The 272,473-nt window shown below is 41.5% G+C and overlaps 4 protein-coding genes and 40 non-coding genes across 48 annotated transcripts in view; 35 read left to right on the top strand and 9 right to left on the bottom strand.

The window, feature by feature from the left end:
• The first annotated feature begins 828 nt into the window (after positions 1-828).
• On the top strand, positions 829-50,743 carry enpp2 (ectonucleotide pyrophosphatase/phosphodiesterase 2). Of its 5 annotated transcripts, none has more exons than XM_056285820.1 (25): positions 829-1,023; positions 3,197-3,302; positions 5,906-6,061; positions 7,793-7,918; positions 8,279-8,339; positions 8,611-8,708; positions 8,940-9,019; positions 9,373-9,492; positions 11,064-11,119; positions 13,514-13,579; positions 16,888-16,960; positions 18,777-18,885; positions 19,194-19,319; positions 23,567-23,598; positions 27,869-27,996; positions 31,789-31,864; positions 32,294-32,381; positions 32,688-32,857; positions 36,935-37,100; positions 38,762-38,905; positions 39,981-40,112; positions 41,908-41,985; positions 42,640-42,772; positions 46,392-46,545; positions 47,184-49,369. In XM_056285820.1, exons 2-25 carry the CDS (start codon positions 3,239-3,241, stop codon positions 47,352-47,354), a joined length of 2,607 nt encoding a protein of 868 aa, XP_056141795.1. In that variant the 5' UTR covers positions 829-1,023; positions 3,197-3,238; the 3' UTR covers positions 47,355-49,369. The 5 variants fall into 5 exon arrangements, with proteins under 5 accessions (XP_056141795.1, XP_056141794.1, XP_056141793.1 ...); XM_056285819.1 differs by lacking the exon at positions 829-1,023 and adding an exon at positions 1,763-1,861 and having other exon boundaries at positions 36,965-37,100; XM_056285818.1 differs by lacking the exon at positions 829-1,023 and adding an exon at positions 1,763-1,861.
• A 4,457-nt stretch (positions 50,744-55,200) lies between these two features.
• trnat-agu (transfer RNA threonine (anticodon AGU)) lies at positions 55,201-55,274 on the bottom strand. The gene has a single exon. It is a non-coding gene; the product is annotated as a tRNA-Thr (tRNA).
• A 17,715-nt stretch (positions 55,275-72,989) lies between these two features.
• Positions 72,990-73,062, bottom strand: trnaa-cgc (transfer RNA alanine (anticodon CGC)). Its single transcript has one exon. It is a non-coding gene; the product is annotated as a tRNA-Ala (tRNA).
• A 9,633-nt stretch (positions 73,063-82,695) lies between these two features.
• trnaf-gaa (transfer RNA phenylalanine (anticodon GAA)) lies at positions 82,696-82,768 on the top strand. The gene has a single exon. It is a non-coding gene; the product is annotated as a tRNA-Phe (tRNA).
• A 2,312-nt stretch (positions 82,769-85,080) lies between these two features.
• trnaf-gaa (transfer RNA phenylalanine (anticodon GAA)) lies at positions 85,081-85,153 on the top strand. The gene has a single exon. It is a non-coding gene; the product is annotated as a tRNA-Phe (tRNA).
• A 2,312-nt stretch (positions 85,154-87,465) lies between these two features.
• Positions 87,466-87,538, top strand: trnaf-gaa (transfer RNA phenylalanine (anticodon GAA)). The gene has a single exon. It is a non-coding gene; the product is annotated as a tRNA-Phe (tRNA).
• A 2,311-nt stretch (positions 87,539-89,849) lies between these two features.
• On the top strand, positions 89,850-89,922 carry trnaf-gaa (transfer RNA phenylalanine (anticodon GAA)). Its single transcript has one exon. It is a non-coding gene; the product is annotated as a tRNA-Phe (tRNA).
• A 2,313-nt stretch (positions 89,923-92,235) lies between these two features.
• On the top strand, positions 92,236-92,308 carry trnaf-gaa (transfer RNA phenylalanine (anticodon GAA)). Its single transcript has one exon. It is a non-coding gene; the product is annotated as a tRNA-Phe (tRNA).
• Positions 92,309-94,612: 2,304 nt separating this feature from the next.
• Positions 94,613-94,685, top strand: trnaf-gaa (transfer RNA phenylalanine (anticodon GAA)). The gene has a single exon. It is a non-coding gene; the product is annotated as a tRNA-Phe (tRNA).
• Positions 94,686-96,997: 2,312 nt separating this feature from the next.
• On the top strand, positions 96,998-97,070 carry trnaf-gaa (transfer RNA phenylalanine (anticodon GAA)). Its single transcript has one exon. It is a non-coding gene; the product is annotated as a tRNA-Phe (tRNA).
• A 2,306-nt stretch (positions 97,071-99,376) lies between these two features.
• On the top strand, positions 99,377-99,449 carry trnaf-gaa (transfer RNA phenylalanine (anticodon GAA)). Its single transcript has one exon. It is a non-coding gene; the product is annotated as a tRNA-Phe (tRNA).
• Positions 99,450-101,758: 2,309 nt separating this feature from the next.
• On the top strand, positions 101,759-101,831 carry trnaf-gaa (transfer RNA phenylalanine (anticodon GAA)). Its single transcript has one exon. It is a non-coding gene; the product is annotated as a tRNA-Phe (tRNA).
• Positions 101,832-104,141: 2,310 nt separating this feature from the next.
• trnaf-gaa (transfer RNA phenylalanine (anticodon GAA)) lies at positions 104,142-104,214 on the top strand. The gene has a single exon. It is a non-coding gene; the product is annotated as a tRNA-Phe (tRNA).
• A 2,309-nt stretch (positions 104,215-106,523) lies between these two features.
• Positions 106,524-106,596, top strand: trnaf-gaa (transfer RNA phenylalanine (anticodon GAA)). The gene has a single exon. It is a non-coding gene; the product is annotated as a tRNA-Phe (tRNA).
• Positions 106,597-108,905: 2,309 nt separating this feature from the next.
• Positions 108,906-108,978, top strand: trnaf-gaa (transfer RNA phenylalanine (anticodon GAA)). Its single transcript has one exon. It is a non-coding gene; the product is annotated as a tRNA-Phe (tRNA).
• Positions 108,979-111,287: 2,309 nt separating this feature from the next.
• Positions 111,288-111,360, top strand: trnaf-gaa (transfer RNA phenylalanine (anticodon GAA)). The gene has a single exon. It is a non-coding gene; the product is annotated as a tRNA-Phe (tRNA).
• Positions 111,361-113,668: 2,308 nt separating this feature from the next.
• Positions 113,669-113,741, top strand: trnaf-gaa (transfer RNA phenylalanine (anticodon GAA)). Its single transcript has one exon. It is a non-coding gene; the product is annotated as a tRNA-Phe (tRNA).
• A 2,306-nt stretch (positions 113,742-116,047) lies between these two features.
• trnaf-gaa (transfer RNA phenylalanine (anticodon GAA)) lies at positions 116,048-116,120 on the top strand. The gene has a single exon. It is a non-coding gene; the product is annotated as a tRNA-Phe (tRNA).
• Positions 116,121-118,426: 2,306 nt separating this feature from the next.
• On the top strand, positions 118,427-118,499 carry trnaf-gaa (transfer RNA phenylalanine (anticodon GAA)). Its single transcript has one exon. It is a non-coding gene; the product is annotated as a tRNA-Phe (tRNA).
• A 2,309-nt stretch (positions 118,500-120,808) lies between these two features.
• On the top strand, positions 120,809-120,881 carry trnaf-gaa (transfer RNA phenylalanine (anticodon GAA)). Its single transcript has one exon. It is a non-coding gene; the product is annotated as a tRNA-Phe (tRNA).
• A 2,309-nt stretch (positions 120,882-123,190) lies between these two features.
• On the top strand, positions 123,191-123,263 carry trnaf-gaa (transfer RNA phenylalanine (anticodon GAA)). The gene has a single exon. It is a non-coding gene; the product is annotated as a tRNA-Phe (tRNA).
• A 1,990-nt stretch (positions 123,264-125,253) lies between these two features.
• Positions 125,254-125,326, bottom strand: trnaa-agc (transfer RNA alanine (anticodon AGC)). The gene has a single exon. It is a non-coding gene; the product is annotated as a tRNA-Ala (tRNA).
• A 243-nt stretch (positions 125,327-125,569) lies between these two features.
• On the top strand, positions 125,570-125,642 carry trnaf-gaa (transfer RNA phenylalanine (anticodon GAA)). The gene has a single exon. It is a non-coding gene; the product is annotated as a tRNA-Phe (tRNA).
• A 2,306-nt stretch (positions 125,643-127,948) lies between these two features.
• On the top strand, positions 127,949-128,021 carry trnaf-gaa (transfer RNA phenylalanine (anticodon GAA)). Its single transcript has one exon. It is a non-coding gene; the product is annotated as a tRNA-Phe (tRNA).
• Positions 128,022-130,011: 1,990 nt separating this feature from the next.
• Positions 130,012-130,084, bottom strand: trnaa-agc (transfer RNA alanine (anticodon AGC)). Its single transcript has one exon. It is a non-coding gene; the product is annotated as a tRNA-Ala (tRNA).
• Positions 130,085-130,327: 243 nt separating this feature from the next.
• trnaf-gaa (transfer RNA phenylalanine (anticodon GAA)) lies at positions 130,328-130,400 on the top strand. The gene has a single exon. It is a non-coding gene; the product is annotated as a tRNA-Phe (tRNA).
• A 1,990-nt stretch (positions 130,401-132,390) lies between these two features.
• trnaa-agc (transfer RNA alanine (anticodon AGC)) lies at positions 132,391-132,463 on the bottom strand. The gene has a single exon. It is a non-coding gene; the product is annotated as a tRNA-Ala (tRNA).
• A 243-nt stretch (positions 132,464-132,706) lies between these two features.
• On the top strand, positions 132,707-132,779 carry trnaf-gaa (transfer RNA phenylalanine (anticodon GAA)). Its single transcript has one exon. It is a non-coding gene; the product is annotated as a tRNA-Phe (tRNA).
• Positions 132,780-143,423: 10,644 nt separating this feature from the next.
• Positions 143,424-143,496, top strand: trnaf-gaa (transfer RNA phenylalanine (anticodon GAA)). Its single transcript has one exon. It is a non-coding gene; the product is annotated as a tRNA-Phe (tRNA).
• A 1,325-nt stretch (positions 143,497-144,821) lies between these two features.
• Positions 144,822-144,894, bottom strand: trnaf-gaa (transfer RNA phenylalanine (anticodon GAA)). The gene has a single exon. It is a non-coding gene; the product is annotated as a tRNA-Phe (tRNA).
• Positions 144,895-146,709: 1,815 nt separating this feature from the next.
• Positions 146,710-146,782, top strand: trnaa-agc (transfer RNA alanine (anticodon AGC)). Its single transcript has one exon. It is a non-coding gene; the product is annotated as a tRNA-Ala (tRNA).
• Positions 146,783-149,087: 2,305 nt separating this feature from the next.
• Positions 149,088-149,160, top strand: trnaa-agc (transfer RNA alanine (anticodon AGC)). Its single transcript has one exon. It is a non-coding gene; the product is annotated as a tRNA-Ala (tRNA).
• Positions 149,161-150,807: 1,647 nt separating this feature from the next.
• trnaa-agc (transfer RNA alanine (anticodon AGC)) lies at positions 150,808-150,880 on the top strand. Its single transcript has one exon. It is a non-coding gene; the product is annotated as a tRNA-Ala (tRNA).
• A 1,657-nt stretch (positions 150,881-152,537) lies between these two features.
• Positions 152,538-152,610, top strand: trnaa-agc (transfer RNA alanine (anticodon AGC)). The gene has a single exon. It is a non-coding gene; the product is annotated as a tRNA-Ala (tRNA).
• A 1,656-nt stretch (positions 152,611-154,266) lies between these two features.
• Positions 154,267-154,339, top strand: trnaa-agc (transfer RNA alanine (anticodon AGC)). The gene has a single exon. It is a non-coding gene; the product is annotated as a tRNA-Ala (tRNA).
• Positions 154,340-155,994: 1,655 nt separating this feature from the next.
• trnaa-agc (transfer RNA alanine (anticodon AGC)) lies at positions 155,995-156,067 on the top strand. The gene has a single exon. It is a non-coding gene; the product is annotated as a tRNA-Ala (tRNA).
• A 3,372-nt stretch (positions 156,068-159,439) lies between these two features.
• On the top strand, positions 159,440-159,512 carry trnaa-agc (transfer RNA alanine (anticodon AGC)). Its single transcript has one exon. It is a non-coding gene; the product is annotated as a tRNA-Ala (tRNA).
• Positions 159,513-163,355: 3,843 nt separating this feature from the next.
• On the top strand, positions 163,356-163,428 carry trnaa-agc (transfer RNA alanine (anticodon AGC)). The gene has a single exon. It is a non-coding gene; the product is annotated as a tRNA-Ala (tRNA).
• Positions 163,429-166,554: 3,126 nt separating this feature from the next.
• On the bottom strand, positions 166,555-166,627 carry trnaf-gaa (transfer RNA phenylalanine (anticodon GAA)). Its single transcript has one exon. It is a non-coding gene; the product is annotated as a tRNA-Phe (tRNA).
• A 231-nt stretch (positions 166,628-166,858) lies between these two features.
• On the top strand, positions 166,859-166,931 carry trnaa-agc (transfer RNA alanine (anticodon AGC)). The gene has a single exon. It is a non-coding gene; the product is annotated as a tRNA-Ala (tRNA).
• A 21,996-nt stretch (positions 166,932-188,927) lies between these two features.
• dscc1 (DNA replication and sister chromatid cohesion 1) lies at positions 188,928-194,970 on the bottom strand. Its single transcript, XM_056286721.1, has 9 exons — positions 194,715-194,970; positions 192,557-192,725; positions 192,248-192,382; positions 191,142-191,232; positions 190,786-190,924; positions 190,381-190,433; positions 190,042-190,196; positions 189,760-189,908; positions 188,928-189,460 (listed from the first exon to the last, which is right to left on the bottom strand). Exons 1-9 carry the CDS (start codon positions 194,882-194,884, stop codon positions 189,349-189,351), a joined length of 1,173 nt encoding a protein of 390 aa, XP_056142696.1. The 5' UTR covers positions 194,885-194,970; the 3' UTR covers positions 188,928-189,348.
• A 272-nt stretch (positions 194,971-195,242) lies between these two features.
• Positions 195,243-214,247, top strand: mrpl13 (mitochondrial ribosomal protein L13). The gene is made up of 7 exons (XM_056286723.1): positions 195,243-195,325; positions 197,241-197,364; positions 197,979-198,072; positions 198,866-198,926; positions 200,894-200,980; positions 209,440-209,561; positions 213,921-214,247. The coding sequence occupies exons 1-7, from the start codon at positions 195,299-195,301 to the stop codon at positions 213,943-213,945; spliced, it is 540 nt and encodes a 179-aa protein (XP_056142698.1). The 5' UTR covers positions 195,243-195,298; the 3' UTR covers positions 213,946-214,247.
• A 4,103-nt stretch (positions 214,248-218,350) lies between these two features.
• col14a1a (collagen, type XIV, alpha 1a) overlaps positions 218,351-272,473 on the bottom strand; it is a 241,910-nt gene continuing 187,787 nt past the window's right edge. Inside the window, exons 36-47 of the mRNA XM_056286930.1 lie at positions 263,675-263,728; positions 261,523-261,618; positions 260,705-260,758; positions 251,832-251,885; positions 240,791-240,844; positions 240,577-240,648; positions 234,261-234,296; positions 231,509-231,575; positions 230,858-231,049; positions 222,499-222,576; positions 220,833-220,988; positions 218,351-218,420 (exon numbers count right to left, since the gene is read on the bottom strand). Coding sequence (XP_056142905.1) covers positions 218,392-218,420; positions 220,833-220,988; positions 222,499-222,576; positions 230,858-231,049; positions 231,509-231,575; positions 234,261-234,296; positions 240,577-240,648; positions 240,791-240,844; positions 251,832-251,885; positions 260,705-260,758; positions 261,523-261,618; positions 263,675-263,728 — 942 coding nt within the window. The 3' untranslated portion in view covers positions 218,351-218,391. The remainder of the gene's footprint in view (positions 218,421-220,832; positions 220,989-222,498; positions 222,577-230,857; positions 231,050-231,508; positions 231,576-234,260; positions 234,297-240,576; positions 240,649-240,790; positions 240,845-251,831; positions 251,886-260,704; positions 260,759-261,522; positions 261,619-263,674; positions 263,729-272,473) is intronic.
• Positions 232,413-232,485, top strand: trnaa-cgc (transfer RNA alanine (anticodon CGC)). Its single transcript has one exon. It is a non-coding gene; the product is annotated as a tRNA-Ala (tRNA).

Raw genomic sequence — 272,473 nt, 5'->3', positions numbered from 1 at the left:
CGACCACATACACCTCTCTCCACAAACAGACCCACACACGCTTTCCCAGATCCCATACACTCCTTTCTGTTTCCCCTTACAGACACCACTCTGGTGTGCCTCATCTCCACAGCTCAATCCCAACATTCATTGAGCGGCTGGTTAAGAGGAACTTGGCGGATTGTGGTTTGGATTTAACCTTTCTGTTGACTGGGCGTCTGGTAGTATCTTGACAGATTAGAATATTGTGCAAATTAGATTTCCATGATTACTCACAGAGGAGAGGAATTGGACTGTACCACAGATTTTATAGTCAAGTGATACTGATATTTTATATTACTTCTTTTTTTACCGTATTGATCATTCATAAACCCCTCTATTTAATCAATGCATATTTTAAACTAGTTTGGACCCAGTTTCCTAGAAGCAACTATGGCTTGACTTACCAAGAAACATCATATTTCTAATTGTGTGTGTGTGTGTGTGTGTGTGTGTGTGTGTGTGTGTGTGTGTGTGTGTGTGTGTGTGTGTTCAGCTATATTAGTAAGGATCAATTTGAGTTTAAACCACAATAATTTGGACATTGAGGACACTTTGTCCGGTCCTTACTTCTTTGGGGGTCTATTTTAGAGTTAGGACTTTGGTTTACAGCTAACGTTTGAATTACGATTTAGACAAAAGTATCTACGGATTGCAAGACGGGTGAAACGTACAAGACACGCCCCCATAGTGCGAGAAATGCCCCCCCGTTGGGTCGAGGTTGGGCGTTTGGAGCAAGTGGCGGGAGTCCTGTTACGCCCCTACATGTTCCGCCCCTGTTTTACAGTCCACAGACGGATACTTGCCGATTTAGAGGAGCGCTTCCAATTTCTTCGGAGGGTCTTCCGTGTCATCCGTTATCTAGTCAATGGCTAACACCTTTGATTGGCAGGCATATTGACCTATCAACGCTCTTCGTCAAACTCCAGTTGGGAAAAAAAAAGTTCGTAAAGTTTGTTAGAAATTTGGCGGTGAAGAAAGTCATAACGGGCCATTATTTGTAAGGTAAGATGGTAGCCCTGTTTGAGACTATCGCAAACCAATAAAATACAAAATGTAATAAAATGTGGCTTGTCCAATTCTACTTTCAAATGCCTCGTTTTCTGAAACCTGTAGGAATAACGCCTAACACGTTCGTTCCCGTAGAAACGTTTTATTATATCCCTTTGTTCATTTCTATCGAAACACCTTTATTTCGTCCAATATTGTGTCCATAGTGACAACGAACAAGTATTGAGTTCAGTGTTTTCCCGGCGCAAGGTAGAAAGGAGTAGAAGAACGGAAGCGTCCATATTGACAGACGCATTTGAAAGTTGACTTAGACAAGCCACAATAAAGTGATAGTTTTATGTTATTGCACACATTTCAAAAAACATGTGTCAGTTGGGTAACGGAAACGTTTTAAAGGATGTCAGAAAGCTTATCAGTGTCGGTCGGGAAACCTTGCCCGAACCAAGTGTATAGTAGTGCCGCAAAGCGTCTTTTACGGGGCTGGCATCAACGGAGTGGTTTGTGCAAACGGGGCTGGTAAGCTCGGTATTACCTGCATCAGGACTATTTCCTGCCGTATTACCTCCTGTAACCTGACTTTACACACTTCCTTTATTTCTGCCTCCGCTTCTCTGTCCCAATGTTATATCGATCTAATACTCGCCAACGAAAAATCCCTCCTCTCACCACCAAAACCAATTGGAATACAGTCCGCTCCTTCCAGCCCCCCCCCCCCTTCTCTACCCCTCTTTCCCTGGTGGTCCCTCGGTTATCAGCATCACTCATTCTCCGTCCTGCACCACGAGAATTACCGCCACCCATCCCAACAGAGAACATGTTGCTGGACAAACTGGTACGGTAAGGGGGTATTTACTCAACAGTTTGGGGTTTCACAATATGGGGCGTCGTGTGTAATAAGCTGCGCAATGTCGCGCTTTCTCGTTTATTCAAAAGCATTATTTGAGCCTACTACTTGAGACAGACACGGATGTCCGTAGATCTGTTGTTTCCGCCATATTCTTCCAGTTTATCCTGTCAGTGGTTATTTGCAAAACACGTGTAGATTTGCTGACCGTTTTCAAGTGGTAAGCGATGTGTAAAAGTGTGAGAAGGCGATTGTTTTTCAGCCGCGGGTGGTCCCCATTCGCTTTCATCTCAGCATCGCGTCCGTCCTGGCTATTCACTAAGGTGGTCACTCTTGACTGTCTGTTTGTCCAAAAGTGTCATTATTTAATAGAAAGTATCTACATCACAACGGGAAAAGAGGGGAATTCGTGTCGCTAGAACTTTGGAAACCGTATTTTCAAAATTTGGAAATGCATATTGACGAGCAATGTTAAGCATATTTCTTTGGTTAAATACGCTTTTGGCACTTTTTCAAAGGTTATTATAAATTCCTACTCCTCTGCAATATTCCTTGAACAGTGTCACAGGGTGTTTGGTTTTTGAGAGACCTGAAGGACATTAGCAGTATTGCGGGTGGCAGAAGTGATGGAATCGCTTGGACTGTCAGTCCTCTCCTGTCCTTAAGCAGCTTTACAGGAAGAAATGGAAATCCAGTTCTACATGTATGCACGTTGCCCTTATAGAATCAGCAGATAATGTAGAACACTTCTTTTAGATATTAAAGAGTATCAGAATAGTTCAAATATTTAACCAAAATGACAGGTGAATATTTCATTTTTATGTTGGTTGGTATGAGTACATTAAAATGCCATTCAGAGGTGAGAATGGATGGTAAGCCTGTTGAGTTTTTAAACTAGAGGAAGAAATTCCAAAGTCTTGCCACAGTGTGAGATGCTTTTCAATCTTCAATGATTTTTTTTCTTCTCAAATTGGAGCCCAAATTGGTGTCCAGACCATTTATGTTGTTCCTATGTGTGGGTCTGGGATTAGGGACTCAAAGACGAGACTAGAGCTCTTGGTGTGACTGCACTGAAAAGAAATGGAAATACTGACTACAATAAGGAATATATGAATTGTAAATCAGTTTAAAATACTGCAGTGAAATGTTTATTGTTTAAAAATATTTGTCCTTGGTTGTTTTTGTCATGCAATTGATTGATTTTGCTGCTAAGAAGGTTAACTGTCTCATACTGAATTGCAAACAGACTATATGACCTTTTGATCTGATCAATATTAATATCACTGATAAAACATTTTAATGTCAGGTATGCTGTAATTTTAGGTTGTGTGTGTCCTGTCCATCCTATGTGGCACAGATGTGTGCATGGGACATGTTTATGACCGGCACAAACGTTCAGGGGATGAAGGGGCTTCAGCAAGGATGGAGTGTAAGTATGCTGTTGGATTACTCAGGTTTATGTTCTTACTGCTTAAATAACAATCAATAGCCGTGTGCCATTTTCAGTAAAAAGCCTACATCACAGCTACTGAGAGCCACGTTTCATGAATAGTCTAGTGTAAATTTGTCCTTCTACACTAAAGTTGCTTAATTCTGTTTTTAAGGGAAACTTCCTTATTGAGTACTCATATGTGCAATGTAACTACCGAAGGTAATGCCATCTAGTTTATGGATATGAAGGTGCTATTCTATGTTCTAACCTCATACATATGGCCAGTGAAAGTGATAAATTGTTACTAACACACACACAAAGATTACACTACACTGCGTGCATTCCTCAAGTTTACGTGGAAAATTTCATAACTTTGTTCCATGTGTATTACCATTACACATTTTCACAGTACAGAAACACAGAAAAACATATTTGTGCTTTTATTAAGTTTCCAAAATGGTCAGTACAGGCAATGCACAGTGTATCTTGGATACATGTTAATGTACCTTGGCCAGGCGTATGAAGGGCATGGCAAAAGCCACACTCCTTGAGCAAGCCAGACATAGAAAACAACCTTTGATTTTTTTTTTTCATTAGACTTGGTCATGAAACAGCATGAGGTCCAAGGGTAATCAATCACCCTGACATCACCTGGAGTGACACACATCCAGCCTTGGGCATGTGTCAGTGACTGCTCTTCTAAACATGAATTGCATGCAATTAGATGAGAACTAATTTTCTCTACCAGCAACTGTAGTTCTTCAGGAATTTCTCCAGCTAACGTTTAGTTTATTTGAAGGATTATTTTATCTGAAATGTATCCCAGCACACACAGAATGAGCCAGCAGAGAGTATTGGGGAGGGGGGCAAAAAACAACGAATCACTGTGACCCTGCGTGGTGATGATTGGACAGCTCTTGTGTGTTTTCTGGGGAAAGAGGGGATGTGTTTGCCCAGTTCTACCTTGAGTCAATATTAAGAGAGCATTGGAGCCCATTTTCTGCCCCAGATTTACTGACTCTGCTGGTACAAAGAAACTGACACTTTTTCTTCACAGTAGGATTTAACATTGTGCCAAGGACTGTGACCGACAACTGAGATCTTTTGTACTTGGGTTGCTGTCTTGTACCCCCTTGCTTTCTTAAGTGGCGTAAAGGAGAGACAGATGCCACAGCCCTAAGTGAGAGCCATGGAGTTGCGGTTTAAGTTGTGTTGACAACCCACCTTCCTCATGTATTGAGCTTGTTTTTTTTTGTGAGAGATGCAGGCAAGTTATCAGAGGTACTGTGGTGTCAGGCATAGGAGTGAGGCTGACAACAAAGGACATAGCGGCAATAGAAGAGTGCTGAGTACAGATATGCTAATGTGCCAATTGGTTGAGCAATTTGAATAATTTGGAAACTTTGCGCGCACACACACACACACACACACACACACACTCTCTCTCTCTCTCTTTTGCTCTCTCGCTCTCTGTCCCTTTGGCAATAGTTGTCATTTTTTTCATGCGCGAGTGTACAAGAAAAAGTTGTTTTGAGAATAACATTTCAAGTCCTCTCTGTGCAGTTGGGAGCCGGACTAGGTTTCAGACCTGTTATTTTGGTTCTTGCTGTAAAAGAGAACCATTACGTTTTTAACAAGTAAACAGAGACAGTCTGTTCATTCTGTACCCTGTGCTGAAAAAGATGACAGTTCACTTTCTTTTTGTCTCCAAGGAGCCACATTTCAAAAAGAACAACATGTCTCTCCTCCCTTTGGCTACCCTAAACAGAGTTGGAGAGCTATTTCTGGGGTTAACATGTTATTTTTCATTGTGCTTTCAGACTAAATGGCAGTAATGAGCCTTCTGGTTTTAGCAGTGAGGGCAGTACTGAGTGGGCAGACACGGCACTGGAACTGCTCTCAGTGCTGTGCATAGTTGTCTCATTTCCAAGTATTCACATTTTTTAAAGATATTTCCCGAGTTTTCTCTCTTTTTATTTCAAATATCTTTTTCAGCAACATATGGGAGCTCAGTTTTTTGGGGTTTTTTTTTTTTTTTTTTTTTGAAGACTCGGGAAAAGATAAATGAAATGCAACTGAGATCCTCTTTCAAACCTTACAGCAATCAATGCCATCAAATCACTACAGTATTCTCTATTTTGACAGCAAGCCTGTACTGCCAAATAAGCGGGATTCAATATTTGGCATTGCTTTTGTGATTAAAGGTCTGTTTACACAGCAATGAACTTTTCTTCTTTTTTTTATCTTTACAAGCAGCTAGTCCAAACCTGCACTTATTTTTACCTTAGAGCGTGCAAGGCATAGAAGATTTAGAATTCATTTGACAGTTTAATGTGAGTTTAAATCCCGTCTACTTTTTGAGAGGCCTGCTGTCGGCAGTCAAAATGAACCTGTCAGTCTTAAGCCAGGGAATGTTCAGTCTAATTGGAAGTTGAAAACTCTGACCACCATACCAGCCCAAAGCAGTCTAACATGAAGTGCTCCCCAGCACTTAAACATTAATTGATAAGCTAAACTCAATAAAAAGACACAAACTTCAAATTATGACACGTAATTGAAAATGTTCACACTGACTCAGCTGCTCTCTCCCTCCTCTCCAGCTCGCTCCATGCCTTCCAGTGGGCCTACCTTTGGCTCTTGTAGGAACAGGTGTTTTGAGTTGGATGAGGCACAGCCACCAAACTGTCGCTGTGACAACCTGTGTAAGACCTACAACAGCTGCTGCCCCGACTTTGAACAGCTCTGCCTCAGGACGGGTACCGTTTTGATTCTTACATTTTGCATTTACATTCTTCATCGTTGATTCTTTACCGCAGCTTTCATTTGCGCTGTCCATGGATGTTCCTCCTCGTTTTCTTATTTTTCTCCCTCTTCTCTTTCTGTCTCCTTTTCCTTTAAATTCTACATGTTACCATTTACTACCTAAATGTTGAAACATTTATTTAGTGAGGGAAGGTTTGCTGAACTTGTCTTTTCTCCATTCTGTCTCTCCCTGGCTTGTCTGTATTTTATCTCTCCATGTGTCATCCTCTCTTTGTGACCCTTTTCCCCATCTTTCTTTCTTCCTTTTCAGATCGCTTCTCTTCTCCTCTTCTCTTCTCTTCTCTCCTCTTTAAGCATTCTTTATGCTTCACACGAGTTTGTACGACTCATCAGCAAACAGCTAAACTCGTAGTTGGGGCGAGCGGCTATCCATCATATTGGTGGGATTGACGTGATGATGTGTTATAAACAGGAAGTCTTTGTAATCATGACATGAAGAGTCAAACCAATGTGGATAAAGGCGGACACACTGAAGAGATTTTTTCCCAAAAGTTGTTCACAATGAGTGGAGAACAGTCAACACAGAGGTGGAAGTGAGGTTTGAACAGAGAGAATTTGCAGACCACTTGAAATTCTGCCCTTTTTCACACTTAAGCACACCTCGTCACTCACTGTGGAAAGTGGGCATAGACTTTGGAATTTAGGTTTCGGAGACTTGCAAAAAAACTTCAGATGCCACGTTCTGTCCATGAAATAGGTGGTGTTTGTTTTGCTTCCACCTTGACATCCTACTGTTTGAAAACAACAAGGCCATAGACCTGTTTAGAGCTGTGCTGTGGTCTTTACCTTGGCACTGGAGAAGAATTATTATTTCTGCAGTAAACCTCTTAGTCTCACCAGTTCTGATCCAGTGTGCTGAGGCAAATGTTAAAAGCCATGTTGTCTGTTAAAAAAAAATTTGGGGGGGGGATTCCCCCCCTTTTTTTCTCCCCAATTGTACCCGGCCAATTACCCTATTATTCTGAGCCATCCCGGTCACTGCTCCACCCCCTCTGCCAATCCAGGGAGGGCTGCAGACTACCACATGCCTCCTCCGATACATGTGGAGTCGCTAACCGTTTGTTTTCACCTGACAGTGAGGAGTTTCGCCAGAGGGATGTAGTGTGTGGGAGGATCACGCTATTCCCCTCAGTCCCCCTCCCTCCCTGAACAGAAGCCCTGACCAACTAGAGGAGGCGCTAGTGCAACGACCAGGACACATATCCATATCCGGCTTCCCGCCTGCAGACACGGCCAATTGTGTCTGTAGGGATGCCCAAACAAGCTGGAGGTAACACGGGGATTCGAACCGGAGATCCCTGTGTTGGTAGGCAACGGACTAGACCACTATGCTTCCTGGATGCCACCGTTTATAAACATTTTTGTTCAAAAACATAAAATACTCAAAATCAAGGTACTGTGATTTTGGAAATGTCCATCAGCTTGTCCATATGGTGTATCTGCTTGTTTGACGATACCAGGTATTTTGTGTTTTTTCAAGTTGTCGGTTATTTGGTTTGCCTTACTGTACATATTTTTTCTCATTCTCATTCTTTTTTTGGGGGGGGGGATTTTTTCCCATTTTCTCCCCAAAGTTATTTTTTCTCATTCTTAAATTCCTTGAGACAAGGTTCAGTCATGATCTAAGTGATTAGTTGTTCCTTATTTGTACTTGCTGTATTCAGAGGGTGGGTATGAGTGCACTAAGGATCGCTGTGGGGAGACTCGGAATGAACAGCACGCTTGCCATTGCTCTGAGGACTGTCTGACCAGAGGAGACTGCTGTACCAACTATAAGACTCTGTGTAAAGGTTTGTAAGTTTTATATCTCACATTCTAATGCATTTAAAGCCTTCGGCCTTAGATTAGACATTTTAGAGACTCCACTGGGATCCAGTATTGATTCAAGTAGAGAATTCTTCCTTAAATTATATTGGAGAAACAGTTTACGATGTTAAACTGCTGTAGCAAGTCTTCAGGAACTTAAAGCGGGAAGCAGGGTGAATATAATGCTACCCCCCACACACACACACACACTCACAAAAAAAATCCATATAGGGGTTGTACCACACTTGTTCAAACTGTGTCATACTGACCCTTGATGATTAAAGATGTGTGGCCAATTATGAAGGATTCCTCATACTCTCTTTCTGATCGTCTTGTTCTTTCAGGAGACACTCCCTGGCTGCAAGATGAATGTGAGGAGATAAAGACCCCTGAATGCCCTGCTGGGTATGCAGCCAAATGTTTATTCCTATACTCTTTGTTACAGCAATTTTTTGTGACCATAAATAATGTTTTAAGAATTATTTTTGTCTATTTTTGACATTGTAAGCCTAAACAGCTTGTAGATGTGCTCTTTCCTTCAACAACTTTTATGTTCCTTTCCTGACCTGTTATTAGATGCGTGAAAATATATCAAGTATATCTGTTAAAGGATAATTTGTCTCTGTGTCTTTCACTCTGGTTTTTTCTGTTCCCTGTGTGTTTTGTAATGCTGCAGGTTTGTGCGTCCACCCCTTATCATGCTATCAGTGGATGGATTCAGAGCTTCTTACATGAAGAGGGGCACCACAGTTATCCCCAACATTGAGAAACTCAGTAAGGCCTGGATGAGACTCTAATTGTGTTGAGCAAAGGAAGGAGGGATGGATTAGCTTTAACAGTTTTGAAAGTTAAATGTAGTTGTCACGCTCAAGTAAGGATGAAGAAAACATGGCAGTGTTACATTGTATATTAAGAATGTGTGCTGTTATGGATATGAACTGTTTTTGTATCATCAGTACAATCATTTATACTTATCCAGGTGTTTTTGCTGGTCTTACCCATTAGGAACATGTGGTACCCATTCCCCGTACATGAGACCAGTTTATCCTACCAAAACCTTCCCCAACCTCTACACTCTTGCTACGGTATGGGACACTATCTTGCATTATATACGATCTGTCATTTGTTAGAAAAATTAAGGTCAAACTTTAATGCTAATATCCTTGATCCACTGTTACAAAAACAAATTCTGTTCAAACATTTTCACGTTGAGTAATGAACATGGGCAATAACACCGTCTGATCAATCTTCTGAGCACATTATACATTTATCGACAATAACTAGGAGCCTTTTTGTCTTGCACTTTACAAAAACAACATCATTAATTATATCACAGTTATTATATTAACCAGTGGTAATAACAAGTAAAATTACTTTTGACAAATATTGTTGGACTGAGCCTGGCTTGAATGATAATCTCATTTTGAATGTTTCTCAGGGCCTGTACCCGGAGTCTCATGGCATTGTTGGTAATTCCATGTATGACACTATTTTTGATGCCACCTTCACTCTGAGAGGAAGAGAAAAACTCAACCACCGCTGGTGGGGAGGACAGCCTGTAAGACTGTCTTTTCTTTTCTTTTCTTTTCTTTTCTTTTATTGTATTGTATTGTTGCTTTTATGCTATGGACCAGCTGTGTGTCCGAAATAAAGATTATTATTATTATTCATTTCTTTTCTTTTCTTTTCTTTTCTTTTCTTTTCTTTTCTTTTCTTTTCTTTTCTTTTCTTTTCTTTTCTTTTCTTTTCTTTCTATTGACAACCTGTGTCTCTCCTTCTGTTTTTCTTTTTCTTCTGTCTGTTTCTCTGTCATCTGTGTCTCATCACAAGTCTGATAGCCAGTCTGATAGACTGCCAAGGACTCTGGATCTTTTTGCTCCTATTGTGCATTGTAGCTGGACTTGACCCCATATATCACATAAAATCGATTGTCAGCTCAGAGCTGTGAGGCCAACAAAAATGCTGCTCACTTTAATCTTGCAGCCAACTATAGTGGAGTGGTTTGCTTGGTACCGATTCAACAAACCGACTTTTACAGGCTTCATTATACACTGAAGAAGGTCAGATGTTAATCTGGGATAAATTAGTTTTTAGGGTTTAATCTTGGTCTGGCAACATTAAAGTTCTTGAAATTAGGTGGTTTGGCAATCTAACCATCCATTGATTGTGTTTTTTATGGCCAAAACCAAATGTTGTCGTTAAAACAAAATCAGCCAGAACTTTACTTTCTGGATTTGTATTTGTTGGTTGCCAACATTTAGCCTTGCACAGCCAGCCAAAATCTTGCCAGCTCAGTTTTTTCACTCTAATAGTCTGGCGAGGATCCATTGAGAATCAACTGTGTTCGGCAGCTGAAAGTCAGACCAATCAGCAAACTATGGGGAGGGTTTAGATGATGATGACCGGTGAGCAGTGTCACCATTGTTGTTTTCTAAATATGACACTGCTCAGTGGTTTTGGATTAGAAATACTCACTGGTTTTGGATTAGAAATAATTAGAAGTGATTTTCCAGAGTAAAATAGGCCACAGTGAGGAGCACAGCCATTGTTCTTGGTTTTCGAATATGGTACTGTTCACTGGTTATTATCATCTGAAGTTTAGCTGATAACAACCAGTCAACAGTACCACAGGTACTGTCTAGGTTTAGATTCTAAACCTTTCTTGCTGATTGGTTTGACTTTCAGCTACTGGACACAAATGATTCTCAATACACCAAGCCCCCAACCTGGGGCTAATATTCCAGATTAATATCTCGTATCAAAAAAACTAAACTGGTGAGATTTAGGCTGGCTGTGTGAGGCTAGCCAGCATTATTTAATGGAATAAAAATAATCGACTAGCTTTGGAAAGTAATGTGGACTTGCTAATTTCAAATGCAGAAGTCTCTCTTAATAGATAGTCCTTACAAACCAAAATCCTTTTGCATTGTTTTATAACCACAATTGATAAGGTCTGCTTGCTATTCTACAAAGTTGCCATGATGATGGAGAAATGCTTTGAGATTCCCAAGGTCATGCTTCTCTTATTTGTTCATATCCCAGAAAAATTGTAACAGTCTTATACTAAACAATGTTGGGCTGATAAAATGATGTGACTGTGCAGGCGTGTCATGTCTCTCTCTCATTTAGATCTGGATCACAGCAGTGAATCAGGGAGTTAAGGCTGCCTCCTTCTTTTGGCCCATGTAAGTCTGTTTCAAACACACATTCATGCATACGCACGCAAACACAAGCACTGCCTAAAAGGTCTTACATATCAGGAATATCAAGGCTTTTGGAAGAATAATATTCTCCCAAATAACTTCTTTCTGCCTTTCACTTTCAGTACAACCTTTCAATTTTCAGCATGAACATGCATCTGCAAAAACCCAATTTTCATTCATTTAGAAAGATCCATCCATCCATTATCCAAACCGCTTATCCTGCTCTCAGGGTTGTGAGGTTGCTGGAGCCTATCCCAGCAGTCATTTAGAAAGATGGGTTTTTTTTTCTTGCGATGACATTGTAAGAATTTACTGATCTTCAAATGGAAGTTCGCTTTAAACGTAATGCTCCCCTCCCAACAGGGAGATCAGAGCACAGGGCTGGCTAGTAGCCATAGGTGGTGCTATTAGGAGGCAAGGGGAAGCTTAACTTCCTCAAAATAATCACCTTTCTTAGGATAAGAGATGTTCCAAATAGTGCAGTCTTCTGTAGTTCTTGTATTCTGATGTTACCCGGGGTCCATTGGGTGTATTTCTCCATCCCTTTTTTTACAAGTCCCAGGGCTCCTATCACTACTGGTATTGTTGTGGTTTTCATTCCCCACATTCGTTCAATCTCTATTTCAAGGTCTTTATATTTCAACAGTTTTTCAGTTACTTTTACTGAGGTGCTCCTTTCAGTTGGGATGGACATGTCGATGAGTAGGCAGCTTTTTTTTTTTTTTGTATCAGCAGATGATGACAAATGCACACCCAAATAGCATTGTTTACATTTCACTGATCCGTCTTGGTTGCATTAATAATAATAATAATAATAATAATTATTATTATTATTATTATTATTATTACATGCTTTTAAAGTTCCTCGATTAAATTGATTCCACAACTTTTGATCTAAAACAAAGCAAAAAGAGTTCTGCAGGATTTTTGTAATAGCGAATGATTAAGGGACTGTAGCTTGTTTCCCATGGCAGATTCTCCAAGTCAAGAGAACATGTCCATTCCTGTTTCTCCTGTGCTCTTAAGGCCAGCATGGGCTGCTGCAGCACTAAACCTTTTGCTTTTAGGACACAACGGATCCCACATTTATCGGTACAGAGAAGGCTTTGATGGAGAGGGAAACAGATCTCAGGAGAGGGATGGCGCTTGGCTGTTTTTACAGCAATTTGGGCAAATGGGCCTGTTTACATTATGCAGGGTTTCTCTGTGAACAGAGGTCGCAGACGTGCCACTCTTTCAAACCATGGGGGCTTACCAAATCTTAGGTGATTTAACTGTCCTTGGCACCAATAGAGGTGCAAGAAAGAGGAGGCAAAAAAGAGAAAAATTATGCAGATGAGAAAAGAAACAAAGAATAAGTGTGTTTGCATGTGTGAGTGTGAACCTTTTCCTGTGTGTAAACACAAATGCCTGTGGGATGTATTTGTGCATATGTGGTGCTACACGCATTTAAACTTGATGTGTCCAAATATCTGCAAGTGCATATGTGGCAGGCATTACCAAGTATCTGCATGTGAGTTTTATACAGTACAGTATATGGTTTAAGGGTAATAGTACCACAGAGAGGATTGGAAAGTTAATGAGGACCAGGATTGCAACCAACGGACTGACTGGGTTTAGCTTGCTGGGAGGTCCCCCTTACCACATCCTTTTTTTTTCTTTCTGAAGGGTCGGTGGCAGTGGGGGGTCAGGTGGGGGTGGGTGAAACAAGAGGTGGAGAGAAAGTGTGAGAAAGAAAGCGATAGGAGGATACACTGAGGTGAAATTATGGCCAGGTTGAAAGGCAGAGGTAGGGAGAGGAAGAAAGCAGATGGGGAGAAATAGAGAGTGGAGAGGTGAGAGAGAGAGGCCCCCTGTCAACTGTTGAGGTAGTGTAACCATACTCCCTGTTCAGCGAACCGACCCCCTGCTGCCCCACACATGGAGCCCCAGTTGGGGGGCTTGGTCCTGGGCTTGATGGTTGACAGCTGTGTAATGTGTGATGGCAGCTTGGTTGGTGGCCTCTTCTGTATGCGGGCAGTATGCGGATAGGCTTCTTTTTTTTTAAACAGTGGGACAACATTAAACGTTTTGTATCCTACAATTTTTGGATTTCTGAGTTCCTTTGGGGGGGGGGGGGGTTAAAGAAAAGTTCAGCATTTTCCGGTAGTCTTGCATGGTTCATTAGGGCAAGATTGCACGAGATGCTTAAAAGGCCAAACTCAAAATCAAGGTCTATCACAGTAACACTGCCATGAACTGTTTATTTCATTGTGTATATCTGTTGCTTTTCATGTATTAAACCTCATTGTCCTCTAGCATATATATATATTTGTGTGTGTGTGTGTGTGCGCGCGCGTGCGTGCGTGTGTGTGTGTGTGTGTGTGCTGGATCCAGTGCCATCCCTTTGGAGAGGAGGATACTTACCATGCTGCAGTGGCTCCACCTCCCCGAAGGAGAGAGGTGAATTGCTTTTTTTTCTTTGTCTCTCTTAGTTTCTTTTCTTCCCTTTGGTATTCAATTTTTTCTTTATTTGCACCTCCAGCCATGTTATGATGTTTTCATGATGGCAAGCATGACCAAGTTCAGTTAAATAGCCGGATAGACCAACATGAGATCATAATTTAAGACAAAATAAAATAAAATGTTGCTCATTTTTATGTGCGTTTACGTTTGTCACCATAGTACTTCTATGTGAAATAATCTCATTTTAGCAAATTTACAATGGCTGGACGTAAACATAATTTCTTATTCTATTTCAATAAGCTTAGGTTATATCACTTTTAACTGAATCGTTGCAGAATGCATCAACTTCTATTCATTTGTGCATGACAGTGTTTTCATTGTTGGACTTTATTTGGTTGGATATGACAACCAAGTCATGACAGAAGTTTATCACCATTTGAAACTTGAAGAAAAGTAACCTTTTGGATTAAATGAATGACTGTTAATTGAAGCCACGCCTGAGTTTTAGTCATCAACCAAATGATTGCCATATTTAAACTTACAAGACTCATTCACCCTCTCAGTCATTTGCTCACTCATTCACATGCTCACGAAGTCACCCGCGCACTCATTTATTTCCTCACTTGCTAACATGCAACGTAGATTCTTGGTCACTTACTGCTAACAGTCAGTCAGATGTTTAAAATTCAAATTCAGCTCTCGCTTCCAACTTGTGATCATGTTTTACCTCTTTGATAACGATCGATCAACAGCAGTTTATGTTCTGCCAAGATCCACTGAAACTGTACACACTGTGGTTGTGGTTGACTTGTATTCGCACACGACTTCTCTGCCAGTCCTCTCTGATACAGATCAGATGTGTTGTGTGTGTGTGTGTGTGTGTGTGTGTGTTTTCTGTTTATGTTTGAGTTCTCTGTTCTTGATGTTTGCAACAATTACTACTACTATTACTACAACTACAAATACTACTGCTTCTGATGACTGATATATTATTGCTATGCCATTAGTATGAGTTCTATTACCACTGTAACTGTTATTACTTTTATACTACCAGTACTACTTTTTTTTCTACTTGTACTCTTACTATTACTGCTACTAGGCCATGGTTGCTGCTGCTATCACACAGCCACCACTGTTACTATGACTACTACTACAACTACTACCCTCTCACCAGCTCAAACTATTACTTCCTCTAGTCTTTTTCATCTTTGCTCTCGTACCAGTACTACCTGAATGACAGCACTACTACCTGATACTGAGACTGTTATCTAAACCTATAGCTAAACCTATTCAGCTTCCTCTCCCTCAGATCCTTCATCTCTTCCTGAGTGTACTACTTCCTTCACAACTATTAGGACTACCTACTCCTGTCTGCTACTACCACTGCCACCTTTACAACTACAACTGGTATTACTACCTCAACATTACCGTAGTCATCATTAATTTTGCTGTTACTACTAGATTACTTGTGCTAAAAATGCACACATCTCAATCAGTGGTGCGGTGTGGGGAAATTTTTAGAGGAAGCCAAGTGAGACAAGACCTCTAATCTATGTCCTTTTTTCTTTTTCTTTTTTTTTTGGGGGGGGGTGTCTTAATTGACAAGAGTGCAAAAACCTTTTCAAAACAGCCTACGGCTAAGTTCTTGGTGTGTGTGTGTGTGTGTGTGTGTTTTGTATATTTTGCTATTTTTATATATTCTGCTCCGATTGTTGTTACTGTTACTTAATCTGTTTTTATGGCACTTTTATTTATTTTACTAACTCGGTTTTAAACTTGTCTGTACTTTTATAAAAAAAATTCTGGATTTTTATTTATCTTATTTTACTCTTTTTTTCCCTCATCTTTTGCCTGTAGAGCACTTTGAATGACCTCTGCAATGATAAGGTGCTATACAAATAAACTTTGCTTGCCTTGCATTACATTGCCGCTTTAACGGCCAATGTAATATAACCTGATGAGCTTTTAGAGTGCCCAGTATCGTTTTACACAAAATTGTATCATACAGATGCAGGACTTGCACACACTAATTATCTACCTTCTTGCTGTGCAAAATGTAGGCTATACAATATTGTCCAGTTACTCAGATGCACAATACAGATTCGATCTTGAATATAAGAAGCATTCATTTACAAACTCAATCAGATGATGTTTTAAAGTTTTACGTCACATCATAAAGTATCAGTAGGATAAATATATGAAACACATGACTTAAAAACCCTGTTGTATGTGCTTGAAATACACAAATATTTTGCATGCTTATCGTTTAAAACCAGGCCAGATGTTCATTATACAACATGACCTATAAGACTAACAACCAAGTACTAGACCTGCAGAGGCTATAAACAATCGCCATCTCAACCAAAGAGGTAACCTGGCCCTATGGGTGCTGTCTGTGGTGCTTATTTTCTGTGTGTAACCACCTACAATAAAACAAGTACTTCAGTGGACTGACTAACACATGCAATGTAACCACATCAAAAATTGCCCACATGGGTAGTTCTGTCAGCAGTAAAGCCACACAGAGAGAAGGGAGTGTGCATTAAACTCACCCTATTTGAAGAGGAAGGTCATTCTCGTGACGGACAACAAAACAGCCGCTGAAGTTTACCGCTACCAGCTAGCCACTCCATACGGACATAATTTTCTTCATTGAATGTCCGAATCCCTCCTATTTTTCCTCTCTGTACACAGCTCTAGTTTTGGCATTGGCCTGCCATCAGGCTGAATTTTAAGTTGCTACTGCAGTGGTAGTTTGGTAAAGTTGTTTTTGTTTTTTTTACTAAAAACTCCAAATCGCCGCCTCCCATAACTGCATGCCACTACTTGCTAACAGTGATAGCTACACAAAAATTAGCTAACAGTTAACGCTCACTTTTCATTTCAATGACATTGATAACGTGTTGTGATTGGTGTGAAGCCAAAGGGTGGCTGGCTTCCCTTGGCGTAGGTCCAGTCCATCCTGACTAATCGCAGTTTGGCAGTGGCATGACATAGCCTCAGCTGATTTGGTTAATCCTTCAAGTTTTTTTCACCAAGGGAAGCCAACTCCAGCCTGGCCTCCCCGCGGACCCGTCTACAGTTGGAGTGCAATACAGTGTTTCACCACAAACTTTGACTGACATTCAACAAAGGTTAACATTTAGAGGGGCGCTGTTTCATTTATTGTAAAATACTCAATGAGAACAGCACAGAAGAACTGTGCCGCACAGATGAATTACTGAAACTGTTAATTTGTTTTTATTAAAATGACAACTCTGGGAGAAAACGCCACTGATCTCAATGCTTACTGCGTTTCTTTTCAGGCCCTATGTTTACGCCATGCATTCTGAGCAACCGGACACATATGGACACAAACTTGGGCCCTTGAGCATAGAAGTGAGTACTGTTTGTGCCTGCTTTCATGTTTGTGTGTGTGCACGGGGATGTATGCATGTAATCACGACTCTAGTCCCTGGAAATTACATGACACTGTACACAAACCAGACCCATATCACATAAGATATGGGCAGCCACCGACACACTTGTTGATATAATTCATATTTTGGTGTGTTGCAGTTTAGCAGCCAATTGGTTGTGATGGATACTGTGTTTTTCTATGCAGTGCTTCAGTTCATTGTCTCTGTGAGAGAGATGGTTGATGGAAATATTATTATTAATAATAATGAAAATACATTTTATTCGTGTAGCGCTTTTCAAGGTACAAAAAGATGCTTTACATAAGATTAAATAAACATAAAAGTGACACACCAAAAACATAAAATACACATTTATCACTCATTAAAAAGAAAGGTGAGTTTTAAATGAATGATTTGAATGTGGACAGATCAGTGCAGTCTCTGATGTGTTTGGTGAGAGAGTTCCAGAGGGAAGGAGCAGCTATGGAGAAGGCTCTGTTGCTCCAGGTCCGGTGCTTGGTCCTGTGTGGTGGAGACAAGAGGTTGCTATCGGAGGAGCAAAGGCTGTAGGAAGGAGTATAGTAGTGGAGCAGGTTGGTGAGGTAGGAGGGTGCCTGGTTATAAAGGGATTTGTGAATGAGGAGAAGGACTTTGAATTGGATCTGTTGTGGGACAGAGAGCCAGTGGAGGTTCTGGAGAACAGGGGTGATGTGGTCACTAAAACAGGAGAGGGTGTGAAGGTGAGCAGCAGAGTTCTGGATGTACTGGAGTTTGTTTAGGACTTTGGATGATGAGCCATAGAGAATGCTGTTGCAGTAGTCAATTCTGGAATTGATGAAGACATGGCTCAAAGTTTTGGCACTAGAGAAGGAGAGTGATAGTCAGAGATGAGCTATGTTTTTTAGGTGGCAAAAGGCAGTTCTGGTGATTTGATTGATGTGGTGTTCAAAGGAGTGGTTGCTGCCAAAAAAGATTCCGAGGTTACCGATTTGTGGAGAGAGAGACAAAGTGGAGTCATCGATGGTGAGGCAAAAGTTGTGAGTGGTTTTGGTAGGGGATTTGGGACCAATGATAATCATGTCAGATTTACCACAACTTAGTTTAAGGAAGTTGGATCATACCATTTTTCCAATATATACTATGATCTTCTTGTAGCTCATAATTAAAATATATCCCCGAAAGCCTCACACCTGAACATATAGGTTTGCATTTATATTTGCAAATTACTTAGAAAAAGCATGAGATGGACGTCCAGGTAGCATAGTGGTCTATTCCATTGCCTACCATCACAGGGATCGCTAGTTCGAATCCCTGTGTTACCTCCGGCTAGGTCGGGCATCCCTACTGGATGTGGGTATGTGTTCTGGTCACTGCACTAGTGCCTCCTCTGGTTGGTCTGGGCACCTGTTGGGGGGGTAGGGGGAGCTGGGGGGAATAGCATGATCCTCCCACACGCTACGTCCCCCTGGCGAAACTCCACTGTCAGGTGAAAAGAAGCGGCTGGCAACTCCATATGTATCGGAGGAGGCATGTGGTAGTCTGCAGCCCTCCCCGGCTCAGCAGAGGGGGTGGAGCAGCAACTGGGACGGCTCGAAGGAGTGGGATAATTGGCCAGATACAATTGGGAAGAAAAAGAGGGGAAAGAAGAAAAAGCATGAGACTTAAAAGGAGAGACTTGCACCAATAAAGGTTTAATATAATCTATTTCTCATGTTGACCGATTTATGTTTAGGGGAATTTTTTTTTCTCTGACATGCACACCTTCTCCGCTAAGACTAACTTTCCATGTGTTCCAGTTGAATAATCCCCTGAAGATGATTGACAGGATCGTTGGCCAACTGATGAATGGCCTTAAGCAGATGAAACTGCACCGCTGTGTCAACATCATCATGGTGGGAGACCATGGTACCGGCATACATGCAAGCACACATGGCACACACAAAAACAAACACAGAAACAATAATTTTTTACATATTTACATTTCTTGCATCAAAAATTAATTCGATTGTTAAGTGTCTGAGGTCAGAGCTTCTGCACTGTGTGATACTGTTGCATATGACAAATGAACTTAAAAAAAACAACAACCAAAAAACAACCCTGTAAACAACCAAATACACCTACACACATATTCACAGACAATCAGACTGAGAAAAAAGCACACACACACACACACACACACACACACACACGCTAATCCCTCTGTCTGTCTTTAGGTATGGAGGAGGCCCATTGTGACAGGACCGAGTTCCTCAGCAATTACATGTCCAGTGTTGATGACATCATCCTTATCCCCGGGTCACTTGGCAGAATACGCACCAGACACTCCAACAATCCTAAATGTAAGGCAGGGTTTAGTTTTATTAGAGAGGGAGGAAGAGAGAGACTAAGGGAATCAGTCATTAAGACTTAGAGTTGTCCCCATTGTGTCAGTAACTGTTAAAATTTTCTTCATTGTGTGTTAACCACAGCAGTGACAGTGTTAGTGCCAAGTTAAAAGTGTGTTTTTATTTACTTAAGAAAGATGGAGGGGACCAGAGGGTTTGCTCCAATTATTGGGGCATCACATTGCTCAGCCTCCCTGGGAAAGTCTACTCTAGGGTGCTGGAAAGGAGGCTCTGACCAATTGTCGAACCATGGATCCAGGAGGAACAAAGCACTTCCACAAGGGTAGAGTGGTCCACTTTTCCACGGCATGGACAGAATCCACAGAGGGAGGCATGGGAGTTTGACCAGCCAGTCTACATTTCTTTTTGTAGACTTAGAGAAGGCTTACAACCATGTACCCCGGGGCACTCTTTGGGGGGTACTGTGGGAGTATGGGGTACTGGGACAGTTGCTATAAGCCATTTGGTCCTTGTATAACCAAAACAAGAGCTGTGTCCACATTCTCGGCACAAAGTCAAACACGTTTTCGGTTGGTGTCGGACTCCGCCAAGGTTGTCCCTTATCTCCGATTCTGTTTGTGATATTCATGGACAGGATCTCAAGGCGCAGCCAAGGTGAGAAGTGTGTCCATTTTGGGAACCTCAGAATTGCATCTCTGCTTTTTACAGATGATGTGGTTTTGTTGGCTTCATCAGAAAGTGACCTCCAGCATGCACTGGGGCAGTTTGCACCTGAGAGTGAAATGGCTGGGATAAGAGTCAGCACCTCCAAGTCTGAGGCCATGGTTCTCTACTGGAAAATGGTGGATTGCTCCCTCCGGGTTTGGGATGAGTTGTTGCCTCAAGTGATGGAGTTCAAGTATCTCGGGGTCTAGTTTCACGAGTGAGGGTAGGATGGAGCGGGAGATTGACAGGCGGATTGGTGCAGCATCAGCAGTAATGTGGACGTTGTACCGGACTGTTGTGGTGAAGAGGGAGCTAAGCCAGGAGGGAAAGCTCTTAATTTACCAGTCAGTCCTCGTTCCAACCCTCACCTATGGTCATGAGCTTTGGGTAGTGACTGAAAAGGTGAGATCGCAGATACAAGCGGCTGAAATGCGTTTCCTCCGTAGGGTGTCTGGGCTCAGCTTTAGAGATAAGGTGAGGAGCTTGGACATCTGGAGTAGAGCCACTGCTCCTTTGCATCGAGAGGAGCCAGTTGAGGTGGTTCGGGCATCTGATTAAGATGCCTCCTGGGTGCCTTCCTTTGGAGGTTTTCCGGGCACGTCCAACTGGGAGGAGACCCCGGGGTAGACCCAGAACTTGCTGGAGGGACTACATGTCCAATCTGGCCTGGGAATGTCTCAGGATCCCCCAGGAGGAGCTGGAGGGCATTGCTGGGGAGAGGGATGTCTGGAGTGCCCTACTTAGCTTGCTAACACCACGACTCAAACCCGGAGAAATGGCTGATGATGAGAAAGGTGGAATCTGATGCAGTCAGTGCCAAAATGTTTAGGTAATATCAGGGAGATTTTTGAAAGTCAGTTTAGCATGCTTTTTTATGATTGACCACTTACTAATACTTTTTTTTTCTTGGTGCAGTGAAGGTTACCCATCAGGTACTCCAAAAAATGCAAAACAAATAATAAGGGTTGATTGTGTTGAACCAGGATTAAGCTATGAATTGTATTGCATTTTTAACTGAGGTTTAATCTAATCAAGATGCCCCAAAATTCCAGACTCAAATTTAAATTGTAATTATTATGAGTCTATATAATATGTCACTTCAGGTGGTTATATTTCTTTTTGTGTGGGGGTCCTTTTACCTTAAGGCTTTGGTTTTTGCTTTTAAACAATCCCCTTCATTCATATTGACCTATTGAAGTCCTCAACTACTTTGACCTACATCTTATCTCTCCTTCAGAAACTCCATGCAGCCCTTTTAATCTCACGCTATGTTTTGCATTGCGGCAATAATTCAAGAAACTGATGTTTCATTATTACTGTGAAACTGTCTTACTGCATTAAGGAAACATTTAACGTTTATTATTCAACTCTGTGCATTTAAACCATAGCAGCTAATTTGCCAAAGCCTAAGCAAATTTTGATCCATTTTGGTTTGGCTTGTACACAGTGCTGGAGACTAGCTTCAGATTAATCACATTGTTCAGCTTAAAATGTAGGTGCACAACAAAATTCAAAATGGTTATCATATTAACAATTAACAAAGATGACAGGCTTCTATTTAGATGTGTTAATCAAAATTTAATTCGTTAAATATTCCACATTTTACTTTTAAAGTTAATAGGAATTTTTTGGTCCAAGTTCATTCAAATTGTTAAACAATTAATTCCACTTGAATAAACAACTCTCAGGTGATTCTTAAACTCTGCTTAGATTTAAGACTTTTTGGTGTAACCGATCTGAAGAATAATTTGAAATTACTATTTAATCTAGGTGTGGTCACAATTAGAATCAAAGTAGAGCTTCCGTGGATGGCTTCCTTTGTACTGTAACCAAAGCAGTCTGTTGCATAGTTTATTGCAAATTCTCTATGAGGAAATGTTTGAAAACACATGTTTTTTTTTCTCTTTTCAGCCTTCAGACCACACCAATAATTCGCCCCGACAGAAGCGCAGTTCGCGTTGCAGGAAATTGTGTAACAATCATAATATGTCATTTTAGTTACACCTTGCATTATTAGGGAGAAGTAAGCTGCAAGAAAGGATAGATGGATGATGGTGAACATCCAGACAGGCAAGGCAAGGCAAATTTATTAGGGCCCTGTGATGGACTGGCAGTCTGTCCAGAGTGTCTCCCTGCCTGCCGCCCAATGACTGCTGGGATAGGCTCCAGCATCCCCGTGACCCCGATTGGGATAAGTGGCTTGGATAATGGATGGATGGATTTCAGCATCAAGGCAATTCAAAGTGCTTTACATAAAATATAAAATGCATTGAGAAGCAAAGCAACATAAGGCAATAAAAACACCTTTAAAAACAAAAAGAATAAAAGTTACAGTGCAGTGTAAGATGAAAATCAAAAGCTTCCAAGTTCTACTTAATAAAAGGCAGCGGCAAAGAGAAAAGTCTTAAGTCTAGATTTAAAAGAACTGACAGTTGCAGCAGACCTGCAGATTTCTGGAAGTTTGTTCCAGATATGTGGTCCATAAAAACTGAAAGCTGCCTCTCCATGTTTAGTTTTGACTCTGGGGACAGAAAGCTACCTGTCCCAGACGATCTGAGCAGTCCGGATGGTTCATAGTGTAGCAGAAGATCAGAAATGTATTTTGGGCCTAAACCATTCAGTGCTTTATAAAACAAGAGCAGAGTTTTAAAATCAATTCTTTGACGGACAGGAATCCAATGTAGCAACCTCAAGACTGGAGTGATGTGATTCACTCATTTGGTCTTAGTTGAGGACTCGAGCAGCAGCATTCTGAATCAGCTGCAGCTCTTTGATTGGTTTTTTTTTGTTTTTGTTTTTTTAGAAAGACCTGCAAAGACACCATTACAATAGTCGAGTCGGCTGAAGATACATGCATGGACAAGTTTTTCCAAATCCTGCTGAGACATAAATCCTTTAATTCTTGATATATTCAGGTGATAGTAGGCGGATTTTGTAATTGTCTTAATGTGGCTATCTAAATTCAGGTCTGAGTCTATGACTACTCCAAGATTTCTGGCTTGGTTCATGGTTTTTAACATTACCAATTGTAGCTGAGTGCTGACTTTTTAATCGTTCTTCCTTGGCTCCAAATAATTACATCAGATTTATCTTAGTTTAATTGAAGAAAATTCTGAGACATCCAATCATTGATTTGTTCAATGCACTTACTCAGTGCTTGATTACAGCCCCTTGGTAATATGGTTATGTAAATCTGCATGTCGTCAGCATAATTATGGTGACATATTTCAGGCTATCACTGAAACTTCAGTCCACTGTCATTTCTTTTAACTTGTAACATCTTGCCTACTTCTAGACTACTTCTCGTCATTTGTAAAAAAAAAGTTTCTGTTTAAGTCAAAAACATTACACTTTATAGGTAGCTGGCATTGAACTGTCGAAATCTTTCTTTACAGATATGAGCTGCAATAAATGTGTGACTATGCCACTTATTGACATGCGGCAAGAGGTGGCCCAAACTTTGAATCATTTTCCTAGCTTTTGACATTGTCTTATTTTTTGTTGTTTTGTTTTGTTTTGTTTTGTTTTTTCCACAGATGACCCAAAGGCTGTGGTTGCAAATCTAACGGTAACTATTTATCTACATTATGCTGCATTTTGTTGTTTTGACATAATAGCTCAGTAACGAGACACACTGACCTACCTAAAAAGAACATTTATTTATTAGATTTTGTGCACTTTGAAATTATCAAGTGGTGATCTGAAATAACTGCTACTGAAATATACCATGAGGGAAACTACACTTTTTGTTATTTAACCACCCATCTTCTGTATAAGGGAAGGGGCACATTTAATCAGTTCTATCAAAACTGCCAAGATGGTGTATTCCATATTAAAGGAGAAAACTGTTTTCTGTTCAGCAACAGACAGACCAGTTGCAGGTGAGAAATAAGAAGTTCACTGTCCTGGGGAGAGAAGGCTGTTGCTGCAAAGGCACACACCAGTTCTCTGAGTGGATCAAGAGAGTGTAGTGGACTTAGGGACATAATTCACCATAGTTTGTTGTTTGTATGTAGTTGACGTGCTTACTTTAAGGGCTCAGGGTGTGGCCATGGTGACACAGCGCAATGTGGTTGGACGGGGTAGTGTATATAAGGGAATAAACTACACACACGAGGTGGTGGTCAAAGAGAGAAGTTGTTCGTCTCTGTTTTCTCCCAACTTCCACACTGGTGACCCTGATGTTTGTCTGCTGGATGTTTCCAGAGACAGCTCTTTATGAACATGGTGGCTAATGCAGTTTCTCTCAAGCTGCCAGAATTTTGGGAGTTGTCAGCCTCGGCTTGGTTCGCGCAGACAGAAGTGCAGTTTGTGTTGCGGGAAATCACTGCTGATGCCTTGTGGTGTCGGCCCTCAGGAGTTCAACAGCAACCAGAGTGGTGAGCCTCCTCAAAAATACTCCGCAGCAGGATAAATACGAGACACTCAGGCTCACTTGTTGAAAACCTTTGAACTTTCTGACGCTGAGCAGGCCATCCAGCGCTTCTCTCTACAAGGCCTTGGTGACAGTAAGCCGTCTGAACTCATGGACAGGATGCTGGATCTCCTGGGAGAACACAAGCCTGATTTCCTCTTTGTCCAGCTGTTTCTGCAACAGCTGCCTTCTCAGATACGGGCTGCTTTGGACAACACCGCCATCGCTGACTGCTGTGCTCTGGCTGAGGAGGCTGATAAGGTTTTCCTGGCTGGTCAACAGCACTGTGTGGCCACGCTTTTTCCTGCCTAGATATTTTCACCACTGGCTGGAGACACAACAGTCACCGTCGCAGCAGCAGCTCCTCAACGGTGCTGGGACCCCAGCCTGTGTTTTTGCCAGGGCCAGCACTCAGTAGTGTCCATGGACATTGGCCGAACTTGCAGGTTGTTGTTCATCCAAGACACCATCTCCAGACAATGGTTCCTATGCGACACGGGCACACAGAGGAGCGTCCTGCCTGCATCAAGACTAGACATCCTGTCCTGCTTTCTACTTCCGGTGTGGGAAGATGGCTGCAGGAATTCATGTTTGCAGCGGCCTATCCCAGTGCCGGTGTCGGAAGATGGTGGCACAAATTCACATTGGCGGCAGCCTCATCCAGTACTGTCCATGCAGTGTCTTTGTCCATGTCTGCGTCTAAGTTTTGTCTTCGTTTGATGGCTGAGAGAGCTGGCACTGGATCGGCTGAGAGAATGGGGCAGGCTAAGCTAACTGCTAGCCCATGCAGACCAGCAGTTCCAATAACACTGAGGGTGGTCTGGCGGCAGCCTCACCTGGCATTGACTGGTGTTTTGATGTCGTCGTAAGGAATGGGGGGAGGTGTGTCAAGGGTGTCTGGCTGGGGGAGATGGCACTGAATTGGCTGGGAGAGCTTGGTCTGCTTTGTCCGGTGGGCCCGGGGACCATGGCCCCTGCCTGGAGCTGCACCCAAGGGGGAGACGCTGAGGGTGGTCTGACAGGATGCGAAAATGGGGCAGGCTAAGCTAACTGCTAACCCATGCAGACCAGCAGTTCCGACAGTTATCCTGGCTGGCGTTTGGTCCCTTGGGCAGGGATTTTTTTGTATGTTAGTTTGGGTATGTGTGTTCTTGTTGTTTTTGGATGTGTTTTGGTCTTTGTGCTGTACTGCTGTGAGCTGGGAGAAATGGCATTTCATTTCATTTCATGTATGCAGTTGCATGATGTGAAATGACAAATAAAGTGTTCCTGATTCCTGCAGATATGCCCCCCCCCCCCCCATGGAAGCCACTAACGGCAGCCCCATCTGCACTTATGGCACTCGGTACATGGAACTGTGTTTCGGTGGACATCGATTCGGTTGGGACTTTGTCACGGCTAACGTGGGCGTCCCCCTCCTCGACACAGCTTTCCTATGCGCCTATGGACTTTTGGTAAATGTGAAAAACTGCCACTTGATCGATGCTGTCCCATTCTGTTCGTATGCGTGCACTCTCATTGGAGTGGACTCCATCAAACTGTCTGGCATGCTCTCCGACCCAGACGAGTTTCTCCAGCTTTTCGCTGAGTTCCCAGTCCTCACACAGCCCACCTTCTCGTCATCCACCGCCAATCACGGAGTGGAGCACCTCATCGCCACTACTGGCCCGCCAGTCTATGCTCGGGCTCAGCATCTTGACCCGGCCAAGCTCACTGCCGCTATGGAGGAGTTTGAGAATATGGGGTGCCTTGGCATCATTCGTCGCATCAACAGCCCATTGGCTTCACCCCTCTACATCATCCCGAAGCCTGGCGGCGGGTGGCACCCATGCAGCAATTACCGCCGGCTCAATGATGCGGACCACTACCCAGTCCCACACTTCCAGGACTTTTCTGCCCACCTGGCTGGGAAAGTCATCTTTTTCAAAGTGGACCTCATCCGAGGATACCATCAGGTGCCTGTCCACCCGCTGGATGTTACCAAAACAGTGGTGATCGCCCCATTTGAACTGTTTGAGTTCCTGCACATGCCGTTCGGCTTCAAGAACGCTGCACAGACATTCCAGTCCCTAAAGGACTCAGTGCTATGGGACCTGCCTTTCATCTTTGTATAGCTAGACGACATCCTCATCGCAAGCACCTCCAAAGCAGAACACCTGTCTCACATTAGGATGCTTTTTGAGCAGCTCAGCCAGCACGGGCTGATCGTAAATCCAGCCAAGTGCCAGTTCGGGCTGACCACCATCAAGTTCCTCGGACACCGAATCACCAAAGACGGGGTGGTACCTCTCCCATCAAAGGTGGACACTGTTGTGAACTTCCCATGACTGACCAAAGTAAAGTCCATGCAGGAGTTCTTCGGCATGGTGAACTTTTACCACCGCTTTATCCTCTGAGCTGCCCAGCTCATGCGACCCCTGTATGAGGCCCTGAAAGGCAAGGCCAGCAAACACACTGTGGACAGGTCTGCAGAGAGGGACAAGGCATTTATGGATGCTAAGACTGCTCTGGCTGATGCAACAATGCTGGCACGCCCGCCACCCAAGGCTCCGATCACCGTTACCACAGACACTTCAAATTTTGCATTCAGTGCGGTACATGAGCAGTGGATGAACAGTGCTTGGCAGCTGCTCGCACTCTTCAGTCAACAGTTACACCCCAGCGAATGGAAGTACAGCACCTTCGATCGGGAGCTTCTCGCCCTCTACCTCGCCATTCGACAATTCCGTTCCCTGCTGGAGGCCTGCCAGTTCATGGCGTTTGTGAACCACAAACCACTGACGTTCGCCATGGCCAAGGTGGCTGAGCCATGGTCCGCCCATCAGCAGGTCTCCTACATCTCAGAGTTCACCACGGACATACAGTATGTTTATTGCAAAGCCAACCTCGTCGCCGACTGCCTCTCCCGAGCCATAGCAGGGGCCTTCCACCAGTGTGGAAAGTTGGGAGAAAACAGAGACGAACAACTTCTCTCTGACCACCACCTTGCCTGTGTCATTTATTCCCTTATATACACTACCCCGCCCAACCACATGGCGCTGAGTCACTATGGCCACACCCTGAGCTCTTAAAGTAAGCATGTCAACTACATACAAACAACAAGCTATGGTGAATTATGTCCATAAGTTCACTACAGGAGTTACATTATTTATAGAGTAAAATGGTTGCATAGATAATTCTATGATATGAGGGTGAAAATGAAAAGTACTGAGAGGGACAAGGTTTGTTATCTTGTGGGGCCAGCTGGTCATGATTGGTTGTGTGGCCTTGTATGTGTACATACAAGAAGCATACTTGTTCAACAGAGATAAAGTATAGTATAAACACGTCTCTTGGTCATTTTCTCTCGCATACTTCCCTTTATTACCATTCAAATGGATCTTTTAAGCTAGCAATACTATTGATTTTTTTCCCTGTTTTTCAGTGTAAGAAAGCAGACCAGCACTTTAAGCCATACTTGAAGCAGCACCTGCCAAAGAGACTGCATTATGCCAATAATCGACGTATTGAAGACATTCATCTACTTGTTCAGAGGAAGTGGCACGTTGCGAGGTACTGTAATATCACCCAAATAAGAGTGTGTTAATACTTATAGTATAAATTATGACATTGCACCTACATGGTACAATAGTACTTAATTTGTCTGACTCAAAACATAATGTGTTTTGCATTAAGTGGTGTGAAGCTAACTTTCACAGGGCTGCACTGAGAAAAAGGTTTTGTTTTTGTTTGTTTTAGTCAAATTGTTTCTAACTTCTTTAATATAAGTTGTAGTTCTCACCAATGTACTTCTGAAATATGGCAGACAACCCATGTATAATTGTGCACATTTGTTTTGCTGTATAACACAGTAGCAGTACATCATTGCTGCTAACGCATCTTAAACATATAGCGTGAGAAGTAGAAAGACGTGTTGTACAAAACTATACTCAGGGATATGCTGTGAATTCCAAGTCCTGTAATTCCAGTTGACACTTTTAAAAAGTGTCGACTGGTAAAACTTGTTTGTGTAAGGCAGGTAGAAAGTCCTGTAGTGGTTCCATCACAGAGTATGCCACGAAGTAGCCAGGACTGAGACGGAAAACCAATGATAGATGGTTTGACTGGAATTCTGATGCTGGACCGAAGTTTATATTTCCTGTTAGCTATTGTATTAGCAAACACTTCAACAGGAAATAAATTTTAGTCCATTTAGAATATTTATGTTGTTTAAGTTGAAACTGTCCCTAGTGGCGGCAGGTTTGTACTTGTATTCATGTGTGGGGGGCATTAGTGTCTGACGTGTCAAGAACGGGCTCATTCCATTCAGTTGATGAACCGCGATACAGCCATGCATACATATACATATCTTTGGACTCACACACAAACATCCACATAAATACACATACTTGCAGGGTTTTTTTTAAATGAAAGAGATCTTTTAGGTTTTGCTGCAGCTGACATTTAGACAGGTTAATCGTTTGGCACTGAAACTGTGAACTGAGTGCTAGAGCATTTACACACTTACACACTGAAACATACATTTGTAAATGTCTACTTAAATCCCAAACCAACTATCTATTCACACCAAATGAAACACCAAGTTTGTCCTGTTTAACCCATCAGCTAGTGATTTACATAGTATACGTATTTGTGGCTTCACCCCCTGGGCACACACATACACACTCACATGTACACACACATACACACATATACACTCGCATGTACACACACACGCACACACACACACACATACACACACTAATGTGCATCACTGGAGGTAGTGTTTTAATGGATACTTAATAAAAAGTGTGTTTTTCAATTAGAGAGCTGTGGCTTGGGTTGTGTGAAGGAGTGGTTGTTCTGGGCTGAGGGCTGAAGGAGGTGAATTCCTACTAAATACCAAAAGTTAGCTCTATTGAATGTGACAGTTAACCTTTTAGAGGTTAAGTTTAGTTTAAGAGATATTATTTGTCCCCCCATCACTTCGTTTTATCATGATTGATTAAGTTTTACTTGAGTGTTATTTTAGTTTTTTTCAGTTTAGTTAGAGGTTGCAAATATGTTTTTATAAATTTAAATTGTGTTTGTGTGTGTGTGTGTGTGTGTGTACGTATATACACACACACACACACACACACACACACACACACACACACAGCATTGTATATTTGACAGCTGATGATTGCGTATAGCATGAAACAGGCTTGTACTGTCTCATAGAGAATTTACTTGACTAACTGGATCTTATATATATAACAAAGTATTCAATAGTTTGAGTTTCACTGGACTTTTGCTTCTCTTGCTTCTTTGAGATTAAAAGTTTAGTCCTTTTTTCTTGTAATGTAGCCAACTGGTCAAAGTTACATGAGGGAATGATTTTATAATTGATTGGACTGAAGACTTGGTCACTAATTAGATTTGAATCCTTCACAAGCTTGTTTATCAAACTGCTCCAACTTAGAGGGCAATTTGGTTAGCTGAAATGAGATCAGATCTTTCATTGTATCAGCAAATCATGCAAAATGAGTTAAAGCGACAATCCTTGACACTTAAGGTGATACTGGTTAGAGCATTGTTGTTTGACCACTCTAAATCCTAGAGGTCCAATTGAGTCATCCATGCTGTTATAGTAGCACCTTTCCTACCGAATAGAAAAACGTGGTTGAATCTGAGTTTTAACTAATGATAATCTGTTGGGAAGGTTCTTCTACGAGCTTGCTCTGCTGTAGTGGTTTGTTAGCCACAGCAACTTCACTTTTTCTCCAAACTGGCTGCTACCTATGCATTATTGTCATTTTTCCTGGAAAAGCCCTACCTGACAGTAACAATCAAAGTAGGCAAATACAAAATTGCTGCGATATTCATAGCACAGTTATTGCCTTAACAACCCCAGTGATAGAAAATAAAAAAGAAGAAATTTGTTAAAATTGAAATCTTCGGGGTTATAGGGTTATATCTATTCACGTGGATGCCTGAGGAGTGGAGAAGTATACTGTTACCGATTTTCAAGAATAAGGAATAAGGGTGATGTGCAGAGCTGTAGTAACTACAGAGGTATAAAGTTGATCAGCCACAGCATGAAGGTATGAGAAAGAATAGTGGAAGCTAGGTTAAGAGGAGAGGTGATGATTAATAAGCAGCAGTATGGTTTAAAAGCATGAAAGAGCACTACAGATGTGATATTTGCTTTGAGAATGTTGATGGAGAAGTATAGAGACAGTCAGAAGAAGTTACATTTTGTCTTCGTGGATTTAGAGAAAGCATATTACAGGGTGCCGAGAGAGGAGGTGTGGTATTCTATGAGGAAGTCGGGAATGGCAGAGAAATATGTAAGAGTGGTGCAGGATATGTATGAAGGCAGTGTGACAGTGGTGAGGTGTGTGACAGGAATGACGGATGGGTTCAAGGTGGAGGTGGAATTATATCAAGAATTGGCTCTGAGCCCTTTCTTGTTTGCAATGGTGATAGACAAGTTGACAGACGAGATCAGGCAGGAGTCTTTGTGGACTATGATGTTCATGGATGTCATTGTGCTCTGTAGTGAGAGTAGGGAGCAGGTTGAGGAGAGCCTGGAGAGGTGGAGGTATGCACTGGAGAGAAGAGGAATGAAGGTCAGTTGGAGCAAGACGGAATACCTATGTGTAAACAAGAGGGAGGACAGTGGAATGGTGAGGATGCAAGGAGAAGAGGTGACAAAGGTGGATGAGTTTAAATACTTGAGGTCAACTGTTCAAAGTAACGGGGAGTGTAGAAGAGAGGTGAAGAAGAGACTGCAGGCAGGGTGGAGTTGGTGGAGAAGAGTGTCAGGAGTGATGTGTGACAGAAGGGTACCAGCAAGAGTTAAAGGGAAGGTTCACAAGATGGTATTTAGACCAGCTACGTTGTATGGTTTGGAGACAGTGGCACTGACGAAAAGACAGGAGGCGGAGCTGGAGGTGGCAGAGTTGAAAATGCTAAGATTTTCTTTGGGAGTGATGAAGAAGGACAGGATTAGGACAGGATTAGGAATGAGCATTTCAGAGGGACAGCTCAGGTTGGATGGTTTGGAGACAAAGCAAGAGAAACAAGATTGAGGTGGTTTGGACATGTGCAGAGGAGAATTGCTAGGTATATTGGGAGAAGGATGCCAAAGATGGAGCTGCCAGGCAAGAGGAAAAGAGGAAGGCCAAAGAGAAGGTTTATGGATGTGATGAGAGAGGACATGCGGGTGGCTGGCATGGAAGATGCAGAGGACAGGAAGAGATGGAAATGGATGATCCGCTGTGGCAACCCCTAATGGGATGAGCCAAAGGTAGTAGTAGTAGAAGTAGATCTGTATTCATGTTCTAGGAATCCACTTGTGTTTAATGCCGTCTGTTGCAGAAAAGTCCCTGAAAGTAGAAGGAACTGTGGCTTCTACGGCGACCATGGATATGACAATAAGATCAACAGCATGCAGGTACTCTCTATATTTCTTAAAAGACCAAACAGGTGACATGGCTGAAAAATTGCCAGAAATGTTCATTATCTCCAAGTAGCTTTATTTATAGCATACAGATTTCATGACTGAACATCATCGGTGAATCCCATGTAGAGCTGACATATTCAACTGAAAGACCAAAATATCTCAATACTCTTCACCAGTTCAGTTAAATGCAACTTTTTATTTGACTAGGGACTGTACATTATAGTTTCATGAATGCACTGAGTAGGAAATGAAGGAAGTCCTCCTTTCACCATTTCAAATCATTATTGTGGGAGAATACAACTATTACATTTTGCTAAGACACTGGTATAATGGTTTTATAGATTTTAAACTACTGCCTTGATGTACCGTAGCATAAATTATTACAAATTAATACATGTATTCTAAATGATTAATTTTCAGACAATTTTCTTGGGATATGGACCAACATTTAAGTTCAAGACTAAAGTTCCAGCCTTTGAAAACATTGAGCTTTATAATGTGATGTGTGGTAAGCTATCAATTTAATTTTTTGGCATTACTTCCATTGCACATACATGTCTAATAAAGTGTCTGAGTCTAATAAACCAGGGAGGTTAAAGGAAATATGAAGGCTTAGGGGCCAAAATGTGTTTTTGCATTTGTGCAGATTAAGTATAGGGTAGCAGTATAACATTTGAACTTTTTGCCTTTTTAAAGACTATGTGTAAGTATGTCTTCTTCTTTTTTGAGTGATTTGTTTTGCTAAAAAAAAGTATGTCTTATTTTTTTGAGTGATTTGTTTTGCTAAAATGAAAATATTTTTGCTCAATCTCAGATCTACTGGGTCTAAAACCAGTTCCCAACAATGGAACCCATGGCAGTCTAAACCACCTGCTGAGAGGGCCCCCCCACAGACCCACCATGCCAGAGGAAGTGTCCAGGCCAGCACCTCCTAGCGGTATTCTCACAGGAACAGATGATTTGGGCTGCACATGTGATGACAAGGTCAGCCAAGATGAGACAGCGGCAGATCTGGACACCGTTACTCATAGGGACCTTAAAATGATAATGATACATGGGCAACATTTTGAGGCCATTGTTGGGCGGGCTACATTGCTGCTATGGGGATTGATTAGCACAAAATCAGGTGGTCATTGTTTAGAAAAAAGATTTGATCATAACTGTAAATAAAATTGCCAGCTTGTCCTCCAACTGTTACAATGTATCATAATTTGTAAGATAATGTTTACATTGTCTTCTCCCATCTCTCAAACCAAAGTGATTGTCCCTCAGCCTGTTCTCTTGATTCCATTCCCTCAATGCACCTTTAGCCCATCTCCTCCACCATCACCTTCTATCTAACCCACATTTTCAACTCCCCTCCAGTCTGGTGGCTTCCTGGTCAATTCTATGCACTGTGGGTTGCCCCACTTTTAAAAAAAGCATCACTTGATCTACTGTGGTCCAAAACAATTGGCTTTTCCCACTCCTTGCCAAAACTCTTGTATGAGCACAGCAGCTGATTACACTGATTAGTCCTCCCCTGCCTGAGGAGGGGTAATAATCAGTGAAATCAGCCGGTGTAGTATTGGGTTGGAAAGAAAATCTGTCTACACACGACCCTCCATGGCACATGATTGGACATCACTGTCCTAGACCTATCTGCCGTGTTTGATTCTGCTGTCGACACTGATGGACCCTTGCATCATCAGCATGGCACTAAAGTGGATCAAGTCACACCTGACAGGGAGGTCATACCAAGTAATATGGAGAGTCAGGTGACCGTCCTCAAACAGGCCACGGCTGGTGTGCCTCAAGGCTTAATGTCCACTACTTTCATACTTATTGCCGTCTCGCTTTTTGCTATCTATTTGGCATACAACCCTTTACCCAGGTCTGTAACGCAGATGTTAACCCTGTTGAACTTCTCTACTCGTTTCAGAAAAAGGAGGTGAAGAAAACAAAAAAGGTTGACAAGTCAAAATTGGGCACAAGGCGGGCTGTAAGTAGTCTCACGGTTTGAAATCCTGTGACAGGATTTCAAAGCGCTAGTGATTGACAGCCAGGCCAATCACACATACATACTATTAAGATTAGTCAGCAAGGCCAATCAAAATGTTGCCGCTGAAATTTGCAGAGAGGAAATTACAAAAGATGGAGATGAATTTTTCCCAGACCTCAAAGTCGTCTTATTTTCTTGGGGTCTGGCCTTGCGAAACTACTCGGCATAAGGGTTCTTCTACCATTGTTATGCAGAGGACACCCAACTCTACAGTTCTTTTCGATCAGTTGACATTGAGGTGTCTGCATGGGTTGGTGCTTGCTTCATTGACATATCTGCTTTGATTAAGGAGTAGCACATCCAGTTCATCCTGTCCAAAACAGCTTCTGGTCATACCTTCTACAACTCCATTCCCTGAGATACATTGATCAGGCACATCGACTGTTATGCCCTCCGGATACGCAGGAACCCTCAGAGTGAAGATCAACAATCGGCTCTCATTTCTGACCACGTTGCAGCTTTTTCCTGTTCCTGCTGCTTTGCTCTGTACGTCATATGAAAGGTTTGAGCATACCTATCAGAGCATAATGCACAGTTCCTGGTCTAGGGTCTGGTGCTCTGGTTATCTTCTCAGACTATTACAATACACTTCTAGCTGGTTTCTCAGCTTGTGCAATCCAACCATTGCAAAGAATCCAGATCGATACGACATATTTAATTGTCAACTGGCCAAGATACAGACATGTCTTGCCTCTCTTTATGTCCATATAACTAGCTCCTTGTTGCTGCCCAAATAAAGCTCATAACCTTATTGCTGGCTTTCTGGGCAGTTCAAGGAACTACACTGGCCCACTTGAAAACTCATATGAACACATGCACTCCTTCTCACTCTCTTTGTTCCAACTCTGGAAGTCTACTGTCTATATCTACTTGCCCACAAAAGAAGAAATGTAAAGATGAAAACATGGTCCTGTCATTTAAAGTAAAATTAAACTATAACAAAGTTTATTACAACTGCTTCTTTTGCTACACAGAGGGAAGTCATTTACCCATCACTGATCAATATTTTCTTTAGAGTGTTGGATACGGCTTGTTGTATTATAGAAACATCTATATAATTGTATAATGTCTCTACTGTATAATGACATTGTATTATGGATGTGTGAGTACAGGGCTGTAAGAGACCACCCATCATAAAACTAAGATCATTTCTCCTTTCTTTGATTGGAATAAGATGATCTTAGTACTGGGAAAAATTCAGTCATAGTTTATTATGTTTCAAATATTCAAAGGAAACATGATATTTGTTTGTCTTAACTTCATTCGCAATCAATGTAATGGCTTTTCTTGGCCATTTAAAGTGATATTTAACTCTGGTAGAATATTTGAACTTTTCATGGCGAAGACTGGCAGATCTGGACACCTTTAGTTGCCTACTATTTATTCTCGTAAATTTAGTAAAAATAATATTACCACATTTATAACATGTACAAACATATAGTGCTAGATTTAGATACCGCGATTCACAATGTACATTTAAAAGGCAAGTTCACCTGTTTGTAGTTATTAATACTGAATGCCAGAGGTTGTAGATTTTCCCTAGAGGGGTTCATGTTGAGCAGTGACTGCTCTTTATCGCCAGTGGAAGTAGAAAAATTAGAATGTTCTAACATAGTGAAAGGATGCACAAAGTGGCAAGTTAATTCAAATGCCCCTCATGCAGTTTAAATATTTGAAACTAGTGCAATGTTAATATCTGCTTACGTCTGTTCATTGATAAGGCTGGCACTTTGGGGAGAGACAGCAAAATCTGCTCTGGTATCAGCTTTTCCTTAAATTCTTATTGTGAAGGAATACCATACCATTTTGAATAATTCTTTTTTTTTTCTTGGCCAGACAGTTTTTTCTTTATGAATCTTTAAAAAAAAAGAAAAAAATCAGCTGAATGCTAACCATATTATAGCATGCTTGGCTTACTTTATGTAGCACCAATGCTAGAAAGCTGGCTGGTAAAGAAAAATAACATAATAAAATTCTAAATTTACTATCTATTTCAATTTTTATTTTAATATGTTAACATTTATTTTAACAATTTTAAAACTGATCCCAGATCAGTGTGAGGCTTCTCATAAATGCCAGTATTTGCTAACATTTAGCAACCTTTCATGGGTCGAAATGATGTTTGAAATCCGTTTTAACATATAATAGAGTCTGGTTGGTGTTCCTAAGAATCAGTGGATTGAGGAATTAGATATACAATGATAAGAGCCTTCTAGATGCAGGTTAATACCTGTCTGCAGGGCAAAGGCAAGCAAAGTGAAAAGTGCATGCGCAATTGCTCACTTTGAAATTACAAAATGACATATGTGCACTATGAGATGGGTGAAGTCCATTCACAAATGTGGCTGGTTGACTTTCCAAGCCTGCCAAAACAAGTCATTGAATGGATTTCAAATATAATTTGATCTACTTTGATCGATGATTTGTGTTTTGCTTTTACAGTGTAATCAAATGTGTTGTCTTTAAAAGAGCAGAGATCAAAAATGACATAGCATCACCTGCATGGGCCAATCAAAGTTACTTCATTAATTTGTGTTCCTGTGAAACATGAACGTATGTTCGTGCATCTATGTATGTGCTTGTGTATGCTTATCCTGTAAAAATCCATATCTCTATCTATGATTGTTTGATAGATTTGTCTTGCTGAGATGCTGAAATAACCTTGATGCATACCTCTGCACTCTGTCGCAGAGCCAGTCAATTCACTTCCTGTTTAATCAGTTCTGTAAACTGACTCTTAGGACACCCAAAGAGCTAGAAACTGTAGTTTATTTGCTAAAAGGGAATGTATGCTAAAATACCTCTTGGTAGGTCAGATGTGCATCTTGTAATGCCAAAGGTTTTTACTATTTAAATTTTCATGAATATTAATATCCCAATTTGATTAAGCTGAGAGTGAATTGAATCCAGCCCTTTCCACAGTGTCTTAATTTTTGCCTATGTTTGTGTGTGTGTGTGTGTGTGTGTGTGTGTGTGTGTGTGTGTGTGTGTGTGTGTGTGTGATTTCCATGTCTGCCAAGAGATTGTTTCAATCTCCAATCTTTTTGCAGTTGCGTGTAAAAAGTAGGGGCCAGAGAGGTTTGAAAGTGACCCTTGTACGAGGCTATAACCTGGAGTCACTCTGGCTCTGTCTCTTACAGAACAAAGTGGAGGAGCTAAACCAGCGACTGAGGCAAGCTATTGATGGTCAGTGAAAGGCATAATGAAATACTGAAAAGTATTAGATATGATCTGTGATTTTCAGTAAGTTGTCAGTTTACAGGCACTGATTGTTGTTACAGCTTATTAATCTGAAACTCATCACTGATCTCATGTTTAAGACTATATTATGCATTAAAAAAAGGTAAAGGTGGGCGTCCGGGTGGTGTGGCGGTCTTTTCTGTTGCCTACCAACATGGGGATCCCGGTTCAAATCCCTGTGTTACCTCCAGCTTGGTCGGGCGTCCCAACAGACACAATTGGCCGTGTCTGCGGGTGGGAAGCTGGATGTGGGTATGTGTCCTGGTCACTGCACTAGCGCGTCGTCTGGTCAGTCGGGGCACATGTTCAGGGGGGAGGTTGAACTGGGGGGAATAGCGTGATCCTCCCATGCGCTATGTACCCCTGGCGAAACCTCTTACTGTCAGGTGAAAAGAAGCGGCTGGCAACGCCACATGTATCGGAGGAGGCATGTGGTAGTCTGCAGCCCTCCCCAGATCGGCAGAGGGGGTGGAGCAGCGACCGGGATGGCTTGGAAGAGTGGGGTAATTGGCCGGGTGCAATTGGGGAGAAAAAGAAAAATTAAAAAAACAAAAACAAAAAAAAACCCAAAGTAGTTATACCAGTTTATAACTTTGTTTACTAGTAATTACTAATTTTCACATTACAAATACTTAAATGAGACCAATCTTGTAAAATTATACAATATTTTCCATATATCCTCAATAGCTTGTTAGTCTAAATCAGTCATAAAATATTTATTGCTTAGTCATAATATTCGGTGTTATTCAGATATGGAGGTTAAGTATTGGTATAGAGAAATGAGGATCATATTTACTAAATGATGATTCTATTAGTATTAATTTCAGAAAGTTTTTTTTATAAATATATTTGCAATTACCACATAAATTACTGCAGATTAACAATATATAATTTGGGTTGATGATACCAGAATATACCATATCTGTGTACTTTTCTTTATTGCATGTTGCTGTGTCCTTAATGTGAGGTTAGTTCTACATTTCAGGTTCATGAGTGGTAATACTAATAAATTAGTTGTCTATGAAGTGACAAATTATGATTGTCATTTTTAATGAAAGATGGCTCCTGCTGGCCATCTGACTAGACAAAAGCAACTACAAAAAAAACTAAAACAAAAACACTGCAAGTTTCCACTGTGCAATACATTGATAACAATCGTAAAAAGGCCTTTAAACATGAAGAGACATTTCTTATTAAGATATTGATGGCATCTTAGTTATTATCTTAGTAATGATAACAGTACCTGGCTACACTATGTACCCGTAAGCCAGTTTATGGTTAAAAAAATTGTTATTGCTACAACTGAATTTCCCAGTAATGCACTATTTTTTATAGTCACTCTATACCCTAATATTATAGATTAGTCTTTCATAGTATATCACGACTGACATTTGATGTATGACTAATCATACAGTACGGCCTACTGTAAAGTGAAGCCAAAGTTAAGCTGTTTCTTAATAGTTTTTATGTTTTGTAAAAGAACTCTGTGGGATTGTAATGGGGTTTTGTTTTGGAGATAGTCCTGTTCATTCCACTCAAGAGTTATGAAATAGCAATGTTTGGAAATGTGTATTGTCTCTCCTCTCCTCATGCTCCTCCAAACTCAGACAGTAGGAACCTGCCATACGGTCGACCTGCTGTTTTGTTCCGTACCAAATATTCCATCCTCCACCACAGTGATTACATCAGCGGTTACAGTGAGGCTCTCTCTATGCCCCTCTGGACCTCCTACACTGTTGGCAGGCAGGTAGGTCCATGCCCTGTTTGGAGAATTGAAGTTAAGGCCTACGGTGTCCAAAGTTCAAAGAGGTGGTCCGTTTAACTTAGGTACACCACACTTAAGGTTATATTTCCAAACAAATTGGACAGCATGGTGGCACAGTGGTTAGCGCTGTCACCTCATAGCAAGAAAGTCCTGGGTTTGAACCTCGGGGTTGTCAAACCTTGGGGGTCATCCCAGGTTGTCCTCTGTGTGGAGTTTGCATGTTCTCCCCGTGTCTGCGGTGGGTTCTCTCCGGGTGCTCCAGTTTCCCCCACCATTAAAAGACATGCGTGTGGGGTCCGCGGTGGTGTAGCGGTCTAAGCATCAGCTTTGTGTCGATGCAGTTGCCCACTGGGGACCGGGGTTCGCGCCCCGGTCTCGTCAGATCTGACTATGGCCAGACTCGATGAAGCAGCAATAATTGGCAACGCTGTCTTCGGGAGGGGGGCGGAGTCGGCTTGTGTTCGTCACATGAATGCGTCTCTGTGTGTGTCGGAAAAAGCAGTGGTTCGGCCTGGAGTCGCCTTGTCACGAAAGTGGGGAGGCGTCTCCTTCGAGACTGCCAGCCGGAGAGATGCAGTTGGCGAACACATGCAGTACGAGGGTATGTGTTTGAACTAAAATAGGGATTGATTGGCCACTAAATTGGGAGGAAAAGGGAAAAATCTGAAATAAATTTAAAAAAAAGACATACGTGTTAGGGTTCATACTCCTGTCTGTGTCCCTGACAGAGGCATGGCAAGATGAACTGGAGTTGGTCCCCGGGTGCTGCAGCCGACTAATCCTAGCTACAAAGCTAGGATGGGCTAAATTCAGAGCATAATTTCCCTATGGAGATAAATAAAGTATCTCAAAATAAAAAAAAATGTGATTTACAATTTGTTCCATTCAGTCGGCATTATAGCATTAACTTAACTTTGCTCCAGTAAAATCAATTTCAAAAATCCTCCTGAAAAATTAGTTGAACAAAAGTACTCTTTCAGTGATTAGATCGCTTCACTTAATTCATTCTTTGTCTCTATCATTCTGTGTGTGTGTGTGTGTGTGTGTGGTCCCCAAGGTAGAAGTATCCCCCCTGCCCGAGGGCCTTTCTAACTGTGTGAGACCTGACACCCGTGTCCCACCAGCCTTCAGCCAGTCATGTACCAATTACAGAGCAGACAAACAAATCACCTACGCGTTCCTGTACCCACCACGTAAGTTCGCTTCCGCTATTTGTGTGAGAGCCACTAGTACACCAGAATATAGCCAGTGATTATTCATGTTTATTTGCTTCATGTTTGCCTCAGAGTTGCTCTATGGCAGGGGTGGCTAACCATGTGCCATGGAGAGCCATGTGTATGCAGGTTTTCATTCCAGCCGGACTCCACACCAGGGGATTTCACTGATTAGCAACCCTTCAACCAATGAGGAAGAATGTATCAGTGAAATCGCCTGGCGTGGAGTCGGGTTGGAATGAAAACCTGCATACACACATCTCTCCATGGCACATGGTTAGCCACCGCTGCTCTATGGCAAATGCTGCTCGGCATCCTAAAGTGACAAATAGATTTGAAGAAAGTTTTGAGTGGGTCGCTGTCAACTCTTTTGGGGGGTTGGGGTGTAGTGGGGGGTATTGCCTAGCAGGTGAACCAAACTTATATAAGTTTGCTACTTGCAAAAAATCACTTTTTAATCTTTCTTATTTTAATGTTCTAAACCTGCACAAATAAGCCAAAAAAGAAACCATTCTCAAACCACCCGCAAAGGGTGAAATGCACCCCTAACTGTGCTGCCAAGCAAATAGCGTCTCGGTGCTCCTGTGCTATTTGCACGTATATAAATTAGGTAATATGCATACATACATTTGGCACATTGGCTCCTTAATATGCAAATGAGCCTCATTGCAAAAAAAGAAGAAGTCCCAATTCACAAACACCAGCACTAATAGCCACATACAGAGTGAAAATTAACACCTTCAGAGTTGGTGGTAACTGACACTCAGACTCTCCAGTGATCATGGCAGCAGTGATTGTAGCCAGGCAAAGACATCATCAAGCCAGGCGTGCTCATGAGTGGATATTTTGCAGGAGAATATCCCTTTTTGATTTAACTGAGACCGAAATCATTCCCAGATACAGGTTGCCAGGTCAAACAGTTTTTGCTACACTTGATGAAATCAAGGATGACATTGAGCCTGCCTACTGTGTTCTTGGCGCAAAGCCACCTTTTATACTTTGCCACATGGATAATTGCAGTCAGACACAAAACAAGGGCAAATTGCACTCAGCTGCAAAACTTTATGGGCGTGTTTGTACTGTAATATCATTCGCGCAATATATTTTGTGAATTGGACCTTGAGACAGGGCAGATAGCGGTGGCAAGTGACATGCAATTCATGGTGCTAACAGCGGCCACAATCCATCCTTTGTGAATTTGCCCGTCAACACAGTTAGTCTTAGAAAACGAGAGATATCCGCAGATAGAAACAGATGGAAGAGGAGGGGGAGTTAACAGATAATTAGAATAGTTATAATTACAATTACATGAAGTTCTCTTTCAAATCAAACAACCCAAGATATGAGTGAAAAGTATTGTTCTTGCAACTGCATTTATACAATTTTTTTCACCTGAATGTAGCTTAACCATATACTACTTCAGTACACTTTAACAGCAAATATCTCTGGGACCACTACAGAAAATTGCAGATGAACATTTAATATCCAGGAATTCACATTATAGACACTACCACTGACAAGCCCTGTAACAAATTGATCACAATTTTCAACATTGACCATACACGGCCCAGCCATATACTAGGTTTTGACCTAGTCTTGTTTATTTTAAATTGAACTTTTCATTCTCTATGTAAAGCACATTGAATTGCACTCACATGAAAAGTGATATATTGGATTAATTGATTGGAGTGTGTGTGTGTGGGGGGGGGTGTAATGTGTGTAGATGCTGTGCAAGACATCTAGGTTCAACTTTTCACTTTTTACTTGCTGACAGAGCTGTCCACAACCATGGAAGGAAAAAATGATGCTGTCCTTATCACCAACACCGTTCCCATGTATCCTGCATTCAAGAGTGAGTCAACTGTTCAATTAATTTTGTGTTAGGGGTGCATCATGGAAGAGCTGTTGTATCTCTATTTTAATTTGTACTATTTCAGTCATGACCATTAGAGCAAGCTGAAAAATATGACAACAACATTGTTCAAAACTACATAGCTTTTAATGGAGACGATCATTCAAACTTTCTCAATTCCAGAACATTTTAAGATACAACCTTTGTGGTCACTGATGAGGGTGATACTTTATGTGTGACTAGGCTGTAACATCTGTTTCTGTATTTGCCAGAAAAAAACAAAACAAAAACAAACTCAAGTCATATACGATTACAGAGACTACTTCCTATCTGAGATGACTTGTAGTAACATTAATTGCTGATCACCCACCAGCTGAGACACATACACAAAACACCTAATCATACACACTTGGGGTTGAAATAATTAATTGTTGATGATATTATACAGGGTAGAGAGAGAGAAGGAGCATGATTACAGCAGAGAGAGAACAATATTTTCAAGAAAATATCCCCTTTTCCTTTACTGTGACCACGATACTTCATCATTATACTGTTCATCTCTTACTCATTCCTCCCTTCTAAACCTTTTTTCTCCTTTCTGTACTTATTCACTCCTCTCTGTTCCTCCTTTCACTTCTGCCTCCACTTTCTCAGGGATATGGGGCTACTTCCAGAGGGTACTAGTGAAGAAGTATGCCATGGAGAGAAATGGAGTGAATGTGGTCATTGGACCCATATTTGACTATGATTATGATGGTCTCAGAGACACAGCTGAGAAGATGAGACAGTAAGAACCTTTTTAATACTTAGTTAAACCAAAAGCTTCAATGAAGCTATAATCAGTAACATATTAATTTGCCCCAAAACTTGTTCATGTATTTGTTTGTGCAAGATGTTTGCTTCATTGTAAACCAAATTAGACCTCATGTCCTCTTTTGTCTTTTGGGTTAAGACAAAATGGTTTTAGGCTCATGCATAACATTGTATCACATATGTTTTATTCACACAAAAATGTCAACACTCATTAGCTCCATCCATTTAAATTCAGTATTTTTTGGTATATACATTTTTTAATCTGGTAAGATTTTATTTCATTTTTTTGGACCACAAAGCACCAACTATCAAGCCACACTGGTGACAATATACCCACACAATATAATTTAATTGCTTCCTCACGAATGGATAATCCCAATCCCAATCCCCCTCCCCTTGGCCCTACCACTTGGCCCTACCTCTCCATTTTGTGCGCGACCTTGTAGGATAGGGTGTCCCGTTTCTTTTGGGGATCGAGGGGTAGTGGTCATCTCGCCCTTCAAATGGAGTGTTTTCAGATGCAGACTCCAAATGGAGCGGTAGAAGAAAATTCCCAGAATGCTTTGCAAAATGAGGCAGTGTAACATGGAACATGGCTACCAGTGCGGGAAAAAAAGTCAATTTTAAGTCAAGTCAATTTTATTTGTATAGCCCATTATCACAACTTGCAAGGGGTGAGCATAAGACTGACATGACATCTGTCATGAACATGAAGGAGTCTTTATGAATGTTTATGACTGTTGTTGTTAAATGCCATACGGTCAATTATGTAATTTTTAATGCAAAGTTTACATTGTTTGAGATGTATATTTTCAAGCTACAGACACGCAAATTATATCAGATCGAGTAGCTTGGTCCAACCCAGGTAGCTACAACAAATACATCCCAAACAATGTCAACTTTGCTTTAAAAATGACATAATTGATCGAATGACACTTAATGACAACATTCATAAACATTCATAAAGATTCCTTCATGTTGTATGACCCAGGAGAAATTTCTAGGACTACACTGAAATAGCCGATGTGTAACCATGCTTCCTGGCTATTGTCAGCAGATTAAACTGTCTTGTTCTGTCCCGCAAATTTGGTCAGATTTGTCACTATAATGTACAATGTTACAATTTTCATTTAGCAGATGCTTTTATCCAAAGCGACGTACATCTGAGAGTTATATAACACAAGCAAGGATCTAGTCAGGAGACAAAAATAAAAGTAAGTGCCAAAAAACTAGGTTCAAGTCTGATAGGACATAGGTGTCAACAGGCAGTGCACAAAGGCGATGCATAGGGTGCATAGAGGCTTTTATTTTTTTTTCTTTTAATACCATCAGTTGCGGAGGTGTTCGTGAAGGAGCTGGGTCTTTAGCGTCTTAAAGATGGTGAGGACTCAGTGGATCGAATGCTGTTTTTTTAAGTCATTACACCACCAGGGAACTACAGAAGAGAAGAGTCACGTGACTTAGGGCCCTGTTGTGGCGGAAGTGCAAAGTGCCTTGCCTTTCATTGGTAGAGCATAATGAGCGGGACTGAGTTCAGACCTGAATGAGGGAGTTCCGGTAAGCAGGAGCCATTTTAGTTGCTGTTTTGTAAGCAAGCATCAAGGTTTTGAATTTGATGCAGGCAGCTACTGGGAGCCAGTGGAGGGATATGAACAGCAGAGTGACATGTGCTGTTTTGGGTTGGTTGAAGACCAGATGCGCTGCTGTGTTCTGGATCATTTGCAGAGGTTTGAGTGCATGCAGGGAGACCTGCCAGTAAGGAGTTGCAGTAGTCAATGTGTGATATTATAAGAACCTGTACCAGGAGTTGTACTGCATGCTCAGACAGGTAGGGTCTAATTTTCCTGATGTTGTACAGGGCAAATTGGCATGACTGAGCAATCGAGGCCACGTGAACCTTAAAGGTTAGTTGGTCATCAATCATGACACCCAGGTTTCGGGCAGACTTTATGGGCATGAGTTGAGTTGATCTGAGCTGGATATTGATCTGTTGTTGTAAGGATGGACTGGCTGGGATGACAAGGAGCTTAGTCTTAGATAGGTTAAGCTGAAGGTGGCGTTCTTTCATCCATGCAGAGATATTAGCAAGGCATGACGATATCCGTGCCGAGACTGTGAGGTCATCTGGCGGGAGTGATAGGAAGAGCTGGGTATTGTCAGCATAGCAATGGTATGAGAAACCATGGGAGCGGATGATTGCACTAAGTGAGGTGGTGTATATTGAGAAGAGAAGGGGATTGAGCACTGACCCTTGAGGCCCCCCTGTGGATAAGCTGTGCGGTTTGGACACTTCTCCCCTCTAAGATACTCTAAAAGACTCCCCTGAGAGGTAGGACCTAAACCAGCAGAGGGCAGATCCTGAGATACTAAGCTCAGTGAGTGTAGAGAGAAGGATTTGGTGGTTAACCATATCAAAGGCCGCTGACAGATCTAGCAGCAATAAAGCTGAGGACTGACCAGCAGCTCTAGCCAAACGCAGATTCCATTACCGACAGGAGTGCAGCCTCAATAGAGTGACCCCGCTTAAAGCCAGACTGATTCGGATCATACAGATTGTTTTCAGAAAGGAGATCAGAGACTTGGTTAAATACCATGCGCTCAAGTATTTTTGATAGAAACGGTAGGAGTGAAACCGGTCTGTAGTTTTCAACCTGGGCTGGGTTGAGTGTAGGTGTTTTGAGCAGCGGGGTGACCAGAGCTTTGCTTAAATGCTGTGGGAAACACACCCATTGTAAACGAGGAGTTGATGGTGTGTGTGACTGTGGGGTTAAGTGCGGGGGAAATTATCTGTAGGAGGTTGGATGGAATTGGGTCCAGCAGACAGGTAGTGGGACGAGAATCCAGCAGTAGCTTGGCGATTTCCTTCTCGGTCAGGGGGGAGAATGAGGTGAGTGAGGCACTATTACCTGTTACCTATTGCCTGCTTTGTGTGTGGGAGGGGTGGGGACCTGTCTGAGGTCAAAAGAGGACAGAAGAGACTGGAAGTCAGTTGCTTGGGTTTTGTCAGTATAGATATTCATGTCATAATAGTTGACAGGATTTAATATTACATGTATAGTACTATAAGTTATAATCATTTCCTGAGCAAACCAGACAACTGATAGAGTTCCAAGCAGCAGTCATAACGATGACGTAACGAGTGGTGTCCCATTTCCTAGGTAAAGATTTCAACCCCTACCCCTTCTAGCTCCTCTTTTCAGTAAAGGGCCCTCCAAAACCAGGGGTAGGGCCAAGGGGGGACTTGGGATTGGGCTGGCTGATAATTTACAGGGCAACATTTGGAAAAGAGTAAAGAGTGTTTTATTCTGTCAACATCTTCCGTGACAACTGAAAACAGTGTGGTATATCATTCTCTCACTGTAACGCCTGATGCTCCTACAGAGTTAATATATCTACCACTCAATTTTGGGGGAATTTGAAACTCACTTTATTTTATCACTAAAACTGTATCCCCGGAGTCAACTAGAAATGTCATGTAGGGCACTCCAAAACTAGGGGTAGATCCAAGTGGGGGGACTTGGGATTGGGCCTAATTCACGTTCACATTTGTGGTTATAGCTGAACAACAGAGTAATTTTGTGCCTTTACTGTAGGTATGTAACTGGCACAATACCCATTCCCACCCATTACTTTGTGGTAATGACCAGTTGTCTGGACTTCACACAAGCGGCCGATTCCTGCGCTGGCCCTCTCAGCAGCTTTGCGTTTATCCTTCCACACAGGCCTGACAACGATGAAACATGTAATGTAAGTATATAGCTCAAAACTAAAGTAACACCTACTTTTCCCAGTCATTAATCATACTTAATGATACATAATAAAACAAAACAAAACAAAAAGACATCCTACAGTGGTGAGGTTGAGCAGTCATCATTTACCGTGTGATGGATGAACCTAAACATACAGGAAATGCCTTTTATTCTCAGATTTAAGGGTTGGAAAAAATTATCTAAACATAGATACATGGGTTAATTGGCCAAGTGCCATGTTTGTGAAAAATGTTGCAAGTTATGCTTTTTTTATATAAGTATCTAAGGATTTCCTCCTCCCATTTTGTTAACATTTGGTTAGACTTGTTCGAAAAGTAATATTTCTGAGGCAAGCATGCAATCTACAAAAGACAAATACGCTTTAAATGAGTTAAAGAAAAAGAATACCAAAAAGCCTTGGTAAAAAGAGATCAAAATTAGCGTGTGGCTGATTGTAGCATTGAGCTTCTGATAAACCGGTCGATATTTCAGGGTGATGTGCTGTGTAGGGTCCCCATTGTAGTTCAGATAGGAAAAGGAATGAAAACATGGACTCCCACTGTTAACATTCATTCCATGTGTTCTAATCTGATTTTGCTGCCGTTTTTATCGTCCACCACTTGGTTCCCCTCTTAGAGCTCAGAGGATGAGTCTCGTTGGGTGGAGGACCTGATGAAGATGCACACGGCTCGCGTCAGAGATGTGGAGATCCTGACAGGCCTGGACTTCTACCGCAGAACCAACCGCAGCTACTCTGAGATTCTCTCCCTGAAGACCTACATGCACACCTACGAGAGTGAGATCTGACAGGCTGCAGTGCACAGTTTTTTTTATACCACGCAGACAGTTTTAAGAACTGAATTACAAATTATGAATTATGAATTACTACTGCACTCAACAACTTTCACATGCAACTTTTCCTTGGGGCTTTAGCCCAAGACCAAACTCTTGCCTTTATATTGCAGGGCATTTTTCCAACTGTGGTGGATGCTTGTGGAACCACAAAAACTTTTGAAAATCTGTTTTCACACTATCCTATTGTACTACCTTTTCTTTTTTTTTGTGACACCAGTCTTTGCTTGTACAGAATGCTACAGCTCTCACCTGTATCTGCTCTGCAGCATCCGTTTTATGTCCCATAACCTAAGGATTCAATTTATGGACACAAAAAGTGTGTAACAGGAATAGCCTCTATGAAGGGATGACTTATAACACCACTGAGTTAGCTCAGAGGACAAAACACCACTATAGTAGCTGTGTGGTACAGTCCAGTTAAGTTTGTTTCTGTAAAACAGTAGTGAAGGAAGACGTTGCGCCTCAATCCCAGTTCTCCTGTCCTTTATTTGTTTGCAGTCAGTAAAGTCAGTCAAATTCTCAACAGGCTGAATTTATAATGCCCACCAGCAGGGGGAATCGCAAGAAAATTACTAATTTGAGAAAACAGTAGCTTAATATAATGTTCTTTTTAGATATCAAAAACAAAACAGGAAATGTATGGTTTAGCATTTTTCATGCAGTTTTCACTGGCTGCCTTACTGCCATACAAAGTCATTTCACATACTTCTTATTCTAGTAGTCCTGTGTCAGAGTTGACACAATTTTGTAATAGTATGTGAAAATGGTTCATAATGTGATTCTTTAATACAGGTTGATCCCAGGTATCTCAACAAACACTGTCAAAATAATACCTCTGTAAAAGGGGAATCAAAGATGGGATTGCATTCTCTAAACATCTGACATATATTGCATTTTATATTTTTTACTTTTCCAAAAAATGAGTTTTGCCTGAGTCAGTAATATTTCTTGTACCCATAAAAATCGCAGCATATAAAGCAACTGATCATACAGACTGAAAGATGCACTCTTGTCATTATAACCAAAATAGCTTCATGTGGATTTTAAACAAACTGTTTGTTTGAAATCATGTAATCTGACCTCAAATTTTATTTGTATAAAAAAATCTTGTATTTCAGATGTATAAAAGAAATCAAGTGATCCTTTTAAAGCAGTTAACATATCCCTCCATTGATTGCTGGGCTGGAGTCAGGATTGTCTCACTCAAGTCAAAGACAATGCATGGAGTATTTGAGGCTAATTCAAAACCAAAGCAATTAATTTTATATATATATATATATGACCAAAGAACAAATCTCTATCAAAAAGAGTCAGAACCCCAAACAAGAGGAACATATTCAGTCTCGAGATATGGCTTCGAGGTGAAGAATGGATTTGAGTATAACAGATTGTGTATTTCTGCCTGTTTCAATGAAGTTAACTATTTTACTACGCTGTGTAGTCCCATTCTGTTTTTGGCAAAATATTCACAAATGGTTAACTACATATCCTCATCAACTGTTTGTATAACACTTTCCCATATTTGGTGAATGACTGGAATGAAATTTGCCTAATGTTAGTAATGTGATAGTACTGCAATGTAAAATTGTGTGATGTTGTTGTACATATGCGCACATTTGTGTGTACGCATAGGTGTATGTGTGTGTGTTTGTGTGTGTGTGTGTTTGTGTGTGGGGGGGAATTTATTAATTCAAGAAACTGTTTCTGTTCTGTTGTGATGTTTTTATTGTGCCAGATTTTGAACACTGTTAATTACGGTAATAACAATGTAGGGTTTTGTAATATTGTCTCAAAAAGCCACCTGTGTGTTTGACTAATTTATGCCTTATGTTAAGACCTGAAATTTCACTTCAATAAACATGTTTTTATACTAAATAACTTGTGATTTATAGTCAAGTCAAATAAGGCTGCCTTTTCGGCCTGTATGTAGGAGGAACCTGACTTATTAGGAAATAAATTCATTCATTCATTCATCATCAGTTGCCTGTATTTTGCCATTGTCATCTCTCGTCACCGTAGCTTGGTAGATAACACCCTTCGTCTGGCATTTTCCCTCCAGGGGGCATGAGTCGTTCACACGGCAGTTGTATCCAGGGGAGTCCGGTTGTGATGAAGGTGTCATTGATTTGTTGATGATTCTTGTGTTGTGGGACGATATTATTTGTTGAATGTTAGGCATGCAGCTGTAACTAATTTTGATGGTGTTGCGATTGAATATCTTCCTCAGTTGATGGTCCGGGGCAAAGCACTTATCCAAAAGTTAAAAAAAACTGCTTAACGTTGTTTGTGGCCACAGTATCACTGTAGGGTGGGTTGTACCAGGCGATGTTTCGTTTTCTGCGATGTTTGTTGGTTTTCTGGCAGTCAGTATTTAATGGTGGGTTATACTTGAGCTTAAAATTGTAGCCGCTCTTTTGCAATGCATTTTGGTATGGGGGTGCAGCTTCATCGAAGATGGACTCACTAGATGACAATTTTGAGTCTTCCATTAATGTTTCCTGGGCTGTTCTTCAAGATGGAGGGTGGGTGGTTGCTCTCTGTGAACATACTAGTATGACTGTATTGTATTTGAGCTTAGAATTGAAGCTGCTCTTTTGCAATGCATCTACAAAAATGGAGGGTGGGTGGTTGCTTTCTCTGTGGTCATACTGCAGCGTGTTGTTGGACGTAATGTACAGCTTGTATGTGCCATTCTTAAGGTCCATTGAGATGTCCAGAAAGTCAATTTGTTTTTTTGTTTGCTTCAATGGTGATTTTTAGCCCATTGTTTGAGAATATTTTGCAGATTGTTTCCTCAATTTGCTCGACCTCTCTTGGTGTTTTGCTACAAACTGCTAGCCCATCATCCCTATAGAGTCCAACATTGATGTCCAGGTCCTGTTGTTGAGACAACAAATACATTCCAACTAGTTCACAAGTGTCCTCCCCGTCGAAGCTGCCCATGGTTACATCAGATTTACTACTACCTTTTTTTCTGCCATGGGTTTCCCTTGTGGTACAAAAGTGATTCCTTTACATGGTATATAATGTCTCCCATGCAAAGGAATCACTTTTGTACCTGATCCTAACGACCAGTCATGGCACCAATTGTAACCCCCTTGTTCTGGTTATACTTTGTAGAAACCACACCAGTCTTCTGAATGCAGCTGCCCACATATTTCTGGCCCAACTCAACTCTGGCAAAATCAAAATGAACAGGTAGATGTTGTGGCCATATGGTGTCAGCTCAACTCCAGCCCAACCCCGTCGCCATCATGTTAAGAGGGGACAGAGATGTGACTACGCTTGACCACAACCGTCACCACCAGGGGGAGCTAAGTGGATGATGGCAGGTTAATTTAATATATTTAGCCGAAATTCAACAAGTTTATAACATGTAATTCTTATCTGTGTTACATATATACCAACAACATGAAAGAAACTAATATTATATCTGCAATTCCTTCAATAAAATGATTTACCATTTGCCATGACAGAATATTTTCCAGTGCATATAAAAGATTTCCAGAGTTCTTTAAGTGGAACTGCCAGAATGACTGGAGGGATTTAATTATGCTTAATGGACTCTCAGCTATCCATGAAAATATCTTCTAAATACCTGAATACAATATATGAAAAACTTGTGGCCAAATGACAAACATTAAAAACAGATCCCAGTTTGATACTAGAATAGCTGCAACGCTGTCGGCTCAGCAAGTGACAGAGCAGGAGATACAAAAAAGTAATTTCATTGCGACTGTCTTGATGATAAACGTCAGATATCTGTAGTGACAAAATTAAATCCAAAGCATAATTTACAATTTCTATGAACAAAAATAAGATGATGAAAATAAAACTTTTCAAAACATGGTTGGGGAAAAAATGGTAGAAACATACATCTTTAAAAACGTGGCAATCTGTAGTTTCCCTAAAACTGTAAAGCTTTTTTTGTATTTGACCGTGCGTGTGTGTGTGTGTCTGTGTCTGTGTGTGTGCATGCGAGAGCTATAGAGACGGAGAGAGAATAGTCACCTGTGAATTGCTAACTTGCTAATGAATGACTCCATGCCACATACCTGAATCCCGACTTCTGTTAAACAAATGCACTTGACTAATAGCTACCCCAACTGACACGTATTTTCCACTTTGAAAAATAGTTGTACTGTCTCTTTAACTGGTATTTTTCCACTCGGAAAACATATGTGTACTGTCTCTTTAACTGGTATTTTTCCACTCGGAAAAATATGTGTACTGTCTCTAACTGGTATTTTTCCACTCGGAAAAATATGTGTACAGTCTCTTTAATTACAGTTCCATTCTTAACGGTCTATGGTTCTATGACAGTATAAAAGGCGATGTGCTTGGCACCGTCACTCAGTATACCTGCAGACTTCTTTGGAAGAGCAACACTCGACATTCGAAGAGCAGCGTTATATATTTTCAGAGCATTTCTATTTACTACTAAATGGCAGTTATTATAAACCTCAGTCACGTCAACTTGGATGAACTCCATCAGATCATCCAACAGTTCATTGACAACCTGACTCCAGGACAAAGGAGGACCATAATATCACAAACAACAAGCCCTGAAGTGTTGGCCCACTTAGCGGGCTTGTCCATGGACATTGTCCAGGGAGCTGCCACAGCTATCGTGGAGAACATCCTGCCTAAGGTCCAGGGCTTCATTCGGCTGCATCGGAATGCCCCTTTTTTTAATCTGTCAGGGAGCTCCGCTGCATCAAGAAGTTCCCGGGATACGTCTTGTGAGATTAATTATCTCACCGTTACAGATGAAAGTGTCGAGGAGAGCCTGCGCAGTCTTTTCACGCCTGTGTCTGTGGCTCTGTCTGATAATTGGCAGCTAGATGAGAAATTTAAAGAGTTGTCTGTCGAGGTACGCAAACTGGTTGCGAAAGCAGTAGCTGACAGAGTTAACTCAGTAATTTCGGAAGTCTGGCAGACACCGGAAACAGCAAAAGGTGTCCCCGTTATATATGTGAGCGGGTGCATCATGTGCCCATCCATGCGCTGCAAAATGGCCACTGCGATGGGTGCCTTCCTGAAAATGTACCTTGGAAAGTCAACGAAGTGCTGTAAAAAAGGAGACACATCTGCATCCGCTTTTGCCTCGGGAGACGCTGAGTCCTCGCTGTCTGCTCCTAGCAGCAGAAAGTCGGAGAGTTTCGTGGTAGAGGCCAAGTCCCAGCGCTGTATATTTAAGGGGAAATCAAAGAAGAACTTTCTGCAGTTTGCTAAGCAGCATTTTCGTTGGTTGGGGGAGACCCTCAGAGAATGCACTCAGGTGGAAGCCAAACACCATATACAGACCTCTGGCCAACATAAAGCCTCGGTGATAGTGGGCTCAACAGAACGGTTTTCAGAGGCCATATCCTACCTGAGTCAGTCACGCAGGCTACAAACAACCCACGAGGAGTTGCTGAGTGTGCCGGAAGCTGCACCTGAATCATCCGAACTCCGCCGTGGCAGCTTTCAAGACAGGTGCAAAGCAGCCCGTGCTATGATAGCCTTTGATAAAAAATTAATGGCTGTCGAGAAGCTTGTCACCGATCTGGCGGAGGAATGTCTGAAGCCAAGGTATGGGCCAGGCAAAACAATGTCAATCTCCAGCAGTGAGCTGCAGCATCTTTTCGCAGATCTCACTGACAATATCTATAGGCTCATAGTGACTGACAGCAAGTACCCGAGTCCCGTGATACCTTTTGGAAGGAGCATGTTGGACACCGCCATTTTGCAGATATTGCAGAAAAATGGAGATGCTGATAGAGGCTCGGTATCTCTTTTGCTCTGTGCTATAACAGAGGGAGCTGTACAGCGCTTTCTAAACCAGGCTGAAGTCTGGATTTTGCAGGAGTGCCAGGGAACTGATGAAGGGTTATCTCTGAACAGTGAAAATCCTGTTCAAGACACAAAACTGGCCACGCCCCAATCTGAAAACAGCTTGGATGAGCACTGCAGCATGGAGGAGTTGTCGGTAACGCCGCCAGGAGATAGGGTTAAAAAGCTGGAGAGGCTGGAGGCTGCAAGGGTTGATGATCCCAGCGATTCCGCCCCTGAGTCTGACATTGTAAGTAAATCCACTTCCCCTGTGTTGGACGTGAGAGGCGAGTCCTCTTCTTCCGAGAGCAGCAGTGAGTCTCTGAGCCTCGTTATTAATCTGGTTGTCATGAGGCTGCTCAGCCAGGTCAACTCCACACAAGGCACTGAAACCTTTGACGTGATTAATCAGATGGTCAAACATCTGTCTCAGAGGACAATGGGGAAATTGAGCGACTCCACTGGTGCCCAATCGTCGGATTGTGATATTCAAGAAGTGTACAAGGCGGTGCTGAGGGATCTGTTGGCTGAATTTGGGTCCGAAAAAGTAATACAGGCAACCACAGCGACCGGGGACAACGCTTTCAATGACGCCTTGGTGAGGTCCCTAAAGACGCACCTGAAGATGGAGGAACCTCCCAGGCCAGAACTGCCAACAAAGAAACCCGGTTTACTAAAGCGCTTTAGGAACTTCTGCGGCAAATTAAAGAGAGGAAGCGCCAAGGTCACCAGCAATGAAAGCGCCAGCGGAACCTTTGACGAAAGGGCGCCATCTAAAGCCCCGACTGGCAACAGAAAGAGACGTTTCTCTCATAACCCATTTCAAAAACGACGCAAGACGCGTACCATCCTCATTACGATCTTCATTTTTATTTTTAAAGCCATCTTCTGGGTCGGTGACTATTAAGGTGTGCCAGTTAAAAAAAAAAAAAGGAAGAAGAACAGCACACATTCTCCTCCTTTGCATTCATACATGACACTTTGATGCATCAAAAATATTCCACCATTAAACAACAACGTTTTTTATTCGGCTGATAAAAAATAAAATATATAAATATAAATAAAAAAATCTCTCGGCTTTTAATGGACAACATCACAACTTGTTTCGTATTCTCATGAATGACGCAGGGTTAGTACTCATAACCGGGTTTATTAACCAACACGACGAGGATGCAACGTGTAGCTGGCATCCAGCACTATCGCTTCGCGGGCCCTCACCCAGTAACCTGTCTAACTGAGTGTTCCTCAGTACGGTGTCTGCAGTGGCTCAATAAACATCAGCAATGACAGTCACTGATCTACATCCCCCTTTCTTAGCTCATGCTCATACCATAACAAAACCATGTTGTCAATTATCAATACTTGTTGAAAAACATATATTGAACAAACCTTCAAATAACATACATTAAATAACTGTGCAATAATCACAGAGTGAGAATTATCAAATGCAAAGAAAACATTTTGACCTTAATGAATAATATGAAAATAGTTGTCTTAGCAAAGCATATAGTTATACTTTAACACAAAATGAGGTCTTTTATATGTGAAGATACCTGAAACGAAACCCAAAGACCTCAATGTCAGCTCTTAGCAAATCAGAGAATTAACTTAAATGACATAACCTTCAAAATTTTGAGCTGGCAAATTGACTCAATCTGTATACTTAAGACACAACTGTTAGGCAAAAGCCTACCAAATCACTTTTACACATATCATAATATTAGAAATAACAAAATGAACAACAGCATTTTTAAATTTGTTAGCTGTATAGCCTGAAGCCTCAAGGTATTTTCTCTAAAAAAAAAAAAACATTCAACCGTAGCCTATGCTCAACAACACAGACATCATCACACCCGTTTGTAATTAACAAATACCTTATGTTATGGACGTCCTATATTATCTCATGGGGGACAGGGTGTCTTGTTGAAAGTGTGTGACCTTAAGGCAGTTTCTAGGACAAATACTGTATTTGGTAGGACACAAAAGGCACTGCTGGGATTCGAATCCAGGATCTGCTGTTTACTAGACAGGCGCTTTAACCAACTAAGCCACAGCGCCTCCAGCGGACTGTCTTGTAGCGAGATTTGGTCACTGCCACACCAAATACGAACATTAACATACAATAAAGTGCTATGCATCTGAATTTACATGGAATATTTACAATAGACAGAACATTCACCTCCACCCACACTCTGGATATGTGTTGAGGACGTGCGCCAGCTCTTCCAGAGACAGAAGACCAGCAAGGCACCGGGCCCAGAAGGCGTGTCACTCTCCTGTCTTAAAGTCTGTGCTGACCAGCTGGCCCCTATTTTCACACTGATTTTAAACACACCACTGGAGTTGTGTGAGTCTCCTCCTGTCAGACAGACTGACAGACAGACAGATAGATAGACAGATTGATAGATAGATAGACGGACGGACGGACGGTCAGACTGACAGACAGATAGATAGACACACAGACAGATAGATAGATAGATAGATAGATAGATAGATAGATAGATAGATAGATAGATAGATAGATAGATAGATAGATAGATAGTCAGAAAAAAATACTTTAAAAACAGACACAGACAGACAGAAATAATCATAGTCATAATCATATGCCTATGAATAGCAAGTCTTAACGCTACCTTTCGAAATTATTGCACAACTCATGATTTTTTCAAGCGACTTCAAAAATAAAAAATAAAAAAAGAAGCCCAAAGTCGCATATTATAAGCGGACTTGGCAACCATGTTACTCTTCTCCCTCTACACAAATGACTCCGCCTCAGGTGACCCGTCCATTAAACTCCTGAAGTTTGCGGATGAGACAACCATCATCTGCTTTATTGTTATAACCTCAGGACCGATGTAAACCCCAGTAAAAGTCCCTCATGCAAAAACCCTGCCCGCACACAAAGAAAATGACATACTTTTTTTTCCAGAGAGAGAAAGGTGGAATGAGTGAGAGAGAAAAGCAATGCATGGCAGAGACAAAGGCAGACAGGATAGAGGGGGGGGGGGTATTCCAGGCTGGGGTCTCTCTCTCTCTCTCTCTCTCTCTCTCTCTCTCTCTCTCTCTGTAGTGACCTCACTTGATAGAGTGGTTCCTTCAGACCCTTTCTTCTTATTTAGGTTTATTGGTTTCTTTTTGTTTTCCTAACACTTTCTTAGTTAATCATATAACCAGTCTACATATTTGTGTTATGATCCTTTCTCCCATTTATTGTTTTATCATTTAATCATTAATTAAGGATACAGGGGATTTTGTTGTTTTTTGTTTTATTTTGTTTTGTTTTTTGATTAATTTTGAGCATTCACATAGGTTTTTCCCAAATATCAACTCTGGGTTTTCTGCAATGTGTTTGCTTAGATAGTGTAGACAGCCTCTCGAGTCTTTTACTAACTTTAAGTCAGAATCAGAATCATGTTTATTGGCCATGTAGGTTTGCTCATACATGAAATTTGACTCCGGTTTCGTGGCTCTCTCAGTGTACTTAACATAGAATAACAACACTACAACACAACAATCTTCAGATATATACACAAGGATTGACTTACACGGGCGAAATAAGAGGTGATAAAGTGCAATGGTGCAGAGAAGTCAAGTCAAGAGTGGGGTTAGAGTGGGGTTAGATGTTTGGCCTGAGAGGACATGGGATGACTGTGGCTTCTGTCTGACTGGTGAGTTCGTATGGCGTGTGCTGATGTAAATCTGATGCATTTCAGGTGGTTTACAACTGACGGACAGGACTCATAGTTATCCCGTGTGAGGCAAGATGTTTCCCAGAATGTATATCCATTGTCAAGTTTTCATTTGATGTTTTATTGGGGTGATTTGTTTTTGATAAAAAAATAATCAAAAGGAGGATTGTGAAGGCAGTTTGTCTGCCATATAATCATATATGTTTGCTTACTGTTAATCTTTGATCATGTATGACCTATGCCATGTTTAACCTTAGTCTATATTGTTTAGATAGAGGCTTAAAGTTAATTTAAAACATAACAAAGATAATGTTATAGTGTCTTCTCCGTATGAACAAATAAAGACCTATTGTTAACTGTTAGCTGATTGCATTGTATGAGAAACTCGGAGTATAACAAAGTCTGCACACGGTAATTGAAGAAACTGCCTTGGTGGGATGTGAGCCGGAAAACATCAGAATCATGTAGGTTTGGCCATGTAGGTTTGCACATACATAGAATTTGACTCCGGTTTCGTGGCTCTCTGTGTACTTAACATTGGATAACAACACCACAACACAACAATTTTCAGATATATACACAAGGATTGACTTATACAGGTGAAATAAGAGGTGATAAAGTGCAATGGTGCAGAGAATATATCAGAGATGCTGAAATAAAGGTTAGCAGGTTACTTACATACATGCCTGATGTAGATGGATATGACAGAGTGTACCAGTATACATACAATGTACAGTACAGTATATATAAAATGGTTGGATTTATTTGACAGTGTTAAGCGTTCATTTGAATGATAGCCCGCAGAAAGAAACTGTTTTTATATCTGGTTGTTTTGGTGTACAGTGCCCTGTAGTGCCAACCAGAGGGGAGGAGTTGGAACAGGTAGGGTGTGATGGGTCTGCAGTGATGTTGCCTGCCCGTTTCCTGAGTCTGGAGGTATATAAGTCCTGAATGGAGGGCAGATTGGCACCAATGATTTTCTCTGCACTGACTTAACTGTACGTTGTAGTCTGACCCTGTCCTGTTTGGTGGCTGATCCAAACCAGACAATGATGGATGTGCAGAGGACAGACTGGATTATTGCAGTGCAGAACTGAATCAACAGTTCCCGAGGCCGTTTGAACGTGTTGAGCTGATGGAGAAAGTATATTGTCCGCTGGGCGTTTTTGATGATTGTGTCTATGTTGGATTCCCACCTTAGGTCCTGGGAGATTGTGGAACCCAAAAATCTGTAGGTTTTCACTGTAGACAACGTGTTGTTGAGTATGTTGGGATGGGGAGGGGGGGCAGTGATGGATGGACTCCTCCTGAAGTCCACTGTTATCTCCACTGTTTGAGCGTGTTCAGCTCCAGGTTGTTATGACCACACCAGAGGGCCAGCTGATCAACCTCCCATCTATATGCTATATGCAGACTCGTCACCATCCTGGATAAGGCTAATGATGGTTGCGTCATTCGCAAACTTAAGGAGTTTAACAGAGGGGTCACCTGAGGTGCAGTCATTTGTGCAAAGGGAGAAGAGTAGAAGGGAGAGCACACATCCCGGGGGGGCGCCAGTGCTGATTGTCTGGGTACTGGATGTGATTTTCTCCCAGCCTCACCAGCTGCCTCCTGTCTGTCAGGAAGTTGTTAATCCACTGGCAGATGGGGGCTGGTACAGTGAGGTGGGTGAGTTTGGAGTGGAGGATATCTGGGATGATGGTGTTGAACGCTGAGCTCAAGTTCACAAACAGGACCCTTGCGTGTGTCTCTGGGGAGTCGAGGTGTTGGAAGATGTAGTGCAATCCCATGTTGACTGCATCCTCTACTGACCTGTTTGCTTGGTAGGCAAACTGCAGGAGGTCGAGCAGGGGGCCTGTGATTTCCTTTAGGTGGGCCAACACCAATCTCTCGAAGGATTTCATGACCACAGACATTAGGGCAATGGGCCTGTAGTAATTTAATCCTGTGATACCAGGTTTCTTGGGGACCGGGAGGATAGTGGAGCTCTTGAAGCAGGAGGGGACTTAACACAGCTCCAGTGGTCTGTAGACGATCAGTGTATAAATGGGGGCCAGCTGGTAACCACAGACTTTAAGACAAGAGGGGGACACACCATACAGGCCCAGTGCCTTCCTGGTTTTGTGTCTCTGAAAGAGTTGACTCAAGTCCTCAACAAAGGTCCTGAGTGTGGGGAGGGGTTCGGTGGGGGGGGATAGTGGCTGGCTGGCAGGGGGTGCAGTTGGTTGTGTGTTGTGGCCAGTGAGGGGTGTGAAAGTTTGCTTTTCAAACCTGCAGTAAAACCATTTTAGATTGTTAACCAGTTGATGGTTCCCTGCAGTTTGGGGGGCCGGTCTCCTGTAGTTGGTAATGTCTTTCAAACCTCTTCAAACTGATCTGGCTGGGTCATTGGCAGAAAACCTGTTTTTCAGCTTTTCAGAGTTGCACCTTTTTGCCACTCTGATCTTTGTGAGTGTATTTCTGGCTTTGTTATACCGGATCCTATCTCCACCCCTGCATGCTTCCTCTTTGGCCTGATGAAGCTGCCTGTGTTTTGCTGTGAACCAGGGCTTGTTGTTGTTAAAGGTACAGAATGTTTTGATGGGCACACACATGCCCTCACAAAAGCTGATGTAAGATGTCACAGTGTCAGTAAGTTCGTCCAGGTCTGTAGATACAGCCTCAAAAACACTCCAATCAGTGCAGTCGCGGCAGGTCTGGAGCTCCAGTTTTGACTCATTGGTCCATTTCCTCACAGTTTTAACCACATGCTTTGCAGATTTTAGTTTCTGCCTGTAGGTTGGGATAAGATGAATGTGATAATATGGAGTACACGAGATACATGAGATAAGGGGGGGAAGAACAGACAACTGCCCTATAGTTGCCCCCATGGGAGTGTACCTGCTAACTACAAAGGGGGAGCGCTCTCAATGGGGGCTGCACCCTCTGTGCTTTGTGTGCCATGTTCACGAACATTATTAAAGTATGAAAATACTTGAAGAGATTTTTGTCTCACTCCTCATTTATTGTCATAGTAGTATTAAATAATTGCCACAACAGGGTTGGGTGAATATGACTGTATGCAGAAGCAATGGCGCTGTACTATATCCCAAGCTGTGACAGGAAGCTGGATGCAAACACTAGGCATAAGAGCAAGTTAGATAAAGTTCAGTATTTGCATATGCTGAGAAAAATCCAAAATGAAATCTGTATTGATGAGGCTTACACGCCGGGTACTCTCATCAGACACTTTATTTGGCCAGGCGCATCCTCATACCAGTTACGGTTCTGGCCTATTACATTAGACTGCCATCTACTGGTGTGAACTGTATACAACAGTACATTTTCAAATAAAGATTGTTGTTACCATTATAACCTAAATATACTGTCCTTTCTTACAATGTAATGTAACGTAAATTCTCTGTGTATTTTTCACAAAGTTTCCAACTTTGACAATTTTTTTTTTACCGTTTTAACTCTGTATACCTTAAATACATTTCAACCTTTTTTTTTTACTTTCTTACATTTCTTTCTCATACACACCTTTACATTTCTTCAATTAATCTCTTTGGGCTCACTATTTGTCTCTTCGAACATTCTCTCAGTGTTGCATCACCATCCTTGTTTTTGCCTGTCTATGGTAAAATGTATGTCTGTCATTTTGGTTGTTCAGTTTGACTTGGGATTGTCATGTCATTTGCATTGTTGTCCATGACCCTGATCTCTTTCCTCAGAAAGAGACTGTCAGTAGGTGTCTTCTGTTTCACCTCATTGTTTTTCTGTGTTCTGTGATCACTTCATATGGCCTGGGTGTTGTCTCCTTGATCACTTTAGCCAGCAGTCCGAAGATAGTTGAATCTTCCATTTTCAAGCTTTTTCTGCTTGTGATTTTAGCTGAAATAATGGAAGGCTCTTTCTTTGAGTCTTACGGATTTCCTCCAGATTTTCAACACTACCCTGAAAACTTTATGCAATTGTTTTTTTTAAAGAACTCTCTTGAAGTCTGATATAGCAGTCGAAAGGTGCAAAGTGAACTATCGTCGGTCTGCAACATGTATATCATCTTTTTCCTGTGTCAACGTTACAAGGGACTGACTTTCAGGTCACTCCAATGAGGCTGCACTCCAGTCGGTAATGAAATCACTGTGTTTGGTTGGAGCTGCTGGTCAGTCCTCAGTTTTATTCTGGTGTGGGAAGATGGCTGCACAAATTTACATTTGCGGCAGCCTCACCCAGTACCGTCCATGCAGTATCTTTGTCCATGTCTGCGTCTAAGTTTGTTTTGTCTTCATTTGATGGCCGGGAGAGCTGGTGCTGGATTGGCTGGGAGAGCTTGGTCTGCTACATCCTGTGGGCCCAGGGACCATGGCCCTGATCGGAGCTGCGCCCGAAGAGGTAACACCAATGGCGGTCTGACAGGACGTAGAAGCGGGGCAGGCTAAGTTGACTGCTGGCCCATTCAGACCGGCAGACCGATGACACCGAGGGCGGTGTAGAGTGCAGGGAGGTGTGTTGTCAGTGTCTGGCTGGGGGAGCCTGGTCTGCTGTATCCGGTGGACCTAGGGACTTCGGCCCTGCTGGAGTTGCGCCCAAGTAGGAAACACCAAAGGCGGTCTGACAGGAAGTGGAAATGGGGCAGGCCAAGTTAACTGTTGGCCCATGCAGACCGACAGTCATCCTGGCTGGCGTTCGTTCACTGGACAGTGGAATTTTTGGCCTGTGTTGCACTGAGTTGACTGTGTTGTTAACTATTTGTGTGTGTGTTTTGTTTTGTTTTTGTTTTTTGTTTTGCTCTGTTCTCTGTGTTTTTGTATGTTTTTGGTGGTGTTGTTTTTTGGGAAATTTGGGATGTGTGTTTCTGTCTTTTGTGTCACACTGCTGTGGGCTGGGGGAAACGGAATTCCATTTCTTTTTGTGTAAGCAAGTACATGAAAGAAATTACAATAAATTGTTCCTGATTGTTCCTGGTCATTGTTGCTAGATCTGTCAGCTGCCTTTAACACAGTTAACCATCAAATCCTCCTCTCAACACTCACTGACCTTGGTAACTCAGGATCTGCCCTACACCGGTTTATGTCCTACCTCTCAGGGAGACCTTTTAGAGTATCTTGGGGGGAGAAGTGCCCAAAAGGCATGGCTTATCAACAGGGGTGCCTCAAGGGTCAGTGCTTGGTCCCCTTCTCTTCTCAATATACACCACCTCACTTAGTGCAATCATCCGCTCCCATGGTTTCTCATACCATTGTTATGCTGACAATACCCAGCTCTTCCTATCATACCACCAGATGACCTCACGGTCTTGGCATGGATATCGGCATGCCTTGCTGATATCTCTGCATGGATGAAATAACGCCACCTTCAGCTTAACCAATCTAAGACTGAGCTCTTTGTCATCCCAGCCAGTCCATCCTTACAACAACAGATCAATATCCAGCTTGGATCAACCCAACTCATGCCCACAGTCTACCTGAAACCTGGGTGTCATGACTGATGACCAACTAACCTTTAATGTTCACGTGGCCTCGATTGCTCAGTCATGCCAGTTTGCCCTGTACAACATCAGGAAAAGTAGACCCTACCTGTCTGAGCATGCAGTACAACTCCTGGTACAGGCTCTTGTAATATAACGCATTGACTACTGCAACTCCTTACTGGCAGGTCTCCTTGCATGCACTTTCAAACCTCTGCAAATTATCCAGAATGCGGCAGTGCATCTGGTCTCCAACCAACCCAAAACAGCACATGTCACTCCACTGTTCATATCCCTCCACTGGCTCCCAGTAGCTGCCCGCATCAAATTCAAAACCTTGATGCTCACTTACAAAACAGCAATTAAAACGGCTCCCACCTACCTGAACTCCCCCATTCAGGTCTACACTCAGTCCTGCTCACTAGGCTCTGCCAATGAAAGATGCCTGGCACTTCCGCCACAACGGGGCCCTAAGTCACTAGCCAGACTGTCCTCTTCTGTAGTTCCCCGGTGGTAGAACGAGTGACACAACTATATTCGATCTGCTGAGTCCCTCTCCATCTTTAAGATGCTAAAGACCCAGCTCTTTCACAAACACCTCCACACATGATGGTATTAATAAAAATACAAAAGAAAAAAACAACGCTTCTATGCATTGCCTTTGTGCACTGCCTGTTGACACCTATGTCTTATCGGACTTGAACCTAGTTTTATGGCACTTACTTTTATTGTTGTCCCTGACTAGATCCTTGCTTGTGTTGTATTAATTCTTAGATGTACGTTGCTTTGCATAAAAGCATCTGCTAAATGAAATTGTAACATTGTAAATGGGGGAGCGTTTGGTTCACGGCGACCGGGAGTACTCTCCACAGGAGACCATTAGACTATACTACACCTACCAACTAAACCGTTACTGATACATGAACTTTCTCTTGTTCATAAACAGCGAGTTCACCTCTTGTGACATAGATTAGAGGGTGCTTCTAACTCAGTGCTAGCAATCCAACTTGTCAACACCTCTGCCACAAGTTTGTGAATGCTGCTGTTTACAGAGATTTGGGAGGGAGGCTTCCACAAACAAGCAAAGTACAGACTGCAGTAGATCGCCATAGTTGCAAAGCCCAGCTGCTCCAAAAGGCTAGACAAGCACCTCTCAGTTAATGGTTTATCTTCAGTACAGAAAGACCTTCAGCAAATGCTTACTTAAGCCTTGGCACAAAATATCAAAACTGGCTAGTTGTGGAGAATATGGGTGTCAGTCACACTGTCCCTCACATGCTAAGCAGGCCTTCAATCACTTCAGCTACTACCACAGGCAGGAAAAGCTTGACCAAGGAAGATTCAACTAACTTCCTTCCCAAAGGCAATATCTGGCTTTGCAGCATGTTGTGCATGTTTTGTTTTTTTCCTTAGCGCCAATAATGAGGTGGCTGTCACTGCAATATTCCGGGAATTCTTGCTCGATCATCAGAGTCATACATCTTTGCTGTCCTTGATTCAGGTAAGTGACATTACTACTGGAGTGAATGAATTTGGTGTCATGGTCAAACTTTTCAATGAAAGACACATGACTGCTGCTTTTTCTGAAAAGACAACAATACTGGAGACCAGATGATCACTTACGTGTTCAAGTTATGGATCATATTAATGTTAATATTAAAGAATTAAATGTAGATGTAAATGTTTCGCTCAAAATAACTTTAGAAAGAACAGCACCCACCATACCTATCTGACCATCTATGGTATGTACATGGAGAGAGTCATCAGTGTTAAGTTTCTGGGAGTTCACATCACAGAGGACCTCTCCTGGTCCTCACATGTTACTGCACTCCCCAAGAAGGCCCAGCAGCGTCTTCACTTCCTGCGGTGTCTGAAGAAGGCGAGTCTCCCCCCCACCCATCCTCATTACATTCTACAGAGGCACCAAAGAGAGCATTCTGAACTATCTGCTGCCCAATGACTGCTGGGATAGGCTCCAGCATCCCTGGGAGCAGGATAAGCGGTTCAGATAATGGATGGATGGATGGATATTTATTGTGTGTTATTTGTTTTTATGTGGTACTGTGGCCCGTGTGAAATGTAATGTCATTCTGTTGTATATATCAGACATGCATATTAGGCAATGACAAATAAAAGCAGTCTAAGTCTAAATTGCACACAAATTCAGATTTTTCACAACAGCACATAAAAAACACATCTACCAATAGCAGATGTCACATCAGAGACCTTTTTTTTTCAAAGACAAAAAGCTCCAAAGCTTTTTTTTTGGTGTTTTTAAGATATGGAGTTGCCAGGGAAGAGGAAAAGTAAAAGGCCAAAGAGGAGGTTTATGGATGTGGTGAGGGAGGACACGGAGGTGGCTGGTGTCAGAGGAAGATGCAGAGGACAGGAAGAAATGAAAACGGATGATCCACTGTGGCGACCTGTAACAGGAGCAGCTGAAAATAGTAGTAGTAGTAGTAGTTTAAGATGTCATATTACCTAATGGTCCAGTAAAGAGTGACTCTTCACTGGACTAAGAATGGCAACGTTACATCCAACAGATGGAAGGAAGATGCTGAGGCCCAGAGATCCAGCAGCATCTTACACCTGCAGGTCACCTCACCAAAGAAGACAACCAGGTGGTGCTGAGTTGTGAGTGTCAATCTGGTGTCACCATCACCTCGATCCCTAAATCGCAAAATCACTGTTCTTTGTGAGTGAAAATAATGTTTCACATAGGGCACAGTTTACACAATACCCACACAGGTATGTTTCCTTTGTGTACACCCACAAATGCCCACACACAAACACACACACACATACACTTACACAAAGTCCTGGCATGACTCACAGCTATGGATTTTTGAGGATATGGACACAAGGGATATAATTCTTGTCTTAACTCCAACACTGATACTTTTTCTGTCCCAGCACAAATTCTGGCTCTAATATCATTAATGAAACAAATGGTGATTATGACTGCAGCCTATATTTCAGTCTGACTCTGCATTAGAATTGCCCCGTGCTCTTTTATAGCCAGCTAATCTAGTCGAATTGCTTCATTGCACAATCTCAAGGCAGTAAAGGCTACACACTGTGTGACTATAATAATGCCAACAGGTAATAGATTACATATTTCTCTTCTCTAGATAGAAGTTGTTTGTTTCAGCAATAATAAAGCAAAAATTAAATAAATATTCAACAGCTTGGGCTTCCCACACTTACACTGTTGGCGTTTTTAGTCTAACAATAGCCTGAATTCTACAGAATCAAAACAACCATAGTTAGTGTACCGATAGTGGCCTGTAGGGGCGCTATACAGCTACTGCCTGTATGTATGTGCAGAGACCTGCAAATAAAGTTCAGTTATAGAAATGGCGACCAATTGTGTGCGTGCTCAGTGATACATGGTACCAGAGTGAGGTCAAACTAGCCTACAAAGATGAACAACATTCGATCGCCAGAGGAGTTGAAGTTAAGTGGAAATGTCAACGAGAATTGGAAAGCTTTTAAGCAAAGTTTTGAGTTGTACGTGTGTGCAACCGGTCTGGAAGATGCGAGACACGAACGTGGGAAGCTAGCATTGCTTCTCACAGTGGCAGGCAGAGCCGCGAGGGACGTTTTCAACACGTTTCAGTTTCCTGAGGAGGGCGACGACCAAAAGTACGATGCAGTGCTAGCAAAGTTTGAAGAATATTGCACGCCGAAAAAGAACGAGACATATGAACGGTATGTTTTTCGCAACAGAGTACAAGCCGAGTCAGAACCCATTGAACAGTTTGTCACGGACTTGCGTTTGAAACGCCAGTCGTGCAACTTTGGCACATTGTGTGACTCGCTAATAAGGGATCAGATAGTTATCGGCGTTTTCGACAAGAAAATGAGAATGCAACTATTCAAAGAGTCCGATCTGAGCCTGGAGAAGGCAGGACAGATCTGCCAGGCGTCAGAGAGCACCAAGATGCAGCTCAAATCATTCGAGCCCGAAGCAGCGGCAGCGGCAGCGGTGGATGCGGTACATGAGAGAGCCGCTAGCAAGAGGAACAGCAAAGGAAAGTCCCGCGCGCCCAAGTCCACAAAGGACACGGACTGGGACAGATGCGGGGGCAAACACGCTCCGAATAACTGCCCCGCTTACGGTGTGGACTGTCGCAAATGCGGAAAGAAGAATCACTACACCCGGTGCCGCCTGTCAAAGAAGACGGTACAGGTGGTGCAAGGCAGCGACACCGACACGACCGACACAGAAGAGGACGACGAAAAGTTGTTTGTGGGAACTGTGGAGAGCGAGGAGGACAAAAAGGATGAGTGGGTAGCCAATCTGGAAATCAACGGAACGACAATTCCTCTAAAATTGGACACAGGGGCTCAGGTGAACATACTGACGATGAAAGACTTTAATAAACTGTACAAGAAGCCAAAAGTGCATGTGAAAAAGGTAAATCTGAGAACGTACAATGATGAACCGATTCCTACAAAAGGGGTATGTAGAGTCACACTGTCAAGAGATGGGCGCTCTGTTAAGGCTATGTTTGTGTTGGTTGAGGGCGATAGACAGCCCATATTAGGTCTGAAATCCTGTGAGAGATTGGGTCTTATCAAAAGAGTGCATGTAATTGACAGGTCTGTAGTGACATCTAGTGGTGCAGCTGACAAACAGCATGAGACTGTAGCTGACACAGGGGAGATAAGAGAGCAATACAGGGACGTATTCAGGGGTATAGGATGCCTACCTGGGCAGTACAGAATCCAGTTAAAAGCAAATGCAGAACCGGTCGTCCATGCGGCAAGGAAGGTGCCGGTGACCCTTAAAGCTAGGCTGAAAGCAGAACTGCAATCCCTTATAGAAAAGGGCATAGTGAGGAAAATAGAGGAACCAACTGAGTGGGTCAGTTCTCTGGTAATAGTTGAGAAAAAGAATGGTGACTTAAGGCTCTGTATAGACCCAAAAGACCTGAACAAGTGGATCAAAAGAGAACACTACAAACTACCAACTAACTCAGACATCACTAGTGCTATGGCAGGCGCACGCTTCTTCTCCAAGTTAGACGCATCATCAGGGTTCTACCAGATCGTTCTAGACGAAGACAGCTCCAAACTCTGTACCTTTAACACGCCTTTTGGAAGGCACTGCTTTCTTCGCTTACCGTTTGGGATATGCTCAGCTCCAGAGGTGTTCCACAAAACAGTGCAGCAGCTGTTTGATGGTATGGAGGGTGTGGGTGTGTTTATTGATGACATAGTGGTCTGGGGCAAAACAAAAGAAGAACATGAGATTACGCGGGGTGCTAGAACAAGCACGTAGATCAGGGCTTAAACTAAACAAGTCGAAATGTGAGTTTGGGATGACAGAGGTTACTTACCTAGGTGAAAAGGTGTCCGCAGAAGGGATACAGCCTGATCCAGAAAAGATAAGGGCGATAGTAGAGATGCCAGCGCCAAAAGACAAAACAGACCTGCAAAGAGCGTTAGGGCTAGTCAACTACATGGGGAAGTTTATACCAAATATGTCTGCTAACACAAAGGCCCTCCGTAGTCTACTGGAAAAGCAAAATGAATGGCAGTGGGAGCACGAACATGCAAACGAATGGGAGGTGTTAAAGGCCAACCTGATCAAAGAGCCGGTGTTAGAATACTATGATGTTGACAAACCGGTCAAAGTCTCAACTGACGCATCCAAAGAGGGTCTCGGAGCGGTGCTGCTCCAACTACACGGCACACAATGGTCTCCTGTTGCTTACGCATCCCGAACAATGTCACCTGCAGAGCGCAACTATGCGCAAATTGAGAAAGAGACATTAGGCGCAGTTTTCGGATGTGAAAAGTTCCACGAATATATCTATGGCAGGGAAATAATACTAGAGACTGATCACAAGCCACTTATTGCCATTTCCAGAAAGCCACTGGGGGATGCACCACCACGCATCCAGCGTCTTATGTTACGTCTACAGAAGTACCACATGACATTCGAGTTTACTCCTGGAAAGTACTTAGTAGTGGCAGACGCTCTCAGCAGAGCGAGTTTGAGGGGTGCAGCACCGAGCAGGAGGTGCAAATCCACGTGGACTGCATGAAAGGCCAGCTGCCTGCATCAAACGAGAAATGGGCCCAGCTCGCGCAGGAAACGGCAAGCGACAGAGAGTTGCAGGATGTCATAGCAGCCATCCTCTCACCCGGAGATGAGGCCAGGATACTGCTAAGTCCGTATCGCCACACCAGAGATGAGCTGTCAGTGATCGACGGGGTACTCCTAAAAGGTAAAAAAATAGTAGTTCCCAGCTCCATGAGATCAGAGATGGCTAAGTTAGCACATGAGGGCCATTTAGGAATCGAGAAAAGCAAGAGGTGGGCTCATGATGTACTGTTTTGGCCATACATGAACAGAGATATTGAGACTCTAGTACAACGATGTGAGATATGCCAACAGCATAGGTATATGCAGCCTAGAGAGCCGCTTCTGCCTCATAGCAAACCGACCGAGCCATGGAGAAAAGTAGGTGCAGACCTATTTCAGCTGAAAGGGAGAGACTATTTAATCATAGTTGACTACCATTCAAACTATCCAGAATATGCACTGTTGTCTGATACTACAGCAAAGCAAGTGATCACTCATTCTAAGTCCATTTTTGCAAGGCATGGTATTCCAGAAACCTTAGTAAGTGATAACGGGCCGCAGTTTAGTTGTCAGGAGTTTGCAGACTTCGCGAAACAGTATGGATTCAAGCATGTAACCTCAAGCCCACTGTACCCGCAGTCAAATGGTCTAGCGGAAAAGGGAGTGCAAATCGTCAAACGGCTGCTAAAGAAAGCAGCGGAAGCGGGTGAGGACCCGTACCTGGCCGTCCTCAACTACAGAGCTTCACCACTGGAATGTGGCCGCTTGCCAGCAGAGTTGCTGATGAACAGGAAGCTCAAGACAAAGCTGCCGTCGGCGGAGCACCTGCTCCAGCGCGCTGACCACCGCACACAGAGAGAGCACAGGTCCAAACATGCCTATGACAAAAGAGCACGGCCCTTGAGACCTCTGGAACGAGAGGACCTAGTGAGAGTCAGATGCGATGGAAGATGGGGACCAGTCGCACAAGTCCTCAAAGAGACTGCTCCAAGATCATATGAGGTACTTACCAAGAGCGGCAACACGATCCGCAGGAACCGGAGACACCTGCTGAAGATTCCACGCTCTGAACCACAGCCTGTAGAGAATGGCAATGACAGGGAGGCTCCGGGAGAGCAAATAGAAGGGGGGCATACTCAATCAGACACAGACAGCCCTCCTGTCGTCGAGTCACCCTCACCTGGGGGGAGCAGGTTCAGCCACCATCCCCGGGGGTGGAGCGGGTTCAAAGGCCAAGTAGAACCATTGTCAGACCTAGGAGACTTGTAGAGGAGTGCCAATAACACACACAGAGTGGGTTTTTATTTTTAATTTTGTGTTTTATTGCAGCCTTGGAGTTCTGTTCTTGGGGTCATGTTGGGTTCTGGACTCATGTTATCTGTAAATTTATGCTGTATGGTTCCAAAGCAGCGTTTAATTTTGTGGGGGAAAAAGGGGGAGGTAAAGAGAAGTGTAATAATTGTACTGTTACAGATTGAAGATAATCATCTGTTATTCTTTAAGATCAACTTTATCTTAATCTTTAGAAAAAGGGAGATGTAACGATAGTGGCCTGTAGGGGCGCTATACAGCTACTGCCTGTATGTATGTGCAGAGACCTGCAAATAAAGTTCAGTTATAGAAATGGCGACCAAGTGTGTGCGTGCTCAATGATACAGTTAGGGCTTGAAATGTCATTCCATTATGGAACTAGATGTGTTCGTTCGTTCGTTCTCTTTCTGTGTGTGTGTGTGTGTGTGTGTGTGTGTGTGTGTGTGCGTGCTCTGTGATGGAGTGGCGGCCTGTCCGGGGGGTCTGCCCACCTGCCGCCCAATGACTGCTGGGATAGGCTCCAGCATCCCCGCGACCCTGAGCAGGATAAGCGGTTTGGATAATGGATGGATGGATGGATGGATTACCTCCTGGTGAAAGGGATTTCAAAAATCACCCTGTTTAAATAAAAAGTAGCAAGGGCTTAAGGTAAAGTATTGAGATCATCAAGTGTTAAACCTGCGGAAGTTTTGTCTTCACCTTCCGGCAGTGACAGTAGGGAGACCGGGGTTGGTTGTCACACAGGTTGGTTGTCACAGTGCTTATTACAGCCACACTAGAGGGCGCTGTGACATTATATTGACATCAAACAGTTGGCCTGACATCCTGCTCGTTTCGCACCGGCTAAAAAAAAAAAGTTTTGCACCGGCCATTTTGTGGAAAAAACATGAAACATTGAGGTCAGGAGATATTTTGTAATTTTTATGGTTCAGAGTAATTTCTTATGTTGGTATTGTTTTTGTATTAAAAACTTTGTAGGTTATTAGTCATTTAAAAATCAAACACTTCTTAAAAAGTCGAAGGTAATAGCTTTGATCATTTGTATCAACTTTTAGCTAGCAAGCTAAAGTCATGCGGTAGCTAGCTTAAAATGTTTGTCAGGAGGTTGGTTGGGGATGGTTGTCTCACTGCTCCCAGAGTATGAGACATGTTTTTTCAGCTATGGATTAGGGATGTTGTCGAATACATACCATATTCGGCAACGCTCGAATAATGCATTCTCTCCAAATGTTTTCTCCTCCCGAATTTGGTCAATATTATTTGGATTCGGATATTATGGTTTATTTATTTTTTTACCTCGAGTCCTAAGGTAGCCTATAGGATGGACGCGATTCGCTTTGAAGTCCTATACAACCATGCCAGAATCTCTCACACACACACACACACACACACACACACACACACACACACACACACACACACACACACACACACACACACACACACACACACACACACACACACAACGTTGCTTTAGTTCCTCATTAGAAAACAATGTTGTAGCTAAACAGTTACATACTTCAACCTCGGCTGTTTGATATTTTAACAAAAGTTCCTGGTCATATTTTGATGGAGATTAATCTATTCCAATCTCACTGTTTCATTTAATGTTATATTCATAATGTATTGTTATGAAACAATGGCTTTAATAAAGGCTAGATTTTTTCAGCACTGTAAATTCCTCCATTTTACTTCTCATTACAGAGGATAATTCAAACAAATAATCACTTGGTTCAAATTCATCGTTTAAACACAAGGGGCATTGATGAGTACTATTATAGAGGTGGTATTAATTTCAAAACTTTTTGGTGTTTCTATCTTAAAAAAACTAAAAAGTTACATGTTTTTTGAAATCACTTTTTTTTTTAAACTTAAACCCCATTGATAACTATAGGGACAACCAACCCCGTGATGGGGTTGGATGATGTCAGAGTGTCTTTGATGGTTAATTACCTCTTTGTTACAATAAGTTGAAAAATGAAAGGGATATACATTTCAAGCCAATACCTTAAGCGTCCATTTAATGTAGGAATGACTATTGAAAGATGTTTTGATGATGAGCAATTCACACATGAGGAAAAAGTGTGACAACCAACCCCGGTCTCCCTAATTACTTCTCGTCTTTCAGCGCTCTCCAACAAGAAAATGCTACACCGATGGTTATCCGTGCTTGCCCTTGCCGTCGATTGCTTTCTTTTTTTCCTGTTACTTTAATCCTTCCTCTGAATGCTGAATTTCTTTTTTTTCTCTGGAGCATCAGAAACTTTTCTTGAACGTTTCTTAGGTTTGTCGACCATAATTTCCATTCTCTGAAGTCTTCTGGCAGAAAGCCTTGAAGGCAAGCCAATTAGACCCATACGCATGCTTTCATCACATGGAAATTCAGTTCTGGCAAAGCGTCCTTGGTGGTTGACATAAAACACATCACTATTCATCACATCCGGTCCGCCAGGGTGGGAAATCCATCCCAGACACCAGATTTAAAACTCCAGTATACTGCGAAAAAAGAGTGATTCATCTGGTAGTGATAGGCTTAATCATCATTGTGTGAACTCGTTTGGCAAGGGCTTGAATGTCATGGACATTCATTTATCTGTAAAAGTCCTGCACTCTAGCTTTAATGATCTTGACATTGCAGGTCTTCATGTATGAGACTTTACATAAAAGCATAGAAATATATTAAATAAGAGAAGCAGATATGTGTCCTGGTCGCTGCACTAGTGCCTCCTCTGGTCGGACGGGGCACCTACTCGGGGGGGGATATCGTGATCCTCCCGCGCGCTACGTCCCCTGGCGAAACTCCTCACTGTCAGGTGATAGGAAGCGGCTAGCGACTCCACATGGACTGGAGGAGGCATGTGGTGGTCTGCAGCCCTCCCCGGATCGGCAGAGAGGGTGGAGCAGCGACCGCAATGGCCCTAAGAGTGGGGTAATGGCTGGATACAACTGGGGAGAAAAGGGGAAAATTTAAAAAATAAAAAAAAATACATAAAAACACATACACAAAGGCATAAAAATATATTAAGAGGATCAGAATATGATAAAAAAATATCCCTAAAAAAGATTAAAAGAATGAGACAAAGACATGCTAAAAAAGAAATTAAGAGGTAAACAAAATGTAAATAGAATAAGAAAGGCCAAAGCAAAAATTCAAAGCTGAAAATTCAAGTAATGGTAACATTATTTTGTTCATCAGGAATCTTTAACAAAAGTAACAAGCTGGTCTTTGGAGAATGCGGGTATCGATCCCACTACCTCTCGCATGCGAAGCGAGCGCTCTACCATTTGAGCTAATTCCCCTCACATGCAGTTGTGGAATCCCAAAGAATCGTCAAGCTTCAAGCATGCTCAATAATCAAGGTAAGAAAATCAAAGAAGATTGAATCAGTTCATGTGGATACGTTTATTGACGTTTCATCACTCATCTAAGTGACCTCTTCAGTCTAAACTGACTGAAGGTATCCCCACCCTTATAAACATAAACGATAGTTGCATAGCTAGTCTAAGTCCTTCATTCATTCTGCTATCAGGCTGTTAAATCCCAAGTGTAGTCATTTTAAATGAATGATTTATTTTGTTTTACAGCACAATAATTGGTTTATACCTTTGTCTGTTTTTCACATGGTTTGTGGGCCTATGTGTTCATGAATGTAGTGGTAGAATGTAACATGCAATGCATCGTCATTTGTTGATTTAATTCTTTTAACTTATCTGAATTCTTGTCCTTTGCCTGGTCCTCGCGTGAGTCTGCATGCATGGTCACACATGGGTGACAGTGTGCATCTCTTGCCCATGCACTGATTTGTCTGCTGTCTCTGACATACTGCTGATTTCTGCTTGTGTCTGTGAAATTGTGTATGGTCTGGATAGATTGTGAAATTGAATTGTCCTACTGGTATAAATCGAGTTGTCTGAATCTGAATCATAATGACCAAAACCAATAACCAGTTTCATATGCAAGTGTGGTCATGACCATTAACTAGAGTTTCAATGGCCACATGTACTATTCACAGAGGATTTGGGAATGTTTGCAATCACAGCATTGTAAAATGGCGACAGAAGAGGGAACGACCATCCCTGAACGGGGGGGGGGGGGGGGGGGGGGCTAAGAGTACATCTGTCACCATCTTACAATGCTGTGATTGCAGACATTCCCAAATCCTCTGTGAATAGCGCACACGGCCATTGTAACTGCAGTTAATGGTCACACCCATATTTGCACATGAAACTGGTTGTTGGTTTTGGTCGTTATGCAACTGTATTGTTTATAAGGGGGGGATACCCGCAGTCGACTAAAGAGGTCACTTAAATCAGTGATGAAACGTATCTGTCAATAAAGGTTGTATCAAGATGAACTGATTCAACCTTCTTTGCGTAGTTTCATAGTTATAGACCTTGGCTACAAGTATTCATCAGAATGTTATACTTAAACAAGGCTTAGTCCATTTGAAAATACTCTTCTTTCCAAACAGAAGAAGTGCCCTCCCATCTCTTGGGGAAATAGATCATAGTATGGTGAGGGAGGGATCAAAATTCCAAAGTGTAACACACACACACACACACACACACACACACACACACACACACACACACACACACACACACACACACACACACACACACACACACACACACACACACACACACACACACACACACACACAGTGCCGAAATAGCTCAGTTGGGGGTGTTAATAGAGTCGTAGAAACAATGTCAGCCAACTTGAGAGGTGGCTGGTACATCAGGACCCGAACAGATGAAAACCTCTACAATCTTGCGAGACTCATGGCGTCTACCAAAATAAGAGAACTATGTGTTCGAGAGGTTCTCTATGCAGATGACTCAGCTCTGATTGCCAATGATCCTGGAGAAATGCAAGAAATAGTAGACTGCTTCTCTTCAGTGGCTACCCTTTTTGGACTGAAGGTCAACATCTCCAAAACAGAGTTTCTGTATCAGCCTCCCCCTCAGAAAAGCCCTGAAGAAGGTCAGCCCAGTATTTTGGTTAATGGAGCAACTTTGAAGACCACTGAGTGCTTTACCTATCTGGGCAGTGCTGTGACAGATACAGACTCCTCTGACTTAGACGTGGACAGGAGAATCCAAGCGGCCACAAAAGCCTTTGACGCCCTCCACAAATGACTTTGGTCCCACCATGACATCAGACTGACAACAAAGATCAAGGTCTACATCACAGCTGTTCGCCCATCTCTACTATACTCCACTGAATGCAGGACCCTGTATCACAAGCCCACCAAGAAGCTCACCAGCATACAGCTTCATCATCAGCAAAAGCTGCTGCGAATCAGACGGGAAGACAAGGTGCCCGACGTGGCAGTATTGAGACGTTCTGGTACTGTCAGTGTTGAAACCCTAATAACAGCCTCCCAGCTCAGATGGGCCGGCCACGTGAGAAGAATGCCAGACAACGGCCTATCAAAAGAGGTCTTCTACGGGGAGCTGTGCAAGGGAAAAGGAAGCAGGGAGGCCAGAAGCTATGCTTCAAAGATGTGCTCAAGTGCCACATGAAGATCTGCGACATAGCTGACTCCAGCTGGGAGTCAGGGGCCCTGGACAGACAGAGATGGTGCTCCACAGTAAGACAATCGAGAACAGCTGTTGAACAAAAGAGACAAGAGGCCTATGATAAGCCATGCAAGACATAACAGACCAACTCAAACAACATTCGCCTGTGACAAATGTGGACAATATTGTCACTAATGCGGGCCTGATGGCCCACAGTTGTGTTTGCTGAGCTTAAACTGCATCACAGTCATCATCGTTTCGATGGACTGCCGAAGAGAAGAGAATGGAAAGAGATGTTAATATGTTGTATATCTATGTCAGCAAAGAAGAGTTCATTGGGGGTTTTGTGGAGGGGAGCACTTTTATTGTGATTGGGGAAGAAGGGAGGGTGATGTTAGATTTTGGTTAAATGGTGTAGTGTGTGGGGTAACATGTATTGGGGATGGTATACGTGTATTTTTAATATTTGATTTCTTTGATATGGAGGGGGTCTGTAGGCTGGAAGCTATGCCAAAGACTACAGGTTCCCTCACTATTTTCTGTCTTGTCTATACGTGTGTTAATATTGTATTGTTTTGATTTGGTGGGGGGCCTGTGGAATGGAAGCCATGCAAAAGCCTGTAGGTTACCGCACTATTGTACTGTCTTGTCGATCTGTGGTTTTTGAATTGGATTTCTTTTATTTGGTGGGGGCCCTATAGGCTATAAGCCATGCTAGAGTCTACAGGTTACCTCACTATTTTTCTGTCTTGTCTATCTGTATTTTAAACTTTAGTTGAATGTCATGTATCTTAAGTTTTCTTCTTGTTCAAATGATTGTGCTTATATCTGTGAAAATATGTTAAAAAAGAAAAAAATATCATGGTCATGGGTTTGAGCACCACGTTGGACACAAAATATTTATAGATTTTGTGCAGTTTTTTAAATTTTATCGTTTTTCATTCTACTACTGATACTACTTTGCTTACAGTAATATTCATTCATTCATTCATTCATTCATTCATTCATTCATTCATCTTCAGCCGCTTCTCCGGGGTTGGGGCGCGGTGGCAGCAAGCAAAGTAGGGCGCTCTAGACGGCCCTCTCCCCAGCAACGCCCTCCAGCTCTTCCTGGGGGATCCTAAGGCATTCCCAGACCAGACTGGACATGTAGTCCCTCCAGCGAGTTTTGGGTCTACCCCGGGGTCTCCTCCCAGTTTGCCATGCCCGGTAAACCTCCAAGGGAAGGGGCTTACAGTAATACATTTCTCAAATTCACAGACCTGTAAAAAAGTTTGTAAAAGAAAAAAAAAAGAAAATGTTTAAAAAAAAGTGCGATAGACTGAAGATCTAATCATCCCTGGTTCAATTCCATGTATCGGCAATGACACTGGTACGTGAACTTTATGTTGTTCATAGACAGCCAGTTCACCTCTTGTGACACAGATTAGAGAGTGCTTCTAAGTCTTTGCTTGCAATCTAACTTCTCAATGCTTCTGCCAAAAATTTGGGAATTCTGCTTTCTACAGAGATTTGGGGGGGGGGGTCCACAAAGGAGCAAAGTACAGACTTTAGTGGAGCACCATAGTTATTTTTAGGGCGTTTTTAAGAAATCATTTTACTTCCTGGTAATGTGAAAGGGATTTCAAAAATCAAGTATTTTAAATAAAAAGTAGCAAGGGTTTTTTTTTTTAATTAGGGCTTTTTGTTTTTGTTTTTTTTAATTAGAGGCATGCAATCACACGGAATTTCAGCTCAGGCAAAGCAATCATTGTTGGATGATGTAAAATACTATATCACTATGTATCACAGCCAGTGCACCAGTGCGGGAATGTCACCCCAGACACCAGATTTACAACTCCGGTATACTGCGGAATACAGAGAGATTTACCTGGTGGTGACAGGCGTAATCATCATTGTGTGAACTCATTTGGCAAGGGCTTGAATGTCATGGTCTTTCGTGTATATTTAAAAGTCCCACACTCTAGCTTTAATGATCTTGACATCGCAAGTCTTTATGAGTGAGGTTTTACGTAAAGGCAAACAAGCGAAGTACAGACTTTAGTAAGAACACCACAGCTGCAAAGCCTAGCTGCTCAAAATGGCTGGACAAGCGCCTCTCAGTTAAAGGTTAATCTTCACTGCAGAAAGACCCTCAGGAAATGCTTTTTTAAGCCTTGACACAGAATATAAAAACCAGCTAGTTGTAGAAAATTATGAGCGTCAATTACACTGCCCCTCACATGCTAAGCAAACATTCAATCACTTTAGCTACTACCACAAGCAGAGAAAGCTTAAACAAGGAAGATTCGACTAACTTCCTTCCCAAAGGCAATATCTTGCTTCTGAGGTGTGTGTGTGTGTGTGTGTGTGTGTGTGTGTGTGTGTGTGTGTGTGTGTGTTTGCTTAGCTCCAATGATGAGGTGGCCGTCAACGCAATATTCCAGGTCATCTTGCTCGATCATCAGAGCCATACAACTTTGCTGTTCTTGGTTCAGGTAAGTGAAATTGCTACTGGAATGAAAGAATTTGGTGCCATTGTCAACCTCCTCAATGAAAGACACATGCCTGCTGCTTTTACTGAAAGGACAACACTGGAGACCAGATGATCAGTTATGTGTTCAAGTTATAGATCATATTAATGTTCATATTAAAAAGTTAAATGTAGATGTACATGTTTCACTGAAATTACACACAAATTAAGATTTTCACAGTATTACATATAAAGAAAAAACACATCCATGAAAAGCTGATATCACACCAGACACCATTTTATTCAAAGACAAAAATCTCCAAAGTTATTTTTAGGGTGTTTTTAAGAAATCATATTACTTCCTGTTATTGTGAAAGGGATTTCAAAATACAAGCATTTTAAATAAAACGTAGCAATGGCTAAAGCTAGTGTTGAGATTATCTATCAACTGCAGTGCGTGTGGAAGTTTTGTCTCCACTTCTGGCAGTCACAGTAATTACTTCTCTTCTTTCAGTGCTCTCCAATAAAAAAATCCTACAGCAATAGTTATTCATTTTTGCCCTCACTGTCGATCGCTTTCTTTCTTTCTTTTTTTTCTTTAACCCTTCCTCTGAACGCTCAGTTTATTTTTATTCTGGAGCATCAGAAACTTTTTTTGGACGTTTCTTAGGTTTAGCCACCAAAGTTTCCATATTTGGAACTTGTCTGGCAGAAAGCCCTGAAGGCAAGCCAATTAGAGGCATACAGTCACTTTTTTCACATGGAAGTTCAGCTCTGGCAAAGCAATCACTGCTTCTTTTGTTTTCCCTGTTTGAGGCGTCCCGGTTGCTGCTCCACCCCTTGTCTGCTGATCCGAGGGGTGCCCCGACCGACCAGAGGAGGTTCTAGGGCAGCAACCAGGACAGATACCCACATCCGGCTTCTCACCCACAGAAACGGCCAAATTGTATCTGTAGGGACGTCCAACCAAGCCAGAGGTAACACAGGGATTCGACCCGGCAATCTCGTGTTGGTAGGCAATGGAATAGACCGCTATGCTACCCAGGCGCCAGCAAAGCAATCACTTCTGGTGATGTAAAATGTATGACTATGTATCACATCCGGTACACCAGCCGGGGAATGTCACCCCAGACACTATATTTACTGGCACTTGGTATAATCTGGACTACAGGGGTATAGTTTGGTGGAGGGGTTAATCTGGCCTGCTACTCCGGGACCTTCAGATCTTCAGTCTAACGCTCTCCCAACTGAGCTGTTTCGGCACAGCATGCAGGGGTTACACTTTGGAATCTTGATCCCTCCCTCTCCATGTATGATGACCTGTTTCTCAAGGCATGGGAAAGCATTTCTTTTAATTGGAAAGAAGTGCATTTTCAAATGAACTCAACCTCATTTAAGTATACTATTCTGATTAATACGTATAGCCAAGTGCTATAACTAAGTAACTACACAACTAGGCCTGGCTTCAGGCTTCAGCCTCCTTTGGGGTTCCCTTAATGTGCATAATGGGAATTATCTCAAATGGTAGAACCCTCGCTTAGCATGCGAGAGGTAGCAGGATCGATGCCCGCATTCTCCAAAGAATTCCTTGCTTCCCTAGTCGGTGTTGCCTTTGCGAAAGACTGCAAATGATCAAAATAATGTTGCCATTGCGTGAGTTTTAAGCCTGATGACAGCTATGTTTGCCTTTATTATTCTATTTAATTTTATCTTAATTTGTTTTTTAACATGTCTTTATCTAATTAATTTAATCCTTTAAAAATGTATTTTTTTGTATTCGGTCTCTTTTTTATGCCTTTATTTAAAGCCTTATACATACAGACTTGCAATGGAAAGCTAGAGTGTGGGACTTTTACATACAAATGAATGTCCGTGACATTCAAGCCCTTGCTTCCGGGCTTGGAAGCTATGGCGGAAAAACCTAAGAAGCGTCCAGAAATTTCTCTGATGCTCCAGAGAAAAAAGAAACTCAGTATTCAGAGGAAGGATTAAAGTAAAAAAAAAAAAAAGGAGAAAGAAAAGAAAAAAAATGGATCGTTGGCAAGAACAAACATGGCGAACCGTTGGTGTCACTTTTCCTCATTGGAGAGTGCTGAAAGAAGAGAAGTACTTACTCTTGCTGCCAGAAGGAGGAGAAAAACTTCCCCATTTGTTTAACAATTAATGATCTCAATACATTAGCTTTAGACCGTGCTACTTATTATTTTGAAAGCATGATTTTTGAAATTCCTTCCAGATTAGCAGGAGGTAATATGATACCTTAAAAACACCCAAAAAATAGCTTTGGACTGTTTTTTTGTCTGAAAAGGAATGGTCTCTTGTTTGATATCAGCTATTTGTGGATGTGTTTTTTGTTATACGTGTTAAAGGAAAAAAATCTGAATTTGTGTGCGATTTGAGTGACGCATTTACATATACATTAAACTTTTTGATATGAGTATTAGTATTTATCAAAATAGTGTATTTCAATGAGACTAAGTCCATTTGAAATACACTTCTTTCCATTTAAAAGAAATGCTCTCCCATTCCATGAAAAATAGATCATAGTACATGGGGAGGGAGGGATCAAGATTACAAAGCTTAACCCCTGCGTTCTGTGCCGAAATAGCTCAGTTGGGAGAGCGTTAGACTAAAGGCCCCTGGTTCGATCCCGGGTTTCGGCAACAAAGCTGGTATATGCATTCACTCTTGTTTGTAGACAGCCAGTTCACATCGATAAGAGAGTGTTTCTAGTTCAGTGCATGCATTTCAGCTTGTTAACCTTTCCAACTGAAGCTTGTAAATGCTGCTGTCTGCAGAGTTTTTGTAGGGCCGGCTTCCACAAACAAGAAAAGTACTTACTGCGGTAGACTGTTGTACGTGCGAAGGCCCAGCTGCTCCAAAAGCATGGAAAAGTACTCTATGTTAAGGTGTATCTTCAGTATGCAAAGGCCTTCAGGAAATGCTTCTTTAAGCCTTGAGGCATTCACAAAAAAGAACAGTACAGACTGCATAAAAAGCCCGTCTGATCATAAAGCCAAAAAACGCACTTCTCAATTAAAGGTATGTATCCAGTATGAAAAGGCCTTTTGGAAATGCCTTCTTAAGCTATTGCGCCACATATCAAAAAGGGTTCATTAAGGAGAATTTGGGTGTCAGTCTCACTGTCCTTCCCATTCTAAGCGGGCCGTCAATCATAGCAGCTAATATCATAGGCAGGGAAACTTGAAGATAATTCCAACAAAATCATTCCCAAAGGCAAAATCTGGCCTTGCAGCAGGATTGTGTGTGTGTGTGTATGCATTTGTTTTCTTAGCTCCAATAATGAGGTGGCTGTCAGAAAAATATTCTAGGACACCTTGCTCGATCATTCAAGCCATACACCTTTGCTATCCTTGGTTCAGGCAAGTGATATTGTTACTGGAGTGAATGAAGTTGATGCCTTGGTAAAGCCCCTCAGTGAAAGCCACATGACTGCTGCCTTTACTGAAAGGACAGCAGAACTGGAGAATGGATGATCACATATGTGTTCAAGTTGGGATAATATTAATACTCATATCAAAATGTTTACATAAATGTTTCACTCAAATTGCACACAAATTCAGATTTTGTTCCAGTAACACATACAACCAAAAAACACATCTATGAATAGCTTATATCACACCAGAGACCATTCTTTCTTCAGACAAAAAACAGTCCAAAGCTATATTTAAATGTATTTATTTATTTTTTAAGATATCATATTACCTCCTGGTTAAGTGAAAGGAATTTCAAAAATCATGCTTTTAAAATAAAAAGTAGTATGGCCTAAAGCTAATGTATTGTGATCATCAAATGTTAAACTTGAAGCAGAGATGTTTTTCTCCTCCTTCTGGCAGCAAGAGTTATTAATGCTCTTCTTTCAGCACTCTCAAATGATGCAAAGCTTCACCATTGGTTTTCCGTATTTGTCCTCACCATCGATCGCTTTCTTTTATTTATATTTATTTTTTTAACTTTAATCCTTCCTCTGAATGCTGAAATTCTTTTTTTCTCTGTAGCATCAGAAGCTGTTCTTGGACGCTTCTTAGGTTTTTCTACCATACCTTTCAAGCCCAGAAGCTGTCTGGTAGAAAGCCCTGATGGTTGGCCAATTACAAGCGTTCGAACGCTTTCATTACATGGAAGTTTAGCTCGGGTAAATCAATCGTTGCTGGTTGCTATACAATGTATAATGTCCGGCTCGCCATTGCGGGAATGTCACCCAGACACCACATTAAAAACTCCGGTATGATGCGAAATACAGAGCGATTTACCTGGCGGGGACAGGCTTAATCATCATTGTGTGAACTTGTTCAGCAAGGGCTGTAATGTAATGGAGATTCATTTGTATGTAAAAGTCCCACACTTTAGCTATAATGATCTTGACATTGCAAGTCTTCATGTATAAGGCTTTAAATGAAGGCATCATAAAGAGCTATAGAATACATTAAAAATGCATTTTTAAAAAGAATAATTTAATGAGATAAGGACATGTTAAACATAAATTAAGAGCTAAAAAAATTAAATAGAATAAGAAAGGGCAAAGCAACTGTCGTCATGCTCAAAACTCAAGCAATAGCAACATTATTTGGAGTCTTTAGCAAAGGCAACACTGAATAGACATGCAAGAACCTGCTCTTTGGAGAATGCGGGCATTGATCCCGTTACCTCTCGCATGCTAAGCGAGCGCTCTACCATTTGAGCTAATTCCCCTATGCACTTCAAGTGAACCCCAAAGGAGGCTGAAGCCTCAAGCCAGACCTAATTGTGTAGTTACTTAGTTATAGCCCTTGGTTATAAGTATTCGTTAAAATAGTGTATTTCAATGAGACAAAGTTGATTTGAAAATACACTTCTTACATTTAAAAGAAATGCTCTCCCATTCCGTGAGAAATAGATCATAGTACATGGGCAGGGAGAGATCAAGATTACAAAGCTTGACCCCTGCGTTCTGTGCCGAAATAGCTCAGTTGGGAGAGCGTTAGACTGAAGATCTAAAGGTCCCTGGTTCGATCCCGGGTTTCGGCAACCAAGCTGGTACATGTGCGCTCTCTTATTTGTAGACAGTCAGTTCACATTGATCAGAGTGTGTTTCTAGTTCATTGCTTGCATTCCAACTTGTTAACCTTTCGAACTGAAGCTTGTAAATGCTGCTGTCTGCACAGTTTTCGTAGGCCAACATCCACAAACAAGAAAAGTACTTACTGCAGTAGACCATTGTACACGCAAAGCCCAGCCGCTCCAAAAGCATGGAAAAAGCACTCTCACATAAAGGTGAATTATCAGTATGGAAAAGCCTTCAAGAAATGCTTCTTTAAGCCTTGAGCCTTTCACAAACAAGAAAAGTACAGACTGCAGTAAAACACTGTACGTTCTAAGCTCGACTGATCATAAAGCCAAAAAAACGCACTTCTCAATTAAAGGTATATATCCGGTATGGAAAGGCCTTTTGGAAATGCCTTGTTAAGCTATTGCACCACATATCAAAAAGGGTTCATTAAGGAGAATGTGGGAGTCAATCTCACTGTCCTTCTCATGCTAAGTGGGCTTTCAATCATATCAGCTAATATCATAGGCAGGGAAAACTTGAACAAAGAAGATTCCAAAAAAATAATTCCCAAAGGCAAAATCTGGCTTTGCAGCAGGATTGTGTGTGTGTATGCATTTGTTTTCTTAGCTCCAATAATGAGGTGGCTGTCAGAAAAATATTCTAGGACACCTTGCTCGATCATTCAAGCCATACACCTTTGCTATCCTTGGTTCAGGCAAGTGATATTGTTACTGGAGTGAATGAAGTTGATGCCTTGGTAAAGCCCCTCAGTGAAAGACACATGACTGCTGCCTTTACTGAAAGGACAGCAGAACTGGAGAATGGATGATCACATAGTATGTGTTCAAGTTTGGATAATATTAATACTCATATCAAAATGTTTACATAAATGTTTCCCTCAAATTGCACACAAATTCAGATTTTGTTCCAGTAACACATACAACCAAAAAACACATCTATGAATAGCTTATATCACACCAGAGACCATTCTTGCTTCAGACAAAAAACAGTCCAAAGCTATATTTAAATGTATTTATTTATTTTTTAAGATATCATATTACCTCCTGGTTAAGTGAAAGGAATTTCAAAAATCATGCTTTTAAAATAAAAAGTAGTATGGCCTAAAGCTAATGTATTGTGATCATCAAATGTTAAACTTGAAGCAGAGATGTTTTTCTCCTCCTTCTGGCAGCAAGAGTTATTAATGCTCTTCTTTCAGCACTCTCAAATGATGCAAAGCTTCACCATTGGTTTTCCGTATTTGTCCTCACCATCGATCGCTTTCTTTTATTTATATTTATTTTTTTAACTTTAATCCTTCCTCTGAATGCTGAAATTCTTTTTTTCTCTGTAGCATCAGAAGCTGTTTTTGGACACTTCTTAGGTTTTTCTACCATACCTTCCAAGCCCAGAAACTGTCTGGTAGAAAGCCCTGATGGTTGGCCAATTACAAGCATTCGAACGCTTTCATTACATGGAAGTTTAGCTCGAGCAAATCAATCGTTGCTGGTTGCTATACAATGTATAATGTCCGGCTCGCCATTGCGGGAATGTCACCCAGACACCACATTTAAAACTCCGGTATGATGCGAAATACAGAGCGATTTACCTGGCGGGGACAGGCTTACTCATCATTGTGTGAACTTGTTCAGCAAGGGCTGTAATGTAATGGAGATTCATTTGTATGTAAAAGTCCCACACTTTAGCTATAATGATCTTGACATTGCAAGTCTTCATGTATAAGGCTTTAAATGAAGGCATCATAAAGAGCTATAGAATACATTAAAAATGCATTTTTAAAAAGAATAATTTAATGAGATAAGGACATGTTAAACATAAATTAAGAGCTAAAAAAATTAAATAGAATAAGAAAGGGCAAAGCAACTGTCGTCATGCTCAAAACTCAAGCAACAGCAACATTATTTGGAGTCTTTAGCAAAGGCAACACTGAATAGATATGCAAGAACCTGCTCTTTGGAGAATGCGGGCATTGATCCCGTTACCTCTCGCATGCTAAGCGAGCGCTCTACCATTTGAGCTAATTCCCCTATGCACTTCAAGTGAACCCCAAAGGAGGCTGAAGCCTCAAGCCAGACCTAATTGTGTAGTTACTTAGTTATAGCCCTTGGTTATAAGTATTCGTTAAAATAGTGTATTTCAATGAGACAAAGTTGATTTGAAAATACACTTCTTACATTTAAAAGAAATGCTCTCCCATTCCGTGAGAAATAGATCATAGTACATGGGCAGGGAGAGATCAAGATTACAAAGCTTGACCCCTGCGTTCTGTGCCGAAATAGCTCAGTTGGGAGAGCGTTAGACTGAAGATCTAAAGGTCCCTGGTTCGATCCCGGGTTTCGGCAACCAAGCTGGTACATGTGCGCTCTCTTATTTGTAGACAGTCAGTTCACATTGATCAGAGTGTGTTTCTAGTTCATTGCTTGCATTCCAACTTGTTAACCTTTCGAACTGAAGCTTGTAAATGCTGCTGTCTGCACAGTTTTCGTAGGCCAACATCCACAAACAAGAAAAGTACTTACTGCAGTAGACCATTGTACACGCAAAGCCCAGCCGCTCCAAAAGCATGGAAAAAGCACTCTCACATAAAGGTGAATTATCAGTATGGAAAAGCCTTCAAGAAATGCTTCTTTAAGCCTTGAGCCTTTCACAAACAAGAAAAGTACAGACTGCAGTAAAACACTGTACGTTCTAAGCTCGACTGATCATAAAGCCAAAAAAACGCACTTCTCAATTAAAGGTATATATCCGGTATGGAAAGGCCTTTTGGAAATGCCTTCTTAAGCTATTGCACCACATATCAAAAAGGGTTCATTAAGGAGAATGTGGGAGTCAATCTCACTGTCCTTCTCATGCTAAGTGGGCTTTCAATCATATCAGCTAATATCATAGGCAGGGAAAACTTGAACAAAGAAGATTCCAAAAAAATAATTCCCAAAGGCAAAATCTGGCTTTGCAGCAGGATTGTGTGTGTGTATGCATTTGTTTTCTTAGCTCCAATAATGAGGTGGCTGTCAGAAAAATATTCTAGGACACCTTGCTCGATCATTCAAGCCATACACCTTTGCTATCCTTGGTTCAGGCAAGTGATATTGTTACTGGAGTGAATGAAGTTGATGCCTTGGTAAAGCCCCTCAGTGAAAGACACATGACTGCTGCCTTTACTGAAAGGACAGCAGAACTGGAGAATGGATGATCACATAGTATGTGTTCAAGTTTGGATAATATTAATACTCATATCAAAATGTTTACATAAATGTTTCCCTCAAATTGCACACAAATTCAGATTTTGTTCCAGTAACACATACAACCAAAAAACACATCTATGAATAGCTTATATCACACCAGAGACCATTCTTGCTTCAGACAAAAAACAGTCCAAAGCTATATTTAAATGTATTTATTTATTTTTTAAGATATCATATTACCTCCTGGTTAAGTGAAAGGAATTTCAAAAATCATGCTTTTAAAATAAAAAGTAGTATGGCCTAAAGCTAATGTATTGTGATCATCAAATGTTAAACTTGAAGCAGAGATGTTTTTCTCCTCCTTCTGGCAGCAAGAGTTATTAATGCTCTTCTTTCAGCACTCTCAAATGATGCAAAGCTTCACCATTGGTTTTCCGTATTTGTCCTCACCATCGATCGCTTTCTTTTATTTATATTTATTTTTTTAACTTTAATCCTTCCTCTGAATGCTGAAATTCTTTTTTTCTCTGTAGCATCAGAAGCTGTTTTTGGACACTTCTTAGGTTTTTCTACCATACCTTCCAAGCCCAGAAACTGTCTGGTAGAAAGCCCTGATGGTTGGCCAATTACAAGCATTCGAACGCTTTCATTACATGGAAGTTTAGCTCGAGCAAATCAATCGTTGCTGGTTGCTATACAATGTATAATGTCCGGCTCGCCATTGCGGGAATGTCACCCAGACACCACATTTAAAACTCCGGTATGATGCGAAATACAGAGCGATTTACCTGGCGGGGACAGGCTTACTCATCATTGTGTGAACTTGTTCAGCAAGGGCTGTAATGTAATGGAGATTCATTTGTATGTAAAAGTCCCACACTTTAGCTATAATGATCTTGACATTGCAAGTCTTCATGTATAAGGCTTTAAATGAAGGCATCATAAAGAGCTATAGAATACATTAAAAATGCATTTTTAAAAAGAATAATTTAATGAGATAAGGACATGTTAAACATAAATTAAGAGCTAAAAAAATTAAATAGAATAAGAAAGGGCAAAGCAACTGTCGTCATGCTCAAAACTCAAGCAACAGCAACATTATTTGGAGTCTTTAGCAAAGGCAACACTGAATAGATATGCAAGAACCTGCTCTTTGGAGAATGCGGGCATTGATCCCGTTACCTCTCGCATGCTAAGCGAGCGCTCTACCATTTGAGCTAATTCCCCTATGCACTTCAAGTGAACCCCAAAGGAGGCTGAAGCCTCAAGCCAGACCTAATTGTGTAGTTACTTAGTTATAGCCCTTGGTTATAAGTATTCGTTAAAATAGTGTATTTCAATGAGACAAAGTTGATTTGAAAATACACTTCTTACATTTAAAAGAAATGCTCTCCCATTCCGTGAGAAATAGATCATAGTACATGGGCAGGGAGAGATCAAGATTACAAAGCTTGACCCCTGCGTTCTGTGCCGAAATAGCTCAGTTGGGAGAGCGTTAGACTGAAGATCTAAAGGTCCCTGGTTCGATCCCGGGTTTCGGCAACCAAGCTGGTACATGTGCGCTCTCTTATTTGTAGACAGTCAGTTCACATTGATCAGAGTGTGTTTCTAGTTCATTGCTTGCATTCCAACTTGTTAACCTTTCGAACTGAAGCTTGTAAATGCTGCTGTCTGCACAGTTTTCGTAGGCCAACATCCACAAACAAGAAAAGTACTTACTGCAGTAGACCATTGTACACGCAAAGCCCAGCCGCTCCAAAAGCATGGAAAAAGCACTCTCACATAAAGGTGAATTATCAGTATGGAAAAGCCTTCAAGAAATGCTTCTTTAAGCCTTGAGCCTTTCACAAACAAGAAAAGTACAGACTGCAGTAAAACACTGTACGTTCTAAGCTCGACTGATCATAAAGCCAAAAAAACGCACTTCTCAATTAAAGGTATATATCCGGTATGGAAAGGCCTTTTGGAAATGCCTTCTTAAGCTATTGCACCACATATCAAAAAGGGTTCATTAAGGAGAATGTGGGAGTCAATCTCACTGTCTTTCTCATGCTAAGTGGGCTTTCAATCATATCAGCTAATATCATAGGCAGGGAAAACTTGAACAAAGAAGATTCCAAAAAAATAATTCCCAAAGGCAAAATCTGGCTTTGCAGCAGGATTGTGTGTGTGTATGCATTTGTTTTCTTAGCTCCAATAATGAGGTGGCTGTCAGAAAAATATTCTAGGACACCTTGCTCGATCATTCAAGCCATACACCTTTGCTATCCTTGGTTCAGGCAAGTGATATTGTTACTGGAGTGAATGAAGTTGATGCCTTGGTAAAGCCCCTCAGTGAAAGACACATGACTGCTGCCTTTACTGAAAGGACAGCAGAACTGGAGAATGGATGATCACATAGTATGTGTTCAAGTTTGGATAATATTAATACTCATATCAAAATGTTTACATAAATGTTTCCCTCAAATTGCACACAAATTCAGATTTTGTTCCAGTAACACATACAACCAAAAAACACATCTATGAATAGCTTATATCACACCAGAGACCATTCTTGCTTCAGACAAAAAACAGTCCAAAGCTATATTTAAATGTATTTATTTATTTTTTAAGATATCATATTACCTCCTGGTTAAGTGAAAGGAATTTCAAAAATCATGCTTTTAAAATAAAAAGTAGTATGGCCTAAAGCTAATGTACTGTGATCATCAAATGTTAAACTTGAAGCAGAGATGTTTTTCTCCTCCTTCTGGCAGCAAGAGTTATTAATGCTCTTCTTTCAGCATTCTCAAATGATGCAACGCTTCACCATTGGTTTTCCGTATTTGTCCTCACCATCGATCGCTTTCTTTTATTTATATTTATTTTTTTAACTTTAATCCTTCCTCTGAATGCTGAAATTCTTTTTTTCTCTGTAGCATCAGAAGCTGTTCTTGGACGCTTCTTAGGTTTTCTACCATACCGGTCAAGCCCAGAAGCTGTCTGGTAGAAAGCCCTGATGGTTGGCCAATTACAAGCGTTCGAACGCTTTCATTACATGGAAGTTTAGCTCGGGTAAATCAATCGTTGCTGGTTGCTATACAATGTATAATGTCCGGCTCGCCATTGCGGGAATGTCACCCAGACACCACATTTAAAACTCCGGTATGATGCGAAATACAGAGCGATTTACCTGGCGGGGACAGGCTTAATCATCATTGTGTGAACTTGTTCAGCAAGGGCTGTAATGTAATGGAGATTCATTTGTATGTAAAAGTCCCACACTTTAGCTATAAGTATCTTGACATTGCAAGTCTTCATGTATAAGGCTTTAAATGAAGGCATCATAAAGAGCTATAGAATACATTAAAAATGCATTTTTAAAAAGAATAATTTAATGAGATAAGGACATGTTAAACATAAATTAAGAGCTAAAAAAATTAAATAGAATAAGAAAGGGCAAAGAAACTGTCGTCATGCTCAAAACTCAAGCAATAGCAACATTATTTGGAGTCTTTAGCAAAGGCAACACTGAATAGACATGCAAGAACCTGCTCTTTGGAGAATGCGGGCATTGATCCCGCTACCTCTCGCATGCTAAACGAGCGCTCTACCATTTGAGCTAATTCCCCTATGCACTTTAAGTGAACCCCAAAGGAGGCTGAAGCCTCAAGCCAGACCTAATTGTGTAGTTACTTAGTTATAGCCCTTGGTTATAAGTATTCGTTAAAATAGTGTATTTCAATGAGACAAAGTTGATTTGAAAATACACTTCTTACATTTAAAAGAAATGCTCTCCCATTCCGTGAGAAATAGATCATAGTACATGGGCAGGGAGAGATCAAGATTACAAAGCTTGACCCCTGCGTTCTGTGCCGAAATAGCTCAGTTGGGAGAGCGTTAGACTGAAGATCTAAAGGTCCCTGGTTCGATCCCGGGTTTCGGCAACCAAGCTGGTACATGTGCGCTCTCTTATTTGTAGACAGTCAGTTCACATTGATCAGAGTGTGTTTCTAGTTCATTGCTTGCATCCCAACTTGTTAACCTTTCGAACTGAAGCTTGTAAATGCTGCTGTCTGCACAGTTTTCGTAGGCCAACATCCACAAACAAGAAAAGTACTTACTGCAGTAGACCATTGTACACGCAAAGCCCAGCCGCTCCAAAAGCATGGAAAAAGCACTCTCACATAAAGGTGAATTATCAGTATGGAAAAGCCTTCAAGAAATGCTTCTTTAAGCCTTGAGCCTTTCACAAACAAGAAAAGTACAGACTGCAGTAAAACACTGTACGTTCTAAGCTCGACTGATCATAAAGCCAAAAAAACGCACTTCTCAATCAAAGGTATATATCCGGTATGGAAAGGCCTTTTGGAAATGCCTTCTTAAGCTATTGCACCACATATCAAAAAGGGTTCATTAAGGAGAATGTGGGAGTCAATCTCACTGTCCTTCCCATGCTAAGTGGGCTTTCAATCATATCAGCTAATATCATAGGCAGGGAAAACTTGAATAAAGAAGATTCCAAAAAAATAATTCCCAAAGGCAAAATCTGGCTTTGCAGCAGGATTGTGTGTGTGTATGCATTTGTTTTCTTAGCTCCAATAATGAGGTGGCTGTCAGAAAAATATTCTAGGACACCTTGCTCGATCATTCAAGCCATACACCTTTGCTATCCTTGGTTCAGGCAAGTGATATTGTTACTGGAGTGAATGAAGTTGATGCCTTGGTAAAGCCCCTCAGTGAAAGACACATGACTGCTGCCTTTACTGAAAGGACAGCAGAACTGGAGAATGGATGATCACATAGTATGTGTTCAAGTTGGGATAATATTAATACTCATATCAAAATGTTTACATAAATGTTTCACTCAAATTGCACACAAATTCAGATTTTGTTCCAGTAACACATACAACCAAAAAACACATCTATGAATAGCTTATATCACACCAGAGACCATTCTTTCTTCAGACAAAAAACAGTCCAAAGCTATATTTAAATGTATTTATTTATTTTTTAAGATATCATATTACCTCCTGGTTAAGTGAAAGGAATTTCAAAAATCATGCTTTTAAAATAAAAAGTAGTATGGCCTAAAGCTAATGTATTGTGATCATCAAATGTTAACCTTGAAGCAGAGATGTTTTTCTCCTCCTTCTGGCAGCAAGAGTTATTAATGCTCTTCTTTCAGCACTCTCAAATGATGCAAAGCTTCACCATTGGTTTTTCGTATTTGTCCTCACCATCGATCGCTTTCTTTTATTTATATTTATTTTTTTAACTTTAATCCTTCCTCTGAATGCTGAAATTCTTTTTTTCTCTGTAGCATCAGAAGCTGTTCTTGGACGCGTCTTAGGTTTTTCTACCATACCTTTCAAGCCCAGAAGCTGTCTGGTAGAAAGCCCTGATGGTTGGCCAATTACAAGCGTTCGAACGCTTTCATTACATGGAAGTTTAGCTCGGGTAAATCAATCGTTGCTGGTTGCTATACAATGTATAATGTCCGGCTCGCCATTGCGGGAATGTCACCCAGACACCACATTTAAAACTCCGGTATGATGCGAAATACAGAGCGATTTACCTGGCGGGGACAGGCTTAATCATCATTGTGTGAACTTGTTCAGCAAGGGCTGTAATGTAATGGAGATTCATTTGTATGTAAAAGTCCCACACTTTAGCTATAATGATCTTGACATTGCAAGTCTTCATGTATAAGGCTTTAAATGAAGGCATCATAAAGAGCTATAGAATACATTAAAAATGCATTTTTAAAAAGAACAATTTAATGAGATAAGGACATGTTAAACATAAATTAAGAGCTAAAAAAATTAAATAGAATAAGAAAGGGCAAAGCAACTGTCGTCATGCTCAAAACTCAAGCAACAGCAACATTATTTGGAGTCTTTAGCAAAGGTAACACTGAATAGACATGCAAGAACCTGCTCTTTGGAGAATGCGGGCATTGATCCCGCTGAATCTGGCATGCTAAGTGAGCGCTCTACCATTTGAGCTAATTCCCCTATGCACCTTAAGTGAACCCCAAAGGAGGCTGAAGCCTCAAGCCAGACCTAATTGTGTAGTTACTTAGTTATAGCCCTTGGTTATAAGTATTCGTCAAAATAGTGTATTTCAATGAGACAAAGTTGATTTGAAAATACACTTCTTTCCATTTAAAAGAAATGCTCTCCCATTCCGTGAGAAATAGATCATAGTACATGGGCAGGGAGAGATCAAGATTACAAAGCTTGACCTTTGCGATCTGTGCCGAAATAGCTCAGCTGGGAGAGCGTTAGACTGAAGATCTAAAGGTCCCTGGTTCGATCCCAGGTTTCGGCAACCAAGCTGTACGCTCTCTTATTTGTAGACAGTCAGTTCACATTGATCAGAGTGTGTTTCTAGTTCATTGCTTGCATCCCAACTTGTTAACCTTTCGAACTGAAGCTTGTAAATGCTGCTGTCTGCACAGTTTTCGTAGGCCAACATCCACAAACAAGAAAAGTACTTACTGCAGTAGACCATTGTACACGCAAAGCCCAGCCGCTCCAAAAGCATGGAAAAAGCACTCTCACATAAAGGTGAATTATCAGTATGGAAAAGCCTTCAAGAAATGCTTCTTTAAGCCTTGAGCCTTTCACAAACAAGAAAAGTACAGACTGCAGTAAAACACTGTACGTTCTAAGCTCGACTGATCATAAAGCCAAAAAAACGCACTTCTCAATCAAAGGTATATATCCGGTATGGAAAGGCCTTTTGGAAATGCCTTCTTAAGCTATTGCACCACATATCAAAAAGGGTTCATTAAGGAGAATGTGGGAGTCAATCTCACTGTCCTTCCCATGCTAAGTGGGCTTTCAATCATATCAGCTAATATCATAGGCAGGGAAAACTTGAATAAAGAAGATTCCAAAAAAATCATTCCCAAAGGCAAAATCTGGCCTTGCAGCAGGATTGTGTGTGTGTATGCATTTGTTTTCTTAGCTCCAATAATGAGGTGGCTGTCAGAAAAATATTCTAGGACACCTTGCTCGATCATTCAAGCCATACACCTTTGCTATCCTTGGTTCATGCAAGTGATATTGTTACTGGAGTGAATTAAGTTGATGCCTTGGTAAAGCCCCTCAGTGAAAGACACATGACTGCTGCCTTTATTGTAAGGACAGCAGAACTGGAGAATGGATGATCACATAGTATGTGTTCAAGTTGGGATAATATTAATACTCATATCAAAATGTTTACATAAATGTTTCACTCAAATTGCACACAAATTCAGATTTTGTTCCAGTAACACATACAACCAAAAAACACATCTATGAATAGCTTATATCACACCAGAGACCATTCTTTCTTCAGACAAAAAACAGTCCAAAGCTATATTTAAATGTATTTATTTATTTTTTAAGATATCATATTACTTCCTGGTTAAGTGTAATGAATTTCAAAAATCATGCTTTCAAAAGAAAAAGTAGCATGGCCTAAAGCTAATGTAATGGGATCATCAAATGTTAAACTTGAAGCAGAGATGTTTTTCTCCTCCTTCTGGCAGCAAGAGTTATTAATGCTCTTCTTTCAGCACTCTCAAATGATGCAAAGCTTCACCATTGGTTTTCCGTATTTGTCCTCACCATCGATCGCTTTCTTTTATTTATATTTATTTTTTTAACTTTAATCCTTCCTGTGAATGCTGAAATTCTTTTTTTCTCTGTAGCATCAGAAGCTGTTCTTGGACGCTTCTTAGGTTTTTCTACCATACCTTCCAAGCCCAGAAGCTGTCTGGTAGAAAGCCCTGATGGTTGGCCAATTACAAGCGTTCGAACGCTTTCATTACATGGAAGTTTAGCTCGGGTAAATCAATCGTTGCTGGTTGCTATACAATGTATAATGTCCGGCTCGCCATTGCGGGAATGTCACCCAAACACCACATTTAAAACTCCGGTATGATGCGAAATACAGATCGATTTACCTGGAGGGGACAGGCTTAATCATCATTGTGTGAACTTGTTCAGCAAGGGCTGTAAAGTAATCGAGATTCATTTGTATGTAAAAGTCCCACACTTTAGCTATATTGATCTTGACATTGCAAGTCTTCATGTATAAGGCTTTAAATAAAGGCATCATAAAGAGCTATAGAATACATTAAAAATGCATTTTTAAAAAGAATAATTTAATGACATAAGGACATGTTAAACATAAATTAAGAGCTAAAAAAATTAAATAGAATAAGAAAGGGCAAAGCAACTGTCGTCATATTCAAAACTCAAGCAATAGCAACATTATTTGGAGTCTTTAGCAAAGGTAACACTGAATAGACATGCAAGAACCTGCTCTTTGGAGAATGCGGGCATTGATCCCGCTGAATCTGGCATGCTAAGTGAGCGCTCTACCATTTGAGCTAATTCCCCTACACCTTAAGTGAACCCCAAAGGAGGCTGAAGCCTCAAGCCAGACCTAATTGTGTAGTTACTTAGTTATAGCCCTTGGTTATAAGTATTCGTCAAAATAGTGTATTTCAATGAGACAAAGTTGATTTGAAAATACACTTCTTTCCATTTAAAAGAAATGATCTCCCATTCCGTGAGAAATAGATCATAGTACATGGGCAGGGAGAGATCAAGATTACAAAGCTTGACCCTTGCGTTCTGTGCCGAAATAGCTCAGTTGGGAGAGCGTTAGACTGAAGATCTAAAGGTCCCTGGTTCGATCCCGGGTTTCGGCAACCAAGCTGGTACATGTGCGCTCTCTTATTTGTAAACAGTCAGTTCACATTGATCAGAGTGTGTTTCTAGTTCATTGCTTGCATTCCAACTTGTTAACCTTTCGAACTGAAGCTTGTAAATGCTGCTGTCTGCACAGTTTTCGTAGGCCAACATCCACAAACAAGAAAAGTACTTACTGCAGTAGACCATTGTACACGCAAAGCCCAGCCGCTCCAAAAGCATGGAAAAAGCACTCTCACATAAAGGTGAATTATCAGTATGGAAAAGCCTTCAAGAAATGCTTCTTTAAGCCTTGAGCCTTTCACAAACAAGAAAAGTACAGACTGCAGTAAAACACTGTACGTTCTAAGCTCGACTGATCATAAAGCCAAAAAAACGCACTTCTCAATCAAAGGTATATATCCGGTATGGAAAGGCCTTTTGGAAATGCCTTCTAAGGCTATTGCACCACATATCAAAAAGGGTTCATTAAGGAGAATGTGGGAGTCAATCTCACTGTCCTTCCCATGCTAAGTGGGCTTTCAATCATATCAGCTAATATCATAGGCAGGGAAAACTTGAATAAAGAAGATTCCAAAAAAATAATTCCCAAAGGCAAAATCTGGCTTTGCAGCAGGATTGTGTGTGTGTATGCATTTGTTTTCTTAGCTCCAATAATGAGGTGGCTGTCAGAAAAATATTCTAGGACACCTTGCTCGATCATTCAAGCCATACACCTTTGCTATCCTTGGTTCAGGCAAGTGATATTGTTACTGGAGTGAATGAAGTTGATGCCTTGGTAAAGCCCCTCAGTGAAAGACACATGACTGCTGCCTTTACTGTAAGGACAGCAGAACTGGAGAATGGATGATCACATAGTATGTGTTCAAGTTGGGATAATATTAATACTCATATCAAAATGTTTACATAAATGTTTCACTCAAATTGCACACAAATTCAGATTTTGTTCCAGTAACACATACAACCAAAAAACACATCTATGAATAGCTTATATCACACCAGAGACCATTCTTTCTTCAGACAAAAAACAGTCCAAAGCTATATTTAAATGTATTTATTTATTTTTTAAGATATCATATTACTACCTGGTTAAGTGTAATGAATTTCAAAAATCATGCTTTCAAAAGAAAAAGTAGCATGGCCTAAAGCTAATGTAATGGGATCATCAAATGTTAAACTTGAAGCAGAGATGTTTTTCTCCTCCTTCTGGCAGCAAGAGTTATTAATGCTCTTCTTTCAGCACTCTCAAATGATGCAAAGCTTCACCATTGGTTTTCCGTATTTGTCCTCACCATCGATCGCTTTCTTTTATTTATATTTATTTTTTTAACTTTAATCCTTCCTGTGAATGCTGAAATTCTTTTTTTCTCTGTAGCATCAGAAGCTGTTCTTGGACGCTTCTTAGGTTTTTCTACCATACCTTCCAAGCCCAGAAGCTGTCTGGTAGAAAGCCCTGATGGTTGGCCAATTACAAGCATTCGAACGCTTTCATTACATGGAAGTTTAGCTCGGGCAAATCAATCGTTGGTGGTTGCTATACAATGTATAATGTCCGGCTCGCCATTGCGGGAATGTCACCCAGACACCACATTTAAAACTCCGGTATGATGCGAAATACAGATCGATTTACCTGGAGGGGACAGGCTTAATCACCATAGTGTGAACTTGTTCAGCAAGGGCTGTAATGTAATGGAGATTCATTTGTATGTAAAAGTCCCACACTTTAGCTATATTTATTTTGACATTGCAAGTCTTCATGTATAAGGCTTTAAATAAAGGCATCATAAAGAGCTATAGAATACATTAAAAATGCATTTTTAAAAAGAATAATTTAATGACATCAGGACATGTTAAACATAAATTAAGAGCTAAAAAATTAAATAGAATAAGAAAGGGCAAAGCAACTGTCGTCATATTCAAAACTCAGGCAATAGCAACATTATTTGGAGTCTTTAGCAAAGGTAACACTGAATAGACATGCAAGAACCTGCTCTTTGGAGAATGCGGGCATTGATCCCGCTGAATCTGGCATGCTAAGTGAGCGCTCTACCATTTGAGCTAATTCCCCTATGCACCTTAAGTGAACCCCAAAGGAGGCTGAAGCCTCAAGCCAGACCTAATTGTGTAGTTACTTAGTTATAGCCCTTGGTTATAAGTATTCGTCAAAATAGTGTATTTCAATGAGACAAAGTTGATTTGAAAATACACTTCTTTCCATTTAAAAGAAATGCTCTCCCATTCCGTGAGAAATAGATCATAGTACATGGGCAGGGAGAGATCAAGATTACAAAGCTTGACCTTTGCGATCTGTGCCGAAATAGCTCAGCTGGGAGAGCGTTAGACTGAAGATCTAAAGGTCCCTGGTTCGATCCCAGGTTTCGGCAACCAAGCTGTACGCTCTCTTATTTGTAGACAGTCAGTTCACATTGATCAGAGTGTGTTTCTAGTTCATTGCTTGCATCCCAACTTGTTAACCTTTCGAACTGAAGCTTGTAAATGCTGCTGTCTGCACAGTTTTCGTAGGCCAACATCCACAAACAAGAAAAGTACTTACTGCAGTAGACCATTGTACACGCAAAGCCCAGCCGCTCCAAAAGCATGGAAAAAGCACTCTCACATAAAGGTGAATTATCAGTATGGAAAAGCCTTCAAGAAATGCTTCTTTAAGCCTTGAGCCTTTCACAAACAAGAAAAGTACAGACTGCAGTAAAACACTGTACGTTCTAAGCTCGACTGATCATAAAGCCAAAAAAACGCACTTCTCAATCAAAGGTATATATCCGGTATGGAAAGGCCTTTTGGAAATGCCTTCTTAAGCTATTGCACCACATATCAAAAAGGGTTCATTAAGGAGAATGTGGGAGTCAATCTCACTGTCCTTCCCATGCTAAGTGGGCTTTCAATCATATCAGCTAATATCATAGGCAGGGAAAACTTGAATAAAGAAGATTCCAAAAAAATCATTCCCAAAGGCAAAATCTGGCCTTGCAGCAGGATTGTGTGTGTGTATGCATTTGTTTTCTTAGCTCCAATAATGAGGTGGCTGTCAGAAAAATATTCTAGGACACCTTGCTCGATCATTCAAGCCATACACCTTTGCTATCCTTGGTTCATGCAAGTGATATTGTTACTGGAGTGAATGAAGTTGATGCCTTGGTAAAGCCCCTCAGTGAAAGACACATGACTGCTGCCTTTATTGTAAGGACAGCAGAACTGGAGAATGGATGATCACATAGTATGTGTTCAAGTTGGGATAATATTAATACTCATATCAAAATGTTTACATAAATGTTTCACTCAAATTGCACACAAATTCAGATTTTGTTCCAGTAACACATACAACCAAAAAACACATCTATGAATAGCTTATATCACACCAGAGACCATTCTTTCTTCAGACAAAAAACAGTCCAAAGCTATATTTAAATGTATTTATTTATTTTTTAAGATATCATATTACTTCCTGGTTAAGTGTAATGAATTTCAAAAATCATGCTTTCAAAAGAAAAAGTAGCATGGCCTAAAGCTAATGTAATGGGATCATCAAATGTTAAACTTGAAGCAGAGATGTTTTTCTCCTCCTTCTGGCAGCAAGAGTTATTAATGCTCTTCTTTCAGCACTCTCAAATGATGCAAAGCTTCACCATTGGTTTTCCGTATTTGTCCTCACCATCGATCGCTTTCTTTTATTTATATTTATTTTTTTAACTTTAATCCTTCCTGTGAATGCTGAAATTCTTTTTTTCTCTGTAGCATCAGAAGCTGTTCTTGGACGCTTCTTAGGTTTTTCTACCATACCTTCCAAGCCCAGAAGCTGTCTGGTAGAAAGCCCTGATGGTTGGCCAATTACAAGCGTTCGAACGCTTTCATTACATGGAAGTTTAGCTCGGGCAAATCAATCGTTGGTGGTTGCTATACAATGTATAATGTCCGGCTCGCCATTGCGGGAATGTCACCCAGACACCACATTTAAAACTCCGGTATGATGCGAAATACAGAGCGATTTACCTGGCGGGGACAGGCTTAATCATCATTGTGTGAACTTGTTCAGCAAGGGCTGTAATGTAATGGAGATTCATTTGTATGTAAAAGTCCCACACTTTAGCTATATTTATTTTGACATTGCAAGTCTTCATGTATAAGGCTTTAAATAAAGGCATCATAAAGAGCTATAGAATACATTAAAAATGCATTTTTAAAAAGAATAATTTAATGACATAAGGACATGTTAAACATAAATTAAGAGCTAAAAAAATTAAATAGAATAAGAAAGGGCAAAGCAACTGTCATCATGCTCAAAACTCAGGCAATAGCAACATTATTTGGAGTCTATAGCAAAGGTAACACTGAATAGACATGCAAGAACCTGCTCTTTGGAGAATGCGGGCATTGATCCCGCTGAATCTGGCATGCTAAGTGAGCGCTCTACCATTTGAGCTAATTCCCCTATGCACCTTAAGTGAACCCCAAAGGAGGCTGAAGCCTCAAGCCAGACCTAATTGTGTAGTTACTTAGTTATAGCCCTTGGTTATAAGTATTCGTCAAAATAGTGTATTTCAATGAGACAAAGTTGATTTGAAAATACACTTCTTTCCATTTAAAAGAAATGCTCTCCCATTCCGTGAGTAATAGATTATAGTACATGGGCAGGGAGAGATCAAGATTACAAAACTTGACCCCTGCGTTCTGTGCCGAAATAGCTCAGTTGGGAGAGCGTTAGACTGAAGATCTAAAGGTCCCTGGTTCAATTCCGGGTTTCGGCAACCAAGCTGGTACATGCGCGCTCTCTTATTTGTAGACAGTCAGTTCACATTGATCAGAGTGTGTTTCTAGTTCATTGCTTGCATTCCAACTTGTTAACCTTTCGAACTGAAGCTTGTAAATGCTGCTGTCTGCACAGTTTTCGTAGGCCAACATCCACAAACAAGAAAAGTACTTACTGCAGTAGACCATTGTACACGCAAAGCCCAGCCGCTCCAAAAGCATGGAAAAAGCACTCTCACATAAAGGTGAATTATCAGTATGGAAAAGCCTTCAAGAAATGCTTCTTTAAGCCTTGAGCCTTTCACAAACAAGAAAAGTACAGACTGCAGTAAAACACTGTACGTTCTAAGCCCGACTGATCATAAAGCCAAAAAACGCACTTCTCAATTAAAGCTATATATCCGGTATGGAAAGGCCTTTTGGAAATGCCTTCTTAAGCTATTGCACCACATATCAAAAAGGGTTCATTAAGGAGAATGTGGGAGTCAATCTCACTGTCCTTCCCATGCTAAGTGGGCTTTCAATCATATCAGCTAATATCATAGGCAGGGAAAACTTGAACAAAGAAGATTCCAAAAAAATCATTCCCAAAGGCAAAATCTGGCTTTGCAGCAGGATTGTGTTTGTGTATGCATTTGTTTTCTTAGCTCCAATAATGAGGCGGCTGTCAGAAAAATATTCTAGGACACCTTGCTCGATCATTCAAGCCATACTCCTTTGCTATCCTTGGTTCAGGGAAGTGATATTGTTACTGGAGTGAATGAAGTTGATGCCTTGGTAAAGCCCCTCAGTGAAAGACACATGACTGCTGCCTTTACTGAAAGGACAGCAGAACTGGAGAATGGATGATCACATATGTGTTCAAGTTGGGATAATATTAATACTCATATCAAAATGTTTACATAAATGTTTCACTCAAATTGCACACAAATTCAGATTTTGTTCCAGTGACACATACAACCAAAAAACACATCTATGAATAGCTTATATCACACCAGAGACCATTCTTTCTTCAGACAAAAAACAGTCCAAAGCTATATTTAAATGTATTTATTTATTTTTTAAGATATCATATTACCTCCTGGTTAAGTGAAAGGAATTTCAAAAATCATGCTTTCAAAATAAAAAGTAGCATGCCCTAAAGCTAATGTAATGTGATCATCAAATGTTAAACTTGAAGCAGAGATGTTTTTCTCCTCCTTCTGGCAGCAAGAGTTATTAATGCTCTTCTTTCAGCACTCTCAAATGATGCAAAGCTTCACCATTGGTTTTCCGTATTTGTCCTCACCATTGATCGCTTTCTTTTATTTATATTTATTTTTTTAACTTTAATCCTTCCTCTGAATGCTGAAATTCTTTTTTTCTCTGTAGCATCAGAAGCTGTTCTTGGACGCTTCTTAGATTTTTCTACCATACCTTCCAAGCCCAGAAGCTGTCTGGTAGAAAGCCCTGATGGTTGGCCAATTACAAGCGTTCGAACGCTTTCATTACATGGAAGTTTAGCTCGAGCAAATCAATCGTTGCTGGTTGCTATACAATGTATAATGTCCGGCTCGCCATTACGGGAATGTCACCCAGACACCACATTTAAAACTCCGGTATGATGCGAAATACAGAGCGATTTACCTGGCGGGGACAGGCTTAATCATCATTGTGTGAACTTGTTCAGCAAGGGCTGTAATGTAATGGAGATTCATTTGTATGTAAAAGTCCCACACTTTAGCTATATTGATCTTGACATTGCAAGTCTTCATGTATAAGGCTTTAAATAAAGGCATCATAAAGAGCTATAGAATACATTAAAAATGCATTTTTAAAAAGAATAATTTAATGACATAAGGACATGTTAAACATAAATTAAGAGTTAAAAAAATTAAATAGAATAAGAAAGGGCAAAGCAACTGTCGTCATATTCAAAACTCAAGCAATAGCAACATTATTTGGAGTCTTTAGCAAATACGACACTGAATAGACATGCAAGAACCTGCTCTTTGGAGAATGCGGGCATTGATCCCGCTGAATCTGGCATGCTAAGTGAGCGCTCTACCATTTGAGCTAATTCCCCTATGCACCTTAAGTGAACCCCAAAGGAGGCTGAAGCCTCAAGCCAGACCTAATTGTGTAGTTACTTAGTTATAGCCCTTGGTTATAAGTATTCGTCAAAATAGTGTATTTCAATGAGACAAAGTTGATTTGAAAATACACTTCTTTCCATTTAAAAGAAATGCTCTCCCATTCCGTGAGAAATAGATCATAGTACATGGGCAGGGAGAGATCAAGATTACAAAGCTTGACCCCTGCGTTCTGTGCCAAAATAGCTCAGTTGGGAGAGCGTTAGACTGAAGATCTAAAGGTCCCTGGTTCGATCCCGGGTTTCGGCAACCAAGCTGGTACATGCGCGCTCTCTTATTTGTAGACAGTCAGTTCATATTGATCAGAGTGTGTTTCTAGTTCATTGCTTGCATTCCAACTTGTTAACCTTTCGAACTGAAGCTTGTAAATGCTGCTGTCTGCACAGTTTTCGTAGGCCAACATCCACAAACAAGAAAAGTACTTACTGCAGTAGACCATTGTACACGCAAAGCCCAGCCGCTCCAAAAGCATGGAAAAAGCACTCTCACATAAAGGTGAATTATCAGTATGGAAAAGCCTTCAAGAAATGCTTCTTTAAGCCTTGAGCCTTTCACAAACAAGAAAAGTACAGACTGCAGTAAAACACTGTACGTTCTAAGCCCGACTGATCATAAAGCCAAAAAACGCACTTCTCAATTAAAGGTATATATCCGTTATGGAAAGGCCTTTTGGAGATGCCTTCTTAAGCTATTGCACCACATATCAAAAAGGCTTCATTAAGGAGAATGTGGGAGTTAATCTCACTGTCCTTCCCATGCTAAGTGGGCTTTAAATCATATCAGCTAATATCATAGTCAGGGAAAACTTGAACAAAGAAGATTCCAAAAAAATCATTCCCAAAGGCAAAATCTGGCCTTGCAGCAGGATTGTGTGTGTGTATGCATTTGTTTTCTTAGCTCCAATAATGAGGTGGCTGTCACAAAAATATTCTAGGACACCTTGCTCGATCATTCAAGCCATACTCCTTTGCTATCCTTGGTTCAGGCAAGTGATATTGTTACTGGAGTGAATGAAGTTGATGCCTTGGTAAAGCCCCTCAGTGAAAGACACATGACTGCTGCCTTTACTGAAAGGACAGCAGAACTGGAGAATGGATGATCACATATGTGTTCAAGTTGGGATAATATTAATACTCATATCAAAATGTTTACATAAATGTTTCACTCAAATTGCACACAAATTCAGATTTTGTTCCAGTAACACATACAACCAAAAAACACATCTATGAATAGCTTATATCACACCAGAGACCATTCTTTCTTCAGACAAAAAACAGTCCAAAGCTATATTTAAATGTATTTATTTATTTTCTAAGATATCATATTACCTCCTGGTTAAGTGTAAGGAATTTCAAAAATCATGCTTTCAAAAGAAAAAGTAGCATGGCCTAAAGCTAATGTAATGTGATCATCAAATGTTAAACTTGAAGCAGAGATGTTTTTCTCCTCCTTCTGGCAGCAAGAGTTATTAATGCTCTTCTTTCAGCACTCTCAAATGATGCAAAGCTTCACCATTGGTTTTCCGTATTTGTCCTCACCATCGATCGCTTTCTTTTATTTATATTTATTTTTTTTAACTTTAATCCTTCCTCTGAATGCTGAAATTCTTTTTTTCTCTGTAGCATCAGAAGCTGTTTTTGGACACTTCTTAGGTTTTTCTACCATACCTTCCAAGCCCAGAAGCTGTCTGGTAGAAAGCCCTGATGGTTGGCCAATTACAAGCATTCGAACGCTTTCATTACATGGAAGTTTAGCTCGAGCAAATCAATCGTTGCTGGTTGCTATACAATGTATAATGTCCGGCTCGCCATTGCGGGAATGTCACCCAGACACCACATTTAAAACTCCGGTATGATGCGAAATACAGAGCGTTTTACCTGGCGGGGACAGGCTTAATCATCATTGTGTGAACTTTTTCAGCAAGGGCTGTAATGTAATGGAGATTCATTTGTATGTAAAAGTCCCACACTTTAGCTATATTGATCTTGACATTGCAAGTCTTCATGTATAAGGCTTTAAATAAAGGCATCATAAAGAGCTATAGAATACATTAAAAATGCATTTTAAAAAAAAATAATTTAATGACATAAGGACATGTTAAACATAAATTAAGAGCTAAAAAAATTAAATAGAATAAGAAAGGGCAAAGCAACTGTCATCATGCTCAAAACTCAAGCAATAGCAGCATTATTTGGAGTCTTTAGCAAATGCGACACTGAATAGACATGCAAGAACCTGCTCTTTGGAGAATGCGGGCATTGATCCCGCTGAATCTGGCATGCTAAGTGAGCGCTCTACCATTTGAGCTAATTCCCCTATGCACCTTAAGTGAACCCCAAAGGAGGCTGAAGACTAAAGCCAGATCTAGTTGTGTAGTTACTTAGTTATAGCCCTTGGTTATAAGTATTCATCAAAATAGTGTATTTCAATGAGACAAAGTTGATTTGAAAATACACTTCTTTCCATTTAAAAGAAAGGCTCTCCCATTCCGTGAGAAATAGATCATAGTACATGGGCAGGGAGAGATCAAGATTACAAAGCTTGACCCCTATGTTCTGTGCCGAAATAGCTCAGTTGGGAGAGCGTTAGACTGAAGATCTAAAGGTCCCTGGTTCGATCCCGGGTTTCGGCAACCAAGCTGGTACATGCGCGCTCTCTTAATTGTAGACAGTCAGTTCACATTGATCAGAGTGTGTTTCTAGTTCATTGCTTGCATTCCAACTTGTTAACCTTTCGAACTGAAGCTTGTAAATGCTGCTGTCTGCACAGTTTTCGTAGGCCAACATCCACAAACAAGAAAAGTACTTACTGCAGTAGACCATTGTACACGCAAAACCCAGCCGCTCCAAAAGCATGGAAAAAGCACTCTCACATAAAGGTGAATTATCAGTATGGAAAAGCCTTCAAGAAATGCTTCTTTAAGCCTTGAGCCTTTCACAAACAAGAAAAGTACAGACTGCAGTAAAACACTGTACGTTCTAAGCCCGACTGATCATAAAGCCAAAAAACGCACTTCTCAATTAAAGGTATATATCCGGTATGGAAAGGCCTTTTGGAAATGCCTTCTTAAGCTATTGCACCACATATCAAAAAGGCTTCATTAAGGAGAATGTGGGAGTCAATCTCACTGTCCTTCCCATGCTAAGTGGGCTTTCAATCATATCAGCCAATATCATAGGCAGGGAAAACTTGAACAAAGAAGATTCCAAAAAAATCATTCCCAAAGGCAAAATCTGGCCTTGCAGCAGGATTGTGTGTGTGTATGCATTTGTTTTCTTAGCTCCAATAATGAGGTGGCTGTCACAAAAATATTCTAGGACACCTTGCTCGATCATTCAAGCCATACTCCTTTGCTATCCTTGGTTCAGGCAAGTGATATTGTTACTGGAGTGAATGAAGTTGATGCCTTGGTAAAGCCCCTCAGTGAAAGACACATGACTGCTGCCTTTACTGAAAGGACAGCAGAACTGGAGAATGGATGATCACATATGTGTTCAAGTTGGGATAATATTAATACTCATATCAAAATGTTTACATAAATGTTTCACTCAAATTGCACACAAATTCAGATTTTTTTCCAGTAACACATACAACCAAAAAACACATCTATGAATAGCTTATATCACACCAGAGACCATTCTTTCTTCAGACAAAAAACAGTCCAAAGCTATATTTAAATGTATTTATTTATTTTTTAAGATATCATATTACCTCCTGGTTAAGTGTAAGGAATTTCAAAAATCATGCTTTCAAAAGAAAAAGTAGCATGGCCTAAAGCTAATGTAATGTGATCATCAAATGTTAAACTTGAAGCAGAGATGTTTTTCTCCTCCTTCTGGCAGCAAGAGTTATTAATGCTCTTCTTTCAGCACTCTCAAATGATGCAAAGCTTCACCATTGGTTTTCCGTATTTGTCCTCACCATCGATCGCTTTCTTTTATTTATATTTATTTTTTTAACTTTAATCCTTCCTCTGAATGCTGAAATTCTTTTTTTCTCTGTAGCATCAGAAGCTGTTTTTGGACACTTCTTAGGTTTTTCTACCATAGCTTCCAAGCCCAGAAGCTGTCTGGTAGAAAGCCCTGATGGTTGGCCAATTACAAGCATTCGAACGCTTTCATTACATGGAAGTTTAGCTCGAGCAAATCAATCGTTGCTGGTTGCTATACAATGTATAATGTCCGGCTCGCCATTGCGGGAATGTCACCCAGACACCACATTTAAAACTCCGGTATGATGCGAAATACAGAGCGATTTACCTGGCGGGGACAGGCTTAATCATCATTGTGTGAACTTGTTCAGCAAGGGCTGTAATGTAATGGAGATTAATTTGTATGTAAAAGTTCCACACTTTAGCTATATTGATTATGACATTGCAAGTCTTCATGTATAAGGCTTTAAATAAAGGCATCATAAAGAGCTATAGAATACATTAAAAATGCATTTTTAAAAAAAATAATTTAATAACATAAGGACATGTTAAACATAAATTAAGAGTTAAAAAAATTAAATAGAATAAGAAAGGGCAAAGCAACTGTCGTCATGCTCAAAACTCAAGCAATAGCAACATTATTTGGAGTCTTTAGCAAATACGACACTGAATAGACATGCAAGAACCTGCTCTTTGGAGAATGCGGGCATTGATCCCGCTGAATCTGGCATGCTAAGTGAGCGCTCTACCATTTGAGCTAATTCCCCTATGCACCTTAAGTGAACCCCAAAGGAGGCTGAAGCCTCAAGCCAGACCTAATTGTGTAGTTACTTAGTTATAGCCCTTGGTTATAAGTATTCGTCAAAATAGTGTATTTCAATGAGACAAAGTTGATTTGAAAATACACTTCTTTCCATTTAAAAGAAATGCTCTCCCATTCCGTGAGAAATAGATCATAGTACATGGGCAGGGAGAGATCAAGATTACAAAGCTGGACCCCTGCGTTCTGTGCCGAAATAGCTCAGTTGGGAGAGCGTTAGACTGAAGATCTAAAGGTCCCTGGTTCGATCCCGGGTTTCGGCAACCAAGCTGGTACATGCGCGCTCTCTTATTTGTAGACAGTCAGTTCACATTGATCAGAGTGTGTTTCTAGTTCATTGCTTGCATTCCAACTTGTTAACCTTTCGAACTGAAGCTTGTAAATGCTGCTGTCTGCACAGTTTTCGTAGGCCAACATCCACAAACAAGAAAAGTACTTACTGCAGTAGACCATTGTACACGCAAAGCCCAGCCGCTCCAAAAGCATGGAAAAAGCACTCTCACATAAAGGTGAATTATCAGTATGGAAAAGCCTTCAAGAAATGCTTCTTTAAGCCTTGAGCCTTTCACAAACAAGAAAAGTACAGACTGCAGTAAAACACTGTACGTTCTAAGCCCGACTGATCATAAAGCCAAAAAACGCACTTCTCAATTAAAGGTATATATCCGTTATGGAAAGGCCTTTTGGAGATGCCTTCTTAAGCTATTGCACCACATATCAAAAAGGCTTCATTAAGGAGAATGTGGGAGTTAATCTCACTGTCCTTCCCATGCTAAGTGGGCTTTAAATCATATCAGCTAATATCATAGTCAGGGAAAACTTGAACAAAGAAGATTCCAAAAAAATCATTCCCAAAGGCAAAATCTGGCCTTGCAGCAGGATTGTGTGTGTGTATGCATTTGTTTTCTTAGCTCCAATAATGAGGTGGCTGTCACAAAAATATTCTAGGACACCTTGCTCGATCATTCAAGCCATACTCCTTTGCTATCCTTGGTTCAGGCAAGTGATATTGTTACTGGAGTGAATGAAGTTGATGCCTTGGTAAAGCCCCTCAGTGAAAGACACATGACTGCTGCCTTTACTGAAAGGACAGCAGAACTGGAGAATGGATGATCACATATGTGTTCAAGTTGGGATAATATTAATACTCATATCAAAATGTTTACATAAATGTTTCACTCAAATTGCACACAAATTCAGATTTTGTTCCAGTAACACATACAACCAAAAAACACATCTATGAATAGCTTATATCACACCAGAGACCATTCTTTCTTCAGACAAAAAACAGTCCAAAGCTATATTTAAATGTATTTATTTATTTTTTAAGATATCATATTACCTCCTGGTTAAGTGTAAGGAATTTCAAAAATCATGCTTTCAAAAGAAAAAGTAGCATGGCCTAAAGCTAATGTAATGTGATCATCAAATGTTAAACTTGAAGCAGAGATGTTTTTCTCCTCCTTCTGGCAGCAAGAGTTATTAATGCTCTTCTTTCAGCACTCTCAAATGATGCAAAGCTTCACCATTGGTTTTCCGTATTTGTCCTCACCATCGATCGCTTTCTTTTATTTATATTTATTTTTTTAACTTTAATCCTTCCTCTGAATGCTGAAATTCTTTTTTTCTCTGTAGCATCAGAAGCTGTTCTTGGACACTTCTTAGGTTTTTCTACCATACCTTCCAAGCCCAGAAGCTGTCTGGTAGAAAGCCCTGATGGTTGGCCAATTACAAGCATTCGAACGCTTTCATTACATGGAAGTTTAGCTCGAGCAAATCAATCGTTGCTGGTTGCTATACAATGTATAATGTCCGGCTCGCCATTGCGGGAATGTCACCCAGACACCACATTTAAAACTCCGGTATGATGCGAAATACAGAGCGATTTACCTGGCGGGGACAGGCTTAATCATCATTGTGTGAACTTGTTCAGCAAGGGCTGTAATGTAATGGAGATTCATTTGTATGTAAAAGTTCCACACTTTAGCTATATTGATTATGACATTGCAAGTCTTCATGTATAAGGCTTTAAATAAAGGCATCATAAAGAGCTATAGAATACATTAAAAATGCATTTTTAAAGAGAATAATTTAATGACATCAGGACATGTTAAACATAAATTAAGAGCTAAAAAAATTAAATAGAATAAGAAAGGGCAAAGCAACTGTCGTCATGCTCAAAACTCAAGCAATAGCAACATTATTTGGAGTCTTTAGCAAATACGACACTGAATAGACATGCAAGAACCTGCTCTTTGGAGAATGCGGGCATTGATCCCGCTGAATCTGGCATGCTAAGTGAGCGCTCTACCATTTGAGCTAATTCCCCTATGCACCTTAAGTGAACCCCAAAGGAGGCTGAAGCCTCAAGCCAGACCTAATTGTGTAGTTACTTAGTTATAGCCCTTGGTTATAAGTATTCGTCAAAATAGTGTATTTCAATGAGACAAAGTTGATTTGAAAATACACTTCTTTCCATTTAAAAGAAATGCTCTCCCATTCCGTGAGAAATAGATCATAGTACATGGGCAGGGAGAGATCAAGATTACAAAGCTGGACCCCTGCGTTCTGTGCCGAAATAGCTCAGTTGGGAGAGCGTTAGACTGAAGATCTAAAGGTCCCTGGTTCGATCCCGGGTTTCGGCAACCAAGCTGGTACATGCGCGCTCTCTTATTTGTAGACAGTCAGTTCACATTGATCAGAGTGTGTTTCTAGTTCATTGCTTGCATTCCAACTTGTTAACCTTTCGAACTGAAGCTTGTAAATGCTGCTGTCTGCACAGTTTTCGTAGGCCAACATCCACAAACAAGAAAAGTACTTACTGCAGTAGACCATTGTACACGCAAAGCCCAGCCGCTCCAAAAGCATGGAAAAAGCACTCTCACATAAAGGTGAATTATCAGTATGGAAAAGCCTTCAAGAAATGCTTCTTTAAGCCTTGAGCCTTTCACAAACAAGAAAAGTACAGACTGCAGTAAAACACTGTACGTTCTAAGCCCGACTGATCATAAAGCCAAAAAACGCACTTCTCAATTAAAGGTATATATCCGTTATGGAAAGGCCTTTTGGAGATGCCTTCTTAAGCTATTGCACCACATATCAAAAAGGCTTCATTAAGGAGAATGTGGGAGTTAATCTCACTGTCCTTCCCATGCTAAGTGGGCTTTAAATCATATCAGCTAATATCATAGTCAGGGAAAACTTGAACAAAGAAGATTCCAAAAAAATCATTCCCAAAGGCAAAATCTGGCCTTGCAGCAGGATTGTGTGTGTGTATGCATTTGTTTTCTTAGCTCCAATAATGAGGTGGCTGTCACAAAAATATTCTAGGACACCTTGCTCGATCATTCAAGCCATACTCCTTTGCTATCCTTGGTTCAGGCAAGTGATATTGTTACTGGAGTGAATGAAGTTGATGCCTTGGTAAAGCCCCTCAGTGAAAGACACATGACTGCTGCCTTTACTGAAAGGACAGCAGAACTGGAGAATGGATGATCACATATGTGTTCAAGTTGGGATAATATTAATACTCATATCAAAATGTTTACATAAATGTTTCACTCAAATTGCACACAAATTCAGATTTTGTTCCAGTAACACATACAACCAAAAAACACATCTATGAATAGCTTATATCACACCAGAGACCATTCTTTCTTCAGACAAAAAACAGTCCAAAGCTATATTTAAATGTATTTATTTATTTTTTAAGATATCATATTACCTCCTGGTTAAGTGTAAGGAATTTCAAAAATCATGCTTTCAAAAGAAAAAGTAGCATGGCCTAAAGCTAATGTAATGTGATCATCAAATGTTAAACTTGAAGCAGAGATGTTTTTCTCCTCCTTCTGGCAGCAAGAGTTATTAATGCTCTTCTTTCAGCACTCTCAAATGATGCAAAGCTTCACCATTGGTTTTCCGTATTTGTCCTCACCATCGATCGCTTTCTTTTATTTATATTTATTTTTTTAACTTTAATCCTTCCTCTGAATGCTGAAATTCTTTTTTTCTCTGTAGCATCAGAAGCTGTTCTTGGACACTTCTTAGGTTTTTCTACCATACCTTCCAAGCCCAGAAGCTGTCTGGTAGAAAGCCCTGATGGTTGGCCAATTACAAGCGTTCGAACGCTTTCATTACATGGAAGTTTAGCTCGGGCAAATCAATCGTTGCTGGTTGCTATACAATGTATAATGTCCGGCTCGCCATTGCGGGAATGTCACCCAGACACCACATTTAAAACTCCGGTATGATGCGAAATACAGAGCGATTTACCTGGCGGGGACAGGCTTAATCATCATTTTGTGATCTTGTTCAGCAAGGGCTGTAATGTAATGGAGATTCATTTGTATGTAAAAGTCCCACACTTTAGCTATATTTATTTTGACATTGCAAGTCTTCATGTATAAGGCTTTAAATAAAGGCATCATAAAGAGCTATAGAATACATTAAAAATGCATTTTTAAAGAGAATAATTTAATGACATCAGGACATGTTAAACATAAATTAAGAGCTAAAAAAATTAAATAGAATAAGAAAGGGCAAAGCAACTGTCGTCATGCTCAAAACTCAAGCAATAGCAACATTATTTGGAGTCTTTAGCAAAGGCAACACTGAATAGACATGCAAGAACCTGCTCTTTGGAGAATGCGGGCATTGATCCCGCTACCTCTCGCATGCTAAGTGAGCGCTCTACCATTTGAGCTAATTCCCCTATGCACTTCAAGTGAACCCCAAAGGAGGCTGAAGCCTCAAGCCAGACCTAATTGTGTAGTTACTTAGTTATAGCCCTTGGTTATAAGTATTCGTTAAAATAGTGTATTTCAATGAGACAAAGTTGATTTGAAAATACACTTCTTTCCATTTAAAAGAAAGGCTCTCCCATTCCGTGAGAAATAGATCATAGTACATGGGCAGGGAGAGATCAAGATTACAAAGCTTGACCCTTGCGTACTGTGCCGAAATAGCTCAGTTGGGAGAGCGTTAGACTGAAGATCTAAAGGTCCCTGGTTCGATCCCGGGTTTCGGCAACCAAGCTGGTACATGCGCGCTCTCTTATTTGTAGACAGTCAGTTCACATTGATCAGAGTGTGTTTCTAGTTCATTGCTTGCATTCCAACTTGTTAACCTTTCGAACTGAAGCTTGTAAATGCTGCTGTCTGCACAGTTTTCATAGGCCTACATCCACAAACAAGAAAAGTACTTACTGCAGTAGACCATTGTACACGCAAAGCCCAGCCGCTCCAAAAGCATGGAAAAAGCACTCTCACATAAAGGTGAATTATCAGTATGGAAAAGCCTTCAAGAAATGCTTCTTTAAGCCTTGAGCCTTTCACAAACAAGAAAAGTACAGACTGCAGTAAAACACTGTACGTTCTAAGCCCGACTGATCATAAAGCCAAAAAACGCACTTCTCAATTAAAGCTATATATCCGGTATGGAAAGGCCTTTTGGAAATGCCTTCTTAAGCTATTGCACCACATATCAAAAAGGCTTCATTAAGGAGAATGTGGGAGTCAATCTCACTGTCCTTCCCATGCTAAGTGGGCTTTCAATCATATCAGCTAATATCATAGGCAGGGAAAACTTGAACAAAGAAGATTCCAAAAAAATCATTCCCAAAGGCAAAATCTGGCCATGCAGCAGGATTGTGTGTGTGTATGCATTTGTTTTCTTAGCTCCAATAATGAGGTGGCTGTCAGAAAAATATTCTAGGACACCTTGCTCGATCATTCAAGCCATACTCCTTTGCTATCCTTGGTTCAGGCAAGTGATATTGTTACTTGAGTGAATGAAGTTGATGCCTTGGTAAAGCCCCTCAGTGAAAGACACATGACTGCTGCCTTTACTGAAAGGACAGCAGAACTGGAGAATGGATGATCACATATGTGTTCAAGTTGGGATGATATTAATACTCATATCAAAATGTTTACATAAATGTTTCACTCAAATTGCACACAAATTCAGATTTTGTTCCAGTAACACATACAACCAAAAAACACATCTATGAATAGCTTATATCACACCAGAGACCATTCTTTCTTCAGACAAAAAACAGTCCAAAGCTATATTTAAATGTATTTATTTATTTTTTAAGATATCATATTACCTCCTGGTTAAGTGTAAGGAATTTCAAAAATCATGCTTTCAAAAGAAAAAGTAGCATGGCCTAAAGCTAATGTAATGTGATCATCAAATGTTAAACTTGAAGCAGAGATGTTTTTCTCCTCCTTCTGGCAGCAAGAGTTATTAATGCTCTTCTTTCAGCACTCTCAAATGATGCAAAGCTTCACCATTGGTTTTCCATATTTGTCCTCACCAACGATCGCTTTCTTTTATTTATATTTATTTTTTTAACTTTAATCCTTCCTCTGAAGGCTGAAATTCTTTTTTTCTCTGTAGCATCAGAAGCTGTTCTTGGACACTTCTTAGGTTTTTCTACCATACCTTCCAAGCCCAGAAGCTGTCTGGTAGAAAGCCCTGATGGTTGGCCAATTACAAGCGTTCGAACGCTTTCATTACATGGAAGTTTAGCTCGGGCAAATCAATCGTTGCTGGTTGCTATACAATGTATAATGTCCGGCTCGCCATTGCGGGAATGTCACCCAGACACCACATTTAAAACTCCGGTATGATGCGAAATACAGAGCGTTTTACCTGGCGGGGACAGGCTTAATCATCATTTTGTGAACTTGTTCAGCAAGGGCTGTAATGTAATGGAGATTCATTTGTATGTAAAAGTCCCACACTTTAGCTATATTCATCTTGACATTGCAAGTCTTCATGTATAAGGCTTTAAATAAAGGCATCATAAAGAGCTATAGAATACATTAAAAATGCATTTTTAAAAAGAATAATTTAATGACATCAGGACATGTTAAACATAAATTAAGAGCTAAAAAAATTAAATAGAATAAGAAAGGGCAAAGCAACTGTCGTCATGCTCAAAACTCAAGCAATAGCAACATTATTTGGAGTCTTTAGCAAAGGCAACACTGAATAGACATGCAAGAACCTGCTCTTTGGAGAATGCGGGCATTGATCCCGCTGAATCTGGCATGCTAAGTGAGCGCTCTACCATTTGAGCTAATTCCCCTATGCACTTCAAGTGAACCCCAAAGGAGGCTAAAGCCTCAAGCCAGACCTAATTGTGTAGTTACTTAGTTATAGCCCTTGGTTATAAGTATTCGTTAAAATAGTGTATTCCAATGAGACAAAGTTGATTTGAAAATACACTTCTTACATTTAAAAGAAATGCTCTCCCATTCCGTGAGAAATAGATCATAGTACATGGGCAGGGAGAGATCAAGATTACAAAGCTTGACCCCTGCGTTCTGTGCCGAAATAGCTCAGTTGGGAGAGCGTTAGACTGAAGATCTAAAGGTCCCTGGTTCGATCCCGGGTTTCGGCAACCAAGCTGGTACATGCGCGCTCTCTTATTTGTAGACAGTCAGTTCACATTGATCAGAGTGTGTTTCTAGTTCATTGCTTGCATTCCAACTTGTTAACCTTTCGAACTGAAGCTTGTAAATGCTGCTGTCTGCACAGTTTTCGTAGGCCAACATCCACAAACAAGAAAAGTACTTACTGCAGTAGACCATTGTACACGCAAAGCCCAGCCGCTCCAAAAGCATGGAAAAAGCACTCTCACATAAAGGTGAATTATCAGTATGGAAAAGCCTTCAAGAAATGCTGCTTTAAGCGTTGAGCCTTTCACAAACAAGAAAAGTACAGACTGCAGTAAAACACTGTACGTTCTAAGCCCGACTGATCATAAAGCCAAAAAACGCACTTCTCAATTAAAGCTATATATCCGGTATGGAAAGGCCTTTTGGAAATGCCTTCTTAAGCTATTGCACCACATATCAAAAAGGGTTCATTAATGAGAATGTGGGAGTCAATCTCACTGTCCTTCCCATGCTAAGTGGGCTTTAATCATATCAGCTAATATCATAGGCAGGGAAAACTTGAACAAAGAAGATTCCAAAAAAATCATTCCCAAAGGCAAAATCTGGCCTTGCAGCAGGATTGTGTGTGTGTATGCATTTGTTTTCTTAGCTCCAATAATGAGGTGGCTGTCACAAAAATATTCTAGGACACCTTGCTCGATCATTCAAGCCATACTCCTTTGCTATCCTTGGTTCAGGCAAGTGATATTGTTACTGGAGTGAATGAAGTTGATGCCTTGGTAAAGCCCCTCAGTGAAAGACACATGACTGCTGCCTTTACTGAAAGGACAGCAGAACTGGAGAATGGATGATCACATATGTGTTCAAGTTGGGATAATATTAATACTCATATCAAAATGTTTACATAAATGTTTCACTCAAATTGCACACAAATTCAGATTTTGTTCCAGTAACACATACAACCAAAAAACACATCTATGAATAGCTTATATCACACCAGAGACCATTCTTTCTTCAGACAAAAAACAGTCCAAAGCTATGTTTAAATGTATTTATTTATTTTTTAAGATATCATATTACCTCCTGGTTAAGTGTAAGGAATTTCAAAAATCATGCTTTCAAAAGAAAAAGTAGCATGGCCTAAAGCTAATGTAATGTGATCATCAAATGTTAAACTTGAAGCAGAGATGTTTTTCTCCTCCTTCTGGCAGCAAGAGTTATTAATGCTCTTCTTTCAGCACTCTCAAATGATGCAAAGCTTCACCATTGGTTTTCCGTATTTGTCCTCACCATCGATCGCTTTCTTTTATTTATATTTATTTTTTAACTTTAATCCTTCCTCTGAATGCTGAAATTCTTTTTTTCTCTGTAGCATCAGAAGCTGTTCTTGGACACTTCTTAGGTTTTTCTACCATACCTTCCAAGCCCAGAAGCTGTCTGGTAGAAAGCCCTGATGGTTGGCCAATTACAAGCATTCGAACGCTTTCATTACATGGAAGTTTAGCTCGGGCAAATCAATCGTTGCTGGTTGCTATACAATGTATAATGTCCGGCTCGCCATTGTGGGAATGTCACCCAGACACCACATTTAAAACTCCGGTATGATGCGAAATACAGAGCGATTTACCTGGCGGGGACAGGTTTAATCATCATTTTGTGATCTTGTTCAGCAAGGGCTGTAATGTAATGGAGATTCATTTGTATGTAAAAGTCCCACACTTTAGCTATATTTATTTTGACATTGCAAGTCTTCATGTATAAGGCTTTAAATAAAGGCATCATAAAGAGCTATAGAATACATTAAAAATGCATTTTTAAAAAGAATAATTTAATGACATCAGGACATGTTAAACATAAATTAAGAGCTAAAAAAATTAAATAGAATAAGAAAGGGCAAAGCAACTGTCGTCATGCTCAAAACTCAAGCAATAGCAACATTATTTGGAGTCTTTAGCAAAGGCAACACTGAATAGACATGCAAGAACCTGCTCTTTGGAGAATGCGGGCATTGATCCCGCTGAATCTGGCATGCTAAGTGAGCGCTCTACCATTTGAGCTAATTCCCCTATGCACTTCAAGTGAACCCCAAAGGAGGCTGAAGCCTCAAGCCAGACCTAATTGTGTAGTTACTTAGTTATAGCCCTTGGTTATAAGTATTCGTTAAAATAGTGTATTTCAATGAGACAAAGTTGATTTGAAAATACACTTCTTACATTTAAAAGAAATGCTCTCCCATTCCGTGAGAAATAGATCATAGTACATGGGCAGGGAGAGATCAAGATTACAAAGCTTGACCCCTGCGTTCTGTGCCGAAATAGCTCAGTTGGGAGAGCGTTAGACTGAAGATCTAAAGGTCCCTGGTTCGATCCCGGGTTTCGGCAACCAAGCTGGTACATGCGCGCTCTCTTATTTGTAGACAGTCAGTTCACATTGATCAGAGTGTGTTTCTAGTTCATTGCTTGCATTCCAACTTGTTAACCTTTCGAACTGAAGCTTGTAAATGCTGCTGTCTGCACAGTTTTCGTAGGCCAACATCCACAAACAAGAAAAGTACTTACTGCAGTAGACCATTGTACACGCAAAGCCCAGCCGCTCCAAAAGCATGGAAAAAGCACTCTCACATAAAGGTGAATTATCAGTATGGAAAAGCCTTCAAGAAATGCTGCTTTAAGCGTTGAGCCTTTCACAAACAAGAAAAGTACAGACTGCAGTAAAACACTGTACGTTCTAAGCCCGACTGATCATAAAGCCAAAAAACGCACTTCTCAATTAAAGCTATATATCCGGTATGGAAAGGCCTTTTGGAAATGCCTTCTTAAGCTATTGCACCACATATCAAAAAGGGTTCATTAATGAGAATGTGGGAGTCAATCTCACTGTCCTTCCCATGCTAAGTGGGCTTTAATCATATCAGCTAATATCATAGGCAGGGAAAACTTGAACAAAGAAGATTCCAAAAAAATCATTCCCAAAGGCAAAATCTGGCCTTGCAGCAGGATTGTGTGTGTGTATGCATTTGTTTTCTTAGCTCCAATAATGAGGTGGCTGTCACAAAAATATTCTAGGACACCTTGCTCGATCATTCAAGCCATACTCCTTTGCTATCCTTGGTTCAGGCAAGTGATATTGTTACTGGAGTGAATGAAGTTGATGCCTTGGTAAAGCCCCTCAGTGAAAGACACATGACTGCTGCCTTTACTGAAAGGACAGCAGAACTGGAGAATGGATGATCACATATGTGTTCAAGTTGGGATAATATTAATACTCATATCAAAATGTTTACATAAATGTTTCACTCAAATTGCACACAAATTCAGATTTTGTTCCAGTAACACATACAACCAAAAAACACATCTATGAATAGCTTATATCACACCAGAGACCATTCTTTCTTCAGACAAAAAACAGTCCAAAGCTATGTTTAAATGTATTTATTTATTTTTTAAGATATCATATTACCTCCTGGTTAAGTGTAAGGAATTTCAAAAATCATGCTTTCAAAAGAAAAAGTAGCATGGCCTAAAGCTAATGTAATGTGATCATCAAATGTTAAACTTGAAGCAGAGATGTTTTTCTCCTCCTTCTGGCAGCAAGAGTTATTAATGCTCTTCTTTCAGCACTCTCAAATGATGCAAAGCTTCACCATTGGTTTTCCGTATTTGTCCTCACCATCGATCGCTTTCTTTTATTTATATTTATTTTTTAACTTTAATCCTTCCTCTGAATGCTGAAATTCTTTTTTTCTCTGTAGCATCAGAAGCTGTTCTTGGACACTTCTTAGGTTTTTCTACCATACCTTCCAAGCCCAGAAGCTGTCTGGTAGAAAGCCCTGATGGTTGGCCAATTACAAGCATTCGAACGCTTTCATTACATGGAAGTTTAGCTCGGGCAAATCAATCGTTGCTGGTTGCTATACAATGTATAATGTCCGGCTCGCCATTGTGGGAATGTCACCCAGACACCACATTTAAAACTCCGGTATGATGCGAAATACAGAGCGATTTACCTGGCGGGGACAGGTTTAATCATCATTTTGTGATCTTGTTCAGCAAGGGCTGTAATGTAATGGAGATTCATTTGTATGTAAAAGTCCCACACTTTAGCTATATTTATTTTGACATTGCAAGTCTTCATGTATAAGGCTTTAAATAAAGGCATCATAAAGAGCTATAGAATACATTAAAAATGCATTTTTAAAAAGAATAATTTAATGACATCAGGACATGTTAAACATAAATTAAGAGCTAAAAAAATTAAATAGAATAAGAAAGGGCAAAGCAACTGTCGTCATGCTCAAAACTCAAGCAATAGCAACATTATTTGGAGTCTTTAGCAAAGGCAACACTGAATAGACATGCAAGAACCTGCTCTTTGGAGAATGCGGGCATTGATCCCGCTGAATCTGGCATGCTAAGTGAGCGCTCTACCATTTGAGCTAATTCCCCTATGCACTTCAAGTGAACCCCAAAGGAGGCTAAAGCCTCAAGCCAGACCTAATTGTGTAGTTACTTAGTTATAGCCCTTGGTTATAAGTATTCGTTAAAATAGTGTATTTCAATGAGACAAAGTTGATTTGAAAATACACTTCTTACATTTAAAAGAAATGCTCTCCCATTCCGTGAGAAATAGATCATAGTACATGGGCAGGGAGAGATCAAGATTACAAAGCTTGACCCCTGCGTTCTGTGCCGAAATAGCTCAGTTGGGAGAGCGTTAGACTGAAGATCTAAAGGTCCCTGGTTCGATCCCGGGTTTCGGCAACCAAGCTGGTACATGCGCGCTCTCTTATTTGTAGACAGTCAGTTCACATTGATCAGAGTGTGTTTCTAGTTCATTGCTTGCATTCCAACTTGTTAACCTTTCGAACTGAAGCTTGTAAATGCTGCTGTCTGCACAGTTTTCGTAGGCCAACATCCACAAACAAGAAAAGTACTTACTGCAGTAGACCATTGTACACGCAAAGCCCAGCCGCTCCAAAAGCATGGAAAAAGCACTCTCACATAAAGGTGAATTATCAGTATGGAAAAGCCTTCAAGAAATGCTGCTTTAAGCGTTGAGCCTTTCACAAACAAGAAAAGTACAGACTGCAGTAAAACACTGTACGTTCTAAGCCCGACTGATCATAAAGCCAAAAAACGCACTTCTCAATTAAAGCTATATATCCGGTATGGAAAGGCCTTTTGGAAATGCCTTCTTAAGCTATTGCACCACATATCAAAAAGGGTTCATTAATGAGAATGTGGGAGTCAATCTCACTGTCCTTCCCATGCTAAGTGGGCTTTAATCATATCAGCTAATATCATAGGCAGGGAAAACTTGAACAAAGAAGATTCCAAAAAAATCATTCCCAAAGGCAAAATCTGGCCTTGCAGCAGGATTGTGTGTGTGTATGCATTTGTTTTCTTAGCTCCAATAATGAGGTGGCTGTCACAAAAATATTCTAGGACACCTTGCTCGATCATTCAAGCCATACTCCTTTGCTATCCTTGGTTCAGGCAAGTGATATTGTTACTGGAGTGAATGAAGTTGATGCCTTGGTAAAGCCCCTCAGTGAAAGACACATGACTGCTGCCTTTACTGAAAGGACAGCAGAACTGGAGAATGGATGATCACATATGTGTTCAAGTTGGGATAATATTAATACTCATATCAAAATGTTTACATAAATGTTTCACTCAAATTGCACACAAATTCAGATTTTGTTCCAGTAACACATACAACCAAAAAACACATCTATGAATAGCTTATATCACACCAGAGACCATTCTTTCTTCAGACAAAAAACAGTCCAAAGCTATGTTTAAATGTATTTATTTATTTTTTTAAGATATCATATTACCTCCTGGTTAAGTGTAAGGAATTTCAAAAATCATGCTTTCAAAAGAAAAAGTAGCATGGCCTAAAGCTAATGTAATGTGATCATCAAATGTTAAACTTGAAGCAGAGATGTTTTTCTCCTCCTTCTGGCAGCAAGAGTTATTAATGCTCTTCTTTCAGCACTCTCAAATAATGCAAAGCTTCACCATTGGTTTTCCGTATTTGTCCTCACCATCGATCGCTTTCTTTTATTTATATTTATTTTTTTTAACTTTAATCCTTCCTCTGAATGCTGAAATTCTTTTTTTCTCTGTAGCATCAGAAGCTGTTCTTGGACACTTCTTAGGTTTTTCTACCATACCTTCCAAGCCCAGAAGCTGTCTGGTAGAAAGCCCTGATGGTTGGCCAATTACAAGCATTCGAACGCTTTCATTACATGGAAGTTTAGCTCGGGCAAATCAATCGTTGCTGGTTGCTATACAATGTATAATGTCCGGCTCGCCATTGTGGGAATGTCACCCAGACACAACATTTAAAACTCCGGTATGATGCGAAATACAGAGCGATTTACCTGGCGGGGACAGGCTTAATCATCATTTTGTGATCTTGTTCAGCAAGGGCTGTAATGTAATGGAGATTCATTTGTATGTAAAAGTCCCACACTTTAGCTATATTTATTTTGACATTGCAAGTCTTCATGTATAAGGCTTTAAATAAAGGCATCATAAAGAGCTATAGAATACATTAAAAATGCATTTTTAAAAAGAATAATTTAATGACATCAGGACATGTTAAACATAAATTAAGAGCTAAAAAAATTAAATAGAATAAGAAAGGGCAAAGCAACTGTCGTCATGCTCAAAACTCAAGCAATAGCAACATTATTTGGAGTCTTTAGCAAAGGCAACACTGAATAGACATGCAAGAACCTGCTCTTTGGAGAATGCGGGCATTGATCCCGCTGAATCTGGCATGCTAAGTGAGCGCTCTACCATTTGAGCTAATTCCCCTATGCACTTCAAGTGAACCCCAAAGGAGGCTAAAGCCTCAAGCCAGACCTAATTGTGTAGTTACTTAGTTATAGCCCTTGGTTATAAGTATTCGTCAAAATAGTGTATTTCAATGAGACAAAGTTGATTTGAAAATACACTTCTTACATTTAAAAGAAATGCTCTCCCATTCCGTGAGAAATAGATCATAGTACATGGGCAGGGAGAGATCAAGATTACAAAGCTTGACCCCTGCTTTCTGTGCCGAAATAGCTCAGTTGGGAGAGCGTTAGACTGAAGATCTAAAGGTCCCTGGTTCAATCCCGGGTTTCGGCAACCAAGCTGGTACATGCGCGCTCTCTTATTTGTAGACAGTCAGTTCACATTGATCAGAGTGTGTTTCTAGTTCATTGCTTGCATTCCAACTCGTTAACCTTTCGAACTGAAGCTTGTAAATGCTGCTGTCTGCACAGTTTTCGTAGGCCAACATCCACAAACAAGAAAAGTACTTACTGCAGTAGACCATTGTACACGCAAAGCCCAGCCGCTCCAAAAGCATGGAAAAAGCACTCTCACATAAAGGTGAATTATCAGTATGGAAAAGCCTTCAAGAAATGCTTCTTTAAGCCTTGAGCCTTTCACAAACAAGAAAAGTACAGACTGCAGTAAAACACTGTACGTTCTAAGCCCGACTGATCATAAAGCCAAAAAACGCACTTCTCAATTAAAGCTATATATGCGGTATGGAAAGGCCTTTTGGAAATGCCTTCTTAAGCTATTGCACCACATATCAAAAAGGCTTCATTAAGGAGAATGTGGGAGTCAATCTCACTGTCCTTCCCATGGTAAGTGGGCTTTCAATCATATCAGCTAATATCATAGGCAGGGAAAACTTGAACAAAGAAGATTCCAAAAAAATCATTCCCAAAGGCAAAATCTGGCCTTGCAGCAGGATTGTGTGTGTGTATGCATTTGTTTTCTTAGCTCCAATAATGAGGTGGCTGTCAGAAAAATATTCTAGGACACCTTGCTCGATCATTCAAGCCATACTCCTTTGCTATCCTTGGTTCAGGCAAGTGATATTGTTACTGGAGTGAATGAAGTTGATGCCTTGGTAAAGCCCCTCAGTGAAAGACACATGACTGCTGCCTTTACTGAAAGGACAGCAGAACTGGAGAATGGATGATCACATATGTGTTCAAGTTGGGATAATATTAATACTCATATCAAAATGTTTACATAAATGTTTCACTCAAATTGCACACAAATTCAGATTTTGTTCCAGTAACACATACAACCAAAAAACACATCTATGAATAGCTTATATCACACCAGAGACCATTCTTTCTTCAGTCAAAAAACAGTCCAAAGCTATATTTAAATTTATTTATTTATTTTTTAAGATATCATATTACCTCCAGGTTAAGCAAAAGGAATTTCAAAAATCATGCTTTTAAAATAAAATGTAGCATGGCCTAAAGCTAATGTAATGTGATCATCAAATGTTAAACTTGAAGCAGAGATGTTTTTCTCCTCCTTCTGGCAGCAAGAGTTATTAATGCTCTTCTTTCAGCACTCTCAAATGATGCAAAGCTTCACCATTGGTTTTCCGTATTTGTCCTCACCATCGATCGCTTTCTTTTATTTATATTTATTTTTTTAACTTTAATCCTTCCTCTGAATGCTGAAATTCTTTTTTTCTCTGTAGCATCAGAAGCTGTTCTTGGACGCTTCTTAGATTTTTCTACCATACCTTTCAAGCCCAGAAGCTGTCTGGTAGAAAGCCCTGATGGTTGGCCAATTACAAGCGTTCGAACGCTTTCATTACATGGAAGTTTAGCTCGGGTAAATCAATCGTTGCTGGTTGCTATACAATGTATAATGTCCGGCTCGCCATTGCGGGAATGTCACCCAGACACAACATTTAAAACTCCGGTATGATGCGAAATACAGAGCGATTTACCTGGCGGGGACAGGCTTAATCATCATTGTGTGAACTTGTTCAGCAAGGGCTGTAATGTAATGGAGATTCATTTGTATGTAAAAGTCCCACACTTTAGCTATATTGATCTTGACATTGCAAGTCTTCATGTATAAGGCTTTAAATAAAGGCATCATAAAGAGCTATAGAATACATTAAAAATGCATTTTTAAAAAGAATAATTTAATGACATAAGGACATGTTAAACATAAATTAAGAGTTAAAAAAATTAAATAGAATAAGAAAGGGCAAAGCAACTGTCGTCATATTCAAAACTCAAGCAATAGCAACATTATTTGGAGTCTTTAGCAAATACGACACTGAATAGACATGCAAGAACCTGCTCTTTGGAGAATGCGGGCATTGATCCCGCTGAATCTGGCATGCTAAGTGAGCGCTCTACCATTTGAGCTAATTCCCCTATGCACCTTAAGTGAACCCCAAAGGAGGCTGAAGCCTCAAGCCAGACCTAATTGTGTAGTTACTTAGTTATAGCCCTTGGTTATAAGTATTCGTCAAAATAGTGTATTTCAATGAGACAAAGTTGATTTGAAAATACACTTCTTTCCATTTAAAAGAAAGGCTCTCCCATTCCGTGAGAAATAGATCATAGTACATGGGCAGGGAGAGATCAAGATTACAAAGCTGGACCCCTGCGTTCCGTGCCGAAATAGCTCAGTTGGGAGAGCGTTAGACTGAAGATCTAAAGGTCCCTGGTTCGATCCCGGGTTTCGGCAACCAAGCTGGTACATGCGCGCTCTCTTATTTGTAGACAGTCAGTTCACATTGATCAGAGTGTGTTTCTAGTTCATTGCTTGCATTCCAACTTGTTAACCTTTCGAACTGAAGCTTGTAAATGCTGCTGTCTGCACAGTTTTCGTAGGCCAACATCCACAAACAAGAAAAGTACTTACTGCAGTAGACCATTGTACACGCAAAGCCCAGCCGCTCCAAAAGCATGGAAAAAGCACTCTCACATAAAGGTGAATTATCAGTATGGAAAAGCCTTCAAGAAATGCTTCTTTAAGCCTTGAGCCTTTCACAAACAAGAAAAGTACAGACTGCAGTAAAACACTGTACGTTCTAAGCCCGACTGATCATAAAGCCAAAAAACGCACTTCTCAATTAAAGCTATATATGCGGTATGGAAAGGCCTTTTGGAAATGCCTTCTTAAGCTATTGCACCACATATCAAAAAGGCTTCATTAAGGAGAATGTGGGAGTCAATTTCACTGTCCTTCCCATGCTAAGTGGGCTTTAAATCATATCAGCTAATATCATAGGCAGGGAAAACTTGAACAAAGAAGATTCCAAAAAAATCATTCCCAAAGGCGAAATCTGGCCTTGCAGCAGGATTGTGTGTGTGTATGCATTTGTTTTCTTAGCTCCAATAATGAGGTGGCTGTCAGAAAAATATTCTAGGACACCTTGCTCAATCATTCAAGCCATACTCCTTTGCTATCCTTGGTTCAGGCAAGTGATATTGTTACTGGAGTGAATGAAGTTGATGCCTTGGTAAAGCCCCTCAGTGAAAGACACATGACTGCTGCCTTTACTGAAAGGACAGCAGAACTGGAGAATGGATGATCACATATGTGTTCAAGTTGGGATAATATTAATACTCATATCAAAATGTTTACATAAATGTTTCACTCAAATTGCACACAAATTCAGATTTTGTTCCAGTAACACATACAACCAAAAAACACATCTATGAATAGCTTATATCACACCAGAGACCATTCTTTCTTCAGTCAAAAAACAGTCCAAAGCTATATTTAAATTTATTTATTTATTTTTTAAGATATATTACCTCCTGGTTAAGCGAAAGGAATTTCAAATATCATGCTTTTAAAATAAAATGTAGCATGGCCTAAAGCTAATGTAATGTGATCATCAAATGTTAAACTTGAAGCAGAGATGTTTTTCTCCTCCTTCTGGCAGCAAGAGTTATTAATGCTCTTCTTTCAGCACTCTCAAATGATGCAAAGCTTCACCATTGGTTTTCCGTATTTGTCCTCACCGTCGATCGCTTTCTTTTATTTATGTTTATTTTTTTAACTTTAATCCTTCCTCTGAATGCTGAAATTCTTTTTTTCTCTGTAGCATCAGAAGCTGTTCTTGGACGCTTCTTAGATTTTTCTACCATACCTTCCAAGCCCAGAAGCTGTCTGGTAGAAAGCCCTGATGGTTGGCCAATTACAAGCGTTCGAACGCTTTCATTACATGGAAGTTTAGCTCGGGCAAATCAATCGTTGCTGGTTGCCATACAATGTATAATGTCCGGCTCACCATTGCGGGAATGTCACCCAGACACCACATTTAAAACTCCGGTATGATGCGAAATACAGAGCGATTTACCTGGCGGGGACAGGCTTAATCATCATTGTGTGAACTTGTTCAGCAAGGGCTGTAATGTAATGGAGATTCATTTGTATGTAAAAGTCCCACACTTTAGCTATATTGATCTTGACATTGCAAGTCTTCATGTATAAGGCTTTAAATAAAGGCATCATAAAGAGCTATAGAATACATTAAAAATGCATTTTTAAAAAGAATAATTTAATGACATAAGGACATGTTAAACATAAATTAAGAGCTAAAAAAATTAAATAGAATAAGAAAGGGCAAAGCAACTGTCGTCATATTCAGAACTCAAGCAATAGCAACATTATTTGGAGTCTTTAGCAAAGGTAACACTGAATAGACATGCAAGAACCTGCTCTTTGGAGAATGCGGGCATTGATCCCGCTACCTCTCGCATGCTAAGCGAGCGCTCTACCATTTGAGCTAATTCCCCTATGCACTTCAAGTGAACCCCAAAGGAGACTGAAGCCTCAAGCCAGACCTAATTGTGTAGTTACTTAGTTATAGCCCTTGGTTATAAGTATTCGTCAAAATAGTGTATTTCAATGAGACAAAGTTGATTTGAAAATACACTTCTTTCCATTTAAAAGAAAGGCTCTCCCATTCCGTGAGAAATAGATCATAGTACATGGGCAGGGAGAGATCAAGATTACAAAGCTTGACCCCTGCGTTCCGTGCCGAAATAGCTCAGTTGGGAGAGCGTTAGACTGAAGATCTAAAGGTCCCTGGTTCGATCCCGGGTTTCGGCAACCAAGCTGGTACATGCGCGCTCTCTTATTTGTAGACAGTCAGTTCACATTGATCAGAGTGTGTTTCTAGTTCATTGCTTGCATTCCAACTTGTTAACCTTTCGAACTGAAGCTTGTAAATGCTGCTGTCTGCACAGTTTTCATAGGCCAACATCCACAAACAAGAAAAGTACTTACTGCAGTAGACCATTGTACACGCAAAGCCCAGCCGCTCCAAAAGCATGAAAAAAGCACTCTCACATAAAGGTGAATTATCAGTATGGCAAAGCCTTCAAGAAATGCTTCTTTAAGCCTTGAGCCTTTCACAAACAAGAAAAGTACAGACTGCAGTAAAACACTGTACGTTCTAAGCCCGACTGATCATAAAGCCAAAAAACGCACTTCTCAATTAAAGGTATATATCCGGTATGGAAAGGCCTTTTGGAAATGCCTTCTTAAGCTATTGCACCACATATCAAAAAGGCTTCATTAAGGAGAATGTGGGAGTCAATCTCACTGTCCTTCCCATGCTAAGTGGGCTTTCAATCATATCAGCTAATATCATAGGCAGGGAAAACTTGAACAAAGAAGATTCCAAAAAAATCATTCCCAAAGGCAAAATCTGGCCTTGCAGCAGGATTGTGTGTGTGTATGCATTTGTTTTCTTAGCTCCAATAATGAGGTGGCTGTCACAAAAATATTCTAGGACACCTTGCTCGATCATTCAAGCCATACTCCTTTGCTATCCTTGGTTCAGGCAAGTGATATTGTTACTGGAGTGAATGAAGTTGATGCCTTGGTAAAGCCCCTCAGTGAAAGACACATGACTGCTGCCTTTACTGAAAGGACAGCAGAACTGGAGAATGGATGATCACATATGTGTTCAAGTTGGGATAATATTAATACTCACATCAAAATGTTTACATAAATGTTTCACTCAAATTGCACACAAATTCAGATTTTGTTCCAGTAACACATACAACCAAAAAACACATCTAGGAATAGCTTATATCACACCAGAGACCATTCTTTCTTCAGTCAAAAAACAGTCCAAAGCTATATTTAAATTTATTTATTTATTTTTTAAGATATATTACCTCCTGGTTAAGCGAAAGGAATTTCGAATATCATGCTTTTAAAATAAAATGTAGCATGGCCTAAAGCTAATGTAATGTGATCATCAAATGTTAAACTTGAAGCAGAGATGTTTTTCTCCTCCTTCTGGCAGCAAGAGTTATTAATGCTCTTCTTTCAGCACTCTCAAATGATGCAAAGCTTCACATTTGGTTTTCCGTATTTGTCCTCACCATCGATCGCTTTCTTTTATTTATATTTATTTTTTTAACTTTAATCCTTCCTCTGAATGCTGAAATTCTTTTTTTCTCTGTAGCATCAGAAGCTGTTCTTGGACGCTTCTTAGGTTTTTCTACCATACCTTCCAAGCCCAGAAGCTGTCTGGTAGAAAGCCCTGATGGTTGGCCAATTACAAGCGTTCGAACGCTTTCATTACATGGAAGTTTAGCTCGGGCAAATCAATCGTTGCTGGTTGCTATACAATGTATAATGTCCGGCTCGCCATTGCGGGAATGTCACCCAGACACCACATTTAAAACTCCGGTATGATGCGAAATACAGAGCGATTTACCTGGCGGGGACAGGCTTAATCATCATTTTGTGATCTTGTTCAGCAAGGGCTGTAATGTAATGGAGATTCATTTGTATGTAAAAGTCCCACACTTTAGCTATATTTATTTTGACATTGCAAGTCTTCATGTATAAGGCTTTAAATAAAGGCATCATAAAGAGCTATAGAATACATTAAAAATGCATTTTTAAAAAGAATAATTTAATGACATCAGGACATGTTAAACATAAATTAAGAGCTAAAAAAATTAAATAGAATAAGAAAGGGCAAAGCAACTGTCATCATGCTTAAAACTCAAGCAATAGCAGCATTATTTGGAGTCTTTAGCAAATACGACACTGAATAGACATGCAAGAACCTGCTCTTTGGAGAATGCGGGCATTGATCCCGCTGAATCTGGCATGCTAAGTGAGCGCTCTACCATTTGAGCTAATTCCCCTATGCACCTTAAGTGAACCCCAAAGGAGGCTGAAGCCTCAAGCCAGACCTAATTGTGTAGTTACTTAGTTATAGCCCTTGGTTACAAGTATTCGTCAAAATAGTGTATTTCAATGAGACAAAGTTGATTTGAAAATACACTTCTTTCCATTTAAAAGAAATGCTCTCCCATTCTGTGAGAAATAGATCATAGTACATGGGCAGGGAGAGATCAAGATTACAAAGCCTGACCCCTGCGTTCCGTGCCGAAATAGCTCAGTTGGGAGAGCGTTAGACTGAAGATCTAAAGGTCCCTGGTTCGATCCCGGGTTTCGGCAACCAAGCTGGTACATGCGCGCTCTCTTATTTGTAGACAGTCAGTTCACATTGATCAGAGTGTGTTTCTAGTTCATTGCTTGCATTCCAACTTGTTAACCTTTCGAACTGAAGCTTGTAAATGCTGCTGTCTGCACAGTTTTCGTAGGCCAACATCCACAAACAAGAAAAGTACTTACTGCAGTAGACCATTGTACACGCAAAGCCCAGCCGCTCCAAAAGCATGGAAAAAGCACTCTCACATAAAGGTGAATTATCAGTATGGAAAAGCCTTCAAGAAATGCTTCTTTAAGCCTTGAGCCTTTCACAAACAAGAAAAGTACAGACTGCAGTAAAACACTGTACGTTCTAAGCCTGACTGATCATAAAGCCAAAAAACGCACTTCTCAATTAAAGCTATATATGCGGTATGGAAAGGCCTTTTGGAAATGCCTTCTTAAGCTATTGCACCACATATCAAAAAGGGTTCATTAAGGAGAATGTGGGAGTCAATCTCACTGTCCTTCCCATGGTAAGTGGGCTTTCAATCATATCAGCTAATATCATAGGCAGGGAAAACTTGAACAAAGAAGATTCCAAAAAAATCATTCCCAAAGGCAAAATCTGGCCTTGCAGCAGGATTGTGTGTGTGTATGCATTTGTTTTCTTAGCTCCAATAATGAGGTGGCTGTCACAAAAATATTCTAGGACACCTTGCTCGATCATTCAAGCCATACTCCTTTGCTATCCTTGGTTCAGGCAAGTGATATTGTTACTGGAGTGAATGAAGTTGATGCCTTGGTAAAGCCCCTCAGTGAAAGACACATGACTGCTGCCTTTACTGAAAGGACAGCAGAACTGGAGAATGGATGATCACGTATGTGTTCAAGTTGGGATAATATTAATACTCACATCAAAATGTTTACATAAATGTTTCACTCAAATTGCACACAAATTCAGATTTTGTTCCAGTAACACATACAACCAAAAAACACATCTAGGAATAGCTTATATCACACCAGAGACCATTCTTTCTTCAGTCAAAAAACAGTCCAAAGCTATATTTAAATTTATTTATTTATTTTTTAAGATATATTACCTCCTGGTTAAGCGAAAGGAATTTCGAATATCATGCTTTTAAAATAAAATGTAGCATGGCCTAAAGCTAATGTAATGTGATCATCAAATGTTAAACTTGAAGCAGAGATGTTTTTCTCCTCCTTCTGGCAGCAAGAGTTATTAATGCTCTTCTTTCAGCACTCTCAAATGATGCAAAGCTTCACATTTGGTTTTCCGTATTTGTCCTCACCATCGATCGCTTTCTTTTATTTATATTTATTTTTTTAACTTTAATCCTTCCTCTGAATGCTGAAATTCTTTTTTTCTCTGTAGCATCAGAAGCTGTTCTTGGACACTTCTTAGGTTTTTCTACCATACCTTCCAAGCCCAGAAACTGTCTGGTAGAAAGCCCTGATGGTTGGCCAATTACAAGCGTTCGAACGCTTTCATTACATGGAAGTTTAGCTCGGGCAAATCAATCGTTGCTGGTTGCTATACAATGTATAATGTCCGGCTCGCCATTGCGGGAATGTCACCCAGACACCACATTTAAAACTCCGGTATGATGCGAAATACAGAGCGATTTACCTGGCGGGGACAGGCTTAATCATCATTTTGTGATCTTGTTCAGCAAGGGCTGTAATGTAATGGAGATTCATTTGTATGTAAAAGTCCCACACTTTAGCTATATTTATTTTGACATTGCAAGTCTTCATGTATAAGGCTTTAAATAAAGGCATCATAAAGAGCTATAGAATACATTAAAAATGCATTTTTAAAGAGAATAATTTAATGACATCAGGACATGTTAAACATAAATTAAGAGCTAAAAAAATTAAATAGAATAAGAAAGGGCAAAGCAACTGTCGTCATGCTCAAAACTCAAGCAATAGCAACATTATTTGGAGTCTTTAGCAAAGGCAACACTGAATAGACATGCAAGAACCTGCTCTTTGGAGAATGCGGGCATTGATCCCGCTACCTCTCGCATGCTAAGCGAGCGCTCTACCATTTGAGCTAATTCCCCTATGCACTTCAAGTGAACCCCAAAGGAGGCTGAAGCCTCAAGCCAGACCTAATTGTGTAGTTACTTAGTTATAGCCCTTGGTTATAAGTATTCGTCAAAATAGTGTATTTCAATGAGACAAAGTTGATTTGAAAATACACTTCTTTCCATTTAAAAGAAAGGCTCTCCCATTCCGTGAGAAATAGATCATAGTACATGGGCAGGGAGAGATCAAGATTACAAAGCTTGACCCCTGCGTTCCGTGCCGAAATAGCTCAGTTGGGAGAGCGTTAGACTGAAGATCTAAAGGTCCCTGGTTCGATCCCGGGTTTCGGCAACCAAGCTGGTACATGCGCGCTCTCTTATTTGTAGACAGTCAGTTCACATTGATCAGAGTGTGTTTCTAGTTCATTGCTTGCATTCCAACTTGTTAACCTTTCGAACTGAAGCTTGTAAATGCTGCTGTCTGCACAGTTTTCATAGGCCAACATCCACAAACAAGGAAAGTACTTACTGCAGTAGACCATTGTACACGCAAAGCCCAGCCGCTCCAAAAGCATGGAAAAAGCACTCTCACATAAAGGTGAATTATCAGTATGGAAAAGCCTTCAAGAAATGCTTCTTTAAGCCTTGAGCCTTTCACAAACAAGAAAAGTACAGACTGCAGTAAAACACTGTACGTTCTAAGCCCGACTGATCATAAAGCCAAAAAACGCACTTCTCAATTAAAGGTATATATCCGGTATGGAAAGGCCTTTTGGAAATGCCTTCTTAAGCTATTGCACCACATATCAAAAAGGCTTCATTAAGGAGAATGTGGGAGTCAATCTCACTGTCCTTCCCATGCTAAGTGGGCTTTAAATCATATCAGCTAATATCATAGTCAGGGAAAACTTGAACAAAGAAGATTCCAAAAAAATCATTCCCAAAGGCAAAATCTGGCCTTGCAGCAGGATTGTGTGTGTGTATGCATTTGTTTTCATAGCTCCAATAATGAGGTGGCTGTCACAAAAATATTCTAGGACGCCTTGCTCGATCATTCAAGCCATACTCCTTTGCTATCCTTGGTTCAGGCAAGTGATATTGTTACTGGAGTGAATGAAGTTGATGCCTTGGTAAAGCCCCTCAGTGAAAGACACATGACTGCTGCCTTTACTGAAAGGACAGCAGAACTGGAGAATGGATGATCACATATGTGTTCAAGTTGGGATAATATTAATACTCACATCAAAATGTTTACATAAATGTTTCACTCAAATTGCACACAAATTCAGATTTTGTTCCAGTAACACATACAACCAAAAAACACATCTAGGAATAGCTTATATCACACCAGAGACCATTCTTTCTTCAGTCAAAAAACAATCCAAAGCTATATTTAAATTTATTTATTTATTTTTTAAGATATATTACCTCCTGGTTAAGCGAAAGGAATTTCGAATATCATGCTTTTAAAATAAAATGTAGCATGGCCTAAACCTAATGTAATGTGATCATCAAATGTTAAACTTGAAGCAGAGATGTTTTTCTCCTCCTTCTGGCAGCAAGAGTTATTAATGCTCTTCTTTCAGCACTCTCAAATGATGCAAAGCTTCACATTTGGTTTTCCGTATTTGTCCTCACCATCGATCGCTTTCTTTTATTTATATTTATTTTTTTAACTTTAATCCTTCCTCTGAATGCTGAAATTCTTTTTTTCTCTGTAGCATCAGAAGCTGTTCTTGGACACTTCTTAGGTTTTTCTACCATACCTTCCAAGCCCAGAAGCTGTCTGGTAGAAAGCCCTGATGGTTGGCCAATTACAAGCGTTCGAACGCTTTCATTACATGGAAGTTTAGCTCGGGCAAATCAATCGTTGCTGGTTGCTATACAATGTATAATGTCCGGCTCGCCATTGCGGGAATGTCACCCAGACACCACATTTAAAACTCCGGTATGATGCGAAATACAGAGCGATTTACCTGGCGGGGACAGGCTTAATCATCATTTTGTGATCTTGTTCAGCAAGGGCTGTAATGTAATGGAGATTCATTTGTATGTAAAAGTCCCACACTTTAGCTATATTTATTTTGACATTGCAAGTCTTCATGTATAAGGCTTTAAATAAAGGCATCATAAAGAGCTATAGAATACATTAAAAATGCATTTTTAAAGAGAATAATTTAATGACATCAGGACATGTTAAACATAAATTAAGAGCTAAAAAAATTAAATAGAATAAGAAAGGGCAAAGCAACTGTCGTCATGCTCAAAACTCAAGCAATAGCAACATTATTTGGAGTCTTTAGCAAAGGCAACACTGAATAGACATGCAAGAACCTGCTCTTTGGAGAATGCGGGCATTGATCCCGCTACCTCTCGCATGCTAAGCGAGCGCTCTACCATTTGAGCTAATTCCCCTATGCACTTCAAGTGAACCCCAAAGGAGGCTGAAGCCTCAAGCCAGACCTAATTGTGTAGTTACTTAGTTATAGCCCTTGGTTATAAGTATTCGTCAAAATAGTGTATTTCAATGAGACAAAGTTGATTTGAAAATACACTTCTTTCCATTTAAAAGAAAGGCTCTCCCATTCCGTGAGAAATAGATCATAGTACATGGGCAGGGAGAGATCAAGATTACAAAGCTTGACCCCTGCGTTCCGTGCCGAAATAGCTCAGTTGGGAGAGCGTTAGACTGAAGATCTAAAGGTCCCTGGTTCGATCCCGGGTTTCGGCAACCAAGCTGGTACATGCGCGCTCTCTTATTTGTAGACAGTCAGTTCACATTGATCAGAGTGTGTTTCTAGTTCATTGCTTGCATTCCAACTTGTTAACCTTTCGAACTGAAGCTTGTAAATGCTGCTGTCTGCACAGTTTTCGTAGGCCAACATCCACAAACAAGAAAAGTACTTACTGCAGTAGACCATTGTACACGCAAAGCCCAGCCGCTCCAAAAGCATGGAAAAAGCACTCTCACATAAAGGTGAATTATCAGTATGGAAAAGCCTTCAAGAAATGCTTCTTTAAGTCTTGAGCCTTTCACAAACAAGAAAAGTACAGACTGCAGTAAAACACTGTACGTTCTAAGCCCGACTGATCATAAAGCCAAAAAACGCTCTTCTCAATTAAAGGTATATATCCGGTATGGAAAGGCCTTTTGGAAATGCCTTCTTAAGCTATTGCACCACATATCAAAAAGGCTTCATTAAGGAGAATGTGGGAGTCAATCTCACTGTCCTTCCCATGGTAAGTGGGCTTTCAATCATATCAGCTAATATCATAGGCAGGGAAAACTTGAACAAAGAAGATTCCAAAAAAATCATTCCCAAAGGCGAAATCTGGCCTTGCAGCAGGATTGTGTGTGTGTATGCATTTGTTTTCTTAGCTCCAATAATGAGGTGGCTGTCAGAAAAATATTCTAGGACACCTTGCTCGATCATTCAAGCCATACTCCTTTGCTATCCTTGGTTCAGGCAAGTGATATTGTTACTGGAGTGAATGAAGTTGATGCCTTGGTAAAGCCCCTCAGTGAAAGACACATGACTGCTGCCTTTACTGAAAGGACAGCAGAACTGGAGAATGGATGATCACATATGTGTTCAAGTTGGGATAATATTAATACTCATATCAAAATGTTTACATAAATGTTTCACTCAAATTGCACACAAATTCAGATTTTGTTCCAGTAACACATACAACCAAAAAACACATCTATAAATAGCTTATATCACACCAGAGACCATTCTTTCTTCAGACAAAAAACAGCCCAAAGCTATATTTAAATGTATTTATTTATTTTTTAAGATATCATATTACCTCCTGGTTAAGTGTAAGGAATTTAAAAAATCATGCTTTCAAAATAAAAAGTAGCATGCCCTAAAGCTAATGTAATGTGATCATCAAATGTTAAACTTGAAGCAGAGATGTTTTTCTCCTCCTTCTGGCAGCAAGAGTTATTAATGCTCTTCTTTCAGCACTCTCAAATGATGCAAAGCTTCACCATTGGTTTTCCGTATTTGTCCTCACCATCGATCGCTTTCTTTTATTTATATTTATTTTTTTAACTTTAATCCTTCCTCTGAATGCTGAAATTCTTTTTTTCTCTGTAGCATCAGAAGCTGTTCTTGGACGCTTCTTAGGTATTTCTACCATACCCTCCAAGCCCAGAAGCTGTCTGGTAGAAAGCCCTGATGGTTGGCCAATTACAAGCGTTCGAACGCTTTCATTACATGGAAGCTTAGCTCGGGCAAATCGATCGTTGCTGGTTGCTATACAATGTATAATGTCCGGCTCGCCATTGCATGAATGTCACCCAGACACCACATTTAAAACTCCGGTATGATGCGAAATACAGAGCGATTTACCTGGCGGGGACAGGCTTAATCATCATTGTGTGAACTTGTTCAGCAAGGGCTGTAATGTAATGGAGATTCATTTGTATGTAAAAGTCCCACACTTTAGCTATATTGATCTTGACATTGCAAGTCTTCATGTATAAGGCTTTAAATAAAGGCATCATAAAGAGCTATAGAATACATTAAAAATGCATTTTTAAAAAGAATAATTTAATGACATAAGGACATGTTAAACATAAATTAAGAGCTAAAAAAATTAAATAGAATAAGAAAGGGCAAAGCAACTGTCGTCATATTCCAAACTCAAGCAATAGCAACATTATTTGGAGTCTTTAGCAAAGGTAACACTGAATAGACATGCAAGAACCTGCTCTTTGGAGAATGCGGGCATTGATCCCGCTGAATCTGGCATGCTAAGTGAGCGCTCTACCATTTGAGCTAATTCCCCTATGCACCTTAAGTGAACCCCAAAGGAGGCTGAAGCCTCAAGCCAGACCTAATTGTGTAGTTACTTAGTTATAGCCCTTGGTTATAAGTATTCGTCAAAATAGTGTATTTCAATGAGACAAAGTTGATTTGAAAATACACTTCTTTCCATTTAAAAGAAATGCTCTCCCATTCCGTGAGAAATAGATCATAGTACATGGGCAGGGAGAGATCAAGATTACAAAGCTTGACCCCTCCGTTCTGTGCCGAAATAGCTCAGTTGGGTGAGCGTCAGAGTGAAGGTCTAAAGGTCCCTGGTTCGATCCCGGATTTCGGCAACCAAGCTGGTACATGCGCGCTCTCTTATTTGTAGACAGTCAGTTCACATTGATCAGAGTGTGTTTCTAGTTCATTGCTTGCATTCCAACTTGTTAACCTTTCGAACTGAAGCTTGTAAATGCTGCTGTCTGCACAGTTTTCGTAGGCCAACATCCACAAACAAGAAAAGTACTTACTGCAGTAGACCATTGTACACGCAAAGCCCAGCCGCTCCAAAAGCATGGAAAAAGCACTCTCACATAAAGGTGAATTATCAGTATGGAAAAGCCTTCAAGAAATGCTGCTTTAAGCGTTGAGCCTTTCACAAACAAGAAAAGTACAGACTACAGTAAAACACTGTACGTTCTAAGCCCGACTGATCATAAAGCCAAAAAACGCACTTCTCAATCAAAGGTATATATCCGTTATGGAAAGGCCTTTTGGAAATGCCTTCTTAAGCTATTGCACCACATATCAAAAAGGCTTCATTAAGGAGAATGTGGGAGTCAATCTCACTGTCCTTCCCATGCTAAGTGGGCTTTAATCATATCAGCTAATATCATAGGCAGGGAAAACTTGAACAAAGAAGATTCCAAAAAAATCATTCCCAAAGGCAAAATCTGGCCTTGCAGCAGGATTGTGTGTGTGTATGCGTTTGTTTTCTTAGCTCCAATAATGAGGTGGCTGTCACAAAAATATTCTAGGACACCTTGCTCGATCATTCAAGCCATACTCCTTTGCTATCCTTGGTTCAGGCAAGTGATATTGTTACTGGAGTGAATGAAGTTGATGCCTTGGTAAAGCCCCTCAGTGAAAGACACATGACTGCTGCCTTTACTGAAAGGACAGCAGAACTGGAGAATGGATGATCACATATGTGTTCAAGTTGGGATAATATTAATACTCATATCAAAATGTTAAATGTTTATGTATATTTTCCCCCAAATTGCACACAAATTCAGATTTTGTTCCAGTGACACATACAACCAAAAAACACATCTATGAATAACTTATATCACACCAAAGACCATTCTTTCTTCAGACAAAAAACAGTCCAAAGCTATATTTAAATGTATTTATTTATTTTTTAAGATATCATATTACCTCCTGGTTAAGTGAAAGGAATTTCAAAAATCATGCTTTTAAAATAAAAAGTAGCATGGCCTAAAGCTAATGTAATGTGATCATCAAATGTTAAACTTGAAGCAGAGATGTTTTTCTCCTCCTTCTGGCAGCAAGAGTTATTAATGCTCTTCTTTCAGCACTCTCAAATGATGCAAAGCTTCACCATTGGTTTTCCGTATTTGTCCTCACCATCGATCGCTTTCTTTTATTTATATTTATTTTTTTAACTTTAATCCTTCCTCTGAATGCTGAAATTCTTTTTTTCTCTGTAGCATCAGAAGCTGTTCTTGGACGCTTCTTAGGTTTTTCTACCATACCTTCCAAGCCCAGAAGCTGTCTGGTAGAAAGCCCTGATGGTTGGCCAATTACAAGCGTTTGAACGCTTTCATTACATGGAAGTTTAGCTCGGGCAAATCAATCGTTGCTGGTTGCTATACAATGTATAATATCCGGCTCGCCATTGCGGGAATGTCAACCAGACACCACATTTAAAACTCCGGTATGATGCGAAATACAGAGCACTTTACCTGGCGGGGACAGGCTTAATCATCATTGTGTGAACTTGTTCAGCAAGGGCTGTAATGTAATGGAGATTCATTTGTATGTAAAAGTCCCACACTTTAGCTATATTGATCTTGACATTGCAAGTCTTCATGTATAAGGCTTTAAATAAAGGCATCATAAAGAGCTATAGAATACATTAAAAATGCATTTTTAAAAAGAATAATTTAATGACATCAGGACATGTTAAACATAAATTAAGAGCTAAAAAAATTAAATAGAATAAGAAAGGGCAAAGCAACTGTCGTCATATTCAAAACTCAAGCAATAGCAACATTATCTGGAGTCTTTAGCAAAGGTAACACTGAATAGACATGCAAGAACCTGCTCTTTGGAGAATGCCGGCATTGATCCCGCTGAATCTGGCATGCTAAGTGAGCGCTCTACCATTTGAGCTAATTCCCCTATGTACCTTAAGTGAACTCCAAAGGAGGCTGAAGCCTCAAGCCAGACCTAATTGTGTAGTTACTTAGTTATAGCCCTTGGTTATAAGTATTCGTCAAAATAGTGTATTTCAATGAGACAAAGTTGATTTGAAAATACACTTCTTTCCATTTAAAAGAAATGCCCTCCCATTCCATGAGAAATAGATCATAGTACATGGGCAGGGAGAGATCAAGATTACAAAACTTGACACATGCGTTCTGTGCCGAAATAGCCCAGTAGGGAGAGCGTTAGACTAAAGGTCCCTGGTTCGATCCCGGGTTTCGGCAACCAAGCTGGTACGTGCGCGCTCTCTTATTTGTAGACAGTCAGTTCACATTGATCAGAGTGTGTTTCTAGTTCATTGCTTGCATTCCAACTTGTTAACCTTTCGAACTGAAGCTTGTAAATGCTGCTGTCTGCACAGTTTTCGTAGGCCAACATCCACAAACAAGAAAAGTACTTACTGCAGTAGACCATTGTACACGCAAAGCCCAGCCGCTCCAAAAGCATGGAAAAAGCACTCTCACATAAAGGTGAATTATCAGTATGGAAAAGCCTTCAAGAAATGCTTCTTTAAGCCTTGAGCCTTTCACAAACAAGAAAAGTACAGACTGCAGTAAAACACTGTACGTTCTAAGCCCGACTGATCATAAAGCCAAAAAACGCTCTTCTCAATTAAAGGTATATATCCGGTATGGAAAGGCCTTTTGGAAATGCCTTCTTAAGCTATTGCACTACATATCAAAAAGGGTTCATTAAGGAGCATGTGGGAGTCAATCTCACTGTCCTTCCCATGCTAAGTGGGCTTTCAATCATATCAGCTAATATCATAGGCAGGGAAAACTTGAACAAAGAAGATTCCAAAAAAATCATTCCCAAAGGCAAAATCTGGCCTTGCAGCAGGATTGTGTGTGTGTATGCATTTGTTTTCTTAGCTCCAATAATGAGGTGGCTGTCACAAAAATATTCTAGGACACCTTGCTCGATCATTCAAGCCATACTCCTTTGCTATCCTTGGTTCAGGCAAGTGATATTGTTACTGGAGTGAATGAAGTTGATGCCTTGGTAAAGCCCCTCAGTGAAAGACACATGACTGCTGCCTTTACTGAAAGGACAGCAGAACTGGAGAATGGATGATCACATATGTGTTCAAGTTGGGATAATATTAATACTCATATCAAAATGTTAAATGTTTACATAATTGTTTCACTCAAATTGCACAAACAAATTCAGATTTTGTTCCAGTAACACATACAACCAAAAAACACATCTATGAATAACCTATATCACACCAGAGACCATTCTTTCTTCAGACAAAAACAGTCCAAAGCTATTTTTAAGTTTTTTTTTTTAAGATATCATATTACCTCCTGGTAAAGCAAAAGGAATTTCAAAAATCATGCTTTTAAAATAAAAAGTAGCATGGCCTAAAGCTAATGCGATCATCAAATTTTAAACCTGAAGCGGAGATGTTTTTCTCCTCCTTCTGGCAGCAAGACCAATTAGTTCTCTTTTTTCAGCACTGTCAAATGACACAAAGCTCCACCAATGGTTATCCATGTATGTCCTCGCCAACGATCGCTTTCTTTTATTTTTATTTTTTACTTTAATCCTTCCTCTGAATGCTGAGTTTCTTTTTTCTATGGAGCATCAGAAACTTTTCTTTGATGCTTCTTAGGTTTTTCTACCATACCTTCCAAACCAGGAAACTGTCTGGCAGAAAGCCCTGATGGTTAGCCAATTACAAGCATTTGAACGCTTTCATTACATGGAAGTTTAGCTCGGGCAAATCAATCGTTGCTGGTTGCTATACAACGCAAAATCTCCGGTGAACCAGTGCTGGAATGTCACCCAGCCACAGCATTTAAAAATCCGGTATGATGCAAAATGCAGAGCGCTTTACCTGGCTGGGACAGGCTTAATCATCATTGTGTGAACTTGTTCAGCAAGGGCTGCAATCTCACGGACATTCATTTGTATGTCAAAGTCCCACACTTTAGCTATAATGATCTTGGCATTGCAAGTCTTCATGTATAGTGCTTTAAATAAAGGCATCATAAAGAGCTATATAATACATTAAAAATATTTTTTAAAGAATTAATTAATAAGATAAAACATGTTAAACATAGATTAAGAAACAACAAAATTAAACAGAATAAGAAAGGGCGAAGCAACTGTCGTCATGCTCAAAACTCAAGCAATGGCAACATTATTTGGCTGATTTGGAGTCTTTAGCAAAGGCAACACTGAATAAACATGCAAGAACCTGCTCTTTGGAGAATACGGGCATTGATCCCGCTACCTCTCGCATGCTAAGCGAGCGCTCTACCATTTGAGCTAATTCCCCTTATGCACTCTAAGTGAACCCCAATGGAGGCTGAAGGCTCAAGCCAGACCTAGCTGTGTAGTTACTTAGTTATAGCCCTTGGTTATAAGTATTCGTCAAAATAGTGTATTTCAATGAGACAAAGTTGATTTGAAAATAAACTTCTTTCCATTTAAAAGAAATGCTCTCCCATTCCGTGAGAAATAGATCATAGTACATGGGCAGGGAGAGATCAAGATTACAAAGCTTAACCCCTGCATTCTGTGCAGAAATAGCTCAGTTGGGAGAGCGTTAGACTAAAAGTCCCTGGTTCGATCCCAGGTTTCGGCAACCAAGCTGGTACATGCACTATCTCTTGTTTGTGAGGCGCCAGTTCACATAGATCAGAGAGTGTTTCTAGTTCAGTGCTTGCATTCCAACTTGTTAACCTTTCGAACTGAAGCTTGTAAATGCTGCTGTTTGCACAGTTTTCGTAGCGCCGGCATCCACAAACAAGAAAAGTACTTACTGCAGTAGACCATTGTACGTGCGAAGCCCGGCCGCTCCATTAGCATGGAAAAAGCACTCTCACTTAAAGGTTTATCATCAATTTAGAAAGCCCTTCAAGAAATGCTTCTTTAAGCCTTGAGCCTTTCACAAACAAGAAAAGTACAGACTACAGTAAAACACTGAACTTTCTAAGCCCGACTGTCCATAAAGCCAAAAAATGCACTCCTCAATTAAAGGTATATATCCAGTATGGAAATGCCTTTTGGAAATGCCTTCTTAAGCTATTGCACCACATATCAAAAAGGGTTCATTAAGGAGAATGTGGGTGTCAATCTCACTGTCCATCCCATGCTAAGCGGGCTTTCAATCATATCAGCTAATATCATAGGCAGGGAAACCTTGAACAAAGAAGATTCCAAAAAAAATCATTCCCAAAGGCAAAATCTGGCCTTGCAGCAGGATGTGTGTGTGTATGCATTTGTTTTCTTAGCTCCAATGATGAGGTGGCTGTCCCAAAAATATTCTAGGACATCTTGCTCGATCATCCAAGCCATACATCTTTGCTATCCTTGGTTCAGGCAAGTGATATTGTTACCGGAGTGAATGAAGTTGATGCCTTGGTAAAGCCCCTCAGTGAAAGACACATGACTGCTGCCTTTACTTAAAGGACAGCACAACTGGAGAATGGATGATCACTTACGTGTTCAAGTTAGGGATAATATTAATACTCATATCAAAATGTTAAATGTTTATGTACACTACCGTTCAAAAGTTTGGGATCACCCAAACAATTTTGTGTTTTCCATGAAAAGTCACACTTATTCACCACCATATGTTGTGAAATGAATAGAAAATAGAGTCAAGACATTGACAAGGTTAGAAATAATGATTTGTATTTGAAATAAGATTTTTTTTACATCAAACTTTGCTTTCGTCAAAGAATCCTCCATTTGCAGCAATTACAGCATTGCAGACCTTTGGCATTCTAGCTGTTAATTTGTTGAGGTAATCTGGAGAAATTGCACCCCACGCTTCCAGAAGCAGCTCCCACAAGTTGGATTGGTTGGATGGGCACTTCTTTGAGCAGATTGAGTTTCTGGAGCATCACATTTGTGGGGTCAATTAAACGCTCAAAATGGCCAGAAAAAGAGAACTTTCATCTGAAACTCGACAGTCTATTCTTGTTCTTAGAAATGAAGGCTATTCCATGCGAGAAATTGCTAAGAAATTGAAGATTTCCTACACCGGTGTGTACTACTCCCTTCAGAGGACAGCACAAACAGGCTCTAACCAGAGTAGAAAAAGAAGTGGGAGGCCGCGTTGCACAACTGAGCAAGAAGATAAGTACATTAGAGTCTCTAGTTTGAGAAACAGACGCCTCACAGGTCCCCAACTGGCATCTTCATTAAATAGTACCTGTTAGAGCCTGTTTGTGCTGTCCTCTGAAGGGAGTAGTACACACCGGTGTAGGAAATCTTCAATTTCTTAGCAATTTCTCGCATGGAATAGCCTTCATTTCTAAGAACAAGAATAGACTGTCGAGTTTCAGATGAAAGTTCTCTTATTCTGGCCATTTTGAGCGTTTAATTGACCCCACAAATGTGATGCTCCAGAAACTCAATCTGCTCAAAGAAGTGCCCATCCAACCAATCCAACTTGTGGGAGCTGCTTCTGGAAGCGTGGGGTGCAATTTCTCCAGATTACCTCAACAAATTAACAGCTAGAATGCCAAAGGTCTGCAATGCTGTAATTGCTGCAAATGGAGGATTCTTTGACGAAAGCAAAGTTTGATGTAAAAAAAATCTTATTTCAAATACAAATCATTATTTCTAACCTTGTCAATGTCTTGACTCTATTTTCTATTCATTTCACAACATATGGTGGTGAATAAGTGTGACTTTTCATGGAAAACACAAAATTGTTTGGGTGATCCCAAACTTTTGAACGGTAGTGTATATTTTCCCCCAAATTGCACACAAATTCAGATTTTGTTCCAGTAACACATACAACCAAAAAACACATCTATGAATAGCTTATATCACACCAGAGACCATTCTTTCTTCAGACAAAAAACAGTCCAAAGCTATATTTAAATGTATTTATTTATTTTTTAAGATATCATATTACCTCCTGGTTAAGTGAAAGGAATTTCAAAAATCATGCTTTTAGAATAAAAAGTAGCATGGCCTAAAGCTAATGTGATCATCAAATTTTAAACCTGAAGCGGAGATGTTTTTCTCCTCCTTCTGACAGCAAGACCAATTAATTCTCTTCTTTCAGCACTCTCAAGTGACACAAAGCTCCACCAGTGGTTATCTGCGTTCGTCCTCGCCATCGATCGCTTTCTTTTATTTATTTATTTAACTTTAATCCTTCCTCTGAATGCTGAGATTATTTTTTTCTCTGTAGCAATAGAAGCTTTTCTTTGACGCTTCTTAGGTTTTTCTACCATAGCTTCCAAGCCCCGAAGCTGTCTGACAGAAAGCCCTGATGGCTAGGCAATTACAAGCATTCGAACGCTTTCATCACATGGAAGTTTAGCTCAGGCAAATCAATCGTTGCTGGTTGCTATACAACGCAAAATCTCTGGTGCACCAGTGCGGCAATGTCAACCAAACACCACATTTAAAACTCCGGTATGATGCAGAATGCAGAGCACTTTACCTGGCGGGGACAGGCTTAATCATCATTGTGTGAACTTGTTCAGTTAGGGCTGCAATGTCACGGACATTTATTTGTATGTAAAAGTCCCACACTCTAGCTATAATGATCTTGACATTGCAAGTCTTCATCAATAAGGCTTTAAATAAAGGTGTTATAAAGAGCTATAGAATACATTAAAAATGCATTTTTAAAAGAATTAATTAATAAGATAAAATCATGTTAAACATTGATTAAGAGACAACAAAATTAAATAGAATAAGAAAGGGCAAAGCAACTGTCGTCATGCTCAAAACCCAAGCAATGGCAACATTATTTAGATGATTTGGAGTCTTTAGCAAAGGCAACACTGACTACACATGCAAGAAAGAGCTCTTTGGAGAACGCGGGCATCGATCCCGCTACTTCTCGCATGCTAAGCGAGCGCTGTACCATTTGAGCTAATTCCCCTTAAGCGCCTTAAGTGAACCCCAATGGAGGCTGAAGCCTCAAGCCAGACCTAGTTGTGTAGTTACTTAGTTATAGCCCTTGGTTATAAGTATTCGTCAAAATAGTGTATTTCAATGAGACTAAGTCCATTTGAAAATGCACTTGCTTCCATTCAAAAGAAATGCTCTCCCATTTCGTGAGAAATAGATCATAGTACATGGGGAGGGAGAGATCAAGATTACAAGGCTTAACCCCTGCGTTCCGTGCCGAAATACCTCAGTTGGGAGAGCGTTAGACTGAAGATCTAAAGGTACCTGGTTCGATCCCGGGTTTCGGCAACCAAGCTGGTACATGCGCTCTCTGTTGTTTGTAGGCGCCAGTTCACATAGATCAGAGAGTTTCTAGTTCAGTGCTTGTATTCCAACTTGTTAACCTTTCGAACTGAAGCTTGTAAATGCTGCTGTCTGCACAGTTTTTGTAGGCCGGCTTCCTCAAACAAGAAAAGTACTTACTGCAGTAGAACATTGTACACGCGAAGCCCAGCCGCTCCAAAAGCATGGAAAAGCAATCAGTCAAGGTGTATCTTCAGTGTGCAAAGCCCTTCAAGAAATGCTTCTTTAAGCCTTGAGGCTTTCACAAACAAGAAAAGTACAGAGTGCAATAAAACACTTTACTTTCTAAGCCTGACTGATCATAAAGCCAAAAAATGCACTTCTCAATTAAAGCTATATATCCAGTATGGAAAGGCCTTTTGGAAATGCCTTCTTAAGCTATTGAGAATGGTCTCTGGTGTCATATAAGCTATTCATAGATGTGTTTTTTGGTTGCATGTGTTACTGGAACAAAATCTGAATTTGTTTGTGCAATTTGAGTAAAACATTTATGTAAACATTTAACATTTTGATATGAGTATTATTATTATCCCAACTTGAACATATAGTATGTGATCATCCATTCTCCAGTTCTGCTGTCCTTTCAGTAAAGGCAGCAGTCATGTGTCTTTCACTGAGGGGCTTTACCAAGGCATCAACTTCATTCACTCCAGTAACAATATCACTTGCCTGAACCAAGGATGGCAAAGACGCATGGCTTGGATGATCGAGCAAGATGTCCTAGAATATTTTTGTGACAGCCACCTCATCATTGGCGCAAAGAAAACAAATGTATACACACACATATCCTGCTGCAAACCCAAATTTTGCCTTTGGGAATGATTTTTTTGGAATCTTCTTTGTTCAAGGTTTCCCTGCCTATGATATTAGCTGATATGATTGAAAGCCCGCTTAGCATGGGACGGACAGTGAGATTGACACCCACATTCTCCTTAACGAACCCTTTTGATATGTGGTGCCAAAGCTTAAGAAGGCATTTCCGAAAGGACTTTCCATACTGGATATATACCTTTAATTGAGAAGTGCTTTTTTTTGCTTGCGCCATGCTTTTCGAGCAGCCAGGCTTTGCGCGTACAATAATCTACTGCAGTAAGTACTTTTCTTATTTGTGGAAGCCGGCCCTACGAAAACTCTGCAGACAGCAGCATTTACAAGCATCATTTCAAAACGTTAACAAGTTGGAATGCAAGCACTGAACTAGAAACACTCTGCTCTATGTGAACTGGTTGTCTACAAATAAGAGAGAGTGCATGTACCAGTAACAGCTTGATAGCGGAAACCCGGGATTGCACCAGGGACCTTTAGATCTTCAGTCTAACGTTCTCCCAACTGAGCTATTTCGGCACAGAATGCAGGGGTTAGGCTTTGTAATCTTGATCCCTCCCTCCCCATGTACTATGATCTATTTCTCATGGAATGGGAGAGCATTTCTTTTAGATGGAAGGAAGTGTATTTTCAAATGGACTCAGTCTCATTTAAATATACTAATTTGATGAATAGGTATAACCAAGGGCTATAACTAAGTAACTACACAACTAGATCTGGCTTGAGTCTTCAGCCTCCTTTGGGATTCTTTAGAGATGCGTAAGGGGAATTTGCTCAAATGGTAGAGCACTCGCTTAGCATGTGAGAGGTAACGGGATCAATACCCGCATTCTCCAAAGAGCGCCTTGGTGTGTGGGCTACAGTCCCGCACTGGTGCACTGGAGTTTACCAGCAATGATTGATTTGCCAGAGCTAAACCTCCATCTGATGAAAGCGTTTAAATGCTTGTAATTGGCTAGGCATCAGGGCTTTCAGCCAGACAGCTTCCTGGTTTGGAAGCTATGGTAGAAAAACTGAAGAAGCATCAAAGAAAAGTTTCTGATGCTCCAGAGAAAAAAGAAACTCAGCATTCAGAGGAAGGATTAAAGTAAAAAATAAAAATAAAAGAAAGCGATCGATGGCAAGGACGTACACGGATAACAATTGGTGTAGCTTTTCGTCATTGGAGAACGCTGAAAGAAGAGAAGTGACCGAAGTGATCATCCGGTCTCCAGTGTTGTTGTCCTTTCAGTAAAGGCAGCAGTCATGTATCTTTCGTTGAGAGGCATTACCAGGGCATCAACTTCATTCACTCCAGTAACAATATCACTTGCCTGAACCAAGGATAGCAAAGATGTATGGCTTGGATGATCGAGCAAGAGGTCCTAGAATATTGTAGGGCCAGCCACCTCGTAATTGGAGCTAAGAAAAAAAGAAGAAAAAAACACAAACACACACACACACACACACACACCTGCTGCAAAGCCAGATATGCCTTTTCGAACGAAGTTGTTTGAATCTTCTTTGTTCAACCTTTCCCTGCCTGTGATATTACCTGCTATGATTGAAGGCCTGCTTCACATTTCAGGTACTGTGGTTGACACCCACATTCTTCACAACTAACCCTTTTTGATATGTTGTGCCAAAGCTTAAGAAAGCATTTCCTAAAAGCCTTTCCATACTGAAGATACACCTTTAACTGTGAGTTGCTTTTCCTGTCTTTTCGAGCAGCCGGGCTTAGCAAGTACCATGTTCTACTGCAGTCTGTACTTTTCTTGTTTTTGGAAACCCAAAGGCTGAAAAAAAGGATTTCCTGAAGGCCTTTCCATGCTGAAGATACAACTTTGACTAAGAAGTGCTTTTCCAGGGTTTTGGAGAGGCCGGGCTTCGTGAGTACAGTGTTGTACTAAAGTGTGTTTTTTTCTTGTATGTTGAAGCCGCCCCTGCCAAATCTCTACAGACAGCAGCATTTACAAGCTTGAGATTGAAAGGTTAACTAGTAGGAGTTGAAAACACTATCTGATCTATGTGAACTGGCTGTCTATGAAAAAGAGAGAGTGCATGTACCAGTAACAGCATTGTTGCCAAAACCTAGGCTTTAACCGGTGACGTTTAGATTTTAAGTCACGTCATGCCACGGTTACGCTTTTGAATCCCTCTCATGTACTATCATCTATTTCTCCAGGAATGGCAAGCCATTTCTTTTAATTGGAAAGAAGTGTATTTTCAAATGAACTCAGCCTCTTTTAAGTATATTGTTCTCATGAATACTTATAACCAAGGACTATAACTAACTACACAACTAGGTCTGCCTTGAGGTGTCATCCTCCTGTGGGGTTCCCTGAAGGAGCAGAAGGGGAATTAGCTCAAATGGTAGAGCGCTCGCTTAGCATGCGAGAGGTAGCGGGATCGATGCCCGCATTCTCCAAAGAGCAACTTCTTGCTGTCTAATCAGTGTTGCCTTTGCTGAAGACTCGAGATGATCAAAATAATTTTACCTTTGCTTGAGTTTTAAGTCTGATGACAGTTGCTTTGGCCTTAATTATTGTATTTACATTTTTTTATTTCTTAATTTCTTTATTAACATATCTTTATCTCATTCATTTAATCTTTTAATACGTATTTCATTGTATTCTATATCTCTTTTTATGCCTTTATTTAAAGCGTTATACATTAAGACTTGCAATGTCAAGATCATTAAAGCTAGTGTGGGACTTTTACATACAAATGATTGTCCATGACATTCAAGCCCTTGCAGAAACAAATTTCCACAATGATGATTAAGGCTATCACCACCAGATAAATCTCTCCGTATTTCGCATTATACCCGAGTTTTAAATCTTGTGTCTGGGGGGACATTCCCGCACTGGAGCACCAGTGGATATGTGTTGTATCACAACCAGCAATGTCTGATTTGCCAGAGCTAAGCTTCCATGTGTTGAAAGCGTTTGTATGTCTCTATTTGATTAGGCTTCAGGGCTTTGTGCCAGAAAACCTCTGGGCTCAGAAACTATGGCAGAAAAACCCCAGTAGCGTCCAAGAAAAGTTTCTGATACTACAAAGAAAAAAGAAACTCAGCCTTCAGAGGAAGGATTAAAGTAAAAAAAAAAAAAATTTTTTAAAAAGAGAAAGCAATAGATGGCAAGGCCCAACACAGATAACCATTGGTGTGGCTTTTCCTCATTGGAGAACACTGAAAGCAGAAACGTAAATACTCCCGCTGCCAGAAAGGGGAGAAAAATCATCCCCACTTCAGTTTTAATGCTTGATGATCGCAATACCTTAGCTTTAGACCTTGCTACTTTTTATTAAAATAGCATGAAATCCCTTTCAGATTATCAGGAGGTAGTATATCTTAAAAACACCCTAAAAATAGCTTTGGAGTTTTTACGTCTTAAAATAAAGGGTCTGTGATATAATATCAACCATTTGTAGATGTTTTTCATTGTATGTGCTACTGCAAAAAATCTGAATTTGTGTGTGATGTCAGGGGCACATTGATATCTACATTTGACTTTTTAATATTAATATGAAATTAATATCAATATAATCCAATACAAATACCTCACTGATTACCCAATCTCCAGTGTTGTTGTCCTTTCAGTAAAACTAGCACACACGTATCTTTCATTGAAGGGTTAGACCATGGAATTAACTTCATTCACTCCAGTAACAATGTCATTTACCAGAACCAAGAATAACAAAGATGTATGGCTTGGATGATCGAGCAAGAGGTTCTAGAATATTGTTGGGACAGACACCTCATTTGTGGAGCTAAGAAAACAAATGCATACACACACACAACCTGCTGCAAAGCCAGATATTGCCTTTGGGAACAAAGTTGTTTGAATCGTCTTTGTTAAATCTTTACCTGCCTATGATATTAGCTGCGATGATTAAAGGCTTGCTTACCATGTGAGGGACAGTGAGATTGACACCCACATTCTCACAGCTAACCCTTTTTGATATGTCGTGCCAAGGCTTAAGAAAGCATTTCCTAAAGGCCTTTCCACACTGAAGATACACCTTTAACTGAGATTTTCTTTACCTGTCTTTTCGAGCAGCCGAGCTTAGCAAATAGTGTTCTACTGCAGTCTGTACTTTTCTTGTTTGTGGAAACCCAAAGGCTTAAAAGAAAATTCCTGAAGGCCTTTCCTTAATGAAGATACACCTTTAACTGACAGATGCTTTCCCAGGATTTTGGAACGGTCGTCTTCGTGAGTAAGGTGTTGTACTGCAGTGTCTATTTTTCTTGTTTGTGGAAGCCACCCCTGCCAAATCTCTCCAGACAGCAGCATTTTCAAGCTCTAGGCTAAAGGGTTAACAAGGAGGAATGCAAGCACTGAATTAGAAGCACTCTCTGATCCGTGTGAATTAGCTTTCAATGAACAAGAGAGAATACATGTACCAGCATGCATGCCGAAGGTCAGGCTTGAACCAGGGACCTTAGCTCTTCATTCCTACGCTCTGCCATCTGAGCTATTTTGGCTCTGCTGTAGCTGTTACGCTTTGGAATCTTGATCCCTCACTCTCCATGCACTATCATCTATTTCTCAAGGAATGGGAGGGCATTTCTTTTAATTGTAAAGAAGTGTATTTTCAAATAGACTCGGCCTCATTTCAGTAATATTATTTGCATGAATACTTATAACCAAGGGCTATAACTAAGTAACTACATAACTAGGTCTGGCTTGAGGCATTAGTCTTCTGTGAGGCTCCTCTAAGGAGCATAAGGGGAATTAGCTCAAATGGTAGAGCGCTCGCTTAGCATGCGAGAGGTAGCGGGATCGATGCCCGCATTCTCCAAAGAACAATTTCTTGCTGTCTAGTCAGTGTTTCCTTTGCTTAATACTCAAGATGATCAAAATAATGCTGCAGTTGCTTGAGTTATAAGCTTGATGACAGTTGCTTTGGCCTTTCTTATTCTGTTTACATTTTTTTCCTCTTCATTTCTTTAACATATCTTTATCTCATTAATTTAATCTTTTAAAATGTATTTTTATTGTATTCTATATCTCTTTTAAAGCCTTGTACATGAAGACTTGCAATCTCAAGATCAGTAAAGCTAGAGTGTGGGGCTTTTACAAACAAATTAATGTCTGTGACATTCAAGCCATTGCTGAACAAATTCCCAAAATGATGATTAAGGCTATAACCGCCAGGTAAATCTCTCTGTATTTCACATTATACCTGAGTTTTAAATCTGGTGTATGGGGGGACATTCCCGCACTGGAGCACCGGCAGTTATGTGTTGTATATCAACCAGCAATCAATATGATCCAGTACAAATACCTCACTGATTACCCAATCTCCAGTGTTGTTGTCCTTTCAGTAAAACTAGCACACATATCTTTCATTGAAGGGTTAGACCATGGAATTAACTTCATTCACTCCAGTAACAATGTCATTTACCAGAACCAAGAATAACAAAGATGTATGGCTTGGATGATCGAGCAAGAGGTTCTAGAATATTGTTGGGACAGACACCTCATTTGTGGAGCTAAGAAAACAAATGCATACACACACACAACCTGCTGCAAAGCCAGATATTGACTTTGGGAACAAAGTTGTTTGAATCGTCTTTGTTAAATCTTTACCTGCCTATGATATTAGCTGCGATGATTGAAGGCTTGCGTACCATGTGAGGGACAGTGAGATTGACACCCACATTCTCACAGCTAACCCTTTTTGATATGTCGTGCCAAGGCTTAAGAAAGCATTTCCTAAAGGCCTTTCCACACTGAAGATACACCTTTAACTGAGATTTTCTTTACCTGTCTTTTCGAACAGCCGAGCTTAGCAAGTACAGTGTTCTACTGCAGTCTGTACTTTTCTTGTTTGTGGAAACCCAAAGGCTTAAAAAGAAATTGCTGAAGGCCTTTCCTTAATGAAGATACACCTTTAACTGACAGATGCTTTCCCAGGATTTTGGAACGGTCGTCTTCGTGAGTAAGGTGTTGTACTGCAGTGTCAATTTTTCTTGTTTGTGGAAGCCACCCCTGCCAAATCTCTCCAGACAGCAGCATTTTCAAGCTCTAGGCTATAAGGAGGAATGCAAGCACTGAATTAGAAGCACTCTCTGATCCGTGTGAATTAGCTTTCAATGAACAAGAGAGAATACATGTACCAGCATGCGTGCCGAAGGTCAGGCTTGAACCAGGGACCTTAGGTTCTTCATTCCTACGCTCTACCAACTGAGCTATTTTGGCTCTGCTGTAGCAGTTACGCTTTGGAATCTCGATCCCTCACTCTCCATGCACTATCATCTATTTCTCAAGGAATGGGAGGGCATTTCTTTTAATTGTAAAGAAGTGTATTTTCAAATAGACTCGGCCTCATTTAAGTAATATTATTTGCATGAATACTTATAACCAAGGGCTATAACTAAGTAACTACATAACTAGGTCTGGCTTGAGGCGTTAGCCTTCTGTGAGGCTCCCTTAAGGAGCATAAGGGGAATTAGCTCAAATGGTAGAGCGCTCGCTTAGCATGCGAGAGGTAGCGGGATCGATGCCCGCATTCTCCAAAGAACAATTTCTTGCTGTCTAGTCAGTGTTTCCTTTGCTTAATACTCAAGATGATCAAAATAATGCTGCAGTTGCTTGAGTTATAAGCCTGATGACAGTTGCTTTGGCCTTTCTTATTCTATTTACATTTTTTCCTCTTCATTTCTTTAACATATCTTTATCTCATTAATTCAATCTTTTAAAATGTATTTTTATTGTATTCTATATCTCTTTTAAAGCCTTGTACATGAAGACTTGCAATCTCAAGATCAGTAAAGCTAGAGTGTGGGGCTTTTACAAACAAATTAATGTCTGTGACATTCAAGCCATTGCTGAACAAATTCCCAAAATGATGATTAAGGCTATAACCGCCAGGTAAATCTCTCTGTATTTCACATTATACCTGAGTTTTAAATCTGGTGTATGGGGGGACATTCCCGCACTGGAGCACCGGCAGTTATGTGTTGTATATCAACCAGCAATCAATATGATCCAGTACAAATACCTCACTGATTACCCAATCTCCAGTGTTGTTGTCCTTTCAGTAAAACTAGCACACACGTATCTTTCATTGAAGGGTTAGACCATGGAATTAACTTCATTCACTCCAGTAACAATGTCATTTACCAGAACCAAGAATAACAAAGATGTATGGCTTGGATGATCGAGCAAGAGGTTCTAGAATATTGTTGGGACAGACACCTCATTTGTGGAGCTAAGAAAACAAATGCATACACACACACAACCTGCTGCAAAGCCAGATATTGACTTTGGGAACAAAGTTGTTTGACTCGTCTTTGTTAAATCTTTACCTGCCTATGATATTAGCTGCGATGATTGAAGGCTTGCGTACCATGTGAGGGACAGTGAGATTGACACCCACATTCTCACAGCTAACCCTTTTTGATATGTCGTGCCAAGGCTTAAGAAAGCATTTCCTAAAGGCCTTTCCACACTGAAGATACACCTTTAACTGAGATTTTCTTTACCTGTCTTTTCGAACAGCCGAGCTTAGCAAGTACAGTGTTCTACTGCAGTCTGTACTTTTCTTGTTTGTGGAAACCCAAAGGCTTAAAAAGAAATTGCTGAAGGCCTTTCCTTAATGAAGATACACCTTTAACTGACATATGCTTTCCCAGGATTTTGGAACGGTCGTCTTCGTGAGTAAGGTGTTGTACTGCAGTGTCAATTTTTCTTGTTTGTGGAAGCCACCCCTGCCAAATCTCTCCAGACAGCAGCATTTTCAAGCTCTAGGCTAAAAGGCTAGCAAGGAGGAATGCAAGCACTGAATTAGAAGCACTCTCTGATCCGTGTGAATTAGCTTTCAATGAACAAGAGAGAATACATGTACCAGCATGCATGCCGAAGGTCAGGCTTGAACCAGGGACCTTAGTTTCTTCATTCCTACGCTCTATCAACTGAGCTATTTTGGCTCTGCTGTAGCAGTTACGCTTTGGAATCTCGATCCCTCACTCTCCATGCACTATCATCTATTTCTCAAGGAATGGGAGGGCATTTCTTTTAATTGTAAAGAAGTGTATTTTCAAATAGACTCGGCCTCATTTAAGTAATATTATTTGCATGAATACTTATAACCAAGGGCTATAACTAAGTAACTACATAACTAGGTCTGGCTTGAGGCGTTAGCCTTCTGTGAGGCTCCCTTAAGGAGCATAAGGGGAATTAGCTCAAATGGTAGAGCGCTCGCTTAGCATGCGAGAGGTAGCGGGATCGATGCCCGCATTCTCCAAAGAGCAAAATTCTTGCTGTCTAGTCAGTGTTTCCTTTGCTTAATACTCAAGATGATCAAAATAATGCTGCAGTTGCCTGAGTTATAAGCCTGATGACAGTTGCTTTGGCCTTTCTTATTCTATTTACATTTTTTCCTCTTCATTTCTTTAACATATCTTTATCTCATTAATTTAATCTTTTAAAATGTATTTTTATTGTATTCTATATCTCTTTTAAAGCCTTGTACATGAAGACTTGCAATCTCAAGATCAGTAAAGCTAGAGTGTGGGGCTTTTACAAACAAATTAATGTCTGTGACATTAGAGCCATTGCTGAACAAATTCCCAAAATGATGATTAAGGCTATAACCGCCAGGTAAATCTCTCTATATTTCACATTATACCTGAGTTTTAAATCTGGTGTATGGGGTGACATTCCCGCACTGGAGCACCGGCAGTTATGTGTTGTATATCAACCAGCAATCAATATGATCCAGTACAAATACCTCACTGATTACCCAATCTCCAGTGTTGTTGTCCTTTCAGTAAAACTAGCACACATATCTTTCATTGAAGGGTTAGACCATGGAATTAACTTCATTCACTCCAGTAACAATGTCATTTACCAGAACCAAGAATAACAAAGATGTATGGCTTGGATGATCGAGCAAGAGGTTCTAGAATATTGTTGGGACAGACACCTCATTTGTGGAGCTAAGAAAACAAATGCATACACACACACAACCTGCTGCAAAGCCAGATATTGACTTTGGGAACAAAGTTGTTTGACTCGTCTTTGTTAAATCTTTACCTGCCTATGATATTAGCTGCGATGATTGAAGGCTTGCGTACCATGTGAGGGACAGTGAGATTGACACCCACATTCTCACAGCTAACCCTTTTTGATATGTCGTGCCAAGGCTTAAGAAAGCATTTCCTAAAGGCCTTTCCACACTGAAGATACACCTTTAACTGAGATTTTCTTTACCTGTCTTTTCGAACAGCCGAGTTCAGCAAGTACAGTGTTCTACTGCAGTCTGTACTTTTCTTGTTTGTGGAAACCCAAAGGCTTAAAAAGAAATTGCTGAAGGCCTTTCCTTAATGAAGATACACCTTTAACTGACAGATGCTTTCCCAGGATTTTGGAACGGTCGTCTTCGTGAGTAAGGTGTTGTACTGCAGTGTCAATTTTTCTTGTTTGTGGAAGCCACCCCTGCCAAATCTCTCCAGACAGCAGCATTTTCAAGCTCTAGGCTAAAAGGCTAGCAAGGAGGAATGCAAGCACTGAATTAGAAGCACTCTCTGATCCGTGTGAATTAGCTTTCAATGAACAAGAGAGAATACATGTACCAGCATGCATGCCGAAGGTCAGGCTTGAACCAGGGACCTCAGGCTCTTTATTCCTACGCTCTGCCAACTGAGCTATTTTGGCTCTGCTGTAGCAGTTACGCTTTGGGATCTCGATCCCTCACTCTCCATGCACTATCATCTATTTCTCAAGGAATGGGAGGGCATTTCTTTTAATTGTAAAGAAGTGTATTTTCAAATAGACTCGGCCTCATTTAAGTAATATTATTTGCATGAATACTTATAACCAAGGGCTATAACTAAGTAACTACATAACTAGGTCTGGTTTGAGGCGTTAGCTTTCTGTGAGGCTCCCTTCAGGAGCATAAGGGGAATTAGCTCAAATGGTAGAGCGCTCGCTTAGCATGCGAGAGGTAGCGGGATCGATGCCCGCATTCTCCAAAGAACAATTTCTTGCTGTCTAGTCATTGTTTCCTTTGCTTAATACTCAAGATGATCAAAATAATGCTGCAGTTGCTTGAGTTATAAGCCTGATGACAGTTGCTTTGGCCTTTCTTATTCTATTTACATTTTTTCCTCTTCATTTCTTTAACATATCTTTATCTCATTAATTTAATCTTTTAAAATGTATTTTTATTGTATTCTATATCTCTTTTAAAGCCTTGTACATGAAGACTTGCAATCTCAAGATCAGTAAAGCTAGAGTGTGGGGCTTTTACAAACAAATTAATGTCTGTGACATTAGAGCCATTGCTGAACAAATTCCCAAAATGATGATTAAGGCTATAACCGCCAGGTAAATCTCTCTGTATTTCACATTATACCTGAGTTTTAAATCTGGTGTATGGGGTGACATTCCCGCACTGGAGCACCGGCAGTTATGTGTTGTATATCAACCAGCAATCAATATGATCCAGTACAAATACCTCACTGATTACCCAATCTCCAGTGTTGTTGTCCTTTCAGTAAAACTAGCACACATATCTTTCATTGAAGGGTTAGACCATGGAATTAACTTCATTCACTCCAGTAACAATGTCATTTACCAGAACCAAGAATAACAAAGATGTATGGCTTGGATGATCGAGCAAGAGGTTCTAGAATATTGTTGGGACAGACAACTCATTTGTGGAGCTAAGAAAACAAATGCATACACACACACAACCTGCTGCAAAGCCAGATATTGACTTTGGGAACAAAGTTGTTTGACTCGTCTTTGTTAAATCTTTACCTGCCTATGATATTAGCTGCGATGATTGAAGGCTTGCGTACCATGTGAGGGACAGTGAGATTGACACCCACATTCTCACAGCTAACCCTTTTTGATATGTCGTGCCAAGGCTTAAGAAAGCATTTCCTAAAGGCCTTTCCACACTGAAGATACACCTTTAACTGAGATTTTCTTTACCTGTCTTTTCGAACAGCCGAGTTCAGCAAGTACAGTGTTCTACTGCAGTCTGTACTTTTCTTGTTTGTGGAAACCCAAAGGCTTAAAAAGAAATTGCTGAAGGCCTTTCCTTAATGAAGATACACCTTTAACTGACAGATGCTTTCCCAGGATTTTGGAACGGTCGTCTTCGTGAGTAAGGTGTTGTACTGCAGTGTCAATTTTTCTTGTTTGTGGAAGCCACCCCTGCCAAATCTCTCCAGACAGCAGCATTTTCAAGCTCTAGGCTAAAAGGCTAGCAAGGAGGAATGCAAGCACTGAATTAGAAGCACTCTCTGATCCGTGTGAATTAGCTTTCAATGAACAAGAGAGAATACATGTACCAGCATGCATGCCGAAGGTCAGGCTTGAACCAGGGACCTCAGGCTCTTTATTCCTACGCTCTGCCAACTGAGCTATTTTGGCTCTGCTGTAGCAGTTACGCTTTGGGATCTCGATCCCTCACTCTCCATGCACTATCATCTATTTCTCAAGGAATGGGAGGGCATTTCTTTTAATTGTAAAGAAGTGTATTTTCAAATAGACTCGGCCTCATTTAAGTAATATTATTTGCATGAATACTTATAACCAAGGGCTATAACTAAGTAACTACATAACTAGGTCTGGTTTGAGGCGTTAGCTTTCTGTGAGGCTCCCTTTAGGAGCGTAAGGGGAATTAGCTCAAATGGTAGAGCGCTCGCTTAGCATGCGAGAGGTAGCGGGATCGATGCCCGCATTCTCCAAAGAACAATTTCTTGCTGTCTAGTCATTGTTTCCTTTGCTTAATACTCAAGATGATCAAAATAATGCTGCAGTTGCTTGAGTTATAAGCCTGATGACAGTTGCTTTGGCCTTTCTTATTCTATTTACATTTTTTCCTCTTCATTTCTTTAACATATCTTTATCTCATTAATTTAATCTTTTAAAATGTATTTTTATTGTATTCTATATCTCTTTTAAAGCCTTGTACATGAAGACTTGCAATCTCAAGATCAGTAAAGCTAGAGTGTGGGGCTTTTACAAACAAATTAATGTCTGTGACATTCAAGCCATTGCTGAACAAATTCCCAAAATGATGATTAAGGCTATAACCGCCAGGTAAATCTCTCTGTATTTCACATTATACCTGAGTTTTAAATCTGGTGTATGGGGTGACATTCCCGCACTGGAGCACCGGCAGTTATGTGTTGTATATCAACCAGCAATCAATATGATCCAGTACAAATACCTCACTGATTACCCAATCTCCAGTGTTGTTGTCCTTTCAGTAAAACTAGCACACATATCTTTCATTGAAGGGTTAGACCATGGAATTAACTTCATTCACTCCAGTAACAATGTCATTTAGCAGAACCAAGAATAACAAAGATGTATGGCTTGGATGATCGAGCAAGAGGTTCTAGAATATTGTTGGGACAGACACCTCATTTGTGGAGCTAAGAAAACAAATGCATACACACACACAACCTGCTGCAAAGCCAGATATTGCCTTTGGGAACAAAGTTGTTTGAATCGTCTTTGTTAAATCTTTACCTGCCTATGATATTAGCTGCGATGATTGAAGGCTTGCTTACCATGTGAGGGACAGTGAGATTGACACCCACATTCTCACAGCTAACCCTTTTTGATATGTTGTGCCAAGGCTTAAGAACGCATTTCCTAAAGGCCCTTCCACACTGAAGATACACCTTTAACTGAGATTTTCTTTACCTGTCTTTTCGAGCAGCCGAGCTTAGCAAATAGTGTTCTACTGCAGTCTGTACTTTTCTTGTTTGTGGAAACCCAAAGGCTTAAAAAGAAATTGCTGAAGGCCTTTCCTTAATGAAGATACACCTTTAACTGACAGATGCTTTCCCAGGATTTTGGAACGGCCATCTTCTTGAGTAAGGTGTTGTACTATAGTGTCTGTTTTTCTTGTTTGTGGAAGCCGTTCCTGCCAAATCTCTCCAGACAGCAGCATTTTCAAGCTCTAGGCTAAAAGGTTAACAAGTTGGAATGCAAGCACTGAATTAGAAGCACTCTCTGATCTGTGTGAATTAGCTTTCTATGAGCAAGAGAGAATACATGTACCAGCACAGATGCCGAAGGCCAGGCTTGAACCAGAGACCTTTAGCTCTTCAGTCCTACACTCTGCCAATTGAGCTATTTTGGCTCTGGTGCAGCAGTTACGCTTTGGAATCTTGATCCCTCACTCTCCATGTACTATGAACTATTTCTCAAGTAATAGGGGAGCATTTCTTTTAATCATAAAGAAGTGTATTTTCAAATAGACTCGGCCTCATTTAAGTAATATTATTTGCATGAATACTTATAACCAAGGGCTATAACTAAGTAACTACATAACTAGGTCTGGCTTGAGGCATTAGCCTTCTGTGAGGCTCCCTTAAATAGCATAAGGGGAATTAGGTCAAATGGTAGAGCGCTCGCTTAGCATGCGAGAGGTAGCAGGATCGATGCCCGCATTCTCCAAAGAACAATTTCTTGCTGTCTAGTCAGTGTTTCCTTTGCTTAATACTCAAGATGATCAAAATAATGCTGCAATTGCTTGAGTTATAAGCCTGATGACAGTTGCTTTGGCCTTTCTTATTCTGTTTACATTTTTTCCTCTTAATTTCTTTAACATATCTTTATCTCATTAATTTAATCTTTTAAAATGTATTTTTATTGTATTCTATATCTCTTTTAAAGCCTTGTACATGAAGACTTGCAATCTCAAGATCAGTAAAGCTAGAGTGTGGGGCTTTTACAAACAAATTAATGTCTGTGACATTAGAGCCATTGCTGAACAAATTCCCAAAATGATGATTAAGGCTATAACCGCCAGGTAAATCTCTCTGTATTTCACATTATACCTGAGTTTTAAATCTGGTGTATGGGGTGACATTCCCGCACTGGAGCACCGGCAGTTATGTGTTGTATATCGACCAGCAATCAATATGATCCAATACAAATACCTCACTGATTACCCAATCTCCAGTGTTGTTGTCCTTTCAGTAAAACTAGCACACATCTATCTTTCAATGAAGGGTTAGACCATGGAATTAACTTCATTCACTCCAGTAACAATGTCGTTTACCAGAACCAAGAATAGCAAAGATGTATGGCTTGGATGATCAAGCAAGAGGTTCTAGAATATTGTTGGGACAGACACCTCATTTGTGGAGTGAAGAAAACAAATGCATACACACACACAACCTGCTGCAAAGCCAGATATTGACTTTGGGAACAAAGTTGTTTGAATCGTCTTTGTTAAATCTTTACCTGCCTGTGATATTAGCTGCGATGATTGAAGGCTTGCTTACCATGTGAGGGGCAGTGAGATTGACACCCACATTCTCACAGCTAACCCTTTTTGATATGTTGTGCCAAGGCTTAAGAAAGCATTTCCTGAAGGCCTTTCCACACTGAAGACATACCTTTAACTGAGATTTTCTTTACCTGTCTTTTCGAGCAGCCGAGCTTAGCAAGTAGTGTTCTACTGCAGTCTGTACTTTTCTTGTTTGTGGAAACCCAAAGGCTTAAAAAAAAATTCCTGAAGGCCTTTCCTTAATGAAGATACACCTTTAACTGACAGATTCTTTCCCAGGATTTTGGAACGGTCGTCTTCGTGAGTAAGGTGTTGTACTGCAGTGTCTATTTTTCTTGTTTGTGGAAGCCACCTCTGCCAAATCTCTCCAGACAGCAGCATTTTCAAGCTCTAGGCTAAAGGGTTAACAAGGAGGAATGCAAGCACTGAATTAGAAGCACTCTCTGATCTGTGTGAATTAGCTTTCTATGAACAAGAGAGAGTGCATGTACCAGTAACAGCATGGTTGCTAAAAGCCAGGAAACTTTAGATCTTCATTCCTACACTCTCCCAACTGAGCTATTTTGGCACTGCATGGAAGAGTTACGGTTTGGAATGTTGACCCCTCACTCTCCACTATGAACCATTTCTCAAGGAATAGGGGAGCATTTCTTTTAATCATAAAGAAGTGTATTTTCAAATGGACTCAGCCTCATTTAAGTATATTATTCTCATGAATACTTACACCCAAGGGCTATAACGACGTAACTACACAACTAGGTTTGGCTTGAAGTGCTAGGCTTCTGTGAGGTTCCCTGAAGGAGCAGAAGGGGAATTAGCTCAAATGGTAGAGCGCTCGCTTAGCATGCGAGAGGTAGCGGGATCGATGCCCGCATTCTCCAAAGAGCAACTTCTTGCTGTCTAGTCAGTGTTTCCTTTGCTGAAGACTCGAGATGATCAAAATAATTTTACCTTTGCTTGAGTTTTAAGTCTGATGACAGTTGCTTTGGCCTTTCTTATTTTATTTACATTTTTTCGCTTAATTTCTTTGTAAACATATCTTTATCTCATTCATTTAATCTTTTAAAATTTATTTTTATTGTATTCTATATGTTTTTTTATTATTTTTTATGCCTTTATTTGTAGCCTCGTACACGAGGACTTACAATGTCAAGATCATTAAAGCTAGAGTCTGGGACCTCTACATACAAATGAAAGTCCATGACATTCAAGCTCTTGCTGAACAAATTCCCAAAGTGATGATTAAGGCTATCACTGCCAGATAAATCTCTCTGTATTTCACATTATACCTGAGCTTTAAATCTTGTATCTGGGGTGACATTCCCACACTGGAGCACCGGCTGATATGTGTTGTATAGCAACCAGCAATGTCTGATTTGCCAGAGCTAAGCTTCCATGTGTTGAAAGTGTTTTAATGTCTCTAATTGGTTAGGCTTCAGGGCTTTGTACCAGAAAACTTCTGGGCTTGGAAACTATGGGGGAAAAACCTAAGTAGCGTCCAAGAAAAGTTTCTGATACTACAAAGAAAAAAGAAACTCAGCCTTCAGAGGAAGGATTAAAGTAATAAAAAAAAGAGAAAGCAATAGATGGCAAGGCCCAACACAGATAACCATTGGTGTGGCTTTTCCTCATCGGAGAGCACTGAAAGCAGAAACGTAATTACTCCCGCTGCCAGAAAGAAGAGAAAAATCATCCCCACTTCAGGTTTAACACTTGATGATTCATCTCTGGCTGAAATTCATCTCCGTCCGTTCCTTTAGGGAAACCATAACAAATACACTCGTGCACTCTTGCAGCTGTTTTACCTGAGCCAACTCCTTGCCACCATTACTGTGTGTCTGTCCTCCTGCTCCCATGATTGTTGTATACTCTGCCTGTATGTCATAGCCTAACCTGCTGCCCCCCCCCCGTCTGTTTTTAAACCGTGCTAAACGTGCGGTATGTCATAACCTGTTGCTACACCCCTGCTGTCTGCTTTATCGCCGCTACATGTGCTGTATATCCTAACTGACTGAGTTGTATGTCTGCTTGCCTCCTAACTGCCTGCTATACTGTCCCATTAATTGTGCTGTCTGCTGTACTTAACTGTCCACTGTCTAATCCTGCTGATACTGTATGCTGCCAATACCATTAATGCTTTATGTGTGTGTTGTACGTTGCCATTGTGTGTGTGTGTGTACCTACACACAGGGTGTTGTGATGCATCTAGTGCAGCAGTGTGTAGTTGGAGGGAAGGTCCATGTGTTCTTCCAACCCGCTTGTGTCCTTCTTGCCCTTAGCTTGCTGCCGCTGGCTAGCCTTTGTGGCGAATAGGGAAGCATCCTAGCGTGTAAGCCTTCCCTTGCCAGTACATAGCCTCTCCTTCACCAAGACTCCTGCCAGGCCTCCCCGTGGCCACACATGGTAACTGGGGTCTTGCGGCCCCAGGCTAACTTGGCAGGGGATCTCGGAGCAGCAGTGGGCCCCAGAGATATGGTGTGCAGGCCCACCCTGGTGGACACACCCTGGCACCTATCAACCACTGCCCCGCTGCCTTGTGGGTGAGTCTGGGAAGACATAAGGCTAAGGGAGCTTACCCCAACAGAAAAGCAAGCTGTGGCGGCACACTTCGAGGCGGTTTCCGAAAAACTGGATTTCCGGCAGCCCCCTGCAGTTGTGTGGAGGTGCCGGTCGTCTAGGGATCCCCCTTGCCATCGGAACCATCTCCTCTACAATCAAGTCATGTGGCGTCGGGAGAAGCACACCCCCCATGCCACTTTAAAAACCATCTCTGCGCAGGTATCTTCTGCTATCTGAGTCCTCAAAGGACCCACAAATAGAAGAAGATGGTCATCATCGGGCACGATGGACAACCAACAATCACAATCACGTTGCCATTGGATGTGTCATATGTTGCCACCACTGCTTACGTGTATTAACCAACTCCTGGGTTATTCCATATTTGCTGCTACTGCTCTACTGTGCGTGAACGTGTGTGCTATGTCCTACCTGTTGCTATATGTCAGCCTTGTTCCTCTGCAGATGTAAGTATGACCACTATGAATGTTTTGTTGTACTGATTGTGATGTCCACATCTGTGTACTTGGCCTTTCATGTCACTGCTGTTCCTTGTTTTTACCTCTCTTTATTTTACTCCCCATCCCCTTCCCCTAGGGGGCACTTACCCCCAACATAGGCCGTTATTGTAAATAAGAGTTTGCTCTTAATTAACCTGCCTATTAAAATAAAGGTTGATGATGATGATGATGATGATCACAATACTTTAGCTTTAGACCTTGCTACCTTTTATTTAAATAGCATGATTTTTGAAATCCATTTCAGGTTATCAGGAGGTAATATATCTTAGAAGCATCCTAAAAATAGCTTTGGAGTTTTTTCATCTAAAATTAAGGGTCTGTGGTATAATATCAACCATTCGTAGATGTTTCTCATTGTATGTGCTACTGCAAAAAAATCTGAATTTGTGTGTGATGTCGGGGCACATTGACATCTACATTTGACTTTTTAATATTAATATGGAATTAATATCAATATAATCCAATACAAATACCTCACTGATTACCCAATCTCCAGTGTTGTTGTCCTTCCAGTAAAACTAGCACACATGTATCTTTCATTGAAGGGTTAGACCATGGAATTAACTTGATTCACTCCAGTAACAATGTCGTTTACCAGAAGCAAGAATAACAAAGATGTATGGCTTGGATGATCGAGCAAGAGGTTATAGAATATTGTTGGGACAGACACCTCATTTGTGGAGCTAAGAAAACAAATGCATACGCACACAGCCTGCTGCAAAGCCCGATATTGCCTTTGGGAGCAAAGTTGTTTGAATCATCTTTGTTAAATCTTTACCTGCCTATGATATTAGCTGCGATGATTGAAGGTTTGCTTACCATGTGAGGGACAGTGAGATTGACACCCACATTCTCGCAGCTAACACTTTTTGATATGTCGTGCCAAGGCTTAAGAAAGCATTTCCTAAAGGCCCTTCCACACTGAAGATACACCTTTAACTGAGATTTTCTTTACCTGTCTTTTCGAGCAGCCGAGCTTAGCAAGTACAGTGTTCTACTGCAGTCTGTACTTTTCTTGTTTGTGGAAACCCAAAGGCTTACAAAAAAAAAAATTCCTGAAGGCTTTTCCTTAATGAAGATACACCTTTAACTGACAGATGCTTTCCCAGGATTTTGGAACGGTCATCTTCGTGAGTAAGGTGTTGTACTGCAGTGTCTATTTTTCTTGTTTGTGGAAGTCACCCCTGCCAAATCTCTCCAGACAGCAGCATTTTCAAGCTCTAGGCTAAAGGGTTAACAAGGAGGAATGCAAGCACTGAATTAGAAGCACTCTCTGATCTGTGTGAATTAGCTTTCAATGAACAAGAAAGAATACATGTACCAGCATGCATACCGAAGGTCAGGCTTGAACCAGGGACCTTAGACTCTTCAGTCCTACACTCTGCAAACTGAGCTATTTTGGCTCTGCTGCAGCACTTACGCTTTGGAATCTTGATCCCTCACTCTCCATGTACTATCGTCTATTTCTCAAGGAATGGGAGGGCATTTCTTTTAATTGTAAAGAAATGTATTTTCAAATAGACTCGGCCTCATTTAAGTAATATTATTTGCATGAATATTTATAACCAAGGGCTATAACTAAGTAATTACATAACTAGGTCTGGCTTGAGGCATTAGTCTTCTGTGAGGCTCCCTAAAGGAGCATAAGGGGAATTAGCTCAAATGGTAGAGCGCTCGCTTAGCATGCGAGAGGTAGCGGGATCGATGCCCGCATTCTCCAAAGAACAATTTCTTGCTGTCTAGTCAGTGTTTCCTTTGCTTAATACTCAAGATGATCAAAATAATGCTGCAGTTGCTTGAGTTGTAAGCCTGATGACAGTTGCTTTGGCCTTTCTTATTCTATTTGCATTTTTTCCTCTTAATTTCTTTAACATATCTTTATCTCATTAATTTAATCTTTTAAAATGTGTTTTTATTGTATTCTATATCTCTTTTAAAGCCTTGTAAATGAAGACTTGCAATCTCAAGATCAGTAAAGCTAGAGTGTGGGGCTTTTACAAACAAATTAATGTCTGTGACATTCAAGCCATTGCTGAACAAATTCCCAAAATGATGATTAAGGCTATAACCGCCAGGTAAATCTCTCTGTATTTCACATTATACCTGAGTTTTAAATCTGGTGTATGGGGGGACATTCCCGCACTGGAGCACCGGCAGTTATGTGTTGTATATAGACCAGCAATCAATATGATCCAATACAAATACCTCACTGATTACCCAATCTCCAGTGTTGTTGTCCTTTCAGTAAAACTAGCACACGTATCTTTCATTGAAGGGTTAGACCAGGGATTTAACTTCATTCACTCCAGTAACAATGTCGTTTACCAGAACCAAGAATAACAAAGATGTATGGCTTGGATGATCAAGCAAGAGGTTCTAGAATATTGTTGGGACAGACACCTCATTTGTGGAGCTAAGAAAACAAATGCATACACACACACAACCTGCTGCAAAGCCAGATATTGACTTTGGGAACAAAGTTGTTTGAATCGTCTTTGTTAAATCTTTACCTGCCTATGATATTAGCTGCGATGATTGAAGGCTTGCTTACCATGTGAGGGACAGTGAGATTGACACCCACAGTCTCACAGCTAACCCTTTTTGATATGTTGTGCCAAGGCTTAAGAAAGCATTTCCTAAAGGCCCTTCCACACTGAAGATACACCTTTAACTGAGATTTTCTTTACCTGTCTTTTCGAACAGCCGAGCTTAGCAAATAGTGTTCTACTGCAGTCTGTACTTTTCTTGTTTGTGGAAACCCAAAGGCTTACAAAAAAATTGCTGAAGGCCTTTCCTTAATGAAGATACACCTTTAACTGACAGATGCTTTCCCAGGATTTTGGAAGGGCCGTCTTCGTGAGTAAGGTGTTGTACTGCAGTGTCTGTTTTTCTTGTTTGTGGAAGCCGCTCCTGCCAAATCTCTCCAGACAGCAGCATTTACAAGCTCTAGGCTAAAGGTTAACAAGTTGGAATGCAAGCACTGAATTAGAGGCACTCTCTGATCTGTGTGAATTAGCTTTCAATGAACAAGAGAAAGTGAATGTACCAGCATGGATGAAGAAGGACAGGCTTGAACCAGGCACCTTTAGATCTTCTTTCCTACACTCTGCCAACTGAGCTATTTTGGCTCTGTTCCAATAGTTACGCTTTGGAATGTTGATCCCTCACTCTCCATGTACTATCATCTATTTCACAAGGAATGGGAGGGCATTTCTTTTAATTGCAAAGAAGTATATTTTCAAATGGACTCGGCCTCATTTAAGTATATTGTTCTCATGAATACTTAGAACCAAGGGCTATAACTATGTAACTACACAACTAGGTCTGGCTTGAGATGTCAGCCTCCTGTGGGGTTAACTTAAGGAGCATAAGGGGAATTAGCTCAAATGGTAGAATGCTCACTTAGCATGCGAGAGGTAGCGGGATTGATGCCAGCATTCTCCAAAGAGCAATTTCTTGCTGTCTAGTCAGTGCTGCCTTTACTAAAGATGATCAAAATAATGCTACTATTGCTTGAATTTTAAGCCTGATGACAGTCTATTTGGCCTTTCTTATTCTATTTAAATTTTTCTCTTCATTTCTTTGTTAACATGTCTTGAGCTCATTAATTTAATCTTTTAAAATTTATTTTTATTGTATTCTATGTCTCTTTTTTATACCTTCATTTAAAGCGTTATACATTAAGACTTGCAATGTCAAGATCATTACCGTGTGGGACTTTTACATAGTATAAATTAATATCCATGACATTAAAGGCCTTGTCGAGCAAAATCCCAAAATGATGATTAATCCCATCACTGCCACGTAAATCTCTCTGTATTTCGCATTATACCAGAGTTTTAAATCTGGGGTGATATTCCCGCACTGGAGCACCGAAGGTTATGCGTTGTACATCAACAAGCAATGATTGGTTTGTCAGAGCTAAACTTGCATGTGATGAAAGCTTTCGGATGCCTCTAATTGGCTAGAATTCAGTGCTTCCCGCTAGAAAGCTTCTGGACTTGCTAGCAATGGTGGAAAAAGCTAAGAAGTGTCCACAAACAGTTTCTGATGCTCCAAAGAAAAAAGAAACTCAGCGTTCAGAGGAAGGATTAAGTTAAAAAAGAAAAAAAGAGAAAGTAATAGATGGCGAGGACAAACATGGATAACCATTGGTGTAGCTTTTCCTCATTGGAGAGTGCAGAAAGCTGCCAGAAAGTTCATTATGGAGCTAAGAAAACAAATGTGCGCGCACACACACACACAACCTGCTGCAAAGCCAGATATTGCCTTTGGGGACAAAGTTGTTTGAATCTTTTTTGTTTAAGCTTCAACTGCCTGGGATATTAGCTGATATGACCGAAGGCGCGCTTAGCATGTTAATGGCCCTCTGATTGACACCCACATTCTCCACAACTAGCCCTTTTTGATATGTTGTGCCAAGGCTTAAGAAAGCATTTCCTAAAGGCCTTTCTGTACTGAAGATACATCTTTAACTGAGAGGTGCTTTTCAAGCAGCTAGGCTCATCAATAACAGTGTTCTACTGCAGTCTTTACTTTTCTTGTTTGTGTTAGCCCCAAGGACAGCATTTCTTGAAGGCCTTTCCATACTGAAAATAAACCTTTAACTGAGAGGTTCTTTTCGCAGATTTTGGAGCAGCCGGGCTTTGCAAGTGTTTTACTGCAGTCTGTACTTTTCTTGTTTGCAGAAGCTCTCGCTCCCTAATCTCTGCAGACAGCAGCATTTACAAGCTTGTGGCACAAGGTTTGACAAGTTGGAGTTAGAAGCACTCTGATCTATGTGTCACAAGAGGTGAACTGGCTTTCTATGAACAATAGAGAGTGCATGTACCAGAAACAGCTGGGCTGCCAAAACCCAGGCTTGAACCAGGGACCTTCAGATTTTCCATCTAAAGCTCTCCCAACTGAGCTATCTCAGCAGAGCATGCAGGTCTCACACTTTGGAATCTTGACCCCTCCCTCTGCATGTACCATGCTCTATTTCACAAGGAATGGTTGTGCATTTCTTCTGTTTGGAAAGAAGTGTATTTTTAAATGGACTCGGCCTCTTTTAAGTATATCATTCTGATGACTATTTTTAACCAAGTAACTACACACTTAGGTCTGGTTTGAGGGTTTAGCTTCCTATGAGGTTCCCTGAATGTGTGTAAGGGGAATTAGCTCAAATGGTAGAGCGCTCGCTTAGCATGCGAGAGGTAGCGGGATCGATGCCCGCATTCTCCAAAGAGCAATTTATTACTGTCTAGTTGTTGTTGCCACTGCTTGACTTTTAAGCTTGATGTCAGTTAATTTGGCCTTTCTTATCTTATTTATATTTCTTAATTCATTTTTAACATGTCTTTGTTTCATGCATTTAATCTTTTAAAATGCATTTTTATTGTATATCTAATTTTTATGCCTTTATTTAAAGCCTTATACATGAAGACTTGCAATGTCAAGATCATTAAAGCTAGAGTGTGGGACTTTTGCATACAAATGAATGTCCTTGACATTCAAGCACTTGCTAAGCAAGTTCACATAATGATGATTAACCCCATCACTGCCAGGTAAAATTCTCTGAATTTCGCATTATACCAGAGTTTTAAATCTGGTGTCTAGAGTGATACTCCCGCACTGGAGCACCAGAGGTTATGCATTGTACATCAACCAGCAATGATTGATTTGACAGTGCTGGACTTCCGTGTGATGAAAGGGTTCGCGTGCCTCTAATTGGCTAGGTTTCAGGGCTTTTTGCCAGAAAGCTTAAGGCTTGGAAGCTTTGGCAGAAAAACCTAAGGAGCATCCTAGAAAAATTTCCAATGCTCTAGAGAAAAAGAAACTCAGCGTTCAGAGAAAGGATTAAAGTTAAAAAAAAAGAAAGAAAGAACACTATCTTGGGCTAGGACAAACTGAGATAACAGGAACAAAGACTGTGTATTTCTTTGCAAGGTGCTGATATTGAACAAGTTAAGGAGGCCAGATTACAATAGATGTAACACTCTCTTGGGCTACTCACATTAATGATATTGTAACAAAAATGAGCACAAGTATTTCAATCATTAGAAGGAGTGCCTACTTTCTAACTAACACAACTACTAAGCAAGCCATACAATCCCTGGTCTTATCACATCTTGACTACTGCCCAGCAATCTGGTCAAATGCATCTAAACAAGAACTAAAAATCCAGTTTACCCAAAATAGAGCTGCGAGGCTCGCTCTGCATTGCTCAATCAGAAAAGGTGTTGAAAGAAGGCATAAAGAATTGTCATGGATGAGAGTCAATGAGAGATTAGCTTGTTGCCTGATTCTATTCATGAAAAACATTTATACGCAACGCAACGCAAACCTGTTTGCTTCTCCTCTGAGCTGTTGCTTACTAGTGATGGTCATGACTATGGCATTAGACATGCCGGGAAGGGTCATCTCACCTTGCCTAAACCCAGAACTGATGCCTTAAAAAAGACTAATGTACAGGGCAATTACCTACTGGAATGGACTTCCGCAACATTTGATTTCAATTACCAGCAGAGTTGGCTTCAAGAAGAGGCTGAGAAAATATGTACAGCAGAAAGAGACTGTTTTAGATTAGGTCTGTTTTTTTATGTCTGTTTACTGTATTCTGCTATGATTTATGTCTGCTTTAATTGTTTTAATTAATCTTTTTTTCTCATTTATGGTAATTGTGTGTGTCTAATTGGGTATGATGGGTATAAAGAATTTTGTGTAGTGCTCAAACCTGTTTGATAAGTTTAGCTTTCTATGATGTTTCTGTTATATTGATATACATGTTCTGTTTTTGCTTAGTGACTTTTAAATTAACAATTGTACTGTTAGACCCCAGGAAGAATAGTTGCTACTGAGGCAGTGATTGATGGGGATTTGAAATAAAGAATAAAGAATAACCATTGGTGTAGCTTTTCCTCATTGGAGAGCACTGAAAGAAGATAAGTAAATCCACACTGCATGTTTAACACTTGATGATCTCAGTACTTTAGCTCTAGACCTTGCTAGTATTTATTTAAAAAGCATGATTTTTGAAATCCCTTTCAGATTACCAGGAGGTAATATATCTTAAAAACACCCTAATATAGCTGTGGAGTTGTTCTTTTTTTTCCTTTTTCCTGAAAAAAAAAGGTCTCAAGTGTGATATCAGCTATTCATTTTTGTGTTTTGTTTTTGTTTTTTTGGTTGCATGTGCTACTGCAAAAAAAAATCAGAATATGTGTGCGCTTTGAGTGACACATTTACATCTACATTTACCTTTTTAATATTAATATTAATATTAATATAAACCATAAGTGATCATCCGGTCTCCAGTGTTGTTCTCCTTTTAGTAAAAATAGCAGTCGTCTTTCATTGAGGGGCTTTACCAGGGCATCAACTTCATTCACTCCTGTAACAATGTCACTTACATGAAACAAGGATAGCAAAGATGTAAGGCTTGGATGATCGAGCAAGAGTTCCCGGAATATTGTTGGGACAGCCACCTTATCATTGGAGCTAAGGAAACAAATGCACACACACACACACACACACACACACACACACACACACACACACACACACACACACACACACACACACACACACAACCTGCTGCAAAGCCAGATATTGCCTTTGGAAACGAAGTTGTTTTAATCTTCTTTGTTCAAGCTTTCCCTGGCTGTGATATTAGCTGCTATGATTGAAGGCCTGCTTAGCATGTGAGGGGCAGTGTGACTGACACCCACATTCTCCACAACTAGCCCTTTTTGATATGTTGTGCCAAGGGATAAGAAAGCATTTCCTAAAGGCATTTCCATATTGAAGATACAGCTTTAACCGAGTGGTGCTTTTCTAAGCTTTTCCAGCAGCCAGGCTTAGGAAGTACAGTGCTGTACAGCAGTCTTTACTTTCCTATTTTTTATGCATGGAGTCCTGGCCTGAGCTAAAATGTCAGGCCATGTTCCCCGCATTCTGCACCTATCTACAGGCTAGTAGCCACTCTTTCAAGGACGAGGATGTGCAAATCCTTGATAGGGAGGAATGCTTGTTTGAACAGGGAGTTAATGAGGCCATTTATGTGAAGAGGGAACAACCATCCCTGAACTGAGGGGGGAGGCGGATCTTGATCCCTCTCTCTCTCCATGTACTATGATCTATTTCCCAAGGAATGAGAGATTATTTCTTCTGTTTGCAAAGAAGTGTATTTTCATATGGACTCAGCCTCGGTGTATTATTCTGATGAATACTTGTATCCAAGGGCTATAACTAAGCAACTGTGCCACTAGGTCTGGCTTGACACAAGTAGGATTGGCTTGAGGCTCCTGTGGGGTTCCCATAATCTATGTAAGGGGAATTTGAGGGTTTTTTTTATTATTATTTTTACGTTTCCTTTATTAATCCCCTTGGGGAAATTCAGGTACTGCAAACTAACCCATCCTAGCTGTGATCTGTGTAGCTAGAAGCAGCAGGATGCCACCTTCATGCTGCACCCTGAGACCAACTCCAGTTCTTTACCCATTGCCTTGGTCAGGGGCACAGACAGGAGTATAAACCCTAACATCCATGTTTCTTTTTTGATGGTGGGGGAAACCGGAGCACCCGGAGAAACCCCACCGCAGACACAGGGAGAACATGCAAACGCCACACAGGGCGACCTGGGATGACCCCCAAGGTTGGACAACCCCGGGGTTCAAACCCAGGACCTTCTTGCTGTGAGGCAACAGCGACAACTACTGAGCCACCGTACCACCCAGAGCATGGTGGCCGGCACGGTGGCCTACAGCTATTATACCTAAGAGCCTGCAATTGAAATCTTCTCTCAAGGGCCACCGAGCTAGCAAGATCCTCCAGAAGGCACAGAGCCAGCTGGTGAACGAATAGGTGGGACAAACTAATTTTACCATCAACACTTCTAAAGCCAAAGAGGAGTCAATCCAACAGAAACTCATGTCAAGTCTAGATCAGCTGTGTAGCTTTGGGTGGGCCTAGGCCCACCCAATCCAGCAAACAAGGCTTCCTTGTTTGTAGGATCATCCATTGAATATTAGTTAATGAATACTGTTCAATTATCTGACTATGCAACCAAAAATAAAACATTCTTGTTACTTGCTTGTTTACAAAATGATGATGATAGGTCAGATTTTGAGTGGTAGTACATTTTGCAAATGCCAGATTGCGAGCAGTCCCTCCTCTTTCACTCAATGTACAGCTTGCGCATTGCAGAGAGGAACAGAATCCTACTTTCAGCTAGCTAGCTGCTTGTAATGTAGGTTAAGATAAAAATCATGGCTAAACAAAGCACTTTGCTTAAGTTTGTCACAAAAAGAGGAGCAGGAGGAAGATAATTCAGCTCAAGTTCAGGAATCATTTTCAATTCACTACCCACACCAAGCCCTGTCATCTCCTACTGTAATCATCAAACGTAAGCTAATTTACAATTTTGGGGTGTAGTAGCCTATTGCCTAGATCAATATTATTGTTTACTGGGTATAGTTTTTGTTGGGTGTATAATCGGATTTTATGTTGATGTTGCTGCATCTGCCGTGTGTGCAGTTTTGTGCAAGTTTACACTTCACAAGAACTAGCTCAACGTTCAAGCCACAGATTAAAATGAACTAGTTCAAGCTTATAACCCAATCTTGAATTTTGAACTAAGTTCACAGTCCCAAAAATTGAACTACTTCTCGTTCATTTCTTCCGTTGTGTTTTAAATGAGCAACTTCCAATGGTCGGATGCTTCAACTTGCTGTGTTGTTTCCAAGTTGTTGCTGATGTGGCTGACATCTGGACTTTTTTTAAAAACCTGCGGGCACAATTTGCATAGAAATTTGATTTTTTTTTCCCATTGGGATATATCTCCCTGTGATGGCCTGGTGGCCTGTCCAGGGTGTATCCCCGCCTGCCGCCCAATGACTGCTGAGATAGGCTCCAGCATCCCCGCGACCCTGAGTAGGATGAACAGCTGGATAATGGATGGTATTTTTATTAATACCATCAGGTGTGGAGGTGTTCATGAAAGAGCTGGGTCTTTAGCTTCTTCTTAAAGATGGAGAGATACTCAGCGGATCGAATTGAGTTTGGTAACTCGTTCCACCACCAGGGAACTACAGAAGAGAAGAGGCTGGCTAGTGACTTAGGGCCCCCGTTGTGGCGGAAGTGCCAGGCATCTTTCATTGGCAGAGTGTAGTGAGCGGGATTGAGTGTAGACCTGAATGAGGGATTCCAGGTAGGTAGGGGCCGTTTTAATTGCTGTTTTTAAGTGAGTGTTATGGTACAGCCGCAACAAGCACACAACCGGAGTTTGCCACTGCAGTAGCACAACGTGAAATGAAGAGAGAAAACCAAACACAGAGGCGAATAAACTGGCAGCTATGCCTACGTAGCTGTGAGCCGGTTCGGGACCCCCGCGAGGACATCTGCTCTCAGTGGTCCGAAGAATGCAATTCCAGTTCCCTTGAGCGGCCAGTCCTGTTCGTTTTAGATGGTGTTCAAGTTTCTTGTTTTTAGTGCAGAGAGGATGTGTAGAAAACGCTGTGCCATCTGCTGAGCGTGTGCCATACAGCTCCTAACTCTTTTCGTCTTATGCCCGCCGGCGGTGACCAATTATCAATCAGCCCTTCCCGCCAAACGAATGGGTAGGGCGTGACGTCACATTCAGGAAACCTGCTGCACTGGGATTTGTAGTTTATTCCCTTTTTTTTAATCTCCCAGGCGTCACACAGCGTACATTCATGTTTGCAGCGGCCTCAACCAGTACTGTCCATGCAGTGTCTTTGTCCATGTCTGCATCTAAGTTTGTCTTCGTTTTATGGTTGGGAGAGCTGGCACTGCATCAGCTGGGAGAGCTTGGTCCGCTGCATCCTTTGGGCCCAGGGACGATGGTCCTGCTCAGAGCTGTGCCTGAAGAGGTAACACCTAGGGCGGTCTGACAGGACGCGGAAGCGGGGCAGGCTAAGCTAACTGCTAGCTCATGCAGATGTAACGGGGGCAGTCCTATGCTGTTCTGTGCTGGTCAGCCTGCTGCATGCCCGTCACTCTCATCATTAGCTCTGCGTTGTGTTCTAGTTGGGTGGGGCCCCAGGTGTTGTGGGGGGCCCTCAGTCTCTCATCATCATCATCATCATCATCATCATCAAGGAAGGAGCGGGGACACACAGGACTCTATTTGGCCCACCTTGCCATTTATTTTGGTTTCAAACCCTTCGACAACCGTCCAGTCCTCCAGCGGGAGCGGTGTTTCTTACGGACGTGGGGGTCGAAGTTCAACCACTGCCCGGACTCCCCTCGTGTGCGTTAGAAGTAGAAACCGTCCACGGGACTCCGATGTAAGAAAGGATAAACAAGTATTTTATCCCACAGCTTGCAGTATCTTCTTACAGGGATACTCAAGGTTACGTTCTCCTCAACCAGCAAAACTGTCCCACGGTAAGAAACACATGTGGCTCGGCTCGATTGCTGCTTGAGACTCCTCCCACAAAACAAAAATGGCCTCTCCCGCGTTCCCTCTTCCGTGTACCCACAAGACCTCTCTCCTAAAGCGACAGTACACGTATATGACGGTCGTTGGAAAACATACATAAAAGTAAATAATGACATAAAATAAAATGTAGTAAACACAAATAACAGCACACAGACAGGATTTGGTGATATTTCATACTCAAACAAAATAAAATAAAAACATTAATTTTAACCTGGTTACATTCACCCCTCCTGAAATTCACCAACATCCTGACAGCAGGATAAAAAGAGAAAGAGGAAAGGAAAAGCCCATCACTGACTACTGGCACAAGTGAAAAGAAGGACCTAGTCCTCCAGTCAACTTAGGAGCTACCTCGGTTACGAGGTTCAGAAAATAATGAGGTTGATCAAGTCTCAGTATTCCCCTAGATCAATGTGACGCCTGATACGCCACACCATGCACTTGGCCCAAAACAACCCTGTCTGATAGACACCTAATAACTCACATTAAACTAGTTTGAATGACTCCAACCTCCATCAAAGTTCAAACCCTCACACTCCGTAGAAATGGCATCTGAGCCATAGATTCTATTAACCTGTTCACTGACCTCACCACCCTCCCTGTGCGTGTCCTAACCCGACCATCGCTCTCTACTTGTGTGCGTGAGACAGTGCGAGCTGCAACATCTGTATCGAGTGAGTGTGATGCTTCTGTGTGCGAATCAGTGTGAGATATAACACCAACATTGAGTGAGTGTGATGCCTCTATGTGTGGTGCATGTGTGTTGTGTGGTGCGTGTGTGTTGGGTGGAGTCTGAGCAGTGGCCCCCACAGGACTGACTACCAGACTAGACGGAATGAACTCTTCCGCTTCTGCCCACTCAGATCTAGGCGAGTCTCCAAGTGATGAGACTGCTAGCCCCACTGCATCCCCTGAGACCGTCAGGCCATCTGCACTGTCCTCCTCATCGGACTCTGCGCAGTCAAGCAACTGACTGGTTGTACTGGACTCCTCACCCTGATCTAACTCAGGAAGGGGCAAGAAGTTGACCTCCAACAAACGGTTCCTGTGCACCACTCTGGTGTGCCCCTCTGCATCCTGAATCTTGTAGACGTGGATATTGGGGTTGACACCAACAACCGTGTACACTCCGTTCTCCCATTTGTCAGCCAACTTTCTCTTCCCTCGCTCACTCTGGTTCGCAACCAAAACACGATCCCCGACAGACAGGACAGTGCCCTTGGCGTGTCTGTTGTACTGTCGCGCCTGATGCTGCTGCTCAGCCGTGGAGTGCTTCTGAGCGATCTCCATTGCACTCCTTAGACAGGAAAGCAGAGACTGAGCATAAGAGTCATAGTCAACAACGTGAGGATCATGCAAAACCTGCCTGAACATAACATCCACCGGCAGTCTTGGGACACGCCCATACATCAGGAAGAAAGGTGCATAACCTGTGGTCTCGTGAACAGTGGCATTGTACGCGAGCGTGAGAGAATGGATCTGCTGAGGCCACTGTTGCTTCTGCTGAAGCGGAAGGGAACGGAGCATATTCCCCATCGTGCGATTAAAACGCTCTGTCCCGCCATTACCCATAGGATGGTAGGCCGTCGTGTGGGACTTCGCTACACCCGCCAACTTGAGAAGCTCTGCAATCAGGTTGCTCTCAAAGTTTGTGCCCTGGTCAGAATGTATTCTTTCCGGAAACCCGTAAACACAGAATACATGATCCCAGAGTTTCTTGGCGACCTGCTTCGCTGTCTGATTGGTGCAGGGGAACGCGTGAGCAAGCTTAGTGAAGTGGTCAGTAACCACTAAGACATCGACTGACCGCTGCTTACTGTCCTCAGCGGACCAGAAATCCATACACACAAGCTGCATCGGTGCGGAAGTTTTAATGCTCTCCAGGGGCGCGCAAGCAGCTGGCTCTGGGGTCTTCCCAAACACACATCTCCGACAGCATCTGACATATGCTCTGATATCCCTCTCCATGTCAGGCCAATAAAAACGCTGCCTTGCAAGAGAGAGAGTACGGTCCTGGCCCTGATGACCAGCGTGATCGTGGATGCCAGACAGTGCCTTGTCTTTCAGACTCAGAGGTAAAACATACTGAGACCTCGGACACTGGGTCCTTTGTCACCCTGTACAAGACACCATCATTGACTTCCAACTTCTCCCACTGTTTCAACAGCCTGAGGACCTTCTGGTCAGCACCATGCCTCTCACGCCTCGATGGCCGCTTCCGAACAGCGACAAAGGGCAACACCTTGGAGATGCAGGGGTCCTGCTCCTGACTCAACCTGAGCTCCTCGGTGGATAACATTGGCAGTGTATCCTGACCACCCGACAGATGCTGAACGTGCTGGACCAAACTGAGTGCTGTGAATACTGATGCATCAGGCCAGTCACATTTGGCTTGACAAAAAGCCCTGACCTCAGCTGCATCACAAGCAAACCCAGATCGCGCACTACTCAGTGTTTGGGACTGGCAACTGAGTCTGAAAACATCCTGCACAGAGTCCCCCTCAACCCCGTCGGCTTCCTGAACAAGGGCCGGGTAGGGCTCCCTAAGTAGCCTCTGACTGACGGGCTTGGAAAAAGGGTCGCGACTCAATGCATCCGCCACCACGTTTTTCTTCCCTGGCAGGTGTTTGAGATCGAAGGTGTAAGACACCAACTTAGACACCCAGCGGATCTCACACGCGTCAAGCTTCGGCTTCGTTAGGAGATAAGTCAGCGGATTATTATCTGTCCAAACGGTGAGCTTTGACCCTTCAGCCAGTGGCTGAACTTTTCACAAACACTCCACTTCAGCGCCATGAACTCCAGTCTATGAGCTGGATACTTCCGCTGTGAGGCACTGAGGGACTTGCTTGCAAAACCAACAGGTCTGGCCTTGGACTCTCCTCGGGGCACTTGAGACAGCACCGCGCCGAGTCCGTCCAAAGACGCATCGACCGACAAAATGAAAGGCACCTCAAAGTCTGGATGGGCAAGCACCACACACTCCAGTAACATCGTCTTCAACAGATCAAATGCTTCCCCACATTCCACCGTCCAGTCTGCGGAGGTAAGCTTACGGAAGCTGCCATGGGGCTTCTTATCCTTAGCCGACCTCCCCCTCCTCTTTTGTCCAGCTGTAAGGGCGAACAGGGGCTTAGCCACGGAGGAGCAGTTCGGGAGGAAATGCTGGTAGTAAAATACCATACCAAGGAAAGATTTGATCCTACGAACAGAAGGCGTGCACCCATCACCTTCCATGAGATCCTGCACTGTCATGTTGGAGATGACCTCTACTTTGGAGGGATCGACAGACACACCTCCGCCATCAACCACGTGGCCCAAAAACCGCACCCGCTTCTGCAGCAGATGACACTTCTTCGGAGCCAGTTTCAAGTTGTTCTCCCTCAACCTCTGAAACACAGTGCGGAGCCTCGACAGAGCCTCAACCTCTGACGGCGCGAAGACAAGAAGATCATCAAGATAGCACAAAAGCTTCGTGAAGTTCAGATCCCCAAAGATCCCAATCATCATTCTCATGAAGGCTGCAGGGCTATTACAAAGGCCCTGTGGCATGCGATTGTATTCATGCAACCCAAGGGGAGTCGTGAAAGCAGTGTACTTCTTGTCATCTTCATGCATTGGGATGTTGAAGAAGCCAGAGGTGAGGTCCATCGTACTAAAGAGGCAGTTACCACCCAGCGCGGCAAGACAGTCCGACTGGTGTGGTAAGGGATGAGCGTCTTTCAAGGTCCGAGCATTCAGCCATCTGAAATCAGTGCAGATCCGAAGCCCGCCATCCTTCTTCCATACCATAACCAGCGGTGAAGCGTATGTGCTCGAGGACTTCCGGATAATCCCTTTCTCCTCCATATCAGTGAGAACCTGTCTCAACTTCTGATAGTGGGCTGGGGGAACCCTCCTGTAGGGCAAGCGAAAGGGGCGCTCATCCACCAGATGGATGCGATGTGTGTATCCTGTGACCTCGCCACAGTCCAGAGAGTCCCTGGAGAAGATGTCATGGTACTCGGTGAGCAGCTGAGTGAGCTGGGACTTGCATGCCTCACTAACCTGACAGGAGCTGAGGTCAATGTCACTGAGTCCGAGCTCTGACAAACTCCTAGCCGGCTGGACAGGGGGACAGGCACTATCTGTGGCGTTGGACTCATGCCTCCCTGCAACTGATTGCAGTCCCTGGAAAACATTAAAGTCCTCAATCGCCAAGCATGGAAACACATCAGCCAACTTGCAGTTCCTTTTCAGTGTGATGGCTTTGTCAGATGGATTGACAACAGTCATGGGTACCCACCTATCACCCCAGAGCGGTGTGACAAGTCGACCTACGAGGACACTGCGTGGCATGGCCTTGGAGTCTGTCGGCTCCACAACAACAGTGCTTCCAGCTGACATAGGCACCTTAGCAGGAAGTCTGCCCCAGACTAAGTGCTCGTGCCTCGGTAAGAGTGTCACGGCCTGGGTGAGCTTAACAGTACCTATCTTCTCAGGAACTGCACCACCCCTCCAGCGCTCTACATTCGTGAACATGGACAAGAACTGTTCAACGTCAGGACTAGACGGATGTTCCTGTCTGGACGCGATGTCCCAGTACTCAGTACCACTCTTGAGTACATGGGCCACATGTTTAATGACGTTTGTGCCGACTATCAGATCATCATGCTGACCGGGCACGACCAGAGTGGGTATGACAAAGGAAACACCATAAAGCTGGATGTTGAGGTCATAAAAACCATCAGGCCTAGTCTCCAGACCACCGCAGCCAATCAAGACAATGTTCTCTTCAGGCTGCTGCTTCTCAGGTAAAACACCCCCAGAGCGGAGCTTCTCTACTGCATTTTCACTGATACTGCATGACATAGAGCCAGTATCCAACATGCCATTAAGCTGCACACTCTGGTTGATAAGAACAGGAGCATAGAACAAGTCACTGAAAGCCTGAATCCTCTGTGTCGCCTGAATGACCATACGCGAACCCTGAGGTGCTTTGGCACACTTGTCTTCATACAAGTGAGCCAGGTCGGAGACATCAGTGAGGGATACATCTACATTACCCACACCATCCCTCTCTAGGTGTGGGTTTATTAGTTTAACGGACGAGACTGACGACCAGCTCTTCCACCAGGCTGAGAACGGAGCTGGTTGGGCGGCTGAGGGTGAGGACAGTCCCTCTTCCAATGACCAGGAGACAAACAGTTTATACATCGGTTCTCCCGGCTGCAGTGGGAAAATGTGGAGTGATCCGGAGACTTACAAACCCTGCACAACCGCTGCGGTGCGTCTGGCACCCGCCCTGCGGCGCTAGCTGGCGGTTGAGTCCGCGTCGGTGTCTGGACCGCAGCGCTAACTGGAACCTGAGTCTGCATTGTGACCAAACGGTCTAGCAAGCTCACCAAACTCCTCATATAGTCATCACCGCCAAAGACAGGTGCGGGAGACGGTGTAGGACACCTTGCACAAAATGATGTAGATGACGCATGAGCCGGGACGGGAGATGGCACCACCGGCACGGTCGTGTTCAAGTCGGGAGCCACGTCGACTACAGGGACATGAACCTGTGAATGGAACCTACGCTCTACCACGCCTGCTTCACGTTGTCCACCTGCAGCAACACGGTACTTCCTCTCCAGCATGTGCTCATCAAGCCTCTCTTGGATCTCGCTAGCAGACCATTTCCCTGCGGACTTGAACTTAAAAACATTGGCAAGAGACTGATCTGGACAGTGTTTGATAAACATCATGCTTACCTCATGGCTTGGCTCTTCAATACTACGGCCTTGCCGCTTCAAGCATTCGTCAGCCACCTCCACTGTCTTATTAAGCCTAATCCAATACTCCATAGCGTCCTCACCTGGCTTGGGCAGCGTACTGTAAAAGTCCGCCAGGGGCATGCTCGAGTATGTGAAGTCACTAAAGTGTTGCTTCAGTACATCAAAAATAATGTGGGGGTTCGCTATGTGGTCGACAGATGTGTTGCGCAGCTTTATCCTCACCACGTCCCTTGCTTTCCCCATAAGCTTAGCTAGAATCTCATGTGACTGCTCACTAACTGGAATGGCTCGCTTCCTCAAATACAAAGTCATAAGGCTCTCCCACTCATGAACTGTAAACTTATCAGAGCTGTCGCCCCTGAAAATAGGAGGCTCCCTAGCGTCTGTCTGCATTACTACTCTAACACTAGGCACTGTCTCCGAACACTGTTCAGCAGACCTAGCACTGTCTGTGTGTGTGTTTCTAAGCATTTGTGTTTCCTGCAGCTTAGCAGTGATTGACTCTCCTATCTTCTCTGCTAACTGAGTAATGAGCATGGCTAACTCACCCACTGGCTGCTCACTGTTACCTAGCACAGCCCCTTCGCTGATACCTGGCCTGGCCCGTTCTACGTAGCGTGTGGAGGTGAACTGAGGAGTGCCAAATGTGGTCGGGTCTCTAGGTCCTGGTGCTCTGGTGTCTGGTTCCCCGCCCTCTAAGAGCTGCCCGAAACTCCTACCTACACCTAGCCGTAAACCCCCACCCACATCTAACTGGTACCCCCTCTCCATAGCACACTGGCGATCCAAAAGATCCTGATCAGCAATGTTACCCCCACCTACGTACGAACCACCCTCTGCCATGTTCCTACCTCTAACACTCAGATAAAATAAAAAATAGAATAAAAAAGTGAAAAGCTCAATTCATTTAAATAATTGAATCTAGAAATCACTAAGAGATTGAAACAATCACACACAATCAACAAATTCACCAATAGATTAATCACATATGCACATATCCAGTAGTTTAGATCAATAGATTCTTCACACGAGTCCTTCAATCACATCAACATTAACCTTTTTTTCCTTTTTTTTTTCGTGTGTTTTTCTTCCTTCAGTATATACAAATGTCCTGTTCACAAGCCCAGTCCATGGTAACCACAGCTATGACTGTCCAGTGTCCACACAGCTCAACTCCAGTCCACTGTAACATGAGTGTACAGTCTGTAGAAATACCTGAGGACGTCTGGGGCTTGATGACGACAGCAGCCTCCCGCGGCGAGCAACTGATGTCACTCTCAGAATCCAGGAGGGTCACGGCACCAATGTAACGGGGGCAGTCCTATGGTGTTCTATGCTGGTCAGCCTGCTGCACGCCCGTCACTCTCATCATTAGCTCTGCGTTGTGTTCTAGTTGGGTGGGGCCCCAGGTGTTGTGGGGGGCCCTCAGTCTCTCATCATCATCATCATCATCATCATCAAGGAAGGAGCGGGGACACACAGGACTCTATTTGGCCCACCTTGCCATTTATTTTGGTTTCAAACCCTTCGACAACCGTCCAGTCCTCCAGCGGGAGCGGTGTTTCTTACGGACGTGGGGGTCGAAGTTCAACCACTGCCCGGACTCCACTCGTGTGCGTTAGAGGTAGAAACCGTCCACGGGACTCCGATGTAAGAAAGGATAAACAAGTATTTTATCCCACAGCTTGCAGTATCTTCTTACAGGGATACTCAAGGTTACGTTCTCCTCAACCAGCAAAACTGTCCCACGGTAAGAAACACGTGTGGCTCGGCTCATTGCTGCTTGAGACTCCTCCCACAAAACAAAAATGGCCTCTCCCGCGTTCCCTCTTCCGTGTACCCACAAGACCTCTCTCCTAAAGCGACAGTACACGTATATGACGGTCGTTGGAAAACATACATAAAAGTAAATAATGACATAAAATAAAATGTAGTAAACACAAATAACAGCACACAGACAGGATTTGGTGATATTTCATACTCAAACAAAATAAAATAAAAACATTAATTTTAACCTGGTTACACAGACCAGCAGTTATGATAACACCGAGGGCAGTCTGGCGGCGGCCTCGCCTAGGCTTGACTGTGTTTTTAGTGTCGTCGTGTGGAGTGCGGGGAGGTGTGTCGAAGGTGTCTGGCTGGGAGAGCTAGCGTTGGATCGGCTGAGGGAGCTTGGTCTGATGCATCCTGTGGGCCCAAGGACCACAGCCCTGACCGGGCCTGACAGCAGACTTACTATTGTTAACACTAGCTCTGCCTCGTCGGAAGATACGGCGGAGTTTCTTTCTGTTTACCGGCGTGGGAAGGCTCACAAGCGCAAGCCACCGGTTGTGTCGTCTGGTCTGCAGTCACCTCTCCTGACTGCAAACTGGTTTTCGCCACTCATCAGCCCTGTTGGTGGTCCTTCCAGTCAGCGTACTTCTCCCGCTCCTCTCAACAGAGTAAATCAACGCATGCTAGTGATAAGAAACTCCATTACCCACAATATTAGATTAGCTTCCCCACCGGTTGCCTTAGTTCACTGTTTACCCGGGGCCAGAGTCTCCGACATAGAGGATAATCTTAGGCTGCTGGCATCACGGAGGGAGAATCTGGGAACCTAGGCACACAGCATCACTACGTTCAGCAACATTGTTATTCGTGATGGCACCAATAATGCTAGGATGAAGCAATCGGAAACAGGCGCACGGGAAGATGTTTTAAGTAAGGGGGGTGCCAACTAAAACGAAAAGTATTGTGGCCAGCCGGCGTGGAAGAATGAGTCGAGAGGCAGAGATCTATTTTTAATCACAACTTCCGTGCCCCATACACCGCATGACCCCGGGAGTGCTCTTTTATTCACACCGACCAGAAGTGACAACATCGTAACAAGTCCCCCCCCGCCCTTTGTCCCAAGTGGTGACGTCACTGAGTTGAACCCCCAAAACAAACCACAAGAATAACCACATCATCAAAACACAATTTTAAATCTAACATTAACAGTCCCATCAGCCATTGCGCTCCCCCAGCGCAGAACCGCCGACGGTCAGAGCTACCGCCTCCCCCGGTCGCTACAGTATGACGTCATAGCTTTGTTTGTAAGGTGCGTGTGTTGTAGGTTTGGAATGGTGTGTTTACTCGCTTTACTATTAAACTGTACATTCCACGCAGCCCTAGCCCACTGTGAAATAAATGATGTTTTATTGTTTTGCATTTGTACGTTAGGAAAAGTTAGGCATACTGTTGGGTCTAAGAAGTTACACAGCCACCTGCCACTACGGGGGGGGGGGAGGGGCTGCACCCACCACTAGGGAGAGCTGCAGCCCCCCCTTCCTGCAGTAATGATCAGAGATCATAAAAGCCAGCCTAATCAGAACGCTGGAGTTTGCCAGAAAGCTGTGTCGGCGTCGATTATTTGTCTCTGGTCCCTTACCTGTGAGGGGTAATGATGAGATGTACAGTAGCTTCACCTCAATTAACCGCTGGCTGGTTCATTGCTGTAATGAGCTGGGATCCGGCTTTGTTGATAATTCGCTTTCTTTCTGGGGCTGCCCTTACCTGCTGAAAGTGGATGGCATTCACCCTACTGGGGACGGTGCCGCTCATTTGTTTAGTGTAGCACTTGTGTTCACCAATACAACTATTTATGCCACTGGACCAGTTCGAGGCTCTACTGGAGTGGGGGAAAACAATACAAAAGTAGAACAAAGACCAGGTACATTAAATGCAAAAGCCGGCACTTTGCTTAAACACACATATACATACAATAATAAATCAGACCAACTAATAACGCTGTAGGTAATAACAAGGTAAGTAACTCACCTTTTTTTTTAGGTTCCTTGACCTAGATTAGAAATATACGGAGCCCCTAAGGGGACATGGGCGATTTTTTTTAACTATCTCGTGCGCACGAGATCGTAACTCGTGCTCACGAGATACTAACTGGTGCGCACGAGTTAGTATCTCATGAGCACGAGATACTTAACTTAACACAAAAAAAATTCGCCCATGTCCCCTTAGTCTGTGAATGTTCTCATTCATCCAGGTCATGGTTATCCAAAGGAGTTGAATCAAGTGCAACTGGACTTGGTATATATCCGTGAAAACGTTTCGCCTCTTCATCTCTATCCAGGAGACTCAAGAAGCCTAGCCTCCAAGAACAAAAGTCGGCCACTAACGGCTCCAACGACTCTCATGACCACTGAACAATGAAGTCGAAACTAACATCCCCAACGACCGTCGCTGCTAAACAAATGCAAATCAATAGCTCCGATGGCGACGGGCCCGGCTGGACATCAAAGCACAGGAGAGCACGCATATCAATAGCTCCGATAACGACGGGCGCGGCCATAACATCGGTACGCAAAAGAGCCACTCATATCTATGGCTCTGTTAGCGACGGGCATTGGTAAACATCGGGACACAAAGAGCCACGCATATCAATAGCTCTGACAACGACTCCTAGAGCAGTGGTTCTCAACCTTTTTGGAGTCCTGGATCCCCTGCGTATTTTTGATCTACCCTGAGGACCCCTCCACCTGATCTTGGGGGAGGGGGGTTGCAATTTGATAGAAACAGTAGAAACTGCATTTTAAATTGCTTTATAGCATTTATTCACTCTTTGGGGCAAAAATAAGAGCTTTCAGTTGTAACTTAGATATAGTTAACAAAACAGAATTCTTATGCAGTAACTTTCAGATATATGTAACAAAACAGAATATGTATTCAGTAACTTTCAGATATATGTAACAACAGAATTTTTATGCAGTAACTTTTAACAATGCAAACGGGAGCGAGATCTCTTATTAAAATACAATAAATTACACTTGTGAAACAGATGTAATTAGAGAAAAAAGTCCTGTTACCCTTTATAGTTTAGGTAGATAAAGGTCTCAGTCACATTTAAGTAAAATAATCCTATTTCTATAAATGTCATAGGATCTTTTTTTAAAAGATATTTTATTTTCACGGACCCCTTGCAATTACACCACGGACCACTAGGGGTCCGCGGATCCCCGGTTGAGAAACACTATCCTAGAGGATAAATATCTGAGTTTCATCACCAGCCAGTCAAACTAGCTTGGTCTAGTCAGAAAGGCACGAACTGAGGAAGCCTCTTGGATGAGAGGTGAAACGTCTTCACGGATATATACCAAATCCAGTTGCACCTGATTCAACTCCTTTGGATGTCCCCTTAGGGGCTCCGTAGAAATACTTTAGGCTAGGGTGGAAAATTCCCCCGGGCTGGATAGTTTGTTTAGGTTATGTTAGACTAGACTGGTATGAACAGCTTTCTCTTTTTAGCTTAATAGGTTGTGCCTAGTTTGGTTTCGTTATTTTCTTGAGTTAACTCTTTTTCTTACCCTCGTTTTACAAGTAAGAGAATTATTTCAAGGTATATAAATCAAATTGAAGTGAAACACTATTGTAACGTAAACTACTAATAAGACACGTTAGCCACTAGCTAACGGATCTGACCCTTTAGCCGAGCGGTTAGTGATGTCGCCTTGAGGTGCAGTACTCCCCGTATCGAATCCCGCACCGCGCAAGAAAATAACCGGTTACACTATTACACATCCAATCATAATGTTGCCATTGAAGACAATGTACAATATAAAGTGTAAGTCACTTCAAATTGTTTCAAGTTCAGCTCTGGTTTGGTACTCCAACTCAGTCCAGATCAGAAACTCAACACTCCTACCGCTCTGGCAGCGAGTTCATCACCAACCCAACCGTGTGCAGCGGGTCCTCTCACTGGCACGATGAAGATGACGCCACATCCTTAGAAAAGTAGTCCGTGGGTCTAGCTCGCCATCTTGTGTCCCCTGTCTGTGTGTGTCGTCTTCCCACACACCACAGAAGAATCACCGCTCTAAAACAAGTTCAAACAGGAACCCCCCCCCTCCAAAAAAAAACCCCCAAAACAACCCCTGACCAAAACCGTTGTAAGCTATTTAGATAAGGCCTTCATTCGTTTCCAACCAGGTAAGTATTGTTTTTCAGGTTCTAATTCAACTTTTCACGACATTTTCCATCCGTTAATTTCTGTTTCTCCTGTTTCTCTCGTCTGCTGTTGGCTGTGTTGTGTGCCACAAGTCTTTTGTAGGGGTAGCGTCATTACAACTTCTTAAAGGCATACTTTTAATTGTCCCAATTAAATTATCGTCAAACTATTTTAACTGACTTTATATACATTTTAACCAATCAACTTATTTATGCATTTTAATGAATTATTTATGTCATATTTTAATGTGGGTTACATCCTCCCCGCCTTACCTAATGCATGTCCCTGTGCATTATTTCAGGTGTCTGTATTGTTATAATTCAGTGGGGTTCTGGGAAGCTAGGTTCTGCAAGGGAGTCTTTGGTCACTTCACCCAAACTCTGAAATAAAGACTATCGTAACTAGTGGATTCCCTAGCTCAGGGTAAGTCAGTCGTTTAGTGGCTTTTCTGTCTCTGGTCGGTCTTCTAAAGCATTCTCTTTCAATTTCAGTTTAATCCATAACACCTGCGTTTTCATTCCTTTCTAGAGTGGGTTGAGTAGGAGAATGGACACTATTCAGATCCTCTCCAACTAGGTTTTCAGGTTTCTGTCCAGCTGGTAAGTTGCTCTCTTCAGGATCAGGTAAGTTACTCAGGTAAGTTACTCTCTTCAGGATCAGGTAAGTTTAAGTCACAAGTCTCTACTGGAGCGTCCTCAGGGAAAGCTTCAGCTACGTCTGAAGGATCTTGCTCAACCGCAGTGAACACTGAGAAATACCACAACCCAAAAGAACCCTTTAGTGACAGATGGACCCCTGATTGCCAGACAGCATTTGACACCATAACTGACAAGCTGAAAACTGCCCTTATCCTATGGTTTGCTACCCCAAGTTGCCCTACATCTTACATAGATGTGAGCACCTCAGGTCTCGGTGCTGCCTTCTACCAGGAGCAACAAGGACAGAAGCGAGTTGTCACTTATGCAAGCTGTGGTCTGCCAAAATGTGTAACCAGGTATTCTGCTCACAAATTGGAATTCCTTGCCCTTAAATGGGCAGTGACGGAGAAATTCCTGGACTATTCGTATGGGAGCCCATTTTTTGCTGTCACTGATAGCAACCCGTTAACATACATCCTTACCTCTGCTAAGCTTGATGCAACGAGCTGCAGATGGTTGGCTGCTCTGTCGACATTCAACTTCCAGCTACAATAGAACTGGGAAACAAAATCAGGATGCAGATAGACTGTCCAGACACCCACGCAACAGATTACCTGATGACACATCATCACAGAAAAAGTTGGAGAGGATACAACAGTTTACAAAAAGACACTTATTGGAATCTGAACACACAGATCTGAATGAAAGCACAATTACAGCCCTCTGTGAGAAGCACTTGTAGTTCACCAAGTGATCAACCGTCATTCCGGAGAAACCCAACCCAACACCACCTTGGTTTGTGTCACTTGCTCACCATCCAAAGGCTCTCCCACAAAGCTTTGAAGAGGAGGATCAACTCAGTGCTCATGGCTTACCTGTCATCCCCCTGCTAACACCAGCTGAATTGAGAGACAAGCAAAGAGCCGATACTTGTATTTGTGAAATACTCAGACAGATGGAGTCTGGAGAAAAACCTCCACGATCCCTCAGAAAAGAACTCCCTGAACTCTGTCTCTTACTAAGGGAGTGGAACAGACTTGAAGTCTTAGATGGTGTCTTGTATCGAAAACAACAAAAGCGTGCACAAACTCACTATCAGCTTGTGTTGCCTGAGATCCTTAGTCTTGAAGAGTCCACATGATTCCATTATAATTCTCTTATCCTATTTCAATGTTGTATTCTGTAAATTGTGTAAACACATCATCCATTGCACATTGTCCATCTTGGGAGAGAGAGCCCTCCTCGGTTGCTGTCCCTGGGGTTTTTTCCTATTTTTTTTTATCCCTGTCAAAGGGGTTTTTTAAGGAGCTGTTCCTTATCTGTTGCGAGGGTCTAAGGACAGGATGTTGTGTTGCCCCCTGAGGTAAATTTGTAATTTGTGATATTGGGCTATACAAATAAAAATTGACTTAATGATCACATGAAACAGACAAGGCATGTCAGCATTAAACAATAGTTTAGTGATATTTTGGAATACAATCAAATCATTGCATTATTTGCTTTTACTCAAAGTATTGATTTTTTTTTATTAAGAGTTATTCTAAAGAAAAGAAAAGAAATGGGATTTTTATTTCCCTCTATCCACAAAAATGTGTTAATTGTGGACATGGCTCACAACCCACTTGTAGGTCAAGACCCATAGTTTGACAATCACTGGCCTAATGGATTTGGATAGCCTTGAATTAGCTTGTAGTCCAACTGGAAACGAACCATTTCAAGTAAGGTGAGTCCAGCTCGGTAAATTTTTGCAAAGCAGGACTTAGAAAATATCTGGGTCCAACGTAATGAGTGATCTCTATGTTCTCACAGGCAGGGAGACCTGTGAAGTAAACAAGGGAATCCCTTGGCCCGCCTGCAAGAGTCCAATGATGTCACTAGGGAGTGTCCATCATAAATTTCTTTTTCTCAGTTCCTGTTATTATCTGTATTATGGGAAAAAAATCCTTCTATTTTCTTCTAAAAAAAACCCAAAAAAAGTTAGTCATGCAGTGGTCTGATAACAGAAAAAAAGATATGTGAATGACAGCACCTGTGATTGGCTATTGTAGTCTTGGCTGCCTCTGACTGTCTTGCTCCCTTCAGCTCTGCTCGCAGTTTGAAAACTGACTGGCTTCTTAGTCACGAGCTTGGACAAACTTGACTATCATAGCTTTTGTGCTGCTGTTGCCTTTGAGCCATTTGTAAAACCAAAACAAACAAACAAAAAAAAAACCCCTACAGATCATCATTTAGTGATACTTCTGCCTGTTTGATTGTTCTCAGTTGCATGTCTATTTTTGGGAGCATATATGAATAAAATGTTTTTTTTTTACACTGAACTAAAGAATTATAAACGATAAACATTCTAAGAAATGTTTATGGCAACAGGCATGGGTGTAGGTCCATGAATACTGGAATGGCATCCAGCACTTTACCTGTGCCCTCGTCCATAGAGTTTGTGGTTGTGTCAGGAAGGGCATGTAAAATTTTGCCAAATCAGTATGCAGATTGACAAGATCATATTGGATTGGGATTGGTCAAGGCCCGAGTTAACAACAGCCACCATTGGTGCTGTGCCCTCACAGGGTACCGATGGAAACAATAAAATCTACTGTGGCGACCCCTGAAAAAAAGGGAACAAGCCAAAAGAAGATACAAATAAAATGTTTGCACTGTCGAGCGTTGCACATTGAGTGCAAGCTGCAAATGTATCGTAGAGAATATACTCTTAATTTTAAGAACAATTTGACTGCCACCCCACAAATATCACTGGTGCTTTTTTGGTCACCCCATTCAAACTTATTTGCTTAAAACATGTTTATAGATTTCCATCTAACTGCTTTACATTCCAGCTGCCAATGGTTTTTAGTAGTCCTTTTCTATAAACTGAAGTTTTGGTAGTCAAGGGGGAAACTGATTGCGAGCTGTCTGTATTGTTGTTCTTTTTGTTTCTCACAGAGTCTGCACCCTCAGCAGGCACACAGGGAGGCTTTTTAAACAGCATTTTCAAGGTAGGAACATTGCACCAGTAAGCTGTCTGGCCGTTCTGTGTAAAAGGTACTAACACAGAATGGGGGGGAGGGAGGGGGGGGGTCATTGTTGTTTTGGCGCCAAGCTGACAGTGGAGTAGTCACAAAGCCAAATTGATTTCTGTGTGCCGCAACGCCGGCATACTATGTAAAATCACACACTGGGGTGTCATTATGCTGCCTTTGCTTGGTTCAGTCTAAAAGAACAAAGCCAGCGTAAAGACGGGTCTTCATTACGGCAGTATTGTGGGACCTCTGTGTAAAAACGCTTAGAGATACTTGCTTCTCAATCAGGTGGGGTTTCATGGAGGAAAAGTGGTTTTGGAGAACATTAACATAGGGTAGGTACACTGTCACAAATGCTCAGAAATATGTCTTGCACCACTCAAGTTTTGTAGTTTAATTCAATATCAAAGCAGCTGCTTGTATACTTAGACAGCCCAATTTAAAAGCTTATTCATTGCCAGAATTTAACATTATTACATTATAACATCAACAAAATCAAAAAGTAAATAACAGAAATTAGCTTTGGATTTAGTTACAGGAATAGTCAAACAATATGAAATTCAGTTATAGACACTTCGATAAACAGCCAGTTTGCTAAATTGCAGCAAGCACAGCCTCCCGGTAAAGGAAAAAAAAAAATCATTGAAAAATGCAGACATTTTTGCCATTGTCATGGACTGTCAAGGAAAAAAACATAAAAGATGACTCTACACAGCATGCCAAGTGTTCTAGAAATAAAAACTTCCAAAAAAGTTTCAAAATTGAAACAGGTAGTCCTCTGTAGGGGTTTACTTTTGTTTTCAGATTGCCACGGGCCTTCTTGAGTTGAAGACTTTGACCCCGTTTTGCATAGAGGATCGAGCGTACTTGGTCAGGAGCGCTCCAGTCGTCTGTTTCTCTCCACACAGGTCCCTGAATGAGAGGGGGAGAGAAAGAGAGAGCACTGATATTACAAGTAAATTCAAAACCACTAGAAACATTTCAGTAGTTGTTATCAAACAAATGTCACCTAATATTACTTAATGAATAGGCGATCTTGTCACAAGTCTATTGCTGTTTTAAATGACATTATTACTTATGAATATAAGTTTTACTTTGCAATGCACACAAAGTGTTGTTGTCCTTGCCACTATCAGTGTCTCCTCTTTTATTTTCCCATAAACAGTGCACATTTATCTTGTTTTTTCACGAATGTAATAAAAGACACTAACCGTATGTATGGAGTTATGTCTGTCTCTGTCCATTTCTCTCGGAGGGAGAAGAGGTGGTTGAAGCGCTCTTGAGTGTCCTCTGGAAGATCCTCAACCCGCAGCAGAGAGATGGTCTCTGGAGAAGAGCTACAGTCCACCAGGGCGAGGCTCTGGAAGATATGGATAAAAATCCAGTCAGAGATCACCTTCTCCATTGACCTGTCATTTTGTTAATATTATGCAGTTTTAAATGCTGTACTACAATAAGTTACAAGTTGCATCTAAAGAGAGGTAGACACTAACCTTAAGCTGGTCCAGCCTCGTCCCCATGCCCTCTGGGACACTCTGCTGCCAGACCTCCTGAAACTCCCTCAGGTTAAACTTAGAAGCATTCTGTAGCAGTACCAGGGCCATGGCCTGACAAACTTTATCCTCATCCAATGCATAAAACACTTCGTCTGTTTTGGGGGTATGGAACAGGTGGGAAAGGATGACAGGCACATAGAGAGGGTAGAAATTATGATCAACTGTCAATTCACAACCTATGGGATGGCTCCAGTGCTCCACATTGTCCCTTTTCGTTAATGAAGAATAAATGGGTGTTGTTGAATATGACATATAGGCCTAGATCAATAATCTTACCATTCTCAATGGAGCGTTTTCCGTAGCAGTTCAGACAGTGCTCAATCATTTCCCTGCAAGTGCAAAATAGAGGAAAAAAAATATTACAGATGAAAACTGTAGTAGTGGACAAGACAGACGATCTGCTGAGTTGAGTGAAAATCATGTCGTCTCAAATATTTGTCCAGTATAACCTCAATAGCATTGTTATGTAGTTGCAAACTTCCTATCCAACATTGCTAGCAACGTTCTCTACCAAACAAATACTCTATTCCTGTCTAGTTTTCAGCATTGCACTTTCTCCTGAATTGGGACTGAAATAGACTTATTGTGATTATGGGATTCACAAATGGGATTCACAAATGACTTTATTTAGTATTAAGTCTCTACAGCTAGTATGATCAAATGTCTTATTTGTAAACATACTTAGGCTCCAGAGGGCCTAATTCCACAAGACAGGTTTCCAGTGGAATCTTGTTAAAGGACCATGACTCAGAATCCACAAGCTGAGCTACATGACTTAGCAGCTTTATCTCATAGTCAAAGTCCAGTACACGCCAGTACCCTAAAAGACAAGAAATTACAGTCTGTTACTGAATGTTTCTTAGGTTTATCTTCTGTTGTGCAACTGCTGAAGTGGCAAATGATAAGAAAAATCAGAGAGAAAGATGCTGAGAAATGTGGTGGCATATGCAGTTGCTCTAGGGTGCATCCCAAAGACAGTTTTATCTATCTTGTAAAAACAGCTTTCGAACATGCGTACACTTGTGGCTAAAACCTACCATCTATCTGACAGGCATGGATAGCCTGTAGGTGGGTCTGTATCTCCTCCTCACTGGCCTGTATCCTCTCCAGTAGATCCAGCATGGTGTACTGGCAAAATAAATAGGAAAACTGTTTACTCAAAAACATTCAAATTCCAGCACTCAAAACTTTGAAATTTATTTTAAAAATAATTTAATACTCAGTAAAAATCAATGTAAAAAAATCAGTAAAAAATCAAAGTGATGATTTGCATTACTAACGAGCTGTCTAGTAGAGAAAAGAAATGTCCTTTTTCAAACCAGATTCCTAATAGGGATTAGTGCATCAATTAAGCACAATTACTGCAAGAGAGAAAGTGTTTGGAAGGATCAGATGCTTTTCAGCTTTTAAAAAGTGGAAAGGATCATCTTAAAATCAGAATTGAAAGACAAAGGCTGTTTGGCTCTAAGTTTTTGCTTTTTCTGCCATTTAAAAAACAAAAGACGGGTCCGCGGTGGTGTAGCGGTCTAAGCATTCGGCTTTGTGTCGATGCAGTTGCCCACTGGGGACTGGGGTTCGCGCCACGGTCTCGTCAGATCCGACTATTTTCGGACTCGATGAAGCAGCAATCATTGGCAAACGCTGTCTTCGGGAGGGGGGCGGAGTCGGCTTGTGTTCGTCACGTGAATGCGTCTCTGTGTGTGTCGGAAGAAACAGTGGTTCGGCCTGGAGTCGCCTTGTCACGAAAGTGGGGAGGTGGTCTCCTTCGAGACTGCCGGCCGGAGAGATGCAGTTGGCGAATGCATGCAGTACGAGGGTGGGTGTTTGAATTAAAATAGGGATCGATTGGCCACTAAATTGGGAGAAAAAAAAAGGGGAAAAATCAGAAATAAATTTATTAAAAAAAAAAGAAAAAAAAGAAAAGACTACAGTGCCTGATAAAATGCTACGAGGGCAACTTGTACCTAGGATACCACTGTAAGAGGAAAGACTAAGATTCAATAAAGTAGGATGCCATAATGTGTTGCCTACTCTCTTTTGGCCTCCTATAGTAGGTGGTAAACCACTGATAACCCAGTGGGATATGTAATAAATGACTTCACCCAAAATTGATTTGAAAGCATACCACAGAATACTGATTTACCCTGTGTTCAGTGTTTTCCTCCTGCCCTGTAAAAACAGGCCCTTCATACGGATTCTCCAACAAAATCTTCTTAAGTTTCTTTAGTTTAGGGCGCTGTTTCCTCAGCTCCCAGTAACTGTTACAGAACCCCCAGATCTACAACAGAAAAATTATTTTGTTAGTGCATGCATGTTACAAATAACATGTAACTGTATGTCCTATGTGTACCCATTTAACTATATAGACTTGTGTATTATATGTCAGACAAACCACCATGCCAGGCTCACTTAATGAGTCAATTGTGTAAGGGTGCATATATAATTTCTATACCTGTGTGTGCACCAGATGAGAGTTGTCTTGGCTGTCAGTAAGTTGGTCTGGTGTCTTGCATCCTGGTACAAACATCAGTAGATTTGATGTGTCAGCCATCTTCAGATCGTAGGTCTTGTCAGCACTACATAACACTGCACGTTCATTCTTATCCCCTCTAATCACCAGACTAGTAAAGCAGAAATACCAACATCTATAATCAGTTATAATTGACAACATCTCTATAAGGTCTACCATTATTGCTCTCCTAATGTTATGCTGTGTGACCACCATACTGCACACAAAGCCTGATCACTTTAATCAGTCATAAGATCACATGTATGAAGAATGTGAGACATGTAAGAAGTATTTACAAAAAAAATGAAGTGTCATGTACTAAAGTAGTTATTTAATGATACATTACTTATCTGTAATTGAATGTTAAAGCTATTACAGCCATGATCTGTAGTCTGCAGGCCTACAACTTTCTGTGAACTCTTTCAATCATGCATGCCTTTGAAAGGAGCTTCTTTATACTTGTGTTTGGGATAAAAACAAACAAACTCAGGAGCACCTGGAGAGCTTCATGCTCGTGCTCTGTGAAAGGAAAATATTGCGTCCTTGGAAAATGATACAGTAATCAACCAAGTTGAAGAGACCAGTTAACTGCTCAGTCAGGCATTTGTTGATTGAAGGTTAGACCTCATCAGGTGTGAAGGTGAACTCGTATTGGAAAAGAGATGTGATAATGGGAGAAAAAGACAGTGAATAATAGGGATGTAGAGAATAAAGCAATGACTTTATTGCTGTGTATTGGTGTTTGAGGGTTGCACATTGTGAAGCCATATTCATCCATCCATCCATTATCCGAACCGCTTATCCTGCTCTCAGTGTCGCGGGATGGATGGGTTGCACATTACTACTACTTTCAGCTGCTCCCGTTAGGGGTCACCACAGTGGATCATCCATTTCAATTTCTTCCTGTCTTCTGCATCTTCCTCTGTCACACCAGCCACCTGCATGTCTTCCCTCACCACATCCATAAACCTCCTCTTTGGCCTTCCTCTTTTCCTCTTCCCTGGCAGCTCCACATTCAGCATCCTTTTCCCAATATAACCAGCATATCTCCTCCACACATGTCCAAGCCATCTCAATCTTGCCTCTCTTGCTTTGTCTCCAAACCGTCCAACTTGAGCAGTCCCTCTAATATAATCATTCCTAATCCTGACCTTCTTCGTCACTCCCAGCGAAAATCTTAGCATCTTCAACTCTTGCCACCTCCAGCTCTGCCTCCTGTCCTTTCGTCAGTGCCACTGTCTCCAAACCATATAACATAGCTGGTCTCACAACCATCTTGTAAACCTTCCCTTTAACTCTTGCTGGTACCCTTCTGTCACAAATCACTCCTGACACTCTTCTCCACCCACTCCACCCTGCCTGCACTCTCTTCTTCACCTCTCTCCTGCACTCCCCGTTACTTTGGACAGTTGACCCCAAGTATTTAAACTCATATGCCTACATCACCTCCACTCCTTGCATCCTGACCATTCCACTGTCCTCCCTCTCATTCATGCATAGGTATTCCGTCTTGCTCCTACTGACTTTCATTCCTCTTCTCTCCAGTGCATACCTCCACCTCTCCAGGCTCTACTCAACCTGCACCCTACTCTCACTACTGATCACAATGTCATCCGCGAACATCATAGTCCAAGGAGACTCCTGTCTGATCTTGTCTGTCAACCTGTCCATCACCATTGCAAACAAGAATGGGTTGCACATTGTGAAGCCATATTAATTTGGACTGAAAAAAAGACTGACAGAAGTGGCATACTTATTTATCACTGAAGCGTCTTTTCTTCTGTTCTTATTAACATAGCTGAGGGAGACACATTTATTGTATGTCCATTATCTTTTCGATATCCATTGTAAACCCATGACTAGTTTTTTAAACAAAAATTACTGTACACAAGTTATGTACAGTATGTCATACCCGTTGGTTATGATTTACCCCCCCCCCAAAAAGAAGTGGACTGGTTTGATTCATGATAATCCCAGGCTGATCATTGTTGAGATACAAAACAGAAGTGAATACACCGTAGTAGACCCACTAGTAAATTACATGGGGTATGCAGTGATCGGAAACACCGAGTAGCCTAACGTCATTTTGTAATGTTGTTACCTTTCACCGGCTTCAATGTGTTTACACAGCGTGTCATCCAGCTCCATCAAGCAGTAGTCGGAGGACGAAACGTTCTGCCCAAAAGACAGACAATGGATTGTTTTCTGCAAATCATCCTCTTCAAGCTTGGCGATCCGCAGAGTTGCCGTCACTTCCTCCAGATTTCTCATTTCTGTCGTTTTCGTTTTCTATATAAATGTGAGGTTTTCTCTCATAAACGTTATCTTGACTTCTCGGTCGCTGTCAAGCCCGCGCGCTTTTAACTGTAAAAAGGAAATGAACGATTTGGTCTGACGGTGCGACAACAAAATAGAGTCGTCTAGGAAATGAAACTCAACGCAGAAGAGATCCTGATAAAAAAATAAACATTCTTTAACATTTGTAATAAATATATACATTGAAAAAATATATAAAAAATGTATGAGTAAAATCTAGAATATTGTAGCGAAATTCTCTCTGTGATGGAAAAAATATGTTTCTAGGAACAATGTTTAGGATCACCATGTTTCAATCTCAAACGGACTTTCCGTGTCGCTCACGTTGAGGGTCAAATCTCACAAGGATCTGTAACTAGTTCACCGAATATGTCGAGTTTTTCCAGATCCGCTCAGGTAATTTTACATACTTTGCACTACGCTGTGTGCCCGTATGAAACAGTCCCCAACATCGGTGTTAAAGAATACTGTAAAATCTTCACGCACAGCTCTCGTAATGACAGCGTTCATACGTTAGCTAGTCTGCTACCACAGAGACATTGGCCATATTTTGCCGTGTATGTAACACAAAGTGTTTATGTTTACTAACGTATTTTTCTTGCTAATGAGATAAGGGCCATGCTCATTATTCGTCGTGCACATTATAGCCCGACAGTCATTGTTTCAGTCAGGTGTCATGTCTTTATGCATGCTCAATAATCCAGGTAAGAAAATCAAAGAAATTTGAATCAGTTCATCTGGACAAAACGTTGTGTCTAGATGAACTGATTCAACTTTCTTTGAATCAGATGTCGTGTGTAAGTTTGTGAGCGACTCACAACAGTGACAACTCTCAGCTGACTGTGGTTCCCGAATGTCATTGAGATTAAATTCGAATGATCCCTGCTGGGGTATCGCATCGTTGCAGCAGCAGACAACAGGATAATGTCAAGATAAAAATGGTGCAAAGATAAAGAAAAAGGGAGATATGAACCATAATGAACCCAGCACAGCAACGCAAGAAACACGTATTGTAAATGAAATGAAGTGAATATAGAAATTGCAGGCATAATGACATGTAAGTTGTGCAAGTTCAGCATCACACTACTAAGCCGGAAGTGTGGATGGCAGAAGTTTATAAGTATGTATATGAAGATACACACATAGCATCACTAAATTGAACCAACAATATCACAGCACTTAAACATGTTGAGTAAAGAAATGTGGATGAATAACTCTAAATGTATCTGAAATTACAGCAGACATGCATATGCATAAAATGGCAGTAAAAACGTTTTAAAGCATTAAAGATTGTTAATTGAAGCAGAATTGTACAGTATAAACCTTCAAGATGGATTACTAGATCCATTGGCCAATGATGGTAACATTTACATAAGATTTATATCAATACAGACGGGGTGGCATACATGTAGAAGTGTGTCAACTGATATAAACGTAATAATACATATTAAGGCTGTGCGATATGACAATATGTATCATGTGACGATAGAGAAACGCCTATCGTTTCATATTATGTTCTATTGTTTATTTTGTTGTGTTGAAAATAAAATTCTACGGCAGTACTTTTCATCATTTGGAGTCTGCCCATCTTTTGCACGGATTACATTAATAAACTACTCTTATTGGCTTTTTACTCACACAGCTTTTATTGAACTTACAGTAATGTAAATAGTGTAGTGATCTTCAACTCTCCACTGCTGTCTGTTTCACCTCTGCTCCGCTGAGCTTCATGTGTGGAGGGGCTGATCCCTGCCCACAGTGAAAAAGAGAGCAGAGGAGAGGAGATGAGAAGCTAACAGGACCATAAATGACAGCAAAATGCAGCAGAGACTATGTTTATTTGTTATTTACCTAATGTATGTGCACTCATTTCATTTTAGCTCAGTGTGAGAGATTCTTCTGCGTTTTGCAGTCATTTATGGTTGCGTTACTCTCCTCTGCTCTCTGTGGCTCAGCGAGGATCGGGCTGCCCCTCCACACACACACACACACACACACACACACACACACACACACACACACACATGCAGTGTGGGCATATGCTGGGGGGTGGCATGGACCAGAAACTATTCATTCATTGAATTTACAGGAAATGTGCTATATTGTGATATGTATCGTTATCTTATCGGGACATGAGATTTTGGTCATATCGCACAGCTGTAATACATATAGTGAATATACAAATAACAGGGTTAAGAGTGCTAACACCATCATTACATTAAAGCGACCGTGTGGGCAATGATACTATTCAACCTTGCCAGAGATCATGTTGTTCTTTTGATTTAATCTTACTCCTCCTCTCTCCTCTTAGCAATGGGCGACCTTTGCTCGTTCATGGTTCCTAATTGATGCCAGAATGCAGCCTCCTGGGAAGGTAGCCGCCTTGTGTTCTGTTAGATTACAGGGGAAACACAAGCCCATTTACCATGCACTGAGTGAGTAAAGTCTACCACACAAATGAAAATTTACATGTATTATACATTACAGGTTTTACACGTACATTTTTTTTAACGTTATGAAAATGTAAGGCCCTGCCCAGGATGAGTTTATTGTTGCTTTAGCATGGAATGGACACATGATGGCAATAGAGGATCAGAATAGAATCTCCAAAGCCATTCTCAAACTTTTATGGGTTTTGATAAATACATCTTTATTTACCAGTTATCACTGAATCTTTATTTCTTATATTTTGCATAAAGTGTGTTGGCTAGCTATGTCTGTCTTATCATCTGTCTGTTAAACTTAAGCCAAATATTTGTTTTGCCCACATAGTCGGCAGATAGATCAGGTTTTCTGTAGAAAATAACACGAGTGGCCACGAGTTAATTATAATCACATTAAATCACTGTATTTGAAAGTATCATTCGGTGTCCTTTTTTGACCAAGCACATATTGGAGCAAACCTCTGGTACTTCAGTCAGGACATTGCTTGAAGTATGTTCTTGAAGTACACATTATGAACACTAAGAATTGTGTGTGAATTCTATTTGGTCCAGGTCTGATATCTGTTTCCATCTGACCAAAAATTGTCTTTCTCATTCCATTTTAGGTGACTGTGGTGACCATGTGGTGGTAATGAACACTAGACACATTGCCTTCTCTGGAAATAAATGGGAACAGAAAGTCTACTCATCACACACTGGGTAATTATGTATTTATTTACCAAATAATAGCTATTTTCCCTCCCTCTCACATTCCTTTGTTTAAACCCTACCTTCCAGTTTTTTCCTCAGTTTTTAGATTTTTTCAGGATTGTGTGGCACACCCATCTTGGACACAGACTTTTTCTGGCTTACGGGGGAATTTAGTTATCACATGCTGTTTTATGTATGAACAATCCAGTTTCCTTTTTATACTTTTGTAGTATGGTGGCACTCACTCTTAAGGTTGTGAACAAACATACTTGTGTTAGAAGTTTAATGTCTGTCAGTGTCTGTTAGTTGTTGTTGGTCTTGGCAAGCAATACCCACGCTGTTCACAAGTGGTAAATGTATTTAGTACCTTTGGATTTAAAAAATATACCAAGGGAAAGGAATTGACATTGTTCATGAATCTGAAGTTCTAAATCAAACTGAAGATGATATCCTCAGTCCTTTATCAAAGTGTCCATACAGCATAGCAGCTGGTCTGGCTTGAGCTCATTTAGAATCTACCAAAATCACAAAGTGCTGTAGTTAATGAGAGAACTTAAGCTACAGGGTTTTTAGTGGATCCCATTGGTTGTACTGTTATTGCCATGTTTGTGTTTGTTATTTATAGTAGTTGGTCATACTGGTGTCAGAGTGTTTGGGATGCAAACATGTTAAAGAAATGTTTAAGCCCTTACGTTTCATCTCATTATCTAACAGAGTGTTAACAGAATGGAGAGGTATTAATGTCAGTGTAGTTCAACAAGTAAAAGACAGACAGGATAAGCTCTGTATGTCTCCCCCAAAGGTATCCAGGAGGATTCAAACAAGTCACAGCTACCCAGCTCCACCTAAAAGACCCAAAAGCTGTAAGTCCCATTGTGGGTTATGCTACCTTTTTTTATCATTATTTGCACACTACATATTCAAAACCCTCAAATATGACACTGATGCATAATTTGGGTTTGTATGATACTGCATAAATGATTAAACTGACATTCATAAAGATTAGTCTAATTTCTACCTCAGCGCTACTGTGCAAAGGAGATTTCCACTGGTTTGACGCTCATCCCTCCCTGTGTATGTGCTGTTCTTGCATATTAACGTCATACAGAGAGTAATGCGATCAAACCACAGTGGCTTGGTGTTGGTGATGGTGGGGGAGGTCGCTGCCTTAAAACCTGTGTGTGAATGTCACTTTGCGAATGACTGCTGGATCTTGGTTAAATCGTGTATTTATGGTTTAAGGTTAATGACTTTTTATTTCCAGGAATTGTAGAGCTTGGCTTGACAGCTCTTTGAACACAGAGATGATTGCGTACACTGCTTCACTGATGTGACCTAAATACTTGACATACCACTCACAGCCACTATTTGATTTCTATGTTATAACATCTAGAAGAAGCCTATTGCATTTCAAAAGAAGTCATGTTCTAGACTGCCAGTCCTATATTAGTCCATTCAGTTGTTTATAACCATGACGTAACATTTTGTTTGACATCCCAAAGTGAGGTTGAAGTTAAAAGTCTGTTTCCAAAGAATACTTATACAGTATTCGATTTTTTATTTTATTTTATTTTTTATCAGCAATGTGGTGAAATTGCTTTAACTCTCACCAGACTGCTATTAAATTACATCCCATTTATGCCTGTCATGCTTGGAACCTGGGGGTCAGATTTTAATTTCCTATGGTCACAAACCTGAATGCGGCAGCACGGTGATGTAGTGGTTCGCGTGGTCGCCTCACTGCAAGAAGGTCCTGGGTTTGAACCCCGGTGTTGTTCAACCTTGGGGGTCATTCCCGGGTGCCCCGGTTTCCTCCGGGTGCTCCAGTTTCCTCCCACAGTCCAAAGACATGTAGGTCAGATGAATCGGCCATACTAAATTGTCCCTAGGTTTGAATGTGTCGGCCCTGTGATGGACTGGCGGCCTGTCCAGGGTGTCTCCCCGCCTGCCGCCGACTGACTGCTGGGATAGGCTCCAGCAGCCCGTGACCCCAGTTGCGATAAGCGGCTTGGGTAATGGATGGATGGACAAACCTGAATGTTGTACTCAGCAGTCTAGGACTGATGGCAGTTTTGTGTGATGATAACGGGACTGTCCAGGATCAACATTACATGTTCACCACAACAACAAAATGAGGAATAGCGAGAACTGACTCATAAATGTTTTCAGCACTGCTTTTATGGTGTCTAAACAACCAATTATTAGTATTGACATGTGGAAAACCACCAGAAGTCGGCTAGCGACCCATGTGGGTTCCCAACCCATATTTTATGAAAACCAGAAATTACTTTCTTGAAATTACTTTCTTGAAGTGGTACTTTGTGGCACAGAGGTACTTCAAGAAAGTACCTCTGTGCAGATTGGGATTTTAGCCAAGCCACTGACCTCAGTCTTGCATCCTGATGGCAGTTTAGTTACAGTGAGTTTTGGAGGGTTGGAGACAGAAGATGGAACTGGACAGATGTAGTGATTTGTCAGCATGACCTCTTTCCAACATCTCCAGCCAATATTTCTGTCCAGTAACTCCATCCAAGTTAAACTCATGATTGTGTTGCCAGCTCATCAGTCTTTTGCTGAAACCTGGTATATCTCATAGACTCATTCTAAAGTTTTATTTAAAAAAAATGCAACAAACATCTGATTGTTTTATCAAAATCTTATTTTTTGACATGATCTCTTGGTCATGAAACATATTCTCTACATGGGAGACTATATCGGCTGTCCAGTACAGCAAGCATGTTGACTGTGTATGGGTTGCCACCCTGTAAAAGTCTCTTGTCTTCTGCTCTTTCTTTGTCGTAATCTTATTGAATGTGCTCCCTCCTACCAGATAGTGAAGTTGGCCATATATGGAATGTTGCCAAAGACTCTGCACAGACGTACCATGATGCAGCGACTGCACCTCTTTCCTGAGGATGTAAGTGCACTCCTTCCCTATGTCTTTCAGTCTTAAGTCGTTCAAAGAGGTTCAATTGCTCAGAATCCCTGCATTTTAGACATCCATGCTAACCAAGGAACTGTATGTGTCACAGAGCAAAAAGATAGTGGTTATAAGTGTCATCTGATACCGTTATTCATGATTTATTATAATGCATCATTAGGCCCTTGCTATCAGACTTTAGTATTAATATTAGTATTAATAGTAATACCCAGCCACCGAGGATGCGGAATAGGGCTGTCAATGAATAATCCAAACTTGAATATATAACCGAATTGTAAAAAAAAAAAAAAAAAACCCCAGACATTCGAGTGTGAAACTGAATATTTGTTTGTGAAAAAAAAAGCAGCACTACCACGGCTGTCTGCCTTGCGAATTCTCACGATAGCCTTGGCCTCTGCACTAAATACGCTGCATGACGCATGGGAGTCACACAATGTCACTTTCATTGGTTGAAAATGAAATTTAGGTCGAGCTGAAATAAGCGAATAATTCAGCAACAACCGTGTAGTAAAGATGGCAGGGAGTTCACAACCCAACTTGGCCACAGAGAGTGATTTTCACTCCAAACAATCTAAAATGCCCCATTTGAAGATATTTCAGATTTTGGTCAGAAAATGGAAAAATTGTGGAACCTTGAGATAAAGTCGTATGAAAGCAATGTAAGCTACAGTTATCTTACCATTCCACCACTAGTAACTTGAGGGCACATCTCGAAAATGTGCATCTAAATGAGCATGGTCTGATGTCCGTCCGGAATGCCACCCAAACAGCCATGTCTCCATTCATATTTTACACTGTCCACCACAAGCTTGCTATCTGCAGCATGACAAGAGGCTTGCACGAAGAAACTTACTTCATTCATATGCAAGGACATGAGGTAGATCCGTATAGTTGATGGGCTGTGCTATAGAGAATAATGGAAAAATACTATCAAATTGTTTATTTAAACCAGTGTGAATGTTACCTAATCTGTATAAAAATTGGGTTATCGAATAACCTCAATTACGAATCATTCATCTCGCTCCGAGAGACAGCGCGTTTTCATTTCTCACTCGAGCACTAACCACAGCGCAGAGAGAGAGGGAGGTATATGGTCTTTAAATTTAAAGTTTTACAGTATAAGACATTATTCTATTTGTGCATTTTGTAATGTGTAGGTATGTAGTCCTTTTAAAAGACATGTTTGCGTTGAAATAAATATACCTGTACAAGTACTTATGTCTCTTGTTGTATTGGTTTACCCTCTTATGGACATGTGCAAAAATATATTCGAATGGGTTCGAACCTATGTGTTTGTGGGTTTTTTTGTTTGTTTTTTTGGAAGGAATAACTGAACATAATTTTTGGCCAATTTTGACAGCCCCCTAATGCACAATCCAGTGTGTTCTTAGTGCCGGTCCCAAGCCCGGATAAATAGGGAGGGTTGCATCAGGAAAGGCATCAAACGTAAAACCTTTGCTAAATCAAATATGCGGATCATAAATCAGATTTCCATACCAGATCAGTTGAGGCCTGGGTTACCAACGACTGCCACCGGTACTGGGAAACAGGGTGCCGGTGGATACTATGCTACTGTTGGGCGAAGGAGGAGAGGGAGAAGGTATGTCCAGAGGCAGCGGGAGAGGAGGAAGGGTAGGAGTGTGGAGGTGAGAGTTGGAATTTTGATTGTTGACACTATGACTGATGAAGGGAGAGAGCTGGTTGATATGATGTAAAGAGGAAAGGTACGTATACTGTGTGTGCAAGAGACCAGGTGGAAGGAGAATAAGGCCAGGAGTATCAGAGATGGGTTCAAACTCTTATACCATGGTGTGGATTGGAGGAGAAATGGGCTAGGGGTAATTCTGAAGGAAGAGTATGTCAAGAGTTTTCTGAAGGTAAAGAGAATGTCAGACAGAGTGATGAGTATGAAGCTGGAAATCGAAGGTGTGATAATGAATGTTATCAGTGCATATGCCCTACAAGTTGGGTGTGAGATGGAAGAGAAAGAATAATTCTGGAGTGAGTTGGATGAAGTGGTGGAGAGTGTACCCAAGGATGAGAGAGTGTTGATTGCGGGGGACTTCAATGGGCATGTTGGTGAAGGGAACAGAGGTGATGAGGAGGTGATGGGTAGGTATGGTGTCAAGGAGAGGAATGTGGAAGGACAGATGGTGGTGGATTTTGCGTAAAGGATGGAAATGGCTGTGGTGAATACATATTTCAAGAAGAGGGAGGAACACAGGGTGAAGTATAAGAGTGGAGGAAGGTGCACACAGGTGGACTATATCTTATGCAGGAGGTGCGATCTGAAAGGGATTGGAGACAGCAGGGTGGTGACAGGGGAGAACGTAGCTAGGCAGCATTGGATGGTGGTCTGTAGGATGACTTTGGAGATCAAGAAGAGGAAGAGAGTGAAGGCAGAGCCAAAGATCAAATGGTGGAAGTTGAAGAAGGAAGACTGTTGTGTGGAGTTCAGGGAGAAGTTAAGACAGGCACTGGGTGGTAGTGAAGAGTTGCTGGGCAACCACTGCAGAAATAGTGAGGGAGACAGCTAGGAAGGTACTTGGTGTGTCATCTGGACAGAGGAAGGAAGACAAGGAGACTTGGTGGTGGAATGAGGAAGTACAGGAAAGTATACAGAGGAAGAGGTTGGCAAAGAAGAAGTGGGATAGTCAGAGAGATGAAGAAAGTAAACAAGAGTACAAGGAGATGCGGCATAAAGTGAAGAAAGAGGTGGCGAAGGCAAAGGAAAAGTTGTATGAGAGGTTAGACACTAAGGAAGGAGAAAAGGACTTGTATCGATTGGCTAGACAGAGGGACCAAGCTGCTAAGGATGTGCAGCAAGTTAGGGCGATGAAGGATAGAGATGGAAATGTGGTGACAAGCGAGGAGAGTGTGTTGAGAAGATGGAAGGAGTACTTTGAGGGGCTGATGATTGAAAAAAAATGAGAGAGAGAGAGAGAAGGTTGGATGATGTGGGTATAGTGAATCAGGAAGTGTGGTGGATTAGCAAGGAGGAAGTGAGGGCAGCTCTGAAGAGGGTGAAGAGTGGAAAGGTGGTTGGTCCAGATTACATACCTGTGGAGGCATGGAGATGTTTAGGAGAGATGGCAGTGGAGTTTTTAGCTAGATTGTTTAACACAATCTTAGAAAGTGAGAGGATGCCTGAGGAGTGGAGAAGAAGTATACTGGTACCGATTTTCAAGAATAAGGGTGATGTGCAGAGCTGTAGTAACTACAGCGGTATAAAGTTGATCAGCCACAGCATGAAGATATGGGAAAGAGTAATAGAAGCTAGGTTAAGAGGAGAGATGACGATTAGTGAGCAGCAGTATGGTTTCCTGCCATGAAAGAGCACCACAGATGCGATGTTTGATTTGAGAATGTTGATTGCGAAGTATAGAGAAGGCCAGAAGGAGTTGCATTGTGTCTTTGTGTGGATTTAGGGAAAGCATATGACGGTGCCAAGAGAGGAGGTGTGGTATTGTATGAGGAAGTTGGGAGTGGTAGAGAAGTGTGTAGGAGTGGTTCAGGATATGTATGAGAGCAGTGTGACAGTGGTGAGGTGTGTGGTAGGCGTGACGGATAAGTTCAAGATGGAAGTGGGATTACATCAATGATCGACTCTTAGCCCTTTCTTGTTTGCAATAGTGATGGACAGGTTGACGGACGAGATCAGGAAGGAGTCTCCGTGGACTATGATGTTCGTGGATGACATTGTGATTTGTAGTGAGAGTAGGGTGCAGGTCTAGGTGAGCCTGGAGAGGTGGAGGTATGCTCTGGACAGAAGAGGAATGAAAGTCAGTAGGAGCAAGACAGAATACCTATGTGTGAACAAGAGGGAGGACAGCAGAATGATGAGGATGCAAGGAGTAGAGGTGATGAAGGTGGATGAGTTTAAATACATGGGGTCAACTGTTCAAAGTAACAGGGAGTGCGGAAGAGAGGTGAAGAAGAGAGTGCAGGCAGGATGGAGTGGGTGAAGAAGAGTGTCAGGAGTGATTTGCGACAGAAGGGTACCAGCAAGAGTTAAAGGGAAGGTTTACAAGATGGTTGTGAGACCAGCTATGTTATATGGTTTGGAGATGGTGGCACTGAAAAAAAGACAGGAGGCGGCGCTGGAGGTGACGGAGTTCAAGATGCTACGATTTTTGTTGGGAGTAATGAAGAAGGACAGGATGAGGAATGAGTATATAAGAGGGGCAGCTCAGGTTGGACGGTTTGCAGACAAAGCAAGAGAGGCAAGATTGAGATGGTTTAGACATGTGTGGAGGAGATATGCTGGGTATGTTGGGAGAAAGATGCTGAATATGGAGCTGCCAGGGAAGACGAAAAGAGGAAGGCCAAAGAGGAGGTTTATGGATGTGTTGAGGGAGGACATGCAGGTGGCTGGCATGACAGAGGAAGATGCAGAGGACAGGAAGAGATGGAAACAGATGATCCGCTGTGGTGACCCTTAACGGGAGCGACGGAAAGTAGTAGTAGTAGTAGATTAGTATTTATATTAACTTTGCCTGCCCTCTATTTCAACCAATAGCTTTTGGCAGTGGTTATTATTGAACATAGCATTAAACTCAGGACCCACCCACACTGGTCTCTAATTAGAATATCTGACTGTCTGCACCTGGATATCTTTGTAAGTATTGATAAAAACATATGTCAGTACTACTACTTTCGGCTGCTCCCGTTAGGGGTCGCCACAGCGGATCATCCGTTTCCATTTCTTCCTGTCTTCTGCGTCTTCCTCTGTCACACCAGCCACCTGCATGTCTTCCCTCACCACATCCATAAACCTCCTCTTTGGCCTTCCTCTTCTCCTCTTCCCTGGCAGCTCCATATTCAGCATCCTTCTCCCAATATACTCAGCATCTCTCCTCCACACATGTCCAAGCCATCTCAATCTTGCCTCTCTTGCTTTGTCTCCAAACCGTCCAACCTGAGCGGTCCCTCTAATATAATCGTTCCTAATCCTGTCCTTCTTCGTTACTCCCAGTGAAAATCTTAGCATCTTCAACTCTGCCACCTCCAGCTCCGCCTCCTGTCTTTTCGTCAGTGCCACTGTCTCCAAACCATATAACATAGCTGGTCTCACAACCATCTTGTAAACTTTCCCTTTAACTCATGCTGATACCCTTCTGTCGCAAATCACTCCTGACACTCTTCTCCACCCACTCCAACCTGCCTGCGCTCTCTTTTTCACCTCTCTACTGCACTCCCTGTTACTTTGGACAGTTGACCCCAAGTATTTAAACTCAAATGCCTTTGTCACCTCCACTCCTTGCATCCTCACCATTCCACTGTCCTCTCTCTCATTCACGCATAGGTATTCCGTCTTCCTCCTACTGACTTTCATTCCTCTTCTCTCCAGTGCATACCTCCACCTCTCCAGGCTCTCCTCAACCTGCACCCTACTCTCGCTACAGATCACAATGTCATCCGCGAACATCATCGTCCATGGAGACTCCTGCCTGATCTTGTCCGTCAACCTGTCCATCACCATTGCAAACAAGAAAGGGCTAAGAGCCGATCTTTGATGTAATCCCACCTCCACCTTGAACCCATCTGTCATTCCAACCGCACACCTCACCATTGTCACACTTCCCTCATACGTATCCTGCACCACTCCTACATACTTCTCTGCAACTCCTGACTTCCTCATACAATACCACACCTCCTCTCTCGGCACTCTGTCATAAGCTTTCTCTAAATCTACAAAGACACAATGCAACTCTTTCTGGCCTTCTCTATACTTCTCAATCAACATTCTCAAAGCAAACATCGCATCTGTGGTGTTCTTTCGTGGCATGAAACCATACTGCTGCTCGCTGATCGTCACCTCTCCTCTTAACCTAGCTTCTATTACTCTTTCCCAAATCTTCATGCTGTGGCTGATCAACTTTATACCTCTGTAGTTGTTACAGTTCTGCACATCGCCCTTGTTCTTGAAAATCGGTACCAGTATGCTTCTTCTCCACTCCTCAGGCATCCTCTCACTTTCCAGGATTGTGTTAAACAATCTAGTTAAAAACTCCACTGCCATCTCTCCTAAACATCTCCATGCCTCCACAGGTATGTCATCAGGACCAACTGCCTTTCCACTCTTCATCCTCTTCATAGCTGCCCTCACTTCCTCCTTGCTAATCCGCTGAACTTCCTGATTCACTATCCCTACATCATCCAACCTTCTCTCTCTCTCATTTTCTTCATTCATCAGCCCCTCAAAGTATTCCTTCCACCTTCTTAGCACACTCTCCTCGCTTGTCAGCACATTTCCATCTCTATCCTTGATCGCCCTAACTTGCTGCACATCCTTTGCAGCTTGGTCCCTCTGTCTAGCCAATCGGTACAAGTCCTTTTCTCCTTCCTTAGTGTCTAATCTGTCATACAACTCACCATACGCCTTTTCCTTTGCCACCTCTCTCTTTGCTTTACGCTGCATCTCCTTGTACTCCTGTCTACTTTCTTCATCTCTCTTACTATCCCACTTCTTCTTTGCCAACCTTTTCCTCTGTATAATTTGCTGTACTTCCTCATTCCACCACCAAGTCTCCTTGTCTTCCTTCCTCTGTCCTGATGACACACCAAGTACCTTCCTAGCTGTCTCCCTCACTATTTCTGCAGTGGTTTTCCAGCCATCTGGCAACTCTTCACTACCACCCAGTGCCTGTCTTAACTCCTGCCTGAACTCCACACAACAGTCTTCCTTCTTCAACTTCCACCATTTGATCTTCGGCTGTGTCTTCACTCGCTTCCTCTTCTTGGTCTCCAAAGTCATCCTACAGACCATCATCCGATGCTGCCTAGCTACGCTCTCCCCTGTCACCACCTTGCAGTCTCCAATCCCTTTTAGATGGCGCCTTCTACATAAGATATAGTCCACCTGTGTGCACTTTCCTCCACTCTTGTACGTCACCCTGTGTTCCTCCCTCTTCTTGAAATATGTATTCACCACAGCCATTTCCATCCTTTTCGCAAAATCCACCACCATCTGTCCTTCCACATTTCTCTTCTTGACTCCATACCTTCCCATCACCTCCTCATCACCTCTGTTCCCTTCACCAACATGTCCATTGAAGTCCGCTCCAATCACCACTCTCTCCTCCTTGGGTACCCTCTCCACCATGTCGTCCAACTCATTCCAGAATTCTTCTTTTTCATCCATCTCACACCCAACTTGCGGGGCATATGCGTTGATAACATTCAGCAATAAACCTTCAATTTCCAGCTTCATACTCATCACTCTGTCTGACACTCTCTTCACCTCCAGCACGCTCTTGACATACTCTTCCTTCAGAATTACCCCTACCCCATTACTCCTCCCATTCACACCATGGTAGAAGAGTTTGAACCTACCTCCGATACTCCTGGCCTTACTCCCCTTCCACCTGGTCTCTTGCACACAGTATGCTTACCTTTCTTCTTTCCATCATGTCAGCTAGCTCTCTCCCTTTACCAGTCATAGTGCCAACATTCAAAGTTCCAACTCTCACCTCCACATGCCTACCCTTCCTCCTCTCTAGCTGCCTCTGGACATGCTTTCCCCCTCTCCTTCTCCTTCGCCCAACAGTAGCATAGTTTCCACCGACACCCTGCTGGTTAACAGACCGGTGGCGGTCGTTGGTAACCCGGGCCTCGACCGATCCGGTATGTAAGTCTTATTTATGATCCGCATATTTGATTTGGCAAAGATTTTACGCCGGATGCCCTTCCTGACGCAACCCTCCCCATTTGTCCGGGCTTGGGACCGGCACTAAGGATGCACTGGCTTGTGCATCCTCAGCGGCTGGGTTATAAAAACATATGTCAATACAAGGTTGAAATGCTTGTGTTCGGAATGTGATCCCATCTGTGAGAGCACCTCTGCGGGTGTGATAATATTTCAGCCAGGCATAAAGCACACTGTGCAGTTTGTTTACCTCAGTAAGAAAGGAAGGCCAGAGCAGAGGAAAAAAATCAGTATCACCTCCCTGATGCATAAAAGAAGACCTCTTTCGCACCAAAGTAAAAGCAAAAAGAAAATGTGCAATATTTGCTTTTGTTGACAAACAAATTTTCCACCTTCCCAGATCCTCATATGTTGTATATGGCGCCTGAAAAATTAGATCCAAACACGGTGTGGAGAGAATATAGTCAGCAAGAACGCATGTAAATCCAATGGCACTTATTCATCATTCGGGCAGTTTATGTAGATACAGATTGCATTTTACTACCAGGGTAACCCTGGCATATTAAAATGCAGTCTATATCACCCTGAGCTGCAACGGTCACCGCTACCTGTTTCCTCTCTTTATCCAAACTTACCTTTGTTCCTTTCTCATTGCTCTATATTCTTCTCCGCTCTACTGTCCACCTGCGATTTCCTCTCTTCCGCTTCTTTGCCTTCGCTTCCTCCCGTCTCCTTCCGTTCCTGATCCGTTTTACTTTTTCTCAACTCAATCCCCTCTGCATTCCAGGTGCTCCCTCCAGACATCCTAGTGAACCTGACAGAAGAGTTGCCCCAGCCCAGAATAATCCCCAGGAAGCTCAGCGAGTACACGCAGGAGGAAATAGACGCCTTCCCTAGACTGTGGACCCCGTATGTAGTTATACACTCACATACGCACACACTAACATTAACCTTATCCACAGAAACACAGGCACGCTTGTACACATTTGTGCCAGCTATATACATGCACAAGTATGTGTAGGTACAGACAGGGCCATGTAAACAAGGGGGGAGATAATGCTTTCCCTGCACTCTTGAGTCTGTATGGAGACACAAACACACAATCAAACTTGGTACACTGGAATGCCTGGATTGTTGAGTCATATTTTTCTGGTCTCTCTTCCCATCAAACACATTTTTAGTGCCTGTGTTTTAGTGAGTGCTGCTTTTCATGTCCTCTAAGGTCCTCCTAAAAAACAAACAAACAAAAAAAACCCCTCAAAAAACCCAGATCAAAATGCGCTTGTTTTCATGGTCATACGTTAAGAGGTCAGGTAAAAGCTGTTAGATTTCTTATGAAAAAAACAGACTTGCACACTTACATATGTATTACTATACTCATATTCATTTAATTGTTAATCGTATTCATACCGTAAGACTTGAACATAACAACTACATACCTTCCCTTAATCTTCACACCAACCCTAACCTTATTCTGGTTGTAACCCCAATTTATAACTTTGAAAGAGGCACGTTTTGGAATGAAAAATGAAAGAGGCACTTTTCTGGATGAATGGTCAGTTCCCTTACCTTGAAAGAGTTTTTCTTGGTCTAGGCCTCATCAAAAAAAAAAAAGTGTGCAAGAACACACCAATAGGCTCTCATAGTTTAAGCCGAGCTTTTGTAGTTTTGCGTCATGCAACCCTGCGCAAACCAAGAGTGACCAAGAGGGGGTGATATTGAACTGTGCCTTGTTACACAGTTCAGCAAAGTCCCCATGGTTCAGAGGTCAAGGTCTGCTGGTCAGCTGACGTGAATGTACAGGGAACGTCCTAGTAGTTGAAGGGTTGTTGGTTTGAACCTCAGTACTGGCCTTGAATATTACTGCCAGACCGCCCCTAATATTGGGAATAAATTCCCCTAGTAGCCTTGTGATGGCCTGGCGGCCTGTCCAGGGTGTCTCCCTGCCTGCCGCCCAGGGCCTGCTGGGATAGGCTGCAGCATCCCCGTGACCCTGAGAGCAGGGCTTGGATAATGGATGGATGGAAATTCCCCTTGTATATGTAAACCCCCCCCCCCCCCGTATATGTAAACAACCTGCTCTTAGGACACTGTCATAAACAAACATTACGCCAAGTCCTGTGATAAAGCAAAACAGGCAGTTGTTTGCAACTTTGTGCTTGGTCATTATGGTTGAATCATATTTTGCAGCAATGAACATTCCTTACACGTGCTTAACTACGATTATGTTGAATGTGCCTCAGAAACCAAGAAAACTTATTTTAAAACATGCATGATTCGCATCTGTGTAGGAAAAAAACAAAACAAAACATCCAATTGGTTTAGAGGTGAAATGACACTGTACCTGTTTAAGTCCAGCACAAGGTCGACACTGATTTAGTATCTAGGGATGCTATTACATGTTCTGCTTTTCCTTGTTTTTGGATCCGTGCTTTCCGTTTGCTCTAATGATCACATCCCTAAGTATCCTGTGAGCATCCCTGAAAGGTTAGAGTTTGCGGCCATTCTGCATTTTACTGTTGTCAAGCACTTTAGCCCAAAGGGCTTTATTGTGGGCCCTTCATCTTCACAATAGCTTCTGTAGTTTTCTAATGTTGTCCTGTAGGAATATGTTATGTTTCAGTTTTTTCCCCTTTTCCTCCATTGCAATTTATTGCTGATATTGTCATTCATGTAGAGAGAGAGAGAGAAAAAAAAAAGCATTTGATGATCCAAGGCCTTAGCCGAACGTGTGGAACTATATTGTAAAATGACAGATCAGGCATCAATAGAGAAAGTAAATTATTTTTTTCCCCAGTCCCTAAAAAAGATGCCATTTTAGAAATTAGGTTTTTCACATGGATGCTTACGAAAGGCAAGGGAGCATCTGTTTTCGGTATAATCAGATTCATTGCTTTTCTAGGTGAAGTATTTTCTGGATGGAGATTAGACTGACATTGAACCTGACCTTTGGTTTGCTGGCATGATGATGTAGTTTTGTGTCATTTCTTGGGCCTCATCTGCATGAAACATCACTGATGGGTTAACAGGATCATTCACCTGCCTCTCCACTCAGCACCGGTCTGAACACGCAGAGCTGAAAGTTATGTCGCCTGAGTGTCGTCAGTGTCTCCATCACAAAAAGCAGGATCACCCCTGTCAGATAACTATAAGCAATCATGTAATTCTTTCTATTACATAATTCTTGATGTTACAATTATTCATTATATCTGTAAACATAATTTAGTGGATACTATAAATGAAAAGGCCCTGCAGCACTGTGAGCGCTAACGTTTTAAGGTCCTGTTGTCATGATTTTTTTTTTTACCTTCCATGTTTATATTGGATGTCTATAATGGCTCATACAGTATTTGAAAATAATTATTGGCACTTGTTTTAACCTCCTTTTGGAGTACCATATTAGAGTTGAGGACAATTAGTACACAGGACACCACAATGAATGCCAAAATGTTTATGCAAACATTGTTAAATATTCAAAAGTCAAATAAGAAGAGTTTGCCAAGGACAACACTGTCTGAATTATCTGATAGGGTTTAACCTTATGGTAAAAATGACCGAACTGAAAAACGTAGCAGACTGTGGCCCACATTGACTTTACCTTGTTGATGATGCTGCTGCAGCAAATTCATGTCATTCAGTTAGTAGAGCCAATGATGCTATACAAGAGATGAACTCACTGCGAACTCACTTGTGTGCTGTTCATCACAATCAGTGTTCACTAACTGCTCCATTATAGATAACAGTCATGTCAACTAAATGTTTCATGGTTCTAAGACAACACAATCTACTGGCTTGGCACTTTATATCAAGGCACATTGTTGTGTAGTTAATACATGCCTGTGTGTGTGTGTGTGTGTGAGTGTGTGTTTACATCTAGGTATGTAATATATAATAACAGACGTTTGAAATTTGGCAATGGTCATACAATTGGTTGATCCAGAGATCAGCTGACTTGAGCCAGAAAGCTGAGATCATATTCAAATAAACTGCTAATTAATCTTTACATCGCCACTAATTTGAAGTGGTTCTGCACAGAATATGTACTCGTTTTTTTCATTCCATCGAGACACCAGGTTTTAATGTTGTGCGTATTGTCGTTGGCTCAGTGTACACTGATCAGCCAAAACTTTAAAACCACTGACAGGTAAGTGAATAACGTTGACTATCTTGTCACAGTGGCAACCATCAAGGGGTGGAATATAATATGCAGCAAGTGAACAGTCAGTTCTTGAAGTTGAAGTGTTGGAAGTGGGAAAAATGGGCAGGTGTAAGGATCTGAGCTACTTTGACAAGGGTAAATTGTGATTTCTAGACGACTGAATCGGAGCATCTCCAAAACGGCAGGTCTTGAGGGGTGTTCCTGGTGTGCATTAGTCAGTACCTACCAAAAGTGGTCCAAGGAAGGACAACTGGTGAACCAGTGACTGGGTCATAGGTGCCCAAGGCTCATTGATGCGTGTGGGGAGCGAAGGCTAGCCCATCTGGTCCGATCACACAGAAGAGCTACTGTAGCTCAAATTGCTGAAAAAGTTAATGCTGGCTATGATAGACAGGTGTCAGAACTCACAGTGCATCACAGCTTGCTGTGTATGGGGCTGTGTAGCCGCAGACTGGTGAGAGCGCCCATGATGACCCGTCCACTGCCGAAAGGGCCCACAGCAGACACGTGAGCATCAGAACTGGACCATGGAGCAATGGAAGAAGGTGGCCTGGTCTGATGAATCACATTGTCTTTTACATCATGTGGACAGCTGGGTGCATGTGGGTCATTTACCTGGGGAAGAGCTGGCACCAGGATGCACTATGGGAAGAAGGCAAGCCGGCGGAGGCAGTGTGATGCTCTGGGCAAGGTTTTCCTAGGAAATCCTGAGTCCTGAAATTCATGTGGATGTTACCTTGACACGTGCCACCTACCTAAACATCATTGTAGACCAAGAACACCCTTTAATGGCAACAGTACTCCCTGATAGCAATGGCCTCTTTCAGCAAGATAATGCACCCTACCACATCGCTAAAATTTTCAGGAATGGTTTGAGGAACATTGCTTTTTATTAAAAGTAACACAGCTTGCCCTGATAACATCCATCTACTTCTATCTGTGCTCTAAATTAAAGGGGGAAAACACTTCAAGAGGCTGGTCTACTTTAGAAAAGAGAAAAAGATAAGATCTGTCTGGTTCCTCAAAGGTCGCTTCCTCTTATTTGTGTGGGGATGCTTTTCTTTTGTTTAGCATGCCTCTGAAATATTTTTTCTCTTTTTTCATTGCAGACCTCAAGACTTCAAGATGAAGTGAACTTGTGACAAAATGTGACCAGAGGTGATATTTTGGCTGTGTTGTTTTATAATGCGACTACATTTCTTTTCCTTCAGTAAAGTTAACCATTACCAGAAGGACTTGGGAGCAGTGAATCTGCAACTGGTAATAAGGTCGTCTTCCTTGACTTTTAGTGGGACAGCGAACTACTTGTGTCAGGATGCTTCAGGGAAACCTGACCCACTGCTGTCTGCCCAGCCATGTCTGTCCACTACTCTTGGTGTTTTTGAAATTTCCATTATGTTGTCAAAATATGATTTCTTTAGGTAAATAAATAATAAAGCTACTCTTGTTGAGTAATGTTTTGCTCTGAAAAATAATCACGATACTTGCCAGGTATGCTGGCAGCCATACCAACATGTACCCTGGTTCTGCTGAAGGACAGAAGCTAAGCAGGCATGGGCTTGGCTAGTACTTGGATGGGAGACCTCCTGGGAAAACTGGGTTGCTGCAGGAAGTGGTGTTGGTGGGCCAGTACGGGGCAGTCTTCCCTCTGGTCCTAATAAAACAACAAAATTCCCAGTGCAGTGACGGGACTGTGCTGTAGGAGATGCCGTCCTTTGGATGAGACATTAAACCGAGGTCCTGACTCACTGTAGTCATTAAAGATCCCATGGCACTTATCACAAAGAGTAGAGGGTCCCCCAGTGTCCTGGCAAATTCCCAACCTGGCTCTCTCCATCTGCCCAACTAATCATCCCCCTGTGTAATTGGCTCAATGATTCTTCCCTCTCAAGCTGATGTGTGTGGAGTGTTCTGGTGCAAAATGGCTGCTGTGCATCACCCAGATGGGTGCTACACATTGGTGGTGGTTGAGGTAAGTCCCCCCCCCCCTTCATTGTGAAGCACTTGGGGTGTTTAGATAAAGCGCTATATAAATGTAATCCCTTATTATTACTATACAAATTCTATGATGAAAGTGATTAATCGATTAGTTGCTCAAAATAAAGTCTACTACTACTACGATTATAATTTTGGTAATTGAATTAAGTCATTTATCAAGGGAAAATGCCAACTATTTGCCATTTACAGCATTACAAACGTTAACATTTATAAAGTGATAGATCAACCAATGAAAGCAATTGTTAGCTCCACCCCTACGTGAATGATGGCCCATTTTTTACCAGTTACACATGAACACACAACTTAAAAACAGTGATGAAGTCTCATTATGGTTTTATTGATTATAAAAACAAAAAAACTAAAAAGAAAATAAATAAGTTCTTGTCTTGGCGAGGGAGTTTGGCGGTAAGATACATTCCTTTGGGAACTGCTATTAAGTATGACAATTCAGTCTTTATTAACAGACCAGGGTCAGTTACCATCTTATATATGTATTTTTGGAGTTACTTTTAGGTTTGAGCTTGTGTGGTTGGTGTGCAAGGTGGACAATCCTACTGGTTCAGTTGTACTGGGTCAGGTTGACCCGTCTCAATGGCCTCAACCATTCACCAAGTGGCTTCCACAGTGAACAGGCCTCACTTTGCAAAAAAAACGACAAACTACAGTAACATCCAAAATAGATGTGCGATAACGGATTTTGTCTTTTGAATGTCACTTTCTTTTAACAATAATATGAACCATAAAAGGGCAAATTGAATTTTCTATGAATTAAAAAAAATGAAAAAAAGAAAAACAAAAAACGAGACATGGGATTTGATAGTGTCCCACAGTGTAAACTTTGGCACAACTGTGAAACAATTGCTTCAAGATCGTCTTATTTCAGTCATGAAATAGGTGAAGAGAAGGTACCCCACAAATACTGAGAAATCACTTAAAAACGCTGCGGCTTTTTACACACACAAATGAAACCAGCATGGAAAGCAGGGGAACAAACAAGTTACCATTATCAAAAGCAGCCTTTACAAATGTCCATTGATTTTTGTCATCTGCAATGATCCAAAATGCTAAAATTAAATGATATCGCTACATACAACCAAAACAAGATGCACATTCAGATATAGGCTCAAAGGTTGGCTTCAAAAGTCACATGCAATTCACAAAAAATAGAAGGAATGTAGTCCTTAAATCAGCTGTGGATGGGCATAGATTCTCTTAGCTTTACATGGCCACGCAACAGTACAGTACAAACATAAATCAGGCACTTTTTTGACCCCCCCCCTCTGACAGAGATCTCATACAAGAGTCCATTAGGCTGTTCACTGTACACTCACCTGGTGGACCATACCACTAGGATACATATAGAGGACAGGGGGATGCTCACCACAGTTTCACGAATAGTTGGACTGTGTGTGTGTGTGTGTGTGTGTGTGTGTGTATCTACATCTACATTTCAATATCTGAATATATGTTCTTTGCATATGTGAATGCATATGTGTGCGTATAGTGTGTGTTTTGATATGCAGGGCTCAAGCACTTAGGGTGAGTCTATCTTTCCATCCTTCAATCCCTCTTCTTCCGATGCCTCTCTCCTCACTGTCCCCTATGGTGACGTCGCCGCGCTCTCTTCCAGTCACGTCACGTGAGAACCTCCTGATGACGCCGGGTGACCGTAGCTCCACATCCTCGGTGTGGGCAGGATTTGAACGATAGCCATGATGACCGTAGGGCACCGAGTTGGGTGGCTGTGGGTAGTACTGAGGGGGATAACCGTGGTAATAACGGTACTGTTCTTCCTCCTCCTCTTCATCGCCCTGCTCATTGTTGTAAGCCACAGCAGCAGGGTTGTAGGCCTGGTTGTAAGGTGGATTGTAGGACTGGTAGCCGCCATGTGGCAAGGGTTGGACTGGTATGGTGGGAACATTTGGGGTTAGTTTGGGAAGTATATTTCAAGTATCACGTGTGAGCTAGTAATCACCAGAGCTACCTGTGAGACGAGGTTTGGGTTGACTTTTGTGGGATGTGGTATTTGGTGCCACATTTTGGGGTTTCTGGTGTTAAAGCTAGAACCACCTCAAATGCAACAACCACAGCTAGGGCGAGGGCTTCAGAGCAGTTAGGAAGCAACCTGTTAGCAGGTCACTTGGTGTTATTTGGTAAGATGAAAAGAAGCTAATGGTCAGTGGGAAGGATGAACAAGTTAAATGTAAATTCATAGGGCTCAAAAATGGGTTTCTTGCTCCTTTTGGTGAAAAAAAAAGAATCATATATATATATATATATATATATATATATATATGATGATTTAAAAAAAATGTTTTTACTTTTTTTAGTGACAGAGAACTTAACGTGGATCCCCTGTGCTAAAATTGGGGCATCAGTCTTATTAATCTTTCCTGCTGAGTAAATGCAACTCAGCCCAGACTTACAGGACTGTATGTTGGTAGACATAAAACCCAGAATATTATAAAAAGCTCGACTAAATGTGTCATCAATAAAGCAGACTTGCTGAGATCGAAAATGTCATATTTCTCTCCGAATGTGGCCGGGGTTTGATTCATTTTCCACGCCAAGTCAGCGAGGAGCAGATCAATCTGGGTTGCATAAGGGCTGAAATTGAGATTTTCTGCCTCACCCACAAGATCTACACACAGGGCAGGTTACGAGAGAATGAAGCCAATCAACAACAGTTACTCATTGTCATGTAGCTGACTCATGGTGGCACACATGGGGTTTGTAAAGGAGAGCTTTTAGAGGGGAGCTGCATAGGCGGCAGGAGCAAAGTGTTCCCAAACATTGTGGGGTCAGAACAAGCAAGCGCTGACAGATGCCTCTTAAACCGAGAGGTGGTCATTATTAAAGCAGCAGGCTTTTCTTCTGTTTTTTTCCTTGATCTCAGGGGAAGGTAAGCCATTTTTCTTTTTTGTCTCCAAAACAGGCAAACGATAGCACTGCCATGTTAAGGAAAAAAAAAATAAAGAAAATATTTAATAAATCAAGCATTTGTTTATCTTATCTGAAGCTAAAAATGGACTGCCTTTATATATCAGATAAGTCGCCCACACAACATTTGACACCCGGTGTAGAGTTTGGGGGATGCTACTCTCCACTGCTGTTTTTAAAGAACAAATCGGGACCTTAACGTGAATTATAAGAAATCCTAAAATTGAGCCCCGTGTAATTTCGTGGACACTGATGTCACAAATGACGTAGTTGTATTAATATGCGGAGCCATTCCCTGGGTTGCAGTGTAAGGGAGGTGAAGTAGAGATAAAGGTTATCAGGCCGTCATATTAGTTGCCTGTTGAGATGTTACGTGTAACCAGATTGATCTCAGCAGTTCGAGTCCCAAGAGAAAAGTTGAAAAACGACTGCCCCTGCAGGAGGTTAAACACCGGGCTCGGCAGGAACCGTCCATCACGAGATGTACGCTGGGCCTTAAGGGGATCATTAAAGGATCCCTCAGTCTATCAGTTGCCTTAAAATGTTACTCTTTTTGTTAAGGGAGGAGGCGATGGACAGAGGTGAGAACAGGAGGAGGAGGAGGGAGAGGAGGACGGTTCGAGTGCTATAGGAGAATGGTCCTCAGTAGTCATTCTCATAGTCCTGTTGAGCTTCAGTCACAGAGGACGAGGACAGAGGGAGGGGGAGAAGGACAGAGAAAAAGATGTTAGCTTAACATCGTGAGGGATAAACAAGTCAACAACACCGACAAGTTTAGCCCGTTAAAACCACATCGACAGAACCGTCCCACCCGCCGGGGTTGTGGTTCTGAAGGTGGAGAAATACGATGTTTGAATCTTCAATGTTTTTGTTTTTTTTTTTGCCCCAAGTGATTGAAGATTCACACACAATTAACCATCACCAAAAATTAGCAACTGAAAAGAAATAGAAAGGGAGTGCAGAGGTGATAAAAGGTGTCAAATCTCTATTTCTCTTTCTGTATAAAGAAAGTGACAATAAAGATTTCCAACATGGCAAATAGTAGAACATAAACTGATCAACATAAGTACTGAATAAAAATTGTTGGCTAGCCATTTTTAAGACAGATTTTAGTACTTTTACTGACTACAGTGACTATAAAAATGAAAATAAAAAAATTCTTCCTCATATTTATTTTATTTTCTGTTTGGATTTTTTTTCTCCCTTTTTCTCCCCAGTTGTATCCGGCCAATTACCCCATTCTTCCGAGACATCCCGGTCGCTGTTCCACCCCCTCTGCTGATCCGAGGAGGGCTGCAGACTACCACATGCCTCCTCCCATACATGTGGAGTCGCCAGCCGCTTCTTTTCACCTGACAGTGAGGATTTTCGCCAGGGGGACGTAGTGCGTGAGAGGGTCACGCTATTCCCCCCAGTTCCCCTTCTCCTCCGAACAAGCGCCCTGACCGACCAGAGGAGGCGCTAGTGCAGCGACCAGGATATACACCCACATGCGGCTTCCCACCCGCAGACATGGCCAATTGTGTCTGTAGGGACGCCCAACCAAGTCAAGTCAATTTTATTTGTATAGCCCAATATCACAAATTACAAATTTGCCTTAGTGGGCTTAACAGCAACACGACATCCTGTCCTTAGACCCTCTCATCAGATAAGGAACAACTCTTTAAAAAGAAACCTTTAACAGGGGCAAAAAATAGCTGGGGGTAACACGGGGATTCGATCTGGCGATCCCTGTGTTGGTACGCAACGGAATAGACCGGCACACCACTCTCCTCATCTTTAAACGTACCCAATTTACTCAGCCAATGTATAGCCAATATTCATTTAAAGCACCTAAAATGACACACTAAAATCAATGTTTTTGTATCTTAAGTTAACAGATTTTCAATATATATACACACACACATACACACACGCACATGAGGTGGAATTTACCTGGGGAGAAACCTTTTAGCAATCTCAGGACGTGGAACAAAAATGAGGATATCAAAAATGTTGACGTTAAATAGTTAAAAATCTGTGTTACTTCAGTAGTAAGTAAAAAATAAATAAATAAATAAAACCCTGTATTTAAAAAGGAAAGAAATAGTGGAGTTTTTCTGATTCATAAAATAAAAATAGAAAACACTGTCTAGAATATCCCCAGTAGTCCACAGATGAGTTCAGTGGATGAAGTAATGTCTCACATTAGCAGCGTTCAACAGACAATACGTCGTGAAGACTTGTCTGTCAGATGTGTAATGGTTTGGTTGAGATGGCACAAGACAAAAGCCCCTCTTTATAAATCTAGCCAAGCACACTGTGAACCTCCTATAAAGCACTTGGTGCTGTGGATATTCAACACAATAAAACTCTGTGTGTATGTGTGTGTGTGTGTGTGTATGTGTGTGTAAGATCACAGTGTGGACAAATAACCACGATCAGTGACACAGTTACCTTTAAAGCCAACAATGTGGCTTAGAGTGTATAAATTTCACAGTGGAACAACTCTATAAAAGCCTTATTACGCTGGGAGCTTTATGGGGACAATAACCGAGAGTCTGCCACCACTGTAAAAAAACACTTTTTTAAATGTTTCACAAAAAATAAAATAAAAATACAACATGGAAAGACCAGGCAGGATTAGATCATTAAGTTGTTTGCTGGTGAAATGATCAATTATAGAAATTAACCAAAGGTCTGAATTAATCCCACAATAAAGGGGTATAGAAAGCTGGTATTTGTTCAAAAGCCAAGCAAAGGTCTCATATTGTCTCTTGAAAACAGCAAATGACAAAATATATATGTATATAAATTGACCCCACTTGCTTGAGAAGGCTTGATTTCTTTGGTGCGACACTTCTTCCACATATGATCCACAGATTTCCTACTGTGACTGCGTTCAGCACAACATCATAATCAGATTACATGTGTCATGTTATGAGACAGGAACCTCATACAGTAGGTGATGAACTCTGTGTGCCTTCATAATCGGAGATGTACGTATACATGACATAATGTGTCTGCATGCGTGTTCCCATCAGTGTGCTAACTCAATGGCGAGACCCCTGATGGTTGTCTACTGATAATCTATTGATAATTACCTCCGACGTTGTATCCCACACATGAGCTCTGGTCACAGTAGCCTGGTGAGCCGGCTGATCCTGTGGCACCTGGAGTCCCCGGTCTGCCTGGAGATCCCTGGCTACCAGGCCTTCCAGGGGGTCCCTGACTGCCTGTCCTACCTTCACCTGGTATACCTGAGGATGGAGTAAATGTTGGAAAGGAGGGGGGGAGAACTTTTCAGCTTATTTTTTTTAGAGATTCCCCCCCCCCCTTTTCTCCCCAATTGTACTTCCTGTAGCCATCGCTGCTCCACCCCCTCTGCCAATCTGGGGAGGGCTGCAGACTACCACATGCCTCCTCCGATACATGTGGAGTCACCATCTGCTTCTTTTCACCTGACAGTGAGAAGTTTTGCCAGGGGGATGTAGCACGTGGGAGGATCACACTATTTCCCCCAGTCCCCCCCCCCCCCGAACAGGCGCCCCAACTGATCAGAGGAGGCACTAGTGTAGCGACCAGGACACATACCCACATCTGGCTTCCCACCCGCAGACGCGGCCAATTGTCTCTGTAGGGACGCCCAAACAGGCCGGAGGTAACTTTTGAGCCTATTAAATCAGTCTTCACTACACTGAGCACTGAAAATTGAACAGCTGATGGAAAAGTGTGACAATGAATAGAGTGAGAGAAAATGTCTTGTGCAAAAGGAAAAAAAAATGTCATCGCCGTCACATTTTTTTTACTCTTCTTTCATTTCCTCTATTATTATTGTCATTATTATTATTATACATACGTGTTGTTGTTAGATTACTGTGACGTATGAGATAATGGAGGGAGAAAAATGTTGCTTCATTTCTGTATATTTACGATAGTGCTGACTATCCTGAAGGCAGGCATAGACATAATATTGTTGAAAGCTAAAATGTGGTATTTCCCTTTAAACAGAGAGCTCTGTTTTATGTTTGTACAGTCGAAAGTGCTCCATCAGGACTCATTTTAGCAGTCAGCAGAAATATGAAATCAATATTTTTTTGTGGATTTCATTCGCCGAGTGCTAAAATTATCATCCCACAAATGTTCCAGAGAAGCCTAGTGGATAATGGGACAGCATACTGCCCTATGCCACACTTTTTTAATAAAGATATTTTCTTGTACTGACTTTACGAAATACTAGCTTTATCATATTTTTCTTTTCATATCAGTTATTTGATCATAGAAAAAGTTTCTGGGGAGTTGTTCGGAGAGTATTGATCTCAGAACACTGGACAAAAAACAATTCTACATTGACTTTTTGTTTTTCATTAGACAAACCTCAGCTCTATAGCATACAATGAGATCAATACAGAGAAGTGTATTCTATCAAAATAAGCACGGTCAAAAATATCTTGCTAGTCTTAACGGAGATTCATCAGCTAGAAAATCCCATTAATAGTAAAGTAAATCCCTCAAACATTAGGATCCTGTCCTCTTCTGTTCTTATTGTATTTGAAAAGTTTGTCTTTGCTCTGCAAAAACATACCAAAAAGAACATTCGTCCAGTTCAGTCAGTAGATGTCCAGTAGTGGAAGAATAAATCTGAAACTAAATGGTCATGTGCACAATGAGTGAGAGCTCTGTGAACATTATTCTGTGTGTATTGGATGTGTTTGGATCATCCCTTTGTGTGTGTGGGTGTGTGTGTGTGTGTGTTTATGTGTGTCATACCTGGGGGTCCAGGTGGTCCTCGAGGTCCCTGAATTCCAACCCCTTGACTCCCCTTTTCTCCTTTCTCTCCTGGAAGACCTGGAAACACACAGTTACAACAGATTAAAATGAAGCTCAAAGCAATATCTCACTTTGGTAAAACTTTTATAGATTTTGGCGCACATAATCCCTCAAAGATTTATCAACAAGTCAGCCAGCAATGTTGGTTGTGCCAATGTTGGTGCTGAATTGCAGATTTTTGTACAAAATATGCTGGATAAATAATACGCCACTGATGAAGTTCATAAAATTAATGGTGAAGCCTGGATATTGGCATGATAAGTGTACATTGCTGTCTAGCGGTACAGCTTCTCATGTGACCTCCATTTCTTTTCACACATTTTTATGTCAGTGAACTGCATAAAACTGGTTACTGGTCATTTTCCTTTTTTTCTCCATTTAGATTGCTTCTATGTATATTTTGTGTTATACTATATTCATGGAGTCTTGGTGACAATGGGCCTCACTCACAAACAGTGCGTACACACGTTTTAAGCACAAATCCAAGATTCGTTAATATTTTCTTACCTGAATTTGTTCTTATTCTGCGAACAAATTTAGAACTGCCTCAGACCATGTGTATGCACAAATGATAAAGGCCCCGCTGTCTTAGAAAATGTAAACACACACCTTTTAACTAAATGCATAGCATATAAAAACCACGTTCATTAAAAAAAAGGCTTTAACAGACCACTGTATTTAAAACTGGTAATTTACTAATGTATCGGCCAAACTTATTTAATAAACATTAAATTGACACCTTTTCATCCTAACAAATTATTGCCGTAATTAAAATATTCAACCATAAAAACTGAGTCTTAGCTTACAATGGAGTATGTGAGAATTTCCATGTTGAAATGTAACAGTTTTGGTTTTTATTGTTTTTATTGACTTGGCCTATAATGATTGGCTACTCCCACCAATTTCTAATGCCATCAATTTGTGCATATGTAGCTTCTGGATCGCCACCTTGCCGTGGTGGAGAAGCTTGCATGTACCAATGATCCCAAGAGCTATGCCGTCAGGAGCTTGGCTCCTGGTAAGGTCACCCAAGGCGGATACGTCAAGGGGGAGGTTTCAGATGAAGTGCGATCCAACAAAGACCTCAACAGGGGAACTGGCGAAGGATGTCCCCAGGTCACAACAGCAGTGAAGGTGGATGAAGGCTGCAACAGAGGGTGGTCCCCAACTGTTTTGGTTCTCCTTGACATTGGACTCTGGCCACTCCCTGCCAAGGACCGTGTGGTGGCTGCACGCGCATCTGCCTCTCCACGTAAAGAGCTGTCACATGCAGGTGTCCTACCATTATGTGGCTCCATGATCGGCCTCGATCCCCACCTGAGGACCCAGAGGGACCCAGAGGCAGGATGGTCATACTTGACCCTGAGTGACCACCGATGACAGCGATACATATGTAGTCAATGTGCAACTGAGTAATCTGTAGCCTATTAAAATGCATGCAGGGTATATAAAGGATTCTGATTCACCTCCATGTAAGTATTAAAATGGCATATCTAGCCGTGCAGGAAGCTATTGGAGCCCAAGCCTCGCTCTCTTTTTTCTTTTCTTTTTACCATTGCATACCAGAAGAAACAATACAGAAAAATGTGCCTTTTCTGGCTTCTACCTCCAATATGATGGTTTCAATTTCTTCACTGGTGAAATTCGTTTTCTTTTTGTCTTTAGGGGCCATGCTTCTTTCTTCCTCCAACAGTTTCACTGCTTTCTCCATGATACGCCTCTAGGCAAATGTATTTCCTTATATAAAGAAATGGGGGTGTGGCAGTATGCTTATTGAAAATAGTGGGCATGCGCCTGTCAATTTAGAATGATTCTGATTCACTATATTTTTTTTCTCCCAAAAACTTATTAACAACATGGAGGTATACAATTTTATACAGAAAAAAGCAACTTTGTACAGGCAAGGGGAGTTCAAAGACCATTCGTTTTAAGTCCTTTCAGAGTTCAAATAAAATGTACTTTCTTTAAAATATCATAAGTCTTTATAGCTTTTTTGTTTTTCACATTTTCAATTAAGATGAGCTTGTCTGTGGAAGTTAGCTAATTTAATTGGTATTTTGTCAACAGAAAAATTAGATTTTAACAAAAAAAAAATCAATGCCACCAGTAGAATTAAATAAATATGCGAGAAAAGCATACCAGATACTGTTGGGATTATTTAAAAATTATATAAGCCACTTAAACTTAAAAGTATCATTCCATAAATTAATATCCAAGACTTCAAGACCACCTTGTACTTTATTACCTCTAATAACTTTTTTTTTATTAAGATATATGGTTCCCCCCCCCCCTCCAAATGTAATCATATACCATCTTATCCAGTTCCTTAGTAACATTTGTTGGGACACTGAGCGACAATGATGCATATACTGATCTAGAGATTCCTTCTGTTTTGGATAACAGAACCCTACCAAATATGGAAATATCTCTCATTAACCACGGATTAAATTTCAATTTTGTTTTTTTCAATAATAGGATAAAAATTTAATTTAGATCATCGTTCCAAATTCTTACAAATAACAATACCTAAGTCATTCACCTTTTCTTTAATTGGGATCCCATAACAATCTGACAGATCATAAGGTTTAATTGGGAATAAGACAGATTTATCCAAGTTGATCTTTAAACCTGAAACATTAGTAAATTGCATTTATGCAAGCCACTGCTTTTGAAACCTGACTTTGGTCTTTCAGAAAAATGGCAGTCTCATCTGCTAGTTATCAAAGTTTGAAATTCTTCCCTACTGCATTTATTCCTACAAAGGGTGATTATTTTATGAGTAGCCATTGCTTGCGTAACAAAAATAAAAATGGAGATACTAGACAGCCTTATCTAATACCACGACAAATGTTAAAATTTTCTGATCTACCATATATTAACTTCACAGAGCTGGAACAGCAATAATATAGAGTCTGAATTGCATTTTTAAAATATTTTCTAAAACCAAAAAAGGGAACGGCTTTAAAGATAAACTCATGTTCAATCGTGTCAAAAGCCTTGTAGAAGTCAATAAACAAAATAAAACGTTCATCAGGTATTAGATTATTATAATCTATCATATCCAGTATCAAACGAATATTAACACTAATATGTCTCTTTTGCATAAAACTGGATTCATTTATTCATGTATTTCATTTGTACTTCATTTATTATCTGATTTAATCCTTGTTTCAGTTTCCTGGCAAAAACCAAAGCAAATAATTTACCATCTTTGTTAAGTAGACTAATGGGTCTCCCATTTTCAATGTGTAGTCTGTCTTTATTTGTCTTGGGAATTAATGTAATGGCCCCTTGCAAGCTCACCCTTTTGAATAGATTCTCTAAACATGGCTAATAAGAAATGTGCATGTTTTGAGATGAAGATCTTATAAAATTCCCCTGTCAGACCATCGTTACCTGGGGATTTGTTACCTTTAAGATATTTAATACACAACAATTAAAGATAAAGATAGCTCCTTTTCACAAAAATCTTTAAAGTCATCATTTATTTTATTTGTCTGAATCAAAATATTGCCTAAGAAGAACACAATATGAGAAGGTGCAAGGGCTTAAGAATATAAGTTTTGATAAAACGGAGCTACATGTTGAGAAATTACTTTAGGATAATTAGTTGTCATGCCATTAACCATCAACTTACTTATTGCTGCAAATTCTGCATTTCTCTGTTTTTTTCTTGCCTTGTTCACCATTTACATCTTAATCTAATTAAGGCACCCCTAGTTTTCTTCTTATAAATATTGTCTAACTGGCTCTGTAGCAAATTCATATTCAGTACCTCTTGGCTAGTTAAATTACCACAATTTTTCATTTGCAGATCTAAAATGTCTTCGATCATTTTAATTTATGTATCTCTTTTTAATTTTGCTAATAATTTGCCTTTCTTAATAGCAACCTTGCGAATTACATATTTCATTAATTCCCAAAAATATCCATATGTACCTATAGCACATGTCTGATTCCAATACTTATCCATAATATTGTTAATTTCCAATTTAAGGTCTTCATTTTTCAGTAAAGATCTGATTTACTAACATACGCATTGTGTCAAGAACAAAATTGGTCAGTGCACACGTCACGAATGCAATGGTAATTTTGGATGCAAACTTATTTTGTGTGCAAAGTAAGAACATTTGAATGAGGCCCAGTGAATTTAAAACAGGATCAGACTCCATATTTTTGTCTTTCACGATGGTCACAATGTATGGCAATCATAATGCCATACATTCTTGCTGTGTCTTGTCCGGGAGACTGGCAACACTGCCAAGTATGATCCCGACCAATCATTGTTTGCTGCCTTGCATGAATTCATAGGTCATCTGGAAGGAGGGTCAAGAAATTGTCAATCATGGCTACAGAAACACTGTGTGATGCTGGTGGTCTTGTGTTCTAAAATGAAAAAGAAAAGAAAGAAAAAACGATTGTGGACACTGTTACGGCCAGTGCTACTGGGGAATAATAACCTAGCATAGTAGGTTAACCAGCTACTCACTGGGTTGCTGAAGTGCCTCCGCTATTTCTCGCCAACATTTAGCCTATCTTTTTTGACTCTGTCATGCTGCCTTCTCGATGAAATGTAAAAAAGGCAGGGGTATTGTTGCCACTGCTCAATGAACCTTTCCTTGGTTTTGTCATTCCACCTGACAGTAGCAATAACAGCATCACTTTCTCTTTGCCATGTTTACATATGTGCACCAAAGAGCACTCTGTCATCCTAATGGTCAAGGTCAAGGAAAACGTCGTAGGAGTTGTCCGACTAGGCAGGTAAATACAAAAAATTGTGACATGCTAGACTTTTCGTCGGGGTATGTGGGCATCCTAGAAACCACATTGCTGTTTTTTGATTATGTCACACTACAAGGGGTCAAGATGCCCTTTTGTTGTTCCTGACGTTAATAATCGGGCCCGATGCTGGACATTTGTTGGCGATGACAAAATCGTGTAATCGTGTAGTCTGATCCCGGCATAAAGACACCCTGTTTAACATGTACTTTAGAGCAAATTTCTACACTATGGCTGCTTAATCTAGAAATATTCTCTTTTCTATTCCTGGCTGGTTTTTTTTATACATTTATTTCTAGTTTTTCCCCTTATCCCACCCGATTAACCCAATGGCATATGGCCGGAACTCTTATCGAATAACTCCCCTGGCTCCCGTTTCCACAGGAAGGAGATAGTTGTAACACCAGCTTCCTTCAAACTTGTGTCAGCTGCTCTCGCTATTTTACACGCTGAAGCCTCCTCGCATGGATTGCATCACCTTCAGGCCGCGAAGGAGGCGTAGGGAGAATGCTTTCAGTTGCTTGGCTGCAGGCGCCCGGGTGGGCCAGAGGGGTCGCTGGAGAACGACGAGTCCCCGAACAATACACCGATCTACACCCACTATCCCTCGGGTAAGGGTGGCCTAATGAATGCCTTACCCCGTGGACGCTCTGGCCGTGACCGGTTACGGTGAGTCTGGGATACGAACCTCCCAGCCACATGACGAGCGGACTGCAAGAACGGCGGTTTATTCCGCTCGGCCACCAGAGCGGCTACTCCTGGCTGGTTTAATCACAGTCTCAACATACTGTATGGGGAACCTATATATTTTTTCTGTATTATAGTATGTATTGTAGCGACCGGGGAAGGTGGTTGCTCTGACTGCTGGTGGCGCCGCGCTGGGGGAATGCAAGGGCTCATGGGACTGCTGGTGTTAGTTGAAATTGTTGATTTATGTGTTTAAATGTTGTGTTCATGTTTTGGTTATCGTGTTGTTTGTTTGGGGGTTAGACTTGGACTGGGTAGAGGACTGTTACTGACTGACTGACCTTAGGACTGTGACTTAGCCTGATGTCGCCAGTTATGACCTTGGGAGGAAGTCGTTGTGTGTTGTCAGTTCTGGTCTGTTCTGGCCTTTGTGAAAATAAAAGAGCACTCTCGGGGTCATGTCTCTCAACTCATTCTTCCACACTGGCTCGCCAGTATTATATTATATACATATAATGTAACAGAGGCCTTGTAATCGTGTCTGTTTTTTCACATGAGCCTTAGAGATGACTTTTTCAAGGCTTGATGCTCTAATATCAGCGTAAATGTAAATAGGCTGCATCTGAATGAGCTATAGTTATTGTGTTTTAGAAGAAGAGACAAGTCCATCTGCCTTAAGTATAATAGGTCTAATATTATTAAACAAGCTGCAGATCTTGGACCTCAACAGTGCACTCCAGTTGTTGTTTTCTTTGGAAAACAGTAGACTAGTTTGCGCTCACCCCAATACAAAGTGCTGTAGTGATTTGAGAAGGGGGCAAAAAAAAAAAAAATCTAAACCACTCTTTGTTTTAGAGCATAGGAGGAAGTGGTTAACCTGGGTATTTCCCCAACAATATGGTTGAATAAATTCTAGCTTTGTTAAAGGTTCTCCATCTGCATAGTAATACTATAAGTGGCAGTGTGTGTTTGTGTGTGTGTGTGTGTGTGTGTGTGTGTGTGTGTGTGTGTGTGTGTGTGTGTGTGTGTGTGTGTGTGTGTGTGTGTGTGTGTTGAGGGGGGGGGTTCTGGAGGAAGAAGTAACAGTTATCTTCAGGACTGCTTCTGTTGAGAGGGCCTGTGACAGAAAAATGGTGGAATTATATTTCTGCCTTAGGACTGGAATGAATCTCAATGTAGCCTTAAGCTCCAACTGTGCTGCAAAAACATATCTATCGTTTAACCTTGCATTGTGTCTTAAAAAAATACAAAAAGTTATAACTTGTTGATAAGACTTGAAAAACATTGGTTTCTACTGAAAGGAACCGAATTTTTTTATACTTCTTTACAGAATAAATCTTGAGAACAAAATACCAATTATGATGAGGATTTGTTTGCAGTGTGTGTTGGTTTGTCAAGTATGTCAGCTACTAGCCCAACAGAAAAAAGATTAAATAAACTAACAGGTAGAAACTTAAAGCAAGCCTTTTATTTCTTTTACAGGTTTTAACTATGTCCTTTTCAAAATAAAAGGGACAATATGTTGCCTTCAACTTGTTGGATCATGAAGCTGCAGAAGCTAATGATTTAGTTACCTAACAGTTAGCGGGTCAATCTCTTGGTTTCGAACAGGTAATACAACAGTATAATGACAGAGGAAAAGATAACACCATTGGGAGTGTCAACATTTTCCTCTGATATATTGTTAAATTACTTAAAAAGCCTCTAAAACTACATTTATACTTACCATACACTGCAAAATAGATGTCTGTGGGCTCCGTCATTTAAAAAAAAAACCCAAACTAATATCATGTCACAAATTGTGAACAAAGAGCTAACAGAAAATCCCCACTTCCAAAGCCATGAATATAGACAGTGATCATTCATATGGACTCTTTTCATGAACATAAGTACGGCCTTATTTGAAGGCGCTATTATTCAAGCACCATGCGCAAAATGAGGGATCCTATTTTCCCTAGAGCTTTCCCCATTTGACTAGATTAGTTATTGTAAGACTCCTAATATCTGCAAATGTTGTTTTCCAGGAAAATTATATTCAAATGTCATGTTTTAATAGCAAATTGGAAATAATTTGTTCCACAATGTATTACTTTATCTGTTGCTTTGTGAACCTGGGTTGACAGTCCCTGACTTACACTAGGCTTTTAGTGAATGCTCCAGATCTCTACAGCGACTGACTGTTAAAGACTAGCCCCAGCTATCTACAGCAAGGATTTTATGAACAATACTTTCGTATTTTTCAGAGTTCATCTGATGCTAATCCATCTGATGCTAATCTCCCAAAAAATAAGAGATCAGCATGGGCAGAAACGACTCTGTGCCACCTCTTTGTTCTTGTTGGGAGTCATAAACATATACCATGTTTTAGCGTGTGCTAACACATTACTGGCACTATAGGTTATACATGTTAAGATGTAACAAACTGTATTTGCTTGTTTCTTTTTCGCTCTCCTTTGCTTTCCTTCTTTTTAAATGGGTTGTCCATTCTTACTAGTCAGTCTGGTTGACGTCTGTTTTTCTGTACCCTCTTAACATGGAGAAATGCACACCTGGTTGGACAATACAAATATCCTTGTTGCTTTCAGGCTTAAACCCATATTGCCAACCTTCCTGGGCAGATTTCAAATGGTGGAATTGATAGGCTTTCAATTGATTTCACCAGTTGATGGTCACAATGATCTATTAAATCACTGTATATTTCTAAAGTTAACTGCGCTGATAGGTAGGTACACTCTGTGACCAGAATAAGAGATGTGTTTACCCTGTATGCCTGAACAAATACCCTCAATTACAGGGTTTCACTCTTTCCCTGCTTCCCTCCTTTCTCTCTCACCTCTCTCCCCTGGTCGTCCATTCTGGGCGTTGGTACCAGGGAAGCCTGGTCTGCCGGGTGGACCCTGCTCTCCCTGTGGTCCTGCGGGTCCTGTCCTACCAGGCTCTCCAGGCGGCCCTGGCACTGTTCGGACTGATGCTGCTGGCTGGACAGGGATCTGGTTTAGGATCGAGTTATAGCGGGACAGGTGGCCTGGAGTGTAGAGGGATGTAATGGGGGGGGGGGATCCACACAACATACCTAATTAGTTTCTTATAAGGTCTGTCCTTAACTTGACTGTTGTTTCTTGTTTGATATCGGTGAGCCCCCTGGTAGGTGATTAAGATGAAATATAATAGGGATAATTTAGTGACAAAAAGCTTTATTTCTGCTGCGTTTACTGCTGTTATTACTTACCTTATTATAGGTAGTATTACTTATGCTATAACTGCTAATCATAATAATTTTATGGAGAGAAGAAATAAGGTATATGTAAGAGATAGTATGTAAAGATGTCTTTATCTTTACACGTCACCACGTGTGAAAGACATGAGAAGACAAGATGGTAGAGAGGAGATGAAAGCAAAGACCTGACTGCTATCATATTTTACAAAGGAAGTTTCTTTGACTAATAATGAAGAGCTTGTTTTTCAGACATTTCTGATTACTCACTCTGGATGAGCTGTTCACAGACTTGCCGTGCAATGGCACGAACTGAAGATTGGGACTGAACATCACCCTAAAGAACAAGCACATTGCTCTAAGAAACTGTTTTTACATATAAACACATACACACACACACACATAAATACAGGCAGCACAAATTACAACCTCATAGAAGACTGATATTGCTTCACTATTTGACCACAGGGACATTAACTTCCAGACCAGTGGTTGATAAATTGGCTGTGTTGGTGTTTTAATGAGGGTACTCCACCTTTATTCCACACTCATGGCCTCAATATTCACACTGACCAAACAGAAATCATACTTTCTGACAGCAATTAGAGGAAGACCAGTCAAAAGAAGTAATAAGATAGAGCTCATATAAATCAGGAGCATAATGTTTTTGCCTTTATCAATAAATCAATCAGTCAAACCTGATTCATATAGAATATTTCATACATTTAAGAAGCAAGGAAATGTGCTTTACATTAAAGTGATAGTTGGGTTCTCAGGGTTTTTTACAATGTGTCCTACTTACTTAGAGTCTGACAAACTTTTGGATACTTTTTATGTCTGTGTATGCAGTATGAAGGTATGCTGAACTTAGCTAAGCTTTGTTCAATTGCTGGATGTCTACCAGGATCAATAGCAGCCTTTCCCAAAAGAGAAAATCATCTCCAAAGCCAATCTTCAATACTTTCTACCCATTAGGCTAGCATTAACAATTTTTCTTAACCAACGTTTTCACAAGTATAATTCAAATCCTAAATATTATGTTAAAACTTTGACCTGTTTTTCTGTAATATGCATACTCATGGCCAAGGGATGTCAAACACTGGGGTAATTTTACCACACAGCTAGGTCTGGCGTGAGGGTTCATGCTCCTGTGGGATTCCCTCCTGCTGTGTGAGGGGAATTAGCTCAAGTGGTAGAGCGCTCGCTTCGCATGCGAGAGGTAGCGGGATCGATGCCCGCATTCTCCAAAGATGAGTGGGTTGCGTCTAGGCTGGATTTCCTATGCAGAAGTTTCTACACAACCATAGTTGTTGCATTCACTGCAAATCTTGTGCCATGTAAGCCTGGTGAACTTTAGCAGCACGTGGAGCGATTTAAGAGGGGTGTAGCATGATCACGTAGATAAATATGAACTCTATAAGTCAAGCATTGTAGTTCTACAAAACTGAAATGCATGGCAATGACTTTTGTTTTTGACAGCAGTCCAAGGTTAGACTGTATTACACAAACATCCACAGTTGACTATTAATACATCTTGCCCAATTGGGGACAGAATTCACAACCATGAGATTATAAGACCAACGCACTGCCTACTGTGCCAATGGTCAGGCAGTCAGAAGCAGTTGTGCAGTTAGACAAGTAGCACAAAAATGTCCTCTACCTGTCCGACGTGTCCAAGTGCCGTGTCATAGTTCAAGTTTAAGAATTCCTCATCTGTTGTAGTCAGTAAGACATCACATACGCTCATGCCAACCCTCACATGAGCAGACACGGATGACGGTGGCTCATAGCTCAGAAACTGAGCTGACAGTAAGTTCATGTTTTGCTTGTCTCATTGTTCAACAATAGTTTCCACAAAGTGCCTATAATGATTCATATTGTAACGTGCATGGATAAGTTGACACGCTGGCCGCTGGCTGGAGGGTCTGACCCTTTAGTCGAGCGGTTAGCGATGTCTCCTGCAGTGCGGGCGATACGGGTTCGCTTCCCGGCCGCGGCAGTTCCTATGGTTGCGTTGTCCCCCGAATTCGCTACAATATTTCAAAAGCTTACAGTCTCTTCTTTCACCATATAATGACTATTTCGTAATAATAATAATAATAAATCAGACTTATATAGCGCTTTTCTAACACTCAAAGTTGCTTTACAATAAACGGGGTGAAACAAGACAACAGATAAACACAACACAGACATACAGGGGTGGATGGGAAGGGGGGGCTATGAGAAGGAGAAGCGGCAGCCACACATGGCGCCAGCAGTACTCTCCAACTTAAACAGATACAAAAGGGCAAGAAAAACAAAAGACAACAGCACTGTGGATGCTGATTTTCTGTAGGGGTTTACTCTCGAAGCCTATTCCTCTCCTGAGGTATTCACTAGGTAGTGGCACTATTTAACCCATAGGAATGTGTATTGTAGCTAGATTTACTGTAAATGATAACTCTATACTCTAGCTGCCCACTACAAGACTCTTACTTAGCACAATTATGCTATCATAAACAAATGTATGTTAACGAGGTGAAAATTCTGTCATAGATATTTCCAGAAGATTTTTTTTAGTACAACAAGAGTTCTAAATGGGGGGAGGGGCTTATTGGAAATAGGGATAAAATGTAACCCAAACAATTGATAAAATATAGCAGCAACTGAAAACTGCAGGTGCGCTTCTCAATGGTAAACTGCAGGTATCTGAAGCCCTCGGCAGTGCTGGCCTGGCTACTGTGTCAGCAGAAACCAGACACTGCTATACTGCAGATTCGAGTAGTTAGAGATTTGATTATGTATGTATGAAAAAAAGAATGTGTCTGTAAAGGGTAGATTGGAGAAAGAATAAAAAGAAAGTGTTTAGAGAAGAGATAGAAAGTGGTACAAGCAGAGTGAAGAGAGTAATTTCGTTACAAACAAACAAGGGTGGTAAGCATTAGTCAGTCAGTTAAGAGTTTTTACATTGTCAGCAAAATGGTGCAGTAAAATGTGATTTGTTGTTCAACAGTGGTTAAAGTACATGAGTGGAGTGACTTACTCTCTCTCCCTTGTCACCTTTAATACCAACAGGACCCTGGAAAAAACAAAACACAGAAAAAGAGTAAACATTTAACCAGGAAGTGGTGGGTCTGAGAAATAGGGTTGTTTCTCTCTTTCTTTCTCTGCTTGTCTTTCCATCTCTACCAGTGTCCATTCATACACCATCAATCTCCATCTCTTTCTCCCTCGCTACTACTCCCTTTAGCTCAGGGGCAGCGGGTAATGTAGGCTAAAGAAGGCTAAGCCTTCCCTAACTACTGATTACTGTGCACCCTACACGGCCATACATCCGGCTTTGGGCCGGCAGTCCGGTTTTTCAGTTCTCTGCCTGGTGTCCGGCTCAACGTCTGGACGGACACCTATTCGTCCAACTTTTGATGATATTAAATAAAAATAGTGCGCGCTCGTAAATTCACTCTCGGAGTGTAAGAGCGAGCTTTATTACACTGCATCTTATTGGCTACTGTGAAAGAAGTCTGCGTTTTGATTGGCTAATGGTGCGTGTGGGCACTCTGAAAGTGCATATTTACGATCACAGATATTTCCAATGTCAGTATTATCATTTTGCAGGTTATTGGCTGATGTACCTGTCAAGTCAATGATTTTGTATTTCATCGCTCACATTGTGTAAATGCTGACTATAAAAGTCAATCAAAATGCCTGAACAAAAAATTTTATACCACCTCGAGTGGTGTGAAGAACATACATTAATTATGAAAAGTGCCAAGGTTGAATTTCATTCAGATTGAAAGCTTTGCCAAGCCGAGGTTGATGTGAGCAGCAAAGGAAAGGGAGCCATTGAATGGCATGCTACAGGTCATCAAAACAAGTATGATAGTTAGTCAAATATTAGCCTTCCCCATCCTCAGCCTCACCCGCCGCCTATGGTTTAGCTTTCTTTTCTTTTCTCTTTCTCTGTGCTCTCGCTCTCTCCCTATGAAACACTATTTTTTGTCTTGTTTCTTGCTTTCCCTCTGTGGTTCAGTTGCTGGTAAATGACACACACACACACACACACACACACACACACACAATTGGTGTGTGTAAAGACAAAGAGCAATTGCTCTGCCCTTACAACCACTGTGATGGACTTGCATTCCACCACTTTCAAGAATTACAAATCACACAAGCACCTGAAAATGTAATCCACCCCCTCAATCACTCACTCAAGCACTCACACACACACACACACACACACACACACACACACACACACACACACACACACACACACACACACACACACACACACACACACACACACACACACACACACATATATACAAGTTTTATATGGTTTCTGGCAGCAGGTGAAAATACCAATAAGGTAAATATCGGCCTGGCGGGTCCGTGTGATGGCCTGGCGGCCTGTCCAGGGTGTCTCCCCGCCTGCCGCCCAATGACTGCTGGAATAGGCTCCAGCATCCCCGCGACCCTGACAGCAGGATAAGCGGTTCAGATAATGGATGAATGGATGTTACAGCCTTTGAAAAAGTTTTACTTGTCTTGGAGATGTCCATGATCACCCACATGCTGTTGTGTGTGTGTGTATGTGTGTGTGTGTGTGTGTGTGTGTGTGTGTGTGTGTGTTTAAGGGAAAGAGAGAGGGAGAAAGGATAGATGACAGTGTATACCTGGCATATCACAGTCATATCATGCTGTTCATAATATAAATAATAGGCATGCCAAAATCTGTCATTGTAGGTGAACTGGAGGTCTCTCTTATAAATGTTACCGTCTGGACTTCCTCTGTGTGTGTCTGGGTCACCCGAGTCTTTCTGGGCTTATAAATGTCTGTAGTCCTAATAACATGACCTGGGAAGAAAATGTGGTAGAAACCAAACTATCTGGAGAGCCAAAAACTGAACTCAAGAGATATCCGTAGAATAGTAGTTCAATATGTTTTTAATACTTGTAAAGACAGACACATTTCCCAATTAACACACAGAACTGTATTCAGTCAATACTATATTTTGATATTTTTACAATTTCACTTAAGAGCAAATGTTGATGATGGCTCTCTATTTTGCACTGGGCTAAAACACGGACTGATAAAGCAACCCTGGAGAAATCATGCGTTTTCTGTTAAACTGGCAAGATATTAAAGCTGCTTTCTGGCAAGTCTAGAAAGATTAAGTAAGCAGTCCTCATGCGGTTCAGTCTTTTGAATCAACATCCAGATCTACTGTAATATGGCCAAATCTGCTGGCTAAACATTCAGCTATATCAACCCATGTCGTGGCATCCTGAACTAACTGTCATGAAGATTCTCATGCAAAGTGATGTCAAGTATCCTGTCAAAGCTCTTAAGGGGAAAAACTTCTGAAAAACTCAAAGGAGAATTTAATTTAAAAAATGGGGACCTGTTCAGATATTTACAGCGAAGACATTTCATCAACAGATAAATTAAAAAAAGGAATCTCTGCAGAAGGTAATGAAGTGTTGACAGGTGCATGCAAAAAAAAAAAAAAAAAAAAAAACCTCAAAGATTGCTTCTAGGGGCGTCCGGCCCAGATAGCAAAATTGCTATGGTCCAGACCCATCCCACACTCAACACTTTCATCCGGCCTACATACCACGTGGAATGATGGCACTTGGGCGGTCCACTCCTGTTTGCCAGATCTGGGCCAGAACCAAGCCATACCAATGCCGCATGTGCCACATATATGCCAAAGGTGGCCCATATTTGTTTTGTGATATTTGGGCCATATTCATCATTTACCACACGGGCCACCTCAGGGTCACATCCAGATTACATGTTGCCGCGAGTGCCACATCTTTGCCAAAAAAGGCCCACATTTGATTTGACATATTCGGGCCATATTTGCTACTATACATGTGGGCCACTTCAGGCTCACATCCATTTTGTCAGGGCCAGAAGAAAGCCATCAGTGCCGCATCATTGCCTGAAGTGGCCCACATCCGGATGCTATCTGGGGGGTGGCGTGGTGCTCTATTCCGTTGCCTACCAACACAGGGATCTCCGGTTCGAATCCCCGTGTTACCTCCGGATTGGTCGGGCGTCCCTACAGACACAATTGGCTGTGTCTGCAGGTGGGAAGCCGGATGTGGGTATGTGTCCTGGTCACTGCACTAGGGCCTTCTCTGGTTAGTCAGGGCACCTGTTCGGGGGGGAGGGGGAACTGGGGGTAATAGCGTGATCCTCCCACACGCTACATCCCCCTGGTGAAACTCTTCACTGTCAGTTGAAAAGAAGCGGCTGGCGACTCCACATGTATCGGAGGGGGCACGTGGTAGTCTGCACCCCCCCCCCCAGATCGGCAGAGGGGGTGGAGCAATGATCGGGACGGCTCGGGAGAGTGGGGTAAAGTACAATTCGAAGAAAAAGGGAGGGGGGGGGATTGTTTCTAAATTGTACAGTAGTTTACAAAAATGAAACGGCAGAAATTTGCTGTAGGTTTAACTGAAATGGGAATTAGAGACATAAAAAGCACGGACCCACAGACAGCGCTGGGGAACATGGATGGTAGACAAGAAAATAGCTGGACCGAGTTCCCAGTGGTATGAATAGTCTTGACCAAAGGTTGTAAATTGAGAGTAGTACCCCCCCCCCGTGTGTGGTTTTTCTTTTTTATATTTTTGTTTACATTTACTTTGTGGTATATGTGTTGTCAATCTTGGTTTTTTTTTCTTTTCTTTTTTTATTGTAGTGGTTGCTGAAAATTAATTAAATAAAAAGTTTTTAAAAATCCTGTCAAAGACCTGATGCTTCAAACAAAATGAAATAAACTCTTTGATTGTATTTCTATGAGTATTACACATACTAATGTAAAACATATGTATGAAGTAAATTGTGTCCTACGTTAGTAGTTGTACTCTAAAATGTGTTATAACAGCGTGGCCCCAGATAGACAGAACACATCATCTCCAGATAAAACACGCGCTGCAGCACTGGAGACCAGGCTGCAGACACCTAGGCTTTGAGGTTTCACATTGGCAGTCGTAATCCAGAGTTGGAGAATGTGCTCTCTCGTTGGACAATTGACAGCGATAGTTGTTGTCAAATTCCCCCAACTCTCCATCTATCCTGGATCAGAACTTTACTGCCGGTCAACGCAGAGCTCGCCCTGCCACGGATCTTATTGTAGAGGTCGCCCTGCCACGCATCTTACCTCGGATTGGTACCGCATACATTTGTGTGTATGGATGTTTATGTGCGCGTGCGTTTCCATGTAGTTCTGAGTTGTGTATTCATGTGCGCGCATCCGTGTTTGTGTTTTTGAATATTGTGTGTGTGTGTCTATGACAGAGAGCGAGAGAACGCTGGGTGATAGTGAGTCTGTGAGTAGGTGTGTGGATAGTGGGATATTAGCCCACCTGAAACCAAAGGAAGACCCCCATCCTGAATCTAAAAAAACGAGAAAAAAAACAAAAACGCACAGCCTGGTCGGTCAGATTTCGCTGTCATTGTGGCACAGCTCAGCTTGCTGCACTGTGCCACAACTGTTTAGACAGGTTTCTGTACTGTTTCCTCGGGCAATTTGAGTAGCAAAATGTGCAATACCTCTAGAGATTTAGGTAACTGCAATTATAAATGGGAACCCTCTCAAGAGGAACAACACTTGGAGCAGCAGTAAGGGTTGCAGGGGTAGCTCAAGCACTTAATGACCTGTTTAAATGCTGGAGGTGAGATTTGAAGTTACAGACAACATTTAAAAGAGAAATCTGGGAGCAAGTTACACATCTGTCTTTGGATTTGTCCCTGTGGATGTGTGTGTGTGTGTGTGTGTGTGTGTGTGTGTGTGTGTGTGTGTGTGTGTGTGTGTGTGAGTTTACCCCCATGTTTGTCCCTGTGGACTTCAGTACGTGTTTGAGCATGTGCCCATTCTTGTGTGCCTGTGTGTGCCAATGTATGTGTTGCAGCAGTGGAAATAATGTGTGCATGCACATGTTTGTGTCCATTCGATCGAACAAGTGATTTATTGTCTTGTTTGTTCCAGCCAAACATTGTTTGCTGCTGGACTCCAGAACTGACCATCAACTGGATTAGCTGTCACCAACATCACAATATCATCTGTTTCTCTTCGCATTAAATGAAAATTTGAATAACAAAAACAGCCTCTATATCTTTTTTTTTTTACTTGATCTTCCTGTACCTCTCCTTTATAATAAGAGCTGTATTTGCTGAGTTGGGTTGATGTGCGACAGCGGGGCAGTGTGTGTGCGCGGCGCTCTGCTTCCACTCCCTGCAGGCATAGTGGGCGTGCAAACGTTTCTCTCTCTCTCTCTCTCTCTCTCTCTCTCTCTCTCTCTCTCTCTCTCTCTCTCTCTCTCTCTCTCTCTCTCTCTCTCTCTCTCATATGCACGCTGTAAGAAGCGAAATATGGCATTATTTCGCTTACAAAGCCGACAGTCAGGGCAAGCTCAGACACCACAAAGCCCGTCTGTAAAAGTTTTATGTTCCGTGTTAAACTCACGCAGACCATGGCAGCCAACACATCTAGCTTGGCAAAGCATCTCGCCGACAGACATGCTGACCTGTTCATGTTCTGGTTTTCACATGTCCATGTTCCGTGACAAAAATCGTCCTATTGTGAACATATCGCTATTTCCAAGTTTAAAGTGTCAGAACATTTTTGTTTTTAATCGACAACAAAAAAAGAAGAATTTTAAGTTCTATGTCCTGTCATCGAACATATTATTTCATTACTTTTTCCGATTTTTTAGGTTTTTGCCATGGTGTTGATTCAGTATCGATATCGAGATATTTAGGCAGGTATCGTATCAAAGTCGTAATTTTGATATCATGACAACTCTAGTTTTAACACCGAATAACAATCTTCAAATGTTGGTTTTCAGCTTACTAAACTAAGTAAATAATCTAACAAGCTTATTGCTTGATAAAAACACATACAAAAGAGACAGCAATCACTGCTTTCAGATGGTAGGTAAGGGTCTTATTCATTTATGTTATTATGTCTTATTCATGTCTTATTATTATGTTTATTATTATAAATAATTATGTCTTATTCGTAGAAGTGCAAACTTTGAGAATTTAACAGACAATTGCTTGGCTTATTCTCCAACAGAGGACATCTTTATATCACTGGATTACTTTATGTAACTTTGCTGTCTTAATATGTATGATATTAAAGGAACTGATAATAATATATGACTTAAATTCTCATGACAACCTGGCTAGAGGAGCTGACACTTGACAAGGCCCAGTTTCATTCTTATCCATTTCAACGGCAAGTTATTTTCTCCTCTTTCAAAACACCTCTTTAAAGGTTTTCTAAAATTGGAAAGAAACAGGAATATTAGTGATAAATTGGTATGGATCATTTACTTACGGGAACTCCCTGATCTCCCTGTGGCCCTGAAGACCCACCTGGACCTGGGGCTCCGGGTGCCCCTGGGGTTCCCTGAGAGCAAGACAAAGAGAGGGCAACACAAGCAATGAGAGAGAAACAGAAACAGGGAGACAATGCGATATGTAGGGTGACAGGATAGACAGAGAGATGACAAAGAAATGGCGGTTGGGTGAACAGGAGAGAAATAACTTACTATGGGTCCAGGAGGTCCCTGTTGTCCCTGCGGTCCATTTTTACCAGGTAGACCCTAAGAGAGATACAAAGGGGACGCTGTAGATTAGAATCAGGTTAAGAACCCTATTATCCAAAGACAGAGCGCTACTGAAGCTGCTAAGTCCTGCTCTACTTGTGGTCTGTCTTAAGCTGCCAGACCTGCAACTGACCAGCTCACTTTCCTGAAAGACATCAGTCATAAGAAACTCACTTCAATTTTGCTCACGTCACCCCCCGAGTACCACATTTTACATTAATGACTTATATAGATTTCTGACAGAGGCCGAGCCAAACCTGTCACCCAGTACTACAAATTAAATACTGTGGACCTGCCTATAAAACACACACACACAGGCTTTTCACAGGACCAACAGCATGAAAGAGTAGACAACAAACTGTACAAAAGGTACAAAAGGTATAAGTAGCAGTAGAAGCAGTAGTAGAAGTACTACTATTGTAGGCAATAGTTTTATTATTAGTAATAGTATATCTATTAGAGAAGGCCAGAAGGAGTTACATTGTGTCTTTGTGGATTTAGAGAAAGCATACAATAGGGTGCCGAGAGAGGAGGTGTGATATTGTATGAGGAAGTCGGGAGTTGCAGAGAAGTATGTAGGAGTGGTGCAGGATATGTATGAAGGAAGTGTGACAGTGGTGAGGTGTGCGGTTGGAAAGACAGATGGGTTCAAGGTGAAGGTGGGATTACATCAAGGATCAGCTCTTAGCCCTTTCTTGTTTGCAATGGTGATGGACAGGTTGATGGACGAGATCAGGCAGGAGCCTCCGTGGACTATGATGTTTGCGGATGACATTGTGATCTGTTGTGAGAGTAGGTTGGAAGTTGAGCAGAACCTGGAGAGGTGGAGGTATGCACTGGAGAGAAGAGGAATTAAAGTCAGTAGGAGAAAGACGGAATACCTATGTGTGAATGAGAGGGAGGACAGGGGAATGGTGAGGATGCAAGGAGTAGAGGTGATGAAGGCATATGAGTTTAAATACTTGGGGTCAACTGTCCAAAGTAATGGGGAGTGAAAAAGAGACTGCAGGCAGTGTGGAGTGGGTAGAGAAGAGTGTCAGGAGTGATGCGTGACAGAAGGGTACCAGCAAGAGTTAAAGGGAAGGTTTACAAGATGGTTGTGAAACCCAGCCACTGAGGATGCACAAGCCAGTGCATCCTTAGTGCCGGTCCCAAGCCCGGACAAATGGGGAGGGTTGCGTCAGGAAGGGCATCCGGCGTAAAATCTTTGCCAAATCAAATATGCGGATCATAAATAAGACTTACATACTGGATCGGTCGAGGCCCGGGTTACCAACGACCGCCACCGGTACTGTTAACCAGCAGGGTGTCGGTGGAAACTATGCTACTGTTGGGCGAAGGAGAAGGAGAGGGGGAAAGCATGTCCAGAGGCAGCTAGAGAGGAGGAAGGGTAGGCATGTGGAGGTGAGAGTTGGAACTTTGAATGTTGGCACTATGACTGGTAAAGGGAGAGAGCTGGCTGACATGATGGAAAGAAGAAAGGTAGGCATACTGTGTGTGCAAGAGACCAGGTGGAAGGGGAGTAAGGCCAGGAGTATCGGAGGTGGGTTCAAACTCTTCTACCGTGGTGTGAATGGGAGGAGTAATGGGGTAGGGGTAATTCTGAAGGAAGAGTATGTCAAGAGCGTGTTGGAGGTGAAGAGAGTGTCAGACAGAGTGATGAGTATGAAGCTGGAAATTGAAGGTTTATTGCTGAATGTTATCAGCGCATATGCCCCGCAAGTTGGGTGTGAGATGGATGAAAAAGAAGAATTCTGGAATGAGTTGGATGACATGGTGGAGAGGATACCCAAGGAGGAGAGAGTGGTGATTGGAGCGGACTTCAATGGACATGTTGGTGAAGGGAACAGAGGTGATGAGGAGGTGATGGGAAGGTATGGAGTCAAGAAGAGAAATGTGGAAGGACAGATGGTGGTGGATTTTGCGAAAAGGATGGAAATGGCTGTGGTGAATACATATTTCAAGAAGAGGGAGGAACACAGGGTGACGTACAAGAGTGGAGGAAAGTGCACACAGGTGGACTATATCTTATGTAGAAGGCACCATCTAAAAGGGACTGGAGACTGCAAGGTGGTGACAGGGGAGAGCGTAGCTAGGCAGCATCGGATGATGGTCTGTAGGATGACTTTGGAGACCAAGAAGAGGAAGCGAGTGAAGACACAGCCGAAGATCAAATGGTGGAAGTTGAAGAAGGAAGACTGTTGTGTGGAGTTCAGGCAGGAGTTAAGACAGGCACTGGGTGGTAGTGAAGGGTTGCCAGATGGCTGGAAAACCACTGCAGAAATAGTGAGGGAGACAGCTAGGAAGGTACTTGGTGTGTCATCAGGACAGAGGAAGGAAGACAAGGAGACTTGGTGGTGGAATGAGGAAGTACAGCAAATTATACAGAGGAAAAGGTTGGCAAAGAAGAAGTGGGATAGTAAGAGAGATGAAGAAAGTAGACAGGAGTACAAGGAGATGCAGCGTAAAGCAAAGAGAGAGGTGGCAAAGGAAAAGGCGTATGGTGAGTTGTATGACAGATTAGACACTAAGGAAGGAGAAAAGGACTTGTACCGATTGGCTAGACAGAGGGACCAAGCTGCAAAGGATGTGCAGCAAGTTAGGGCGATCAAGGATAGAGATGGAAATGTGCTGACAAGCGAGGAGAGTGTGCTAAGAAGGTGGAAGGAATACTTTGAGGGGCTGATGAATGAAGAAAATGAGAGAGAGAGAAGGTTGGATGATGTAGGGATAGTGAATCAGGAAGTTCAGCGGATTAGCAAGGAGGAAGTGAGGGCAGCTATGAAGAGGATGAAGAGTGGAAAGGCAGTTGGTCCTGATGACATACCTGTGGAGGCATGGAGATGTTTAGGAGAGATGGCAGTGGAGTTTTTAACTAGATTGTTTAACACAATCCTGGAAAGTGAGAGGATGCCTGAGGAGTGGAGAAGAAGCATACTGGTACCGATTTTCAAGAACAAGGGCGATGTGCAGAACTGTAACAACTACAGAGGTATAAAGTTGATCAGCCACAGCATGAAGATTTGGGAAAGAGTAATAGAAGCTAGGTTAAGAGGAGAGGTGACGATCAGCGAGCAGCAGTATGGTTTCATGCCACGAAAGAGCACCACAGATGCGATGTTTGCTTTGAGAATGTTGATTGAGAAGTATAGAGAAGGCCAGAAAGAATTGCATTGTGTCTTTGTAGATTTAGAGAAAGCTTATGACAGAGTGCCGAGAGAGGAGGTTTGGTATTGTATGAGGAAGTCAGGAGTTGCAGAGAAGTATGTAGGAGTGGTGCAGGATACGTATGAGGGAAGTGTGACAATGGTGAGGTGTGCGGTTGGAATGACAGATGGGTTCAAGGTGGAGGTGGGATTACATCAAGGATCGGCTCTTAGCCCTTTCTTGTTTGCAATGGTGATGGACAGGTTGACGGACAAGATCAGGCAGGAGTCTCCATGGACGATGATGTTCGCGGATGACATTGTGATCTGTAGCGAGAGTAGGGTGCAGGTTGAGGAGAGCCTGGAGAGGTGGAGGTATGCACTGGAGAGAAGAGGAATGAAAGTCAGTAGGAGCAAGACGGAATATCTATGCGTGAATGAGAGAGAGGACAGTGGAATGGTCAGGATGCAAGGAGCGGAGGTGACAAAGGCATTTGAGTTTAAATACTTGGGGTCAACTGTCCAAAGTAACGGGGAGTGCAGTAGAGAGGTGAAAAAGAGAGTGCAGGCAGGTTGGAGTGGGTGGAGAAGTGTGTCAGGAGTGATTTGCGACAGAAGGGTATCAGCAAGAGTTAAAGGGAAAGTTTACAAGATGGTTGTGAGACCAGCTATGTTATATGGTTTGGAGACAGTGGCACTGACGAAAAGACAGGAGGCAGAGCTGGAGGTGGCAGAGTTGAAGATGCTAAGATTTTCACTGGGAGTAACGAAGAAGGACAGGATTAGGAACGATTATATTAGAGGGACCGCTCAGGTTGGACGGTTTGGAGACAAAGCAAGAGAGGCAAGATTGAGATGGCTTGGACATGTGTGGAGGAGAGATGCTGAGTATATTGGGAGAAGGATGCTGAATATGGAGCTGCCAGGGAAGAGGAGAAGAGGAAGGCCAAAGAGGAGGTTTATGGATGTGGTGAGGGAAGACATGCAGGTGGCTGGTGTGACAGAGGAAGACGCAGAAGACAGGAAGAAATGGAAACGGATGATCCGCTGTGGCGACCCCTAACGGGAGCAGCCGAAAGTAGTAGTAGTAGTAGTACTAGTAGTTTACAAGATGGTTGTGACACCAGCTATGTTATATGGTTTGGAGACAGTGGCACCGACGAAAAGACAGGAGGCGGAGCTGGAGGTGGCAGAGTTGAAGATGCTAAGATTTTCACTGGGAGTAACGAAGAAGGACAGGATTAGGAACGAGTATATTAGAGGGACAGTGCAGGTTGGACGGTTTGGAGACAAAGCAAGAGAGGCAAGATTGAGATGGCTTGGACATGTGTGGAGGAGAGATGCTGGGTATATTGGGAGAAGGATGCGGAATATGGAGCTGCCAGGGGAGAGGAAAAGAGGAAGGCCAAAGAGGAGGTTTATGGATGTGGTGAGAGATGACATGCGGGTGGCTGGTGTGACAAGAGGAAGATGCAGAGGACAGGAAGAGATGGAAACTGATGATCCACTGTGGCAACCCCTAACGGGAGCAGCCGAAAGTAGTAGGAGTAGATTATTTCCAACAGTTACTATGGTATTTTCCATACTGGTCGCTATGGTAGTGGCGGTAACAATGGTAGTTATTCACAATACCATCAATTAAAATAAGTCTAACTAAAACTGTACAAATGTGTCTATGTACGCACGTTTAACTGAATATCATGCACATAGGTTTGTAGTTATACCTGTGTACTTATGTGTGGTTGTATGGCTGTATACACTATGTGTATATATGTAAATATGCCGATATGTGTGAAAGTAAACTTGTATTTCAATGTACAGGTTGTGACAACCAATTGCTTCAAGAAAGACAATAAAGAATCACTCTAAATGCTATCCATACTAATAGCAGCAATATTGGAAGTTTCTTTTATAGTTGTGGTCACAGCTGAGCCACTGAGATTGCCATTGCCATCTCATCCTGTCCACTGAGGCCCACACAGTGCTGCTGTTTTATCCCCACTTGGCCCACGGCTCATAATCATTGGCTGACCATGACTATGTTACAATAGCTCAGCCAGAAAATTACGTGATTCCCCTCTGCCGAGGTCACCACAGGGTCACACTGTAATTGTTCTTCAGTTAACTGAAGCTGTGTCTGGCCTTGAAGCCACAGGCTACAGGAACACTCAAAAACATATGGAGGGCAGGCTGTCAAGACCCAAGTTAGGGTAAGCCTCCCCCTAAAGCTATTTAAAGGAAGGGTGGCGATGCCGTTTGTTTGATGGAACACTTACTTTGTCCTTGTTTTATACTTATTTTATGTTAAACCTGCAATCTTCTTAGCTATGATAATGCCAAACAAAATTCACACACAAGTAATATCCGAACAAACATCCTATAGATTAAGAATTCCCTTTACCACGTCAATTCTCTCCCCCTCCTGATCCAAACTCACAATTAAGCTGTTTGAAATAAGATCGCTTCCTGTTGGCTCAGCATGTACAGATGCGCTGTAATGGCAGGTTTTGTAACAGCCCTTCAAATCCCGCACAACATACTGAGACAGAAATCCCGACGCTGAGGGGAATTTCCCTATAGTGTTACACTGTAAACGCTCCCCATACCAGCTGCAGGTTTAAGCGCTATCAGATTCTCAAGGGAATGTAAACATTCATAAGGGAATAACAAATACATGACCGAGTAGAAATGTTCAGCCAGGACAGTAATAATAATAACAATAATAAAATGAGTTTGTATAGCGTTTCTCATCTGCAGAGACAGATGTCAAAGCACTTGCAGATAAAAGACTATAGTAAAAGAAAAATTATATATATATATATATATATAAAATAAAATAAAACGATAGTACATAGGCAATGTTTTCCAGTGGGGTCATCCTCGTGTCACACAGCATACAACCCCCCCGACCCCAGTGAAAATTCAATAATGGGGGCCTGGTGCAGATATTGGTTCCCTCCATTAAAAACGTCTGACAGTGTCACGGACTTTTTGCTTTGAATTGCTACCAGACTCAATATGAGCATACTCAGAATAAAAGGCTCACAAAACACCCACAATGTACAGTAAATATATACCGCAAGTGTTGCGTCATTGGAATGCCACTGGCCTCATGGTATAGGAGTCAGCCTGGTGTCGCACCATAAATGTGCCTCAGTAAATCCCATTAATAGCCTCTGGAACTGGGCCTTTGGTGGGACTATGGCACTTTGAAAAGGCATCCAGCAGTGTGGCTAAATCAACAATGTAATGGAAAGATCAGAACCACAATATTACACACCATATGCTAATCCAGAACTCCTTGAATGTTTTGAGTCCCGAATGCAAATACCAAACTTGGCCTTGTGCTATAGGACCCTGGGCAATGACATCATTTCATTTCATTCTTCTTCATTTTTAGTTGCACAGCAGCTCTATACTGAGCTTAAATTGGATGCAAATGTCCATACTTAATAGAAAATAGTAATTCCTCCATCTCAGAGTTAATAGTCTGATAGTATCTCCTAAAGGTAAAGGTTAGGACACCAAATTGTTCATGTTCCTTTTATTTTGTCCCACTATAAGAGTGTATTTAAATCAGCCTGGATCCCAGGACACAACGAAATCCCCCTCCGTTTGGGTCCTGCACTGAAAAAGTTAAGGTATCTGTGGTACAAGTGCTGAGTAGACCAAAAAAAAAAAAACAAAAAAAAAACATTGGTGAATTATGCCTTTCCTTCTCTCCATACAATGTGATAAGCGCTGGTATAATGCTCTGGAGGCAGTTGCTGATTTTCGTGACTGATCGAACTGGTAAGAGGAGTAAGACACGGCAAAATCTTTGCTGTATCTGTATATAACTTTCCACTTAACAAAGCCAGACTCGAGCTATCACCAATGGTATAGCTCCTCGGGAGTTTTTACAGCTCGGATAAACGCTGCACAAGATATTTATTATCTCCTTACAATTACCTCTGGTATAGTGTATGTATGTGTTCTGTGTGTGTGTCTAGTGGGCAGATGTGATTTAAAAAAAAAAAGAGAGCCAGTCATCAAAGGGGAGTTTGGGCAGCCTGTCCGCTACTGTTTTTCAGCACATTTAACTATATGGACAAATGGCTGTGATGAGCATCTATCAAAATGTAGTTAAACCCTTTATATTCACCATACAACTATCAAATAAACTGTAATAGCAACCAATACTGTCCCATTTCATAGTCCCCTGTGAACAGTTGCCTATCAAAATGGTTCATTGTTTCCCCTCCCTGCAGCTTTCAATGCATCTATCAGAAAAGTTTTGCTCAGAATCGGGCAATAGCAACTGATTTCATGGAACAATATTACAATGGAAATCATTAAGTGTTAATACGAGATGTTTTCTGTCCTGTGTGAATTAATCTATAATCAGGTCTTTATAATTCTATAAAAAGACACATTATTTTAGTTTTTACTAGCAAGTCATTGCAGCCTGTGGCGAACAAAAAATATGCAACTAAATCTTTAATACCGGGTGCCTGTTAGCCCCCTTAATGGGGGTTTGAAACCAGTGCTGGCAAATGTCCTTCACTATTACAGCAGCAGAGATCTCCGATTAGGAAAGTGATCCCCCAATTTCCCCGTGGGGATGAATGAAGTATTCTGATTCTGATGTCAGAGTTCTTTCTGTGCAACTTTTTATGTTTGCTTTGCATTGACTTGACAGTGACACTATGATAGCAGGGAGAGATAGATGGAGGTGATGAGAAAATATGGCAGGATAACTGAACTGTTATTTGTCTTTATTGAGACTGTAAGAGAGCGGCGAGGGAGATGATCTGAAAGGCTCCAGCTGGATTTAGTTACGGGACTGCATCAGTCTATGCATATACAGGAGGGGGGTTTAACCATCATGCCCTCGGTGCTTCAATCATTGCACTGACTGGCTCTGTGAAAACGCATTGGCATCAAAAATCAACAAAATGGGGTTAATGTGTACACAATTAGGTCTAAACTAAACCTAAAGGGTAAAGTGACGGATCATATCATTGACATGATACGACTCTAAGATCATTGGTATACATTTCCTTTCTTACCAACACTGCCAAAAAGACAATTATTGTGAGGCCGTCCGGGTGGCGTGGTGGTCTAGTCCGTTGCCTACCAACACGGGGATTGCCGGTTCCAATCCCCGTGTTACCTCTGGCTTGGTCGGGTGACCCTACAGACACAATTGGCTGTGTCTGTGGGTGGGAAGCCGGATGTGGGTATGTGTCCTGGACGCTGCACGAGCGCCTCCTCTGGTTGGCCAGGGTGCCTTTTCGGGGGGAGTGGAAAGAAGCGGCTGGCGACTCCACATTTATTGGAGGAGGCACGTGGTAGTCTGCAGCACTCCCCGGATCGGCAGAGGGGTGAAGCAGCGACCAGGATGGCTCAGAAGAGTGGGGTAATTGTCCGGATACATTCATTCATTCATTATCCATACTGCTTATCCTTACTCAGGGTCACAGAAATGCTGGAGACTATCCCAGCAGTCACTGGGTGGCAGGCAGGGAGACACCCTGGACAGGCCGCCAGACCATCACAGGGCCAACACACACACACACACACACACACACACACTCACACACACACCTAGGGACAATTTAGTATCAATCAATCAATCAATCAATCAATCAATCAATCAATCAATCAATCAAGTTGCATTTTATATAGCACTTTTCTAGCTGCAACAGCCACTCAAAGCGCTTTACATTTCTGGTCAAATCTGAATTTCAGGGTAAGGCTAATTCACCTGACCTACATGTCTTTGGACTGTGGGAGGAAACAAGAGCACCCTGAGGAAACCCACGCAGACACAGGGAGAACATGCAAACTATACACAGAGGACAACCTGGGACGACCCCCAAGGCTAGACTACCCTGGGGCTCGAACCCAGGACCGTCTTGCTGTGAGGCGACCGCGCTAACCACTGCGCTGCCATGCCGCCCTGGCTGGATCCAATTGGGGAGAAAAAGGGGGGGAAAATCCCCGCCCCACCAAAAAAAAGATGATTATTGTCTATATAATTGGTAACTGTGGAACCAAGCTTCATTAGAGGGAGTAGTTCCAGGCCATTTTTTACAACAAACGTCATTAAAGTCACTTGGAAACATTTATTCAGCAAATAAATGTTTTCCACGAGTTCACTAAATCTAATATCAACTCTCAACCTTTCTGGCATGATGCATAGAAGGTCCCGCGAGAGAAAAAAATGACCAAAATGAAAGCGCATGAGATGTCTTAAAACTATGTACAAACCTTTAGTCAATTCTAAAAGTAAATGGATGGACCTTTGGAACCCTTTTAGCCTGAGTTTTCATAAGCAAATGGATAATATATGGGGATATTCACTTTGCCGAAAACCACACGAGAAAAAACTTATCATCACATTACATATTTGGATTAAGCCGTCTCTCATTTTAGTGCTGCATATTTGGTCTCAGTGTTAATGGCTGTCACCCGTTGGGCATTGTGTTGCCGTATGTCATCATCAATGATAGCCAGCTGGTCGGGAAATTCTTATGAATGGTCTATCAGTTACTGTGAATACAGCATTCTGAAGTTCAAATGAAATGACGGAAATGTTGAAAATATGCACGTTGTTTTATGAGGGGCCATAAAATCAACTAGATGCAAATTCTTGTTAGCAGCATAATCAGCAACAACTCAATCAAAAGTTGCAGTATTACAAATATTTTCACAGCTGACTCGCTACAGTTCTGCTGGGACCACTCCTTCAAATGTTGCTATTACCTGAAGAAAGGGTAAAGAACAAATGAAATGTTCATTTAAGTGTCTCAGCTTTGCTTTACCACATCAGATCAAGAATATTTTTTCATTTTAACAGGTTTAATTGTACCTTATTCACATGATTCAAGATATGTTTGTGTGCCTTACGACTTGTTACAACAGTACAAATCTTTTATTATCTTGATACATCTTCCTGTTTTGTTATATTTCAAAACAAATCGGCGTCCAGGTGGCATAGCGGTCTATTCTATTCTATGGGGATCGCCAGCTTGAATCCCCGTGTTACTTACGGCTTGGTTGGGCATCCCTACATACGCAATTGGCCGTGTCTGTGGGTGGGAAGTCGGATGTGGGTATGTGTCCTGGTCGCTGCACTAGCGCCTCCTCTGGTTGGTTGGGGCGCCTGTTCGGGGGGGGGGGGGGCGAACTGGGGGGAATAGCGTGATCCTCCCACGCGCTACATCCCCCTGGTGAAACTCCTCACTGTCAGGTGAAAAGAAGCGGCTGGCAACACCACATGTAACGGAGGAGGCATGTGGTAGTCTGCAGCCCTCCCTGGTTTGGCAGAGGGGGTGGATCAACGACCAGGAAGGCTCAGAAGAGTTGGGTAATTGGCGGGATACAATTGGAGAGAAAAGGGGAGGGGGAATCCAACCCTCCCCAAAAAACCCCAAAAATGTCCAGCAGATAAAAAGACACAAACTATTCTATCTGTATCTTTTCAATTTCTGTAATTATGACTGTCCTTGAAAAAAACAAAACAAACTAAGATGTTTGCAGTTTGTTTATGAGAACAAACTTCTCTCAGGTACTACAAGACAGTGTCATTAGAAAGATGTTTTACATCATTTCAATTCAGCCTTTCCGACCATTTTTTGTTACTTTTTCACCACATAAACTGACTTCTTGGATTCCCTCCTTCAGTCTATGTTTATCAAACCCCATTTAACTCCCAACAGGACAGAAACTGTATAAAGTCTGCATATATTCTCCATCAGTAGTGTACTGTAACTATGTATCACAACGCTTTTCTCTTGCAACAACATGGCACAACTCATAGTTGTCAACAGATAATATATATATTATCTTACCCTTGCTCCTGGTGGACCATCTCTCCCAGGTGAACCTGCACCTCCAGGAACACCCTAAACAAGACACAGAAGTAAAATAGGTCAAATCAGTGACAAAGTGATGAAGACTGTGTCAATTTAGCAGGTGAATATGATTCAGTTTTGTGTCAACATTGGTTTAATGATATTGTACGACAAAATACTATCTAATGTGGGCTCGTTCAACAAAATCCCAAGAACTTAGTTATGAAATGACAAGCTTTTTTTTTAAATTATGCTATTGTAGCTGTTCGCTGTACCCACTATTCCATCATATTTGGCCTTCAATATAACGGCTGCAGCTTGGGGAGAAACTGACACTAATGTACCAGAACTTCTCTCATGGCTCTTCAAGTGCTACATTACACACGGAGGACTGGTTTCTTGAATAAAATGTCTACAAATGTTAATTGATGAAATCCACACCTATTTAATTTGAGAAAGCTTGATGTAGCATTAAAGCCTAGTTCCTCAGCTGGAGCTAGAGAGTCTGGAGGTGGCGCTACGGTTACCCAGCTGTAGTGCCGCTGGTGGAAAAACGTCTCTGAAGTGAGTCAAGCATTTAATGCTAATTATGTAATAAACATTCAGATGAGATTGTTTATACCAGGACATTAATAAAAGTCTCACTGGTTCCAGTTATGTGAGAGAATTTTCTGTCTTTATCAAATAGGTTTGCTTCGCCCCCATACCTCCGATTTGCATCTGCACTAATAAATGATAGGTATGCTAGGGATATCTAGCAAGGATACCTCTTCTGAGAACTGACAACACAAAACAAAGCAAAACAAAGCAAACTGCAACAAAAAAAAGGCAGGTCTATTATATTCATATTCATTTAGGCCTAAATGCATTTTCATAATCTCCAATATTAAAACTACTCTCTCCATGAGGTTGACAAATGATTTATGGGCTTCTCCCCTCTTTTAAAGATGTCTTTATGCATGCTCAACATGATGCACACACAAGACTATTGTGCATATTTACGCACCATTATTAAAGTTTATTAATTTGTGTGTGAATGGTGTGATGTGAGTCTCCCTTGTGTGCACGTGCAGTCTGTCCTCCTCCCAAGTCTCCATGGTGACGGTGGTCCCCACCTGCACACTGCTTGGCATCCCCCTCATCAAATTTTATTGTTATACATCTTATAAAGCCATATAATTTTCTTATCCTGTTTTAATGTTATATCCTTCTCTCATTCAGATGTGTGACTAATCTTTTTTTTTTAACACATGGTGATGGTGATCGAGTGGCTCCGGTCCTGGGCTGTTCCGGTGGCGTCTGGGCACCCTCCTCATCATATTCTTCATATATTTTATAATGCCGTTATAATTCTGTTATCCGCTTTCAATGTTGTATTGTGTAAATTGTGTAAACACAACATCCATTGCACGTTGTCCATCTTGGTAGAGAGATCCCTCCTCTGTTGCTCTCCCTGAGGTTTCTTCCTGTTTTTTCTCCCTATTAAAGGTTTTTTTTTTTTAGGGAGTTGTTCTTTATCCGATGCAAGGGTCTAAGGACAGGTTATTGTGTTGCTGTAAAGCCCACTGAGGCAAATTTGTAATTTGTGATATTGGTCTATACAAATAAAACTGACTTGACTTGACAATTAATCGTACCGATAAATGAATTCAAAATGGGAGAAAATTGATTGAAGATGCAAGATTGTTTAAGTGGCTCATACACACACTTCACAGACTGTCCACACAAACAGCTGTTGTGTGCGGCCTGATGTAGTGTTGCAGTGAGGTTAAAACCTTCTGGTACCATGACTCTCTTATTAGAAAAGGCCACCCTACTGAGCCGTCTCTAAAATATCCACTACTCTGCAATGCAATGCAGACAGAAAGTAGAGTCATGGCACCAAGTGTGATTTATCCCTGCACTTAAACACAAGTAGAGGGCTCATAAAATAGGGAGGTTAACACTGGTGGGGTTCTGCAAATCATAGTAGGATGATTAATTGTGGCACATGCATAAAGGAGAACAGGAGAATACGCTAAGCATAAAGAAAGCAATTACTATTTCATACATACACACACACACACAGAGGACAAGATTAACACACATGCATGCATGCATGCTGGGAAGCTTATAAGTAATGCAGCATATTCGCACAAACACACACATGTACAGTGGCTGTAAGGTGAAAGCGATCAGGCTTGACATGACAATTGTGTTAAAAGGGGATACGCTACACATCTGTGGCAGATCTGAGAGAAAAACAAAGTTAAATAATGCCGACCCACTTATCCTTCCCCCATACACACATACTTACATAATCATTTACACTCATTCATATTTATGCATTCGTATTTGTCTATCTTACACACGTTATCAATACTTGGTAACACATTTACGCACACAAATGGGATAAAAATGAGAGAGATAAGGACGGTACTGGACACATTCCCCACACACAATCGCACACACAGGCCTCCACACACATCTTCATTGCTGTGGCTGTGGACGCATTTTTCACTGTCAAATTGAAACAGAGGGAGAGGGGACTGCTGATGACAAGGTTACATTGTATTTACTGCAGACAGTGAGGGAGACGAGGCCGAGGGAGAACGGGACGAAGAGAATGCGATAGAGTGACGGAAAGCAAGGCACGCGTGTGTGTCTGTGTCTGTGCGGGTGTGCTAGAAAGAGTGAGCGAGCAGGAGAAAGAAGCCTGAGTAATTGATGTTTTAGAGTTGTGATATTCTCTGTGGTCCCCCATATATTACAACAAGGCCTTGGAAGCTACAATAACTAATTGCACCCCCACCCCCACCCCACCCACCCACATACACTCCCTACTTCCCACACACACACAAATGCACACAGACACATACACACACACAGATGCACACACCCATTCATATTCCCCTCTCTGACAAAACACATTATTACTCTGTAACATAGTGTGGTGCAGGGCAGTGCTGCCAGCTTTTATTAATAGGACTTTGCAGGGAGCGGGCCAGATGCTGCTGCGTGGTTCAGAAACTGGTTGTTCTCGTCTCATTGGAATACTTACCTAGTACACTAATGGAAAAATTTAAAAAAAAAAAAAATTTTTTGAGGAAGGTCAGGGAACACATTTTGTTTGGGACCTACCATATCCAGTCATTATGCATTAACAATGCTTAATGTTTCAACTATTTCTTTGCAGGATCAAAAATACTCTTTGTCCCAAGAGCCGACTGAATTTCATAATAACTGCACAAACTATCTTACAGGGCAAATGCTGGGATAATGTGTTCCTAAAAGTTCCCCAAGAGAGAAGTTGTGTTTAGCCACGATACACACAAATCATACAACACTAAATACACAGGACTTAGTGCAGAGATCATTGCTCTCTATAAACCTTGGACACACAATTATCTCCATTACCACAACATTATCATTACAGCTGCTGTAATCCATCATTGGATCAACATGGCTACAACAAAATTAACAACAATAATCATGGTCATTACCATCATCATCCTCATCATTACCATTATCATCCCCATCATGTATATGCATTAAAGGATCTGACAGCCGCTGGCACAAAGGACCATGGAAATACCGCGAGGGACACATTTGAAATGCTTCTCTGCAGAAAGTAAACCTATGGTCATTAAAGGTAGCATAAAATGAGATGAGTATAATCTCACAGTGTCATCTTCATTTAAGGGAGACTGATTCATTATTTGGCCAATTAATTAAGACAGGTCTGTCAACATCAAATTTTGTAGCCTGTTATAAGCACTTATAGGCACTCTACATTTTTGGAAAATAAATCACAGTTTTCTTTGAAAATGGTTTGTGAGACCCGCCTCTCAGTATTTGCACAGAGTGTATTAGCGACGTTGCAGTAGACGTTATGACAGTAGAGGTTGTACTATTTCAAATTCCAAATGAATACTATGTCTCAAGCCTGTGATAGTATGAAAAAAAATTAAAAATCTAAAAAAAAATCCTTTGAATTTTTAATCAAACTTTAGAAATTCATAAAAATCCAACATTTAGCCAGCCCCATTCCCAACAGTCCTCTGCTTTGTGACAACCCCTTGTGAAACATCCTAATTAAGTCTGTCCTCAGCTAACATGGGGACCAAGACAATGATGTGATATAAAAGCTCACGTGAAAGCGCCCCGCTCACTTCAAAGTTGACCTGATTTTTTGAGGAAGAATACAGGGGATGGAACGTCCGGGTAAGACCATCTCCACCCGCTGTGACTTGAATAAAAATCGCTCTTTTCTCTGAAGTCACTCAGCAGCACCTCAGTTAAAGGGGCAGATAGTGTTGATGAGATGTACTGTGACCGCATGTGTGTGGCTGCCACATCTGAGGGCAACAGATATCTTACGTAGTGGTTGGTACGCATAGGCGTATGTCGCACAGCGTCTACATCTACGACTAAGACGTATACTATGTACTACTGACTTTGATAGTTTAAATCAAGCTGAGTTTGTATGGCCCTCAGTCGCAGTTAAAGTCTCAAGAGGGATTTACATGTCCACAGTGGGGGGTAGACAGAGTTAAAAACAATAAATGACAACTCCTAATCTTAGACCCTCGATTTGAATGAGGAAAAACTTCATAAGTCTTAGTTCCCAGACACCAGGCATTTCTTTCAATCCCTGTAACTGTGAATTATACATGTCTATACTCACCAGTAAGGGCTAAAGGCCTACAAGTGATCTTCAGCATTTCATTTGTGGAATTTTCTCGAAATATCTGAATCATTTTGAAATGAGCCGTAATGTTAACTCTCTGTGTAGCACACCTGAGTGCATGCTAGTGGCTTTATATCAATCAGCCTGTTTCCTAATTTCACCTCTTTGATGCTTTTGACGCTGTACTCAGCAGTCTGCTGGAACACAATTTGAATTACATACATTGTGAACAACTGGACCCAGCAAAAGCATGAAGCAGAGGAGTGGGGCTACCATTAGTAACATTAACAGTTGCATATTGTACAGGCAATAAAATGTGTCTACATACGCATAAAATGATTCAATTTTATCATACGCACAACAGTAATTTCAACAGAGACATAATGTCAAGAATATGTTACATGTGGCAGCACACGAAACTGATGATACAAACCTATACTGGTGCATAGTTATTATAATATTGTCTCACTAGGGCTACAAGTAACAAAAAAAAAATCATTATATTGGTTCACTGCCCAATAACGGAGAATCTGATAAGGATTACTCACATCTCAATGACTGCATGAGGGTGCTCTCCCCCTCTGCATCTGTTTGTCAATGCGAATGTTGGTGTGCATGCACGACGAGTTTCACATGCTGTATATATATATATATATATATATATGTGTACACACAGAGGCTTCTCTTACAATATGCACATAGCACAATATGGGCCCTTATCTCTACCTACCACACCCCTCTTCTTTTCTTTTTCCCATCCTCCTCTCTCTCCCTGCCCTCCTCTCCTTTAGCTGGTCTATTTATTTACTAACCTGCCTTACAAAACCTACATTTCATTACACTGAATCTATGACAAATGACAATTGTGTGCTTCATATCCCATCAAAAATGTTGATTCAAGATGTCTTCCTCTTCTGACTAAAGTACATTGCTACCATATATATATATATATATATATATATATATATATATATATGTGTGTGTGTGTGTGTGTGTGTGTGTGGTCTGGCGGCCTGTCCTGGGTGTCTCTCCGCCTGCCGCCCAATGACTGCTGGGATAGGCTCCAGCATCCCCGCGACCCCGAGAGCAGGATAAGCGGTTTGGATAATGGATGAATGGATGGATGGAGATACATATATGTGTGTGTGTGTGTGTGTGTGTGTGTGTGTGTGTGTGTGTGTGTGTATATATATATATATATATATGTTATCGGATACCCAGCTGGAATAATAAGCTGGCCAAAGGAGAAGATAAAGGCCACAGATATCAGGACACGGAAACTCCTCACAATGCACGGAGGGTTCCACCTGAAGTCCAGCAGCAGCCTGAGACCTCCACGGGATGTACCATCGACAGATAGAAGACACCAAAAAATCCTACCAATGGCTAGAAAAACCTGGATTGAAGGACAGCACAGAGGCTCGGATCATAACAGCACAAGAACAGGCACTCAGGACCAGGTCGATTGAGGCAGGGGTCTACCACACCAAGACAAGACCCAAGATGTAGGATGTGCAAAGACGCCCCTGAGACAGTCCAGCACTTAGCGGCGGGGTGTAAAATGCTAGCTGGGCAAGTGTACACTGAAAGGCATAACCAAGTGGCTGGGATAATGTACAGGAATATCTGTACTGAATACAGACTGGAAATCCCCAAGTCCAAATGGGAGACAAGCCAAAGGTGGTTGAGAATGGCAGAGCTAAGCTCAGGAAACAGGTATCAGGAACAATTTATTTGTCATTTCGTCTTATGTACTACGTACACAAAAGAAACAAAATTCCATTTCCCCCAGCCCACAGCCCACCCACTGCAACACAGTCCAAAAACTCCACTGTCCAGAGAATGAATGCCAGCCAGGATGACTGTCAGAACTGCTGGTCTGCATGGGCTAACAGTTAGCTTAGCCTACCCCGCTTCTGCATCCTGTCAGACTGCCCTCGGTGTTTCCTCTTCAGGCATAGCTCCAGGCAGGCCCGTGGGCCTTGGGCCCATTGGATGCAGCAGACCAGGCTCCCTCAGCTGATCCAACGCTAGCTCTCCAGCCAGACACCTCCGACACAGCTCTCCTGCACTCCACACGATGACACAAACGCAGACGCAGACAAAAACACTGCACAGTCGACGTTAGGCGAGGCTGCGGCCAGACCGCCTCAGTGTTTCCTCTCGGCCAGGGCTGTAGGCTAGCAGTTTGCTTAGCCTGCTAAGATCCTGTGGGACCTCCAGTTCCAGACTGACAAGCAGGTGCTGGCTAACGAACCAGACATTGTGGTAGTCGACAAGGAACAGAAGACAGCAGTAGTGATCGATGTAGCAATCCCGAGTGATAGCAACATTAGGAAGAAAGAGCAAGAGAAGCTAGAGGAATACCAAGAGCTGAGGGAAGAACTAGATCGGATGTGGAAGGTGGAATCTACAGTAGTCCCAGTGGTAATAGAAGCACTAGGGACTGTGACCCCCAAACTGGGAGAGTGGCTCCAGCAGATTCCAGGAAAACATCTGAGATCTCTGTCCAGAAGAGTGCGGTCCTAGGAACAGCTAGAATACTGTGCAGAATCCTCAAACTCCCAGGCCTCTGGTAGAAGACCTGAGCTTGAGGAAGACAACACACTACCCTACTAATCCCTACTAATGGCTATTGGCATTGAGAGCACAGTGCACTAACAGTTTATCCCTTTTGCTCTTTCCATTACTCAAAATGGTTCTGCCTTGTCAACAAGAAACACATTGGTGCAAATTAATGCAAGCAAAGTAATTAGTAAATTTTTATCTTTGGCAAAGAGACAGACTTGCTGTTTTACAAACGCGTCTAATTTTAAGAAGAACTGGTGAAATTATATGATATAATAATGACATAAGTCTAGGGGAAATTGTAGTTTTACTTGAGAGCCAACTATTCTTAACAACTTTGCTTTTCTCAAAATATTCTAAACTGGCGATTGTTATAGTCAAATGTAATATTCCATAGATTGTATCAGTTCACCATTCATACTTAAAAGTATTTCAAAATCTGAACTGAGCCCAATATCATCTCTGTATTCACTATGTAGTCAAATAACTAGCCATCACTTCCCAACAGAAATGTTCCCTTTCTAAATGGAATTGATTCTACAAATTGATTTTTTTTAGTGGCACCTAAACTGTGTGATATCATGGCAGATCATGGTTTGCGTGCAGACACAGGGCAACCACATTCAATATGTCACTCCAAAGTTAGGTATTAGATCAGAAAGTCGAGTGTTCATACACGAGATAAGTAACACAATATAGATTGGTGCAGACTGCACGGAGTTATTGCACTTTAAATTTTTAGGTCAGCAAACATAACAGGCTATGTTATACAGTATACTGACAAATATACATTGTCATAGTGTGTAATAAAAAGTACCATTGTTTTCAAACATACACACAAACTGATTCATACACAAACTCAGATGATGCATTCTCAAACAAACAAACAAACACGCGCACGCACGCACACACACACACACACACACACACACACACACACACACACACACACACACACACACACACACACACACACAGATAAATAATATTCAGTGTGTTGTATAACCTAATGATGGTGGCCTTTGCTTACCAGAGTAATCAATTCATTGATTTGAAAAACACTACAGGAGAAATCTGAATATGAAAACCTAGAACTAGACTGTTGAATGAGTCTATAGCCAGTTTGGGCTGAACACAGCAATCACAAAACAATCATATATATATGAGGTTAATAGCACTGTTGAAAGTCAAACATTTCTGCCAAGAGTTTCAAAGGGGTTTTCTTGGGCAGCATGTGCGTGGCAGAGATAAATTAGGTGAAATAAACAATGAGCATCGAGGACTGGAGTTCATCTGGTTTTGCCTTGGCATGCTAAGGGTCTATTAGAGGTAAACCTTTGTTTTATTAAAATGATGTGGGATACAAAGGATGAAAGGGAGGACGTATTAAGAGGAATAACTCACAACCAACTGTGTTTTCCTCTACGATGCAGGGATCCAAACACCAGAGTTAGAATCAATACACATGTAGTAGATCACAGCAAACACGTCACCTCGGCAGCTGAGAGAGGTGTGGTCAGTAAAAACATCTTTTCCTAAGACATCTTTTGATTGAAATGACTATTTCACAAAAAAAGCAGATGTGATACGTCTGGGAGCCTTCAGGTTAAATGTATTAGAAAGGTTATCTTACTATTGAGCCTGGCAAGCCCGTCTCGCCTCTTTCTCCCCGCTCTCCAGGAGCACCCTGAGAAGAAAACAAATGGACATCATCATGACAATTCATTAGACTGCAGCGGCCAAGTTTCTATCAAAGCAATAGGAAGAAAAAAACAACAATAATCAATTGTCTTAATAAGATGTTGAGCCACCATAGGGGCTAAAACAGTTTCAGTGTGCCTTGGTAAAAATCCCACAAATGTCTGGCACGCTATTTGAGCGACACATCTGCATTCATCAATTTATTTTGGCGGTTACCTGACAGCTCAACGCTAACTCAACTCTCAAATGCACAAACCCTGCTATGTTACTGCACGCAGGTGGGAGTGAAATGGCAAACAACACAGAATTTGTGACTATATTTCCTCCGTAATTCAACGTAGCAGTGGTGCTAAGGGATCGTTTTCATTTTGGTTCCACATTTGTCACTATTTTGGTCCAAAATACCGTTCTTGCACTGATTTCAAATGTGTTCCTCCAAAGAATTAGGAATGCGGTTGTTTGTATTTTAGAAGGACATTTAGGCAGTTACTTTTTTTTACCCCTATTTTTTCTACCCATGAGGGTAATTTTCTAGATGTGGCAGCAAATCACACCTGAATAAAAATGCAAAATACCAACTGTGTGAAATTGGGATAAAATGCTTACCCAAAGCTACTGTGCTTGTACAGTTTTAGCAAATAAAGACATAAAAAGCAAAGGCATTATAACACAACCATGCTCTCTCTCTCTCTCTCTGTCTGACCCCCCCCCCCCACACACACACACACACTAAGAGTCAAAGAGTCTTACTGGGGGTCCTTGTATAGAGAGTCCGCTTGGTCCCTGAGGACCAGGAGGCCCTTGTGGTCCAGGAGGGCCACTTTCTCCCACTGGGCCTTGGGGTCCCTGCAAGCACGAGTAAATGGAGCATTTAATGAGGACTCTACAACTATAATGCTATGCAGTGGTAGCCATTGTACAAACCATACTATATCCATCCATCCCATTATACTAGGACACTGCAGGGCTTAAGCACAACTGTGAAAAACATACTGTAAATGCAATTGTAGAAAAAAAATCTCTGCAACTCCTTGAGAAGTAGAAATCCTAAATGGTACTTAAAACCCACTCTCAAGAAAGCTGACATACACTGATATTCTAACAGTTAGATAGATGGTAACTATGGCTTTCTCCTCACCAGAAAAAATGACTGTCTAGCATGACATTTAAGCATAACACAATGTGAGACACTCATTTCAGGAGGGGGAAAAAATCTAAACAAAAATAGGTAGATACACCCTCTTTTTAGCTCGGAGCCTGAACTTTATCCATACACGCAAAGTTCAGGTTAAAACCACAAACACAGGTTGCCCTCTCTACTCTCTGCTTGAGGGCAGTTGCTTGTGCTGGCCTTTTCGTTAATCAGGTCTATTCCAGTAAATGCTTTAGTTTTACAAATTTCAGCCAGTTATTCATCCATCCATAATCAGGTTATGTCTGTATGGTGGCTAATGTGGTCCATGTGTATGAGTAGAAGACATAGTAAACGAGTAAATGAGTAAACTTTGACAGAGTGCTCAAAGTTTGTTGGCTCAATAACAATGGTGGCCAAAGTAATCATCACTCTAGCTGTACAAAAATCCATTATTTTATAGCTCGGCCGCACAACTGGCGTGATTCTTGGCCACATAAAGATTCATACATACATGAATGGAACAGATTAAATGGGAATGAAATGGTATAATTTGATTTGAGGTACTGTAAGGTATTTTACAGTTTATTTTCTAAGATATCGCTGAAATGTAAAAGTGAGTGAAACGGTAATTAGAAGAATAAATCAAAATTTAAAGATGACAAAAGAATAATAGAATTAGTGTGGCATCAATGAAAAATTTTGACAAAGGTGTGGACTAATAAATGTAGAGTCAGTAGAGCAATTTGGCCTTAAAAGCAGAACCATAGTAATTCTATGCAACCTTCAAGACTGATAGAGACGGCTATAAAAGAGAATGACAATAAAAAATACTGGATTAGATAAACACCAACTGCTCACATAAAATAAGATAAAATTCTGTCTATTTTATTGCCACGAAAGCTATGCATAACCCAGACCGTTGTGCTAAGCATAGCACAAGCTGACACATTTTTATGAGGGTATGTTTGTATTTGTCAGAAAGTGTGTGTGTGTGTGTGTATGGCACTTTTACTCTGTCAGAACAGAAAACACTACCACACTCCAAAGCCAACACTGTTACGCCCATCAAACACATGGTGCATATTTATGGGCCTTCCAAAACTATATCCTGTCTTTCTGCTACAAGGTAATCCTTCAGAAATTCCTCTGAAAGTTCTAGCAACTTCCAAGTTCTGGGTGGGCTGGTCCATGTTGTCTACCCGTCGCTGTTGGATGAAAACTTAATACTGAACCCCCCCCCCCCCCAAAAAAAAAAATTGGGAATTTCAGTAAGTTGAAAACCATCTTCAGTTTCTGGATTAACAGCCATGCATCTTTTTTTTTGTGTGGTAGTTATTTGCAACACTACTGCTGCTTCATTGATGGTGAAGAGTAGTACGGTAAAACTTCCAGGCCTGAATGACAGAAGGCACCATGGGTCTAATAAACACATGGTAACATTTCAAACCCAGATGGACCAAAGAACAGCAATCATACCTTGCCAGAGACCCTAAAACCAAGAGGCGGATAAGACAGTTTTGGGGGTGTTTTTGTAGGCAGCGGGTTTTAACAATGTGCATACAACTATAGCACAGTTGGGAAAGAGTTATGGGCTGTATCGAGTGTGACGTTGTCACCCTTGGTTAATATCTGCTGAGACACCAGTTGACCCTCTGTTTAGACCATGCCGCCCTGCAGAGGCTCAACTGCATGAAAGATGCCAGATAGATTATCTAAGAAGTTTCATGATAGAAAAGGGGCCTGTAAGAGTTAGGGAATTTTACTGACCGTCACTCCTGGCTCTCCTCTATCTCCTCTGGCTCCCCTGATGCCTGGACCCCCCTGAAACAAAGCCCAACACACAGTTAGACATGGGAAGCCTACATTGCAAATCATTTAATTTCGACATTACTGACATCTGCGAAATGTGTGCCTGTAGGGTTTCCGGCCTCTGAAATCACTTGTCCCTGCTGTCCTCAGTTGGATTTCAATTAGAAATGTCACCACTCTGTCGCCACTCAACTGTAACCTGTTCAAATGTCTCAACCAGTATAAAATACTGACATATACTAAAAGCAGAATGTTTTAAGAGTATTGGAACACCCTTAAATTGATACAATAAAATTCAAAACATTGGACTTGCATGTCAGTGACATAAATGGATTATGGCAAGATGATGATGGGCCAGTGCTGATCTGTGCCATAAATGTCCCCACTGTTCCTTGCATTTTATTTGAGTGTACTGGTAAGGACACTTAATGCAGATGGGAGGACCTTGGGAGCCATTAGCCTCCAATTGACCCTATTAGCCCCAGGGTTTAAGAGGGCCAAGTCGCACACATCTGCTAGTCATTGGCCCTTCCAGGATACATTCTCTTCCTGTGTTTGCTTTAATAGGCCCCCCCCTTGGGAATGCAAGGTGGTTCCTATGTTGCTAGGGGGGACAGAAAGGATGGTGGCAAGGAGGAGGAAGTTGAGGTGGTAGAGGAAAGAAGTGGAATAGAGGGGACAAGAAGAAAGGCTGGAGAGTGAGGATGCAGAGAAAGAGGTTGTGGAGGAGGAGCGAAAGGAGAAGCAATGAAGGAGGGAGAGAAAAAAGGGAGGGACACTTTTAGGGGTGCTCTCTCATAAGCTTTGACTATAGACGACATTAAAGAATAGAAGAACGATGTCAAAAATAATTCAGGAGGAAACTAAAACTCCAGTGTAGAAAAACTATTCTCAGTGGTATAGTGAAGGGTATACACAGGTATACAGAGTATACCCACCTCTTTTTCTGTCAATTTACAGTATAATCACCTATTGGAGACATGCGGGACATATAGGAGAGTATACCCACTTTCTCGTTAGTGAGCTACCCATCTAGGTCGCAGTATGCCTGCCTCTTCAACAACCACTACACCACTGACTACACATACTTCTCACAACAAATCCACTAATGTAAGAAATTCATAGACTATAAACACCCATCCATCCATTATATGAACCACTCATCCTGCTCTCAGGGTCACGGAGCCTATTCCAGCAGTCACTGGGCGGCAGCTGGGGAGACACCCTGGACAGGCCACCAGGACTATAAACACCCATTTCTTTTAAATTACCATCATTATTGTTATCGTTATTATTAGTGGTAGTAGTAGTTGTACTAGTAGTGGTAGGATCATTTAATTGAAATCTAATATTTTCTTGTCTGTTTTCCATTACTTTCACTCACTGCCTTATTCAATACCTAATAACAATTGAAGCTCTTTGCAAATCATTTTTGTTTGATTTTGCAACCGTCTTGCTGGAACAGAACTGTGTATGTTTACAAGTGCATCAGTATGTGTGCTTGTCGCTGTTGGATGAAAACCTCCTACATAAGGATCCGGTCATTTAATGTGTGATCCATGCTTCATGCTCCGTCACAGACTGGGGCACCGTTCTGGTCTGAAAATAAATTCTATAAACATCTCTTGAGTAGTGCTATTCATCTTGTGTTAAAAACCATTTTATATTGCTTAAAAGTGGAATGACATTCCCTCCTCGACTCTCCCTCAAATCCCCAACTGAAATTGGCATACAGTTTTAACACAGTAGTAAGCTATTATTTTTACATTAGGGCCATTCATCTCTGCCCATCCACTATCGTTATAATGTGATTATTTGCTGCCAGAGCCAAAGACTTTCTAAGGGCAGAGAAAGAGATTAGCTATAGGAGGCAAAGAGACCAAAATCACTCCTCGTTTTTTTAAAATATGGGTTTAGAGAGAATAGGAAGAAAGAAGGGCTACAAGGAGAGAGAAACTAAAAAAAATGAAAGGGAGCAGAGCAAGAGGGAGACAGAAAGAGAGACCAGTGGAGGGAGAGATGCTGAATAATTGTCAAAGATAGGAGTAAATATGGAAGGAAAGAACAGTGAGAGAATAAAAAATAGAGGAAAAGAGAGCGAGAAAGAAAACAGGTCTACATCTATCACTATACTATACATCAAGACTTTGAGCAGCCAGTTTATTAGGTACACCCCCCACCTTCAAACAAAAGGTATATTACAACACATCATACATCATGTGACTACAGTGCGTGTTATCAATAAGGCAGACCATGTTTTCAGCATCAGTTAGTGTTTGAGCATTGGGATGGGCAAAATGAATGACCTTGGTGACTATGAAGGTGGCATAATAGTTGGTGCTTGTGTGCTGGTTCTAGCATCTCCCAAGTGATTGTAGTCAGGGGCTTTTCACGCACAACCATTTCAATGGTTTACCGAGAGGGTTTACTGAGAATGCACCATTCTCAATAAATCCTAAAAGTAAAAAACTACCAGTGGTCCGGTGGTCAGAGGAGTCGAAAGAGAATGGCGAGAAATGTGTAAGCTAATAAACAGGCCACAAACAGGCAAATCATGTCCAAATTCAACACTGGTGTGCAGAATGTCATCTCAGAATGCAGCACTTATCAGACTTTATCTGATCTGGGCTACAACAACCAAAGATCATGGCGGGTGCCGACACTGCCAGTGAAGAACAAGAAAGTGGGTCTCCAGTGGGTGCAGGATCATCAAAACTGGACCACTGAGTTGAGAAGTGGGAAAAGGTTGTCTGGTCAGATGAATCCAGGTTTCTTTTGCATCATGCTGATGGAAGGATCAGAATTTGATACAAGCAACATGAATCCACGGAGCCATCCTGTTTGGTGTCAATAGTTCAGGCCACTAGTGGCAGTGTGATGGTGTGGGGGATGGTTTCCTGGCACACATTAGAGCCCCTGATACCCACTGAAGAATGTTTGAAAAGCATGGTGTATCTGAACATCGTTGCATGATAATGCACCATGTCACAAGGCACATAATGTCACCAAATGGTTCCAGGAACATGACAGTTGAGTTTTCATTGCTTCAGTGGCCTGCACAGTCCCCCAAATCTCAATCCTATTGAGCATCTTCAGGATGAGGTGGAAAACGCTCCTCACACCAAGATTGTTGTGTATTTTGGGCTAGCAGGACTCCCATAGTGAGGAACACAAACGGCATTATGGGTAACCTACATGTTTTGTTTTTGGTTTCCATTGGCCATGCTGTTTGGAAACGTGCTGCAGTTGCAGAATAAATAATTAACGTTCAGTCGGAGTCCGGGTTATCATTATTATACAGGTAACAAGAAACTGTTAAAGATATAACAAAAAGTGGCAACGAGGATGTCTGAACCAACGCATGTTGTGACTTTTTCTCTGTTTCCTCACTGATGCCTCCCACTGATGTAGGTGATAGACAGTGCCACCAGCTAAGAGAAGCGGAGCAGTGGACAACCGACAATTATTATTATAAAATACCGTGAGTATTGCTGGGAAATTTGAAAAGAGTACAGATGGGAGCTGTCTGAGGGAAAAGCAGTTCCATACAACCAGGAGCTTTAAAATAACTGGAGTTTTTGGCTCAATCGGTGTGAATGAGTGCATAGAGTAATGGAGCTCTTATACCGAGCATTTTGACTACTTCAGTGTGGCTAATGGAATAAACGATGAGAGGATAGTTCCCACTTTTTTGAGTGTAATAGGCCCAAGGACTTTTAACTTGCTATGCAATGTACTACAGCCTACAAAGCCAGGCAGTAAAACATACAAAGAAATTATAGACACACTGACAAACTGTTTTCCACCCAAGCCTCTGGTGATCACGAAAAGATTCCGATATCACAGACGAAACCAGGAAGAGGATGAGTCTGTCACCATGTTTATTGCAGCATTACCCAAGTTAGCGGAACACTGAATTTAAGGATGCTTTAAATGATACATTGAGAGACAGGCTTGTGTGTGGATTAAGAAATGAAGCAGTGCAGAAAAAATTACTCACAGAAAGTGACTTGAATCTTGAAAAAGCCATTAATATTAGAGTAACAATGGAAATGGCATCACATGAAGCCCAGCAGCTAAAAGCTACAGGGAGAGTGCACAAACTCAGCAATAGTAAACCAAATGCACGAGGCCCATGTTTTCGTAGTGGTAAATCTTGACACCTTGCATCTGCATGCTGGTGTAAAGATATGGACTGTCATAACTGCGGGAAGAAAAGGTCATGTAGAGTGGGCATGCAGAAATAAAATGAGCACAGACAAAAGCTCAAAGACTGACAATAAAAGAGACATTGTAAATCACAAAAGGAAAAGAATTCTTCGCATAGTTAAGCATGGCAATGGGAGAAATAGTGATTCTTCAGAGGAAGAATTGCCTGCTGCAGTAAATACTGTGTGGATAATGAGTGTGGATGAAAGCGCAGAAGGCTATTGGGCTAAACCCAAATTGGAGGGACATTCGGTGAAAATGCATAGACAGTGGATCGAAGGCATCACTAGTGTCACACAAAATCTACTGGAAATTCATGAGGCACCTTCCAGTACGTCCTTCAGACAGTTTTTAGGGCATATACAGGACATCAAGTGCACATGGAAGGAATGACAGATGTGGCTGTTCAGTGCAACGGCCAACTGCAAGGCTTCCAGTTTATGTTACCAAGGGAAATTATCCTGCTATAATGGGGTGTGTATGGCTGAAAGAAATCTGGTTTGACTGGCAAGCGGTAAGGAAGCTGTCACACGGTTCCACCCACCTGCAGGCGATATTGGAAAAACACGAAGACATTTTCCATGACGAATTAGGCAGCATGAAAGACATTACAGTGAAGCTGCATATCAAACCTGGTAGCAAGCCTGTGTTTATGAAAGCTAGACCTATGCCATATGCTATCAGATCCAAGGTGGAAGCTGACCTGGACACTCTGTGACAGTCAGTGAGTGGCTATGCCCATCGTTTTGGTACCCAAAAAGAATGGGGAACCCGAATCTGTGGAGACTTTAAGGTAACACTTAAACCCTGTGCTAGCAGCAGAGCAATATCCACTTCCTCTGATTGACGAATTGTTTGCTGGCCTGAGTGGGGGACAAAAATTCAGCAAGATCGATCTTAGTCAGGCTTACCTACAAATGCATGTAGAACAGTCACGTGAAATGCTGACCACTAAGACACAAAAGGGACTTTTCAGATACTGCAGACTGCCTTTTGGCATCACTTCAGCTCCAGCACTGTTCCAGCGAGCTGTGGACCAAATCCTCAGTGGGTTGCCAGGAGTACGGTGCTACCTTGATGATATTCTGTATACTGGAGCAAATGATGATGAGCATCTGTGAAACTTGGATGCTACCCTTCTAAGAGTGAAAGAATATGGTTTGCAAGTCCTTAAAATAAAATGTGAGTTTTTCCAACCATCTGTGGAATACTTGGGGCATGTGATCGATGCTAAGGGACTACACAATGCACCATCAAAAATTACAGCTATTGTGGACACACCTCCACCTCAGAACGTCAGTCAGGTGCGATCCTTCTTAGGATTGTTAAACTATTATGGACGTTTCATCCCAAACTTGGCATCACTGCTACAACCACTGCATGAACTGCTACACCAAGATAAAACATGGAAGTTGACAGCCAGCTGTCAGGAGGCTTTCAAAAAGGCAAAAGATGTCCTGACTATGTCCAAGGTCCTGACTCACTTTAACACATCACTTCCGCTTCAGCTCACCTCTGACACTTCTACTTACGGAGTGGCAGCAATTATCTCTCATGTACTGTCGGATGGTGAGAAAAAAGTTAATTGCTTTCTCATCAAAGACACTGAACAAGGCAGAAATTAATTATGCTCAATTAGAATGAGAGGCACTGAGCATTGTTTTTGGAGTCAGGAAATTCCATCAGTACTTGTATGGAAGGAAGTTTACACTCCTAACTGACCACCGACCTCTCATGACCATCCTCAGTCCACACACTGGAATACCATCTCTCGCTGCATCCCGACTGCAGAGGTGGGCTTTGCTGCTGTCAGCACATTCATATAACATTAAGTATCACAAGTCAGACTCTCTCTGCAACGCAGATGGTTCATCCAGGGTGCCACTCCCTGCCACAAAGCCGGAGTCAAACACTGTGGACATTTTCTACTTCAGGGAGGTAGGAAAAGCACCTGTTTCAGCTGTACGGGTAAAAAAGGACACTCGAAATGACCCCGAGTTATCTGCGGTCATGGACATCATCGTCAAGGGTCAACCTGCTGGTGATAACCCAAACCTGAAACCCTTCCCCGGGACGAGGTTGGAGTTGTCTGTCCAGTCCGGGTGTTAGCTGTGGGGGAGGAGGGTGATTATTCCACTGTCACGTTGCACAAAGTGTTACAGCAACTTCATCCAGAACACAGTGGAATAGTACAAATGAAGTAAATAGCGAGAAGCTACTTTTGGTGGCTAGGCATGGATAAACAGATAGAAGATATAGCCAAAAGCTGTTCATCTTCCCACAGAGTCCAAATAATCCACCACTTACTCCTGTTCATCCCTGGGAGTTTCCACAGGAGCCATGGCATCATGTGCGCATTGTTTTTGCAGGACCATTTGAGGAGAGAATGTTCTTTGTTGCTGTTGATGCACACAGTAAATGGCCTGAGGTGGCTATCATGAGATCAGCCACCACAGAAAAGACAATTGAGAAGCTAGGAGAAATGTTTAGTCATGCTGCTAGTCTCGACCTCAACTTGTCTCACAGGAAATGACTGGATTTCTACAAGCTAACGGAGTGCAACACATTAATTCAGCTCCCAACCACCCCGCAACAAATGGTCTTGCTGAAAGGTTTGTTCAGACCATGTAATATGTGTTGAAAAAATCACAAGGGCAAGGAACCCTACACCAGAGACTGCACAACTTTCTGCTAAACTACCACAACAATCAACAACCAGAAAGACATCTCCTGCTAGCTTAATGCTAAAGAGAGACCTGTGCACCACCTTTGACCTCTTGAAGCTCTCAGCAGTGAAGAACATTGTTCAACGTCAACAGGAGAAACAGATGTTCAGAAAACAACAGGTCAAAGGCAGGGTTTTCACCTCAGGATAATCTGTGTTGGCAAGGAACTACCACAGCCAACCTAAGACGGCTCCTGTCACTGTTATTTTGTAAACTGGACCAGTATCCTATACAGTCCAAACTGCTGACAGTGTCTGGAGACAACATGTTGATCAACTCCTACAGACTCCACCAGTGCCTGCGGAGCTGGCTCTTGGAGATTCTTCAGATGCATTTGTCAACACACCGGTTCACCTACTCACACAAATGCAGAACTCAGCCACATCAGAGACTAAAGTTCCAGATACAGATGTGACTGCAAAAGGGACTGCGACAGCTTCCTTTACATCAGAAACTGCAACAGGTTCATCATTGGAGGACAATAAGACCAATGCTCCTTCAGATCAGCAATATCCTACCAGAGAGTGGTGGCCTCCTGCATGCCTGAATTTATCGGCTAGATTAGTGACCGACCTAAATTAATGGAGCAGAATAATCCCCATGGGTATGGTCAGGGGATTGAGGTAGTGTACCCTCACACCTAAATTAGTGTTATTCTAAAAAGAGAGAAAAAATAAACAATGACTACAGACAATAAAGAGGAAGGAAAGTTGTAAGATGAAAAACAAACTAAACTAGGAAGAATAATATAATTGTTTGTTAATGCCTGTTAATAGACATTGTGGATGCTATGTTATATTTGAACACTGAAGAATCTGAGTAATCCCTCAGTTGTTTCTTACATAGGACATCCAATGTAAGAGGGGAGGAGATGTGTATTTTGGGCTAGCAGGACTCCCATAGTGAGGAACACAAAGGGCATTATGGGTAACCTACGGGTTTCGTTTTTGGTTTCTGTTGGCCATGGTGTTGAGAAATGTGCTGCAGTTGCAGAATAAATTATTAGCATTCAGTCAGAGTCCAGGTTATCATTGTTATAAAGGTAACAAGAACCTGTTTAAGATATTACAACTGTGCAGCCTGTTTGCAGCAACTGCAATCATTTCTGCATGGTACACCATTTCTGCACAATGTATCCAGCATCTTGTAGGAACCACGCCCAATGAATTCCTGCTGCTGTGAAGGCCAAAGGAAGTGTGACATGCTACTAGATAGATGTACCTATTAAACTGGCACCTCAGTGGTGGTCTGTTTTTAGGGATAAAAAGATAAAATTTAAAAAAAAACTAAGCAAGAAAAACAGACAAAGAAAACTAGGAGGGGAGATGTGTGACCTATGGAAAAAGCCCTGTGGATGTGTCAGAGGTATCTGGCCAGGAAGACGGGGAGGAGAAGCGGGGATCGTAATCAGCTGTGATAAATGGAATCACAATATAATTACTTTCTCAAACCACACAAGTGTGATTTATAACCCTAGCCCTCAGCATCCCCAAAAGGATAGAGAGATAAACAGAGAGAGAAAGAGACAGACAGACAGATGGAAAGAGATGGAGGGATGAAAGGAGAGGAAACTTGAGAATAGGGTGAGAGGAGTGAACAAAAAATGAGTGGGGAGTAAGACAGATGAGAGATAAAGAAAACAAAAAGAATGGAAGATAAAGACAGGAGGGGTTAAGAGGAAGAAATAAGTGATTTAACACAAAAGGGATTGGCTTTAAATGAGCTTATTTATTTGCTCTCATCTTTCAGCCATAGCAGGTTTTACCTGCTATCATGTGAGAGGAATTCAGCTATTCTCTGAGTTCATCCTCATTTCTCTCTA

Source organism: Lampris incognitus, chromosome 9, assembly GCF_029633865.1.
Source record: "Lampris incognitus isolate fLamInc1 chromosome 9, fLamInc1.hap2, whole genome shotgun sequence".
Taxonomy (NCBI): Eukaryota; Metazoa; Chordata; class Actinopteri; order Lampriformes; family Lampridae; genus Lampris; species Lampris incognitus.
Note: the sequence above shows the minus strand (reverse complement) of the source record. Positions and strands in the feature narration are given on the sequence as shown.

What these genes read in the sequence shown, in the direction of transcription:
- enpp2 (XM_056285818.1), top strand. An exon ending in ACCCCTGAATGCCCTGCTGG is followed by an intron (nt 8,340 to 8,610) that starts GTATGCAGCCAA and finishes GTAATGCTGCAG; the next exon opens with GTTTGTGCGTCCACCCCTTA. An exon ending in CACTGTTGGCAGGCAGGTAG is followed by an intron (nt 38,906 to 39,980) that starts GTCCATGCCCTG and finishes TCCCCAAGGTAG; the next exon opens with AAGTATCCCCCCTGCCCGAG.
- dscc1 (XM_056286721.1), bottom strand. Translation starts at nt 194,884, where the DNA reads ATGAGAAATCTGGAGGAAGTGACGGCAACTCTGCGGATCGCCAAGCTT. An exon ending in AAAACGCTCCATTGAGAATG is followed by an intron (nt 190,197 to 190,380) that starts GTAAGATTATTG and finishes CCCCCAAAACAG; the next exon opens with ACGAAGTGTTTTATGCATTG. An exon ending in CGAGGCTGGACCAGCTTAAG is followed by an intron (nt 189,909 to 190,041) that starts GTTAGTGTCTAC and finishes CATATCTTCCAG; the next exon opens with AGCCTCGCCCTGGTGGACTG.
- mrpl13 (XM_056286723.1), top strand. Translation starts at nt 195,299, where the DNA reads ATGTCGAGTTTTTCCAGATCCGCTCAG. An exon ending in GTTTTTCCAGATCCGCTCAG is followed by an intron (nt 195,326 to 197,240) that starts GTAATTTTACAT and finishes CTCTCCTCTTAG; the next exon opens with CAATGGGCGACCTTTGCTCG. An exon ending in GTCTACTCATCACACACTGG is followed by an intron (nt 198,073 to 198,865) that starts GTAATTATGTAT and finishes TCTCCCCCAAAG; the next exon opens with GTATCCAGGAGGATTCAAAC.